The sequence below is a fragment of the Erythrolamprus reginae genome, chromosome Z (assembly GCF_031021105.1).
Source record: "Erythrolamprus reginae isolate rEryReg1 chromosome Z, rEryReg1.hap1, whole genome shotgun sequence".
In the NCBI taxonomy this organism is placed as follows: Eukaryota; Metazoa; Chordata; class Lepidosauria; order Squamata; family Dipsadidae; genus Erythrolamprus; species Erythrolamprus reginae.
Genome location: NC_091963.1, coordinates 76,971,722 through 77,260,079, shown reverse-complemented (window position 1 = coordinate 77,260,079; position 288,358 = coordinate 76,971,722). Strand labels below are relative to the sequence as shown.

Here is a 288,358-nt window from a genome sequence, read left to right as displayed (position 1 = left end):
ATAAACTTGTAAATGATAATAATTGGAATGGATATATGAATCGCGGGGAAATACAAAAAGGAGGGGTGTAGCTTTGTTAATTCATCAGAGTCCCTTTTGAAGAAATTCAAATTCAAAGGGATAAAGATGGGAGAACATTATTTGTTAAAGGGAAAATGAATCAAAAGAAGATAACATTTGCAGCAATCTATGCTCCAAATGTGAATCCAAAACAAATTATAATAAATACTAAAAGGAAATTAGATAATTTGGGGGAGGGCACAGTGTTTTTGGGAGGGGATTTTAATATCCAATTAACAGCAGGAAAAGGGAATTTAAAAATGTTGCATTTAAACAAACTTAATATGGTGGACCTCCATGTAGATTTATTAAATAGAAGTACATATTATTCAGCAAGACATAATAAATTTAGTTGTATAGATTACATATTAATGAATAAAATGAGAAATATACATCTTAAGAAGATAGAAATAAAAAGTATTTGGTCATCAGACCATGCCCCACTATTAGCAGTAGTGGAAACGGGTTTAGATAGAAATCAAAAAATTTGGATCTATAATCCGGTTGTCTCTGCAAATGAAGATGATAAATCTAAATTGCAAAAAGAATTATGTGAGTATTTTAGTATAAATTATACAGGAGAAATTCAGCAAACAATGATATGGGATGCGCACAAAGCTTTTATGAGAGGACAATGCATCAGTACAGAAAACTATATTAAAAAGAGATGGGGAAAAGAGAGGGAGAGGAAGATAAGAGAAATAGATTTAATACAAGAGAAATTAAGAGTAACAGGAAATAGGGAATGGAATAATCGATTGAAAGTTAAGAAAAAACAATTGAAACTCTTTGATGAGTTACAATGGAATAATATGAGGATGGTTATAAAACAAAGAATTATGGGATGGGGGAAGAAATCAATGAAACAAATGGTCTGCTATTTGAAAAAAAGGAGAAATCTTGTATATCAGCTTTAAGAGACACTGATGGTGAAATAAAATACAGTAATGTTCAAATGGAAAAAATAATGAAAAAGTATTATGAGAATTTATATAAAGAGGAGCAAGTGAAGGTGGGAAATATAGAGGTCAAAGAAAAATTAACTGAATTGGATAAGCAAATACTGAATGCAGAAATAACAAATGATGAAATAATCAGAGTTATTAAAGGGTTAAAACCTGCCAAGGCACCAGGTCCAGATGGATTTACAGGAGAATATTATAAGACTTTTATGAATGAATTAATACCGCATTTGGGGAAGCTGTTTAATATTGTATTTCAAACTTTTGATATTCCACAGACATGGAAGACCTCAGAGATGATAACTATTCCGAAACCAGATCGTGATTTGAGGGATCCAGGTTCCTATTGTCCCATCAGTTTGCTTAATCAGGATTATAAAATATTGATGAAGGTATTAGCTAATAGGATTGAGAATGTCTTACCGAAGATAATTGGGGAAGATCAATATGGATTTGTAAAAGGAAGGAAAATATATGAACCAATAAGGAAGGTTGTTAATGTGTTACACCATGCTACCGCTACCAAAAGGAAATTGTGAATCTTAAAATTAGATGTGTATAAAGCTTTTGATAAAGTTAATCATAATTATTTATATCAGTTATGTAAGGATCTAAATATAGGACAAAATTTTTGTGAAACTATAAAAGGAATATATAAAGAAAATACAGCCTATATTAGAGTTAATGGATATAGAATGGAAAAAGTTAAAATTCAAAACGGTACTAAACAGGGTTGCCCATTATATCCAATGCTATTTGCAATGCCAATAGAGGTGCTAGCCAATAAGATAAGAAGGGGGAAAAGTTGGAGAGGTTACCAAATTGGTAAATTAGAATTAAAATTAAATCTTTTTGCAGATGATGCTATTATATTAACTGAGACTCCGATTGAAATGATTAAAAAAATAATGATTATATGACAGGAATTTAAACAACAGTCTGGACTATCAGTTAATATAGAAAAATCAGAGATAATTTGTTTGAATACAGGTCCTAAGGAGCAAATTGAGATTAGAAAGGTATCAGGACTGAAATTAGGGTGCAAAAAAAAATGAAATACTTGGGAGTATGGTTATTTAAAAATCCAAATAAAATAGTGAAGCTTAATGATAACTTGATGTGGAAGAAAATGTTAAAACAGATGAAGAGTTGGAAAAATAAAAAATTGAGAAGGATGGCAAAGATAAGAGCACTTAAAATGATGATTATCCAAAAAATGTATTTATTTCAGGTTTTACCAGGTACCTTTTCAGATGCAAAATTGAGGGAATGGAATAGTAAATTGAATTATTGGACAGAAGAGAATAAAAGACCTAGAATAAGGAAAAGATGGCTGATTGCTAATGAAAAAGATGGAGGATGGGGAAGCCGTAGCTTGAAGCTATATAGAGACGTGTTTCAAATTGAAAGATTAATGGAGCTGCAGATATTAGAGAATAATAAAAGGGTTAGATTGGAAAAAGAGATTAACAAAATTAATAATAGAGAGCTGTTATTTATAAAATGGAATTAAAAGGAAATTGATAAATTAATGGACCCTTTGAAGGGGACTTTAGAAATTTGGTCAAAATGGCAGGCGAAAATGGGAATAAAATTATCAAAGCTGTCAACTTTGTATGTATTAAATAGAGATAATGAAATTAATTTGAATAAAATTATAAAGGAATTGAATGATAAAGGGATAACCAGAATAGAACAGTTATATGAGAAGGATGGAAGAGTTAGCAGAATTCGTTTAGAAAGGTGGTTGGGCCAACAGAGATGGTTGCAGATAAACGCAATAAGCAAACAATTGAATGAAAGGGAGAATAAAGAAACACTATTAAGAGAAGAAACTCAACTGGAAAAAATATTAAAAGAAAAATGGGATGATATAAAAGCACAAGCGAGTAATATCTACAGAATGTTATCACAGGCAGAAGAGAGTATGATAAAAGGATTAACTAGATGGTGGCAAAATGAAGTACAAATAGACGAAAGAGAGATGAAGGATATAGTTGAAAATATACAGAAAATAATGAATACAAGAGTTAGAGAAACGAGAAGGAAAATTTTACATGTGGTATTATACACCAACACAACTTGCATATTTTCAGAAGAAGGGGAAAGGCAACTGTTGGCATGGATGCCAAGAGAGAGGAGTGTTTATGCATATGTTCTGGGAGTGCTCAGAAGTACAGAAATTTTGGAAAGTAGTGCAAGATGAAATGAACAGGATGTTAAATATTAATTGGACAATTACAAAAGAAATGGCAGTACTGGTAAAAAAGGGAGACTTAAGAGAATTTAAAGAAATAAAAGTAGCAGCATTGGAAAGCGCCCAAGCAGTAAATGTATCGGGTTGGAAAGAAGCAGCAAAATGGACGATACAGAATTGGTATCGGTACATGGTGGACCGCATCTGCTTTGAAATTATGGAGGTAAAGATAAATATGTATAATGAAAATAAATTGAAAAGACTGATGGAACGATGGGAAATGATGAGAGGTTATATGACAAGTAGAATTTGTGATTTAGCCATAAAGAATAAATTAGAATCACTCTTTGATTTGTAAATAGAACGCAGATTCCAACTTAGAAGAATATTAAAGATGTTAGTACAGACCCTCCAATTGGTGGTGGGGTATATATGTATGTTGTCAGGTGGTGGGTGCACCTTCACAGGACACTGTTTTTATGTTGTATGTATGTAGTTTGTATGTTTTAACATTTAAAATTAATTTTTAAAAATTATATATATAAAAAAAGGAAATCTCACACTAATTACCAGAGCTTACAAAACTTTCACCAGACCCATCATAGAATACAGCTCATCTGTTTGGAACCCATACCACATTTCTGACACCCTCGAAAATGTCCAAAGATACTTCACCAGAAGAGCCCTTCACTCCCGCAATGCACAGCATAATGGGATACCCCCCATTCCATCCCCTGTCCTATAGTCTCTCCTATATCTCATATAGCTTCTCTACTATATCCTCTATAACCCTCATTGTGTATTATTGTGTATTGGAAAATAAATAAATAAATAAATAAATAAATAAATAAATAATTGAATAACGAAGCAGAGCTGCCAGAAAGCAGTTTTTAATGAGAAGGAACCAAGATGAGTGAAATTCAGCAAGGCTTCCTGGCTAGCTAGAAAGATTGACATTCAAATGGGAGGTTATATACTCTTTCTGAGTTTTGGTCTAAAACTGTTTTTTGGTGAAGTTTAATTCCATGGTTGGTGACATTTAATCCTGTGTTTATTAATGGGATAATTTTCCCTATTCAATTTTGTTTGGAAGGAAAAAGGTTAATCTCTGTTTCTGAAAAGAAGTATGATTAAGAAATCTGGCTAGTTCCTTTGCCTATTTGTTCTGGTAATTGGTTTAACAGGCAACAGTTACTGTGTTTGCTCTTTTACTACATTCTAGTGTTAATTGCATTCTTTGTAGTTAGGCTACAACTTGCCTGGGGTGTGAGCACTGACAATGAGCCAGACAAGGCTTGTGTTTTAGTTTTAAAAGGATTTAAACTGTTGTGATTTGATTATTTGCATTGTGCTTGAATTTTTTTCTGCCTCATGGTTTCTTGGAGGGGGCCTTCCTTCACTGTTTTAGTGGTCCTGGTACTGTACTTCCAAGAGGCAGGCAAGCTTGGCACTGATTTATTTTATAAATCATGCAATATTTCCTTAAATCTGGATGATTTCCTTAGGAAATCTTGTGAGTTCAGTTGCCTCTTGAAAAAGCATCTTTGATGCTTTTGCATTGCTTTGGAATGACCAAGTCACATGATTGCTCACTGATAGTAAGAGTTTTTAAAAGATAGAAGGTAGGGTGTAGATTGTCCAATTTGTTTTAGTTTTCTCTCATGATAATAAGGTTTTAGAAACATGGCACCAGACTTAAAGTTTATTTAGATATCTGTGGTATATACCATTTTTATTGTGATCCTGACAAGCTTAGGAGACTTGAACCTGGGTCTCCTATATAATTCGTTAATTTGTCCACTCCGTGAAGCAATGGAGGTAATGTGCCTGTGTCTGGAGGCTGTCAGGGTCTGGATAGGTGTTAATAGGCTCAGACTCAACCCCGACAAGACGGAGTGGCTGTGGGTTTTTCCTCCCAAGGATAATACCAACTGTCATTCCATCACCCTGGGGGTGAGTCTCTGTCTCCCTCAGAGAGGGTCCACAACTTGGGCATCCTCCTCAACCCACAGCTGAGCTTAGAAGACCATCTCTCGGCTGTAGTGAGGGGAGCGTGCACACAGGTATGCCTTGTGTGCCAGTTGTGGCCCTATCTGGACAGAGAGACATTTCTCACAGTCACTGTTCCCCCTAAGGTGAGTTGTGCGCTGTAGCACAGGAGATTTAAAATCTCAGTGCAGAAGATTGGAATTCTAGCACAGAGGTTGGACCTCTGCACTAGAATTGGCAATTAATTTAGAATTGTTGCTGAGATTTTAAATTCCTCCCCAGTAAACCCGCCCCTTTAACCCTTCTTTCCACCAGCAGCCGTTCAGCTCGCCAGGTAGGGTAAGTAAACCCCTTATTGTGGTCATGGTGGGGGGGATCCACCAGCCCACTGCCAGCCTAATGGCTGTCCATGGGGAGGGGAGCAATCTGCCGCCAACCCGATGGCTGTCCGTGGGGGAAGCAATCTGCTCCCAGCCCAATGGCCATCCGGGGGGTGTGTGTGCAGGCGGATCTGCCAGCCCACCATTTGCTGTCTGGGGGGGGCACTGGCCCACTGCCAGTCCGATCGCAGTCTGGGGGGGCTGGTACGCCAGCCCGCCACCAGCTCAATCGCTGTCTGGGGGGGCAGTCCGCCGGCCCACTGCCAGCCTAATCGCCATCTGTGGGGGGGGCAAGTCTGTCAGAGAAAGAAAGGAAAGAAAGAGAAGGGGGAGGGAGAAAAAGAGAGAAAAGAGAGGAAGGAGGAGAGAGAAAGAGAGAGAGAGAGAAAGAAAAAAAGAAAGAAAGAAAGAAAAGGGGAGAGCTAGAAAGAGGGAGAGGGAGAGAAAGGGAGAGAGAGGGGAGAGAGAGAGAGAGAAAGACAGTGGGAGAGAGAAAGAGAGAAAGAGAGGGAGAGAAAGATGAGAGAGGGGGGGAAGAGGGAGAGAGAGAGAAAGAGAGCGGGAGAGAGAAAGAAAGAAAGAAAGAAAGAAAGGGTAGAGATAGAAAGAGAGGGAGAGAGACAAAGAGAGAGAGAAAGAAAGAAAGAAAGGGGGAGAGATATAAAAAGAGAGGGAGAGAGAAAGAAGGGAGAGGGGGAGGGGGGGAAAGAGGGGAGAGAGAGAGAAAGAAAGGGTAGAGATAGATAGAGTGAATGAAAGAAAGAAAGGGGGAGAGATAGAAAGAGAAACAGAGGGAGAGAGAAAGAAGAGAGAGGGAGAGAGAGAGGGAGGGGAGAGAGAATGAAAAAAAGAAAGAAAAAAGGGGAGAGAGAAAGAGAGGGAAAGAGAGAAAGAGAACGAGAGGGAGGAGAGAAAAAGAAAGGGAGAGGGAGAGATAGAAAGAGAGAGAGAGAAAGAAAAATGAGAAAATGATTGAGGGAAAGAATGAGGGAGAGGAAAAAGAAACAAATGAGAGAGAAAGGGAGAGAAGGAAAAAATGGGAGAGGGAAGAGAGAAGTAGAGAGGAAGGAAGGAGTGAGTGGTTAGAGTGTTTGCTACTACCCCCCTCTCCTCGTCCTCGTCCTCCTTCTCCTCCTCCTCCTCTGCCACTTCCTCCTACATCCCCTCCCCTCCCCCAGACAGCTGTAAAATTCATGCATGTATATATTCAGATTTATTTTTATGGAAACATTTGTGTGTAGTTTGGGTTCAAATTCTGACAATTGTATAACTGCAGCTGCCCATCAATAAAATTATTTTTGGCACAGATGGTTTCTGAGAATCTAAATGCATGTTCCTTCCCAGGGGGGTCACCTTGAAAAAAACTGAAATGCTTTGCACCAGGCAAGTAGGATTTGGGTTTGGCGAACTTACCTGAACTCCGCCGCCAAGTTTGGCCGAACACGCCGAACCCGAACTTCGATGGGTTCACCCAACACTATTCGTGACCTTTTACCATCTATAGACTGGATTACAAACGTTGCTCATACAAAGAAGTAAATGAATTGCAAGAACTGAATGAAACAATTCAGTTAAATTAAATTCTGAATAGTTTAAATAAGGTGTCACTAAGTAACTGATAAATTTTGAATAGCCTTTAGCCTTTCTTCTTGATTTAACAATTTGACTTAATAATTACATAATTAAACAAGTATAGTTAAATATTAAATTAATCAATTACCATTGTTCATATTTGATTTTCTTGATAAATTTGGAATAATTGATTATCTGATTACTAGATAACTAATCAATTGATCTGACTTGATTTAACTTGCTAGACCTTCTTTGCTTTTACTTATAGACTGAAATACTTTGCTCTGCCAATTAGATTGATATATGATATATTAGATAGATATATGGTAAGATTTATATTTGGTAAGATCTGTTTAAGCTACTTTTGATTTACTTGTAATAGATATAATCTATAGATATATTTAAATAGGAATGCATATATGGAATGCTTACTGCTGATTTTATAACTATTTAAACAAATCCAATAAACCTAACTGTACTAGTACTAAAATCGTTATTACTATTGCAATTGATAATTACAGTTGCAACTATAATTAGCACTACTGTTTACAAAGCTGTTAGTATTTGGGAAACTTATTGGAATTGAGGAAAGCAAGATAATAACAATTCATGATACTTTGCTAAATTTATTTATCTTTTGTTTATGATCAAGGTCAACACAGCATTTTAAATTGTGGAAAGGACCAAAAAAGATTTGTCTAAGTGTGATTTTTGATGGGAATACATAAAAATGACAAGCCTTTCTAATCTATCTAGACTTAGTTCCGGGAAGAGATTGATTAATCAGTCTACCTCCGCAATCCCCAGTCCATCTACACAGAGATCCCTTGAGGACGTGTTACCTAGGGAAAGATCCAACTCTTTTAAGGATTTACAGATGATGCTACTATAAATGCAGGATATGATGACCAAAAATCATGATGATATTAAAAGGGAAATTGGGGAAGTAAGAAAAGATACGAGTGAACTGAAAGAGAGGATGCAAAATATGGATAATAAACACGAGGTCTTCCAACAACAAATTTTAAAACATGAACAAAAACTTCAGGAACTAGAGGATAGAATTGATCAGGATCACAAACATATGGACGATATGAATGAAAGGCTAATTTAAGCTAAAAGAGATTTAGAAAATACAGTGATACAGCTGGAAACAGAAAAAGCTAATCACTACCTTCATTTCCAAAACTTAAGGGAGGAAAAGAGTGAAGATCTCCCAGATATTATGGCTGATATCTTATCAAAAGCCTTGGGAACAGAGAAGGAAGACATGTTAAATGAGCTAGATGAGGTCTATAGAATTAATACTAACTATGCCAGATGTCATAATCTCCCCAAAGAAGTCCACATTAAACTAGTTAAAAAATTGGTTAGAGAGGAGATACTTCACAGAGCACATGAGGGCCCTATTGAGTATAAAGGAAGACAATTTGTGATCCTTAATCAAGTTCCAAAAAGAGTTAAGGATCTCCACAAACCATACTCATTTTTATCAGTCAAGTTAACTAGACATAATATAAATTTCAGATGGCTAGTCCCAGAGGGAATCCTGGTGACATGGCAAGACAGAAAAATAAAAATAGATACAGTAGACAAAGCGGAAGAATTTTGCAAAAAAATCACCTACTATTCCAATAGACACAAATCTTGATAAAGGTTAGACATGATCTGGACAACGACCGAAATTAACACCCAAATAGAAACAATTGAGATAGAAACCAACTTAGCCTCTGACTATAGTGCACTAAAGCTAATCTTTATCTAAAGCGAGTCTTCGGAGAGGGGCGGCATACAAATCCAAATAATAAATAATCTGGAAAGGTAAAAAGCAGTTAAACAGATGGACACTTAAAAAGTCAATTTTAAAACGGAAAGATTTCAAACAGAAAATGAAAAAAGAACTCAATTTCTTTTTTCAAGAAAATAGAAAAGAGCATACTAGCTTACAAAATCTTTGGGCTATGGCCAAAGCAGTAATTAGAAAAATTGCAATCTCATATATGTATAAAACGTATCAGGAAAGACTTAATGAACTCAATCTGTATAGTCTGGAAGACAGAAGGAAAAGGGGGGACATGATCGAAACATTTAAATATGTTAAAGGGTTAAATAGGGTTCAGGAGGGAAGTGTTTTTAACAGGAAAGTGAACACAAGAACAAGGGGACACAATCTGAAGTTAGTTGGGGGAAAGATCAAAGGCAACATGAGAAAGTATTATTTTACTGAAAGAGTAGTAGATCCTTGGAACAAACTTCCAGCAGACGTGGTTGGTAAATCCACAGTAACCGAATTTAAACATGCCTGGGATAAACATATATCCATTGTAAGATAAAATACAGGAAATAGTAAAAGGGCAGACTAGATGGACCATGGGGTCTTTTTCTGCCGTCAGTCTTCTATGTTTCTATGTTTCTATGTTTCTATGGCCAAAGACTATAAAATGAAAAGAATAAAAATTGATAATTTGGAAGAGGAATATAGAAAATTAGAAGAAGAGCTACAAAAACAACCCCAGAACAATGACCTAAAACAGCAGATATCCTTAATAAAACATAAACTAAATTTGATTGATAAAGAAAAGTTAGCTCAACAAATAAAAAGTAGTAAACAATATTATTTTGAAAACGCAAATAAACCTAGCAAGTAGTTAGCCAATAAATCAAAAAACAGAAAGAAAAGAAATTGATTAACTGTCTTAAATTAGAATGAAGGGAAATATGTCATGATTTTGATAAGAAAAAACAGATCGCTAGTGACTTTTACAGTAAACTATATGAAAACCAGGACAACTTAAATAAGGAAACACAGGAACTAATAATACAAGACATCTTTAACCAGGCCAATCTCCCAAAAATCCCGAATGGAACAAAAGACTTACTAAACAAAAAGATCTCAATAACAGAATTAAGAGAGACAATCAAAAGGAAAAAAACCCAACAAAGCCGTAGGGCCAAATGGCCTCCCAATTGAGCTATATAAAGAACTATTGGAAAAAGTAGAAGAGACACTTTTGGAGGTCTATAATGAAGTTTTAGAAGAAGGTATAATACCACCAGCTTGGAAAGATGCAAATTTGACTTTAATAGCAAAAAAAGATACAGACCCAACCGAAATAGCCAACTATAGACCTGAACGTGGATTATTCCTGAATGTGGATTATAAAATCTTTAGCTCCATATTGGCAAATAGGGTTAAGGAATACTTAAATCAATTTATACATTCTGATCAAAATGGATTCCTTCCTGGCAGACAGCTAAGAAATAATATGATTATAATAGATGCCCTCAAATATTATGAACTTCATGGCGATAAACAAATGCTCTAATTTTTTAGATGCCCAGACGGCTTTCAACAATATATACTAGAACTTCATGATTAAACAACTAGAATTCATGGAGTTTGGACAGAAATTTTTTTAAGCGATCTGAGCAATTTACACTGAACAATTTGCATACATTATAATAAATGGAGACGCAACATCTAAAATCAATATACAAGAAGGTACAAGACAAGGTTGTCCACTCTCTCCCTTTCTTTTTATCTTGACCTTAAAGACCCTCACCAGAATTATTAAGAATGAAGAGAATAAAAGGGATGAGATGTAAAAAAGAGACATATAAATTTCAGGCTTTTGCCAATGATCTTGTATTTATCCTAGAAGAACCGCTTGAATCAGGCCCGAAATTATTAGAAATCTTAGAAGAATTTGGTAAAGTGGCAGGACTAAAAATCAATAAACTTAAAACCAAAATATGAATGAGGTGCAAAAAATTAGTTTATCTACAAAACTAAACATCCAAATAAACAAATGAATAAAATACGTAGGGATCAATTTAACAGCGCAGGCCTCAAGTTTGAAAGAGGACAATTATGATAACCTGAATGGAAAAATTAAAAAAGACTTAGAGAAATAGGGGAAATTACAACTTTCTCTTTTGGGAAGAATAGCCACGATCAAAATGAATAATTTACCCAAAATTATTTTTTTATTACAAACAATTCCCATCCACTTAACTCAAGACTACTTTATAAAATTGAACAGATTGACAAGCAAATTTATATGGCAAAATAAACACCCCAGAATTCGACTAAAATACATGCAAGATAAAAAGGAGGACAGCGGACTGGCCCTACCCAATTGGAAAGAATACTATATTGCATCAACTTTAGATTGGGTTCAGGAATGGATACAACTGGCCAACACTAGATTACTTAACCTAGAAGGCTATGGCCTCCAATCAGGATGGTAATTTTATCTGTGGGAAAAAAGACCCAAGATACATAAATATTTCACCAATCATCTTATTAGAAAATCCCTCCTAACTACCTGGCTAAAAATTAGAAAACAATTTTATAAAGGGATCCCGACTAGACGCTTTTGTACACCCAAACCTGAGCAAGAAGTAATATAATAAGATACAAGGATATGACAAAAATAAATGGAGAGATCAAAAAAAAGATCCGAGTTGGAAGCTGAAGGCATGAAAATAGAATGGTGGGAATATTTACAGATCCAATCAAGATTTATTAAAGACAAAAATGCACCAGGCATTGAAAAGGAAAAGCCGCTAGATAAAATATTATTAGGGCCACATGAAAAACAAATAAAAAAACTTTATTGCTGTTTGCTAACTAACAAATTAGACATGACAAAAACAAAACAAATATAGAAAAATTGAACTTTAATTTTAAATGTGAGATAAAACCCGAGGAATGGCAACTATTATGGAGTAGGAATTATAAATTGACCTTAGCAACATCATATAAGGAAAACTGGATTAAAATGTTCTACAGATGGCATACCACTCCCACAAAGCTAACAAAGATAGATAAAACATTATCATCCAATTGCTGGGTATGTAAAAAAGAATATGGAACGTATTACCACTTATGGTGGGAATGCAAAAAATCTCAAACTTATTGGAAAAGAATAGGAAATTGGCTTGATGAAATCTTAGATATTAATCTAGACAAAACCGCAGAGTGTTTTCTCTTAGGAATTCTATGGCAACACCTCAATAAAAATCATACATATTTGGTAATCCATATCACAACTGCGGCTAGAATAGCTTTCGCACAAATATGGAAAAATGAAGAAATACCACAGGAAGAGCTAATATTGAAGAAAATTATACATTGTGCAGAAATGGTTAAATTAATATTAGAATTAAGAAATAATGATGAATCTCTATTTCACAATTGCTGGGATCTATTTTATCGTTGGCTTGAAGAAAAGACCAAATCCGCCAAATAAACCTTAAATTATCAACTATGCAAAAGAAACTTATCTGGTGTTAAAGTCAATTACAAAAGGAAATAAAGGTATGTGTAATAATTGAGAATATTACTCGGTTTTTCCTTATATTTTTTTCTATTTTCTGTTAAACTATCTTTAATAATCAGCAATTCAGATTATTAAGTTATCTATAGTAGGCTAGAGAGAATGTATATAGTTAATACCACTATACAGACTTGTTGCGCACTTGCTCACTTCCTATTATGTTTGTATGTTTTTATTTTGAATTTTATGTATTTGTATTGTTCTTGTATTGTCATTGTATATTTATATATGTAAATAAAATTATTTTTAAAAAAGAAAGATTGTGACAGGTTTCTCTGGCAAAATATCCATTGTGTTCTTTGGTATGAGGTTTGGAGACGCCATGAGGTTTGGAAATCTATCTCCACTAACATATCTCCTTTGTTCATTGTACTGGGCTAGGCGAGGAGTAGGGGGAGGGCTCTATGCGTTTGGCCTGCCTGGGCCTATCCTTGCTACCTGGGCCTGTCCTGGGTGCCAGGGCCTGTCCTGGTGCCTGGGCCTGTCTTGGGTGCCTGGGCCCATAATCCTTTGTTGGGTATTTGGTTGCTATTAATATTTTTAAATATATATATATATACTTTATTAATTTATACAAAAAGTAATAAAACAGGGGGAAAGGGGGATGGGAGTACAGAAAAGAAAAGTGGGAGGGGAGTGGGGTAAACAGTATTGTTATATCACAGCTTATATATATTATTGTATATACATTTCAGGTATTTGTCCATATGTAAATATTTCGTATTCAGAGTTCTTATTTAAATATCTTATAGCTGTAATATTTGATAATCCAACAGTAATGTGGGAAAAGAAAGGGTAGAAAGGGAGAAAAGGGAGAAAAAAAAGAGAGAAGAAAGAAAGAAGAGAGAGATAGCGAGATGAGAAGTAGTACCTGCAAGCAAGCAGGCGTTTGGATTGTGACGACTTAGATGGATTATATTTGTTGTTTTTGTTAGTGAAATTTAATCGTAGGTTGTAATATTAGTAGATTTCTAATAATTATCAAATGGATTGAACTCAGATAGGGATTGAATTATTTTTGATCCGATTTTTGGTTATACATATCTTTATTTTGGTTTATATTTTGGTTATTTTTCGCTTTGTCATCTTTAGAGTTGGATAGCCATCTGAACCATTTCTCCCAGGCCTTGTAGAACTCTGAATCATTTTTGTTTTGAATTTCCATTGTTAATTTTGTTAGTTCGGCACATTCCATAATTTTACTAATGATGGTTAGATTTGTCGGAATGTCTTCTTTTTTCCAATGTTGCGCATATGTTAGTCTGGCGGCCGTTAGTATTTAGATAGTGAGGTATCTGTCTTCTTTACTTAATTTCTGTCTAAAAATGCCCAGAAAAAATAACTCTGGTTTAGTTATGATCTTTGTCAATATGACTTGGTCCATTATTCTTTTAATTTGTGTCCAGAATTTTTGGGCGTATGTACAGGTCCACCACATATGATAGTATGTTCCCTGGTTTTTTTTTACATTTCCAGCATAGAGAAGATACGTTTGGGTACATTTTAGAAAGCCTAGCTGGTGGAAGGTGCCATTTGTATATCATTTTGTAAAGATTTTCTTTGTAGGAAACAGCAAGTGTCATTTTATAGTTAATTGTGTATATTTTTCCCATTCCGTGAGTGTTATTGTGTATCTAAAGTTTTGTGTCCATGCAATCATTGACTCTTTCACTTGTTCCTCTATAGTATCCTGTTTTAACAAATAGGTGTATAGTTTAGAAATCATTTTTATATTGGGTCCAAATATTATTAAATCGAGAGGGTTTGTATTTTGAAAGCCAAATGTACTTTTGTGTTGTTTATTTTTTGTGTTTATTTGTATGTATGTGAACCAGTCTATGGGTATTCCATTGTCTTGTAGTTGTTGTCTGGTGAGAATATTATCATTAGTATCTAATAATTTAGAGTAGGTTATTATTTTTGGTACTGAAAGAGGGGTCTAGTACATGAAAGATTCATTTGGGGATAGCCATTTTGGAATTGCTAGATAGTAGGGTTTTTTTATCTGTTGCCATGTCGATAATAGTGTATTTCTAATATGATGATTTTTAAAGTATTTTGGAATTTTATTTGGTTCTACCATTAAGAATGTATGCAATCCTGATTGTAGGTTAAATCCTTCTAGGGAAAGTAATCTTGTATTTTGTAATGTTATCCAATCTTTAAGTTTAGTTAGAATAGTGGCTTGATAGTAAAGATAGAAGTTGGGGAGGCCAAAGCCTCCCCTTGATCTGTGATCTTGCAAATTTCTTAATTTTATTCTTGCCTTTTTTTTTTGTCCAAATGAATATCCTAATTATTTTGTGCAATTGTTCAAAGAATGACTTGTTTAATTTAATTGGAGCTACCTGGAATAAATATAGGTATCTGGGGAGAATGTTTGATTTTATTGTAGCAATCTTACCCATCAGTGATAATTTTAAATTTGTCCATCTATTTAAATCTTTTTGTATGTCCTGTGTGAGTTTGTCATAATTATCTTTTTTCAGAGTATTGTTCGCTGAGATCGTGATGCCCAGTGGTACCTTAAGATACGAACCCCTCGTCTTACGAACAACTCGTGATACGAACCCGGGGTTCAGAAAAATTTTGCCTCTTCTTACGAACTTTTTTCGAGTTACGAACCTGCGTTCGGAGACTGCTGGGAAGCCCCGCGGCTGTTTTAAAAGGTAACAGCCGGGCGGCGGGGCTTCCCAGAAGCCTCCCGAACGCCGAGGCAAAATTTTGCTGAACCCCAGGTTCGGTTCGGGAGGTTGCTGGGAAGCCCCCCAGGCAGACTGCGACCTTTTAAAACACCCGCGCCGCTTCGCAGCTGTCTCCCGGAGCCGAACAGCAAAGCCTGAAGCTGAACAGCAAAGCCGAACTTCCGCATTCGGCTCCAGGAGACACATGGGAAGCGGCGCGGGTGTTTTAAAAGGTCGCAGCTGGCCTGGGGGGCTTGCCAGCAATCCCCGCACCCCGAACCCGGGTGTGGGGGGGTGCTGGCAAGCCCCCCAGGCCGGCTGCGACCTTTTAAAACACCCACGCTCTTCCCTCACCCCCGCCCCCGCAAGGCATCGCAGCGACAAGCAGGTTTTTCCAACGCGGGTCTTATGCGCCCGAGCCGCGTTTCCCCCCACGTCCGGGCCCACACACCTGTTCCAGCGGGCTATTTTCCACCGGTAGTAACGCAGCGCCTCCTGCCCGTTGAGCAGCTTCTCGGCCGGTCTCTCGGGGGTGCTGTAGAGCGGGTGCGCGAATAGCCTCCTCAGCTTGGAGTGGGGGGGCCTGGCTGCTCAGGTTGGCGGGCGGCCGAGTCCGGAGCTTTGGACCGGCGGCGACGGCGGCTTCTTCGGCGGGGCAGGAGCAGCGGGGCTCAGCCGTCTCCGTGGCCGGACCGAGGCGCCGCCTCATTTGGGGCCAGAGGTGGAAGTAGAAATCGGCGCTGAGCAGCGCCCCGAGAAGCAGCAGAATGAGCAGCCGGTCGCGCCGGGTCCCCAGCATGGTCAGCGCCGGCGGCTGGGCGAGAATCAGGCCGGGCGCGAAGGCAGCGGCGCACGGGCGATGCCGGGCCGTGGGTGGGAAAGGAAGGCGAGCCACGCGCCTGTTTGGCCGCGAGAGCCCGGGCGAGTCCCGGCAGGGCCTCTGCCCCGCTGCCGCCGCAGGAGCAGGTGGGGGAAGCCGAGGCAAGGGAAGCAGCAGGCAGCGCCCCGCTTGTGGCCGAGAGGCGGCCGGCTGCATCTTTGCCCGGTGGCCTCTCCCGAGTAGGCAGACCGTGCCGCCTCTGGAAGGATGGACGCGTTGGGCGTTTGTTTGCATCACGTGATTGACCGGGTGAAATAAAAGATCTAAAAATCCCTTGTCTCCCCAACCCGGATTTTTAGATCTTTTATTTCACCCGGTCAATCACGAGATGCAAACAAACGCCCAACGTGTCCGAAAGCCAGAGACTTTGGCTAGAGGTCTCTCCGACGAGCTCCGGTTCTCGTCGGAGAGACCGCTTGCCAAAGTCTCTGGCTTTCGGACACGTTGGGCGTTTGTTTGCATCTCGTGATTGACCGGGTGAAATAAAAGATCTAAAAATCCCTTGTCTCCCCAACCCGGATTGAATATGGGTTGGGGAGACAAGGGATTTTTAGATCTTTTATTTCACCCGGTCAATCACGAGATGCAAACAAACGCCCAACGTGTCCGAAAGCCAGAGACTTTGGCTAGAGGTCTCTCCGACGAGCTCCGGTTCTCGTCGGAGAGACCGCTTGCCAAAGTCTCTGGCTTTCGGACACGTTGGGCGTTTGTTTGCATCTCGTGATTGACCGGGTGAAATAAAAGATCTAAAAATCCCTTGTCTCCCCAACCCGGATTGAATATGGGTTGGGGAGACAAGGGATTTTTAGATCTTTTATTTCACCCGGTCAATCACGAGATGCAAACAAACGCCCAACGTGTCCGAAAGCCAGAGACTTTGGCTAGAGGTCTCTCCGACGAGCTCCGGTTCTCGTCGGAGAGACCGCTTGCCAAAGTCTCTGGCTTTCGGACACGTTGGGCGTTTGTTTGCATCTCGTGATTGACTGTGTGAAATAAAAGATCTAAAAATCCCTTGTCTCCCCAACCCGTATTCAATCCGGGTTGGGGAGACAAGGGATTTTTAGATCTTTTATTTCACCCGGTCAATCACGAGATGCAAACAAACGCCCAACGTGTCCGAAAGCCAGAGACTTTGGCAAGCGGTCTCTCCGACGAGAACCGGAGCTCGTCGGAGAGACCTCTAGCCAAAGTCTCTGGCTTTCGGACACGTTGGGCGTTTGTTTGCATCTCGTGATTGACCGGGTGAAATAAAAGATCTAAAAATCCGGGTTGGGGAGACAAGGGGTTTTTAGATCTTTTATTTCACCCGGTCAATCACGTGATGCAAACAAACGCCCAACGCGTCCATCCTTCCAGAGGCGGCACGGTCTGCCTACTCGGGAGAGGCCACCGGGCAAAGATGCAGCCGGTCGCCTCTCGGCCACAAGCGGGGCGCTGCCTGCTGCTTCCCTTGCCTCGGCTTCCCCCACCTGCTCCTGCGGCGGCAGCGGGGCAGAGGCCCTGCCGGGACTCGCCCGGGCTCTCGCGGCCAAACAGGCGCGTGGCTCGCCTTCCTTTCCCACCCACGGCCCGGCATCGCCCGTGCGCCGCTGTCTTCGCGCCCGGCCTGCTTCTCGCCCAGCCGCTGGCGCTGACCATGCTGGGGACCCGGCGTGACCGGCTGCTCATTCTGCTGCTTCTCGGGGCGCTGCTCAGCGCCGATTTCTACTTCCACCTCTGGCCCCAAATGAGGCGGCGCCTCGGTCCGGCCACGGAGACGGCTGAGCCCCGCTGCTCCTGCCCCGCCGAAGAAGCCGCCGTCGCCGCCGGTCCAAAGCTCCGGACTCGGCCACCCGCCAACCTGAGCAGCCAGGCCCCCCCACTCCAAGCTGAGGAGGCTATTCGCGCACCCGCTCTACAGCACCCCCGAGAGGCCGGCCGAGAAGCTGCTCAACGGGCAGGAGGCGCTGCGTTACTACCGGCGGAAAATAGCCCGCTGGAACAGTTGCGTGGGCCCGGACGTGGGGGGAAACGCGGCTCGGGCGCATAAGACCCGCGTTGGAAAAACCTGCTTGTCGCTGCGATGCCTTGCGGGGGCGGGGGTGAGGGAAGAGCGTGGGTGTTTTAAAAGGTCGCAGCCGGCCTGGGGGGCTTGCCAGCACCCCCCCGCACCCCGAACCCGGGTGCGGGGGGTGCTGGCAAGCCCCCCAGGCCGGCTGCGACCTTTTAAAACAGCCGGAAAGCCGTTTTTTTGGGGGGGGGGGTTTGGTTGCACGGATTAATTGACTTTACATTGTTTCCTATGGGAAACAATGTTTCGTCTTACGAACCTTTCGTCTTACGAACCTCCTCCTTGCACCAATTAAGTTCGTATCATGAGGTATTACTGTATTTGGTTTTTTTCACTATTTTTATATTAAGGGCTTGTTCCAGTATAGAGTTTTGTTCTACTGTCATGTTTTTGGTTATAATTTGAGTTTTATCAAGGTTGATTTTAAGACCGGTTATTTCCCCAAATCTATGGATTTCACTCATTAGAATGTGGGCTGATTTAAGGGGGTCTTGAATTGTAAGTACTATATTGTCTGCAAACGCTTGAATTTTGAAGTGTTCCTTTTTTATTTTAAGTCCATTTATTTGTTCATTGTTTCTTATATTTTTAAAAAATGTTTCTATAGCTAATATAAAAATTAAAGGTGCTAAAGGGCATCCCTGGCGTACTCCTCTCGTTATTGTTATTTCTTCTGTGATGGCTTTATTGAAAAGTATTTTTGCTGTTTGTTGGGAGTAAATAGATTTTATTAAGTTAATAAAGTTATCTCCAAATTTCATGTGTTCGATTTGTATTATAAAATATTCCCAATAAAGGGAATCGAAAGCTTTTTTCAAGTCAATAAACATGAGTGCCACTGGTTTATCATGATTTTCGTTATAGTGTTCTATGGTGTTAAGTATAGTTCGGGTATTATTGCTTATATTTCTTTTTGGTAAAAATCCGTTTTGGTCCGGATGTATGATATTGTTTAATATATTTTTGAAGCGTTCTGCAATTATAGATGAGAAGATTTTGTAGTCTATGTTTAGTAATGAAATTGGCCGGTAGTTTTCTAAGTATTTTTTGTCTTTGTTTTCCTTTGGTATGATGGTAATATAGGCTTCGGATCATGTTTTCGGAAGCTTGCCTTGTTGTAATGCCTGATTATATACATTTAGCATTATTGGTTCTAGTATGTCCTGGTGATGCTTATAGAATTCTGAAGGAATACCATCAGGTCCTGGTGTTTTGTTATTGTGTTGTTTTGCAATAGCCAATTTAATTTCTGTAGAAGTGATATTTCTATTTAGTTTTTTTCTTTCTTCCTCTGTTATCTGAAATGTTTCGTTTAGAGCTAAGTATTTTTTAATTGCAGGATTATCTGGTTTGTCTGAGTTGTATAGGTCCTGATAATATTGTTGTATTATGTTTTTTTCCCCTCTGTGTTTGTTTTCAGTAAGCCCGATTTATCATAAAGAAATTCTATAGTTTTGTCAGCTTTTTGTTGCGCCAGTTTAAAGGCCAACCATCGACCAGGTTTATTAGCGGATTCGAAATTTAGTTGCTTTAGGGTTTTATATTTGGCAGTGAGTTTTTGTTGAGTTTCTAGGTTTATTTCATGTTTTATGGTTTTGATTTTAATTAGTGTTGCTGGGTCATCCGGATATTGCTGTAATGTTGTTTCTGCTTCCTGTTGTTTTATGTTAAGGTTGTTAAGTTTCTCTCTTTTTTTTTTTTGTTAGTGTAGGCTGAATAGGATATATATATTCCACGTATATAGGCTTTCATTGCATCCCAAAATACCTGTAAAGTTGTATCTCCTTCGCAGTTGGTCATTATAAAAGGTGGTAATTCATTTTCTATTTTGGTTTTAAAATGTTCTTCATTTATGGTGGAATAGTTCATAGTCCATCTTTTGTATGTTATGGAGTCTTGGTTATTGAGAGTTAAGAGTATGGGATTATGATTTATAATATAAGAATTGGACCAAGCCATATCTATGCGCGACCAGGATTTGTGTGGGTATGAGAAAAAAGTGTATTGTGTATTTTCCGGGTGGTGTGTTCTCCATATATCTTTAAGGGCAAATTCGTATGTTAGGGTTTTTTTTTTTTTAAATAAATTTTTATTGATTTTATAGGTTTACAAAAAACAAACATATAACAGTGCACAGTGCATGTGCCCATCACCGAACAACACACACACCCCGTCACCCCCACCACACCTATAGGAGGATTCAAAGACTTTTAAGTTATTTGTCTATCTATTAATCCTTGGCTCTATCTTGAACACTTTTTTACTAAAAGAGTGATTGTAGTTTATTTTTCGTATTTACATCACAGATTCTACTTAACATATAATCTTTTACCTTGTTCCATCGCACCATCAGCTTCTCTAGTTTATTCTCATCAAAATTATTTAATCTTATTTCCATAATTTCAAAGTGTATGTAATCCACCATGTACCAGTACCAATTCTGTAGTGTCCATTTTGTAGAGTCTTTCCATCCTAATACTATCACCGCTTGAGCACTTTCCAATGCTACAGTTTTAATTTCTTTAGATTCTCCTAGTTCCCTATATTTAATTAAGATTGCTGTTTCTTTTGTAATTATCCAATTAATGTTTAAAATTTTATTAATTTCATTCTGGACTACCTTCCAGAATTTCTGTATTTCTGTACATTCCCAGATCATGTGCATAAAGATTCCTTTTTTCTGGCATCCATGCCAGCATTTACCCTTCTCTTTCCCCTGGAAGTATGCAAGTTGTGCAGGTGTATAGTACCACTTATGTAAGATTTTTCTTCTCATCTCTTTAACTCTCGTGTTTTTAATCTTATATATATTTACTATTATTTCTTCCATTTCTCTTTCGTCTATTTGTAAGTCATCCTGCCAACATCTTATTAAACTTTTAACTACTTCTTCTTGCTTCTGCAATAGCATTCTATATATGTTACCGGCTTGTCCTTTACTTTCATTTATCTTTACCCTTATTATTTTTTCCAAGCTATTTTCTTCTCGTAAGAAGGCTTCCTTATTCTCACTTTTATTTAAACATGTACATATTGCATTAATCTGCAACCATTGCTGTTTGCCGATCAACCATTCCAATCTAGTTCTACTAACTCTTCCATCTTTCTCATATAACTGTTCCATTCTCATTACCTCTTTACTATTTAATATTTTAATAATTCTAATTAAATTAGCCTCATCCCCTATATTCAGTGCATGTAACGTTGATAGCTTGGATATCTTTATTCCACTTGTCCTCTGCCATTTAAGCCATATTTCTAAACTTGCTTTAAAAGAGTCACTTAGGGTACTGGTTTCAATTCTATTCCAACTTTTAAGTAATAATTCTTTATTATTTATATTATTATTTTTTTTTCAATTTTTTTTATTATTTTTCATAAAATAGACATACAGACATACAAACATTAAACATAGAATGGGGATGTATTTCCCCGCTTCTTTTGAAAGTATACATTCAAATAGAAAAAAGAATACATAATCAAACATTTGTTAAATGTTAAAAAGTCTAATAAAAAATTTTCAAATCTTAAATGCAATGTTAGTACGGTATAAGTAAAAATTCTTAATATGTTGTTTATGTGTAATATATTCATCTAATCAAACATTTAAACAAGTCTCAGTTACTAAACATACATAAAACAAAATTCTTAAAATGTTGCTTGTGAATAAACTATTATATCAAAATCATCAACAAATACATTTGAACTAATATTAATATTGTTATTACCTAAATAAAAACAGATCTATCTCTTATTTTTTCTTATCTAACCATTTATATATATTATTCCATGTTTCATAAAATTTAGTATCTTCTTGATCGTTTAATCGTCTTGTCATCATATCCATTTCGGCGCAATCTAATATTTTAGCTATAACTTCTTCTTTCTTGGGGATTTCCTCCCCCTTCCAGTTTTGCGCATATATTATTCTAGCCGCAGTTAATATGTGTATGATTAAATAAAGAGTTTCTTTCTTATAAGTCTGATTGGTAATTCCTAATAAGTAAAATTCCGGGGTGTTATCTATATCATGCTTTAATATTTCTTTTAATATCTTCTCAATCATCTTCCAATAAATTTTAGCTTTACCACATGTCCACCATTGATGGTAATAAGTTCCTATATCTTTCTTGCATTTCCAACATAGTGGGGATGTTTTAGGAAACATTTTTGCTATCCTGTTTGGTGGGAGATGCCATCTATAAAACATTTTAATTTGGTTTTCTTTTAATGAAACTGACTTGGTCATTTTCCAATTATTAATCCAAACTTTTTCCCAAGTATCTATATCTATTTCCTTACCTATATTTCTGCACCATCTTATCATAGTATCTTTTAAAGTCAACTCTATATTTTTGTGAGCGATAAGAAATTTATATATTTTCCCTATCATTTTTACTGAATTAGTGGTAATTAAATTACTTAGCAAATTCTTACTTTTATTAAAAATGTAAAGAGTTTTATCCTTCTGGTATCTGGATCGAATCTGGGCATAATGCCACCATTGTAATTTATTCCTAGGTTTTAGCTTCATCTGGTCATTTAATAGTTCTTTATATCTATAAAATATTTTCGTGTCTTTTATAGACTTTGGATGTGTTATTGCTTCTAGGGGGGCTATCCATTCTGGAACATTTAAGAAGTGATTTTTCTTTATGTCTTTCCAAACCTCTAATAAATACTTCCTTAATGTGTGTCTTTTAAAATATGAGTGATTTTTTTCCTTGTCATACCATATAAATGCATGCCAACCCAACATGAGATCATGTCCTTCTAAATTTAATATTCTTTTATTGTCTAAAGTTATCCAATCTTTAATCCATGTTAAGGCGGCGGCCTGGTAATATAATTTCCAGTTTGGAAGACCAAATCCTCCTCTTTCTTTAATGTCTTCTAAACAGTTTATTTTTATCCTTGCTTTTTTCCCTTGCCATATAAATTTTTTAACTAAATTTGTCAAAGTTCTAAAAAAAGTTCCCCCTGGATTTATTGGAATTACCTGAAAGAGAAATAAAACCTTAGGCAAAATATTCATCTTGATTGTAGCAATTCTTCCTAAAAATGATATTTTCAGGTTATTCCACGTTTCTAAATCTTTTTTAATTTCTGATAATAATTTTATGTAATTATCATTTTTTAATGTTATTGTTTTCGCTGTTAAATTTATTCCTAAATATTTTACTTTCTTTACGGTTTTTATTCCAGAAATATTTTCTAATTTAGTTTCTTGTATTTTATTCATATTTTTAGTTAAGAAAGAAGTTTTGCTTTTATTTATCTTTAAACCTGCTACCTTTCCGTATTGTTCAATAGTTTGCAATAAAGAAGGAACTGTTGTTATCGGTTCTTCAATTATAAACGTTAAGTCATCTGCAAAAGCTTGGAGTTTGTAAGTTTCGTCTCCTATAGTTAAACCTTTTATTTCAGAATCCGCTCTTATTTTAATTAATAAAGTTTCAAGAGTCATAATGAATAACAATGGTGATATAGGACATCCTTGACGAACTCCCTTATTTATATCAAGTGTTGGTAATTGATTATTATTTAATATTATCTTAGTCGTTTGTTTTGAATATATAGTATCTATTAAATTAACAAATTTTGGGCCAAATCTCATTTTGTTTAATTGCATTTTTATAAATGTCCAGTTGACGTTGTCAAAGGCCTTTTGAGCATCTAAAAACATTAAGGATGCTGTCTTATCTGAATGTTGTTCATAGTATTCTAATGTGTTTATTACAGTTCTAAGATTGTTTTTAATTTGTCTCCCTGGTAGAAATCCATTTTGGTCTTGGTGTATTATTCCATTTATAATTCTTTTAAGTCTATCTGCATAAATGGTAATAAATATTTTATAATCTACATTTAATAAAGATATGGGTCTATAGTTTTTGATTTTTACTGGGTCAGTACCAGATTTGTGTATTAAAGTTGTCAACGATTCTGACCAAGATTTCGGAATTTTACCCTCAAGTCTACATAAATTAAAAGTTTCTAACATATGGTTTCTTATTATTTCGTTTTCTATCTTGTACCATTCTGCCGGTATAGCATCTGGACCAGTGGCCTTATTGTTTTTCTGTTTTTTAATTATAGTTAGGAGTTCTTCCATTGTTATTGGTCCATCCAAAATAGTCTGTTGGTCTTCTGTTATTTGTGGTAATTTTGAAGCCTGTAAGTAATTAAAAACTTCATCTTCACTAACATTGTCTTTGGCATAGAGATCTTTATAAAAATTATAGACAATATCCGCCTTTCCTTCTGTATCATATTTTATTGTACCATCTTTATCTTCTAATTTTTTTATCAATTTGGATTGACTCTGCTTTCTAAGTTTATATGCTAACCATCTGCCTGGTTTATTTGCATGTTCAAAATAATGTTGTTTTGCTCTTTTAATTTTTTCAGTTATTTGATTTTGTTCTATAATTCTAATTTTATGTTTAATTACATTTATTTCTGTTTTAAAATCTCTGTTCTTGGTGTGTTGCTGCGATGCAAATTCGAGTTGTTTTAATTCATTTATTAATTGTACATACTTTAATTTATTTTCCTTGTTGTATTTTGCTATATAGGATATTGTTAACCCTCTTATATAAGCTTTGAGTGTATCCCATAAATTCTGTGGAGTGGTGTCTGGAGTTTTATTAATTTCAAGAAATATTTTTAATTCCTTTTCGATCCAATCCTTATATTTCTTATCGTTTAATATATTTCTATTCATCCTCCAGATATTCTGTTTATTATTCATTCTTATATAAACCACTATTGGATTGTGGTCGGCCCATGTATTGACATCTATCTCTACCTCCCTTATTTGTTCTGCGACCATTTTTGGTGTCCATACCATGTCTATTCTTGTCCAGATTTTGTGGGGATTAGAATAAAACGTAAATTGTCTTTTATGGGGATGTCTTTCCCTCCATATATCATTTAACAGTAATTCTGTTTTCATTTTTTGGAAAGTACTAGGTAGTAAATTTCTTCTTGTTTTTTTACTTTTTTTCATTTTATTATTACTCCCCCCCCCCTGAATGGTCTAGTTGCCTGTTCACAATAGCATTAAAATCACCTATTATTAATACATTCTCAATAGCTAAATCTATTATTATTTGATGTAAATTTTTATAAAATGTCATTTGGTCTTCATTGGGAGCGTAAATAGAAACAACCACTATAGGTCTAGGTTCAATATCAACTTGTACAATCAGTATTCTACCGTCATTATCCTTGTATATTTGTTTGGAATTTATAGAATTCTCTACATACATCACCACACCTCTTTTTTTTTGATCTGCTAATGCAGCATACATTTTTCCAATTTTAGGATTCAACAATAATTTTTGATTATCTTTTTTAATGTGTACTTCTTGTAATATTGCAATTTGAGCATTTTGACTTCTGATTTTGGAAAAGATTTGTTTCCTTTTCCTTGGTTCATTAAGTCCATTAACATTTACCGAAAAGATCTTTAGATCTTTACTTGTTGTCATTTAGTAGGTTTTTTGGTTTCTCGCTGAGGTTGAACTCTTCTAGCACCTTGGTCCTGCTCTATTGCCTGGGCAGTGGCCCCCAAAAGTTCTTCTTGTTGGATTGCTAATTTCTCCCCTGGATGTTGTTGTGCTGATTGTTGTTGAGCCTCTTGTTGCTTATCTGAAAAGTCCATGTGGCTGATGCCACTATTTTCAAAGAAATACCTAGCTTGTTCTACGTTTTCCAGCTTGTATCTTGTAGAGCGCCATGTCAGAGAAAGACCTTGTGGGATTAACCAACGATAGGTTATATTTTCTTTGATCAAAATTCTGGTAAGAAAATGGTAATCTCTTCTGCTCTCTCTGACACTTCTTGGAACTTGTTTTAATATTTTTATTTCAACTCCTTGATGTTGGAGTTTGGAGTTTCTTGCCCAATGGAGTATGTCATCTCGCAAAGTTTTCCTGGTAAATTTGATATGAATCTCTCTTGGGAGGTTGTGGCGACGGATGTAGCTATTCGAAGTTCTGTAAACTTCATCGATTTCTTTCGCTAGCGCAGCAGGATCCTCCTGGAGTATTCCTCCAATAGTTTCCGCCATAGTCATTTTTAAATCTTCATCTTTTTCCTCTTTCATATTCTGAAATCGTAGTCCATACGAAGCACGTTGCATCTCCAGCTGAATGATTGATTCATCATGTCTTCTATGTCTTGCATCAGCTCTCCCTTCAAGATAGTCTATTCTTTTTGCATTTTTGTCGGATTTCTCTTCAACCTTTTTCACTCGATCATCACTTTCTTGTAGTGTTTGTTGGATCTCCCTTATCTGGTCTTTCACCTCGCCCATATCAACTTTCAATTGGGCCATCTCCTTTTTAAATTCTGTCAAGTCTGCTTTTATAGCTTCTCTTTGTTGTGTTGCATCCTCTTTTATAGCCTCTCTTTGTTGGGTAGCATTTTCTTGAGATTTAAACATAAAGCCCTGCATATTGTTTAAAGTTTCTTGTAGTGTTGCAAAGTTGGACTGCATTGTTTTGTCTTTTTCTTTATCCTTGGAAGACATAGCTGACGCCTGGTGCGTCGGGGAAGGACGCGGCGACACTTGTGGAGAAGAGATTGTTGCAGTAGTTTGTTTTTTAACCGTTTTCACAACAGTTGAAGAAGTTGACATTATCAATTTTGAATCCACTACTTAAAATTCAAATTAATTTAAATCAATCTAAATTTATATGTAGTAAAAGGGAGAAAATTTCTATAAATTCCAAATCTATTCAATCTGTTTTATTAACAGTTACCCTTAAATTATAACTATTCAGTTGTCAAAAAAATTCAAAATTCAAAATCCAATATATATTATTGTTATTATTATTGTTATTATTTTAGAGATTTAAAAATTTAAAGATATAATACCAAAGAAAACAAATATGAGACTTTTAGGAATGAGAAACAAATAAAAGTTAAAAATAGATGGTCTAATAAGAAGACAGAGTAAATAACAGCGAAGAAAGAATAATAACTATTTTAAAAAGGGAGATTCTAAGGAGGTGAAGAAAAAAGAGGAAGAGAAAAGAGACTTAATAAGAAAGTAAAAAGAGGGAGAAAAAAGGAGAGAGAAAGAAAAAAAAAGGGGGAATATTTCAATTCAAATAATTAGAATAGAGCAGGAAACCAAGGTTTGCTAACAATGCATAGTCTTCAATTCAAACTTCTTTTACAGATAGGAGTAAAAAGAAGGAAAATCAGAAGGGGATCAAAAAAGGATTAATTAATCAAAAAGAAAACACAATATATATAGTTATAGTCTTCTTATAAATCAAGAAATTATACTAAATAAATGAAGAATGTGAATCCAAATGTCAGAAGATACAATTATACTTAATCCCAGTTGCAGGTCTCAAAAAGAAAGTCAAATTAATAATTTTCTTGTGATTAAAATGGAGTCTTTGTTCTTTTCCAAATTCAAGACAAAGGCAAAAAAAGTAGATCTCAAAATGGAGTCAGGTTAGAAGTCAGAAGTTCATATGACCAGGCAGATGTGAAAAGGTTCTCAAAAAAAAAATAATCCCAAGAAAAAGGCAATCAGCAAGTAATCCAAAGTAATCCAAAAGCAATCAGCAAATAATCCAGCTAGGTTAATCCAAGGGTGAATATTCCAAAGGAAAGGTATCAGTTCCTTCTATTTCCCTTTTATTTTCAAGTTGTTATATTATGTTATTATGTTGCAGAGACAACAGGATGAGAAAAAAATAAGGCAACAAAGTTATATTCCTCCGCTGTTGAAATGTCAGCCCGGAACACAATGTTTTTAACAGACTATAAAAAAGAAATTTTACTCATCATTACTGATTTTTTTTAAGCATTAAAATCTTCTAAATAGTCATTTCCAGTTTAAGTTCTTTTATTAGAGCATAAGGTAGAAAAGATGTTTTATAGATTCCAAAGTTCAAATGCAAAATGGAAACAATGAAAATGAGAAGAATTAGTCTCGGCTGTTATTTGCGGATGAGTCTCAAAGAGAAAAAAAAAAACTTTCGCTTTCGCCTTGTTAAAGAAAGCTTTCCCTTGAGGCTTCAGAACGATCAAATCTTCTAATTTTAGTCTTGAAACAAAGAGGAAATTTTTTACCTTGAGTCCTTTATCGAATGTATTCTTTTTCAGTTGGTTAAATGTGAAACTTTCACTTCAAGAATTTTTCTCAGCTTCCCGCTGGGTGAGGGGAGAAAGCGCTGGCCGGTCCTCTTAGGCAAAGAGGATCGGTTCTCCCGTCTTCGAAGCTGCGGGGCGAACCGCTGCCTCCGGAGTCTCAGCGATGGCTCCTCGGGCAGAGGGGAGCCCCCTGTTCTGGGATCGGGCCATCCGAGCCCGATCCGATCGCAAATGCGACCTTCGAAGGGGGTAGAAGGGATCGCCTGGCAGAGCCCTGCCAAAGATGTCCCGCCGCGATCTCCGCCAAACCGGAAGTCTTATTATTTATATTATTAATTTCTCTTTCTAATTCTACCCATTTCTTTCCCCCCCATAACTATAGCTCGATTAACCTTTTGATTTGAAATGCATTTCTATATAATACTAGGGATGGGCTTCCCCAACCTCCTTCTTTTTCTTGTGCATACTGCCAATGCTTCCTTATTCTAGATTTTTTCTCTCCTTCAATCCAAAAGTTTAGTCTATTATCCCATTCTCTTAATTTTGCCTCAGGAAAACTGCCCGGTAAAACTTGAAACAAATACATCATCTTTGGTATTATCATCATCTTAAGGGCCCTTATCTTAGCCATTCTTCCTAAATTTTTACACTTCCAATTTTTGATCTGCTTCTGGATTTTTTTCCATATTAAGTTATAATTGGCCATTGTTATTTTTGATGGATTTTTAAAATAACCAAATTCCCAAATATTTCATTTTTTTACAACCTAATTTCAATCCTGAGATTTTTTGAATTTCAATTTGCTCTTTGGGGCCAGTATTTAAGCATATTATCTCTGATTTTTCTATATTAACCTTAAGCCCAGATTGATCTTTAAATTCTTGAAGTAATATCATTATTTTTTTCATCATTTCAGTTGGGGTTTCAGACATTACTATAGCGTCATCTGCAAATAAGTTTAATTTCAATTCAAGTTCCCCTATTTGATAGCCTCTCCATTCCTTATCATTTCTAATTTTATTTGCTAAGGTCTCGATTGCTAATGCAAATAGCATTGGGGATAATGGGCAACCCTGTTTAGTTCCATTTTGAATTTTAATCATTTCTGTTCTATTGCCGTTTACTCTAATTTGAGCTACATTATCCTTATATATTGTTTCTATAACTTTACAAAATTTATTTCCCATATTTAAATCTTTACATAGTTGAAATAGGTATTCATGATTAACTTTATCTTTTTTTTTTTAACTTTTTTTTTCAATTTTTTATTAATTTTCATAAAACAAACAGGTACATACAAACAATAAACATAAAGTGGGGGTGTATTTCCCCCGCTTCTTTTGAAAGTATACATTCAAGTATAGAAAAAGAATACATAATTAAATATATGTTAACTATTAAAATAAAATAAAAATTAGTAAATTTGAGTTAAAGTTTTACAAATCTTGAATACAATATAAATGTTAGATAAGATTAGTATAACATAATCATCAAAAAATACCTTTAATGTAATCCTAATTACTATGATAAAATAATATCAAACCATCAAACCGAACATTTAAGCTAATTTCAACTATTATACATCAAAAATCTTAATATGTTACTTATACTTATGCATACACTACTATGTCATAACCGTCAAAAAATACATTTGAACTAGTATTAATATTGTTATCACCTAGGTAAAAACAAATGCAGAAAATTAACTAGAAATAGATATATATGTCTTATTTTTTCTTATCTATCCATTTATAAACATTGTTCCATGTTTCATAAAATTTAGTATCTTCTTGATCGTTTAATCTTCTTGTCATCATGTCCATTTCAGCGCAATCTAATATTTTGGCTATAACCTCTTCTTCCTTGGGGATTTCCTCCCCTTTCCAATTTTGCGCATATATTATTCTAGCCGCGGTTAATATGTGTATAATTAAATAAAGAATTTCTTTCTTGTAGGTCTGGTTTGTAACACCTAGTAGATAAAATTCCGGGGTATTATCTATATCTTGCTTTATTATTTCTTTTAATATTTTCTCAATCATCTTCCAATATATTTTAGCTTTACCACATGTCCACCATTGATGGTAATAAGTTCCTATTTCCTTCTTACATTTCCAGCATACTGGGGATGTTTTGGGGAACATTTTTGCTATCCTATTTGGTGGGAGGTGCCATCTATAGAACATTTTAATTTGATTTTCTTTTAATGAAACTGATTTAGTCATTTTCCAGTTGTTAATCCACACTTTCTCCCATGTATCTATGTCTATTTCCTTGCCAATATTTCTGCACCATCTTATCATAGTATCTTTTAAAGTCAACTCTATATTTTTATGAGCGATGAGTAGTTTATATATTTTCCCTATCATTTTTATTGAATTGGTGGTAATTAAAGTACTTAAAGGATTCTTACTTTTATTAAAAATGTAAAGAGTTTTATCCTTCTGGTATCTAGATCGGATCTGGGCATAGTGCCACCAGTCTATTATTATCCCTTCTTCTTGTAGTTCAATTCTAGATTTAAGCTTCATCTGATCATTTAGTAATTCTTTATATCTATAAGTTATTTTCTTGTCCTTTATAGACTTTGGATGCGTTATTGCTTCTAAAGGAGCTAGCCATTCTGGGATGTTTAAAAAGTGATTTTTCTTTATGTCTTTCCAGACTTCTAGTAGGTATTTCCTTAATGTGTGCCTTTTAAAATATGAATGGTTTTTATCCTTATCATACCATAAAAATGCATGCCATCCAAGCATTAAATCGTGTCCTTCTAAGTTAAGTATTCTTTTGTTATCTAGGATTATCCACTCTCTAAGCCATGTTAATGCAGCAGCCTGATAATATAGTTTCCAATTTGGAAGGCCAAATCCTCCTCTTTCTTTAATATCTTCTAAGCAATTCATTTTTATCCTTGCTTTTTTCCCTTGCCATATGAATTTTTTAACTAGGTTTGTTAAAGTTTTTAAAAAGATTCCCCCTGGATTTATTGGTATTACCTGGAAAAGAAATAAAACCTTGGGTAGAATATTCATCTTAATTGTTGCAATTCTTCCTAAAAAGATATTTTCAGATTATTCCACATTGCTAAATCTTTTTTAATTTCTGCTAATAATTTTATATAATTATCATTTTTTAATGTTATTGTTTTCGCTGTTAAGTTTATTCCTAAGTATTTTACTTTTTTTACAGTCTTTATTCCAGAGATACTTTCTAATTTAGTTTCTTGTGTTTTATTCATATTTTTGGTCAAAAAATGTGTTTTACTTTTATTTATCTTTAAACCTGCTACCTTTCCATATTGTTCAATAGCTTGCAGTAAAGTAGGAACTGTTGTTGTCGGTTCTTCAATTATGAACATTAGATCATCTGCAAAGGCCTGGACTTTATAGGTTTCGTCTCCTACAGTTAAACCTTTTATTTTAGGGTCCGCTCTTATTTTAATTAATAAGGTTTCAAGAGTCATGATAAATAACAATGGTGATATAGGGCAACCTTGACGAACTCCCTTATTTATATCAAGTGTTGGTAATTGATTGTTGTTCAATATTATGTTCGTTGTTTGTTTTGAGTATATAATATCTATTAGGTTAACAAATTTTGGGCCAAATCTCATTTTATTTAGTTGCATTTTTATGAATATCCAATTAACGTTGTCGAAGGCCTTTTGAGCATCTAGAAACATTAAAGATGCCATCTTGTCTGAGTGTTGTTCATAGTACTCTAGTGTATTTATTACGGTTCTAAGATTATTTTTAATTTGTCTCCCTGGTAGAAACCCATTTTGGTCTTGGTGTATTATTCCATTTATAACTCTTTTGAGTCTCTCTGCATAAATGGCAACAAATATCTTATAGTCTACATTTAATAATGATATAGGCCTATAGTTTTTAATTTTTTCTGGATCTGTGCCCTGTTTATGTATTAAAGTTGTCAGTGATTCTGACCAAGATTTGGGGATTTTACCCTCAAGTCTACATAAATTAAAGGTTTCTAACATGTGGTTTCTTATTGTTTCATTTTCTATCTTATACCATTCTGCGGGTATGGCATCTGGGCCTGTGGCCTTGTTGCTTTTTTGTTTTTTAATTGTTGTTAGGAGTTCTTCCATTGTTATTGGTCCATCCATGGTGGCCTGTTGGTCTTCTGTTATTTGTGGTAATTTTGAAGCTTTTAAATAGTTAAAAACTTCATCTTCGGTAACATGATCTTTAGCATATAGCTCTTTATAAAAATTATACACAATGTCTGCCTTACCTTCTGTATCATATTTTATTATACCGTCTTTATCTTCTAATTTTTGGATTAATTTTGATTGGCTCTGTTTTCTAAGTTTATATGCTAGCCATCTGCCAGGTTTATTTGCGTATTCAAAATATTGTTGCTTTGCTCTTTTGATCTTTTCAGTTAATTGGTTTTGTTCTATGACTCTAATTTTATGTTTAATTACATTTATTTCTGTCTTTAAATCTCTGTTCTTAATGTGTTGCTGCGATAAGGATTCTAATTGTTTTAATTCATTTATTAATTGTAGATACTCTAATTTCTTTTCCTTGTTATATTTTGCTGTATAAGATATTGTTAAGCCTCTTATATACGCTTTAACTGTATCCCATAAATTCTGTGGAGTAGTGTCTGAGGTTTTATTAATTTCAAAAAATATTTTTAATTCCTTTTCAATCCAATCCTTGTATTTCTTATCATTTAATATATATCTATTCATCCGCCAGTTGTTCTGTTTATTATTCATCGTCATAGAGACCACTATTGGGTTGTGATCAGCCCATGTATTAGCGTCTATCTCAACCTCTCTTATTTGTTCTGCAACCGTTTTTGGTGCCCATAACATGTCAATTCTCGTCCAAATTTTATGAGGGTTGGAGTAGAAGGTATATTGTCTTTTGTAAGGGTGTCTTTCCCTCCAAATGTCACTTAGTAATAATTCCGCTTTCATTTTTTGGAAAGTACTAGGTAGCAAATTCCTTCTTGTTTTTTTACCTTTTTCCCTTTTTTTATTACCTCCCCCTCCTGAATGGTCTAATTGTCTATTCGCAATAGCATTGAAGTCACCTATTATCAATACATTGTCAATAGCTAGATCTATTATTATTTGATGTAAATTTTTATAAAATGTCATTTGGTCTTCATTGGGGGCATAGATAGAAACAACCACTAGAGGTCTAGGTTCAATATCAACTTGTACAATCAATATCCTACCCTCTTTATCCTTATATATTTGTTTGGAATTTATAGAATTCTTAACATACATCACTACACCTCTTTTTTTTTGGTCTGCTAATGCAGCGTACATTTTTCCAATTTTGGGATTCAACAGTAATTTTTGGTTATTTTTTTTAATATGAACTTCTTGTAATATTGCAATCTGAACATTTTTATTTCTAATTTTAGAAAAGATTTGTTTCCTTTTTCTTGGTTCATTAAGTCCATTAACATTTACGGAAAAGATTTTTAAATCTTTATTTGTTGTCATTTAGTGGGTTTTTTGGTTTCTCGCTGAGGTTGAACTCTTCTAGCACCTTGGTCCTGCTCTATTACTTGAGCAGTAGCCCCCAGATCTTCTTCTTGCTGAGTTGGTAATTTTTCCCCTGGTTGCTGTTGAGCTGGTTGTAGTTGGACCACTTGTTGCTTACTTGTGTGGTCAAAGTGGCTGATGCCACTCTTTTCAAAAAAGTACATAGCTTGTTCTACGTTTTCCAGTTTGTACCTTGTAGAACGCCATGTCAGAGAAAGTCCTTGTGGAATAAGCCAACGGTAAGTGATGTTTTCTTTGATCAAAATTTTAGTTAAAAAGTGATAGTCTCTTCTGCTTTCTCTGACGCTTCTTGGAACTTGTTTTAGTATCTTTATGTCTACTCCGTGATGTTGAGGCTGGGAATTTCTTGAATAATGGAGTATCTCATCTCGCAACGCTTTTCTTGTAAACTTAATGTGTATCTCTCTTGGGAGGTTGTGTCGACGGATATAGCTATTCGAGATTCTGTATACTTCATCGATTTCTTTCAGTAAAGCTGTAGGATCCTCTTGGAGTATACCTCCAATAGTTTCCGCCATAGTCATTTTTAAATCTTCATCTTTTTCCTCTTTTATATTCTGAAATCGAAGTCCGTACGAAGCTCGTTGCATCTCCAGCTGAATGATTGATTCATCATATCTTCTGTATCTTTCATCAGCTCTCCCTTCAAGGTAGTCCATTCTTTTCTCATTTTTGTCAGATTGCTCTTCAACTTTTTTGACTCGTTCATCACTTTCTTGGAGTGTTTGTTGAATCTGCTTTATCTGGTCTTTCATCTCACCCATGTCAGCTTTCAATTGGGCCATCTCCACTTTGAATTCTGCCAAGTCAGCTTTTATGGCTTCTCTTTGTTGTGTTGCATCCTCTTTTATGGCCTCTCTTTGTTGAGTGGCGTCTTCTTGTGATTTAAACATAAAGTCCTTCAAAGTATTTAAAGTCTCATGTAAAGTTGCAAAATTAGACTGCATTATTTTGTCTTTGTCTTTATCTTTGGTAGACATGGTTAACACCTGGTGCGAGGGAGAAGAATGCGGTGACACTTGTGGAGAGAGAGTAGTTGGTGTAGTTTGTTTTTTTGCTGTTTTAACAAGGGTTGAGGTACTGGACATTGTCAAATTAGAATCCACTATTTCAAATTTAGATTAGTTTCAATTTATATGTAGTAAAAAAGAAAAGAATTGCTATAAATTCCAAATCTGTTCAATGTATTTTGTTAAAAAAAAATTCCCTTATAATATAACTATACCAATTCAGTACCAATTCAATTAATAACAGAATTCAAAAAATATTATTATTATTATTTTTTTTAAAAAAAATTAAAATATTCAATGCCACAGAAAGAAAAAACAAGTATTAACTTTTGCGAATAGAGAAGTAAAAGTTAAAAATAAGTAGTGTGGTGGGAAGGCCAGAAATAAAGAAAGGAAAAAAATATCAGCTATATATAGAAAACAGAAAGAAAAGCATAGGAGGAAAAAGTTTGAGATGAGGGAAGGAAAGGGAGAGAGGAAAAAAGTAAAAGTTATTAAGAGAAAGTGAAAGGAATTGTTCAAAGGGGGAAAAAAAAAAGAGGAGGTAATGTTTTAATTCAACTAATTAGAATAGAGCAGGAACCCAAGGCTTGTTAACAATGCATATGGTTCAAGCTAAACTTCTTTTAATAATAACAATGCACAAGGAATAGAGAAAAAAGGAAGTCAAAGGGAAATCAGGAAAAGAAAAATAGTTATTCAAAAGACACAATAACAATATTATATACTTATATTCTTCTTATAGATCCTGTAATTTTGCTAGAGTAAAGATGAAAATCCAAGTCTCAGAGGATGAAGTTGTATTTAATTTCAATTCCAAGTTCAAAGGGAAAGACAAGTCAAAAACTTTCTTGTATTCAAAATGAAGTTAGTTTATTTTCCAAGTTCAAGGCAGGAACAAAGAGACAAATCCCAAGATGGAGTCAAGTTAAGTTCCGTGCAGCAGGGCAGATGTTAAAAAAAAATTCTCAACAAATAATCCAAAAGGAGTCAGCAGATAATCCAAAAAGGCTCAGCAAGTAATCCAAATAGGTTAATCCAATAGTAGGTAATCCCAAAAAAAAAATGATTTCAATCTCTTCTAAATTCCATTTATTTCATAGTTATTGAATTATTTCATGTTGTGAAAAAGAGCAACAAGAAAGGAAAAAAGGCAGCAAAACTGTGTTCCTCCGCTTTCAAAATTTAAACCCAGAACATTATGATTTTAACAGTCTATCAAAAACAAATTCTAATCATCACTAGTAATTTCCTTTAGCAGTTAGAATTTTCTAAATAGTCATACCAAATTTAAGTTATTTTACTAAACCATAAGGTCAAGAAATTATTTTGTAGGTTCCAAAGTTCGAGTTCAAAATGGAAAAGTAAAAGTGAAAAAATTAGATCCGGCTGTTGTTTGCGGATGAGTTCAAACAGGGAAAAACTTTCACTTTCGCCCTGAAGAAAAAAAAACTTTCACTTAAAGCTTTCACGATCTTCTGCTTTTAAACACGAAACACAATGGAATTTTTTTACCTTAGGTCCTTTCTCTGCTGTATTCTTTTTCAATCAAAATAGTTTGTACTTTCACTTCTTGGATTTTTTTCTTCTTCCCGCTGGGTGAGGGGAGAAAGCGCTGGCCGGTCCTCTTAAGCAAAGAGGAGCGGTTCTCCCGTCTCCGAAGCTGCGGGGCGAACCGCTGCCTCCGGAGTCCTGGCGATGGGTCCTCGGGCAGAGGGGAGCCCCCTGTTCATGGATCGGGCCATCCGAGCCCGATCCGATCGCAAATGCGACCTTCGGAGGGGGTAGAAGGGATTGCTTGGCAGAGCCCTGCCAGAAACGTCCCGCCGCGATCTCCTCCAAACCGGAAGTCATGATTAACTTTATCAAAGGCCTTATAAACATCTAATTTTAAAATGCTTAATTTCCTTTTGGTACTGGTAGCATGATGTAGAACATTAATCACGTTTCTTATTGGTTCAAAGATTTTCCTTCCTTTCACAAATCCATATTGATCTTCTCCAATTATTTTTGGTAATATATTCTCCACCCTATTAGCCAATATTTTCATAAATATCTTGTAGTCCTGATTTAACAAGCTAATGGGGCGATAGGAACTAGGATCCGTTAAATCACGATCTGGTTTTGGGACCGTTATAATTTCTGACATTTTCCACGTCTGTGGAGTTTCAAAAGTTTCCATTACATTATTAAACAATTTCTCCATATACGGTAATAATTCATTCATATACACTTTATAATATTCAGCTGTAAAACCATCTGGACCAGGAGCTTTAGCAGGTTTCAATCCTTTAATAACTCTAGATATCTCCTCACTTGTAATTTTTGCATTTAACATTTGACTGTCCTCTTTCTTTAATTGCTTTTTAACCTCTGAAGTTTGTGCAACAACATACTCTTTTTTATATAATTCCCCATAAAAGTCTCTCATTATTTTTTCTATTTCTACAGTATTACGTTTTATTAGACCATCCTTATCTTTTAAAGCAGAGATAAAAGATTTCTCTTTTCTTTTTTTTAAATAATGTACCATTTGCTTCATAGATTTATTGTTCCAGCTTATAATTCTATGTTTCATAATCATCTTCATTTTATTCCAATTTTCCTCATCGAGTAATTGTAATTGCTTTTTCTTAAATGATAATAATAAATTCCATTCTCTGTTTCTTGTAATTTTTAAGGTTTCTTGGATTAATTCTGTCTCTTTTAATAGATTATTCCTCTTAACATTCCAGGATTTCCTAAGGAAAGCTTCCGTACTAATGCAGTTACCCCTCATCACTGCTTTATGTGTATCCCAGACTATTGTTTCTTTAATCTCGCCTGTTGCATTAATACTAAAAAATCCATTGAGTTCCTTTTGTAATTTAATTCTGCTCTCCTCATTTGCAGAGACAATGGGGTTATACCTCCAGATTCTTTGTTTGTTACAAACCCCTATTTCTAACACAGCTAACATAGGAGCATGATCTGATAGCCAGATGGCTTTCACTTCTGCTTTCTTCAACTTAACCTTATCTGTTTTATTAATTAACATGTAATCTATACAGCTAAATTTATTATGTCTTGCAGAATAGAAAGTATCTCTTTTAACTACATTTTGATGAAGGTCCATCATATTAATTTTATTTAAATGTAACTTTTTCTTATCCCCCTTCCCTGTTGTTAATTCCAAATTAAAATCACCTGCTAAAACCACTATACCTTCCGCAAAGTTATCTAATTTCCGTTTTACATTTATTATAAATTGTTTTGCATTTACGTTAGGGGCATAAATAACCGCTAGAGTTACTAGATTATTTCTTATTTTCCCCTTAATAAATAACATTCTACCATCCTTGTCTCTCTTAATATTGCTTAACTGAAAATCCACTCTTCTGTGAACCAAAATTGCTACCCCTCTTGATTTATTCGATCCATTCGACTGATAAACTCTTTCCCATTCTATATTTGTTACTAATTTATTTGTTTTTTCCCTTCCCTTATGGGTCTCTGAAAAGAATAAAATATCTGCCTTACAGTCCTTAGCCAGCTTCATGATTCTACATCGCTTTTTCTGTGATGAAAGACCATTTACATTGAGAGATAGAAGGCCTAAATCACCCATTTACATAAACTAAATGCATTTCCTCTTTCAACAAAACAGAGCCTGACGGAGAATTGTTTATTTTCCCAGTGAATCCACACCCTGGTGCCCCTACCTGACCTCCCCGCAGGGGAAGGCAACGGAAAAAAAAAAACCTTCCGTTACTGAGAGGCACTCTTAGATCTACGTTCCCTCTGAAAGCCCTCCCTTCTCCCCCATTTTACAAGACAATAAAAGATTCCCCCCTGCTTCCCTCCTCTCCCCTTATTAACTAGCATGAACCCCCAACAGGAAGTACAAAAGTATGAAAAAAAAAGTTAATTAGTTGAAAAACTTAATACCATATTAGCACGGCAACTCAGTTCAGTTTATTATTATTTTTTTCTGTCTGGTGACACGCGGCTCATCTCGCTTCTCCGATTGCAGTGAGGCCAATTCTCTTTGAAGCTCGGCAATCTTCTCTTTGGTTTGTTCTGACTCGCGAAACGGTTCTGCTGCATCTGGCCGGTCGATCGATGCCTGGGTCTGCATTGCTTCCTCTGGATTTAATCCCAATTGTAAAAGCAGCTTTCTTCCTTCTTCTAATGACTTTGCCTGAAAAAATTTGGTATCTTTAAACACAATAATGGTGGCTGGATATCTCCAAGAAAATTTGATCCCATTTTCATACAGCTGAGAAGAGACCTCTCTCATCTGGTTTCTCATCTTGAGAGTCTCGGCAGATAAATTTTTTAAAACACGTATTGGAAAAGCTTTGTAGCGTAGGTTTAAAATCTGTTTGAGTTCTTTAAAAATCTCTGCAGCTCTTCTTTCTGAAACAAATCTGATAACAATGTCTTCTGAATCACCCTTGCGAGGTCCAAAAGCCCAATGCGCTCTTTCAAATTCTTGCAACTCACATGTAACTTTGTTCTCGATAAGCCACTGGAGGCTCTCTTGAATAAGTTGTTTGCCCCCCCCCAAAATCTTTGGGGAAGCCTCTCAAGCGTATGTTAGCACGACGCTGTCTATCTTCAAGATTTATGATGCGAATTTCCTGGCGAGATTTCCCCGCTTCCAGCTTTCCAATCCTTTGGTCTTGAGTTTTTGTTTGTTGTTTCAGTTCCACCATTCCGGTTCCCAGTGCCGATAAATCTTTTTTCATCTCTTGGAGCAATTTGCCCATATCAGCAAAACCTTTAAGCAACGAGTCCATCTTCTCCTCCAGCTCCACAGCAGACGCCATCTTCGCTTTGTTCTTACTTCTTCACCCAACCGCGTCAAAAAGAGTTATTTACTTCAACTTTTAACTCCTTCTGGTAAAGTTTTTCGACAGTTTATTCAGTTCACTCTCCTCACAGTCCACTTTTAGTAAGCTAGAGAGGGTAGTTAAGGGTTAACTTTTATTTCTTTTTCTTCATGTGGGAGAGCTTTCCCTTGGTGCATCAGTCCAGGCGACGCATGCGTAGATCAGCCAAATTCGTATGTTAGGTGATCAAATGTAGATGGGAGGATTTTTCGAGAACAGTGGTGTTTGCTACTCTTATGGTCTTTGTTTTTGTTGTGTATCGCATTGAAATCACCTATTATAATAAAGTTTGTTAAATTTAATTCTAGAATTTTTTTATGTAACTGTGTGTAAAATGCTGGTTGATTAATAGTGGGTGCATATATTCCTATTATTGTTAATTGTTTGTTTTTTATCGTTATTTGTACCATTAAAATTTGGCCATCAGGTTCTTCATATATAAGTTTTGGTTTATATTGGCTTTTGACGTATATTGCTATTCCTCTCCTTTTAACTAATGCTGATGAGGTGAAAAGTTCACCAAGACCTGGGAGTAATAAGGTCGTGATGTCTTTTTTTACGATATGTGTTTCTTGTAGACATGTAATGTGAAAATTGTGGCTTAGGAGTTTGTGGAAAAGTTTTTCTCTTTTTCTGACTGAGTTCAATCCATTAACATTCATTGAGAATATAGTAATGTCATCTTTTTGTGTTGTAGTATCTAATTTTTTGCCATTTTTATTTTTTGGCTTCGGCTTTTGCCCTTGTGATCGGTCCTAGTCTTTCATGTTTGTTTTGTAGTTTTTGTGGGTCATTTTCCTCAGTCTGTATTGTTTCTGGTTCTTTTTCTTGGATGATATCTTCTAAACTTGATTCTTTGGTGTTTGTTGTATCTTTATCCTCTATTTCTTTTGAAAATCTTTCTTCAAGGGGATTTAATAATTCTTCATAAAATTCCTTTGCATTTTCCGGTGTCGTTATTTTATATTTCTTGTCCAGTAGAGTTATGAGTATCCCTTCTGGTATCAGCCATTTAAACATAATTTTATTTTGGTTTAGTTTGGATGTTAGGAATTGGTAGGGTTTACGTTTATCTCGTACTTGTCTGGGAATCTGCCTTAGTACTGTTATTTCTTTTCCTCTGTGTGAGATTACATTTTCTTTTGATGTTCTATATATTTCATCTCGTATACTTCTCTTTGTAAATCTTATATGTATTTCACGAGGTAATCTGTGTCTGCGTGCAAACGAGATAGAGACTTGATATATTTTGTTAATTTGTTCTAACATTTCCCGGTAATTTGTTTTCCCGGTAATTTTTGAAAGAATTTCGGACATGGTTTGTGGAAGATTTTGCTCATCTATTTCCTTCACGTTTTGAAATCGCAGGAAGAAGGCAGATTTTTCCATTTCTAAGTTCATCACCGCCTCTTCTAAATTCTTGTTTATGTATTCTACTCTGGCCTCTGTAAATTGCAGGCGTGTTTCTGTTCGTTCATTTTTTTCTTCTATTGTTTGAATTTTTTGACTGTTAGTGGTTACTATTTCCTGTACCGTTTCCATTTTGTTGTCTAGTTTTCTGACACATTTGTCTAGGCTGCCAATGTTGTCCTGCATTTTTTAAATATTTTCTCGCATTATTCCCATGCTTCCATACATTGATTCATGGTTGCGATCGATGGATTCTTGCATCTTTGTCATTATTTCGAAGATTGAGGCCATTGTAATATTCTGGGGTGGTTGTGAGGCTTGAGGTGGTGTTGCTTTGTCTGTAGGAGTTGCCTCATGTGGACGTTGAGCAGATGATGTGGCCGATTGTGTGGTATTCTTTTTCCATGCTTTTGTTATTGTTGTTTGGTTTGTTGTAGACATCTTCAGATTTATTGTTTGATATTTCGCGTTAGATTTTTGGGGTGGTATTCAATTCAATTCTTGGGTTAGTAGAGTTATTTAAGTAGGTATAGAGAATAGAATAGTATTAGTATCTTTGAGCGTATATTAATATGTGAATTGGTTAATTTTATTTAATTTTATTTAAAGGTTAAAGAGTGTTAATAAGTTAGTAAGAAACGTAAGATTTTAATGTATAGGATAGAAGTAAGGTATATATAGAATAGGAGAATAAGGCATTCAGTTTTATCAATCAATTTTGTCTATAATATATATAAGAAAACACAGTAAATTATGTTATTAAGTAGGTAGAGTTTTATCTATAATATATTAAATATAAAAAGGAAACACAGTATTCTATATTATAAGTTCAGTACAATTTTGTCTATAATGGATATAGGTTATGTTATACAATCAATTAGGAGAGATTTTTATATTTTGTTAATTGGTTTTAATCTATGGAAGATCTACTATAAATATCTATATAGAATCAATTATAAATGTTTCAATACAATTATTTTAATTTCCAATTAATGTTAATATATACAAAATAAATTTATCTAATAGAGATTCAAACAATTCATTAGTTAATGTTGTATATAAAGGGTAGAAAGGAGAGTAAGTATAAAGTGGTAGGTTTAGAAAAGGAGATGATTTAGAAAGGAAAAAGAAAGTGGGGAGAGTATATATATTTTATATAAAAAGAAAAATAACAATCCAATTGACAATTGATTATATCAGAAATATTATATGTAATAAAGTTTTTTTCAGTTAATTAAGTATATAAAGTATGCAAAAAGAATATATATATATATTGCTACTACGTTTCTAAATCTTTTACTATAATTATTTAAGTACAAAAAAAAGGAAAGAAAGGAGAGAAAAGATGTTAAGTAAATACAATTATTACTTTAAGTAAGAGTAAACTATTATTATAATTGTTATTAATATTATTAACATTAGCAGAGTTCAGCTGGCTTAACTTGCAACGGATTCAGCATGGCAAGAAATCAATTGTGTGGCTTAAATCCCATTTGTTAGCAATGAATGATCACTCCTTCATAAAGATGAAATAAACTGCAATCTTTACTTACAATTCTGTTGATTCATGCATTTACAGAATGCAGGCAGAAATGCTTATAATCCAGTACATATTAATACCTTCTGGATGCTTCCATGTGTGAGGATGCCTTCAGATTGGTCTCACACATGTACTCAGCCTTGGACAATGGAGCATACAGAAGATAGAAGGAGGTGGAAAGAAGGCTCAGCAGGGCCAAAAAGGGGGGAAAGGGGAGGAGTCATCTAATCTGCAGTATTTATATAGTCTGCAGAGTACATGCCCCTTTTTGTCATCAAAAGGTGACACAGCAGTCAGTTAATTTGCGACCTGACCATAGAGATCTGAAGTTTCCGAATATTCTTCAGAGGTAGCCCCATGTAGAGAGCATTACAGTAGTCGAACCTCGAGATGATGAGGGCATGAGTAACTGTGAGCAGTGAGTCCCGGTCCAGATAGGGCCGCAACTGGTGCATCAGGCAAACCTGGGCAAACGCCCCCTCACCACAGCTGAAAGATGGTTCTCTAATGTAAGCTGTGGATCGAGGAGGATGCCCAAGTTGTGGACCCTCTCCGAGGGGGTCAATAATTCCCCCTCCAGGGTTATGGATGGACAAATGGAATTGTCCCTGGGAGGCAAAACCCACAGCCACTCCGTCTTATCAGGGTTGAGTTTGAGTCTGTTGATACCCATCCAGACCCTAACAGCCTCCAGGCACCGGCACATCACTTCCACAGCTTCGTTGACTGGACATGGCGTGGAGATGTACAGCTGGGTATCATCGGCGTACTGATTTCTCCCCTTCTAATATTTTTTTCCCTAACACTTGTTCTCTTCTCCTCTGCAAGCGTCTGAAGTAAGGATTAACCCACCTGACATCTTCTTCGCTAGAACTGGAATACATCTGCACGTCACCTGCCTCCTCCCTTTCTGTCTGTAAATCAGGCCCTTCTACTAATTCATAATCGCTTTCCCCTTCGGAATCTGCAGGCTGAATGGGAGTATACACATCATGCCCAATATAAACATAATCAATATTATTTATTTTCCCCATATTAATCCTCCTTTAATAATCATAGCTTTATTATATCCCTTTTTCCTTTCATCCTGTTTTTATTTACCGTTATAAATCACATAAAAATCTTATAATCTTAGAATTCAAGTAAACAGTAAGGATATTAAAAATATTAATCATCCATAATAATCATAACCAGTTTCAATTTTCTCTTCCTTATTCAACCATTCCAATTTAGCATTATTTATCTAATAACAATTTTTAAAAATTACATCTTAATTGAATATTGTTACACACAACACATAATTCTTGCTCATTAATTCCCTCTCCATATTTCCAAATATTATCACCCATTCTATATTCTCTTTTTTCTTTTCCTCATATATTTTCCCTAATAAATTTCAATTAAATTCCAATTAAATTTAACATTAGTCATTCCAATCCATCATTTTATGTAGTCTTATTCTTTTATAATTCATCACTTTGTGGTAAAGCTCAGTCCTCTTCCTCTTGTTAACAGTACTGCTGTCTTCTGTATTTTCCATATCCATATTCCTTTTCATGCCTTAAGCCTCTTTTCAAGTAATATTATCCAGTGTGTTTTCAATCAGTTCAGTTATCTCATCTCTCAAGTGTTCCTTCCTTCCATGCCATAGCTGATGACCTCCTTTCTTCTTAAAAATAAATATGTAGCCAAAACAAATAAGATACGCTTCCACCAAGGCCAGCATCTGTTAAAAACATCTTTACAATAACTGCTTGCAATAATTCCCCCAGACACAAGATGGCAGACTTTCATATCTTTTAAAATAAAACATTCCTCTTCATTCAATGTATACAAGAAAAAGAAACACAGCCTCCACAAAGAAAAATTATAATCTCCAATTTAAAAATCCAAATTTTAAAAAAGAAAACAACATTAAATCTCTTAATAACCCAGTCTGAGACAATTTGCTATTTGCCCCATAGCTAAATAGCCGCTTCCGCTTCCATTTCCGGCACTTTTGGTTCCATTAAAAATGAAAATCAGAAAAGAAAAACTGAAATCCCCTCGACCATCCTCACTCACCAGCACATAATTTGATATTTTTTTCACTCTGTAAGCATTCCAAGCCATCCTTTTTCCAGATGTTACCGCTCATCTTTCCATCCCAGCATTGCGTTGTCCCTGCAGCTGGTGCTGACTCATGCATTGCTGCCTGGCCGGCTTCACACCACCGCCGGGGCTAGTCCGGTTCATCTGGTGAGGTATGCCAACCCCTAACCAGACCCCCGATAGCATCCTCTGCATCACCTCCCCTTCAGGGAGGATCGGGTCTGGTTCAAAAAGACCAGAACCTCTGGACAGTGGGGATTCAGAGCTTTCAGTATAAAAAAAGGTATTTTCATTTCTCATTTCTTTTTTCCATTCCTGGATCTCTTTAAGTATATCTTTGAACAAATCTCTTATGTCTTCCATCTTTTGCAAAGTTAATGTATCAAAAAGTTTTATCCAAATATCTAATTAACCTTTATAACATCCAGAAGACAAAATTTTCCAAAATAGATTACATCCTTCTTTCTTTCTCACCCTTTCCAAGTTCAAATAAAGTTCAAGCCCAAGGTGTTCTCTTTCTATTTATTTTTCAGTTCCTCTTTATCATTTATAAAAGGAAAACAATTTTCCCAGTCTTATTGCATCAAGGACAAATTCAGTGAACAACTAATCCAACCAAATATTGCCTCAACTTCACCAGCAGATGTTATCAGTATGCAATCATGGTTACTCCCAATTCTTCAATTCTGGCTTCTATAATCACTTTGAAATTTAAATTATGGTAATTCTGAAAGTCCAGTCTTGTGTTCCCAACTTCCACAGATAAAAACAATTTCTAAAGTTATTGGGTTTTTAAATAAATTTTAAAGTTCATTTAAATGCCGAATAATACAGTGGTACCTCATCTTACCAACGCCTCTTCTAACGAACTTTTCAAGATACGAACCCGGTGTTTAAGATTTTTTTGCCTCTTCTTCCAAACTATTTTCACCTTACGAACCCAAGAAGCTGCTGCTGGGATGAAGGGGTTTCTTTCCCTCCCCCTTTTTTGAAGAAAGAAAAGGGAGGGGCGGCTTGGAGGAGGAAAGATTTTGCAGAGAACAAGGTGCTTGCAAAGGCACTGAAAGGGTGTCTTTTGAAGAAAGAAAAGGGAGGGGCGGCTTGGAGGAGGAAAGATTTTGCAGAGAACAAGGTGCTTGCAAAGGCACTGAAAAGGTGTCTTTTGAAGAAAGAAAAGGGAGGGGTGGCTTGGAGGAGGAAAGATTTTGCAGAGAACAGCTTGCTTGCAGAGGTACTGAAACGGTGTCTTTTGAAGAAAGAAAAGAGAGGGGCGGCTTGGAGGAGGAAAGATTTTGCAGAGAACAACGTGCTTGCAAAGGCACTGAAACGGTGTCTTTTGAAGAAAGAAAAGGGAGGGGCGGCTTGGAGGAGGAAAGATTTTGTAGAGAACAACATGCTTGCAAAGGCACTGAAACGGTGTCTTTTGAAGAAAGAAAAGGGAGGGGCGGCTTGGAGGATGAAAGATTTTGCAGAGAACAACGTGCTTGCAAAGGCACTGAAACAATGTCTTTTGAAGAAAGAAAAGGGAGGGGTGCCACCCTTGCCTTTCTCCCTTCCCACTCACCCTTTAGCCTAGCCTTGCTTCTTCCACCCACCCCCTTTAGCTGCTCCTCCCTGCCCTCTGTTCGCCTCCCTTCTAAAGTTTGGGATTTTCCTGAAGGATTTGCACGCATTATTTGCTTTTACATTGATTCCTATGGGAAACATTGTTTCATCTTTTCACCTTACGAACCTCCTACTGGAACCAATTAAGTTCGTATGATGAGGTACCACTGTATATCCAAAAATAGTACAGCCGCAGCCATTTCCGCTTCCGCCCAACTTCTGAAAGAAAGAGATTTTTAAAAATCTGAATCAAGGTCCCCTCTGGCAAAATCGCTCACCCTTTCCAACAGGTTTTTATTCTTCTGTTGTGAGCCATCCTGAGTCCTCAGAAAGGGGCGGCATACAAATCTAGTAAATTATTATTATTAATTATTATTATTCTCACCCTCCAGCACAAGAGCTTATGTTTTTTCTCCTTCTAGATGATTCCTGACGCTTCAAATCCTATCTTCCCAGCGCGTTGTCGCCACAGCTATGGCAATCAAGGTCGTTTCACCCACTGCCAGTCAACAGGAGAAAAAGACCCCCTTTTCACCTCCCCTCCAGGGAGGTTCCAGGCTGATCTCACAGGAATCAGCACCTCCAAACAGAGGGGATTCAGCATCCCCCCACAAGCGGGAAGGAGAAGCTGTCTCGCCGTGGCGCTGACCACGCCCCTCTTCCTCCCACCTATATTAATAGCCCCAGAAAGCCTGGACCATTCATGCTATCTACAAGACAAAAGCCTAGGTCATCTTATCTAAAATATGAAAGACCTTTGCCCTAAGGACATAATAAGATTAGCCCTCTACCCATCTCCTCACATGGCACCTGGGAAGATTACATCACCAAGTGGGATTCAACCAAGCCTGGTATTCAAGACAACCTACAAAGTTGCCCCCACAAGGCCCCATGGGAGAATGACGATCAATCAGAATACATGTCTATCACAGGAACAAGGAAGCAAGTTCAAAGCCCAAGAGAGGGGAAAAATATATCTCACTCGCCACTGAACCCAGATGGATATCTCCTCCTCCTCCTCCTCCCTTTCTTCTTCTTCTTCTTCTCCTTCTCCTTCTCCAATTGCTTTAATAAATACAATATTTGCCAAAAATACAATACAATACAATATGTGAGCCACCCCGAGTCCTTGGAGAGGGGCGGCATACAAATCCAATTAAATTGAATTAAATAAATATTGGAAAAAATATCCATCTGGATCAGTGTTCCCTCTAATTTTTTGGGGGGGTGGGCAGAAAAGTATAGTGTCTGAGCGGCAGTCCATTCGGGACTGGGCGGCACAGAAATAATAAATAAACAAACAAACAAACAAACAAAAAACCCACCCTGTTTTGCCTCAGAGAATTTCAAAATAAAATACTGTACTGTGTGTCTATAACAGTGAGCTCATAATAGGGCAACTCTATCAATATCAAAATGCCACTTAAATAGTTGAGCTAGTTTCAAACTAGATTTTGATTTTCTTTCTCTCTTCCTTACTCCCATTCTTTTTCTTTTTCTTTTCCTTCCTCTCTTTTTTGTATCTGTTTCTCTCTCTTCCTCTCTCTCTCCTTCCCTCTCACTCTTTCCCTCTCGGCTTCTGGGCAGGTTTGGAAAACTCTGAGTTGATGATTTTTAAGTGAGCGATTGCTCACTGCTCAGCTTAGAGGGAACTATGATCTGGATCAGTTCCAAGTTGGGAGAAAGACACTGGAAACATGGAGGCTGGTTAGAAAGGTGGTTTTTTGATGAAGCAGAACCAGATATGATTCTCGGAAGCTGAAAAAATGAAATTGAGGGGGAGTTATACCTTCTTTGGACTTTGTATTTGAATTTCCTGTTCCTGTTGAAGAACATGTCCTTTAATATTATATTGGCTGTTGTCTGATTCCTATGGGGTCATATAGGGGTTATGTAGGAGTCATAGCTGGCTCTATAGGCAGAAGAGGAAAAGCAAATCCTAGGTGTTTGTCTGAGCTAATCAGATCAAAATCTGACTTATTGTTTATTATTTCTGTGATTTTCAAGTTTGGACTGCTCAATGAAGGGGCTTGTGTTCTGAAAGGGTGTTGGGCAATTCCTATTGTGGCTAATTGCTTTTGACCTGTGATGGATCTTTCATGAGGGGCTGCTTCTAGTTTTGGTAGCTGTTAAACTTTGCTGCAAGCAGTTTTGAAATATCATGTCTTGGATTTCTGCCTGCAGTATGTGCTTTGCTTTTGAATAGTGCTATCTAGATAGTTGGCTTCTTCTTTCAATAAACTTTTTATCTCTTAATAGACTACAGTAGATGCCAGCACTTAAGAAAGATTTGGGGGCTATTTTCTGCCTTGAAAAACATGTTTCTCCATTTCTCATTTAGAGAAATATAATATTCTGCCTCTTAAAAATAGTTCTCAAAATATTTCAGGGTGTGTGTGTGTTTCCCACAACATAAAAGCAGAAAATAAGACTACATAGATAATTTTCATAACATAAGAATATAATATGAGAGAGAAATACAGAGAGATTGATTTATAACCACTCTTGGGTCTCGCGAAATGTATTCTGATTGTCAAGACTCACATGGGGCCATGCAAGGGTAATTTTGTAGGTCGTTGAATCCCAGGCTTGGTTAACTCTTGCTGGCTGATGTAATGAAGGGCTTTGGGCAATTACAGCTTAATGGCTTTGTCTGGTTTGGATCATGAATGAAGGCTAATACTATCATGTCCTGAAAGTGAAGGTCTTAATCCCATCACCCTGGAACTGAAGTGGGGAGCAGACAGCTGCTTTGTCTTTAAAAACATGCTTCTCCTATTCTAGTCCAGGGAAATATAGTATTCTGCCCTTTTAATATTTCCTACAATATTTTAATCTTCTGGGAGAGGGGTAGGCGTTAACTTTCTACAATTGTATGCACTTCATCAATTGTTTGTGTACGTCTATGTGTGTGTAATAGGGCCGTTCAGGATGTTACAATTAAATTTATTTGGGATATTACAATTAAAGTTTATTTATTTTTATTCATTTTGTCAAAACATGTAGAAGATAGCAGGTATTGATTTAAAACTGAACAAAAGCGAAGCAGGTATAGGCAAATATGGACAATAAGAGAGTAAGACATGGACGGCAGGCACAATGGTGCGCATAAAATAAGGTTAAAGTGAAGTAGTAAGTTACACAGGATGCTACAATTCAAATAAAATAGGTAAGATCTTCAACCGATTTTCTAACCAAAGTATAACTTTAAAACGGCTTTTCAATCAATGCCAATTTCAATTAATGGACGTTGCACTAAAACAGTTGTCTAATATTTGTACAGGTTTTTTGCAGTTAATTCAGTAGGCTTACACGGGGTTACATAGGAAAGTACTGTTTCCTTAGCTGTAGATATGATTACTTTCTTACACAATGATTACTGCCCTTTAACAAATATTTCATCAAAATAAACTGCAAAAAGTCACGGGAAATTGCTTAAATCGTATAAACTAATTCCCGCCTCTTAAGTCTTAAAGGAGCCACAAACTCCCGGAAGCTTCCCCGCCCTTTTCCAACCGTTTCTGTTGCACCTTTAAGGATACAGTACTTTGGTTTAATTCTTCGTCATATGACTTACGTAATCAAGATGGCGAAAGGTTTAGTTGCTGTTCGCGCACGCGTGGTTTGACATCCTGGTCTTTTCCGCCATCTTCCAGAAGATTGTTCTTCGGTAGACTGCGAGGAAGGTAACTGTGTGGAAGGCCGATATTTGTGTGTGTATGTGGGGGAAGGATGGGGTCGGGGGAAGAGCCATACGAATTTTGTCTCGCACCGCTCCTGTCTCCTCTAAATTTCCTGTTCTTTTCCGTCTCCTCCTTTTCTGTAGATCAGTTCTGTAGATTTCCAGTGCAGTTTCTGAGATTGTGGCGGGAGAATACAGATGTTGCTCATGTCCCAGATTAGGGATAGATTTTTCTGTCTCAAGTCAAATCGCGATCTGACTCGGGTACTAAAGCATTTAAGGCGACTTTATCTTGAGCCTTTTAAGCGTGTGAAACTATATCTTCCAACGTCACCCCCAACCTTCATGAATTTTCAACTGTTAAGTGGGAATGCTGGGCTATATGTGTGTGTAGTTCCATACATCTGGAAGGCCCAAATTAGAGCAGGGATGACAGAAAAGCGAGTTGCTCAGAACTTCTGAAGTGTGACAAGGAAGATCTTCTTACCTGTCTGATCCGATTCTCTTTTCTGAGACTTCTTCCATTTCTAAGACGGATTTACATCTAGAGCAGTTGAAAAATATAAATTTTAAATCCATGCTATTGTATTATCATGTTATCTCTCTTTCCAATATTTTGCATGATAAACAGAAGGAAAGGTCCTGCATGAACCACACACAATTCAGCAAGTTTTTTACAATGTCTAAACCTGTAGGAATAGCCACATGTAAAAAATCCTTTGCCAATCATTGCAGATTTTTGTTTGTTTATTTATTTCCATTACTTAGTTGGAGAGGGAAAGGATTAATACAGTATAGGAAGGTTTGAGAATCCTTGAGCCAGATTATAATGATGTGCAAAAAACCCCTTGACTTTCCTTCTGTACTCTGAATCATTTTATCCTTACGAGCATTAAACATATAAAAAAGGATACTACAATCAGTTGTTTTTTAATTAGACATTTCCCTTAAGATTTTATGTTTGTATGTAGATTTTATCAAATGTATTTGCGTCTGTAGCTCTTTAGAAAAGATATAGGCTTTAGTTTTCCTGAACTGGGAAAAGGAATACAGCACAAGAAGTAGAAGAAGAACCATTTATTTTAATCTTTTTTAGATTTCTATCCACCTTTAATATAGAAAATTGAGGTCCCATTTGTAGTGCTCTCTTCTTGTCTTTGCTTCTACAGCAGCAACTCTGTAGATTGATTTGAGAAATTGTTTCAAATTTACCCAAGTAATAATTATTTTACAGATAGTTGACATTAATCTAAATCAGAGATATCAAACTCAAAGCTTTGGGGGTTGGATCTGGCCCGGGGAGTGCTTGGCTCTGGCCCACGTGGCATGGTACCTCTCCCAGCGAAAATGGAACTCGAGAGCACCGCACACAGATCCTCCTGACCTTCGTTTTCACTGGCAGATAATTGCAGGAGACCATCAAAGTTGAAAATGAGCTTGGGAGCTTGTTTTTGCTGATTTTCAAACCCCCACAAGTGCTCCTGACATGAGTGATGTCGCGGTGCCCATGCCCACCCTAGCCAGGACAACTCTGCCCCCTGAAGTCAAACACAATCCTGATGCAGCCTTCAATGAAATTGAGTTTGACACCCCTGGTCTAAATGGTTTGTAGAGCAGGGTTCCCCAACCGCCATCTGTGGGGTGGCATCAGGCCACGGAATGCCAAGAAACTGGATTGTGCAAACATGTAAAACCCCATTCATGGGATGCAAGCAACAGGCAAAATTACACCTCTTCCAGTTTGTGGAAAAACCTCTATCACAGAACTAGTCCCTGATTCTAAAAAGGTTGGGAGCCATCCCTTTAATAAAACAACAGAGTTGGAAGGGACCTTGGAGGTCTTCTAGTCCTACCCTTGTGCTTAGGCAGGAAACCCTACACTACTTCAGACAGATGGTTATCCAACATCTTAAAACTTAAAAATGTTGTAGCATTCAGGGGCGCAATGGTTAGATTGCAGTACTGCAAGCTACTTCTGCTGATCACCGGCTGCTAGCAGTTTGGCAGATCGAATCTCAGTAGGCTCAAGGTTGACTCAGCCTTCCATTCTTCCAATGTGGGTAAAATTAGGACCCAGATTGTTGGGGGCAATATGCTTACTCTCTGTAAACTGCTTAGAGAGGACTGTAAAGCATGGTGAAGCAGTATATAAGTCTAAATCAGGGGTGGGCAATTAATTTTGCCATGGGGTGGCATGAGAAATTGGGATGGTTTTAGAGGGCCGGACCAATATAATAACTCAGTTCTACCCAATACTGTATATATGCTATTGCTATAAAAGAAAGAAGGAAGGAAGGAGAGAGGGAGGGAGGGGAGAGAGGAAGGAAGGATGGGAGGGGAAAGGAAGGAAGGAAAGAGAAAGGGAGGGGAGAGAGAGGGAGGGAAAGAAGGAGAGAGAAAGGAAGAAAAGGAGGAAGGAGAGGGAGGGAGGGGAGAGAGAGGAAGGAAGGAGAGAGAAAGGGAGGGAGGGGAAAGAGGAAGGAAAGAAGGAGAGAGAGAGAAAGGAATGGAGGGGAGAGAAAGGAAAGAAAGAAAGTACGCACCTTTGGGGCAACCATGACCTTGAATACCTGAGTCTACAGAACCTTAAGGTTAAGAAACTCAACATTTGGGCGAGCGTCACCTGCAAAGACCCGCACCCCTATTCCAACATTCGTGCACGTCTATGCACGCAAAAAGTCCTCTCGCTCTTGGTCACCTTTTCACCTCCTTCTGGTTCCTTTCCACAGCTTCCTGTTTTGAAGAGAAACAGCGATTAAGTCTGCCAGGGGGCGGGGAATTGACGCCATGGCAGAGCCGGCCACTCCTTCTCTCTCTCGGTTAATGCAGCCTAGAACTGTGTTAGCTTTTTTGACAGCTGCTGCACACTGCTGGCTCATATTTAAATAGTGGTCCATTAGGACTCCAAGATCCCTCACAGTTACTCCTGTTGGGCAATGTACCACGTATAGCAGGGGTGAGCAATTAATTTTGCCATTGGGATGGTTTGAGAAATTGGGATGGTTTTAGAGAGCCGGACTAATATAATCATCAACTCTTTTGATTATTGATATTAGTTACTAACAAAATACCGCCTTTTATTCATGGAAGGTATTGATTGAATGTATGTTGAGAGAAAAATTTAAAAAAAATTACCCCACCCCCCAAATCCTTCCTCTGTCCCTCCATTCATTTCATTCTTCCTCCTCCATTCTTTCCTTCCTTCCTTCCTTGTTCCCTCCATTTCTCCTTTCCTTTTTCCTTCCCTCCTTCCTTCCTTCCCTCCTCCCTTCCCACTTCTCTCTCCCTCTTTTTACCTTTTCTTTCTTTCTCTTTTCCCACTCATTTTTTCCCTCCAGATCTCTCTCGTTTCTGTGTATTTCTCTCTCCCCCTTCTCTCTCTCATTTGTTTCTCCTCCCTTTTTGCTCTCATTTCTCTCACCTTAATTTCTGTTTCTCTCTCTCTTTCCTCTCCCTTTTTCTTTCTCTCGTAATCCGGAAGCTGCAGGACCAGAGAGAGGTGCGGGAAAAGACAGGCTCTCTTCAGGTGGGGGGTGCGGCTGCAGTGGCAGGCAAAGAGCCGTTTTCTTTGGGGAGGGGCCATGTGCTTCTGGGGGGGAGGCTGAGTGCGAGCTTTAAAAAGAAAGGCCGAAGGAGGGCGAGGCAAGAGCTCCGGTTTGGGCAGGGCTGTCACCCAAGCAATGGGAGTGACCGCCCCTTTTCCCCCACAGGATACACACACACACACACACACACTCCTGTGGTGCTGCCCAAAATGGAGCTCTTGCCTTGCCCTCTCTCTGCCTTTCTCTTTAAAGCTCGCGGCGGGCCGTACACAGACAACGGGCGGGCCGGATGCGGCCCGGTGGGCCGCCCCTTGCCCAGGTCTGATGCATACTGTACCTATGCCTTTTGTTTTTCTTGCCTAAATGTAGAACCTTACATTTTTCACCATTGAATTTCATTTTTTTAAATAGTGCCCATTGTTGAAGTTTGTCAAGATCCTTCTGCATTTTGCACCTATCTTCTGGAATGTTGGCTATTCCTGCCTGTTTGGTGTCATCTGCAAATTTGATAAGTTCCCCATCTATCCCCTCGTCCAAGTCATTGATGAAGATGTTGTAGAGTACTGGGCCTAAAACTGCCCTGGGGTACTCCACTGCATACATACTTCCATATAGATGCAGTTCTATTGAGCACTACACATTGAGTGTGGTTGGTTAGCCAATTTTGAATCCATCTGGTGATGTTGCTATCCATCCCACATTTTTCCACTTTATTTAGTAGTAGTTATGGTTCACTTAGTCAAAAACCTTACTGGAGTCCAAGTAAACCACATCAACAGCATTCCCCTGGTCCACTAATTTTGTCACTTTGTCAAGTGCTTTGGAGGATTGTATCAATCATCACTGATCAGATTTGTGATTTTTGCCTGTACAAGTACCAGTAGTCCTTGACTTATGAACAATTGAACCCAAAATGTCTGTTGCTAAAAGTTATTAAGTTATTGAGTGAATTTTACCTCCCTTTATGACTTTTCTTGTCACAATTGTTAAGTGAATCCCTGCAGTTAAAATTAGTAACAGGATTATTAAGTCAATCTGGCTTCCTTATTTACTTAGCTTATTAGAAGATCACAAAAAGTGATGATTTGCAACCATCATAATCATATGAGTTGATTGTTAAGCATCTAAATTTTGACTATAAGTGAACTGCTACGTTCCTAAGTGTGAAAAACAATCATGTCACTTTTTTCAGTGCCATTGCAACTTTGAAGAATCACTAAATGAAATAAGTCAAGGATTACCTGTATTACAAGTGAAATGTGTTTTAATAGTATTGACTGTTACTTGATTTATAAAAATATGACAGTGAAACCACCTAAATTATTCCTACATCATTCCTTACAGATGATTGTTTCATTGATCTGTTTTTTATTGACTTTTCTTTTTTCTTTATTAGTTAAATAATGAAAGATAGCAAGGAGCCTTATTTTGTGAAGTTTATAAAACCTCTGGAAAGTTCAGGGTACTTTCTTCAAGCCCTTGAGGTATGATTATTTAATATGTTTAAAACAGTCTGGTAAGTTAACTTTAGTCACTACATATGTTTTTTATAGTAAGAATTTCTTAGTACATCTCTCTTTTCTTTCATAATAATTAGGAAGAATTTTGACATTTAGTTATGACTAATTTTATCCCATTAATTTCAGTGGGTCTATCCTAAGTACAACTGAATTGAATCAAATGAGATTTGTTTATTAAAATAGTAGTTTTGCATGAACAAGTATAAAGTGAATGGTTTGGGTTTTAACTACTGTATTTGTTAAATAAAGTTATATGCCTGAGTGTTCTTGAAATTTTGGATAAAGTGAATTCGTGCTCTGCTCAGCCAATGTCAATGATAGAAAAGCTTCATATAAATTGTACAATTACAGTGATCCCCCGGTTATTGCGTCCCCGACCATTGCGAACAGGCTAATTTGCGATTTTTCAACCCGGAAGTCAAAACACCATCTGCGCATGCGTGCCCTTTTTTCTATGGGCACGCATGCGTAGATGGCGCCGGGCAGATCAGCTGCTGGGCGGCTTCCCTGGGTCTTCCCCATCTTGCTGGCGGGAGAGCGAGCGGCGGGCATCAGCAAGGAGTTTCCCCACCACCCACGCAAACTCCTCGCTGCCGCCCGCCCTTCGCCCGCCCACGCCGTTCATTCTCGCCGCTTCCCAGCTGAGTCCTGAAGCGAATTCGCTTCAGGACTCAGCTGGAAAGCGGCGAGAGCGAGCGCCAGCGAACGGCTTGTCCGCCGCCTGCCTGCCTGCTAGCGAGGAACCGAAGATTGGGGGCGGCGCGGCTGTTTTAAAATGTCGCCGCCGGCATGGGGGGCTTGCCAGCACCCCCCGGACCCCCAACCCGGGTTTGGGGGGCTGCTAGGAAGCCCCCCATGCCGGCGGCGACGTTTTAAAACAGCCGCGCCGCCCCCAATCTTCGGCTCCTCGCTAGCGCTGCGGAAGTAAAAACACCATCTGCGCATGCGCAGATGGTGTTTTTACTTCCACAGCGCTACTTCGCGAAAACCCGCTTGTTGCGGGGGGTCCTGGAACGGAACCCTCGCAATGATCGGGGGATCACTGTATTCCTCTTCATAAAAAGAAACCATAAGGTAGTAACTTGGTAACAGATAATCATGAACAGGTTCACAGCAAGGACTAAAATGCATTTATCCTTATTGAGAAAACCTTTTTCAATCAATTTTAAAAGCCCGCAGCCTTTTGCATAGTATAGGAAAAATATTTCAGTGACATAGTTCCCATTTAAAACTATTTTTTGAAAACAATTTTTCTACTTTCCTTAATATGAAACAACATTTAAAGTTAATTTTAGAGTAATAACATTAAACCTTGGTTAGTCTAATTTATTCTAGTGGTTAGGGCATCAGGCTAGAAAGCAAGAGATCAATCGTTCAAGTCCTACCTTGCCTATGAAAGCCAGCTGGGTAATCTTGAGCCAATCACTCATTCTCAGCCCAACTCACCTTACAGGATTGTTGTTGTGGGAGGAAAAGGTGAAGAAGGTATGTTAGATATGTGGATAGTCTAGAGTCAGTATAAAAATAAAGGGATATAAAATGAAAAGAAAACATGCCTTGTTCATGTTTATTATGCTGAACAAATCTAGTTTGACTCTTGAGCTGCTAGAAATTGGATAGCAGTGCTTTTGAGAAAACGGTTTGGAAATAAAGAGAATACTTTTTGCATTGAGTTATTTGCTGCTTATGTATTTTGCAGTCCATCAAAGAATTCCAGTCAGAAGAATGTCTTCAGATTCTTGATAAGGAAGCTGCCCTTAGAATACAAGAGAATGACAAATCCCTTTATATATGTGATCAGTTTAGTGGAATAGTTTTTAATCATCTTCAAAAGGTTTGCATTTTTATATTGTTATTTTTATTTTGTAAAGTGTACCTTTGAAATTTGTATAAAAAGTGGAAAATTAGCAGAAAGATAAACACTCCTCATTAGGAGACAAAATTGATGACACAATCAGATAAATGACAGTGTACTGAATTTTGTTGATTCCATTTGTGTATTTGGCTATTAAACAAATAACCAGTACATGATGATATAGTATGGATTAATTTTTAGTGCCATTTTTTTTTCTACCATATTTCTTTTTTTAAAAAAATATTCTTTATTAATTATACATGATTATCTATGAGGACCCGGATTGTGGGGGCAATAGGCTGGCTCTGTTAAAAAGTGCTATTGCTAACATGTTGTAAGCTGTCCTGAATCTAAGAAGGGCGGCATAAAAATCGAATAAATAAATATTAAAAATCAAAAAGGAAAACATAAGGGGGGAGGAGAAGAAAAAAGGGGAAAAGTAAAAGGGGGGAGAGAGAAAAGAAAGGAAACAAAAATATAGTTGCATAAATATAAATATAGGTTACATTGCAGCAAAAATTAGAAGAGAGAGCAAGTAATATATTTGTATATCTATTCATATTTTACTTTATATTTTAATAAAAACTTATATTATACTTTATCTAATGATAATGGTAATAAGAATTTCCTTACTAATATTTATATGCATGCCCCTTTCTCTGAGTCTCTATGTTGCAGTTAATATGAAGGATGTAACTGTCAACCATTCTGTTGACTTCTGCAGTTTGTGACTTAATGTTACGGTTTCTATATCTGTTTACATCTTATTTCTTATTCTATATTGTTTCATTTAATATTTGATTAATGTCCTTTAGTTTAATCACATATAAATATTTGATTTTTCTATCTATTATTCACCAGTGGCTAATGTCTTATAAGTTAGCCTCTAGTTTATTCACATTTCATCGTACTAAATTGTAGTTGTCTTTGTTTCAAGTTGGAAGGCAAGGAGTCGACTGTTCTTTTTTCAAGTTTTTAAAATATTTATTTTGTTTGAGCCATTCATACCATTTTTCCCAGGCTGTCTAAAAGTCTGGTCTATTTCTATCCTGCAATTTGTAAGTCATTTTTGTTCATTCCACACATTCAAGTACTTTAATTATGAAATTTAAAGTAGTAGGAGTATCTTATTTTTTGGAGTACAAGATGCAGTTTTTTCCTCCCTAAAAGAGGCTGAAAATTCATGTGCGTCTTATACTCTGAATGCAGCTTCCCACCCATCCCCAGGCCTAACTAATGCTAACGATCCTCCCAGCTCTTATGCTTGCAAGCTCTTTCATTGTTACTCTCTGCTAAGAATGTTTTCCAAGCCCTGTCTTTGCAGGTTTTTTTCATTGCTCTAACTGGCTCAAAATGTTTTTTTTTTTTTTTGTTCGTTAGTTACTATTACCCCCTGGATAGATTCCATTCTTTCATCAAGTCTGCCGACTCGTTCATCAATTCTTTTTTTATATCTTCTTTCATTACTCCCATATTTCCTGTTAATGCTTCGTAGTTATAGTCAATAGTCTCCTGCATTTTGACCATCATCTCCTGAATGGAAGCCAATGTAATCGATTGTGTCTATACGTTCTGAGCCCCTAGAGTTTTAGTATTGGAGACCGGTTCATTAGTACGCTGGTTTTAAGGTATTGATGGGAGAGTTACTGTTTTCTTCCTGGATTTGTCAGATGCAGCAGAAGTGTTGGTTGACATTTTAAGAAAGTTCCAGAAGGTTTCTAATATCACCATTCGCTATATTTCTTCAAGTTTAAGGGTTACCTTATTTTAACTTTTGGTTTTCTAAAGTACTTGACCACTACAGTATTCAGTAATCTTTCAATTCCCTTATCATTAATATTTCAATACTACAGTACTTCAATTTTCAATTTTTCGGTTTTTAGTTATTGTTTAAAATATTTTCACCCCTGTACTTGATGCAATAATTTATTTCAATAATTTGTAGTTATGGTAATAATGAATTATAATGGGTGATAAGTCTGTAATTAGAATTCAACAATCATAAGCAGTAAATCAAAAGCAGAAAATAAAAAAAAATTAAAAAGGAAGAAGGCAGCACATCAGCAGAAAATAATAATAATTTAATCATTGAATAATTATAAATAGTAGTTATTCCTGATCCTTAATAAAATATACTTAAGGATAAATGGCTTAAATTTGCATAAATAGAACAAGTTTGAATTAATTCAGTGGATCAAAGATTATTTCTGAGTCCAATATCTCAGGGAAAAGTATTTGAATCGGCTTAAAGAAAATACTTCTGTTTCAATAATCAATCAGTAATTCAGTGATCTGTCAGTTCAATGTCTGGTATCAATCTAATATCTAAGTTAAATAAATTTGAAGCAGGTCTTTTCCCTTTTACCACAATGTTACCCGATTATTTTGAAGTCCTGAGTATCCAAATTACAAGTCCAAGTACAGTGATTAGTCCTAAGAAATTAGTTCTCTAAAAAATCACAAAGAAAATGTCCTCCGTTTCACCACTGATTCTCATTCAGTTTCAGCCATTCTGTCAGTCAATGCACACAATATCCACTGACCCTCTGCACCTTCCAGAAAACCCTCTGTCTCTTCTCTGCCAATATCCCTTCTAATCTCACAAAACTGCCGTTTTCTGGTCTTACAAAACTGCCGTTTTCTGGTCTCTGGCAGAGTGCAGCAGTATCAAAATTAATCCCTTGCGTTCTGCTCCGGTTGTTGTCCGTCTATTCCACCAATTCTTAATTGTTTTGTTGTTTTAAGCCCGTCAATGTAATCACCGCTTTTACTTCTCTCCAGGCACGATCTCCCTCAGCCAAATCTCGGCAGCAGAAGGGTTTTCTTCCTGTAACCCACTAATATTGATCACTAGTGATCTGTCTACACTGAAGCTTTCTCCAATCCACATCTCAGTTGCTTTCCCTTTCTTATAGCTTTCCTTTTCTTGTCTCTGGACTGGCTTGTGGGTCAATCTCTTCACGGTCGGCTCTGGAGATTTCCTCTGCTGCTCAGGGAGCTTTCCTGCCCTCTCCGGATGCACTGGAGTTTCCCCTTTTGGATCGCTGGCTCTACAAGTCTGCGATCGCATTTAGGCAGCCAAAAAAACCGTGAAAAGCCAAAACAGGTTCGCAGAGACCAGAGGCTGCCCAATACTGGTATCAAAACCAGAGGTGTTACCGGTTTGTGGCCAAGAGGATAAAACAACGTGTATCAGAGAGTTTAATGTGTGGTTAAGGCAGTGGTGTAAAGCTGAAGGTTTTGGCTATGTAAGTCATGATGTCAATAGGTGGTCTAATAGGGAGTTGTTTAACCCTCCGGTTCTGTTTAAGAAAAGTAACAAATCTTCTGTTCCCGGGTCACCCTGACCCGGACCGAAAACTCTTCATTTGCAGTGCTTATGTTTGGTCAATTTGAATACTTTTTTCACTTGGAAAGTAGTCTGAACATTTCTGCACACAATGATATGAAAATTGAACTGAAGAAATTAATCCTTATTGGTTTATTTTGCACATAAATATGCCTCCCCCCCCCCCCGTTTTTGTGAATTTTCTTTAGGTTTATTGATAATTATGCCTGCAAAATACATTCTATTTTACTAAAGTTGGTATGGGATTGGTAGCTTGAACATTTCTGAACATAATGATATGAAAATTGAACTGGAAAAATTGATGCATATTGGTTTATTTTGTTGATGAAATGCACGCCCCCCCCCCCCCGTTTTTTTAAAATAGTCTTCACTTTATGGATAGTTTTGCTAGCAAAATACATTCTATTTTACTAAAGTTGGTGTGGGATTGGTAGCTTGAACATTTCTGAACATAATGATATGAAAATTGAACTGGAAAAATTGATGCATATTGGTTTATTTTGCACATAAATGTATGCCTCCCCCCGTGTTCAATTATTTCAATTTATATAAAAATTATGCAGTTAATTTCAAACTTACATACTTTTTTTTAGTAAAATGGATTTGTTTCATAAAATTAGTTCTCTGGCTACAATGTGGTTGATTTTCAAAAGGATATTCCAAATATTTCTAGACAAATATGTATAAACAGTGACAATAATGGCACATAGCAAGGCCGGGGGGTGGGGGGTGGCCCTTTTGTGGCAAAAATAAACCAATAAGAACCATTTTTTTCAGTTCATTTATATTTTTCTTATATTCAGAAATGTTCAATTTAGTATATCAAACCTTTTGGGGGAAAATTCCTTAGGGATTTGTAGCCTTAAAAAATAGAAATTGACACGAAATTAAAAAAGGATGGGGGGAGGGGCTTTTTGATCAAAATAAAAATATAAGTCTCAATTTTTCCAGTTCAATTTTCATATCATTATGTTCATAAATGTTCAAACTAGTTTTCCAGTTGAAAAAGTTTTCAAAAAGATCAAATTCAAGTACCTAAAAAAATTATTTTTGGTCCGGTCATATACGAACAGAAACAGACTCGAAGTTATGATTTTTTTTTGCCCAGAAAACAATTAGCCACCACCCCAAAATATTTTTTGATGATCAGCATTGTTAAATTGAGTAAATGAATGCCTAAGATTTTAAAGAATATTTCGGATTTGGAGCATAAAAAAATAAAAAGTGAAAATGGTTGCAAGCAGCCGAGGGGGGGGGGGTAGGCCTTATTTCTGATATTAAAAAACCAATAAGAATCATTTTTTTCAGTTCCTTTATATTTTTCTTATATTCAGAAATGTTCAAGCTACCAATCCCACACCAACTTTAGTAAAATAGAATGCATTTTGCAAGCAAAACTATCCATAAATTGAAAAAAATTTCACAAAAACGGGGGGGGGGCGTGCATTATATCCGCAAAATAAACCAATAAGATTTACTTTTTTCATTTCAATTTTCATATCATTGTGTGCAGAAATGTTCAGACTACTTTCCAAGTGAAAAAAGCTTTCAAAAAGACCAAACATAAGCACTGCAAATGAAGAGTTTTCGGTCCGGGTCAGGGTGACCCGGGAACAGAAGATTTGTAACTTTTTTTGCCCAGCAAAAACTAAGCCCTCCACCCCCCAAAAAAAATTCTCATAGAGAGAACCCCTGAAATGATGAAAAGTCATGAAATTTCAAGTTTCAGATATGCAGGGAAAATTTTTTACAGGGACTCAAACTTGGCTTCGGGTCGCATACGACCCGAACAGAACAGCAGGGTTAAGAGGGATGGTTTGCATCCATCATACAGAGGTACCCAGGTGCTCGGTGAGGAATTCAGAACTTTTTTGGACAGGCATTTAAACTAGGTAAAGGGGACAGAGATGTAACTGATGTGGGTGATTTCTGTCCCCAACCAATGAGGATAAATCAGTTTTTGGAAGCTTATGAAAAGGGAGCTGCAAATAAAATAGATGTAGTTGTGGATGATAAGGGGCAAACTAATAATGAAAATAATGTTGTTCGGGTAATATGCACGAATGCTCGAAGCTTGAGCAACAAGCTCTGTGAGTTAATGGCCATAATATCTAGAGATAATTTGGATCTGGTTGCCATAACTGAGACATGGTTTAAGGATTCTAATGAATGGGAAATATCCATACCAGGATATACACTGTATAGGAAGGATAGAATAGAGAGAAGGGGAGGTGGAGTAGCCATTTATGTTAAAGAAAGTCTAAAAACAACACTAATTCAAAATACATGTCAAGATCTGGAGACTCTCTGGATTTACATGCAAAATAAAGAAGGTTCTGTCATTAGAATTGGGGTGATCTATAGGCCTCCAGGGCAATCTGAGGAATATGACAACAAGATGGTGGGTGAAATTACCCAAATGGCACTAAAGGGAGATATTGTGGTTATGGGTGATTTCCCCAGTGCCCTTACATGCAAAAGTAAGAATATAGTAGAGGCCTTTACAGGAGCAGCTCTGGCACAGCTGGTTAAGACACCAACTAGAGGGGAGAATATTCTAGATTTAGTTTTTACGAATGGGAATTGGGTTTCAGAGGTCAAGGTGGGAGAAAATTTAGGTTGCAGTGACCATCTACGTTTGTGGTTTGATGTAAAAACCCATTGTGAGCAATCCCATAATGTAACCAAAGTATTGGATTTCAGAAAAACAAATTTTAATGCAATGGGGGAATATTTAGATAATGAATTAAAGGGGAGGGATAAAATGGCAGGAGCGAGCACCCAGTGGACTGTATTAAAAAAGGCCATCTTAAAAGCCACTGGACTGTATGTAAGACAAATAACTAAAGGTAAAAGGAAGAAGAAACCGCTATGGTTTAGCAATGATGTAAGGGCTATAGTCAATGAAAAAAAGGCTGCCTATAGGAGGTATAAAGAGTCTGGAAGTATAGCTGATAGAGAAGTGTATAAAATGAGACAGAAGGAGGCAAAACAGATAATATATGCTGCTAAAGCCTCAAAAGAGGAAGAAATTGCCAAATCTGTAAAGAAGGGGGATAAAACCTTCTTCAGATATATTAGTGATAAGAAGAAGAAAAACTGCGGCATCAGGAAGCTTAGTACCGGGAATAATACATGCATTAATGGGAATAAGGAGATCGCTGACCATTTCAATAGCTACTTCTGTTCAGTTTTCTCAAAAGACACCTTACAAAATAATACTATAGAGGGATATAGCATTGCTTCCAGCTGTACGGATTCAGCTCCAGTGATCTTAGAAGCCGATGTCTTAGAAGAACTTGAACGATTAAAGATAAAAAAGGCAATGGGTCCAGATGGCATCCACCCCAGAGTTCTTAAAGAACTCAGATCTGTCATTGCTACCCCCGTGACTGATTTGTTTAACCAATCCTTGTTAACAGGAGAAGTTCCTGAGGATTGGAGAATGGCCAGTGTTGTGCCTATCCACAAGAAGGGCAGTAGAGAAGAAGCTGGTAACTACAGGCCAGTTAGCTTGACATCAGTGGTAGTTAAAATGATGGAGACTCTACTCAAAAAGAGGATAAATCAGCACTTAAAAAACAATAACTTATTGGACCCAAATCAGCATGGCTTTACTGAAGGCAAATCATGTCAGACTAATCTCATTGATTTCTTTGAATATGTCACAAAGATGTTGTGTTGGCAGTTCTGTGTTAGCAAATACTTCAGAAGAAAAGGATTTAGGGGTAGTGATTTCTGACAGTCTCAAAATGGGTGAACAGTGCAGTCAGGCGGTAGGGAAAGCAAGTAGGATGCTTGGCTGCATAGCTAGAGGTATAACAAGCAGGAAGAGGGAGATTATGATCCCGCTATATAGAATGCTGGTGAGACCATATTTGGAATACAGTGATCCCCCGTTTATTGCGTCCCCAACCATTGCGAACAGGGTACTTCGCTATTTTTCAACCCGGAAGTCAAAAATACCATCTACGCATGCGTGCCGGGCACGCATGCGTAGATGGCAGCGGCTTCCCTGGGTCTTCCCCCTCTTGCTGGCGTCAGCGAGGAGTTTCCCCACCGCCCACGCAAACTCCTCGCTGCCGCCCGCCCTTCGCCCGCCCACGCCGTTCATTCTCGCCGCTTTCGAGCTGAATCCGGGAGCAAATTCGCTCCTGGATTCAGCTCGAAATCGGCGAGAATGAACGGCGTGGAAAAGGCGTTCCTTGCCGTTCGTTCTCGCCGCTTTCGAGCTGAATCTGGGAGCGAATTCGCTCCTGGATTCAGCTCGAAATCGGCGAGAATGAACGGCGTGGAAAAGGCGTTCCTTGCCGTTCGTTCTCGCCGCTTTCGAGCTGAATCCGGGAGCGAATTCGCTCCTGGATTCAGCTCGAAATCGGCGAGAATGAACGGCGTGGAAAAGGCGTTCCTTGCCGTTCGTTCTCGCCGCTTTCGAGCTGAATCCAGGAGCGAATTCGCTCCTGGATTCAGCTCGAAATCGGCGAGAATGAACGGCGTGGAAAAGGCGTTCCTTGCCGTTCGTTCTCGCCGCTTTCGAGCTGAATCCGGGAGCGAATTCGCTCCCGGATTCAGCTCGAAATCGGCGAGAATGAACGGCGTGGAAAAGGCGTTCCTTGCCGTTCGTTCTCGCCGCTTTCGAGCTGAATCCGGGAGCGAATTCGCTCCTGGATTCAGCTCGAAAGCGGCGAGAACGAACGGCAAGGAACGCCTTTTCCACGCCGTTCATTCTCGCCGCTTTCGAGCTGAATCCAGGAGCGAATTCGCTCCCGGATTCAGCTCGAAAGCGGCGAGAATGAACGGCGTGGAAAAGGCGTTCCTTGCCGTTCGTTCTCGCCGCTTTCGAGCTGAATCCGGGAGCGAACTCGCTCCCGGATTCAGCTCGAAAGCGGCGAGAGCCAGCGCCCCCCGGACCCCCAACCCGGGTTTGGGGGGCTGCTAGGAAGCCCTCCATGCCGGCGGCAAACAGCCGCGCCGCCCCCAATCTTCGGCTCCTCGCTAGCGCTGTGGGAATAAAAACACAATCTGCACATGCGCAGAAGGTGTTTTTACTTCCGCATCGCTACTTCGCGAAAACCCGCTCGTTGCGGGGGCTCCTGGAACGGAACCCTCGCAACGAGCGGGGGATCACTGTACTGTGTTCAGTTCTGGAGACCTCACCTACAAAAAGATATTGACAAAATTGAACGGGTCCAAAGACGGGCTACAAGAATGGTGGAAGGTCTTAAGCATAAAACGTATCAAGAAAGACTTAATGAACTCAATCTGTATAGTCTGCAGGACAGAAGGAAAAGGGGGGACATGATCGAAACATTTAAATATATTAAAGGGTTAAATAAGGTCCAGGAGGGAAGTGTTTTTAATAGGAAAGTGAACACAAGAACAAGGGGACACAATCTGAAGTTAGTTGGGGGAAAGATCAAAAGCAACATGAGAAAATATTATTTTACTGAAAGATTAATAGATCCTTGGAACAAACTTCCAGCAGACGTGGTAGATAAATCCACAGTGACTGAATTTAAACATGCCTGGGATAAACACATATCCATCCTAAGATAAAATACAGAAAATAGTATAAGGGCAGACTAGATGGACCAGGAGATCTTTTTCTGCCGTCAGACTTCTATGTTTCTCTATGTTTCTAAGTCTACTATACCTCTTTAAGAATGTGTATGTCATTTGAGAGAAAAAGATGACTTTGAATTTATTGATCTTTTCAAAAATTGCTAAGCTATTGGATGGATGCATGGATATTGTTTTACATTTATTTATTTATTTTTATTTATTAATTAGATTTGTATGCCACCCCTCTCCAAAGACTCGGAGCGGCTCACAACAGGACACAATACAAATCCAATGATTAAAACAAATTTAAAACCCTTAATATAAAAAACAATCATACATCTCATACAGGCCATATATAAAATGGAAACAGCCCAGGGGAGTCAATTTCCCCATGCCTGACGACAGAAGTGGGTTTTGAGGAGTTTGCGAAAGGCAAGGAGGGTGGGCGCAGTCTAATCTCCGGGGGAAGTTGATTCCAGAGGGTCGGAGCCACCACAGAGGAGGCTCTTTCCCTGGGTCCTGCCAGATGACATTGTTTCGTAAATGTAAATGGCTGGGAAAAGGCTTTATGAAAAAGAGTGCTATTAATTTTCATGTTTTATCTTTTGCAGCTTGGTTGTAGAATTGTGGGACCACAGGTAGTTATCTACTGTATGCAGAATCAACGATGCGTTCCAAAGGCTAACCACCCAGTATTTAATATGACAATGGCTGATGTAACAATATCTTGTACAAGTCTTCCAAAGGAAACAAGGGTAAAAGATGGTTTTATAGAGCAAATGTTGCTGAAGCACTGCTCATCCATCAGCCCCCACACTTTGCCCTCTGCCTCCTATCAATTTGCCTCCTTTTAGCAAACAGACTGGCTTACTTCAGCATAGCCTGATTTAGCATGAGCAGTTGATTGGCAGTTGGATCTACCTTCCAGAGTACCACTATCAACTATTCCAGGCTGTGGGGATTGCTGCTGCCTTCACGCGTCCCATTTTCAGCCTGGGTACATCCCTTTTTTGGCCTGCACACATCTCATTTTTGGCCTCTGTGTATCCCATTTTTGGCCCATTGCAAGTGAACAGGATGCGCTGAGACCAAAAACAGGGTGCACAGAGGACGGGATAGGTGGCGATGATCCCCACAGTCTGGAACAGCTAATGGGTTGTATTCTGGGAGGCGGAGCCAACCGCCAAGCAGCTGTTTGTGCTAAATCAGGCTGCACTGAATCTGACCTTGCTGTTTGCTGCAAGGAGACAAATTGCTGGAAGGCAGAGGCAGATTTTTTTTTCTTGTTTTCTTCCCCAAAAGCTATGTGCGCTTTATAGTGTGAAAATATAGTAAAAGATAGAATAGGTACAGAAGCATACAATTCAAAATAAAAGGGATCATATTTCTTTATTATTTTACCCAAAATACTTCAAAAGATGTTTAGTAACTAAAAACTCTTCAATCCTACCTTTGCACATAAGTTGTTTTAGAAATAAATTGCCTTAATATCTTTAAGGTATAACATGATTTATTCTTGCTTTGGCAAGAGCAGTGTCATTTTAAAGTGATATTTCAAATATTTCAAGATATTTTTTCTTCTCAGTCTTAAATGACTTATTTTCAGCAAGTTCTGTTACTGTTTATATAATGTTCTGAAGTTTTGCAACTTTTCTGAATATTCTCAAATTTATCAATGTAAAATAGAACACTTTGTTAATTTAGTTAGACTTCTATGAAAATTATTACAATGGGTCATTGTTTATATTGAAAATAACTGGCAGGTTTATTTTTATCTACTAGTTGGTGTTTTTTTTTCTATAGGAGGAAATCCATGAATATGTACAGTTGATGGGTGGCCGTGTATACAGAGATCTTAATGTGTTAGTAACCCATCTTATAGCTGGAGAAGTTGGAAGCAAGAAATACTTAGTTGCTGCTAATTTTAAAAAACCCATTTTGCTTCCCACTTGGATAAAAACATTATGGGATAAATCACAATGCAGGTAAGATAATTGTGTATGCATTTGGATTACCTGAACAAATATTTCTTAACAAAAAATTAACATTCTTGTTTCAAAAAGAATACTTTAATGAGAAATTCTACAAAGAAAAACACGTATTAATGGGGAAAATATAAAAATGTAAGAATGGTATCCTTAATATCTACATTTATACAATCAAATTTGTAATTATTTTTATTTATACAGAATTTTTATTGTTCTGGATCAAAATTTAATCAATTTTTTAATAAACCCATTAGAATAAGCATGTCTTAAGCCAGACCAAATATATGCTTAAGTGCCAGTGTCATTCCAAAAATTCCCAACAAATTCTTATTTTTAATGGGATAGAAAGGACAATTATATATGTATGGAATAATTTCATTAACTGTAATGTACCATTATTATATATTTTTTCTGTGTGCCCTTGAGACAGCCTTGTTCAGCCAGCTCTAGCAGTTAAGCCCCTGCAATTCTCTTGGCAACACTTTTGGAAGTGGTTTATTCATGCCTTCTTCCTAGGGATGAGAGAAAATGACTGGCCCAAAGTCACTCAGGTGTCTTCATGCATAAAACAGGAGGACTACGGACAATTAATAATCAATCATAAATCAATCAGTCAATATATAAATCAATTAATAAACCTGTAGACCTTGAACAATATTGATAACGATTGATTAATTGTTGATTTAATTTGATTAATTGATATATAGTCTGACAGATTGATTTAACGGATTGACTGAGATATAATCTGATATAATCTGGTATAAGATGACTAACCAACAAAGATTGGAATCATAGAATTTATTAACTTTGAATAGAATCAAACCAAATAACTATTTTCATATTCAAATTTAACTTGACATTGATTTATGAAAGACTTATTGCTATTTACAAATTTAAGATTGTATGCTTTATTTTGGAAACTTGGAATCTATTCAAGATGTCAACCTCTATCACAACTGTAACTAACAAAGCATGGGAAAAAACTTCAGCCCCACCAACCACTCAATCTAACCACGGTACCTCTGATCTGTTCTGTCTGGGTTCCCCCAGACGTCAACACCAACTAAAAAGAGTAGTCAGACACGCTGGTAAAAAGGAAAGTCATTTTATATCTTTGAAAACAAACACAGATAACAAAAACTGTTCTTACAAACTGGAATGCTATGAAGCTTCACAGAAGAGTCACGACGGCCAGACAATACAACAGGCTTCTTGCTGGCACACACACCACTGTAGATAATAAAACCCACGCCTCTCCCAAGTTTTCAGCCTTCGAGGCCACAAGCCAGAATCAGAGACGCCAAGGATCGAAGCAAGGTCACAGGACTCCCAAAAGATAACTCTCCACAATACAGAAAGGGCAGGCCTGCCTTTTCAACCTTTCTGAGGAGAACCACACCCAAACCCAGCTGTTGCCTATTAGGGATGGAAATACCTGGCTAATTGTCCCCTTCGTTGTGCTGCCCTTCTCTGCCTCATATCGATGATGGCTTGTGCGTTCTCAGCTAATGACTCCAGGCTACTCGCTGGGGAGAGCTCCCCCCCGGGGGTCTCAGGCTGTTCTCCCTCCTCCTTGTCCTGACATTCCTCTTCCCCGTCTGCCTGGTCCTCCTCCTCCTCCTGTTCCTCGTCCTCCCCCTCTGAGCATGGAGCCGGCAGAGTTCCAGCCGTTCCCTGAGGAGCCTCAGGATGAATCACAACATGATCTATCCTCCATATAAGGTCTCATGTGCAGCCTCTAACTCCTGCTCAACAATTAACCACTTTAAGGTCCCTACAAGAAATTATGACAAAGATGCAGGAGTCAATCGATAGAAATCATGAAATAATGGCTGGAAGCCTGGGAACCATAAAAGAAGATGTCAAAAGGACTGACAACAGAGTTGAAAGAATGGATAAGAGAATAGAAAACATCCAAGGGGGTACTAATAAACAATGAAGAAAGAACTTAAAAAATGGAAGAATACAACAAACGGGTGGAAATGAGACTGCAGTTTGCGGAAAGCAGAACTGAGTATATTAATAGAAACCTAAAAGAAGCCATTCTAAACCTAGAATTGAAGAAATCTGCGTTCTTTTTGAGATTTCAAAACGTTGAAGAAAAAGAAGAAAATCTACCGAGGAAAATGGCAGAAATCCTGGTAGGAACCACAAATAATCCGGTACAAGAAGTGACATCCAAATGGATGAAATCTACCGAATAAGTACAGTGGTACCTCTAGCTAGGAACGCCTCTATTTACGAACTATTCTAGATAAGAACCGGGTGATCAAGACATTTTTACCTCTTCTCAAGAACCATTTTCCACTTACAAACCTGAGCCTCCGAAACTGTAACCGGAAAAGGCAGGGAGTAGCCTCTGTGGGACCTCTCTAGGAATCTTCTGGGGGGAAACAGGGCTTCCACCTTCCCTGTGGTTTTCCCAATTGCATGCATTATTTGCTTTTACATTGATTCCTATGGGAAAAACTGCTTCTTACAAACTCTTCTACTTTTCTATGAATTAAGTTCATAAGTAGAGGTACCAATGTACTGTATACGCAAGGAGAACAAACTGCCAAAGGAGGTACACATCTGGTTTACCAATAAGGATATAATCTTTCCAAGGAAAGTACAGCCATTTACAAGGAGAAAAGAAAATATTAGTTCTATGACAAATTCTTCAAAGAATAAAGGAAAAAGATGGCCATACTTTTTTTTTACTACAAAACTTAATAGACACAGGATCTCTTTCCACTGCTTAGTACCAGAGTGGCTACTTATAACACTTTTAGACAAAAATATAGAATTACAACAGTTGAGGATGCTAAAGACTTTTTTTGATCAGTTTATAAAAAACATTGATGAGGAAGAAATCTGAGAGGAAGTTGAAAGGGGAAGAGAAAGTTTGGAGCTCTGAAGAAAACATTAGAAAGAAGAAATTAAACTGAACGACTTCAAGGAAAATATGAAATTAATTGAAGAAATTAAAAAAGACTTAGAAATATGGAACAATTTAAAAATATCTTTTATGGGGAAAATTGCCACAATTAAGATGAATATTTTACCCAAGATTTTATTTTTGTTTCAGGCTATACCAATAAATCCAGGCGGGAAATTTTAAAAAAATTTAACAATAGTTAGAAAATTTTTATGGCTAGGGAAAAAAGCAAGAATAAAGACAAATGTTTTAGAAGATATCAAGGAAAGAGGAGGATTGGCTTTACCAAATTGGAAGTTATATTTTCAGGCAGCCGCCCTAACATGGATTAGAGATTGGATAACATTAGAAGACATTAGAAGAACATTAAATTTGGAATGTCATGATCTTATGCTTGGCTGGTATGCCTTTATATGGTATGATAAAGATAAAATACATATTTCAAAAGACATACAATAAGAAAGTATTTATTGGAAGTTTGGAAAGATGTTAAGAAAAATCATTTTTTAAATATCCCAGAATGGGTTTCTCCTTTAGAAGCAATAACCCACCCCAATTTGATACAGGAAATGAAAATAATAAGATATAAGGAATTACTAGACGATCAAATGAAACTAAAATCGAGAAATAAATTACAGGAAGAAGGGATTAAAACTGATTGGTGGCAATATATCCAAATTCAGTCTAGATTTCAAAGAGATAGTAAGATATACGTTTTTAATAAGAGTAAAAACTTACAATAATAAAGATGCTGCGTTCTGGTCTTCCAATAAAACAGAAAGAAAAAAAAAGTAAAAACTTTTTAGGTAACTTATTAATTACAAACCAGACTAAATTAATAGGGAAAGCATATAAATATATGATTGGACATAAAAATATAGACCTGACCTTAAAGGATAATATGATACGTTGGTGTAAAAATATAATAGAGAAATTGATATAGATACATGGGAAAACATCTGGATCTCTAATTGGAAAATGACAAAGTCGGTCTCGTTAAAAGAAAATCAAATTAAGATGTTTTATAGGTGGCATCTCCCACCGAGTAGAATTGCAAAAATGTTCCCTAATACGTCCCATTATGTTGGAAATGTAAGAAAGAAATAGGTTCATATTATCATCAATGGTGGACTTGTAGTAAAGTTAAGTTATATTGGAAAATGATAGAAAGAATAATAAAATAGTAATGCAAGAGATAGAAAAAACCCCGGAATTTTATTTACTGGGTATAACTAAACAGAAATATAAGAAAGATATTCTACATTTAGTTATTCATATTTTGACAGGGGCCAGGATAGTATATGCGCAAAATTGGAAAGGGGAAAATATTCCCAAAGAGGAAGAGGTTATTAAGAAAATATTAGATTGCGCTGAAATGGATATGATGACAAGACGGTTAAACAACCAAGAGGAATCAGAATTTTATGTGATTTGGAATAAAGTGTACATGTGGATAAATAAGAAGAAGTAAAAGTAAAACATATGTGAGAACTGTAGAAGTATTGTTATGATTTAAATCTTGTGTTTTATCCTGTTTATATATGAAGATTTCTTTTATATAAGGTTAAACAAAATTTCTACTTTTCACTCAAATTAATATGTTGATTTAAGGTATTAATAATGTTTTCTTCTTTATGGAAATTTGACTTCTAGAATAAGGGGAAACTGCAACCCCAATTTTATGTTAAATGTGTGTTTGTCAGTTTGTGTTTTTTATGAAAAAAATTAATAAAGTTTATTATTAAAAAAAAAGGAAAATATGACCGAGGGAGAACCCACAACGAGAGCCCAAGCAGAGGCCAAGAAGAAGTGAAAATAAGCAACAAACCTAATTACAAGAAGGAAAAATTAAACTACTCTCAACAAACATAAATGGATTAAATTCGCCTACCAAAAGAAGGAAAATATTCCTCAAACTATCCAAACTTGGCCGAGATATAGCATGCCTACAAGAAACACGTATTAAACAGGATGATATTTCTCTTGCATTTCCCCAGGTTAGGTGAAGCATTCGTTAGATTAGTACCAATCAAAAAGCGAGAAATAGTTCTATACATCACACATCCGAAACCTATATACAATGATGAAGATGGAAGAATATTAATAGTTCAAATTACAGATGGGCAAAAGAAAACAATCATAGCCATATGTGCGCCATCTACTAATCAAACACCCTTCTTTGCAGAATCAGGAAACCACCTAATAATTGGGAATTTCATTGCAATTGGTGATAGAAAGAAAGATTACAAAAGTCTTGATAGAACTAAAAATAGGAAACTGCTTCCCTCGACTTTTTAACAGATGAAAAGTGAACTAAAAATAATAGATATCTGGCAATATTATAACCCAGAAAACAAACAGTATACAGTCTTCGGAGTCTTCAGGGAAGGGTGGCATACAAATCTAATAAATATTATTATTATTATTATTATTATTATTATTATTATTATTTATTTTATTTATTTTTTCTTCCCCATTTCACATAAATCATGGTCAAGAATCAATATGGCATGAGCAAACCTAGAATTGATAAATGAAATAATCAACATTGAAATATTACCAAATACTTGGGCTGACTATAACATCCTACTTTTGCGGTGGAAGAGTTTTAAGAATACCAAAAGACAAAGATGGATGCTTAACCAGTCACTAACCAGAGACAAGAATTATATCACAATGATGGAAAGAGAATTAACCTTTTTCCAAATAAACCATAATGATGATACCTCATTAAAGAATTTAAGGGATACGACGAAGGCCTACAGACGGGGAATTACAATAGCATACACAGCCAGAAACAAAAAACAAAGAGAAAATGAAATAAATAATTACTAAAGTCAAAAGATTAGAAAAGGCATCGCAGGGAAACCCAAATAATAATAAGGTAATAAATAAACCTGAGAACACAAGAGGAAATAATAAGAAAGCTAAAAGTTGCAAAACAAAATAATTTCGAATCAGCCAACAAAACGGGAGATGGTTGGCACACAAATTAGCCAAACAAAGGGCAGATAGGACAATCAAAGCGCTATATGATACTAAAGGGGAAATTAAAACACTGCAGATAAAAAACAAATTGTGCAAACATTTTATAAAGAACTGTATAAAGGAGAAAAACCAAAGAAGGAGAATATTAGGAATTTTTTGGGATAAATTAATTTGCCAAGTATCTTGGAAGAACACAAGGCAATGCTAAATGACAACATAACATCCATAGAATTAAGAAATGCAATAAACAGACAAAAAACAATAAATCCCCTGGACCTGACAGTATTCAATTTGAAATCTATAAACAATTTCAAACATATCTCGAGCCAATAATGTTGGAATTATATAATGAAATCTTAGAAAATGGAGATCTGCCTAACTCCTTGAGAGAAGCTTTTATTACGCTTATTCCCAAAGGATAGGACAGATAAAAAATGCATACGAAATTACAGGCCAATATCTCTCCTTAATACTGATTACAAAATATTAGCCTCAATAATATCTGAAAGAGTCAGGAAAATACTTAATTGAATAATATACTTAGATCAAAACGGTTTTCTACCAAATAGAAATATTAGTCAAAATAAAAGAATTATCCTTGACATACTTGAATACTACGATGAAAGAATAGATAAGCAACTAGAGCTTATATTTGTCAATATCCATAAGGCCTTTGACAGCTTATACTGGAAATTTTTAAAAATACAACTAGAGACTGCAATTCAGAGACAGATTTATAAAACTAATTAAATCAATATACACCAACCAAACTGCCAAAATACTAATAATGAGATTACTACCAAAATAAATATTGAAAAGGGAGTACGCCAAGAATGCTTATTAGCTCCTTTAATCTTTATATTAGCTCTAGAAGCATTTTTGTCAAAAATTAGAAACACTAAAGAAATTAGAGGGCTAAAAATTAAAAAAGAAAAGTACAGATCTCAAGTATTCACCAATGATATGGTCTTCATTCTAGAGGACCCCTTGGAAACCGGACCAATCCTGATTCACGAAATAGAGAATCTTGGTGAAATAGCGGAGCTAAAAATGAATAAGGGAAAAACTAAGATAATAGTAAAGAACATGACACAAACAAAAATCTAAACTTGAAACACTGCTGAACATAGAAATAGTCCCAAAAATCAAATATTTAGGCCCCAGAATCAAATCCCAGTAAGGGTATGGCTAGCTGATGAGGCAAGAACAAGGCCAAAATAGCGCTATCTTAGTCTCCCTTAATTTTAAAAAATTCAGCAAAAACATGATACATACATACATACGTATATCTATCTCACCTCTGCATATACATATTAATATAAATAAACATATCCTACAGTATAAATAACTATTTTCAAACCAAGAATTTACTAATTGTATAAATGCTTAGGAATAGTTCGCTTAAATGCGTGAGTCAACTGAAACAGTTGACCAATAGTATTTCTCTTTTTTTCTTTCTCTACTCTTTCCTTTTTCTCTTTCCTTTTGTCTTTTTTTTCTCTTTCCTTCTTTTACCATGTATATAAATTTAGTTTAAGCATATATGGTAAGAGAATTATGTCATTAAATAAGAACAAACCATTGTAAATATACTTAATTGATATAAAATATACAAAGAAGAAAAAATGGTAAACTGTTGAAATGTAGGCCTAAAAAACCCTATCAATGTCAAATATGTCTGTTAATTTTGTCTATTTTAATTGTTTAATAAAGTCTATTTTAAAACTTTTTTAAAAAAGAGGACTAAATTCTGAGGTTCCCATGTTGTAATTTTAGGCCTTAAATCACTGCACCAAATTGGATGTCAATTTAATTTGCATCAAGCTTATTCCTGCTTCTAGCCTTATCCTGTGGGTACAAAAATCCCCCACATCAGAGTAGCATATCTCTGAATTTAGATGCATTAATATCATTGTTACTCAAATGAGTCTGCATTCGCCACTGATTTTCCAAAGCATGATCAAGATATATAATTATTGTTTTCAAAAGGTTCACTAGATACACAGATATAGATATGGAAGAGTTTCTGTGTCCTCCATTTCTTGGCTGTACAATCTGCGTAACTGGTCTAAGCAGCATGGATAGACAAGAAATCCAGCGACTCACCACCGAGAATGGGGGTCAATATACAGGGCAACTGAAGATGAATGAATGTACCCATCTTATTGTTCAAGAACCAAAAGGTAAAAAAGAAATCTTTGAATCATATTATACAGGATTTGCTGCAAACAAATTGTGTTAGTGATATTTTTGGGTAGTACTTCAACTGATAATATACAGTTTTTTATGGCAATGAAAAGCAATGTTTTAAACTTAATTTAGAATTCTTCCAAATACTAGTTTAATTTTTCTCTACTGTCTTTATGTTAAGGTTGCATGTCTGAATTTCATGTGACCTTCTGCCCATTTTCCCCTGCATTTATTAAAAGGACATTGATATTTAGGGAAAGAGAAAGTGTCTACAGCAAAATTAGATTTATTTTAAAAATGTACTTCATATATTATTTTAGAATAATCCCTCCAAATCATGCAACAGAATTTGGAAGAATAATGCATGAGCGTAAGGTTAAAAATAATAATAAAAGCCATGATAAAATTCTTAACCAAAAGGCTTCATACATGGAGCAGTCAGATAGAGTGCTAAATTCAATTATAGACCAATATAAAGGAGTAAATCTTTACAATTTTCTTACAAGCCGTAATGAAGGGATGTGACAGATTTCCCGTGTAAGAATGGCCGACTATATCTAACAAAGTCCTATTTTTTATGTATGCCTACTTGTATTATAGGTAACAGAAGGGAGGCTGATCACTGATTAATTGATCGATATCTAATTAATTGCAAGTTTTATGGCGGAGTAGATGTTTTAGGTAACTCAAGCTAAAGCTCGGAACTTTAAAAGTTGATGTCAGCATTATAAATGAAACCTGAAAACACATCCGTGAGCAGTGAATCTGATTATTATTTTCAATAATATAGTGATTATTTTAAACACAGGCTTAAATTTCTGAATAATATTTAACCCTGCTGTCATGTTTCGAGTCTGTGAGACTCGAAATCGAAGTTTGAGACCCTGCAAAACATTTTTCCCGCGTTTCTGAAACTTGAAATCATTTCATCATTTCAGGGGTTCTCTCTATGAGAATTTTTTTTGGGGGTGGGGGGCTTAGTTTTTGCTGGGCAAAAAAAGTCACACTTGTACTGTTTTCGAGTCTATGTGACTCGAATAGAAAATTATTTATTTTAAGTGCTTATATTTGGTCAATTTGAAAACTTCTTACCCTTGGAAACTAGGTTGAAAAAAATTTTTAGGCTCCAAATCCAAAATATTTTTAATATCTTAGGCATTGATTTATTAAATTTAACATTGCTGATCATCATAAAAATATTTTGGGGGAGTGGGGGCTAACTTTTTTTCTGGGGAAAAAAACTCACATTGAGTCTTTCGGGTCGTATATGACCCGGACCAAAAAAAGTTTGGTTTTTTTTGTCTTTTTGAAAATGTTTTTTACTGGGAAACTAGTTTGAACATTTCTGAACATAATGATATGAAAATTGAACTGAAAAAAATTGATGCTTATATTTTTATTTTGATCACCACCCACCCCCATTTTTTGAGCATTTCGTGACAGTTTATATTTTTTAAGGCTACAAATCTCTAAGGAATTCCCCCCCAAACGTTTTGATATACTAAATTCAACATTCCTGATCATAGGAAAAATAGAAATGAACTGAAAAAAATGATGCTTATTTGTTTATTTGCTCACAAAAGAGCCACCCACCTTGACCTTGTTGTGTGCCATTATTTTCACTTTTTATATAGATTTGGTTAGAAATATTGGAAATATCCTTTTGAAAAGGAAGCACATGATAGCCAGACAACTAATTTTATGAAATAAATCCATTTTATATAAATTGAAATAATTGAACACAGCAGGGGGGGACTTTTATGTGCAAAATAAACAAATAAGCATCAATGTTTTCAGTTCAAATTTTCATTTCATTATGTTCAGAAATGTTCAGACTGGTAATTCAATGCCAAAGTTATTGAAAATATTTGGAATTAGGGGCCTAGAAAAAATTATAAATTGACATGCTTGAAAAAATGGGGGGGGGGGTTATTAGCAAAATAAACAAATAAGCACCATTTTTTTCAGTTCAATTTTCATGTCATTATGTTCAGAAATGTTCAAACTAGTAATTCCACACCAAATTTAGTAAAATTGTACGTTGTTTGCAGACAAAACTATCTATAAATTGAAAACAAATTCACAAAAAAGGGGGTCGGGCTTTTATGAGCAAAATAAACCAATAAGCATTACTTTTTATTTCAATTTTCATTTCATTGTCTTCTGAAATGTTCAACCTAGATTCCAAGGGAAAGACGTTTTCAAATTGACCAAATATAAGCACTTAAAATAAAGAATTTTCAGTTCGAGTCACACAGACTCGAAAACAGTACAAGTGTATAATGGTTTTGAACAGCGCAGCAGGGTTAAATAAATTTTTTAAAGGATGAACACATTGTAGTCAACTTAGTCTAGGTCAAGGGTCGGCAAACTTAAATGGTCAAAAAGCCACATGGGCCAGTTTCCCAGAGAAAACAAAATGCCTGGGGCCACAAAACCTGGGTGGGCGTGGCCAACTTGATGTCACTCATTTCCACCCAATCATATGACCCCCCACCCACCCTCAACCCCCTCAGCCACACTTACCTAAGTTTTGTGGCGCCATATTTTTTATGGGAAATAGGTAACAGAGCAATGAGTGCAACCTGTGGTGGAGGCTTCCCTCCCCATCTCCTGTCCCCCTGACTGGGTAGTGGGGCTGGGAGAGTGCGCCCAAGAGGAGAAGGAGGAGGTTGCATTCATTGCTGCGCCAATCTCCTTCTCTCTCTGAGTATCACTGTGTGTGTCTCTTCTTTCTCGCCCACCCCCTCTGTGTATCATTCTGTATTTTTTCTCTATGTCTCTCCCCACCCCTCTCTGCCGTGATTGGTCAAGCCAACAAGCTCTTTTTGGTGTGATTTGCTACTGCCCTATATTTCTTCTTTTTGGAAATCTGGGTTGGCAGAGGAACAATTGCCAGCAGCAGCTTCCCTTCGGCCGGCCGTTCTCCCCTTCTCTTGCAACCTAGAGAGGAGGCAGGGAACGCTTTTGCATCTAGAGAGGAGGCAGGAAAGGGACCGGGAATCCAGTTTGTCTCCTGCTCCACTTCCTGCTCTCCCAAGATCTGTTAAGCCAGGGCTGAGGAGATTCCCTTGCAGGGAAAGATGCTCAGCAGGAAGCAGCTTCTCTTCTGCACCAATGCTCTGGCCATTGGCTTGCCCTGTTATGCCCCACCCCCAGCAGCTCTTTGAGCATGGAGGGCCCAAACTCCAGCCTCAAGCGACAGGAAGTGAAGGCTGCCTTACATGCAGTGAAAGCAGGTACAGGGGCACTTTGCTCCTGCACTCCCCAGCAACCCTCCTCCTCCTCCTCTCTTGTTATGTCCTGGCCGGCTGTAGCTGAGTTTAGAGCATGCGCACATACAGACATACAGGGATACCCATCCTAAGCTAACAGTTGGCCGCCCTGCACACACCTTTCCTACTCTTTGGCATTCACTTGAGGAGAGTCTCCCTGGGCATGCGCACGCTCCCGGCTCAGCCATAGCTAGGCAGGGGGTCACAATGGGAGGAGGGAGGAGCCCAAATGTAAATGTCTGCCGCAGCTGGCAAACGTTCTTCAGCCCAGATTTCCAAAAATATCCAAAAAAGTACTAGAAGCAGCAAGGGGCGGGGTTAACCAGTGATAGGACAGGGAGCCATAGCAGAGGGCCCAAAGAGCCGCATGCGGCTCGCAAGCTGCACTTTGCCAACCCCTGGTCTAAATAGATTGAAAAAATATAAGTTTGTCCTCTTGAGGTAAGATTGTATATAAGGCTACTGAAAAAAGTAGCTAGTGACATTTCTTCAGAATTTTTTATAGTGCAGGTCTTCTCTATAAGAACAGTGGCAGTTTTGGATAACAGCCTGCTAGATTGAAATGATAGGCGCCTGGTACACAAGTTGTGGCCCTCTCTGGACCGGGACTCACTGCTCACAGTCACTCATGCCCTCATCTCGAGATTCGACTACTGTAACGCTCTCTACATGGGGCTACCTCTGAAAAGTGTTCAGAAACTTCAGATCGTGCAGAAGGCAGCTGCGAGAGCAATAATGGGCTTCCCTAGGTATGCCCAAGTTACACCAACACTCCGCAGTCTGCATTGGTTGCCGATCAATTTCCGGTCACAATTCAAAGTGTTGGTTATGTCCTATAAAGTCCTTCATGGCATCGGACCAGAATATCTCCGGAACTGCCTTCTGCCGCACAAATCCCACTGACCGATTAGGTCCCACAGAGTTGGCCTTCTCCAGGTCCCGTCGACTAAACAATCGTCTGGCATGTCCCAGCGGAAGAGCCTTCTCTGTGGCGGGCCCAACTCTCTGGAACCAGCTCCCCCTGGAGATTAGAACTACCCCCACCCCGATTGCTTTCCGTAAACTCCTTAAAACTCACCTCTGCTGTCAGGCATGGAGGAATTGAGGCATTCCCCCTCCCTCTCCCCCGGGCCTATACTATTTATGAATGGTATGTCTGTGTGTATGTCTGGTTTAATAATGGGGTTTTAAAATGTTTTTTAAATTAATTAGATTTGTCATGAATTGTTTAATTGTATGCTGTGAGCTGCCCCGAGTCTACGGAGAGGGGCGGCATACAAATCTAATAAATGAACGAACGAACATACATACATACATACATACATACATACATACATACATACATACATACATACATACATACCAATCAGCAAATGAATACTGGAACCTAAAAAATCGAAGCTGTCTGACCTTACACCCAGACCTCACTTTTGGCATAAGTTTTCATCTGTAACTTATCTATTTCATTCATTCATTCATTCATTCATTCATTCATTCATTCATTCATTCATTCATTCATTCATTCATTCATTCATTCGACTTCTATGCAGCCCAATCCCCAAGGACTCAGGGCGGCTTACAACAGTATGAATACAATAAAGAGATACAAAACAGTAAAAGAAGTTGAACATTATATTAACAAACTAAAACCCCTTTTAAAAAGTTATTATAAGAAATGTGGGTCACACTTATGAGTGGAATGGAATGGAATGGAAATGAATGGAAACGTTCCTTAAAGAGGGAAAGGGAGGGAGCAAGATTTATACATACAAATAGACAATTTCCCTTTATGTTGCTGACAGTGTTCAGAAAGCAAATTCACATAGGTAATTTTCCTATCAGTAATTTGTGAATCCAATCCCATGTTTTTTTCTACTTATTGAATTAAATTAATTGTAAGGGTGATTTCATGGACATGTTTGAATTTTTAAGTTTAGGTATATAAAATGTAAAATAAACAGAAAATCATTGGTTGTTATTTCATGACATTTTATTGATGCAGCAGGTAGGGCGTAATAGAGAGGCATTCTATACTAAGAATATATAGCATTAACCACCCACCCATATTGCAGTACAAAGCCTTTTTTTGTTAGTGATATATTGCCATTGTGATGGCCTAATTATACATAATTACATGTGCAAAAAGGTTCAGGCATAGCTATATTGTATCAATGAAAATGTATAGCTAAGGAATCATTTTTATGAGGAAAATGTAAGCACTTTATGTTTCAAAGTAGTCTAAAAAATAGGTTTACAAGTTCAGTCTCTTAAGTTTATTTTTTAAAGTTTATAGCATAACGTCTCTAGCATTTTAGTTAATAAGTACAGTTGGTAGTTTTAGAGTAAGGAGTCTTGCTTTATTCAAAACTATCTGTCACAGTGTTGCTCTGTAGATAATTACAGAACAAGGAACTAATTGGAGCAAAAAGATTTAGTATATTTACTTAAGAAAATGTCTAGAAAATATCTTCAAAGCTTGCTTTGTATATTTTGCTCATGCAGTTTACAGGCTTCAGAAGAATTAAAACATATTTCATTTATTACTATTTTTGTCTCTTCTTGGGAAAGGCCAGAAATATGAATGTGCAAAAAGGTGGAATGTTCATTGTATATCCATGCAGTGGTTTTTTGACAGCATTGAAAAGAGATTTTGCCAGGATGAATCAATGTATTTGATAATTCCTAGCACAAAGCAAGATAACACACCAAGCACTTCAACTCCTACAAGTCAAGCTAGCAAGCCAGACAGTAAGTAATACATTTAGGATAATTTCCTAAATTATCTAGATTATTTATATAATTTTAATTGATTTAAGATTGCATAATTTACTTTCACTATTTGTCTGTTTGTTTTTAGTAAAGTACTGGAGTATAAATATTTTAAAGGCCTGAATTCTATTGTGGCTGTTTACTTTGGGATGCTATATTCAGATTATTTTTGTTACATTTTTAAATAGAAATCTTATAATAAAGCACAAGTAGTATTTAACATATAAACAGCATCTCCACATGTGATCAAATTTCAAGTACTTGGCATGTATTTATGACAGTTGCAGTGTCCTGGCATCATGTGATCACTTTCTGTGACTTTCCATCAAGTGAAGTCAACAGAAACAGATTTGTTTACCTGTATTATTAACAACTGCAAGTGATCCATAACCATGGCAAAAAATATCATAAAATTTGATGGGATTCATGTAAAAACTGCTTTGCTTAACAAAAGAAATTGTGGTCTGAATTGTGATCATAAATCAACTACCTATATTATATCTCAACTTCTCTTTTTAGCCATCCCCTTATTCAAATATTCTATCCATTTTTCAACTCTTTGCCAAACTGCAGGTTTCTCTGGCTACTGAGCATGTTCAGTTCTCCTTGATGAGTATTGATAGTTTTGCTATACAAATAATTGTAAAAAACAATTATACGCAAATACCACAATAATTTATATAATAAACTGAACCATGTTAAGATTGGGGGGCTTGGATGCACGGCACTAAGATTCTGGACTTTAGCATCTTCAGTTTTGGATGGAGGTGAACTGCCCCAGGTAGATCAAGAAACATGGGGTTTTTCGTGGATTTGAAACTCCTATTCAAAAGCATGTGGCAGTCATGGCAGAAAAGAGCCTTTGAACAATTTTGTTTTGGGTGCCAGTTGTACCCTTTCTTAGTTTGGGAGTCCCTGTACTTAGTTATATGAGGTTATTCTTGAGAAATATTTGGAATCTAGAATTCCCATAGTGTGACTGCATGGACAGTTCTAGGGTGGTCCATATTATACTGCTGTTGCAGAAATTTTACTGGTCAGTTTGCTTCTGTATCCAATCCATGGAGTTGGTTCTTATATTTAAAGCCCTTTCTGGCATGGGTCCACTTATCTAGGAACCATCCCACCCCAATGGGATTGGCGTGCCCCACTCATGCCAGAAGAAGGGACATTCTGTGCACCTGTTGGTCAAGAAATTCTAATTGGCAGGGTCTAAGAGAATAATCTTTTCTGCCATGGCTTTTGCTTTTGGAACATAGTGCCAAAGTGAGATCTGCAATCATTCTTTTGGCCTTTTGAAAGGGCCTATGCCAGTGAGAGTGAACCTTTTTGAGACCGAGTGCTGAAATTGCAACAAAACACCTACGTATTTATCTCCGAGTGCCAAGAGGGCAAATTACCATATTTTTCAGACAAGGTTGTGAAGAGGTAAGTAAGAAAAAACTCCACCCCCTCCACCCTTCCAGAAGCACTTTGCAGGTCTCTCAAACCTTCTGCACACTCCACGTTTTGCAAAAATGGGCCTGTTTTCCGGGGCACACAGAAATGGGGCACACAGAGGGTTTGGGAGATCTCAGAGTGCTTCTGAGGGCTCAGGTAAGGCACAAACACCCCAGTTTTTGTGAAAACTGGGTGCCATAGGTTCATCATTACAGGGCTAGAGGATGAGCTTAACATCTTCATTGTCCACATGGCTTAAAGGTAGCCTTGGCTTCTGCTTAGGAAACGCACAACTAGCAGCAGCTGTAGCACTCCACCAGTAGTAAGAGCTGGAAAGGACCTTTCTTTCACACAGTAAAGAAAACACCGGGAGCCCAGAACATGCATGGGCATGGCCAACATCTCTTCCGCCCAGTCACATGAACCTCTCCAGCCACAAGTGGGTGAATTTTGTAACTCCCGGTGTTCTATGGGAAATGTCTTCCTTCCTTTCCTCCCTCCTTCCTTTCTATTCAATTCTTTCTTTCGCTCCCTCTCTCTTTCCCTTTTCTTTCTTTCTCGCCACCTCTCTCTCTCCTTTCCCTCTTTTCCCTCTCATTCTCTACCTCCAGATCTCATTTCTGTGTACCTCTCCCTCTCTCTCCCCCTTTTGTCTCTCATTTGTTTCTTTCTCTCCCCCTTTTTGCTCTCATTTCTCTCATTTTCATTTCTGTTTTTCTCTCCCTCCCTCCCTTTTTCTTCTCACCCCTTCTCATTTGTTTCCCTTTTCTCCCTTTCTCATCCTCTCTCTCTTAATCTTTCTCTCTCTCATTTCTCGCTCCCTTCTCTCATTTGACTCTATTTCCCCTATCTCATTCTTTCCCTCCATAATTTTCTCATTTCTCTCTTTCTCCCTTTGTCTCTCTCATTCCCTCCCCCTCTCACTTCCTCCCTCTTTTTTCATCCCTGTCTCCTCCCCCCATTTGTGTGTGTGTGTGTTCACTTGAACCATTTCCAAAAACAGTTGAGGGCTGGTTGTTTTCTCTCTCTTCTTTGGATGCTTTTTACCATATGATTTAAATCAAGAGTCACTTCTCTCTCTCTTTCCTCATTCTCTGCCATCGTTTTCTCATTTCTCTCTCTTTCTCCCCTTTTTGCTCTCATCTCTCTCTCACTCTTTCATTTCTGTTTTTCTCTTCCTTTCCTTCTCTCCCCTTCTCTTTCATTTGTTTCTTTTTCCTCTCCCTCGTTCTTTCCCTCCATCATTTTTCATCTTTCTCCTTTTCTCTCTCTCATTCCCTCCCCCTCTCACTTTTCCCCTCTCTCTTTACCTCTCATCCCTCCACAGCGCTGAGGGCTAAAGTTGCAGCAGCAGCCATCTTGAGCACAGAGAGCCAGGTTGGAAGCAGCATCCGAAACCTCTGCGCCCCTGCCCTGCCAATCCCAATGGAATTGGCCATGTCGTCAACTGCTGCCCTCCCGGCTTGTGCTCTTCCTGGCCACCATTGACTAACAGCCATAGTGTGGCTGCTGCAGGTGATTGCTTGACGCCATGGCCCATTCTGTCGAGATTGGCAGCACACAGAGCGCAGAGGTTTCGGACGCCACTTCTGACCCGGCTCTCTGTGCTCAAGATAGCCGCTGCTGCAGCTTCAGCTTCTGTACCCCTTCTGCCCGGCAGCTGCTTTATGGCAGCAGCAGCTATCTTGGAGTGGAAAGCCAGATCAGGAGCGGCGGCTGAAATCTCTGCGCCCCATGCGCTGCCGGTCCTGGTTGCTAAGGATGCTAACAACGACAAACCGGAAGTACCTTTTTCTGAACTTCTGGTTTGTTGGGTGATAGAAGGGAGCATTCTCATCTTTATTAATTTTAATTTATTGTTTCTATTTATTGTTTAAATATTTCATATAGTTGCCTTTATTGGTTATAACTCATTAAAGTTGTCTCTAGGTGATATAGGCAACATATACTGTATTTTTCAGAATCTAAGACACACTGGAGTATAAGCCGCACATTAGTTTTTGGGAGGAAAATAGGGGAAATAATCTGCTTACCAGATATTCATCCGGCTAGCATCCTTAGTCTGATCAGCTTCAGCACATTATTGTATCCCCTGGTTATGGCTTAAAAAAAAACCTTATTCAGAGAGAGTAACAGTGAAAGAGCTTGCAAGCCAGTAAGAGCTGGGAAAATCATTAGCACCTGGTTAGGGCTGGAAAGAAACATTCTGAGCAAGTAGAGCAATGAAAGAAACAAAGACTTAGGGCTTGGAAAACATCCTTCACAGAGAGTAACAATGAAAGAGCTTGCAAGCTAGTAAGAGCTGGGAACATTGTTAGTGTTGGGTTTCTGGTTGCTATTAATATTATTAGTTATAAGTGAATGATCACTCCTTCATAAAGATGAAATAAACTGTAATATTTACTTACAATTCTGTTGATTAATGCATTTACAAAAAACAGACATAAATGCTTATATTCCAGTACATACTAATAACTTCTGGATGCTTCCATGTGTGAGGATGCCTTCGGATTGATTTCAAACATGTGCCCGCAGCTAAGGACAATGGAGCACACAGGAAGGTAGAAGGAGGTGGAAAGAAGCTCAGCAGGGCCAAAAAGGGGGAAAAGGGAAGAGTCATCTACTCTGCACTGTTTATATAGTCTGCAGAGTACATGCCCCTTTTTGTCATCAAAAGGTGACATACTAGTCAGTGAATTTGCGACCTGACCATAGAGGTGTGTCTACAAGACAGTGTAAGAATGTGTTAGAGAGGTGAAACCCAGCAGTTAGCACAAATTAGGGTTGGAAAGAAACATTTAGGGCAAGCTAGGGCAATGAAAAAAACCTGCAAAGACTTGGTGCTTGGAAAACATTCTTTGCAAAGAGTAAAAATGAAAGAGCTGGTAAAAGCTAGGCACACTGTTAGCACCTGGTTAGGGCTGGAAAGAAACGTTTGGAGCAAGTAAAGCAATAAAAAAACCTATAAACACAGGGTTTGGAAAACATTCTTTACAGAGACTAACCATGAAAGAGCTTGCAAGCTGGTAAGAGCTGGGAACACAGTTAGCACCTGGTTAGGGCTGGAAAGAAACATCTGGAGCAAGTTAGATTAATGAAAAAAACCCTGCAAAGACTTAGGATTTGGAAAACATTCTTCGCAAAGAGTAGCAATGAAAGAACCTGCAAGGTAATAGCTGGGAAGATCGTTAGCACCTAGTTAGGGCTGAAAAAAAAGCTTTGAAAAAAGCTACATTCAACGTATAAGTCGCACCTGAATGTTCATCCCCTTTTATGGAGGACAAAGGTGCGTCTTATACAATGAAAAATGTAGTAAACAGTCATTCCATGTCAAGTGGACTATCTCAGATTTTGATGAAATTTGGCACATAAGTTTCTTTATGATATAAAACTATGCTGTGGAAAATTTTAGTTCAAAAGACTAAAAATTGGGAATTCTAGGAGACCTCAAGTAAAGGATTGCAAAATTTTATTTATTTATTTATTATTTGGATTTGTATGCCGCCCCTCTCCGAAGACTCGGGGCGGCTCACAACAAATGAAGCAAATCATAAATAATCCGACTAAATTTAAAATATTTGAAAATTTAAAAAACCCCATATACTAACAGACACACACACAAGCATACCATGTATAAATTAGACATGCCCAGGGGGAGATGTTTCAGTTCCCCCATGCCTGACGGCAAAGGTGGGTTTTAAGGAGTTTACGGAAGGCAGGAAGAGTAGGGGCAGTTCTAATCTCCGGGGGGAGTTGGTTCCAGAGGGCTGGTGCCGCCACAGAGAAGGCTCTTCCCCTGGGGCCCGCCAACCGACATTGTTTAGTTGACAGGACCCGGAGAAGGCCCACTCTGTGGGACCTAATTGGTCACTGGGATTCGTGCGGCAGGAGGCGGTCTCGGAGATATTCTGGTCCAATGCCATGAAGGGCTTTAAAGGTCATAACCAACACTTTGAATTGTGACCGGAAACTGATCGGCAGCCAATGCAGACTGCGGAGTGATGGTGAAACATGGGCATACCTAGGTAAGCCCATGACTGCTCTCGCAGCTGCATTCTGCACGATCTGAAGTTTCCGAACACTTTTCAAAGGTAGCCCCATGTAGAGAGCATTACAGTAGTCGAACCTCGAGGTAATGAGGGCATGAGTGACTGTGAGCAATGAGTCCCGGTCCAGATAGGGCCGCAACTGGTGCACCAGGCGAACCTGGGCAAACGCCCCCCTCGCCACAGCTGAGAGATGGTTTTCTAATGTGAGCTGTGGATCGAGGAGGATGCCCAAGTTGCGGACCCTCTCTGAGGGGGTCAATAATTCCCCCCCCCCAGGGTAATAGACGGACAGGTGGGATTGTCCTTGGGAGGCAAAACCCACAGCCACTCCGTCTTATCCGGGTTGAGTTTGAGTCTGTTGACACCCATCCAGGCCCCAACAGCCTCCAGGCACCGGCACATCACTTCCACCGCTTCGTTGACTGGGCACGGGGTGGAGATGTAAAGCTGGGTATCATCAGCATATTGATGATACCTCACCCCATGTCCTTGGATGATCTCACCCAGCGGTTTCATGTAGATGTTAAATAGCAGGGGGGAGAGGACCGACCCCTGAGGCACCCCACAAGGAGAGACCTAGGAGCCGACCTCTGACCCCCCACTAACACCGACTGCGACCGGCCAGAGAGGTAGGAGGAGAACCACTGGAACACAGTGCCTCCCACCCCCAACCCCTCCAGCCGGTGCAGAAGGATACCATGGTCGATGGTATCGAAAGCCGCTGAGAGGTCAAGGAGCACCAGGACAGAGGATAAACCCCTGTCCCGGGCCCGCCAGAGATCATCCATCAACGCGACCAAAGCGGTTTCCGTGCTGTAACCGGGCTTGAAACCCGACTGCTGGGGACCTAGATAATCGGCTTCTTCCAAGGACCGCTGGAGCTGGAGTGCCACCACCTTCTCATCAACCTTCCCCATAAAGGGAAGGTTGGAGACTGGACGATAGTTATTAAGTACGGCTGGGTCCAGGGAGGGCTTCTTGAGGAGGGGGCGCACAAGCGCTTCTTTATAGAGTGTTGGAAAAACTCCCCTCCCCAAGGAAGCGTTGGTAATCTCCTGGGCCCAGCTCCATGTCACCTCCCTGCTGGCCGAAACCAACCAGGATGGACACGGATCTAGTAAACAAGTGGCGGAACTCACAGCTCCAATGGCCTTGTCCACTTCATCAGGTGTCACCAGATCAAACTCTTCCCAGACAGTTGGACAAGTACGTGCCCCAGTCACCTCGACTGACTCGTTGTCAGTCGACTCTGTTTTACAATTGGAGTCGAGGTCGGCCCGGATCTGAGCGACTTTATCAGCGAAAAACGTGTTAAAATCCTCGGCACTACTCTGCAAGGGCTCCCCAACTCCCCCCTGGTTAAGAAGGGAGCGGGTCACCCTAAACAGAGCGGCCGGGCGGGATTCCGCTGGTGCAATCAAGGCGGCATGGTACGCGCATCTTGCCGCCTTGAGCGCCACTTTGTAAGTCTTAATAAAAGCTCTTACAAGTGTTCGATCAGATTCAGACCTACTCTTCCTCCATCGCTTCTCTAGACGTCTCTTTTGGCGTTTCAACTCCAGGAGCTCCTCGTTGAACCATGGGGCTCTACGGGGTCTAACGCCACAGAGAGGTCGCAAAGGTGCAATCCGGTCAAGAGCCTCCGCCGCAGCCGTGTTCCAGGCCTCCGCGAGAGACTCCGCCGAACTGTGGACGAGTGCCTCTGGAATAACCCCAAGCGCCGTCTGAAAGCCCTCTGGGTCCATCAGGCGTCTGGGGCGGAACATCTTCATTGGTTCCGCCTCCCTGCGGGGAAGAATTGGAGCCAGGAAGTCAAGCCGTAGTAGAAAATGGTCTGACCATGACAAAGGCAATGCTTCTAAGCCCCTTAGTCTCAGACCATTACTCAGTTGCTCGGAAAGGAATACCATGTCAGGTGCGTGCCCTCCCTCGTGAGTCGGACCCTGTACTACTTGAGTCAGGTCCATGGCTGTCATGGTGGCCATGAACTCCTGTGCCAACCCAGAGGTTTCGCCGAGTGACGGCAGGTTGAAGTCCCCCAGGACAATGAGTCCGGGGAACTCCACCGCCAACCCGGCTACCTCCTCGAGTAGCACAGGCAGGGCTTTTGACACGCAGCTGGGAGGCAGGTACGTGAGAAATAAGCCCACCTGAACCCCTAAGTCCAACTTCATCAAGAGAGACTCGCAACCCGCAATTTCCGGAGCAATGAGTCTACGCAGGCAAAGGCTCTCCATGGCTATAATAGCCACTCCTCCCTCCCTTCCCTGGGGTCGAGGTTAATGCCATATCTGAAACCCGGCTGGGCAAATTTCAGAGAGAGGAACACCTCCCTCTGGGCCCAGCCAGGTTTCAGTAACACATGCCAGGTCGGCCTCCTCATCCGGGATCAAATCCCGGATGAGGAGAGCTTTATTTACCACCGACCTGGCATTAAGCAGCAGCAACCTGAGCCCAGGGCCAGAGTTACACTCACCACCAGTACCCAAGATTGGGCTCACAGAGCCAGAACAAGGGACCGTTATTAAGCAACGATCCCTCGTTCCCCTGGAACGGCTAACTCTGTGGCCCCCGCCATATCTGCCTCTCCCCAGCAACACAGGGATATTCCGACCCCCTGCCACCCCAGAGATCGGTGCCCCTTCCTCTCCTGTCTCCCGAGCGTCAGGTGGGCCAGACCTATCATTCACACTACTATCACTCAACTCATCCATACCATAACCCCACCCACCCCCACCCACCCAATCATACCAGTCATTCCACTCATACTCCCAAGTATATTTATCCCAGTCATCCATTACTTAGAACCCCAATTATGTTAAAAGTCAATTAAATTAGTAACAGTGTAAAATAACAGTTAATAACAATTTAAAACACTAAAACATTAAAAATATAAGTATATAAAATCTAAGATAAAAATTATAAGTTAATATAGATTAATTTTGTTTGATGGTATAATCAATTGTCCATCAGGTCAGCAATGAGACCTCAGTTCTCAGATCTAAAAGGTGAGGGCTTTGGGGGGGGAGAGTTTTGGGGTAGGGGTGTTCAGGGAAGATGTTCAGGAAATAAGTCCTAGTGTATTTTCTTCAGATTTGTGGTGACAACCCCTGCCACAGGCTGACACCCTCAGGTCTTTCTCTAAGTGTATGGGTTCTGTTCTCCAAAGTCTCTGAGGTAGGCTTTGTAGTTCTCTATGTTTCAGCCACCAGTCTCGGCCCCTCTGACTTAGCATTACTGCCCAGCTCTTGATGTTCCGCCTAGCCTCTCCCCCGTGTCTTTGTAGTTGTCGGGTGACATCACCAGTCCTCCAATCCCTCCGCAACACCGCACCACTGCATCGCCACCATTCGGTCGCTGCAAACCTCGGCCCAGGCCAATAGCCTCCACAATGTTCTCCTCGGCTTCCACCTCCGAAGGGATGATTTCCTTCTTGTTCCAAAGCCATGCCACAGCTCACTGGCCTCCACCACGCTCCTCTGGCTTCCTTCACCATAACGGCCGCCCCACTTCTTCCGTAATAGCCCTCCGCCCGATGGCCCCTCCAGCACCGAGCGCTCCCACCATGCCACACTCGGTTCTTGGGCTCATCGGGGAGGAAGGAAAGGGGCAGTCGTCCTCCAAATCCGCCCGGCTCAGTTTTCAGTCTCCGGCTCCAGCGAGCCCCAGTTAGCTCCTGGTCCCGTCAGGGTTCTTAATGACAGCTAGCGGCCGCCATCTTCCGCCTCCCAGCTGATTTTCCTTCTGGCGTTCCGGACTCCAGGGCAAAAAACGGCTCCGAACACCGCAGAGGATTGCAAACTCAGGGGTCTTCAGAGGCAGCAACACTTATCCCCCCCAAGGCTTCAAAAACTTTTTGCTGACTCGGGTCAAAACTTCCAAAATTTCAGATGTTCAAGCCGTAGTCCGGCGGAGCTGCAGCCTCCGCCCTCCTCTCTGCTCCCCAACCGGAACCGGAATGCTGAGTCAGCTGACAAAGCCCCGTGTACCTAGTCCTCTTACTTTTTACATGGTTCACACTCAAACTTTGCAAAAAAACCCCCCTCAATCTTCAAGCTGCTGTAGTTTCAAAACTACTTGGCCTTTTAAGTTGATTTTTGGCAGGTGTACTAAGTACACAGCTGCAATGAGGACTTCCAATTTGCAGCACTTTCCTTCAAGTTGTTGAAAAAATATAAGAGTTCAGAGTTTGTATTTAATGGGTTTCTTTTTTTTAATCAAGATTTTTTTTATTTTTCACTCCAATCACATATGCAAAATAACATACCATCAATCTTGAAGTACATTACAATAATTAATTCTTTTAACTTTGGTATTCAAGATCCATCCAATGCTGCTTCCAATACATTTGACATCTGGAAAGGAATAGTCACTCAAACTTCTTATGTGTATTTTAAAAGCTATTAATTAATACAGTTTTTAAATTGCTTCTTTTCTAATCACATCTAATTATTGAGGTGATAGTGCTTCAATCTTCTAGGCGATAGTGCTTCAATTTTCTCCATATATCTTTAATAACAATTTCATGGATATTTATTACCATTACTTTTATAATAATTACCCTTAAAAAGGAAACAGAAATTCCCAATCATATCAAATAAATCCTAAATTTTATCTAACTATTACATGGATCAAGAGTACAGTATTTTTCGGTGTATAAGACGCACTGATGTATAAGACGCACCTAGATTTTAGAGGAGAAAAACAAGGAAAAAAGCATTCTGAACCAAATGGTGTAGTATTATATTATTTAATAAAATACCAGTGTAGCGGAATGCTTTTTAAAACCATGTACACTTTTTACAAACTTCAAACTTGACAGCTTCAAGACTTGTGGATTTCAATTCCCAGAATTCCTCCACCAGTCATGCTAGCTCAGAAATGGGAGTTGAAGTCCACAAGCCTTAAACTTGCCAGATTTGAAGACCCTTGCACTCTTAACTTCTAACTCAGGTGTCTTCAAACTTGACAGCTTTAAGACTTGTGGACTTCAATTCCCAGAATTCCTCCACCAGTCATGCTAGCTCAGAAATGGGAGTTGAAGTCCACAAGCCTTAAACTTGCCAGATTTGAAGACCCTTGCACTCTTAACTTCTAACTCAGGTGTCTTCAAACTTGACAGCTTTAAGACTTGTGGACTTCAATTCCCAGAATTCCTCCACCTGTCATGCTAGCTCAGAAATGGGAGTTGAAGTCCACAAGCATTAAACTTGCCAGGTTTGAAGATCCTTGCACTCCTAACCTCTAACGTGGGGGTCTTCCAACTTGCAGCTTTAAGACTTGTGGACTTCAACTCCCAGAATTCCTCCATCAGTCATGCCAGACTCAGCTCTTCTCCTAGTTCTCTCCCCCCCCCCCATACCCAACCACCTCACAGTTCATATTCATACCCCTTTCTGCTCTAGCTGGAGTTAGAGCTGGCATCGCTCTGCAATTGCATGACAGTTCCAGGCTCTGAAGACATAGCAGCCGTGAGTGGGAAGCCAAGCCCAGCTGAGGAAAATCTGATGGGTTCAGCTGTAGTGTGAGTTCGGCTGGGGGCGGCTAGCTTTCCACCAGGTTCTTTTCTTTTAAAGAGAGAGAGAGAGAAAAAAGGGGGGCGGACAAATAACCAGCTTCTCTAGAGCAGTGTTTCCCAACCTTGGCAACTTGAAGATATCTGGACTTCAATCCCAGAATTACCCAGCTGGCATTCGCAATTGATGGGAGATACACATTTCTTTATCTAGAGAAGCTTGTTATTCGCTCACCCCCTTCTCTCTCTCTCTCTCTCTCTTTAAAAGAAAAGAACCAGGTGGAAAGCTAGCCATCCCCATCTGAACCCACACCCCAGCTGATACCTTTCTCAGAGCTTCCTTGCATTGCAAGTAGATTGAGCAATGGAAAAACCCTGCAAAGATTTAGGGCTTGGAAAACATTCTTTGCAGAGAGTAACAGTGAAAGAGCTGAAAGAAACTTACTCAGAGCAAGTTAGAGTAATGAAACAAACCCTGCAAAGACTTAGGGCTTGAAAACATTCTTCACAGAGAATAACAAAGAAAGAGCTTGAGTACATTAATAGAAACTGGCTAGGGCTGGAAAGAAATATCTGGAGCAAGTAAATGAAAAAAACCTCCTACAAAGACAGGTTTTGAAATACATTCTTGGCAGAGATTAACAATGAACTAGCTTGCAAACAGTAAAGCTGGGAATATCTTTAGCACCTGGTTAGGGTTAGAAAGAAACTTACTCAGATTAAGTTAGAGTAATGAAACAAACCGTGGAAAGACTTAGGGCTTGGAAAACATTCTTCACAGAGAGAAACAATGAAAGAGGCTGCAAGGTAAGAGTTGGGAAGATTGTTAGCAGATAGTGAGAGCTGAGGAAAAAAAGCTACATTCAGCCTATTTGGGGGAGGAAAAAGGTGCGTCTAATACACCAAAAATACGGTATATTAATTCAAGGGGGGGAAAGGAAGGGCCAAATAATTTGTCATATATCCCAATTAGCCCAATTAATAATAATTCCTTTTAATAGATAAATAAAAATAATGAAATGGAGAAGAAATAGAAAAAAAGAAAGAAAAAAATAAGAAAAAAGGAAAACAAAAAACTCACAAAGGAACAGAGAAAATTCCTTTTAATAGGCAAATAAAAAATAAAAAAATTGAAATGGAGAAGAAAGAGAAACAAAGAGAAACAAAGAAAAAGCAAAAAGCAAAAAATGAAAAGACGGGGAAAAAACCTTTCCCCCTTTTCTTCCATATATCCCTTGTAGAACCCAAATCATTGTACTCCATTTATCACTGTAAGCCCAGTGGAATTATCAAGCCCTATTCTTATTAGATCACTGAAAACCCAGTGGAATCATTATGCCCTATTCTAAAAAACACTGTAAGAACAGTGGAATCATCATGTCCTACTCTAATTATATCACTGTAAACCCAGTGGAATCATCATGCCCTGTTGAAGAAAAAAATAATTGTGAACCTTTTTCCCTTTTCTTTTATATATCCCTTATATAACTCCAATCCTCATACCCCATTTATCACTGCAAACCTAGTGGAATCCTCATGCCTATTCACTGTAAGCCAAGTAGAATCATCATATCCTACTCTAATTATATCACTGTAAACGCAGTGGAATCATCATGCCCTGTTCTAAAAAAAGAATCACTGAATCCAATGAAATCCTCATACCCTAATCTAATGTATCACTGTAAATAAAGTGGAATCCTTGTGCCCTTTTCTAAAAAAAATCACTGAACCCATTGGAATCATCAATAAAATCTAGTCTATTTTATGGGGCAATAAACCCAATAGAAACCTCGTATCGTAATCTAATATAAATCATCGTAGCCCTAATAGAGACATCATGTCCATTTTATATCAGTATAATTTATAACTTTCCATAAATTTACAAAAAAATATACAAATTATAATCCCAAATTTTGCTTCAATTCTGTAGATATATAATTTCTAGAATCAATATTGCGTACCATCATTGATAAATTTTCTTTAAAAAAATATATAATCATCATTGTTTTTTATTTTCATAATTCTATTACCCTATTATATCATAATTCATCCATATACATAATTCTCATAATCTTTTTTATCTTATAGTTAAACCTTTTCTATGAAATTCTTTATCAATATTTTCCACCTTCCAGTAGAATAATCATGACCATTTTCTATTTTTACTTCCTTTTTCTACTACTCCATTTTTGCATTATTTACCTCTAAAATTTTAAAAATCATAACACATCTTAATTGAGCATTGTTACATACACCACACAGTTAATACTTTTTCATCTTCCAAATTAATTCCCCCTCCATTTTTCCCATTCCTATCACCCATTGTATATTCATTATTTTTCCCCATGCATTTTCCCTATAATAAATTCCAGTTAAATTTAAAATTCAGCATTTAGTTCCCATAATTCCAATTCATCATTTTGCATAGTCTTATTCTTTTATAAATTTATAACTTTATGTTAAGGCTCAGTCTTTTTCTTCTTTTTAACAATCCTGCTGCCATCCGTATTTTCCATTTCCATATTCCTTAATCTACAGTGCCAAAATGTATCTTAAGTCTCTTTTCCAATAATATTATCCAATGTATTGTGATCCTCAGGCTTCTCAAATGTTTAATTTTATTCTTTTGCCAATTGTTTAACCATTTCTCCCTCAATCAGTTCAGTTATCTCATCTCTCAAAAGTTCATTCCTTCCAAACCAAGGCTGATGACCTCCTTTCTCCTCAAAAATAAACATGTAACAAGAACATTCCATCCTCATAGCCAAAACAAATAAGATACTCCACCGCCAAGGCGAGCATCTGTTGAAAACATAAACCATAATTCTCCTTGCAGTGACTCCTCCAGCCAGATGATGGCAGTCTTTCATATCTTCTATTGTAAAATATTTCTCATTTAATGCAAAAAAGAAAAATAGCTTCCATAAAGATAAAAAAATAAAATAAAAATAAAGTAATTTAGTCATCCAATTTAACACTCCAAATTCCAAATCATTAAGCCTCTTAGAAATCCAATCTTGGACAATTTGTTGCGTCCTGAAGCTTTTTGCTATTTGCCCCATCGATAAATAACCTCTTCCGCTCCCATTTCTGGCAATTTTAGTTCCATTAAAAATAAAAATCAGAAAAATCAGATCCCTTCGGCCGTCCTCACTCACCAGCACATCGCTTGGTCTTTTTTCACCTTGCTAGCGCTTTGAATCATCCTCTTTCCAGGTGTTACTGCTCATCTGCTATCCCAGCGTTGCATTGTCTCGGCAGCTACTGTTGGCTTAGGCATGGCAGCCTAGCCAACTGTGCACCACCGCCGATGTGAGACTGGGCTGGTACATCTGGTGGGGTATGCCAAATCAGATCTCTTCCTTCAGGGAGGATCCAGTCTAGTTCATAAGAACCAGAACCCCCGGACGGCGGGGATTCGGGGTCCCCCGATGGATGAGGGGGAACCCCATGCTGCCATGGCCATTTGACCCCGCTCTCTTCCAACTATCTTTGATGCCCTGTTTGATGCTGTGGGACGGCTTCAACCCTCTTCAATTTAGCACCATTAGAAAGAGCAGATTCTCTTCTTTAAGAATACAGTGGTACCTCTACTTAATAACTTAATTTTTTCCGTGACCTGGATATCAAGTAGAAAAGTTTGTAAGTAGAAGCACTGCTCAGAGCGAAGGGACTGTTTCTTTTCTCTGGGCGCTGGCAGAGGTTTATTCCCTCTCCAAGTGCCCAGAGAAAGGAAAATGCTTTGTTCGCTCTGGACTCCCAAAGTCCCCTTAAGTGCCACCGAAAGGCTCCTCTGGCAGCCCAGTGTCACGCTGTGGGTTGACAGCCTCCAAAGACATCTAGAAACATCCAGTAGTTAAATAGTTAACTCTTGTTTGTTATTGTAGCTCCTCCCTTTCTATGATGTATCCCTGCTTTCCTCACTTCCTTTCCTACACAGGAAGAGAAGGCAAGCATCCATCTTATATTCTAGTCCTTACAATGTGAGGACATGCTTTATGCCTGCTCCAGGCATTATTATCATTTTTTACTTTTCTAATAAAAATAACTTCGTTCAGAAGGTCTCCTCGCAGCTCATTTCCATCGACTCCGTAGTTAGTCTCATTTCAGCTCACGCGGGCTGATCCTACATGAGTCCTTTCCATGACACCCAGAACAGCCCGAGGTGGCCGGGATTAAAGGGGGAATGGCAGGAAACTGGTCGGGCCTTCGTGCTGCTTTCAAATTTCCTGGGAATTTTTTCTGGGCTCAGGTTCTTAAGTAGAAAATGGTTCTTAAGAAGAAGCAAAAAAATCTTGAACACCCAGTTCTTATCTAGAAAAGTTCTTAAGTAGAGGCATTCTTAAGTAGAGGTACCACTATATATTGTTTTAATTTTGGTCTCTTCATATAAGGACTGGAAAATAGTCTTCAACTGTTTTCAGGCAGCCTATGATTTCTGCACTGCACCCATGATACAAGTGCAGTAAAAGTGATTCTGGTAACACTTTACCTTTCTTCTTGTCTCGTTTGCCCAGAATTCTACAAACTGTTTTCAGCTTTTTGGTACCAACCTTAGTATTTGCAGTTTTTCTGTACTATCTTTTGATACTTGAGCTTTGTTCAGCTCAGTTAGCAGGTCATCATAATCAGCACATTTGTCACATTTCTGACTAGTAGCTTGGGTTTCAAACTCATTCAGGTCAAAACCACCAGCAACTGTAATATGACTGCTAAAAGTATTTTGCACTTGCCTGATTTTGTGCTTGATATAGCCTCTGAATTGTAATGGAGAAATGGCAATAGAATTTAAACTTTTGTTAAGATTTCTTGAAATATCAATGTGTTCATCATCTGCTGATGTTGACTATGATGAAGAATCAGCAGCTCTGTTATTGACTTCTTTTAGACAAGATGGACACAGTTTCTGACCTGGCACAAATATTTTACTTGTAATGGCCTTTAGCTGGCCTGCTAGTGTGTCGCCCAGCACTCTTAAGCACTTTTTTTGCTTTATGACCACAGCGGGTTCTTTACAAAGATTCAAACCTTGTTAAAAAAAAAGCTTCATGATGAAGGCAAATAGTCGATCCAGCATCGAAAAGTTGTCCAGAATGCTTTTGCGACAACTTCTGTTGATCAGGCGGAAGCACTTCAATTACAGTGATCCCTCGATTATCGCGAGGGTTACGTTCCAAGACCTCTCGCGATAAACGATTTTCCGCGGTATAGTGGTGCGGAAGTAAAAACACCATCTGCGCATGCGCGCCCTTTTTTCAATGGCCGCGCATGCGCAGATGGTGGAGCCGGTGGCTGGGGAGGTGGATTCGCCACCCCCACCAGTCCTTCTTGCTCTGGGTCAGAGCCGCGGAAACCTTCGCCTCGCCGAAGCTGCGTCTGACCCCTTCGTTTGTATTGCAGCGAAGGAGGCGAAGCAAGGCTCCAAGCTCGCCTGCCGCCACCGCTGCTGCGCCTCTGCCGCCTCAGCCACCCCCTCTGTTCTGCAGGGACCTCGCATGCCACGATCTCCCTCTCTCGCCCTCCCCGTGCTTCTCCTCGGCGGTGGCCAAGTGGCAGGCTTAATGGGAGACCAAAGGCGAAAAAAGAAAAGGAAAAAAAATCCCCAAAAGAGGCAGGCACAAAGCGGGGGCACAAGGGGAGCTGCCCGGTAGAGGTTGCTTTTTTTCTTCTCGTGGGCAAGTGGAGGGGGGGAGAGAGAAGGAAAGAGAGAGAAGGAAAGAAAGAGATGAGAGAGGGAGGAAGAGAGTGTGAGAAAGGAAGAAAGAGAGAGAGAAATGATAGAAAAAAGGGGAGAAAAAAAGAGAAATGAGAAAATGATTGAAGCAGAGAATGACAGGAAAGAAAGAGAAAGAGACAGAGAAGTGACTCTTGGTGATGACGTATGATGTCATCGGGTGGGAAAAACCGTGGTATAGCAAAAAAAAAACGTGGAGTATTTTTTAATTAATATTTTCTGAAAAACCGTGGTGTAGCGTTTCGCGAAGATCGAGATCGCGAAGATCGAGGGATCACTGTAATTTCAAACCTTTACTTCTATTGTATGTCAGTAAATGACAATCTGATGTATTTGAATGACCAACTGAGCAAAGTAGAAATTCATCTGATCCTTCTGGATCCACTGCTGAGCATTCTTATTGGTATGAACAAATAATCACAACCCAGAACAAGTTCTACTTGTGTGCACACTCCTGTCTTTCTTAGTTATAATGCAAACCAGCCCTATATTCTTTGCAACTTGTAGCAAGGGTGCAGTGAAAAAACCCCCAGTCAATTCTGCCTTGCAACAACATGGTCCACAATAAGAAGGTTGGCCAACCTAACTGACTGAAGAAGATTTCTTCAAACATGTTATGAAACCTGGCCTCACCCTTCCATTTCCTAACAAACATTGCTGTTTTTTCAGTTTTCTTGAATACAGTCTTATAACATTTTTTATTTTAAAAAAATGCTGTTTATTAAAAAAAAAGAATCACCTTTACTGCATTTGTATCAAGGGTGCAGTGCAGAAATCACAGGCTGCCCAAAAACAGTTGAGGACATTTTTCCAATCCTTATATGAAGAGACACCAAACTTAAAATAATATATACTTAAAGAAGAGAATCTGTTCTTTCTAATGTTGCTAAATTGAAGAGATTGAAGCTGTCCCACAGGATCAAATAGGGCATCAAGAATAGCCAAAATTTGGTTAAAAACTGTTAAATACCAACTTTGAACTTGTATATTTTTTCAACAACTTGAAGGAAAGTACTACAAATTGGAAGTCCTCATTGCAGCTGTGTACGTAGTGCACCTGCCAAAAATCAACTTGAAAGGCCAAGTAGTTTTGAAACTACAGCAGCCTGAAGATTGCTGTGAATTCATTTTTGAAGGTTTTTTGCAAAGTTTGAGCGTGAACCATGTAAAAAGTAAGAGGCCTAGGTACATGGGGTTTTGTCAGTTTATAAAGCCTTACAAGGTGTGCAGGTTCTCCAAATATCTCCAACATACTACTGAAACCGCCATGTTTACAGCTTCTGGAAATTGGCCCAAAATGTCATTTTTGCTGACTCAGCATTTTGCAATCCTTTACTTGAACTCTCCTAGAATTTCCAATTTTTAGTCTTTTGAACTAAAATTTTGAACTAAAATTTTCTTTATTTCATAAAGAAACTTCCAAATTTCATCAAAATCTGAGATGGTAAGGTGGGGACGATCTTTAAAATTGGTCCACTTGACACGGAATGACTAAATAACGCTGTACATGATCTTTAAAAAAGGTGTGCATCATGTGGAAATGCATTTGAAAACCTTTTCAAATCAGTACAAAAATTATATCGTTTTGCACTAATATGACTCTCTCCCTACAAGAGATAAATTGTTTTATTGATTTGAAAAGAGATGTGTTAGATAGGATCTATGACAATTTCTGCAGCCAACTCCCCATGGCCAATTCACTGGAGAAAAATTACACTAATATCGAAAAAATAGGAAAAAAATAGATTTGTTTAAAAAAGGATACCAAAGGTGGGACAAAATGAAATGTAGATAACAAAAATTAAAATATTTTAAAATTATTAAATTGAATAGTTGAATTGTCCTGTAGTGAGTTATCCTGTGGCAAGTTGGCATTAGTGAATTGACCATGGTGAATTGGCTGCAGCAAGTTGTCCCATTCTGTTTCAGACATGCTCCTACAAATTGCAGAGTGTACCTTTCAAAAGATTTGAAGAATTCTATTGAATGGCAAGATGAGTTACTTGATTTCGGTAGCTATGATTGAATTACATTTTCCGGTATCTTTTTTCATTGATTTTCACTCCTATGTCCACAATTCTATCAAAACCAATGGGAAAAAGAAGTTTTTATTGAAGATAACTGGCTAATATCTTTTCAGTGAAGGAAATCACGTTTAGAACTATGAAAAGAGTGTCTTACAAAATAAGTTTATGACAATATATGAAATTATTACAGTGAAATTCTATGAATGGCATTATCTCTTCATGAGGGCTAATATAAAAGTTCTTGAATTAAACTGGGAAGGCTATGGAAACTACAGGATGCCTTTGGGCCATTTTCTTTCTCTGGCAAACTACCAATGACAAGATTGTTGTTACAGAGTTAAATAAAAATAGGTTTAATGTAAGCTACCTTGAATGAAATAAAACTTTTATAATTTTTTCTCTTTCGATGTCTTTATTTTTCTTTTGCAGTATTTCTTAAAAATAATATTCATAACCTGAAATAATATGTTCTGAATAATGAATAAACCAATATTTTGTAAGCATTAGAAAATACTAAGCATTTCATGCATGCATTGATAGCAAACTACAGTACGTTATACTTAGTATACTTATAACAGCAGGAAAGAATTAATGGAGAATGAAAGTTAACTAATGTTCAATATTATTTTATTTAACTTTTATGAAATGAGAAAGTAAGTTGTAGTTGATATATTGATACAATTTTCCAAAATCATTCATAAATAACTTTTTCATCTGAATTTTATTTAAAGGTCGAACACTTTCGGATGTTAGTCATATTTCAAATATCAACTTAAGTGGCGTTAATGAAACAGCATGTAGTTCTGGTCTGAATAGCAGACAGGATCCTTCGCCTGATGATCTGAACAACTTGAATATTAGTTCTTTGCAAGCACAAGAGGATTTACTGGATGGATGCCGAGTATGTTTAATAGTGCATGTTCAATTCTAAAATTATCCAGATAATTCTATAGATTTTAGAATTTGTGAAATTATATTGTTCATGAATGTAACTAAGCAGAATCTGATGTTTCATCTCTGAATACAGTGGTACCTCAAGATACGAACCCCTCGTCTTACGAACAACTCGTGATACGAACCCGGGGTTCAGAAAAATTTTGCCTCTTCTTACGAACTTTTTTCAAGTTACGAACCGGCGTTCGGAAACTGCTGGGAAGCCGCGCGGCTGTTTTAAAAGATGACAGCCGGGCGGCGGGGCTTCCCAGCAGCCTCCCGAACGCCGGTTCGTAACTCGAAAAAAGTTCGTAAGAAGAGGCAAAAATTTTCTGAACCCCGGGTTCGGTTCGGGAGGTTGCTGGGAAGCCCCCCAGCCCGGCTGTCACCTTTTAAAACAACCGCGCGGCTTCCCAGCAGTCTCCGAACGCCGAACGCGGAAGTTCGGGTTTGGCGTTCGGCTTCGGGAAGCTGCTGGGAAGCCGCGCGGCTGTTTTAAAAGGTGACAGCCGGCCTGGGGGGCTTCCCAGCAACCTCCCGAACCCCGAACGTTTGTCGAACTTCCGGATTCGGGGTTCGGGAGGTTGCTGGGAAGCCCCCCAGGCCGGCTGTCACCTTTTAAAATAGCCGCGCGGCTTCCCAGCAGTCGCCGAACGCCGGTTTTTTGCGGGGGGTTTTTTGGTTGCACTGATTAATTGACTTTACATTGTTTCCTATGGGAAACAATGTTTCGTCTTACGAACCTTTCGTCTTACGAACCTCCCCCTGGAACCAATTAGGTTCGTAAGACGAGGTATGACTGTAATTGGTTAAAAGCAATTATCCTATTATTATTATTGCACCACAGACTGAAAAAAGAAGAAAAACTATTGCTTACAAACTATGTTAAATTATTTTATTTCCCCATGGAACTAATTAAGTAACATTTTAATGCAATACCTCCTTGATAATACAGGAAACTAAAAAAATCAATAGTAGGAATATAATGAAGGAATGCTGAATACTGAGTTGTATTATGCCAGACTAATATATAGTAAATAATAATGAAGTGTATGACAGCCAGTTTATTAATATAGTGGTTATGGAATCAACTTAGAAATTGGGAGACTGCGTTATATTTCCTCTTGGGGTACAAAGCAAGTTGGATTATATTGAGTTAGTCACTCTCTCATTGAATGGAAGGGGAAAAAACTATACTACAATGAACATGCTATAGATAAAATTTGAATGATGCTGTAACTGAAAGGAAATTGAATCAAGTTTGGTTGTTTGCTTACAGATGCTTGATTACTTTACTAGGTAACATTGTCAGTTATAGAAAGTGTGAGGTGTGCTCCCTTTTTGTTTATTATTTGATAAATGTATATGGCCATCACATGGCAATTATGTATAGTAGCTGGCCCTGTCCGTTTTAATAGGGATATGGTTTTCTTGCTAGTTTCTGGATTAGGGTATTGTTCAAATTCTCTTCGCCACCCAAAGCCCTGGAATAATTGTGTCCAGCTGGCAGCCCACAGCAAGCTCAGTCAGTCAGTGTCAGGGTTCTAGTACTCACCCGACAGACCAGAGCAAACCCTGACGGACTCCCCAGGAATCATTTAATTGGCAAGAGCAGAAACAGCAGGAACCGAGATTCTACTGCTGATAGAATCACTGGCAGGTTGGTTCAAATTCTTCTGGCTCATTAATAGATTGAAAAACAGCAGAAGCTCAAAAATTAAAAGAAAATGAGATTTAAGGGTAAAATTTAAAATAAAATTAAAAAATTAAATAAAATTAAAATTGAAGGGGCCTCAAATTTAAAGCTAAGGATGTACTCACAAATCCTGGAGTCCTCTGGTTGAAACCAAGATTCAGGAAAGGAGCAGTGGTAGCCATAAGTGTCCTCTCTGAGGACTGAGTTGAAACTGAATCCCAAGGGGCAGATCCAGCAAAACAGTCATTCCAGGGTTATCCTTTCTATAATTTGTATTGGATGTGCTACAGCACATTGAGTGATTAGGCACTCAATGCACTGTATAAAGTTGATAAAGTTGCACGGATATTCATTTTGTTGGAAGATGTTGTATAGGTTGTTTGTTTCATTTCATTTGTTTCATTTTTCCAGTCTTAAATTGTTGCAGTGTGCTTATATTAATTAGAATAATGTTCTTGCACATCTCCTGTGAAGTTGTTGTTACTTTGGTAATGGAGAATTCATTTACTCTTCTTAGTTGCTTTTTAAAAATATAGACTTGGGTTTTGAATTTGCTGTTTCTTCTGATGAAGAAAAAGATATTCAAAAAGGATAGTGGGATATTGTTTTCATGTTTCCTTGTGAATTTTATTTTTTTAAGTATCTTAGTTTATTTTTATATTACATCTTTACTGTTCCTTTTTTATTATGGCAAAGGTGTCAATTACATATCATATCTTGTTTGTTTGTTTGAATTTCTAGGCCGCCCTAAAAACAATTTAAAATCTAAACTAAAATCCCACGTAATAAAATACATTTAACATTTATTTATTCATAATAATTCTTTCATACCATTCACCAGAGCATGAAGGCAATGCTCAATGGCCCCAGACCTTCCGGCAAAAAAGGTGGTTTTAGGGACTTACGATAGGCCAGGAGGATGGGGAAGGTGCAATCTTGGGGGGGGGGGGGGCTGATTCCAAAGGGTCGGAGCAGTCATAGAGAAGGCGACATTGCTTGGCTGACAGGACCCGGAGAAAGCCAACTCTGGGCTCTAACAAGTCGCTGTGTGAGAGTGCTGTACTTTTTAGATGTTTCATTATGATCTGTACATGAGGCTGCTGTATACCTCCCAGAGACCAATAAGATCTCACAGAGTTACCCTTCTCCGGTTCCCGTCAACTAAGCAATGCAGGTTGATGGGGCCGTGGGGAAGGGCCTTCTCTGTGGCCGCCCTGGTTCTATGGAACCAACTGTTCCCCAATTTCCATACTGCTCCCATCTTATTGCCTTCCAAAAGGCAGTGAAGACCTGGCTTTAGCGGCAGGCCTGGGGGCTGTGAATACTACTATCTGTCACAACCGAATTGCGTCGGTAGGACCTAACTGGATAGGTTAGGTATGTATGTTGATTGGTTGGATTGTTGTGGGTTTTTATTAGAATTTTATTGTTTAATTATAATTAAACAATAAAATTCTAATAAAACCCCACAAAAATAAAATAATCAAGACCCACCTCTATCGCCAGGCATCGGGGAAATAAGACATCTCCCCCAGGCTTTTTATATTTCATGTTTGGTATGTATGTGCTGTATGGTTTTTAATTGTTGGGGTTTTTATATATATATTATTATTAGATTTGTCCCATTGTTACACTGTTTCTTATTACTGTTGTGAGCCACCCCCAGTCTTCAGAGAGGGGCGGCATACAAATCTAATAAATTATTATTATTATTATTATTATTATTATTATTATTATTATTATTTTAATAGGTTTAGTTTTAATATTAATATTGGCTTCTATTATTGTATTATAGTGTGTTTTATATTGTTGTAAGCATCCCTGAGTCCCACAGAATTGGGCGGCATAGAAGTCAAATCTATCTATCTATCTATCTATCTATCTATCTATCTATCTATCTATCTATCTATCTATCTCTGCTATGAAGTTAAATCAATCAATCTCTGCTATAAGTCCTGAGATCCTTTGATTTGTTGGTATATTTGTCTATCAAATTGCAAATGGGTAGTGAGGAGGAGATTGATAATACAGTGTTCCCTCGATTTCCGTGGGGGATGCGTTCTGAGACCGCCCGCGAAAGTCGAATTTCCGCGAAGTAGAGATGTGGAAGTAAATACACCATTTTTGGCTATGGACAGTATCACAAGCCATCCTTTAACACTTTAAACCCCTAAATTACCATTTCCCATTACCATTATTACTGGTACTCACCATTGAATAAGACACTTAGTGATCCTGATATTTATAAACATAATTATTTATTAACAATAATTATTTTTTTTGTTATTTATTTGCAAAAATTATTAGTTTGGCGATGACATATGATGTCATTGGGTGGGAAAAACCGTGGTATAGGGAAAAAAACCTGCATTTTTTAATTAATATTTTTTGAAAAATCGTGGTACAGTGGAACCCCGACATAAGAGCTGCTCTACTTAAGAGCAACTCGAGATAAGAGCTGGGAGGGGAGAGATATTTTTGTTCTACTCACAAGCCCAAATTCGAGATACAAGCGCCAAGGAGCTGTCTCCTGAAGCCAAACGCTAACTTCCGTGTTCGGCTTCAGGAGACAGCTGCGAAGCGGCGCGCGTGTTTTAAAAGGTTGCAGCCGGCCTGGGGGGCTCGGGGGGGTGCTTGCAGCTTTCTTTCTTGCTCTTTTTCTTTCTCTCTTTTACCTTCCCTTCCTCTATTTCTTCTTTTCTTTCTCCTTCCCACCTTCTTCCCTCCCTCCCTCCCTTCACTCATTCCTCTCTTACTCTCCCCTTTCATAAGTTTCCTTGCTTCCTTCCTCTGTTCCTGTCCCTTCCCCCTTTCTTTCTTTCTTTCTTTCTTTCTTTCTTTCTTTCTTTCTTTCTTTCTTTCTTTCTTTCTTGCTCTTTTTCTTTCTCTCTTTTACCTTCCCTTCCTCTATTTCTTCTTTTCTTTCTCCTTTCCACCTTCTTCCCTCCCTCCCTTCACTCATTCCTCTCTTACTCTCCCCTTTCATAAGTTTCCTTGCTTCCTTCCTCTGTTCCTGTCCCTTCCCTCTTTCCTTCCTTCCCACCCTCCGTCCATTCATTCACCCATTCCTCTCTTGATCGCTTAAAGCCGGTCCCTGGTGCAAAAAGGGTTGGGGACCTCTGTCCTACAGGATTGGGTGGCAGAGAAGTTGAACATATGTAAATTTAAAAGTTTAAGAAAGTTTACAAGTTAAGTGAAAGAAACTTCATTATTCATTTATATGTACATGTACATTTCTTCATTAAAAACATGTCTTTCTGCATAATTTAGACTAACTTTGTGAGTTTTTTGAGGGCTGGAACCAATTAAAATTATTTACATTAATTCCTATGGGGAAAAGTCGTTCGAGATAAGAGCTGCTCGACTTAAGAGCCCAGGTCCGGAACGAATTAAACTCGTATCTCGAGGTACCACTGTATAGGCACTTGCAAGGAGAGTCCAACATGGGTAATTCTACAGTCTGATTGGTAGGGACTGAGTTTAATTTAAATATTAGCCAGGCACCGCCCCCTAGCCCTCCAGTCTAAAAAACTCAGTCGCAGTAATGGGACTTAGAGTTTTTCTCTCTGATGTTAAACCATGGTTTAAGTATATAAGTTTAGTAAAATTATTTATTCTGGGAATGTACTTGTATTAACATTTTTTTCTCCCCTTTCTTTTCTCTTGCAGGCACTTCGGGGGCAGCTCCATGGCAGCATAGGGTTCCTACCCTCCGTGGGGCGAACCCTTTGAGCTGCGGCTCCTTTTCCTTTGACCCACTCTCAAGCCTCTGTGTGGGTTAGGAAGGAGCCCCCGGGTTGCTTACCTCCGTGGTAGCGCCCGGTGTCAAATACCGCGGCTGGCGCTATGGGGAGCCTGCTCCCTGTGGCGGGCACGCTGCAGGGGAATCCGGAGCTGGAAGCGCCCCCTCAGAGCCCCCGGGATCGCTTGGCTGGCTCGTTTCCTCAGGGGAAGCCCTCGGTTTAGGGCGGCGGCCATTTTGAAGGCAAATCGGGCGGGAACGGAAGGTAGCTTCCCGCCCGTTTCCCTGGTAACGTTGCGGCGGCCATTGTTGAAGCCAGGGCCGCAGGACTTGTTTGTTGGGCCACGTGGTTGCCATGGCAACCGGAGCGTCACCCTATTGGAGGCCTCGGTCAGCGTGACTCACGCTCTGTAGGCTTGCTTGCCTCTTTTAATCTGCCCTGATACACGCAGCCGCACTGGAGGCCAGAGGAAAAAAGACACTTTGCAAACGTTTTTTTTCCTTCTGTCGTGTCTGGCTGAGTGGTTTGCCATTGTCTCTCCAGAATTGTGAGTGTTTAACAATAGAACTAAGGATGGCAGAAACACCAACCCATACCGTGGAGGAGGCTGTAGGCTTAACTAAGCCAAGTACCCCCAAGGAGAGAAGCCAGAAATCTAAGGTTTCCCAGGGGGCTTCGCTGAGGGAGGCAGAGAGGCGTATCAAAGCCCTTGAAAAACAATTAGAGGCAACTCAAAAACAGGCCTCCCTAGCCACCTTGTCTTCTGGACCCGAACCCTTGCCAGCCTCCCCCGCGATTCCATCAGGGGTAGCAGGCTCGGCTTCTGAGAGGGACTGGTCCCCGGAGCGCCCTTTGCAGTTTGGTCCTGGCCCTGCTCTTGAGGCCTACTCCTCTGCGCGACAACCCTCTGTGTGGCCTGGCAATTTTCCACCTCAGGCCTCTGCTCACTCAGCCTATGGCCCAGCGCAGGCTACCTTTACACCTACAGCAGCTGGCCTGCGCAGCGCTCAAGATAACTGGCAAAGCATGCCTCCTGCCCTGCAGGATCTGATTACCAGTGCGTTTTCCCAGTGCGTTACAACGGGTGCGCACCAACAACGCCAACCAGCGGGGCCACCACCGTTGAGGTTCAGAGATCCATGGACAGCCCCAGCCACACATTCGCTGGCCGATTCCATGGAGGAGGAGGGCTCTCCCGGAGACGCCTTCAGTGACCAAGATGATGAGCTATCGGGCGATGAGCAACCGCCAGAGCAGCCCGCGGTCACTGGTTTGTTCAAGCCTTCCCTGTACAAGATTTTGCTTAATAAAGCAAAATGGACTATTGATCAGGCAGGGGAGGGGCCCCAATCGGAGACCACAGCTTCAGCTCCTACCACTGGACGCCTCTTTGTTTTACCAAAGCAAGAGACGGTAAGCATACCGTCTTCCCAGGTATTCCTAGAGACTATTCAACGGCCTTGGGAGAACCCGGCGGCTGCTCAAGGTCCATCAGTCCTGGACCGAAAATTTTATTCCTTCGATCAGGCGATGGAGGACATGTTGGTTTTTCCACCCGTCGACAAGCCCATCACAAGCCTTGTTTCCAATGCGCTGGTACCTTCAGAGTCCCAAGAGGGCCTGAAGGCTGAGGACAAACGGGCTGAAAATGTCGTCAGGAAGACCCATCAGATGGCGGCATGGGCCATTCGGGCCGCTTCTGCAGCCTCGTTTTTTAATAGGGCCACGCTGCTGTGGATTAGAGACATCCAATCAAGGGTTAATCCGGAGGATGGTCGCCTCAGGCAGGACCTCAACAAGCTGCTGGCGGCCATGGAGTTCTCGGCGGATGCCACAGCAAACGCGGCCAAGTTCGCTTCCAGGGCCATGGCTTCCTCAGTGGCCTCCCGCCATCTTATCTGGCTCCGCCACTGGCAAGCGGACGTAAAGTCAAAGTGGTCCTTGGCATCTTCCCCCTTTACAGGTAAAAAGCTGTTTGGTGAAGCCCTCGACGAGGTGTTAATCGAGGACAAGGATAAGAAGAAGGTGATGCCCAAGTCAAATCGGGGTCAAAATAGGCGGTTTACGCCTTATCAACGACGCCAGCCCTTTCGGCCTGAGCCCGCCTCCGCCTCTGCCCAGGCACCGAGGCCCTTTTACCAGGGCTCTTCCAACCAAGGGTTTTTTAGGTCAGACCGGACCTTCAATGACCGTTACAGATCCTCGCAAGGACGCTGCCCTTTCAGGGGAGCCAATCGTGGCTTCCGAAAAAATAAGTGACTCTCAGGATTCGCTTCAGCTGGGAGGCAGGTTGGCGCTTTTCGCACACCGTTGGCAGTGCACATCAACAGATGCCTGGGCGACAGCGGCTCACGGTCTAACACTAGAATTCATTCGACCACCGCCGCAGCGATTTCTTCCCTGCCCTGTCCCTTCAGACCCCCAGAAACGGTTCCTCTTGCATCAGGAAGTATTGCATCTACTAGAAATCGGAGCCATAGAGGCGGTTCCCACAGACCAACGGGGCAAGGGGTTTTATTCTGTAGTGTTCCTTGTCCCGAAGTCGTCCGGGGGAGTCCGTCTAATCTTGAATCTTCGGCAACTGAACTTGTACATCAAGTACCGAAGATTCAAGATGCATTCGCTCCGGTCAATTCTTGCTTCGGTACGGCTCAACGATGTGATGACTTCAATCGACCTCAAGGAGGCTTATCTCCACGTTCCTATTTGTCCTTCGCACCGACAGTTTCTGCGTTTCAGTCTGGAGGACAATCATTTCCAATACCGGGCTATGCCCTTCGGACTGTCTTCAGCACCGCAAACATTCACGACGTTGCTGGACGTCCTCACGGCCTGGCTGCGACAACGGTCGGTACGCCTGATGGCGTACCTCGACGATATTGTCATTCTGGCCAGGACAACAGAGGAAGCGGACAGCCATCTCCGCCTAACCATCAGGACGCTCCAGGCTCACGGTTTCTCAGTAAATTGGGAAAAGAGCCACCTGACCGCTACCACACGTCTGGCCCATCTGGGCACAACTATAGACTCAACCAAGGGGATGGTCTTTCTGTCCCAGGAGAGACAATCCTCCATCCGAAAGCTGCTTCGAGAACTGGACAGGCAACGATATCCCCGCCTGTCCTTCCTGTCGAAGGTCTTAGGAACGTTGGTATCCTGCATAGACATTTTACCATGGGCTCGTCACCATCTACGCCCACTGCAGTGGTTCCTGCTCCCCTTTCAGCGGACAAAATGCAGTCATCTTCACCGGAAAGTACTCCTTACCACCAGGGTGTGCAGGTCCCTCCAATGGTGGGTTACTCCGGCGTTAGGGAGGGGATCCTCCTTCCTACAGAAGGATCTTCTCATGGTAACAACGGACGCCAGCCTAACTGGGTGGGGGGCTCACACGTCCTCCCAGATGGCCCAGGGCCTTTGGGGGTCAGAGGATTTAAGAGACTGCAACATCAATCTGTTGGAGCTACGGGCGGTCTCGTTAGCCCTCCGGAGATTCGCCAACTTAGTGAGGGGTCACGATGTTTTGATTATGACAGACAATGTTTCCACACGGTCACACATAAACAGACAGGGCGGAACACGGTCCAGGAGATTGATGCAGGAGACCGAGTCCCTGATGTCATGGGCCGAGGCCAATCTCACTTCCCTTTCTGCGGAGCACATTTCAGGGGTGGACAATGTGTGTGCAGACTGGTTAAGTCGGGAGACTCTGGACCCAGGGGAATGGTGTCTCGACACCTCACTGTTCCAGGAGATTGTGGGGAGGTTCGGGAGTCCAGTTATGGATCTTTTTGCCACATGTTCCAATACTCAGCTCCCCCGGTTCCTCTCTCGTTTCCCCTCCCCGGGAGCGGAGGGGGTGAATGCGCTACGCCAAGGGTGGCCTTCCGGTCTGCTCTACGCCTTTCCACCGGTCATCTTAATACCAAGGGTGATCCGGAAGATAATACAGGAAAGAGCGGAGGTGCTGCTGGTGGCTCCCTTTTGGCCTCGACGCAGTTGGTTTGCCAATCTCACAGAGCTGTCAGTCTCCCCCCACTGGAGGATTCCCAGTCATCGGATTTCCCTCCACCAAGGGACAATATTTCATCCAGAGCCCCAGTGGTGGCAACTAACCGTCTGGCACTTGAGCGGCTCCATTTGAGACACCAGCTCGTGCCTGACAGGGTTATAGACACAATGCTAGCTGCCCGTAGACCTTCTACTAGGAGGGTCTATCAAGCCACTTGGGGGGCCTTCTGTACATTTTGCGAACATCAACAGTTAGACCCTCAGGGAGCGTCAGTTCTAGTAGTCTTAGCCTTCCTGCAATCTGGGCTGGAAAAGGGCCTTGCACCTAATACTCTTAGGTGTCATGTGGCGGCGTTATCAACAGTTCTGGGTAAGGATCACTACCGACCCCTGGCGAGACATCCTTGGGTCAGGGATTTCCTGAAAGGGGCCACCAACGTTAGTCCTCCCACTGTGCATTGATTCCCATCGTGGGATCTAACCCTGGTTTTGGACGCCCTCACAGGTCCCCCCTTTGAGCCCGTTCGCCAAATCTCCTTAAGGTTCTTGACAATCAAGACTGCCTTCTTAGTAGCCATTACGTCTGCTAGGAGGGTGTCGGAGATTGCGGCGTTATCAACTAGACCGGATCTTTGCCAATTTTATCCTAATAAAGTTGTACTACGCTTGGACCCGACCTTCCTGCCCAAGGTTAATTCTGACTTCCATAGGTCGCAGAACATTGTAGTCCCTGATTTTTGTGCCCGTGGGACTCATCCCTTGGAGTTGAGGTGGCACAAATTAGACGTAAGACGGGCCTTAAAAATATATGTCCGCCGGACCCAGGCATTTAGGGTTTCCGAGGCCCTGTTTGTGTCCTTTTCCAACAGGAATATGGGACGTAAGGTATCCTCTCAAACTATCAGTAGGTGGCTGAGGACCTGCATATCAGAGGCATACACAGCCAAGAACACACCTATTCCTCAAGGGATTACGGCCCATTCTACGCGTAGTGCTGCCACTTCTTCGGCCTGGAGGACGCAAGCCCCTTTAGAGGACATCTGCCGGGCGGCAACGTGGGCGACTCTGTCTACGTTCATTAAGCACTACAAGATCGACTCCTTTGCTTCTTCGGAGGCGGCCTTTGGGAGGAGGGTTTTGCAGGGGGTTTGTTCCTTTTCGACGCCCCTGGTCCAGCCTTCTCCCTCCCTTGGATGAGTAACTTGGGTATATCCCATGTTGGACTCTCCTTGCAAGTGCATTGGAGAAGGACCGTTGAACTTACCTGAACGGTCTTCTCGATGCACTGCAAGGAGAGTCCAAACCCTCCCGCTTGGGACCAGGGTCTTGGTTACTTATGTTTCTTGTTGAAAGTAATTTGAAGTTATTGTTCAATAAATTATGTTTGTTTACATTACTGCTCCTTCGTTCATATTAGACTGGAGGGCTAGGGGGCGGTGCCTGGCTAATATTTAAATTAAACTCAGTCCCTACCAATCAGACTGTAGAATTACCCATGTTGGACTCTCCTTGCAGTGCATCGAGAAGACCGTTCAGGTAAGTTCAACGGTCCTTCGCGAAGTTCGAACCCGCGAAAATCAAGGGAATACTGTATTCATTATTCTAGGCATTTCAGTCAGTAAATTTGACTAGGTTATGTTGTGTAGTACTGCTGTCTCTGATTAGTTCCGAATCTATGGATGTAAAGTGTGTTGTGACACTGAAGGAAATCATTTTTTAAAAGATATTTAGATATTTAATTATCTGGAGGCACTTTAAGGGGGAATTGATAGAACAGTGATGGCGATCCTTTTTCCTCTCGTGTGCTGAAAGAGCATGGGCATGTGCCATTGTGTATGCGCGAGTGCCCACACTGATAATTCAATGGCCTGGGGAGGGCAGAAACACCTTCCCCTGTCCTTCTGGAGGCCACAAACGGCCTATCTATGGCCCTCTGGAGGCCACAAATGGCCTGCTTCCCAACTTCCGTTTGGTCCTGTTTCGCCCTCCCCAGACTCCAAAGGCTTCCCTGGAGTTGAGGAAGGATAACAATGCCCTCCACCCCCCTAGAGGCTCTCTGGAAGCCAAAAATGCCTTCTCAGAACCTTTGTGTGAGCCAAAAATCATCTGGCTGGCACACACATGCACATTGGAGCTGAGCTAGTGCAACAGCTCAGGTGCCAGCAGATATGGCTCTGCATGCCATCTGTGGTAACCGTGCCATAGGTTTGCCATCACTGTCATAGAATATTCACTTGCAGTGTGCAGTGAATATTCCTTTGTAAATTCTTTGCAGTGTCCAAATTCCTTTGTAAATTCTTTGGTTATGTTGAGGTCCTTGGTAATGATACAGTTAGACAAAGAGATATGTCGGTCTTCTATTTTTGGGTGTCCATAGAATCTTTGGAGGATGGAGGATAATTTCACCCACTACTTGAATTCATCTATCTTGATTAGAATGTTGTTCCTCATCTCTTGAGAGGATGTCCAGTTTTTGTAAAGGATTGTGTTTACTCTTTGTCTTCTAGTAATTCTTTGACGTTTGTGTAAATTATGTTCTGTCCATAATAGCCAGGGTTGACCATTGCAAGCAAACAACCCAGGACTCCACAGTTCATTCTTGAGTTACTCTTTTATATTGAATATGGAATATGTAATCTGCCTTAAATAAGTGCTTCTTTATTCGTTCAAATATTTTTCTGCTTTTGTTTTAGATTTATCTTTGTGGTTTTAGTGCCAGAAAATTAGATAAAATGAAAAAGCTGATAAACACTGGTGGTGCTGTTCGTTTTAATCAACTAAATGAAGATGTGACACATGTTATTGTGGGGGATTGTGATGATGAATTAAAACAATTTTTGAAGAAGACAGAACGGAGGTATTGATAACTAGTTTTAAGATTTATTTTAAAAATTTAAAACTACAATTTTAGTAAATATTCAGCATGTTAAAATAGAGTTAATTGCAATTTTTATCATTTTCTCTGCTGAGGATATTTATTAATTTAAAAAACATTCTGGAATGAAATATTTAAAAACCAGGGGTATGTGGATAGTGGCACATTTGAATCATTGGTTTATATTTTTAAAGTGTGTGTGTATGTGTGTGTTTACACATACACACACACGTTATTAAAAAAAACCCACAACAAAGAATGTTCTTTCTGCACCAACTCAGGAAGTTCAAACTGCCTAAGGAGCTGCTGAGGAGCTTCTACAGAGGAATTATTGAGTCTGTCATCTGCACCCATATAACTGTCTGGTTCAGTTCTGCAACCCAACAAGACAGACACAGGCTTCAGAGGATAATCATATCTGCGGAAAAAACATTACTACCAATCTGTCTTCCATTAAGAACCTGTATACTGCATGAATCAAAAAGAGGGCTGTGAAAATATTTACTGGCCCCTGGCATCCTGAACATAAATTGTTTTAACTCCTACCCTCAAAATGACGCTATAGAGCACTTCACACCAAGACAACTAGACACATTCTTTCCCGAATGCTAAACAAATAATTCCCTCACCACTCTCAAACTATTCACTAAGGCTGAATTATTATTACTGTTAGTCTTCTCATCATCCTATCACCCATCTCCTCACACTTATGACTGTATGACTATAACTTGTTGTTTCTATCCTTACGATTTATATTAATATTGATTATTTCCTGATTGCTTATTTGTACCAGATGACAATCATTAAGTTTTGTACCTCATGTTTCTTGGCAAATGTATCCTTTCTTTGATGTACACTGAGAGCATATGCACCAAAGACAAATTCTTGCATAAAAATTAGGTGTCTGGGTATCATTTATTTACTTTTCTTGTATTTCATCCAGTGGTGGGCTGCAGGTGGAACAAACAGGTAGCAAAATTTTGCTTGGCTTATACTCTTTTCTGAGCAAAATAAACAAATAAGCATTAATTTTATCATTTCATTTTTCATTTGGTTGTGATCAGGAAAGTTCAAATTAATAAACCAATGCAAAAAAAAATTTTTAAAAAAAATTAAGTAGCTAAAATTAACCTTTTTTATTTCGGGTCAAATAGACCCGGGAACAGAATAAGTGTAAGTTTTTTCGCCCAGCAAAAGCTAAGCACACACTCAATTAGGACAAAGTCATGTAATTTCAAGTTTCAAATATGCAGGGAACATTTTTTACAGGGTCTCAAACTTCGTTTCGGGTCAAATATGACCCAAACAGAACAGGGTTAACTGCACACAGTTAACAATGTCAAAAAATATGTACTTTAGACACAATTTTGAGTTATATGTTCTTATGATGTTTAGAAACTTTGGTTTGGTTTTATAAGCGGTATAGAACACTTTTCCTACATAGTATAATTCATTTTTTTCCAATAATAGGCCACATGCTGTGACAATACAATGGCTTTTGGAATGCTTTAGAAAAGGCTATTTAATACCTGAAGAGCAATATGCCCCTGCAAGTTACCAACAAGTGAAAATTCCATCTTCTGAGCCACCTTTCATCTCCAAAAATAGTAACACATTAAAGAAAGAACATGTGAATATTGTGGCAGCTGCCAATACTGATGAAGAATTGTTGTCTCAGTATGTTTCTCATGATTCTAAAGTAGGTAAGGTACTAGTCCATGAAAAGCAGAAAAATGGACAGGGAAGTATGCATGCAGCAGGCAGAATGAACAGATAATATTTTTTATAGTCATCAACTAGCAAATAAATTCCACCATCATCTGTTCTCTTTAATTTCTTCAGTGCATACGCATAATCGCATGATCGTTATAATTACACTTGCCCTCTATTAGTAGTTCATTGTCTTATGTAAAACTGCTCTAAATGTCCTTAAATGTTTTTTATTTCTTGTACTCCCCCCCCCCTTTAATATTTGGATAACCTTAGGGACTGTGCTTCAAGGATTTAATTTGCAGCATGCTATCTTTTTTGTGTAATGGTTGTCTATCACCTTGCTTCTTGAGCTATGTTATTAGTTCTTTTTCCATATGGATTTTTTCTTCCTTATTACCTACTAAATTTTGTTTCTTCCATCCACTTCTCTTACTCCTACTTTTCTAAAAATTGCATGATGTATTCAAATCAACCTATTTGTCAATTCTCAGATGTAACAGATTTCTCACATATGTGATTGTTTAACAATTGATTCATATACAAAGTCTGTAATTAATTGTTCCAGAGTAGTTCACTAATATACTAAAAAATAGAAAATTAACTTTTTTATTTATCTTCTAGCTCATTTTGATGACCAAACTGAAACTGATCACACTGTATTTCAAAACGGAAAAGAAGTCATAGTTAGTTCCTTGGCAGAGTTTTCTTCGGTTGTTGAAGGAGCCTTATTCAGTGGAAAGAAGTTTCTCATTTTTGGTTTTGGCAAAGCAGATGAATCATGCATAAGAGCTCTGATTGAAGAGAATGCTGGAAAGGTTCTGCTCCAAGAAAAAAAAGTAATTGCTGATTATGCTGTGGTTCCTCTTCTGGAAAATAAAGTCATATCAACTGTAGAAGATGTGGTTACAAACACATGGCTGGTAAGAATATGTTGAAAAATAATGTTTCAAACATATATTAAGTAAACAATAGGCAGTGGAAATATTGTTGATATTTTAAAATTGCTGTTGAATAATATACATTCAAATTATGTGTATGCTAAATTAGGATTTGTATCCAATTATAGTCTGATTTCATTCTATTTATAGCAAAAAAAATGCAAATATTCACATTAAGCCCCAAACACCAATAGAACACTGTAAATAAATCATTTGGTATTTGAATAAAATAGCTACAGCAATTTTAACAGTTCCAATGCCTCAGTTTACGTCAACTAGAACTAAAATTCACTAAAGAATCACTTTGGTGTAGTAGTTGGAATACAAGTATAAACTGAGTGACTAAATTCTGTTTCCACTTGGTAAGTCATTCTCTCTTAGCTCAGGAAGCAAACAATGACAATTTATTTTTGAAAATGTTGCCAAGAAAACTGCAGTGACTTGTCTAGAGAATTACAAGGAATCAGCACTGATTTGAAGACATAGAATTTAATATAATGCTAACATTTGCAATACCATTTGTATTTAAAAGTAAGAGTTTAAGAAGCCATATTTGTGTTGAGGTTTTCATATGCCATTTGACTCTTAGACTCTTGAATTATGGTTGAAAGCATTTCTAAGTTGTTTAATGTTTTGTCATTATCTAAGGTGATGTGTATAGAACAACAGACTCTGATAGATCCTCAATCAAGTCCACTTTTCAGTCCAGTGCCAATGAAGGAAGGAGCCACCCCATTACAGCATTTTGTGTTGTCTTTCAGTCAATTTAGTGGAGCAGAGAGAGAATCTTTAGTATGTTTGGCAAGTCAGCTTGGGGCAAGGTCTGTACCCCATTACTTTTTAAAATGCTTGGGCACCCTATACAGTAATACCTCATGATACGAACTTAATTGGTGCAAGGTGGAGGTTCGTAAGACGAAAGGTTCGTAAGACGAAACATTGTTTCCCATAGGAAACAATGTAAAGTCAATTAATCCGTGCAACCAAAAAACCCCCCGCAAAAAAACGGCTTTCGGCGACTGCTGGGAAGCCGCGCGGCTGTTTTAAAAGGTGACAGCCGGCCTGGGGGGCTTCCCAGCACACCCCGAACCCGGGTTCGGGGGGGTGCTGGGAAACCCCCCAGGCCGGCTGCGACCTTTTAAAACAGCCGCGCCGCTTCCCAGCTGTCTCCTGAAGCCGAACGCCAAAGCCGAACTTCCGCGTTCGGCTTCGGGAGACAGCTGGGAAGCGGCGCGGCTGTTTTAAAAGGTGACAGCCAGGCTGGGGGGTTTCCCAGCAACCTCCCGAACCGAACCCGGGGTTCAGAAAAATTTTGCCTCTTCTTACGAACTTTGTTCGAGTTACGAACCGGCGTTCGGGAGGCTTCTGGGAAGCCCCGCCGCCCGGCTGTCACCTTTTAAAACAGCCGCGCGGCTTCCCAGCAGTCTCCGAACGCCGGTTCGTAACTCGAAAAAAGTTCGTAAGAACAGGCGAAATTTTTCTGAACCCCGGGTTCGTATCACGAGTTGTTCGTAAGACGAGGGGTTCGTATCTTGAGGTACCACTGTAATATTAAATCTCTTTCATATTAAAAGAGAATGGAGAAAATGTGTATGCTTTTCAAATAGGCTAATAATATAAATTACTATCAAATTATTGAAAAAGATTGTTAATGGCCTTATATTTATTTTTGAAAAAAGTTAAGATCTTTTTAAAAAGATAAAACATTCTTTGGTAGTTTTTCTTTCTAAGAATAATATACATGGAAAATAGCATTTTTAAAAAATGTCGTTTTAGAGTTCAGGAATTCTTTGTGAGAAGAGCCAACCCAAAGAAAGGCATGTTTGTCAGCACTCACCTGGTGCTAAAAGAGCCAGGTGGTTCTAAATATGAAGCAGCAAAGAAGTGGAATCTTCCTGCTATTACTATGGCTTGGCTGTTGGAGTCTGCTAGGATGGGGAAAAAGGCTGATGAAAGCAAATTCCTGATTGATAATATAGACAATAAAGGTTAGTTGGAATAGAACTGCATTTGTATGTGCTTACTAGTGTACATATGTGTAAACAATAGAATAATTCATATATTCCCTCAGACACCCCATCCGTAAGCATTTTTTCAATTACATTGTAAAGAAAAATATCATGTAAACATTATTGGTTGCTAGATGGCACAATTGAGTCATCAATTTGTGTGTGTGTGTGTGTATGATATATGAATTAGATTGCCAAATTAAATCAGACCAACTCAAAAAGTGAATTTAATTTGAGAAAAATGGTGAATTGTTTCAAAGATAATTAGGTCAATATCCAAACACAATGTAAAAAGACTATTTTGAGATTTGATCAAATTGCTGCTAAATCTCTGAATCCAATCTTTGTTTAACTTTATTAAACAAAAATACATTGTAAAGAAAAATAACATGTAAATATTAATGGTATTATTATATAAATAACATGTACATATTATTGGTATTATCATAATAATATGATGTTATACAAGGTCAGCACACTATTAATACAGTTATGCAACAAATCAAATCAGATTTGAGGAAATGGAAAAACTTACAACTATCCTTGATTAATAGGGTTTTGAAAAAAAAATTAGTTGCCCATTCTTCCTCTTTTGGTAGAAATATCCAGTGTACCTTCTGGTTCCACACAATAAATATATTGATCTTCTGGAAGGTCTTGAAGATCTGACTTTGCCGGCAAGGCTGGGGCTGTTGATAAATTTGATACCATCTTGATTTGGCCACTAAGGATATGCAATGCTTTCTTAATGGGTTTTAGATTATTTTATACTATTTATATATGTTGTATGCTGCTGGAAGAACCAGTGATTTATTTCTTTCCAGTTTTAAGTTTCTGTTTATATTTATATGTATTATATAATATTTGCTACCATTGATGAAATAGTATATTGGTATCCTAGCATGTTATAAAAATTATTAGCTGAGGAATGTATTTTTAGCACTCTAGAAACATAATACAGTGATACCTCATCTTACAAACTTTTCGAGATACAAATCCAGGGTTTAGGATTTTTTTGCCTCTTCTTCCAAACTATTTCACCTTACAAACCCAAGCTGCCGCCACTGTGATGCCCCGCCTCTGGACTTCTGTTGCTAGCGAAGTGCCCGTTTTTGTGCTGCTGGGATTCCCCTGAGGCTCCCCTCCCTGGGAAACATCCGAACTTCCGTGTTTTTGCGATGCTGCAGGGGAATCCCAGCAGTGCAAAAACGGGCGCTTCGCTGGCAGCGGACGTCCGGAGGTGGGGTTTCCCAGCGAGGGGAGCCTCAGCGAAATCACAGCATCGCAAAAACACAGAAGTCCTTGAAACCCCGGAGGTGGGATTTCAAGGACTTCTGTGTTTTTGCGATGCTGCAATTTCGCTGAGGCTCCCCTCGCTGGAAACCCCACCTCCGGACTTCCTTTGCCAGCGAAGCACCTGCTTTTGCGCTGCTGGGATTCCCCTGAAGCATCACAAAAACATGGAAATCCGGAGGTGGGGTTTCCCCTGAAGGGGAGCCTCATGGGAATCCCAGTAGCGCAAAAACGGGTGCTTCGGCTGGCAAAAGGTGTGAGCTTTGGGCTTGCACACATTAATCACTTTTCCATTGATTCCTATGGGAAATATTGTTTCGTCTTACAAACTTTTCACTTTACAAACCTTGTCCCGGAACCAATTAAGTTCGTAAGATGAGGTATCACTGTATTCACTTTCAAAATTGAAGGGAAAACTTACAACTCTGTTATTTATTTTGTTACATTCACTGAACATATTAAAGAATAACCAAGATAATTTTTATCAAGGATCACTGCAAATTGTAGCATAGGAGACAACATTTTTGACTTACTATTCACTGTAATGAAACGTGAAAAACATAGTTTAAAATATTTTTAAATTATGTTTTTTAAAATTTTAAGATAAACAAAAGAACCTTATAAATTCTTCAGAAGAAATGGAGACAAGTATTGCATCTACAAATACACCTGATTATTCTAGTAATGTCCTTGAAACTGGAAAGATAACAACAGTGACACCCCTGGATGTGAATCGTTTCCAAAGTAAAGCTTTCCAAAGTGTTATTTCACAGCATATTGGTAAAAATCCTAGCCCTCCAATTGGAAGCAAAGTTGTACAGAAGGAACCCTCTCTGCATCTGGACACACCATCTAAATTTTTATCGAAAGACAAGCTTTTTAAACCTTCTTTTGATGTCAAGGTAAATGCTATGGAAATCTTGTTCCTATTAACTGTGGCTGTTGTAATGTATCTATCAATAAAAAATAATTTGTTAGTTCTAATTTTGTTTTTAATTTCAAAGCAAATTGAGTGTGCTGTGTTTTAATGTTAAGCTTTTTATATCTATAATTTTTTTTTACTTGAATGAATATTTTATTATATGAATAGTTTATTTTCCAATTTTATATTATAACATGACATTGATATGACCATGCTGTACATTAGAGTTTATAAAAGTTGTCCTTTAAATGGAATATTAATAATATGTTCTAAATTGTGTGTGTGTGTCTGTCTGTCTGTCTGTCTGTGTGTTTGTTGATTAGAAGCAGAATGAGAATATACAGTGGTACCTCGTCTTACGAACGCCTCTTCTAACGAACTTTTGGAGATACGAACCCGGTGTTAAGATTTTTTTGCCTCTTCTTCCGAACTATTTTCACCTTACAAACCCAAGCCACCGCCTCCTTTCGCTGGGAATCCCTGCCTCTGGACTTCCGTTGCCAGACGAAGTGCCCGTTCTTGCATTGCTGGGATTTCCCTGAGGCTCTCCTCGCTGGGATTCAAATCAGCGGCGGCAAAAATGAAGGGAATCCCAGTGAGGGGAGCCTCAGGGAAATCCCAGCAGCGCAAGAATGGGCGCTTCGGCTGGCAATGGAATTCCGGAGGGGGGGGATTCCCAGCGGCACAAGGCAAAAGGGGTGAGTTTTGGAATTACAGGCATTATTCACTTTTACATTGATTTCTATGGGAAACATTGTTTCATCTTATGAACTTTTCTACTTACGAACCTTGCCACAGAATCTTGCCAGAGCTGGGGTGGCGCAGCAGGTAGAGTGCTGTACTGCAGGCCACTGAAGCTGACTTGTAGATCTGAAGGTCAGCGGTACAAATCTCATCACCGGCTCAAGGTTGACTCAGCCTTCCATCTTTCCGAGGTGGGTAAAATGAGGACCCGGATTGTGGGGGCAATACCCTAGCTCAATTAAAAAAGTGCTATTGCTAACATGTTGTAAGCCACCCTGAGTCTAAGGAGAAAGGCGGTATAAAAATTGAATGAATGAATGAATAAATTCGTAAGACGAGGTACCACTGTATTCTTCAATTTAACATATTGACAAGGACTATATGTCTGATTTGCTTTTCTCCTCCCTCTGACAAGGAAGTTTCTTTCATTTGTACTTCAACTTCTGTGCTTTCCTCTTATGTTGGAAAAGCACCAAATTGAAATATCCAAAATTATGCCCCCCTGTTCTATATACTTAATTCATTGCTTCCAGAAATGAGTATATAGTAGATGATGAGATTAATCCCAATCTTTTCTAACTTCCAGTCAACTAGTCTGTTTATATCTGGGAAGATGGTGAATGCTCTGGACCTCACTGGCTTACTGCTTTGAAGTGCTAGAGTGAAACATTTCAATTATTTTGCAATTCCTACTTGAAATTTAGATTTCTTAATGAAATTAAGGATTAATTTTGATTGAATTTATTCTGACAAAATCTTTCATTATAGTTCCTTTACTTGTTGCAAAAATAATGGTTATAGTCTTTTAGCCCATTAACTATTGTTTCAAATCACATTTTAATTACACATCTAATATTATAAATAATCACCAGAACACTATAGTGATATGCAGAATTTTAGATAATCCCTAGTGTTAGTTCCATAATTTCTCCATAATTAGTTCCATAATTCTTCAGCAGAAGAATGCAGGAATGCCGTAAAACAGCCATGTTGAGCTTTGCTGTGGTTATTTCATGCCATGTCCTCAAATTGCAGCCATTCATTCAGTGTCTATTCAAAGTTACTGTGGCATTGAAAAAAAAAAGTGACATGATTGCTTTTCATACTTAACAACAGTTGAAGCATTTTCATGGTCACGTAATCAAGTTTTGGACGCTTCACAACTAGCATGTATTTATGATGGTTGCAGTGTCCTAGGATAATGTGATTACCTTTTATGATCCTTTGACAAAGTCGATGGGGAATAATTTAACTGCAGTGATCCACTTTAGTTTAGCAAGAAAGTTTATAAAATGGGGTAAAAGTCACTTCACTTTCTTAACAAGAAAAAATTTGGGGTCAATTATCTCAAATCATGACGGCAACCAGTCTCTACTGTAATTGAGTACATTTAGTACAGTGGTACCTCTACTTAAGAACTTAATTCGTTCCGTGACCAGGTTCTTAAGTAGAAGCAATTTTTCTCATAGGAATCAATATATAAGCAAATTAATGCTTCTTTCCATTAGGAAAGAAATAAAAGCTCGGAATTTGGGTGGGATGAGGAGGAGGAAGAAGAAGAGGAGGAGAGTCGCTGCCAAAGGAAGAAGGTGAGGTGAGGGGAATCAAAATAATCTAAACTTTAAGACTTAAAAAAAAAAGAGGGACTCTGAGGCGATGAGGAGGAACACACGCCTCCAATGCACTCAGCGCGAGGCTGCCTCCCATACACTGCCTCCCATACACTGCCTCCTATACACTGGCTGCTGCTACCTGCTGCCTCTTCCTTTCCATGCTGAAGGGCTCCCCTCTCCTCTCGTTCGCTCACTTTGTAGCCGGTGCCTTTCCTTCGCTGTGGTGACTCCTTGGCTGCCCAGAGCGAAGGGAGCGTTTCTTTTCTCTGGGCGCTGGCAGAGGTTTATTCCCTGTCCAAGCGCCCAGAGAAAGGGAAATGCTTCATTCGCTCTGGACTGCAAAGCCTCCTTAAGTGCCACCAAAAGGCTCCTGGCAGCCCAGATGGCTGAGATTAAAGGGGGAATGGCAGGAAACTGCCCAGGCCTTCGTGCCACTCTCAAATTTACTGGGAAATTTTTCCGGGCTCGGATTCTTGAGTAGAAAATGGTTCTTAAGTAGAGGCAAAAACATCTTGAAAACCCGGTTCTTATCTAGAAATGTTCTTAAATAGAGGTACCACTGTATGTAGGAAATTAGAATTATTTGATGATATTTGCCTATTTCATAACAATTCTTTTATGAAACTTCTTAATATCCTTGGGGATTTATAATAGGAGATGATGCCCTGAATTGAATGATGGCTTTCCTTATTCTTGTGGTAGATAATTTGGTGCCAATAAAACTAACAGATTTCATTTTGATCTGAATAAAAAGTAAGCTTTGTTAAATCTTCCAATATAATATAAAAGCTTTCGTGATATGACTTGATTGGATAATTTATAAAATTTGAAGTATAAAACAAAATTGTTTATTTATAGATTAGTTTATGAGAAACATTTTGAGAATATAATCATTAATGACTTTTTAAAAAATCCCTATCCCCCAGGATGCTTTGGCAATTTTGGAAACTCCAGGTAGTACAAAACAAAACAAAACAAAACAAAGTACTCCTCTTTCAGAAGTTATTGGCAGGAACTTAAAACTAGCTTTGGCCAACAGCACACGTCTAACAGCTGCTATCACTGCCAGTCCGCAACTAAAAGGACCATGCTGGCAAACGGTGAGTTTAGCATTTAGTTTCATTATACAAGTATGGAATCAAACTTCATTTATTCTTGGCAAATTTCCTGAAATGGTGTTTATTTTATTGTGGAAGCAAACCACTTCCAAATTAATTTTTATTAAGAATTTTAATCGTTAATCTTTAACAGAATTTATATGTCTCCCAATTCCAGTGGACTCCAGGCAGCTAATAACATTTAAAATAGTATAAAAAGTTACAATAACAAAAATATCAGAAATAAGACAACAGAAACAAATAAATATAAAATAACATTCATACATTCATTCATTCATTCATTCATGGTCCCAGACCCCCCAGAAGAGCCAGGTTTTAATGGCTTTCCAGAAGACCAGTAGGGTAGGGATAGAGCAGATCTCCGCAGGTAGTTGTTTCCAAAAGGTCGGAGATGCCACAGAGAAGGCCCTTCCCTGCAGTCCTGCCAACTGATATTGTTTGGCAAATGGGACCTGGAGAAGGCTGACAGTGTGGGCCCTTATTGGCCACTGGGAAGTATGGGGTAGCAGGAGGTCCTGTAGATCAGAGGTCCCCAACCTTTTTTGCACCAGGGACCGGCTTTAAGCTAGACCAGTTTTCCATGGCCCGGTGGGGGGGGGGGCTTTGGTCATATGGGGGTGGGGTTATGGAGGGGTGGAGCCAGGGCCGCCATCAGGAATTTTGGGGCCCCATACAGCCTAAGTGTCTGGGGGCCCCCTCCCCGCCATTTTAAAACTACTTTATTTTGCGACATACCAATTATGTATGAAATTTACCTTCTTTGGGGAGGGGTGAAAGGGGAGAGTAAGAGAAGAAGGAGTGAAAGAAGGGAATGAGGGAGGAAAGAAGGGAGGAAGGAAAAGGAAATCAAGAAATGGAGGGAGGAAAGGAGGGAAAGAAAGAAAGAAAGAAAGGGGGAAGGGACAGGAACAGAGGAAGGAAGCAAGGAAACTTATGAAAGGGGAGAGTAAGAGAGGAAAGACTGAAGGAAGGGAGGGAGGGAAGAAGGTAGGAAGGAGAAAGAAAAGAAGAAATAGAGGAAGGGAAGGTAAAAGAGAGAAAGAAAAAGAGCAAGAAAGAAAGCAAGCAAGAAAGAAAGAGAATGAAAGAGAAATAAAAATAGAGAGGGGGAATGAAAGAAATGGAAGGAGGGAAGGAAGGAGAGAAAGCAAGAGAAAGAAAGAAAGCAAGAGAGAGAAAAAAGAATGAAAGAGCAAGAGAACAAGAGAGCAAAAGAAAAAGAGAAAGAAAGAAAGAAAGAAAGGCAACTTCAAAGAAAGGCTCACTGAGCATCTCTCACTCTCTTTCTATCCCTCTTTCTTTCTCTCTCTTCCTTTCTATCTCTCCTCTTCCTTTATCTCCTCTCTCTCTCTCCCTCTCTCTTTCTCTCCCTCCTCTCTCCCCCCTCTTTCCCTCTCTCCCTCTCTTGCTATCTCTCCCCCCTCTCCCTCTCTCTTTCTCTCTCTCCCTCTCTTGCTATCTCTTTCTCTCCCCCCTCTCTCCCTCTCTCTTTCTCTCTCTCCCTCTCTTGCTATCTCTTTCTCTCTCTTTCTCCCCCCTCTCTCCCTCTCCTTCTCCCTCTCCCTCTCTTTCTCTCTCTCTCCCCCCCTCTCTCTCTTTCTCTCTCTCCCTCTCTTGCTATCTCTTTCTCTCTCTTTCTCTCTCTCTCCCCCCCTCTCTCTCTTTCTCTCTCTCCCTCTCTTGCTATCTCTTTCTCTCTCTTTCTCCCCCTCTCTCCCTCTCTCTTTCTCCCTCTCCCTCTCTTTCTCTCTCTCCCCCCCCTCTCTCCCTCTCTCTTTCTCTCTCCCTCTTGCTATCTCTTTCTCTCTCTTTCTCCCCCTCTCTCCCTCTCTCTTTCTCCCTCTCCCTCCACTCACCCATCCCGGGGGTCTTTTTCGGACTTGCCAATCCAAGTCACGCAGCCTTGCAGAGCTCCTGGTGGTCTCTCATCCCCGAATCAGCCAGGTAAACACGGCCCCCTCTTCCCTGGCCCGAAACCAGCGAAGGTTGGGGGAATTTCTGCGGAACCCCGGCCACTTTCGGGGTTAAATTCCTCTCCCCGCCCTCTCCGCACCTCCGAAGGGAGCAGGGCAGCGTTGCTGGGCTGGCCAATTCTGGGCAGGGGGCGAATTCCTCCCGGGGGGGTGGAGGTGTGGATGTGTGCGTGCGCCCAGAAGGCGTCTGAACTTTGCCCGGCGGAGCTCTGCAAACACGAAGCAGGGAGGGAGGGAGGCCGTTGCCCGGCCAGCGGGCACCAAACAGGGCAGGGCTCCATGGGAGGGGAGGGGGCGCCCCGCGTGAGACCCCCCCCGGCGGGCTCCGTCCGGTCGGGAAAAAGGAGGGCAGGGGTCTCTCGGCTGGGGCGGCGCTGGGGGCGCTCTGCACACGCTCAGGGGGCCCGAAGCTGCATGTGAAAGGGAAGGGGAGGGGGCACCTCGCGGCTGGGGGCTGCCTGGCTTTGTGATTTTGGCTGGGGGGGGAGTTAGGAAGGTCCTACTTCTCCCCCCCCCCAGCCAAAAATTCAAAGCCTATCTGCTGGATACGGGCGATGAGTGGGACAGAGCGGCGCGGAAGCCTCTTGCAGCAGCTGCCACAGCCACCGGCTTCGGCGCCGCTCGTCCCGCTCATCGCCCGTATCCAGCAGATAGGCTTTGAGTTTTTGGCTGGGGGGGGAGAAGTAGGACCTTCCTAAGTCCCCCCCCCCCAGCCAAAAACTCAAAGCCTATCTGCTGGATACGGGCGATGAGTGGGACAGAGCGGCGCGGAAGCCTCTTGCAGCAGCTGCCACAGCCACCGGCTTCGGCGCTGCTCGTCCCACTCATCGCCCGTATCCAGCAGATAGGCTTTGAGTTTTTGGCTGGGGGGGGGAGAAGTAGGACCTTCCTAAGTCCCCCCCAGCCAAAAACTCAAAGCCAGGCAGCCCCCAGCCGCCAAAGGAGCCTCCTGATTCTCCCCGCCCTGCCCGACGCCCCACCCTGTCCTGCATAATGTCCTCTGCCGGGAGGGCAGCGGCGCCGCGGACCGGCTGGAAAACCCCAACGGCCCGGTCCCGGTCCGCGGACCGGCGGTTGGGGACCTCTGCTGTAGATAGACTTGTCCTATCTATGTAGGGCTTTAAAGGTAATAACCAACAATTGCGTCCAGAGACCAACTGATAGCCAATGCAGCTCGTGGAGAGTTGGAGTAATAAGGGTGTACCTTGGTTCACACTTAGCCCCATGTAGAGTGCATTGCAATAAATATGTAAGGTGATGAGGGTGTGAGTGACTGCAAAGAGCCTCCTGGTCTAGGTAGAGTCGCCACTGGTGCACAAGATGAATCTGTGCAAAATTCTCCCTAGCCGCAGCTGAGAGATATTGATCAGCTGCGGATCTAGGAGGACCCCTAAGTTGCAAACCTTATGAGGGAGTATTTCTCCTCCCCTCCCCCCCCCCCGTACCAAAGACAGACAGATGGTATGATCTTTAAGAGGCAAAATCCATAGCCACTCAGTCTTATCAGGGTTTAGCTTGAGCCTGTTGACTCCAATTCAGACCCCAACAGCTTCCAGGTACTGGCACATCACATCCACCGCTTCACTGAATTGGCATGGGGTGGAAAACGTACAGCCGAGTATGATCAGCATACTGCTGGTACCTCATCCCGTGCTGTCGGATGATCTTACCCAGTGGTTTCATGTAAATGTAAAAAGGAGAGGAGAAAGGACCGAGCCCTGCAGCACTCCACAAAGGAGGGGCCTAAGGGTTGGTCCTCTCACTAACACTGACTGCGATTGACTGGAGATAGGAAGAGAACTACCACAGAACGGTGCCTCCCAATCCCTCCAGTCGTCGCAGAAGGATACCATGGTCAGTATCATGCAAGAATGGGCGCTTCGGCTGGCAGTGGAAGTCTGAAGTCTTGCATTGCTGGGATTTCCCTGAGCCTCCCCTCGCTGGGATTCAAAGCAGCGCCGGCAAAAATGAAGGGAATCCCAGTGAAGGGAGCCTCAGGGAAATCCCAGCAACACAAGAACGGGCGCTTCGGCTGGCAACGGAAGTCTGGAGGCGGGGTTTCCCAGCAAGGGGAGGCTCAGGGGAATCCTAGCAACGCAAGAACAGATGCTTTGGCTGGCAATGGAAGTCCAGAGGCAGGGATTCCCAGCGGTGCAAGTCAAAAGGGGTGATTTTTGGCAACAGAAGTCCGGAGGTGGGGTTTCCTAGCAAGGGGAGGCTCAGGGGAATCCCAGCGCTTTGGCTGGCAATGGAAGTCCGGAGGCGGGGCATCCCAGCAGCGGCGGCTCGGCTTCGTAAGGTGAAAATAGTTTGGAAGAAGAGGCAAAAAAATCTTAAACACCGGGTTCGTATCTCAAAAAGTTCGTTAGTAGAGGCATTTGTAAGAAGAGGTACCACTGTACCTTCTTAAGGTGTACTATGTTCCGAATAGCAGTTTTTTGTAGTTTTGCAGAAAGCTGTACTTTTTTGATGTATTTTATAAAATTTTTGGACATGGTACCAAGTGCCCCAATGACAATGGTTATCCCTGTTATTTTGTTGTTGTTGTTATTATTACTATTATTATTATCATTATGGCTTTTTTAGATTTGAGCTGGCTTGGTGTATGATATTTTTGGCTGTATTGTTGAAAGTTTTGCGTTGAAGTCTTAATTTTCAAACCTTTGGAACATTATAATCTGAAAGTATTATAGGACAGATTGTTTTTAAAAGAAAATCTTTATTACATCATAATATGAACTGATTGGGCAACCATTGTGTATGTTTCAATCACCTGAGTGTGTAACATCACTTTGCAATGTTATTTTAAAAATAAAACCAAGGGGTTTTGTTTTGCCTTGATTATACCTGCATTGAAATTAGTTATGAAAAATAACAAGACAGGTCTTGTTAATAATTCTGAAATTAGTGAAGGATGCTCCTGAGTCTTGACATTTTGAAAAAGTACACTGCTCAAAAATATAAAGGGAACACTTAAAAAAACAGAATATAACTTCAAGTAAATCAAAATTTCTGTGAAATCAAACTGTCTGCTTAGGAAGCAAAACTGATTGACAATCAATTTCACATGATGTTGTGCAAATGGAATAGTTGTGCAAATGAAATATTCAATGAGAATATTTCATTCATTCAGATCTAGGATGTGTTATTTGAGTGTTCCCTTTATTTTTTTGAGCAGTATATATGTTAACTGCATAGTATAAGATTTTACATTGTAATGATGTATTTCCATTTCCATTCTGAGGATCCAATTCATTTTACAACTAGCCTTTTTCTTAAGGACGACCTTCCTCAAGAACTTACTCTTTCATCTTAAGGAAGAATTCAGAGCAGTACTTCTCAATTATTTTCTGTTCCCATTTTGTGCCCTCCAACTCCCTGTGATTGGGATGAAATGTGTTAAAGTGATGCCTTAAATTATTTGGCTTCATGCTGTCTGCTACCAACATTTTTAGACATAGTAAACATACTGGACTTTCCTTGTCTCCCACCATAGTCACAGTAAAGCCAAGCGCTACATCGCTTCGTCATATTTCCTCGTCTTAGCTTTCAGGAGACTTACATTTGCCTCATTATCTCCGTCTCTCTCCTTTCTTTTCATCCCTGTTAAATATTTTTCCATGGGGTCTTTTAAGGGTTTGTTACCTGCACTTTATATCTCTTGCTCTGTGCTGTATGCTATTGTTTGTTGCAAAAGCACATTCCCCGGGGTCACACACTCCCCGGGGTCACACACTCCCCCTGGCATAGCTCTGCACTCCCCAGGGGGCTCCACCCCACTATTTGAGGAGCACTGAAGTAAGTAATAGTTATATAATGGCTATTGACAGAAGACTTGAGTTTTATTCTTCCTCTAGTGATGTCATTCAATTCATCTGAGGGCAGTGTTATATTAGCAGTGCCATATTTGTTTGGAGACACCTTTTTTAAACTTAGCACAATGAAGCTATTTTATTGAAAGAAAGAATTTAATGAATCCCACCACTTCCCTTCCCTTAAATATTAACTTTTTGAAGAGCTTTATAAAAAAAATTAATACTGGAAACTTGGAAATGTTGAAAACTCAAGTGTTGAAATATTTTTCCTAACTTGTTTAGGAAGAAGAATCAAAACCTTTAGTGGATGTTGTCATCTGTGTAAGTAAGAAACTCAGTAAAAAGCAGAGTGAATTGAATGCTATTGCTGCATCTCTTGGAGCTGATTACAGGTATATGCAACTGCAAACTAAATATATAGCAATGTAGTCATTGTTAGAATTACTATAGATTTAAATTTTAATAGCTCTAGAAATTCATATGAATATATAATATTGTAATTTATTTTATGAAATGTTTAGTGATGGCTACAGAAAATTAAACATGAAAACATTGGAATTATATAATATGTATAGTATTACCGAATATATATTAATATGAATATTTATACTAATAAAACATTAATAGTTATTCATATTATGGAATTCAATTTTACATTAAGTGTAAATCATCCTTGAGCAGTGGACCTCAAAAAAATCTAAAAATTATTTAAATTTATTGTAATTATCCTCTCTAATAGATTCTAGTTGGCTTACAAAATGCACTAACAACAAACGTCTGGCAGCCCAGACTAAAATAATAATAAAAATAGCAAACCATACCAGGGCCTCAAAAACACATTGAGTCTCAGAACCAGATCTTACAGGTTTTCAGAACTCTGGGAGAGAGGACATTGTCTTTCTCTGGGGAGACCCTGTTCAAAAAGGCAGGAAATGTAACAAAATGTATGCTTCTCTAATGCTAGGAGTTCCAAGCATGGATTAACTTCTATCTATTTGCCCAGGGACTAAATTGAGAAAGTTCTGGCCACACCTCTTCTGCTTGACTGAGCCCAGTTTTTCGACTCAGTCTAGCCTAGAGGGACATAAAAAATATTTCTCCGCTCATCTTGAGGAAAAACAACAAATATTATCTTGGATTCACCTAACATTGTTAAAATGTACCATTGTTGGCTCTCTTAAAGAGAACAAGAACAAGCAATTACCAAGGAGGCTTCCTTGCTGCCATGTGACTTTTCTATCCAGTGAGTGTGCTGGTTTCCCCGGTCTGCCGGCAAGAACCGCCACCACCAGAACTTGATTAAAGAAAGGAACACCAGAACTTGATTAAAGAAAGGAAGCCCGGAGTCACTGCCCAATCACTCCGAAGGCCATGGCTTCTATTTTGGATCCAGGAGAGTCTTCTCCCCTTGATGGCGCCACATTCTTTTGTTATTAATTGCAACAAATGTCATTTATTTATTTATTATTTATTCAATTTTTATGCCGCCCTCCTCCTTTAACTCAGGGCAGCTTACAACATGTTAGCAATTGCAATTTTTAACAGAGCCAGCATATTGCCCCCACAATCCGGGTCCTCATTTTACCCACCTCGGAAGGATGGAAGGCTGAGTCAACTTTGAACCGGTGATGAGATATGAACTGCTGACTTACAGATCTACAGTCAGTTTCAGTGGCCTGCAATACAGCACTCTACCTGCTGCACCACCCCTGCTCACTTGGTTCAATTTTGCCACCAGTACATGAGCTGGTGGCAAAAACTATACAAGAGGGACCTCTAAAAAGGGCAAGGTCCAGCTACAACCCCCCCAAAAGGGCATCCCCAACTGAGGATAGGGACACTAAAAGATGCCAAAAAGCACTGCAGAAACATCTCTCCAAAGCAAGGAAGCAGGTGGAGGCCACCAGTTTTCCACTCCCCTCTCTAGAGGAGGAGCTTGTTCCACAGCAAGATCACTTTATTCTGGCCATTGAGGTCACTCAGGATTAGTCAACAGATGGTGCCACTGAGCTTCCAAGGCATTGAAGCAGCAGATTATAGGCCAGAACCTAAGCCTTTTGTTAGCCCAGTTTCTGCGGAATTGTTGACAACCTCCTCAAAAGCCACATTTACCCCTACTGTAGTGGGCCTATTCCAGAAAATTCATGACCTCATTGCTGGAGCTTTTGGAGACTTGTAGAGACTTTGGTCTGCACTCACAGACTCAAGCAAACTGGCCACCTTTGCAGGACCATCTTCTCCACATCCTTCCCTCCACAGTGAGAACTCACTCATGGGGACAAAAGCATAGGTGACGGAGCTTACAGATGATGAGGGGCTTTTTTCTGGCCAAACAGTCTTCACAGGTCTTTTTCAGCCCGTCTTCTACAAATCGCTTCTATACAAAGCCAAAATAATGGACAACGGGTTGACAGAGGCCCCAGCAGAAACATCCGTGGGCCTGAATCCAAATGGACTGTTTTCTGAACCAGTCCTTGAGAGAGAGAAGTCATTCTCTCTCCCAAACTATTCGTTGATGTCATTCAGCCTTAATGGAACCAATCTAGCACCAAAATAGCACCTATCAGTAACAATAGAAGGCTCTACGACTTGGGACCAGACTTTGAGGAATTTCTGCAGTTACCAACAGTAGATGCCCCTGTAGCCAGCGAGGCTCTTCAGCTGTTCTTCTCTGAAATATCAGAGAGCTTGAAAGCAGAAGATCGTAAAGTGGAGATGTCATTCTGCAAAACATACCAGGCAGACGTCTGGGTGATAAGGTGACGTCTGCATCATTCTTCAATAGAGCTTTGCTCCTATGGCTTTACCAAATGCAGTCTAGGACCGTGATATCAAACCTATGGCACAGGTGCCACAGGCAGCATGCAGAGCCATATCTGAGGGCACGCAAGGTGGTGCCCTATGTCAGCTCCAGCACACATGTTCATGCTGGCCAGTTGATTTTCAGCCTTCCGGAGGGTGGGGGGGGGAGTCATTTTCATCTTCTCCATGCTTCAGGAAAGCCTCCTGAAGCATAAGGAAGGTGAAAAGCGGCACAATGGGCCTATTGAAAGTTCAGAAATGAACTTCCATTAAGTCCGTTGGGCCTGTTTTTCGCTATCCATCAACTCTGGAGGCTTCAGTGAGGTCTGTGTGCACATGTGGTGGAAAGTGCAAGGGGGGTTGTGCACGCATGCATGAGGGGAGGTCATTAAATTATGGGTGTGGGCATGCGCATGCTATCATGGGCACACACATCCTTTTGCCACCTGAGCAAAAAAAGTCTAGGATACCTCCCGAAGAGATATGGCTGCACCAAAATATAAACAAGTTGGTGGCAGCCACATAATTTTCTGCTGAGACAACCCTCAATGTGGCTAAATATGCATCCAGGGCTATGGTGGCCAGTGTAACATCCTGTCACTTCCTGTGACTCCGCCACTGGTAGGTGGACATGCACTCCAAGTGGCACTAGCATCATCCCTCTTTAAAGGAGGCAATCTTTTGGGAGAGTCACTAGATCCTATTCTCATGGAGAATATGGATAAAAGGAAGGTACTACCTTACATGCATTGGCGAGCGGACCGCAGGACGGCACCCTGTTTTCGTTGGCTGCCCTTTCGGTCAGAATCCAGCTTTAACACCCCTCAATACTACCAGGCATATTCCCAAGGAACAGACCATCCACAGGACAAATGTGGGTTTTGAGACAGGCTGGCAGCATCCTCAGTCTAGGCATCCATTTTGAGGGGCCGGCAATCAGACCTTTTGCAGGACAAAGTGACTCCCAGGCCGATCATCCCATTGGAGGCTGGCTACAAATATTCGTAAACCAATGGGAGGAGACAATTTTGGATGCTTGGGTTCTGCAAACCTCATGCTAGAGATCCTCTCCATGCCCCTGAGATATTTCCTTCAGTGCCCTGTGCCCAAGAATTCCAGAAAAAGGCATCTCATGGAAACTGAGATCCAAGATTTTTGGATATATCCGCCATAGAGATGGTTCCTTCCGTGCAGGAAGGACTAGGTTTTTACTCCATCCTGTTCCTAGTTCCAAAAGGCTGGGTGAGGGGTTGAAGAGCTATTCTAGATCTTAAAAAGTTCAACATCCATTTATCATACAAAATACAATCTCTGCGGATTTCTGGTGTCTGCCTGTGATGTAGCAGCAGTAAGGAGGGGATTTCTCCCTCCCGAGTCTGCTTTCTCTTTGGATTCTTGAGACCTTTTGAGGCACAGCTCGTTCGGAGAACGAAGTGGACAAGGGGTTAGGAGATCTAGAAGAAAGGGACTCACAAATTTGAGGAAGCAGCAACAGTGAGTACAAAAGGAAAGGATTCCCAATTCCCAAGATTGACAAGGCTGGAAACACTGCAAATTCCTAATACGGGGTTGATAATCTTTCCTAGGATTATTTAGAATTTTTCAATTGGTACATTATTTATTTATTATTAGAGCGGATTTAATAAGCTTGGAAATAATTTGCTTCTGACTTGACTCCATCGAGATCTGGAAATCTGACAGTCAGCTGAGGAGCAGTGAGGATGGCGAGGACGGAAAGAGGCAAGGGACAAAAGATGGACCTAAGATCTTATGGTGCTGACATTTGAATTGATTAGCGAATTATTGAATCATTGAATTGGGTCTCTGGACACGGTGTTGACATTACAAGACTTGGGAATAATCCCTACTACAGAAACAGGAGTGAATCCAGGGAAGAAATTTGAGAAGAGGAGATTGCTTAAAAGGAGAACATCCGGGGAGTTTGAATCACCTCTGACTGACTTGCAGCGAGAGATTCCGATTTTAGACATTAAGATTAGACTTCAGCATTCTGAGCAGGACTGCAACGAATATAACCTGAAATAACAAGTTGTTGAACCTGAACCTTCTTTTTCTTTTCTCTCTCTTTCTTGTATTGCTATATCCTGTTTGTAAGTAACTCTGGAGGGGGAACAAGCTGGAGATTGAACAGAAAATGACGTATCGCTCTACTGACTGTGAACATAGAGCTACTAAAGAAAGGAACTTAAAACTTAAAAACCAAGGGAAGTTTATAAAATTATAGTAGAATATACTTATATAATCAGTTACTCTTTTACATAATTAAGTGCTATTAGAAACTTATATATTATATTTATATAGATATATTGAATATATAGAATATTATAATAATAATTATTTATCATAGATAATACTTTAATTTTATACTGCAAATCAATTATAACACTTCGTTTCTCTTTGAAATTACATTCATAGCCATTAGAATATTGATTGTTTAAGTGTCTTAGGATATTAATGCTTTTATTAGACTGATAATTTACATATAGTATTAAGATATTTATTGTATCGACATTTTCACTATTCTTTTCTTTTTTTTCTTTTATAACTGTAATATAAACTAATCTAAATTTCATTGCTTAAATATCTTCTACGGTCTTAAACATTGTTTATGATTATCTGGAACAGGATCTATAAAATTCTAGAAAAGCAAGAGCAAATTTTAAAAGAGATGACAGGCAGCCAACCCAGAGGTGGCAAAAAACCAATGCCCACAGTGCCAACAAATATAGCCTCTCCAACCTCACAGAGGCAAATCTAGAAAAGGAAAAGGGAAATACGTCATTGATGCAAAATATGAATAATACCTTGACTAAAATGCAGGAAACGATGTTGAAATTGCAAGAATTCATCACAAATAATCATTTGGAATTAAAGGCAGATATTTCTAGATTAGAAAATAGGCTGGAAACAGCTCAAATTGCAACAAAAGGAATGAACTAAAAACAGCATCCGTAGAGAAAAAAACAGAACAAAATGAAAAGAAAATTGAATATGTTGATCAAAAAGTAAAAGACTCCCACAAAGATCTGGAAAATTCTCTGATCCATTTGGAAATGGAGAGATCCTCATATTTTTTGAGATTCCAAAATATAATTGAAACGAAAAATGAAAACTTAGGGGAGATCATGATAACACTTGTCGCTGGAATCCTACAGCTTAATCGGGAAGAAGTAATAACTGAAATTGATGAAACTTACAGAGTCCAAACAAACTACCATATATACTCGAGTATAAGCCGACCCGAGTATAAGCCGAGGCACCAGTTTTGCCACAAAAAACTGGGAAAACTTATTGACCCGAGTATAAGCCGAGGTTAGAAAATGCAGTGGCTACTGGTAACTTATAAAAATGGAAACCAATAAAATTACATTAATTGAAACATCAGAAGATAACATGTTTTAGAATATTTATTTTAAAGAAAACCAGTAAACTAGCTCTGTAAATTTAAAACAGGATTCCTTCTCATCATCTCATCATTAATTGGATTTACATTATTGTTCTGTTTTTATATATGCTGTGAGCCACCCTGAGTCCTTTCAGAGGGGCGGCATACAGATCCAGTTAATTAATTAATTAAATAAATAAACAAATAAATAAATCTGTATATCCAAACAGAGCTTCAGCATTAGCTGCTGTGAGGTTATCAGCATAAAAAACCAGGTAGGTAGGTAGGTAGGTAGGTAGATGATAGATAGATAGACAGACAGACTAGTGAGACAAGCAAAACTTGCAAAACACAGACAGCTCTTGTGGTTTTGTATCCTAAATATGCAGGTCCTATTAAGAATCAAACTCATTTTTAAAATATGTAAAATGCTTCCCCTCATACTTGTTAATTGAAACTTGCTCTCAAACCCACTTTATAAAAGGCAACTTTTAAAGATCCACAAACACACTTTAGGAATTCCTGTTTAGCTCTTGCCTTATTAGTTCCTATCCAAGCAAGGACAGCAATTACCACAAAATACCATTTTTTAAACAGTTTAAATCCTTTCAAAGGAGGGGGAGGAGAATCTGACAGCAGGGGGCCTTTTTAATCCAGCTAAGGGCAATGCAGAGAGAGCAAGGAATAGTTACTGTAAACCTGTTGACAAATGCACACAGGGAGTTAAAAAAAAAAGCCTCTGGGTTTCAGCAAGAGGTAGCTGGCTTTTTTCACGGTGGGGGGGGGGGAGAGGGGGCATGCACACACACACACACACACGACCTCACCGGCTTTCCATTGCTTTTTCCCCCTCTCGGTTGGAGCACATGGCTGGCTCCTTTGCTTGAGCCAGGGAGAGAAGGCACCAGCCCCACCCCTCCCACAGCTCCTACGGCGTGTGAGAGGGGACAAAAGCTGATGCCTCCTCACTCTGGCTCAAGCAATGGCGCCCTCTTGTGGTGACTTTGTCAATGACCCGAGTATAAGCCGAGGTTGTGTTTTTCAGCCCATTTTTTGGGCTGAAAAACTCGGTTTATACCCGAGTATATACGGTATGCCCGAAGACACCAATTGCTGAGGGAAGTTCACTTGAGATTTTCCAGAAAGATCATTAGTGATAGAGTTTATGCTGCTTTTAGGGAGGGCAAACTAACATATAAAGGAAGAGAACTAAATATTTTAAAACTAATTCCTAGAAGAGTATGGGAACAAAGAAGAGACTACAAAAATCTAACAAAACTCCTAAGCAAAAAAGGATATCACATTCAGATGGACTATCCCAGAAGGAATGATGATAAACTTAGAAGGTAGAAGAGTGAAAGTGGATACTTCCAAAAAAGCGCAAGAAATTTATGGACAAATAGCAGGCTTAGAGCTGGAACTAGAAAGCGGGGAAAGATTAGAATCAAGTAAAGAAGACGAAATTGAATTAGATACACGAAGTAAAGAAAGGAAAGAAGAAATAAGGGTAGTGGAAGGAGAGAAGGATAAGGGCAAAGAGGAAGGAATTAAGACCAGGTCACAAACAGCAGCAGAAGTAAATAAAAAAAAAACAAAGAGAACAACCTTACCTATCACATTCAACAATACGGCAAATGAATTAGATTTTATAGATATCTGGAGATTAAGGCACCCTAAAGAAACACAATTTACATTTTACTCAATGCCTCACAATTCCTCCAGAATAGGCATGGCATGGCTAAACAAAGGATTGTATAAAAAAATAAAATCGGTTGATATAGAACCTAATATGTGGGCTCACCACAATCCGCTTAAGATTACTTGGCAGCAAGAAATGAAAGAATATAAAAGCTGGATTCTTGAATACAGATTTGCTCCAGGATAAAAACTATATAAAGATGATTAAACAAGAGATAGAATTTTTCTTAGTAGAAAATAAGAAACAACCTACCTCAATCCAAATACTCTGGGACATATTAAAGATATATATTAGAGGCCTAACAATAGCTTATACAGTTAAAAGAAAAAAGGAGAAGAGGGAGGAATATAATCATTATTTAAATGAGATCAAAATCCTAGAAAGAAACCTACAACAAAATCCAACAAATAATAAGACACTAAATTTGTTTAGGGAAACCAGACATAGTAAATATTATTGATCAACAAGAACACATTAGAAACATCAAGCAAGCTAAACAAATATATTTTGAAACAGCTAATAAACCAGGTAGATGGCTCTCTCAAAAGATCAAAAAGAGTAAAAGTGACAGACTACTTTACCATTTAGTAGACAAAAACGGATTGGTTCAACATATGGAACAACAGAAAAAAGAAATAACATTTGAATACTATAAAAACCTATACAAACAAGATCCAGCAGAAACTTTAAAAACAACAAAATACCTAATTGAAAACAACACATTACAAATTGATGATTCAGATAGACGAATGCTAAATGACAAGATTACCATCCAGGAATTCCAACAAGCTCTGAAAAGACAAAAGATTAATAAATCACCAGGCCCCTTTACCAACTAGTTGATAAAAACGGATTGGTTCAACATACCGAAAAACAACAAAAAAGAAATAACATTTGAAAACAACCAAATACCTAATTGAAAACAACACATTACAAATTGATGACTCAAACAGACAAATGCTAAATGACAAGATTACTATCCAGGAACTCCAACAAGCTCTGAAAAGACAAAAAATAATAAATCACCAGGCCCCGACGGATTCCCAGGCGAATTCTATAAAAAGAACAATGAAACTTTAGAACCCATTCTAATAGAAGTATATAATAAAATTCTGGATCAGACTAAAATACCTGATACATGGAGGGAATCATATATCATAGTAATCCCAAAAGAAGGGCTTGAGAAAGACAAAATACAAAATTATAGACCCATATCGTTGTTAAACACAGACTATAAGATCTTCATGTCGATACTGGCAGAAAGAAGAAAAAAAGTCCTAAACAAAATAATCAGTATAGATCAAACTGGTTTTTTACCACACAGACAAATAAAACAATGCACCAGAATGGTATTAGACATTAGTATTGTGAGGCACATCCAGGGAGGCAAGTAGCTCTTGCCTTCCTGGATGTGTAGAAGGCATTCAACAATGTCAGTTAGCAATATTTATTGGAATTAATTAATGATCTAAAACTGGACAATAATTTTGAAAATATAATTCATAGTATATATATGCGTCAGTTTGCCAGAGTGATAATAAATAATGACATGACAAATTTATTCCCCATTGAAAAAGGAGTCCACCAAGGCTGTCCGATGTCACCTCTTCTGTTTATTTTAACACAAGAAATATTATTAAGTAAAATCCGGAATAGTAAAAAAATAAAAGATCAATATTAAAGATGAAGAATATAAACTACAGGCCTATGCAGACGATGTTGTATTCTTCCTAGAAGATGCTATAAGCACAGGCCCAGAACTAATTAAATTGATATATTTAGTGAATTTTTGGGACTAAAAATTAATAAACAGAAAACAAAACTCATGACAAAAAATATGACCTCAAAACAGATTAAGGAACTAGAAAAAGCTACAAATTTTCAAATTACTAATAAGATTAAATATTTAGGATTAACAATTACTAATAAGGTCTCATCTATCAAAAAAAGATAATTATTAGAGACTTACACAGGAAACTAAAACTATCCTTGAAAAATGGGGGAACCTACAATTATCAATTTTAGGTAGAATTGCAGTAATTGAAATGAATATTCTTCCCAATTTTTTTTCTCTTTTTCAGCTGTTCAGCTTTTGAGCTGTTCTACCTACTTGGACGATCTTCTCAATGCGCTGCATGGAGAGTCCAACATGGGGTATACCCTAGTCTTATTGGTAGGGACTGAGTTTAAATTTAAATAATTAATTCGGCAACGCCCCCTACCTACCCCAGAGGGCTTAATTTTAAACGAAGGCATAGACAGATTCAATCTTGATAAAAACTTTATTAGTTCCAATAACAGGAACGACTAAAACTGCGACCCTGAGCCAAAGAAGGCCGGGTGGGTTTGGACTCTCCACACAGCACATTGAGAAGACCGTTCAGGTAGGTACAACAGCTCTTCTCCAATGCGTTGCTTAGGACTGAGTCCAACATGGGATATACCCAAGCTATGTAGACAGGGAGGGAGCAGGCCTGGTCAGGGGAGCAGGGGAAGTGCAAACGCACTGAAGTATCTGCCTGCCAAAAGCTGCTTCTGCGGAGGCAAAGGAATCGAGACGGTAATGTCTAATGAATGTTGTTGGGGACGACGATATGGCTGCACGGCAAATGTCCTCCACTGACACCTGTGTATTCCATGCGGCGGAGGTAGCCGCACTTCTAGTGGAGTGTGCTGTAATTCCTTGTGGAACCTGTTGAGACCGGGAAATATATGCCTCAGCTATGCAAGATCATATCCAGCGTCCAATGGTTTGGGAAGAGACCTTTTGTCCTTGAGTTGCAGGAAGAAAGGAGACAAACAACGCTTCAGATTTTCTAATTGTGTTCCAAGAACGTATAGTTTGAGGTTTTGCCGAACATCTAGTTTGTGCCAGCGGTGTTCCAGAGGATGGATTGCTTGGGCGCAGAAATCCGACAGTACGACTTCTTGAGAGCGGTGGAAGGGCGTGTTGACCTTTAGTAGGAACGCCAGGTCCAGTCGTAAAACCACTCTATCTTGGTGGAATATGCATAAATCCTGACGTACAGAAAAGGCTGACAACTCTGACACACATCTCGCTGAAGTAATTGCTACCAGAAAGGCAGTTTTAAATGAGAGAATGCAAAGTGGAACCGAACGCATTGGTTCAAATGGTGGGCCAGTTAATGCCTGAAGGACCAGAGGAAGGTCCCTGGTAGGGTACCTGTGCACCACCTGCAGTCTTATGTTTGTAGCACCGTGGAGGAAATCTCGAATACAGGGGTGATGATACAGCGACCTCAAGTTGTCCAGGTGAAGCACCAATGTGGCTAGCCGGGCCCACATAAACCATCAAGGAGGCACAAAATCACATTGCCTCATGAAGGAAGCAGAGACACTCATATCCTGGGTGGAACAGCATCTACAGTCCTTGAGGGCCTCACCCAAGGGTCAGTTCACTATCCAGACCCTCAATGGTGGCACTTCACCGTTTGGCACTTGAGGGGCATTGATTGAGACCAGCTAATAATTTAATAACTTACCTTACTTGGAAAGCAATCTGTTAGGAAAGTCCAACATGAGCTAAATGGAAGTCAGTCGAAGAGGATAAAAAGTAACGTCCCTACTCTACGACTGAGTTTAAAAAACTGAGCCCTCTGGGGCAGGTAGGGGGCATTGCCGAATTAATTATTTAAATTTAAACTCAGTCCCTACCAATAAGACTAGAGTATAACCCATGTTGGACTCTCCTAAGCAGCGCATTGGAGAACAATTTTTTTTTAGGGAAATTAATAAAACTATTTCAAAATTCATTTGGCAAAACAAAAAAAAACTTAGGATCAAATTTGCATATCTTCAAGACAATAAAAGCAGAGGAGGCCTAGGACTTAAAACTGTACTACAATGCTGCTTGTTTAAACTGGATAAAAGAATGGATCAATCTCTCAAACAAAAGGATCCTGAAACTAGGACATGACTTACAGATGGGTTGGCACATCCATCTCTGGAAGGATGAAACTAAACCACAATCCACATTCAATAGGCATTTAATCAGACAGAAAATATTTATTAAAAATCTGGTATGAAATTAAAAGGAAATATTATATAAAAATTCCCAGATGGTTATTTACCATGGAAGCTATCGTCTATCTGAACCTGATTGATCCCATAAAAACTTTAAAATATAAGGACATTTTACATCCAAACAGAGATCTAAACACAAGGCAAGAACTCGTATTACAAAATAACAAGATAGACTGGTGGATATATTTACAAATAAAATACAGAAATAATAAGGATAAAGAAGCCCCCGGTATTGATACGTTGACATACTCTAGATAAAATTTTGACAGGACAGGAGGATAGATTAATCACTAAAATTTATCAACAACTTTTAGAACTTGACAGGCCAGAAGATATAGTTAAAGATTCTATAATTGTGTGGGCTAAAAACATCCAACATAATATATACTTAGTTGACTGGAAAAAAATCATGGAATACTACAGTGATCCCTCGATTATCGCGAGGGTTCCGTTCCAAGACCCCTCGCGATATTTGATTTTTCGCGATGTAGGGTTGCGGAAGTAAAAACACCATCTGCGCATGCGCGCCCTTTTTTTCATGGCGGCGCATGCGCAGATGGTGGAGTTTGCGTGGGCGGCGGGGAAGACCCAGGGAAGGTTCCTTCGGCTGCCCAGCAGCTGATCTGCTCGGCAGCGCAGCAGCAGCGAGTAGACGAAGATCGGGGTTTCCCCTTTGCGTGGGCGGCGGGGAAACCCCGATCTTCGTCTGCTCGCTGCTGCTGCGGCCGCCCAGCAGCTGATCTGCTTGGCAGCGCAGCAGCAGCGAGCAGACGAAGATCGGGGTTTCCCCTTTGCGTGGGCAGCGGGGAAACCCCGATCTTCGTCTGCTCGCTGCTGCTGCAGCCGCCCAGCAGTTCAGCTGCTGGGCGGCCGAACGAACCTTCCCTGGGTCTTCCTCGCTGATGCCCCCGCTCGCCCGCCCGCCGCCCGCCGCCCGCCAGCAAGAGGGGGAGAGATAGAGAAAGAGAGAGAAGGAAAGAAAGAGATGAGAGAGGGAGGAAGAGAGTGTAAGAGAGGAAGAAGCAAGATAGAGAAAGAGAGAGAGCAAGAAAGATGAGAAAGGAAGGGAGTGACGTCATCGGGTGGGAAAAATCGCGATATAGCGTTTCGCGAAGAACGAGATCGCGAAAATCGAGGGATCACTGTATATGTAAAATTACGTTGTCAGCCACCTATCAGGAAAACATCTATAAACTTTTTTTACAGATGGTACAGGCCCCCATCAATAGTCAAAAAGATTTACATGAAATTAAATGATACTTGCTGGAAATGTAAGAAAGAGACAGGTACTTTTTTCCATATGTGGTGGTCCTGCCCCAAAATTCAAAATGTTTGGAAAAATACTCATAGATGGCTTACGGAAATTACAAAGGAGGAGATAGAATTCACACCAGAAATTATGCTTCTAGAAATTTGGAAAAGACAATACCCCCCGAAAAAGCTTTCTCTTATGATACATATAATCACCGCGGTAAGAATCTCAATTGCGCAAATGTGGAAAAAAGATCAGAATCCACCTGAAAATCTAATTATAGAAAAAATCTATAGATGTGCGGAAATGGATGAAAAGATGAATGCAATTAAAGGAATAAAAAGTAAAGAAACCAAAGAGAATGGCATAAATGGATCCGCAATAAAAACCAAACATAACAATACAGAGTATCAGTGTATATATACTATATATAGATAGATAAAAAACAAGCATTTTATAAAAATACATAACCAATACATAACAACTATTTATGTTTAATTATTATCCTCTATAGAATCAAGGGTATTTATGTTTGTTTCATGTATGTGAATGTATACAGTTCAATATAATACAAACTGTAAGAAATGAGATATGTAACAGATATGGTGTATGACCTGTTCAACAATATATACATGACACATATTTAAAAATAAAAATTAAAAAAATACAATCCCTGCAATCCATATTGGGATACATCTGGCAGGGTGACCTTTTAACATCTGTAGATCTCGAGACTCACCGTATTTTTCAGTGGATAAGACATACCTTTTTCCTCCCTAAAAGGGGCTGATAATTAGGGTGCATCTTATACTCTGAAAGTAGCTTTCTTCCCTCAGCCCTAACTAGCTGCTAATGATCTTCCCAGCTCTTAACTTGCAGGTTCTTTCATTGTTTCTCTCTGTGAAGAATGTTTCCCAAGTCCTAAGTCTTTGCAGGGTTTTTTTTCCATTACTCTAACTTGCTGTGAAGAAATTTCCTTCCAGGCCTAACCAGGTGCTAATGATGTTCCCAGCTCTTACCGCTTGCAAGCTCTTTCATTGTTATTTCTGCAAAGAATGTTTTCCAAACTGTCTTTGATTTTTTTCCCCATTCTCTATTTGCTCAAAATGTTTTTTTCCAGCCCTAACCAGGTGCTAACAATGTTCCCACCTTATACCAGCTTCAAAGCTCTTTCTCTCTGTTACTCTCTGCAAAGAATGTTTTCCAAACCCTGTCTTTGTAGGGTGGTTTTTTTCATTGCTTTACTTGCTCTGGACGTTTCTTTCCAGCCCTAATCAGGTGCTATTAATGTTCCCAAGCTCTTTCATTGTTTCTCTCTGTGAAGAATGTTTTCCAAGCCCTAAGTCTTTGCAGGGTTTTTTCCATTGCTCTACTTGCTCTGACTGTTTCTTTCCAGGTGCTAATGATGTTCCCAGCTCTTACTGGCTTGTAAGCTCTTTCATTGTTACTATCTCAGAATAAAGTTTTTTTTAAGCCCTTAACTAGGGGAGAAAATTATGTGATGAAGCTGAGCAGACTAAGTACACTAGCCAAATGAATACCTGGTAAGCAGATACTTTTCCTTATTTTCCTCCCCAAAAATGAAGGTGTGTCTTATACTCTGGTGCGTCTTATACTCCGGAAAATACAGTATCTCTATGTACCCAAATGCCTGTCATACAAAAGGCTCCCGAAGTTTTACTTTGCAGGGCACTATTATCAATACAGGGCTCTGCTATTCGGCCTGTCAACACCCTTTTACCAAGCGGTTGGCAGCAGTGGTGGCATATCTCAGGACATGGCCAGTAAGACTGCATTGCTATTTAGATGACATTCGTATCCAGTCATTGTCGTCTCTTCAGACGAGGGAGGATCTCCAAACTACGGTCCAGACACTGCAAAGACATGGCTTCTCCATAAACCTCAAAAAAAGCCACCTAGTCCCATCCACCAGTCTGCTTCATATGGAGTGCGGTGATAGACACTGGGACCTAGAATGTTTATCTGTCCCAGGACCACCAGTCCAGGATTCTATTTCCAGCGAATCAAATTCAAAGGCAGTGATTGGTTTAATTGGCCCTCCTTTCTCAGCTACTAGAAAATATGGTTTCCTGCATCAACATTGTGTCTTGGGCAAGACTACAGATTCGAACCCTACAATAGTTCCTGTTGCCACAAAAGAGGGTGGGCAGCAGCCATTCTGGGATCAGGGTCCGGATCCCACTGAAAAATGAAAAACCTTCATTGGTGGATGTCCCATGCCATGCAGAAGGGCTGTTTATTCGGAGAACTCAACTGAATCACAATAACTACAGATGCCAGCCTTTTCAGATGGGGTGACCACACCCAGTCCCAGATTACCTAGGGATAGTGAAGCGCGACACACCTAACAAACAACATAAACAGGTTGGAGTTTCGGGCTACACATCTGGCTCTCTGTCACTTCCAAGAATAAGTAGCCAGCCACAACGTCCTACTCCTAACAGACAATCTGGCCACCAAGGCCGACATCAACCATCAACAGGGCACCTGGTCCAGACATCTCATGCTTGAGGCAGAGAAGCTGTAGCTTTGGGCAAGTTGCATGTCCTCTCTGTCAGGACGAAGTATATATCGGATCTCAAACCTGCAGGTGGACTGGCTGAGCAGGAACACCATACACCATACACCATTCCAAGGACCACCTGGATTTTTTCAAGGACCTATCCCAGAGGTTCAGCCACCAAGGTGGATTTATTTGCTCATCTGATGAACACTCAACTGTCGAAGTTCTCCAGATTTGGAGTACTGGGGGCAGAAGAGGTCAATACTCTCACAGCCCTTGGCCTCAGGGGCTGTTATAGGCCTTCCCTCCCTTTCCCTACCCCAAGGGCGATCAGGAAGGTGTTAGCAGAGAGTGCAAAATTCTTCTCGCCACTTCCTATTGGCCCCAAAGCCCTTGGTACACACATCTGGTCAGCCGATTAGTATCCTGCACCTAGAGTATTCCTGAGGACCAGATCTCTCTCAGCCAGAGGCTCTGCTCCACCCGGAGTTTCAACGGCTCCAGTTAGCTGTCTGGCACTTGAGAGGGACATCTTGAGGAGAGACAAATTCTCTGGGAAGGTGATACAAACTCTAGGCTTCCAGAAGATCTTCCACTAATTGCATATATAATGCCAACTGGTCTGCATTTTGCAAATTGTATTTCAAGGGACGCATCAATCCTGTCTCGACATCGATATTGCAGATCCTGGATTTCTTATGGGAGGGTCTGGACAAAGGATTATCTCCCAATACCCTCCGCAGGCAAGTAGCTGCTTTGTCCACAGTATTATAATTTGAGGATATGCAAACCCTCACTCAACATCTGAGGGTGCACAGTTTCCTCAAAGGGGCTGCTGTGGCCTTAGGCCTCCCATCATTATCCCACGTGGGACTTTTCTTTGGTGCTTCAAGCACTTGCTTATGCATCATTTGAATTGTTGAGAGCTACAAGTCTCCAGTTCTTGACATTTAAGCTGTCCATCCTTATGGCCATTACTTTGGACCTGAGACTATCAGAGTTGGCATCTCTCTCCATTAGAAATGACTTGTGCATTTTCCATCTGGATAAAGTTGTGCTGTGGTTGGCCCCCTCCTTTCTTCCTAAAGTCAACTCCTGGCTCTATAAGGCCCAGGAGGTCATTTTGCCAGGTTTCTGCCTAACCGTCCTAACCTGTGTATCAATATTATTAAAAGTTTCAATATATGTAAAGGAAATGGCCAAATTTATTATAACATAAATATTCACTAAGAGAATTCTGCTATCTACAAACTAATTATATTCTTCTGAATTAGCAATTATTTAACAAATGTTGATTGTCTGCATTTATTCTAGATGGTGTTTTGATGAAACTGTAACACATTTCATCTACCAGGGAAGGCAAAATGATAACAACAGAGAATACAAATCTGCTAAAGAAAGAGGCATATACATTGTTTCACAGCATTGGCTCTTGGAGGTAGGGATATCCTTTCTTTCTGATACTAAAGTGAAGAAAATGTTTGTTTTGTTTTTATCTATTTATTATTAATTATTAAATTTTATGCTATCCATCTCACTGATACAGCAACTCTGGAAAGTTTAAAATATAATTAAAAAGTTAAAAAGGTAATACAAAGTAGTTAAAATTAAGGATTAAACCCAGATGATGAGCAACATGGGGATCTTCTCTTAGAGCAGTGATGGCGAACCTTTTTTTCGTCAGGTGCCAAAAGACTGTGGGTATGTGCTATTGCACATGCCTGAGTGCTCACACCCATAAATCAATGCCTGCGGAGGGCAAAAATAGCTTCCCCCCCCCCCCCCCCAAGCCTTCTGGATGCTGGAAATGGCCTGTTTCCCAACTTCTGGTGGGCCCAGTAGGCTTGTGTTTCACCATTCCCAGGCTCCAAAGGTTTCCCTGGAACCAGGGAGAGTAAAATCACCCCCAAGCAAAAAATATCCTCCCAGAGCCTCTGCGAGCCAAAAATCAGCTGGCTGGCATACACATGCATGTTGGACTAGCTACAGCAACGGCTCACATGCCAACAGATATGTTAATAATGCCATCTGTGGCATTCGTGCCATAAGTTCACAATCACTGTCTTAGAGGCTATTCTAGACCAGTGTTTTTCAACCAGTGTACCGTGGCACACTAGTGTGCCGCGAGACATGGTCAGGTGTGCCACGAAGAAGGAAGCTCAGGTTCTGGTCTCGCAACTTTTTGCTGAGAGAGTGAGAAAGAAAGAGAGAGAAAGAAAGAAAGAGAAAGAAAGAGAGTGAGAGAGAGAAAGCAAGATACAGAAAGAAAAGAAAGAGAGAGAGAAAGAGAGAGAAAGAAAGCAAGAGAGAGAAAAGGAGAGGAAGCGAGAGAGAGAGAAATGAGCAAAAAGGGGAGGAAAAAAGAAATGAGAAAATGATTGAGACAGAATGAGAGGAAAGAGAGAGAAACAAAGAGAGAGAGAAGTGACTCTTGATTTAAAGCATATGATAAAAAGCATATGATAAAAAGAGAGAAAAAAACCCAGCTCTCACCTGTTTTTGGAAATGGTTCAAGAGTGTATATACACATCCACACACACACACAAGGGTGGGGAGGAGACAGGGATGGAAAAAGAGAGGAGAGTGTCTTAGGGTGTCATTTTGGTTGGTGGTGTGCCCCAGGATTTTGTAAATATAAAAAATGTGCCGCGGCTCACAAAAGGTTGAAAATCACTGTTCTAGACCCTTTGGCAGACAAGATCTGCAGTTAGCTTCTTCCACTGGCATGATTGGAATCTCTAGTCTCATTGAGGTGAGACAGCTCTTCAGATACCCTGGATCAATATCATAAAGGGCTTTAAAACACCTTTAATTGGACCTGGAGGCAAATGAACAACTAGTGCAGATCACAGAACAACGGTATTATATTTGCCATGTAATTTTTTTGAAATATTTTTATTTTAATTTTCATACTTTTCACCCTTAATCCTCCCCCTCCCTTCCCTCAGTTTCTTATTCATAGTCCCAGCCAAGTCAGAGTTCTAAACAATTTCTTCTTTATGTCTTCATTGGCCTTACCCCTTTCCACCCATGCAAAATAAAGTTTCCATTTTTTCTTATCCTTTCAGCTTTTTCATCCCAGTTCAGTGAGATAATATGAGTTATCTCCATTTGTACTTGTTCAAATATATAATCATTCCATTGTTTTACTGTCCATTTACTTTTATCCTTCCATCCATAAACTATAGTTGCATGAGCAGCTTTTATCATAGTCCTTAATACTTCTTGTTCTTCTGTCTTCATTCCTTGAGTTTCTTTAATACCTCCTATTATGTCCCATCCTACCCGCAATTCATTTTTAACTATTCCATTTATATTTTTCAGTATTAAAGTCCAGAAATTTTGAATCTCCTCACATTCCCACCAAAGATGTGTGTACCATCCCACTGCATGACCACAATGACAGAATTTAGGGCTTAGTCCTCCAATCATATAGGCCAGCTGGGCAGGAGTTCTATACCATTTTAGATATATTTTCCTTTCCATATACTGAAACTTCTCTATTTTAATTATTTGTATCCCTCTCATTAGTCCTTCTATTCTTTCATCCGTTAAATTAAAATCCTTACTCCATTTATTCTTAATTTGATTCAGCATATATTCCTTATCATCTGTCATTAATTTATATATCACTTTTACTCCTCTTAATCCTTTCTCTCTATATTTTAAAATTATATCTATTTTATTTTCTCTCAGACCAGTTTTTTTCTTATCTATTAGCTCATTCCACCTTTACCAATTTTAGGGTCCACCTATTGTATTATCTAATTGGTTTTCATTAATTCACCCCCTTCTTTATATAAACCTTTTATTTGATTATACCCATTTATTTCTAACTCTTTTGCACCCCTCCCTATTACACTTCTTATAGATGCCCATTTTGATACTTCTTGCTTCCACTCTTTCTGCCATCTACTCCATACTTTATATGCTACTTTCCTGGGTCCTATAGTTTTCTTACTTACTTCATTTAAATTTGAATCATGTATACCTTCTTTTCCTAGTCCCTTGTTCACCTCATTTTCTAATTTCACCCATCTCTCCTCTCTTTGGTCCAATTCTAGCAATTGTTTTATTTGAAAGGCTTCATAATAATATTGTATATTCGGTATTCTCCATTGCATCTGGAAGGAGAGTCCAACATGGGTATTACTCCAATCCTATTGGTAGAGACTGAGTTAAAATTTACATATTAATTAAGCACCGCCCCCTCTGCTCTCCCCATGAGCCAGTTTTAAAAACTCAGTCACAGAGTAGAGACATGCTGAGTTTTTGAGCTAGATTAAAATATCTAGGAAATGTGTAAATAAACTGTTTGTTACCGTTTTAATCCTTTTTCTCTTGTCTTTCAGATGTGAAGCTTGAAGAGGATCAGACGGTCTGGGGTCTCTGCCCTCAGCGGGCACCACCCCCAACGACTCTCTTTAGGGGTCTTGCCTTCCCCCAGTGGGAACACCCCATAGAGGAGCACCCAGCCTGGGGGTCCCTGGCCTCCGAGGCCATACCGGGGCTGTCAGCCGAAGGTGGGGGGGTCCGCCCCCCCCCACTGGGAGGCTTGAAGGCGACTCGCGTGCAGCGGGAGATGAGCGCCTCACAGCTGACGGAGAAGTCAGCCCGGCGAGCACTAAGGAAGCCGCTGCCGAAGCCGCAGCCGCCGAAACCGCCGAAGCCGACAGGAACGCGGCGTGGATTGCAGCGAGGAGGTCGGGAACCCCCCGGAGAGCCTGGAAGCGGCGAAACGGTCCCCATGAAGGGAGGGACCTGTAAAACAGCCCGGAGAGCCGTGGAGGCTGGGCGCCGCCTTATTGGGAGCGGCCGGAGCGGCGAGGCGTCTTTGGGCGCCAAACAGCTGGCAGGGCGGCAAAACTAAGCGCGAACGGGCTGGGAAGCCCTAGTGCGCAGGCGCAGGTCCTGGGAGGCCGCGGGCGCCATTTTTCGGGGCAATACTGACGAGGCTGGCGAGAATCTAAGCCACTGGAGGTCAGAAGCAGCACAAGCCTGTAATTGTGACCAACTATTTGTGAGTACAATGGAGGAGCACCAAGCCAAAGAGCTCCCGGTAGTCACGCTTGTCTCCAGCGCATTGGTTCCCTCCGAAACCGGGGAATGCCTGAGACCGGAGGAGAGGAAAGCGGAGACATTGCTGCGTAAGGCGCACCAGATGTCTGGCTGGGGGTTCAGGTTGGTGGCATCTGCCTCGTTCATCAATCGAGCATCACTAATGTGGATCAAGGAGATGCAATCCCGCCTGGGGCCTGAGGATGGTCGCCTCCGTCAGGACTTAAGTAAGTTGTTGGCGGCGACGGAATTTTCGGCAGACGCCACCCTACACGCGGCCAAATTTTCCGCACGAAGCATGGCAACCACGTTATCGTCATGCCGCCTCTTGTGGTTGAGAAACTGGCAGGCAGATCTTAAGTCTAAGTGGCGCCTGGCCTCTGGTCCCTTCCAGGGCTCCACACTCTTCGGAGACTTGTTGGAAAAGGTCCTAGTGGAGGACAAGGACAAGAGGAAGGTCCTTCCTAGAGCTAACAGACGACCAGACAGGAGGTTCACACCTTATTCAAGGCGTCAGTCCTTTCGCTGGGACTCTTCTACAGGACCCAATCAGAACCAGCGCCCCTTCTCCCAGGGGCAGTACAATCAGCAGCCCTATAGGAGCGACCGAAACTCCTTTCAGGACAGGCCGAGGGGCTATCAGCAGTCCAGACGGCCATTTCGTGGCAATTCCCAGAGAGGGTTTAAACGCACGAAATGACTTAGCCGGCCATCAGCCCATAGGGGGAAAACTGCAAAGCTTCGGCGAGGTCTGGCAGGCGACTTCCTCCGACAGATGGGCTCTGGCCACAGTTACACAAGGGCTCAGGCTGGAATTCCTTCAACCACCTCCCAGCCGTTTTATACGCTGCCCAGTAATAAAGGACTTTCAAAAGAGACTATAATTGCGCAGGGAAATTACGCACCTGCTAGACATCCAAGCCATAGAACTAGTTCCGCAGCAGGAGGAAAGAAAGGGGTTCTATTCTATGATTTTCATCGTTCCCAAAGCCTCAGGAGGCTGCAGGTTGAGCCTCAACCTGAAGCAACTGAACCTCTTCATAAGATACAGGAGGTTCAGGATGCACTCGCTGCAGACCATTCTCGCCTCCATCCGGAAACAGGACACTTTAACATCCATAGACCTCAAGGAGGCATACTTGCATGTTCCTATTCATCCGGAACATCGCAGGTTTCTCCGATTTTATACCGACGGAAGACATTACCAATACAGAGCCATGCCGTTCGGCTTGTCATCGGCCCCAAGAACGTTTACGAAGCTCTTGGACGTATTGACTGCCAGCTTAAGAGCAAGATCCATCAGACTCATGGCCTACCTGGATGATATAATCATTTTGTCCAGGTCCAAGCTAGCAGCAGGGAGAGATCTCAACGAGACAATTCATACGCTGGAACTCCATGGCTTCACAGTCAATGTGGAAAAAAGCCAACTGTTACCTACTACCAGGCTTCTACACCTAGGAGGGCACGGTGTCACTCTCACAAGAGAGGCAAGACAACATCAGACACTTGATATCCAGTATTCAGAGGGGGCCAGTCCCCCTTTCACTGCTGTCAAAGATACTGGGAACCCTAGTGTCAGCCATTGGCATTGTCCCCTGGGCCAGGTTCCATATCAGAACACTGCAGTGGTTCCTGCTTCCGGCTCAAAGGTCCAAGGTGAGCCATTGTCACAGACAGGTCTACTTGCCCCAGAGGGTCAGGGAATCCTTGAGATGGTGGACATCCGCCGCAATCAGCAGAGGATCTCATTTCCAGACAAGGGATCAAGTCATCCTGACCACCGATGCCAGTCTTACCGGATGGGGCGCCCACATTGGAGCTCACATGGCTCAAGGCCTGTGGACGGATGAGGACCTCACTTCGGTCAACATAAACTTTCTGGAACTAAGAGCAGTGTTCTTAGCGCTACAGACATTTGCACCTCTGGTTCATCAGCAGCACGTGTTGGTGCTCACGGACAATGTGGCGACCAGAGCTCACTTGAACCACCAAGGGGGCACAAGGTCGCAGCGTCTCATGGAGGAGACAAAGGCACTATTCCGCTGGGCCGAACAGCATCTGCGGTCCTTAACAGCGGAACACATCGCGGGGATCAGCAATACACAAGCGGACTGGTTGAGCCGGTCCACCTTGGATCAATCAGAGTGGAGGCTGGACCCGGCACTCTTTCATCAGGCAGCGAGGCGGTTTGGCCTTCCGCTGGTGGACCTTTTCGCCAGCTCACAGAACACCCAGCTTCCAAGATTCTACACACGGTTCCCACAGCCAGGGGCGGAGGAAGCGAACGCCCTGGCCGCCAGGACTGCTCTATGCATTTCCACCAACAAATCTTATACCACGAGTAGTGGAGAAACTCCTGCGAGAGAAAGCGGAGGTGTTGCTGGTGGCTCCACACTAGCCTCGACGACCGTGGTTCTCCGACTTGATGGCACTGTTGGTGTCGACACCTTGGAGAATTCCGGACCAATTGATATCCCTCAGTCAGGGGGAACTTCATCACCCAGATCCCCAGTGGCTCCAACTGACCGTTTGGCACTTGAACGGGTCAGGCTACGGGGATTGAAGATACCAGAGAAGGTCATTGACACTATGCAAGCTGCGAGGCGTCCATCTACTTCTCGGGTTTACCAGACGACATGGGTGGCCTTTTGCAGTTTTTGCAACAAACAAAACATCAATACTGGGCAGGCTTCGGTCATCACAGTTCTGGAGTTCTTACAAACCGGTCTTGACAAAGGGCTAGCGCCCAACACGCTAAAACGACATGTGGCGGCCCTCGCAACCATGATATGAGTGGAGGGAGTCCATTCCTTGGCTTACCATCCTTGGGTGAAGGATTTTCTGCGAGGAGCATCGAATCAACACTCTCCACCGATTCGGAGGTTTCCATCATGGGACCTTCCGTTGGTTCTCAGGGCCTTGACAAAACCACCATTTGAGCCCTTGAGATCTATACCTTTGCGACTACTGTCAATTAAAACGGCCTTCCTAGTGGCTATTACGTCGGCCCGGAGAGTGTCAGAGTTAGCTGCCTTGTCGGTACGCCCTGACCTCTGTATCTTTTATCCAGACCGGGTGGTGCTAAGGTTGGACCCTTCCTTTGTACCGAAGGTGAACTCAGAGTTTCATAGGAAACAGGAATTGATTCTGCCAGATTTTTGCACCCACGGCAGCCACCCGTCGGAATTGAGGTGGCACAAAATTGATGTACGCCGTGCGGTCAAGATTTACATTAGACGCACAGAAACCTTTCGAAAGACGGAAAAACTGTTTGTTTCCTTTGCATCAGACAAAGAGGGACTTGGAGTTTCATCGGTTTCCATTAGTCGTTGGATCAGGGACTGTATTGCGGAGGCATGCAGAGCTCGTAACCATCCGGTGCCAACAGGAGTGACTGCTCACTCAACGAGGAGTGCGGCGACCTCAGCGGCCTGGGCTACCCAGGCGTCCATAGATGACATCTGCAGGGCTGCAACATGGTCGGCACCATCGACTTTCATACGACATTATAAGTTGGACTCCTTCGCTTCAGCAGAGGCGGCATTTGGGAGACGTGTTTTACAATGTGTTTGTGTTTCTCCAACGTCCCTGACAAGACCTTCTCCCTCCCATGGGCCGTAAATCTCTGGTATATCCCATGTTGGACTCTCCTTCCAGATGCAATGGAGAAGAACCGTTGTACCTACCTGAACGGTCTTCTCAGTGCACTGGAAGGAGAGTCCAAACCCACCCGGTACAGTTATGGGTGCAGGCATGCCGGAGTGGGCAGTTAGTCAGTTTTTGGTTGTTACAATAAAACTTGGTTATCCTCTTACTATGGTTCTTCGTTTTTAAAACTGGCTCATGGGGAGAGCAGAGGGGGCGGTGCTTAATTAATATGTAAATTTTAACTCAGTCTCTACCAATAGGATTGGAGTAATGCCCATGTTGGACTCTCCTTCCAGTGCACTGAGAAGACCGTTCAGGTAGGTACAACGGTTCGTCCCCATCACAATTGGCTCTTGTTTATATATACTGTCTTCAATGTTACTCTTACTCTTTTCCCTCCAAATATCCATTCTCTCAGTTCTCTATCCCATCCCTTTAATTGTTCTGTGTAGATCTCCACTGGCAGCACTTGTATTAAGAACATTAATTTTGGTAAGATCAACATCTTAGCTGTTTGTGTTTGTTTTGTTATTGATAGATATTTTCCATTTCATTCCTTAATTTGTCTTCTTATTCTCCTCCATATCTTATCATTATTCCATTTTTAAGCCACTCTTCTTTCTTAGTTATTTGAATACTTAAATATTTTATTCTCTTTTTTGCTAATTGTATCCTTTCTTCCTCTGCTATTCTTTTTTGCTCTGTCAAACTCATGTTCATTAACATTATCTGATTTATTCAAATTTATTTCCATTCCTGAAACTGCCTCAAAATCTTATTTTAAGTTCATATAATGTATTCAGCAGATTTTGTGTGACCAGTAAGATATCATCTGCATACAAATTTATTTTTAATTCTTCCTTTCCTATTTTATAGCCCTGTATTCTTGCATTATTCCTAATTCTATTTGCTAGATTTTCAATACCAATTAGAAATATCCCTGGTAAAAGAGGACTACCTTGATGGGTACCCCTTTGTAGCTCTATTCTTTTCGATAACCTATTAACTCTAATTCTTGCCCCCGCACCTGTGTACAGCCTTTGAATTGTTTCTATATATGATTTATTAATTCCATATTTTTCCATTACAGTAGATAGATATTTATGATCTATTGAATGAAAGGCTTTATATACATCCAATTTAATTACACCCCACTTTTTCTGTTCCTTTCTAGCCATTATATTTAATATACAGTATTTCTAATTGGGTGTGTAATCTGTCTCCCCTTTATGAAACCATACTGGTCCCTATTAATTATTTTAGGTAAGATTTCATCTAATCTCTTAGCTAAAGTTTTTGTAAAAATTTTGTAATCTTGATTAAGTAATGAGATTGATCTATATGAACTAACTTCTTTAGGGTCCTTATTTGGTTTTAAAATTGTTATAATTTCCTCTTCCTTCCGTGACTCTGGAATCCTACCTCCCTTTAATATGTTATTAAACAATCTATACATATGTGGTAGTAATATCTCTTTCAGTTCTTTATAGTATTCTGCTGTTAGTCCATCTGTACCTGGTGACTTTTTACATTTAATCCTTGTATTACTTCCATTATTTCCTTTTCTGACATCTCCTCTCCCATCTTATTTGACTCATTCTTATTTAATTGAGTGGAAATCGTCTTCCCATTCCTGAACTCTTCTTTTCTTATATAAATCTTGATAAAATTCTAAAAAGACCTCAGAGATTTTCTCTGTATTATATTCTATCTGCCCTCTTTTTATTTTTAAATTTACCAACTCCATGTTTCCCCGTCTCTTTTTAAGATAGTTAGCTAGTTTTTTCATTACATTTATATTAGTTCTTTGAAAATCGCTTTTCAGTAAAATTTCTTTTTTCCACATTCTAGATCCTCTATTTGGTTCAGTTCCTGTTTGGATTGCTCTAACTTTTGTTTTATTTCTATTCTATAGTTTTCCTGTAGCGCTCTCTCTGGTATTCCTCTATTTCTTTAATCTTTTTATCCTTCATTTCTTTTCTTTTCCTATTATAAATTATTTCTTGAGAAATAGCATGGGCTCGAAGGACAGGCTTAGCCACATCCCAAACAATCGCATCTTCCGCCGACTCTAAGTTATCTTGAAAATAATTATCCATTACCTTTAGCAATTCCTCCCTTTCTTTTTTACCCCTAAATAGATAATTCTTATGTCCATTTATATTCCCTATTCGTTTTACCTAATCCCATCTCTACAACTACCATGGCATGATCTGAAATCCATATCCCTCCAGTTTTAACTTTGCTTATATTCCAAATATTTATTTTTTTAATAATACGTAATCTATATAAGTATATTTTGCATTGCCTGTGAGAGTAGTATGTCGGTTGCTGAGTTTCCTTTACCCTGTCATAAATATTATTTAATCCGTATCTTTGTAATTACTTTGACTGCCCTCTCAAGTCCCAGGGGGGTTGGCCATCCTACTGCACGATGATCTTAGTGCACAGGTAATAAATACAATAACAGATATGGAAGGTAGATATATACTAATAACAATAAAAGTTCCTTAGTAAATCTCTCTCCCCAATACATTTGCCATGTAAGGGATCTCTAGAACATCCATCCCCCTGCATTCTGTACCTTTGAAGACTGTTCAAAGGTAGCCCCATTGCAGTAATGCAACTGAAGGATGACTAGGGCATGGGTGCATGCAGAGCCTCACAAGCCAGCAGTTGGCTCAACTGGTACATAATTGTGCAAAGACTCCTAGGCACGACTGCCAACTATGCTTTGAAAAGGTGTTGTAAATCAAAGAGAAACTCCCTCCCCCACAGCCCCATCCAGAGTTAAAAATGATAAACTTCCAAATCCCAAAATACTTTGAACCTACAACTATAGCCTCTAGGTACTGCAAGAGAGAAGCTACATCATCACTTTGGTCACCCATGGATGGGTATGTAAAGTTGAGTTAAATTAGCATATTAATGATACCTCAATCCCATGATATTGGATGATCTCATTCAGTGGTTTCATATAGATGTTAAAAAGGAGATGAGAGAGCATCAAGCCCGGTAGCATACTACAAAGAAGTGGCTGTTGGCTGAATCTTTTGCTCCCTGCTAACACCAGTTGGGACGAGCCTTGAAGAAAGATGACTCTGTAGGAATCTAGACAAAAACTGTCTAGGCAGGTGGGAACTTATTATGATTTCTTAAGAACAAGTTAATGAAAGCTTCTTTGGTTACTCTGAGGTTTTCATTTGCGTAAAGGAAAGAGATCGTTTTATCCCATTTATTATTTGCCTCCCTCCCCTTCTACTACAGAAAGTTGGCAAAATATTCACTTGAGATTCATAGGAAAGGCTGCAAACGGGAAAGGGATAGTTTAGAAATAATTTCATCAGCAAAGTTCTGCCAAATTAAGGACGTTTTTTAAAAAAATATTTTGAATATAAACTAAGATAGTTGACATTTTTATTATGAATGTATTTTTGAACTAGTCATATATCTTACACATGCTACATGGCAGTTATACACCATGAATATAGAAATACAATATTTTAATAATCTGGTTTGTATTTCAATTGACAATTCCATAAGTGCGCACATACATAGAAAGAAAGAAAGAAAGAAAGAAAGAAAGAAAGAAAGAAAGGGGAAGGGCCTTCTGCCTTTGGCAGTTTTCCTGTTGCACGAGGGAGGCACTAGTTGCAGCCTCAGGCTCTTCCTGGTGGGTGGAGGAAGCTGTGTTTCCATCTACATCTCCTCACTTCAAAGGGCTTAGCTGCAACCCCCATCTCTTTTGGGCAGCACAAGCCCCTCATTTCAAAGGGTGGCTCAAATTCTTCTCTCAGCTGGTATATGAATCTCCCCAAGGATTTCATCAGGGGCTTTGGGAGCCGGGCCTGTTCCAGTCCCAAACCCATTCCATTCTTCCTAACTTACTCAGGGGCCTTCCCCAGCCTTGGGCACTAGGGTTGGGAACTCAATCTCAGCTGCTTTAGACATTTTTCCCACCATTACTCATCCCTTTTTGCTTGTAAAGAAGGTGGATAAAACCTTCTTCAGATATATTAGTGATAGGAAGAAGAAAAACTGCAGCACCACGAAGCTTAGCACCGGGAATAATACATGCATTGATGGGAATAAGGAGATTGCTGACCATTTCAATAGCTACTTCTGTTCAGTTTTCTCAAAAGACACCTTACAATATAATACTATAGATGGATATAGCACTGCTTCCAGCTGTACGGATTCAGCTCCAGTGATCTTAGAAGCTGATATCTTAGAAGAACTTGAACGATGAAAGATAAATAAGGCAATGGATCCAGATGGCATCCACCCCAGAGTTCTTAAAGAATTCAGATTTGTCATTGCTACCCCCCTGTTAACAGGAGATGTTTCTGAGGATTGGAGATTGGCCAGTGTTGTGCCTATCCACAAGAAGGGCAGTAGAGAAGAAGCTGGTAACTACAGGCCAGTTAGCTTGACATCAGTTATAGTTAAAATGATGGAGACTGTACTCAAAAAGAGGATAAATCAGCACCTAAAAAACAATAACTTATTGGACCCAAATCAGCATGGCTTTACTGAAGGCAAATCATGTCAGACTAATCTCATTGATTCGTTTGACTATGTCATGAAGGTGGTGCCATGGATATTGCCTATCTGGACTTCAGCAAAGCCTTTGATACGGTTCCACATAAAGAGCTGATAGATAAATTAGTGAAGATTGGATTTAATCCCTGGATAGTTCAGTGGATTTGCAGCTGTCTGAAGAGTAGACAACAGAGAGTTATTATGAATGGCGAGTATTCTGAGCAGAGACAGGTTACAAGCGGTGTGCCACAAGAGTCTGTTCTGGGTCCTATTCTTTTTAATATGTTTGTGAGTGACATAGGGGAAGGTTTGGTAGGGAAGGTTTGCCTATTTGCCGATAACTATAAAGTGTGCAATAGGGTTGATATTCCTGGAGGCGTCTGTAATATGGTAAATGATTTAGCTTTACTAGATAAATGGTCAAAGCAATGGAAAACCCCAGTTTAATGTTTCCAAATGTAAAATAATGCACTTGGGGAAAAGGAATCCTCAATCTAAGTATTGTATTGGCAGTTCTGTGTTAGCAAAAACTTCAGAAGAGAAGGATTTAGAGGTAGTGATTTCTGACAATCTCAAAATGGGTGAGCAGTGTGGTCGGGTGGTAGGAAAAGCAAGTAGCATGCTTGGCTGCATAGCTATAGGTATAGCAAGCAGGAAGAGGGAGATTGTGATCCCGCTATATAGAGTGCTGGTGAGACCACATTTGGAATACTGTGTTCAGTTCTGGAGACCTCACCTACAAAAAGATATTGACAAAATTGAATGGGTCCAAAGACGGGCTACAAGAATGGTGGAAGGTCTTAAGCATAAAACTTATCAGGAAAGACTTAATGAACTCAATCTGTATAGTCTGGAGGACAGAAGGAAAAGGAGGGACATGATCGGAACATTTAAATATGTTAAAAGGTTAAATAAAGTTCAGGAGGGAAGTGTTTTTAATAGGAAAGTGAACACAAGAACAAGGGAACACAATCTGAGGTTAGTTGGGGGAAAGATCAGAAGCAATGTGAGAAAATATTATTTTACTGAAAGAGTAGTAGATGTTTGGAACAAACTTCCAGCAGACATGGTTGGTAAATCCACAGTAACTGAATTTAAACATGCCTGGGAAAAACATATATACATCCTAAGATAAAATACAAAAAATACTATAAGGGCAGACTAGATGAATCATGAGGTCTTTTTCTGCCGTCAGTCTTCTATGTTTCTATGTTTGGTCGCTGGGGCTGGCATCTCAGCTTTGATGGTGGGGGGGGGGGGGGCTGCATTCCAGTTTCAATTGGGCTTTTGGGTCCTGGAAATCTCTGGGTGGAGGCAAGTTCTTCCTTTTTCTGGATCACTTTGGGCAGGCTCCTTTTGGATAGTCCACCCTCTGCCATGGTAGCCTGATTTTTTCTCCAATGTGCTGCTAAGGAGAATCCAACAAGGGTCATACTTCAGTCTGATTAGTAGAGACTCAGTTTAAAATTTTAATATTTAATATTCAATTGGGTAACACCCCCTAGCTGTCCAAAGGGTCCAGTTTTTTAAACTCAGTCTTAGAGTAGGGATGTGTGTTTTTTCTCTCTACGAATTTAACAGTAGTTAAACTCGTGTTAGACACTCCCCTTAAAAGAAAGTTTTCCCCATTGATCTCAGGTAAGTTAATGAACTAAATAGGATGGTTAACTGGTATGCTGGCAAGAACCAAAAATCCTCCTTCACATTCTTCAGATATTGCCTTAAAGGTCCCTGCCCTCCGTGGATATACAATGGGGGGGGGGAGTATTTAGTCAGACACCAGTTGTGCAAGTTCTCCCACTTAAAAAGATGAGAGAGGCCTGTAATTGACATCATACGTAGGCCTCAACCATGAGAGACAACATGAGAAAACACATCCAGAAAATCACATTGTCTGATTTTTAACAAATTTATTTGCAAATTATGATGGAAAATAAGTATTTGGTCACCTATAAAGAAACAAGATTTCTGGCTCTCACAGACCTCTAACTTCTTCTTTAAGAGGCTCCTCTGTCCTCCACTCATTACCTGTAGTAATGGCACCTGTTTGAAGTTGTTATCAGTATAAAAGTCACCTGTCCACAACCTCAGTCACACTCCAAACTCCACTATAGTGAAGACCAAAGAGCTTCCAAAGGAAACCAGAAAAAAATTGTAGCCCTGCACCAGACTGGGAAAACTGAATCTGCAATAGGCAAGCAGCTTCATGTGAAGAAATCAACTCTGGGAGCAATAATTAGAAAATAAAAGACTTTGTTTCTTCTTGTATCAACCCAGTCATAGAATTTCTTCCAAATTTCATAGTATTTTTATTCTTTGTTTTTAAGTTTTTGGGTTAATCTGTCAATTTCTGCAGTCGTATATTTTTTTTATCATTTCTCTTTCTGATGGTGTTTCTTCTTGTTTTCAATTTTGCGCTATTGTAATTCTAAATGCAGTAATCATATGTTGTATTAAATAATAGTGGTCTTTTTAAAGTTTTTGATTTATTATGCCTAGAAGAAAGGTCTCTGGTTTTAATATCAGCTTAATTGTAGTAATTTTCCATATCTTTTTTATTTGGGGGCATGTCCACCATAGATGAAAAAAGGTCCCATTTTTATTTTTACACCTCCAACAATTTGGTTTTAGATTTGGATATATTTTGGCTAATCTAGCTGGTGCTAGGTGCCATCTATAGAACATTTTTTGGATATTTTCTTTATATGAAACAGATTTCGTTATTTTATAATTTTTCCACATTAATTCCCATTGTTCTAAATATATGTTATGTCCTACATTTTTAGTCCAACTAATCACATTTCCTTTAACTATTTCTGTTTCCATTTTATACTCAATTAAAAAGTTATATAGCCTAGTTATAATTAATATTGACCTAATATTAATTTATCTAATATACTATCCTTTTCCTATATTCCATTATTCTTTTTATCTTTTTGCCATTTTACCTGAATTTGTGTGTATGGCCACCAATCAATAATAATATTTTGTTTTTCCAATTGTTGTCTTGTTTTGATATTACTTTTCTCATCTAATATATGATTATAATTCACTATTTTTTTTTATTTGGAGAATGTTTGGATGTGTAACTGCTTCCATGCTGGAATACCATCTTGGAATTTTAATATACAGTGATCCCTTGAGTATCGCGAGGGTTATGTTCCAAGACCCCTCGCGATACTCGATTTTTCGCAATATAGTGGTGCGGAAGTAAAAACACCATCTGCGCATGTGCGCCCTTTTTCCATGGCCGCGCATGCGCAGATGGTGGAGTTTGCGTGGGCGGCGGGGAAGACCCAGGGAAGGTTTCTTCGGCCGCCCAGCAGCTGATCTGCTCGGCAGCGCCGCAGCAGCGAGGAGCCGAAGATCGGGGTTTCCCCGCCGCCCACGCAAAGGCTCCTCGCTGCTGCCCGCCCGCCGCTCGCCCGCCCACCGCCCGCCACTCGAGAGCAAGAGGGGGAGAGATAGAGAAAGAGAGAGAAGGAAAGAAAGAGATGAGAGAGGGAGGAAGAGAGTGTGAGAGAGGAAGAAGCAAGATAGAGAAAGAGAGAGAGAAAGATGAGAAAGGAAGAGAGTGACGTCATCGGGTGGGAAAAATCGCGATATAGCGTTTCGCGAAGATCGAGATCGCGAAGATCGAGGGATCACTGTGTTCTCTTTTAATCTTTATCCATGTTGCCATTAAGGAGTGTCTAATTATGTGATTTTTGAAATATGTTGGAATTTTGTTTTTTTCATTCCATAGGAATCCATGCCACCCTTGTAAAGTATCATGTCCCTCTAAAGCTAATAATCTTTTGTTTTTAAGCTCTATCCAATCTTTTATCCAAAGTAATGTTGATGTTTGATAGTAACTTTCAAAATCTGGAAGTCCGAATCCACCTTGTTTAGTTTTATCTTGTAAATATTTAAGTCTTACTCTCGATTTTTTCCCCTCCCATACAAATTTGGAGATTGTGCTGTTTAATTTTATTTAAAAGTTTTTATTTAATTTTACTGGGATCATTTGGAATAAATAAAGAAATTTTGGTAGGATTTTGATTGTGGAAATTTTCCCTGTAAGTGAAATGTGTAGTTAATTCCATTGGATCAATTGATCTTGTATGCAAGCCATCTACCTGTTTTATTTGCGCTTTCAAATTCATGTTGTTTGGCTATCTTAAGTTTAACAGCAATTTTATCTTGTATTAGTGTTGATATTGTGTTTTATTTTATCCCTTTCTTCACTTAATTTCTCGTTTTGTAAGTCTTTTTGCATTTCTATTTCTAGGTATTTTAATTTATTTTTGTATTCATTCAATTTTTTATCTTTAGATTTTTTGGTTTTGGATGAATATGCTATTGTTAGCCCTCTTATATATGCTTTCGTGGTGTCCCAGATATTCTGAATTGTAGTATCGTTGTTCCAATTGTCCTAAAAAATAGTTTAAGTTCTTGTTTAATGTAATTAATATAATTTTGTTCTTTTATCAATACTTGGTTTATGGACCATCTGTTGTGTTCTTTCCTTGGTTCTTTTATTTTTACTGATTTTGGATGATGATCCGTCCAAAAATTTGGTCCTATTTCAATTTCTTCAATAAGTTTCCCAATTTCTTTGTCTGCCCAAATCATATCTATCCTTGACCAGGACTTCTGTGGTGGTGAGTAAAAGGTGTATTCTAACTCCTGAGGGTGTCTCTCCCTTCATATATCTGAAAGTCTATATTCTCTCACCATCTCAAGAAATTCAGCTGGTAAGGTTTTCCTCTCTTTAGGTTTTTTTTTAATTGTTTTGTAATCTTTTTGGATGTTATGTACCACATTATAATCTCCAATAATACATATATTTTTCCCTTCAATCTGTCTTACATGTTCTTCTAATTTTTTATAAAATTCTTTCTGATTTGAGTTTGTAGCATAAATTACTATTAAGACTATTTCTTTGGTTCCTATTCTGATCTGTACACTTAATATTCTTCCCTCCTTGTCTGCATAGATTTTTTCAGGTTGACGATTTTCCGTAATATATACGGCTATGCCCCTTTTTTTTGGATCTGTTAATGTTGTAAATAAGTTGCCTAATTTTTTATTTTCTAACAATTTGCGGTCTTGATTTCTTATATTTATTTATTATTTATTTATTATTTAGATTTGTATGCCACCCCTCTCCGAGGACTCGGGGCAGCTCACAGCAGAGAAAACAAATCATAAATAATCCGAGCAAGTTTAAAACATTTAAGATTTAAAATAAAACCCCATATACTAACCGACACACTCACAAGCATACCGTACACAATTTAAACATGCCCAGAGGGAGATGTCTTAATTCCCCCATGCCTGACGGCAAAGGTGAGTTTTAAGGAGTTTACGGAAGGCAGGAAGAGTAGGGGCAGTTCTAATCTCCGGGGGGAGTTGGTTCCAGAGAGCCGGTTCCGCCACAGAGAAGGCTCTTCCCCTGGGGCCCGCCAACCGACACTGTTTAGTTGACGGGACCCGGAGAAGGCCCACTCTGTGGGACCTAATCGGTCGCTGGGATTCGTGCGGCAGGAGGCGGTCTCGGAGGTATTCTGGTCCGATGCCATGAAGGGCTTTAAAGGTCATAACCAACACTTTGAATTGTGACCGGAAATTGATCGGCAGCCAATGCAGACTGCGGAGTGATGGTGAAACATGGGTATACCTAGGTAAGCCCATGACTGCTCTCGCAGCTGCATTCTGCACGATCTGAAGTTTCCGAACACTTTTCAGAGGTAGCCCCATGTAGAGAGCATTACAGTAGTCGAACCTCGAGGTGATGAGGGCATGAGTGACTGTGAGCAATGAGTCACGGTCCAGATAGGGCCGCAACTGGTGCACCAGGTGAACCTGGGCAAACGCCCCCCTCGCCACAGCTGAGAGATGGTTTTCTAATGTGAGCTGTGGATTGAGGAGGACGCCCAAGTTGCGGACCCTCTCTGAGGGGGGCAATGATTCCCCCCCCCCAGGGTGATGGACGGACAGATGGGATTGTCCTTGGGAGGCATAACCCACAGCCACTCCGTCTTATCCGGAACTTCTTGTAGGCATAATATATCTATGTTTTGTTTTAATAATTTGGTCATTGTCTGTTTTCTTTTTATAGGTGAGTTCAATCCGTTAATATTTACTGAAAATAGATTAAGTGTTTTTGCCATATTTTTTATCTTCCCTGTCTATCCCCTCCTTCTCCTCTCCTCCCGTCCCTCTTCTACTGTCGCTTTGCCACCGCTCTTGTTATGATTCTTTCCTCCTTTTGTATTTCCCCCCTTTCCTGTTCTCTTTCTGTCCCTTTTTCCTCTATTCCTTCTTGCCGAATCTGGTGTTCTGTATTTGAATTGTTGTCTCTTTCTTTTTCTAGGTGTTGTCTGATAAAATAATCGGCTTTTTCAAATGAATCGATTTTGATTTTCCTCCCATTCCAAGTTATTAAAAGTCCTTCCGGGATTAACCATCGAAATGGTATTTCCCTTCTCATAAGCTTAGCCGTTAAGTAATGATAGTCTCTCCTTTTTTCTCTTATCCTTTTGGGTATCTGTTTGAGAACAATTATTTCTTTCTCCTGGTAGATTATTTTCCCATTTCTTGTTGTTTTATATATTTCATCTCTTATAGATTTTTTTTGTAAATCATACATGAACTTCTCTCGGTAGTCTGTGGTTTTTAGCATAGTTTGTCTGAATTCTGTATGTCTCATCAATATGGTTTTTCACCTCCTCTATTTCAATTTGTGTATTTTCACGTATTAGTTCTGCTATTTTATTAAATAAGTCTTCATCTGCATTCTCCGGAATGTTTTGGAAGCGCAAGAATTGTGCAGACTTCTCCATCTCCAGTGTTGCAATCGAGGCCTCCAGCTCTTTATTGGCAGCTCTTAATCTTCCCTCTGCTTCTCCTATTTTGTCTTCCGTTTTTATTGTATCTGTTTCTAATTTTTTTTATTCTTTGTTCATGGTTAATAATAATTTCTTGTATAGTCTCCATTCGGGTCTCTAGACCTTCAATTTTGTCTGACATTTTTTCAAAGTTCTTATTTGTTTTATTTATTTATTTATTTATTATTTAGATTTGTATGCCGCCCCTCTCCGAAGACTCGGGGCGGCTCACAACAGAATAGAACAAATCATAAATAATCAGAAAACTTTAAAATTTATACAAGCTTTAAAAGAACCCCATAAACTAACAGACGCACACACAAACATACCATGCATAAATTAAACATGCCCGGGGGAGGTGTTTCAGTTCCCCCATGCCTGACGGCAGAGGTGGGTTTTAAGGAGTTTACGGAAGGCAGGGAGAGTAGGGGCAGTTCTAATCTCTGGGGGGAGTTGGTTCCAGAGAGTCGGTGCCGCCACAGAGAAGGCTCTTCCCCTGGGGCCCGCCAACCGACATTGTTTAGTTGACGGGACCCGGAGAAGGCCCACTCTGTGGGACCTAATTGGTCGCTGGGATTCGTGCGGCAGTAGGCGGTCTCGGAGATATTCTGGTCCAGTGCCATGAAGAGCTTTAAAGGTCATAACCAACACTTTGAATTGTGATCGGAAATTGATCGGCAGCCAATGCAGACTGCGGAGTGATGGTGAAACATGGGCATACCTGGGTAAGCCCATGACTGCTCTCGCAGCTGCATTCTGCACGATCTGAAGTTTCCGAACACTTTTCAAAGGTAGCCCCATGTAGAGAGCATTACAGTAGTCGAACCTCGAGGTGATGAGGGCATGAGTGACTGTGAGCAATGAGTCCCGGTCCAGATAGGGCCGCAACTGGTGCACCAGGCGAACCTGGGCAAACGCCCCCCTCGCCACAGCTGAGAGATGGTTTTCTAATGTGAGCTGTGGATCGAGGAGGACGCCCAAGTTGCGGACCCTCTCTGAGGGGGTCAATAATTCCCCCCCCAGGGTGATGGACGGACAGATGGGATTGTCCTTGGGAGGCAGAACCCACAGCCACTCCGTCTTATCCGGGTTGAGTTTGAGTCTGTTGACACCCATCCAGGCCCCAACAGCCTCCAGGCACCGGCACATCACTTCCACCGCTTCGTTGACTGGGCATGGGGTGGAGATGTAAAGCTGGGTATCATCGGCATATTGATGATACCTCACCCCATGTCCTTGGATGATCTCACCCAGCGGTTTCATGTAGATGTTAAATAGCAAGGGGGAGAGGACCGACCCCTGAGGCACCCCACTAGGGAGAGACCTCGGAGCCGACCTCTGACCCCCCACTAACACCGACTACGACCGGCCAGAGAGGTAGGAGGAGAACCACTGGAGCACAGTGCCTCCCACCCCCAGCCCCTCCAACCGGTGCAGAAGGATACCATGGTCGATGATATCGAAAGCCGCTGAGAGATCGAGGAGCACCAGGACAGAGGATAAACCCCTGTCCCGGGCCCGCCAGAGATCATCCATCAACGCGACCAAAGCGGTTTCCGTGCTGTAACCGGGCCTGAAACCCGACTGCTGGGGACCTAGATAATCAGCTTCTTCCAAGGACAGCTGGAGCTGGAGTGCCACCACCTTCTCGACAACCTTCCCCATAAAGGGAAGGTTGGAGACTGGACGATAGTTGTTAAATACGGCTGGGTCCAGGGAGGGCTTCTTGAGGAGGGGGCGCACAAGCGCTTCTTTATAGAGTGATGGAAAAACTCCCCTCCCCAAGGAAGCGTTGGTAATCTCCTGGGCCCAGCTCCGTGTCACCTCCCTGCTGGCCGAGACCAACCAGGAGGGACACGGATCCAGTAAGCAGGTGGCGGAACTCACAGCTCCAATGGCCTTGTCCACTTCATCAGGTGTCACCAGATCAAACTCTTCCCAGACAGGTGGACAAGTACGTGCCCCAATCACCTCGACTGACTCGTCGTCAGTCGACACTGTTTTACAATTGGAGTCGAGGTCGGCCCGGATTTGAGCGACTTTATCAGCGAAAAACGTGTTAAACTCCTCAGCACTACTCTGCAAGGGCTCCCCAACTCCCCCCTGGTTAAGAAGGGAGCGGGTCACCCTAAACAGAGCGGCCGGGCGGGATTCCGCTGATGCAATCAAGGCGGCATGGTACGCGCATCTTGCCGCCTTGAGCGCCACTTTGTAAGTCTTAATAAAAGCTCTTACAAGTGTTCGATCAGATTCAGACCTACTCTTCCTCCATCGCTTCTCTAGACGTCTCTTTTGGCGTTTCAACTCCCGGAGCTCCTCGTTGAACCATGGGGCTCTACGGGGTCTAGCGCCACGGAGAGGTCGCAAAGGCGCAATCCGGTCAAGAGCCTCCGCAGCAGCCGTATTCCAGGCCTCCGCAAGAGACTCCGCCGAACTGTGGACAAGTGCCTCTGGTATAACCCCAAGCGCCGTCTGAAAGCCCTCTGGGTCCATCAGGCGTCTGGGGCGGAACATCTTCATTGGTTCCGCCTCCCTGCGGGGAAGGATTGGAGCCAGGAAGTCGAGCCGTAGTAGGAAATGGTCTGACCAAGACAAAGGCAATAGTTCTAAGCCCCTTAATCTCAGACCATTATTCAATTGCTCGGAAAGGAATACCATGTCAGGTGCGTGCCCTCCCTCGTGAGTCGGACCCTGTACTACTTGAGTCAGGTCCATGGCTGTCATGGTGGCCATGAACTCCTGTGCCAACCCAGAGGTTTCGCCGAGCGACGGCAGATTGAAGTCCCCCAGGACAATAAGTCCGGGGAACTCCACCGCCAACCCGGCTACCTCCTCGAGTAGCACAGGCAGGGCTTTTGACACGCAGCTGGGAGGCAGGTACGTGAGAAATAAGCCCACCTGAACCCCTAAGTCCAACTTCAGCAAGAGAGACTCGCAACCCGCAATGAGTCTACGCAGGCAAAGGCTCTCCCTGGCTACAATAGCCACTCCCCCCCCCTTCCCTGGGGTCGAGGTTGATGCCATATCTGAAACCCGGCTGGGCAAATTTCAGAGAGAGGAACACCTCCCTCTGGGCCCAGCCAGGTTTCAGTAATACAAGCCAGTTTCTTCCTGGTTCTGTTTTATTGTTTCTTGGGTTGCTGAAGCAGATTCCTGGCTCCGTACCATGAATTCCTGGATTAGATTTAATGACGCCTGTATTGATTGGAGAGATGTTTTTTCCACTGTTGCCATTTCTATACTTGGTTTTGTATTAGCTATAGGAAAGGTTCTAGGTGTCGATTTCTTCTGGTATTTGGAAAAGTTCATTGACGTACTCAAAATTCTCTCTAGAAGTTCTCAAATTTTCCCTATATTTATCTTAAAATTGGTTTATAAATAGTATAATCAGCGATACTAGCTATTTGACGGAAGAATAATAATCAATCAATCAGACTTGTCACGTTAGTCACACTTATCAACTATTATCAACTATTATCAACCCCTAACCCCAACACTTCTCCCTTAGACTCTCCACGATTGACCTCACCAGGTTCCTGAGGCCAGTAAGGGGTGTACATAAGTTCACTGGTGTGCCTTTCGTCCCCTGTCCAATTGTCTTTCCTTTTTTTCACCTATCTTATATATTCTCTTCTTTTCATATATCCTCTCCACTAAGTTCACTTTCAGCCTCATTTATATTATCACATGTCTATTTTTCTTCCTATGTATTGGACAAATAAATAAATAAAATAAATTAATCAAAATAAATTAATCAATAATTAACAAATAAATTTATAATAAATACCAAATTTAAAATTTCTAATTATATATCTATATATATCTATCTATCTTAATTAATCAGTAAATATATCAGTAAATATAATCAATAATAGTTAATGACAATAAATAATTTACTTCAAAATTGTTTTTTCTTAATATGACTAAATTAATATATTATACACTATATAAATTGAAATTAGTTTAACAATTGTATTATATTCACTCTAATCACTATATAATTGATCAGTTACTACCTTACTATTTTACTATCTTAATCAAACAATTAATTTCCCCCAAGATCAACTCTCGGGGTGGGTGAAAATCAGATTATGATTAAACAGAAGTAAATATAAAAATAGGAAAAAACAGCTACCAATAGGGTGAGTAAGAAAAGGAAAGAGGAAAGAGGAAGAATAAGTGAAAGAAAGTAAAAGAAAGTAAAAAATGAAAACCAGAGAAAGGAGGAGGAGGGGAGGGGGGAAGAACAGGGGAAAGAAAGAGCAGAGATTCACAATTAAACAGCAGAAATTAGAATTAAATTATTAAACTACGTATAAGTACTTAAATTATCCAGATATGTTTAAAGTTAAAATTATTGATGTTAATTATAACTTGTAAATTATACGCTTGTAGCATTTCTGGGTTCTTATCAGTTGGTTTCTGGCGTTTAGCAATTCAGTCTATGTCTCTATACAGCAGTGGTAAGATCTCTGGATTACTATAAGTGTCAGTTTCAATCTCTAATGGTCTCCCCTGTGGAAAAGAGTGGCGTCTCCAGTCTTTCACTCTCCTCTCCCAAAACTTTCTCAATTTACCAAACCAAACCTTCAAGCTTTCATGATCTCCCACGATCTCCATCGTTCTGCCCACTAATTCCAGATCTCTCAGGTTTCACACAGGCAACTCAGCAAGTTCAGCAGATGTGTCGGGGATCTTTGTTCCTTCCCCGCTGGTTCCCCTTCTCTCCTCACTCCTTCGCTGTCGGTTCTCCTCGATCTTTCCTCCAGCCTCTGATCTCAATCTGCGATCTCCAATCTCCAACTTCCCGTCTCGATCTTCAATCTTAGTCAATCTCACGTCATCAATCCCCCAACCAACTGCCAAACTGTTCTCTGATCACCATGGGAAGGAATTGGCCTCAGCTATTACCTCCATAGGATCCGTCTTCACCAACCTTCCTTTGACCCCCAGTCACTTCCGCCCACCACCAACAACTTCCTTTTACTTCCCTGCACTTCGGAATGCTCCGCTCTCTTTGATCACCGATGTTTCACAATAGGGAGACTGCCTATTTTCTTCTTCCAACCTCTTTTCCCCTTTGATTTTCTCACGGGTAAGTCGGTTATAGTAGTCTAATAAGAACCGCTGCTACCGCTGCTCCTCCTTTTGCTTCCCTGATGTCAGCTCAGTGCGCCAAGCCTTTGGGCCGGAGTTAAAAACTCCAACTTTTTCCCCCACCCAAACACGGGGATTTCGCCACCCGGAGTGGGGGCTCGCGCCCCGCCCACTGTCGGACACTTCCCCTTACCCTAACTCTCCTCTCCAGGAAGAATTGTCTCCAATTATAGGTTTTTTGGCGAAAAATCTCGAGTGTAAGCCAGGAGCTACTAGCCTACACGTCGCTTCAGCTTGGCCCCACCCTGGACTCAGATCCCGCAGTGCCAGATGTGTCCCCCTGCTTAAGCCAGTATATGTCCGGACCCATCTGAAGTTTGCTAGAGAGCATTTGGATGATCCAGAAGAGTATTGGGAGAATGTCATATGGTCAGATGAAACCAAAGTAGAACTGTTTGGTAGAAAGACAACACTTTGTGTTTGGAGGAGAAAGAATGCTGAGTTACATCCAAAGAACACCATACCTACTGTGAAGCATGGGATTGGCAACATGCTTTGAGTCTGTTTCTCTGCAAAGGGACCAGGATGACTGATCCATGTACATGAAAAAATGAATGGGGCCATATATTGTGAGATTTTGAGTGCAAACCTCCTTCCATCAGCAAGGGCACTGAAGATGAAAGGTGGCTGGGTCTTTCAGCGTAACAATGATCCCAGGCACACCAACCTTGTGAAGACTTACAGAAAACGTTTGACCTCTGTCATTGCCAACAAAGGATATATAACAAAGTATTGAGATGAACTTTTGTTATTGTCCAAATACTTCTTTTCCAATATAATTTGCAAATAAAATTCATTAAAAATCAGACAATGTGATTTTCTGGATGTGTTTTCTCATGTTGTCTCTTATGGTTGAGATCTACTTATAATGTCAATTACAGGCCTCTCTCATCTTTTTAAGTGGGAGAACTTGCACGACTGGTGTCTGACTAAATACTTTAAATACTCCACCCCCTACTGTACTCACAAGGTAGAGTGGATGGAATAGAGTTTCTTGCTCTCCATGGGCAGAGCTCTGAGGAAAATCTTCTGATTTTCTGTCCTCTGATTTTCTAATTTCCTCATTGTTACTAGCTGGTAGGATCTGTCCCTCCACTGATTGAGAACTTCCTGGCGGCTCCAACGATTGTCTCCCAGCCTTTCAACAACCAAACGCTTCAGCCAGAGTGCAAGCAAACCTTCCTGTTTTCACACCTTTTTCCTTTTGCTAGCATTGGTTTCATGCTGCATTTCAAACAGGGAATTGCCCGAGGATTGCCGTCGCTGATTGGTGGCCGCCTTTTGCTCCCTGACATCAGCAGTAGTTAGGCAGGTTGTAAACGGCTTTTGCCAGCTGCTGGTCTCCCTGACGCATGCGCACAGAGCTTTTTTAGCATTTCAAGGCTATTTAGGCTTCAGAAATCTGGCTTTTTAGTTTGCTTGACTTCCGTTTTCTTGGTGGATGCCCAGAAAGCACCTGGGAGAGCTGCGGAGCAGCAGATTAAACCTGAATTGAGTTCCAGGACCGTAAGTGGATAATTGGCTTGACATTGCTCTGGATATTTTACTGCAATTTACGATATGGCAGAGGATAAGGAGCAGCCTTTAGGAGAGGAGACAGTTCAAGATTCCACTCCCTGTAAGTCAAAAGACTCATCCTCTAAGGCAGGGGTGGGCAATTAATTTTGCCATGGGGCCGCATGAGAAATTGGGATGGTTTTAGAGGGCCGGATTAATATAATTAACTCAGTTCTACCCAATACTGTATACTATTGGGTAGAACTGAGTTAATTATATTATAATTATAAATTATAATTATAAATATTATATATAATATATATTATATATTATATTATATTATATATATATTATATTAGAATTATAAATTAATTGCCTGCCCCTTCCTTCCTTCCTTCCTTCCTTCCTTCCTTCCTTCCTCCATTTTTTCCTTCCTTCTCCAAATGGAGAGAAGCTTCTGTCTCTCTGATTTTCTCTGCATTTTATTTCTGCTTTTGGGCAGTTCTTTATTTCTCTTTCCAAATATTCCTTTCAGCTGCCTTTCTTCAACTGACCTACATTGTCAGTTGAGAAAACATAGTGGAGGCTTTGCCTGAAAGTAGTTTTGGATTCCTCTTCTTCCTCCTCCTCTCTTTTTTTCCCTGAGAGGTGGGATGGGGGGTTTGCTTTAAATTTCTTGGAAAGGCCAATGAAACCAATGAACAATTAAAAAATGAGCATTTATTGGACTTTTGCAAAAGGGCATGGAAAGAGAATTTCTCCTTCCTTCCCTTCCTTCCTCCCTCCATTTCTCCTTCCATAAGAACATAAGAAGCCATGCTGAATCAGGCCAAAGCCCATCGAGTCTAGCATTCTGTATCACACAGTGACCCACCAATTGTCCATGGGGATCTTAAGCAGAAAGTGAAGGCAAGACCCTCCCTTTCCCTTGACCCCCAACAAGTGGTACTCAAGGGAATCCTACCTGCCTCAACCAACATAGAGGCAGCACTTGGACATTCGTTTCAATAACATAGAAACAAAAGTCTGACGGCAGAAAAAGACCCCATGGTCCATCTAGTCTGCCCTTATACTATTTTCTGTATTTTGTCTTAGGATGAATATATGTTTATCCCAGGCATGTTTAAATTCAGTTACTGTGGATTTATCTACCACGTCTGCTGGAAGTTTGTTCCAAACATCTACTACTCTTTCAGTAAAATAACATTTTCTCATGTTGCTTTTGATCTTTCCCCCAACTAACTTCAGATTGTGTCCCCTTGTTCTTTTGTTCACTTTCCTATTAAAAACACTTCCCTCCTGGACCTTATTTAACCCTTTAACATATTTAAATGTTTCGATCATGTCCCCCCTTTTCCTTCTGTCCTCCAGACTATACAGATTGAGTTCATTAAGTCTTTCCTGATAAGTTTTATGCTTAAGACCTTCCACCATTCTTGTAGCCCATCTTTGGACACGTTCAATTTTGTCAATATCTTTTTGTAGGTGAGATCTCCAGAATTGAACACAGTATTTCAAATGTGGTCTCACCAGCACTTTATATAGCGGGGTCATAATCTCCGTCTTCCTGCTTGTTATACCTCTAGCTCTGCAGCCACGCATCCTACTTGCTTTTCCTACTGCCTGACTGCACTGTTCACCCATTTTGAGACTGGCAGAAATCACTACCCCTAAATCCTTTTCTTCTGAAGTTTTTGCTAACATAGAACTGCCAATACAATACTCAGATTGAGGATTCCTTTTCCCCAAGTGCATTATTTTACATTTGGAAACATTAAACTGGGGTTTTCCATTGCTTTGACCATTTATCTAGTAAAGCTAAATCATTTACCATATTACAGACGCCTCCAGGAATATCAACCCTATTGCACACTTTAGAGTCATCGGCAAATAGGCAAGCCTTCCCTACCAAACCTTCCCCTATGTCACTCACAAACATATTAAAAAGAATAGGACCCAGAACAGACACTTGTGGCACACCGCTTGTAACCTGTCTCTGCTCAGAATACTCGTCATTAACAATAACTCTCTGATGTCTACGCTTCAGCCAGCTGCAAATCCATTGAACTATCCAGGGATTAAGTCCAATCTTCACTAATTTATCTATCAGCTCTTTATGTGGAACCGTATCAAAGGCTTTGCTGAAGTCCAGGTAGGCAATATCCACGGCACCACCTTGATCCAACACCTTTGTGACATAGTCAAAGAAATCAATGAGATTAGTCTGACATGATTTGCCTTCAGTAAAGCCATGCTGATTTGGGTCCAATAAGTTATTGTTTTTAGGTGCTGATTTATCCACTTTTTGAGTACAGTCTCCATCATTTTAACTACAACTGATGTCAAGCTAACTGGCCTGTAGTTACCAGCTTCTTCTCTACTGCCCTTCTTGTGGATAGGCACAACACTGGCCATTTTCCAATCCTCAGGAACATCTCCTGTTAACAGGGATTGGTTAAACAAATCAGTCGGGGGTAGCAATGACAGATCTGAGTTCTTTAAGAATTCTGGGGTGGATGCCATCTGGACCCATTGCCTTATTTATCTTTAATCATTCAAGTTCTGTACAGCTGGAAGCAATGCTATATCCCTCTATAGTATTATTTTGTAAGGTGTCTTTTGAGAAAACTGAACAAAACAGACCATCTATATGCTTGGCATCCATCTATATGCTTGGCATCCATGAATCTGTCTAATCCTGCCGTGAAGCTATCAAGGCTGATAGCTGTCACAACCTCTTCTGGAAGTGAATTCCATAAACCAACGACCCTCTGGGTGAAGAAATATTTCCCTTGATTTGTCCTCACTTTCTTACCTATGAGCTTTAGGGAGTGCCCCCTTGTCCTAGTATTGTGTGATACAGAAAAGAAGAGACCAAGGCGTTGTAAAATGGTATCATAAGGAAGGTGCTCCATTTCCTTTATCATTCTTGTTGCCCTTTTTTGCACCTTTTCCAGTTCCATTTTTTGCACCTTTTCCAGTTCCTTCCCTTCCAACCTCTGCGGGCCAGTCACAGACAGCGGGCAGGCCGCATCCAGTCTGCGGGCCACCCTTTGCCCAGGTCTGCTCTAAGGCCAAGTCTAAAACTTCTCAAACTTTGGTATCGATAAAGGAAGCTGAGAGAAGGATAAAAGCATTGGAAAAAATTATGGAGAAGGCTTAGAAACAGGCACTAGCATCGCCTTTTCCACAATTGCAGCCACCTGGACTTTGTCTCCTGCTCCAATAATGGTTCCTTCTCGACCTGTGGCTGCCTCCCTATTACCAAACCCAGAGCCTTCTGGGTCAGCTACACTTAAAGACTGGTCACCTGAATGCTCTGAGGCACCTCCTTTTTCCTTGCCTTCGGCTACATTGCCAATCATTGGCCAGGAAGATGGCAGCTTGGCCACCCAGGCCCCACCACAAGTACCTCAGAGATTGGCACCATCTGCAACCTTCATTCCAATTGCAGTAGGCCTACCTCACCAACGCATATTCACAAGGCATCGCCACTGGTATGTAGCAGCGCCCTCCAATTATGCCAGCAAGATCAGCACCCCAGGATGGGGGCCCTATCTCAACAGCCCACTATTCAGGTCAGGACCCCATAGGGCCTGAACCAGTGTCACAGGATAACGGCAATGGATTCAAGGATGATTTTCCTGAAGATGAAGAGACATCCACTGAACAATCTACCTTCACAGGATTGTTCAAGCCATCCTTGTTCAAGATACTCCTATATAAGGCAAAGATGACAGCCAAGTTGGGGGCATTCATTAAGCCATCAAAACCTTCTGTGGGCATAGACCCAACTGCGGGATTCTTCACAGAACCTGAGAAAGAATCGGATTTCATTCCATCTTCAAAGATCTTCATTGAAAATATCAAGTGCCCCCTGGGAGCATCCGGCAGCCACTCCAGGTCCATCATCCACTGAACGGAAGTTCTACAGGTTTGGACCAGATATTGAAGCACTGTTACAATTCCCATCAATAGACCAGCCTGTCACCAGTTTAGTATCTAATGCCTTAGTTCCTGTGAACATGGCTGAGGGCCTAAAACCAGATGATCGCAAGGTGGAGAATCTAATTCACAAATCTCACCAATCAGCTGCATGGGCCTTACATGCAGCATATGCGGACCCCTTCTTTAATTGCACTTCTATTGTGTGGCTTCGAGAAATGCAAACAAGGTTGGGTCCCAATGATGCCAGGCTCCAACAGGACCTTAACAAACTGCTAGCTGCAGCTGAATTCTCAGTGGATGCTATCTTGAAGTTGACGAAGTTCACTTTGCGGTCTATGGCAGCCACCATGACCTCACGCTGCTTGCTGTGGCTCAGGAATTGGCCAGCGGATTCCCGTTCTAAGTGGTGGCTTGCAGCAGTTCCCTTTGGGGGACCCAAACTATTCAGTGAGTCACTTGATGCAGTTTTAATTGAGGATAAGAACAAACACAAAGTCTTTTCCAAAGCTTACAGGCAAGCAGACAGGAGACAGACTCCATATTTCCGTAGACAGTCCTTTTGGCAAGATGCTTCCTCAGGCAATTCTCTTCCCCAGAACCAGAGGTTGTATAACCAGGGGACCTACTGACAGGATAGACTGGTGTTCCCAGGGAGACACAGGGGGCTACCATCAATACTCACAGCCCAGATGGTCTTTTCAGAGTGAGGCCTCCAAAGGTTTTTGCAAAAGCAAGTGACTCTATACCAGATATTCTAATCGGAGGCAAGTTACAGTACTTCCTCCTTCGGTGACAGTCAACTTCCACAGACAAGTGGGCTCTAAACACCATACAGTCGGGAGCAGATCCTAGCCTTTCTCCAAGTGGGGTTAGACAAAGGACTGGCACTTAATATGGCAGCCCTTTCAACCATCATCTGACTGGACAATTTCTGATCCCTATACCACCATCCATGCATATGGGACTTTCTGTGTTGGGCTACCTAAGACCACAAATCATTCATCGCTATCCTACTTGGGATCTGCTGCTTGTGCTACAAGCCTTAACAGGTCCTCCCATTGAACCAATGAGGTGAGTTTATCTTTCTTTCCTGTCCTTAAAGACGGCCTTCCTCATTGTGATTACCTCGGCCAGAAGGGTGTCAAAATTGCCAGCCTTCTCCGTCCAGCAAGACATCTGCATCTTCCACCAAGACAGAGTAGTGTTGCGGCTTGACCCAGCCTTTCTACCCAAGATCAATACACCTTATCGGTCACAAGAGATTGTTTTCCTGGACTTCTGTGCACAGGCATCTCATCCCCTTGAAATTCGCTGGCACAATTTGGATGTTTGACAAGCCTTAAAGCTTTACATTCGTCTAACTGAATCATTATGGATGTCTGATGCCTTGTTTGTCTCCTTCCTGCCTACGAGTCAAGGACAGTAGGTTTCGTCTCAAATCATCAGACACTGGACACGAGCCTATATTGCTGAGGCATATCGGTAACAGTCTTGGCCGGTTCCACGTGGAATCTCAGCACATTCCACGAGGAGTGCGGCCACCTCGATGGCGTGGGCCACGCAGGCTTCAGTAGAAGACATTTGCCAGGCAGCCATGTGGTCATCACCGTCTACCTTCATAAGGCACTACCATTTGGATTCTTTTGCCCCAGCGGAGGTAGCCTTCGACAGACGTGTCCTACAGCACGTCTGTGCTCCTGGTCACCTAATTCAGCCTTCTCCCTCCCTGTCTTCTTAGCTTGGGTATATCCCATGTTGGACTCTTCTTAGCAGCATGTTGGAGAAGTAATGTTGGACCTACATGAACGGTCTTCTCGATGCACTGTGTGGAGAGTCCAAACCCACCTGGCCATTGGGCCCAGGATCGCAGTTCACTGTTGTGGTTTTTATGGTTTTGGTTAATAAAGTTCTTTTGATATTTTTTTATCTACACCTCTGTTTAAAACTGAACCCTTTGGGCAGCTAGAGAGTGTTTCCTAATAGAATATTAAATATTTAAATTTTAAACTCAGTCCCTACCAAACAGACTGAAGTATGACCCACGTTGGACTCTCCACGCAGCGCATTGAGAAGACTGTTCAAGTAAGTCCATCAGTACTTCTCTCCAGGCATCCAGGGGTTGAGGAGTGATTGGAGAGCCCAGGACTCAGTTGGCTTGCTGTCAGAGTTCTGACTGATGCCGTAATTAAATCATGAGCCTCAAGCCAAGCTTAAAAAAAAAATCCAGTTATTTATCAGGAGCTTCATGTCGGCAAGTTCCAAATAAAGCCAACTTTGACCCCACATAATTTATATTCCAGCTCTGACCCTGTTTCGCCCTCTCCCCAAGGTGTGTCATAAGTCACATTTTCCAATGAAGCAATTTTACAGCTTGTAGAGACCCTTCCCTCCAGCCGCTGTGGGTAACTGTAGAAAAGACCTTGACAGAGATATGGCTAGAGTGTGCTTTTGTTTTGATTGGTTTTGATTTGATTTTGATATTATTGTTGTGAGCCGCCCTGAATCCTTAGAGAAGTGCGGCATATAAATCAAATAAATAAATAAATAAATTTGCCCATTCCCCTTGCTATGGCACCTTGAGGGCAGACCAGGGATGCTGTCCGAGTTGCCATTGTATTTTTGGGGAAACAGTATATGTGACATACCTCCATTTTTCCTCCAAGGGTTTATAAGCAGAATCAAATTCTCAGGGAAATATTTGTTCATTATTCGGTTCAGTTTGGGTATAGTTTTTTTTCGTAGGTTGGAGTTTGGCTAGAGTTGTCTCAAGATCCCTTACTTTTTTAAACTCTAGCAATTTACAAAGTTCACTTATTTATAATTTGGGTCTGTTTTGGCATAAGCACAAACATGGAACCTATGTTGCTTACCACAATAGTATCAGCCACCTGTTCTGTTCTGTTGTTTCCTTTTGCTGGTTCTTTTAGAGAGGTAAAAAAAAGTTTCTCTTTTTTTCCCTATCCATTCTTCTGCCTTTTTGTTTTTCTACCTTGTTATTTATTTAACTTGCTCATGTTTGTTTTATTTATTCTTTCCTCACTATATATTTTTCAAGTTTTTGAGCTGTAATTCCTCCCTACCTTATTATTTAAGATTTGCCTTATTTATTTGATTCATTCATCTTAGTCTTCTTTGATTTCTAGTGTTCCATTCTTGTCCTTAGTATTTGCCTATTTATTTATCTTTATTTTCTGTTTTGTATTTATTTTTATAGTCTACAAGTGTCTTCCTTCCCTGCCTGTTGGGACTTCAGTCTTAACATGTTGCTTTTACTTCATTTGCTCTCTGGTCTCTTGTTGTTATCTCTGCCAGCTCCGTTTTGTCTTTTGGTGCGTTTTGTCTTTCGGTGCTTGGGTCTTTTTGGCCTTATCTCTACTCTGATCAGCTCTAGCCTGTTGTTCAGCTTTCCGGTTGGCTCAGCTCTACTATCTAATCTATGCTCAGCCTGCCATTTAGCTCCACCATCTCTTTCCCCATTGCTCTCTGCACTACTCTGAGGCTCTATTTCGCTGTGCTCTCCTTGCTGCTGCTGGTTTTTCTCCCTGCTGCGCTGCCACTGCTTTTTGCTCTACAGCCATGACTCCCATTTGCTAGTCCTTTGTTCTGGGTACACTGCTTCCACCAGCAAACATGACTAGTCCTTTGTTCTGGGTACACTGCTTCCACCAGCAAACAAGCCTGCATGATCCTCAGCAAGCTTGCCTCGCTTTTCTCTCTCACTTGCTTTCCTCTTTGTTCTCTGCCCATTGTTGCGCTGCCTTTGGTCTGCTGGCCTCTCCGTCCCACCACTGATTTTCCTCCCTCCTCTGCAGCTTGCCCCGCTTACTCACAGCTGGTCAGTTTTGCTCCCCCAATTTGTAGAGAAGAGAAGGGGAATACTTTATTGGCCAAGTGCAATTGGACGTATAAGGAATTTATCTTTGGTGCATATGCTCTCAATGTACATCAAAGAAAAGATGTATTTCTCAAGAATCATGAGGTACAACATTTAATGATTGTCATGGGGTACAAATAAGCAATCAGGAAACAATATTAATATGGGCCTCCAGTCTCTTGGATAGGCCTCTCAGGTGCAGCTGAGTTTCTTTCTCTCCTAATTTCACCAATTTCCTTTCCTTTTCCTTTCTCCAATCTTTTTTCTTTTTCTATAACTTTTTTCCACCTCCTACCATTTTATCTTCATTTAATAGCAGCTTTTCTCCCCATGATGTAACAATGCTTTCTCCATTGCTGGCATCTTGTTTCTTCACCATCTAATGAAGCACTGTCCTAAAAGGATAACAATAGATTCTGTTAGATAAGAAATGAAGTTTCTGAATCAATGGATGTTTTGTTTTAGTTATGCAGTATAAAATCTTGGTTTTGAAGGGTAGAGTATACTTGTTTAAATTTTTTTAAAATAAAATCGGTTGCAAAATCAGATTGGAGTGTAGTGGAATCTTAGGTAACAGACAAACCACTGAAGCAAAAATTATCTAAGGTCTCACTCTAATTCATAAATACATCTGTCTTTCATTCCTCTTCTCTAATTAGTAGGTTGCTAAGGAAGGATATAATTTGCAAATAAAATTAGCCACACATGGCCCCTTCAAAAAAAAAAGTTTTTCTCTTTTTCGCTATTCTGTATTTCAAAAACTCATAGCACTTCTATGTTTATGTCCTTAAGTAAGGGCGATAATTTTTTTTATCTCCATTCCAATTATTCTGTTGTTGGTTTTATTTTTATTGTAGGTATCATTATATGATAGCTGTGATTTCATAAAAGGTAAAGATTCATAAGGGTGGAAATTGTGAAAAACCACTGATTAATTTGAGACATTAAATGACAGAAATAAAACTGTTTCACTTGGTTTGGTAATTGAAAAGTAAAATATTAAATTACCTGCTTTGGAAACAGTTTATCTTCTGTATTTGAGTGAAGGAATTCTGCATTCCTTCTTCAGCAGTAGTAGTAGAGGTGGCAGGAAGAGCAGTAGTATAATGGAGATGATGTCACGCAATTTCTTAATATTTTTTTTACTTTTGTTTTCTTTCCTCCCCACAAAAGGTAAGGTTGGGAAAATGGGACCAGAAGTGAAATAAATTATTTCTCCTGGTATTAGCATAGATGCACTTCTCCCCCACAAAATGAGTGGAAAAATCTGTGTGGCTTATAGAGCGAATGTTGCCGAAGCCCTGTCAGCCTCTGCCTCCCAGCAATCTGCCTTTTTGCAGCAAACAGCCTGATTTAACACAAGCAGCTGATTGGTGCTTGGATTGGCCTCCTGGAATACCGCCGATCAGCTGTTCTAGGCTGTAGAGATCACCACCACCTCCACATGCTCCATTTTTGGCCTCCCCGTGTTCTATTTTCAGCCTGTTCCAGGCGGCAGGGATTGCTGCTGAACGGTAGGAATCACTGCTAAATGGCAGCTGCTGTGGCAGCAATAGGCAGCGGTGTCAATCCCCGCTCCCTGGAACCCTGGATAGTCTGAAAATGTGGTGGCAGAGGCCAAAAATGGGTTGCATAGAGGGGGGGATGGGTGGCAGCAATCCCCACAGGCTGGAACATCTTATAGGCGGTATTCCAAAGGCTGATCCAACTGCCAATCAACTGCTCCTGCTAAATCAGGTTTTGCTGAAGCTGACCAGGAATTTTGCTGTTTGCTGCAAGGAGACAAATTGCTGGGAGGCAGGGGCAGATTTTCCCCGCCTCCCCAAAAGGTGCATCTTATGGTACGGAACATCTTATAATGCAAAAAATACAGTACATCACTTTTGGACTGCTTCTTACTTCTCTAATCTCATGCGTTTGATGAAGTGAGTTTTGATTAGTCATTATCCAGGTCAGGAGTTCCCAACCACTGTTCTGAAGAATGGTATCAGTATGCAGCATACCAGAAACTGGACTGCACAAACATTGGGAGGATGCAGGCAGCACACAAAGCCACCCCCTCTCTGGTCCGTGGAAAAGCTCTGCATGGAACCAGTCATTGGTACCCAAAAGGTTGGGGGTTGTGATCCAGGACACTAAGTAATTTACTGGAATTTTTTGTATATTATCTATTAGGAAGGAAATAATAAAATATTTATTAACAATATTTATTTATGCAATTGTTCTAAAGTGGTGGCATTAATCTCTTTTTATCTGACCTTTTCTTTCTTCCCAGAGTGCACAAGAATACAAACGACTAGCTGAATCTCTTTATCCTCATACATATAATCCTAAAATGAATTTGAATATTAGTGGTGTGGAAGATGACATATTGTCACAAAGGCTTGATACTGCTGGAAAAGAAGGGAAAGGAGACAAAGTATATTTTTTCTTTATTCTTCCATTCAGTTTGATAATATTAATTTGTATGTATAAATAACAGTAATGGTTTGCTTTCATTCGTATTAGTTCTAAAATAATACCAAACTTTAAGAACATTGCTTGTTATAATATAACAGAAATAATTAGAATATCATGATTAAAATATGTAACCTTTTTAAAAAGTTTAATATTTTATACTTTGTAATGCTTTGAATAGAGAACATTTTGGGTTAAAGCTCTATCTCATTGCTGTAGTGACATTTTATAACATTTTCCCCGTTCACGGAGTTGGAATAGTGTGCCTACATGTGACACATCTGGCCAGCAGGCCGCCAATTTGACACCTCTCCTCTATCCTAACTAGGATTGAGCAAATAAAATATTTCTAAATCCTGAACCTGGTAATGATATATTACTAGTCTATAAACAGATCTGTTTTTAAATTAGAAGTTATGTTTATACATAGAGAGACACATACATCCCCACTTTACTGTAGTTCTCTACAAAAAAAAATCAAACCATTCTATTTTTGTCCCCACAATGTAAAAAAGATGTTGAGACTCAAAAAAGTGCAGAGAAGCGCAATTAAATGGTTAGGGGACTGGAGGCTAAAACATATAAGGAATGGTTGCTGGAATTTAATATGTTTAGTTTGAAAAGAAAGACTGGGGTAACATGGTTGCAGTGGTTCTAACATTTTAGGGGCTGCCACAAAGAAAAGGGAGTCAAGCTATTCTCCAAAGCACCTGAGGGCAGTTCAAGAAGCAGTGGGTAGAAAGTTATCAAGGGAAGAAGCAACCTAGAAGAAATTTTCTGATAATTAGAACAATTAATCAATTTGACTGGCTGTGCCCACCCTGGCCTTGCCCACCCAGGCCCTTATCCTCCCTATGCAGGGGGTTGAATTAGAAAACCTCCAAGGTGCCTTCCAACTCTGTTATTCTATTCTATTCTACTTCAATGTTTCTGATGGCTATAGTGTTTTATTTGAGGTTTTTACCCATCTTTTTTTTAATGTAATTTTTTATACTGATTTGTTTTGTTATTTAATTATTTCAGAATAATTCACGGAATGATAATACAAAAAAAATTATTGATCAAATAAATGAGATTGAACAAAAGCAGCATGAACCAAAAGGAGGTAACATTTTGTGTATTTAGCTCCTATTACTAGGTACTACAATTTTTAATTGAGTTTTTAAAATTTTTAGAATGTGGAATGGGAAAAGTGTAATTTAAAAGGAGGTCTGTTATAGTTTTTAATAGAAGATCACAGGTGTATTTTTATTGTACAGTGGTATCTCGTGATACAAACCCCTCGTGATACGAACCCGGGGTTTGGAAATTTTTTGCCTCTTCTTACAAACTTTTTTCGGCTTATGAACCCACCGCAGATCGCAAAATGGTGCTTCGCTGGGCGCCGCCGCCCAGCTGTCACCTTTTAAAACAGCCGGGGGGCTTCTCGGCGTTCTCCCGAACCCGAACTTTTTGGGTTCAGGAGGCTGCCGAGAAGCGCCGCCGCCCGGCTGTCACCTTCTGAAACAGCTGGGGGGCTTCTCGGCGTTCAGGAGAACGCCGAACCCAGAGGTTCGGGTTCCGGAGGCCGCCGAGAAGCGCCCAGCTGTTTCAGAAGGTTACAGCCGGGCGGAGCGCCGTTTTTGCAATCGGCGGTGGCGTTTTCGGCCGATCTGGAGGCTGGAAAGGAGGTGGGGAATCCCAATAGGGAATTCCATGGGCGAAGCTTTGACGTCATGAAGACGTCCTTCCTGGAGGCCACATTTTGGCCTCTAGGAAGGACGTCTTCGTGACGTCAAAGCTCCGCCCATGGAATTCCCTATTGGGATTCCCCACCTCCTTTCCAGCCTCCAGATTGGCGGAAAACGCCGCCGATTGCAAAAACGGCGCTCCACTAGGTGGCGGCGCCCGATTGTAACCTTCTGAAACAGCCGGGCGCTTCTCAGCGGCCTCCAAAACCCGAACTTCCAGGTTTGGTGTTTGGGAGAACGCCAAGAAGCTCCCCGACTGTTTTAAAAAGTGACAGCCAGGCGGCGCCCAGTGGAGCGCCATTTTGCTATTTTTTTCCCTTTGCACGCATTAATCGCTTTTACATTGTTTCCTATGGCAAACAATGTTTCGTCTTACGAACTTTTCGCCTTACGAGCCTACTTCCAGAACCTATTAAGTTCATAAGACGAGGTATTACTGTATTAGTTTCTTTATTGATTCTTCTTTTGTATCTAAGTTTTAACCCAGACATTGGAAATGAGGGAAAACTTTCAGAAGCAGCTCCAAGAAATCATGACTGCCACATCATTAGCAAAGCTGCAAGGACAAAGGAACTCTTTCTCTCGGAATGGTTTTGAGAGTTCTCCAACAACTCCAGAAGGACCCCGTTCTGCTCGTAATGGTCGCAGTAGAATTTTGGAAGCTTTAAGGTAGCTACTAGGTAGAATGGGTGTCAGCAATGTGCAGCTCCCAAGCTGCATGTGGCTCTTTCATCCCCCTGCTGTGGCTCCCTGCCAGCTGTCTGGCCCCACCCATCGCCCTCCCAGTCACTCCTCGCATGGCCTGAGAAAGTAAGGGCAATGGTGGGGATGGAAACTCGCTCTATATTCCAGAGTGGGAGGGAAGTGCCCCTGTACTTGCCTCTCATCCTCACCATCACACTTAATTTCTGGGAACCTGAAATAACTCTTGATTTAAATCATTTGGTAAAAAGCACCAAAGAAGAAGAAAGAACATCAGCAATTTAAAAAAAACCAACAACCCCAAAACCCAACTCTTGCCTGTTTTGGGAGATGGTTCAAGTGTGAACACACATACGAGAGGGGGAAGGAGGAGGGAGAGAGAGAAAGATGAGAAAAAAGGAGAAAAAGAGAAATGAGAAAATGAAAGAGGGAAAAGAAACAAATGAGAGAGCTGGAGATTGAGAATGAGGGGAAAAGGGAAACGAGAGAGAACGGAAGAGAAAGAAAGAAAAAGAGGGAGGGAGAGAGAAACACATTTCCCACAGAAAACCCACCCAGAGTCACAAAACCCTGGTAGATGTTGCTGGGGACAAGGGGGCTTATGATTGATGGGAGTGATGTTGAGTTGGCCACACCCACCCAGGTTTTGTGGCTACCAGTGTTTTCTTTGGGAAATAGGTCCAAATGGCTCTTTAAGTGTTTAACGTTCAGACTCATGAGCTGGAATATCTTAAGATATCAGAGCTGTAGTCTGAAAAAACCGCTCAGAGCAGCTTAAGTTGTGTCCTCATTTTTTTTCCCAAACACTTGCTATATATCCTCATGTCTCAGGAAGTCACATCATGGAGCAACTGATGCCAATACTGAGCCATCCCAGAATGAACAGATAATTTGGGATGATCCTACGGCAAGAGAGGAGAGAGCAAGGCTTGCCAGCAACTTGCAGTGGCCTAACAGTCCTTCACAGTATTCAGAACAAATTCAAACCACTGCAGTGCCCCCAGGAGAACTTTTACTTAGAAAGTATTTGAGTGATACAGAAATTATTGAAATGGGTAAGTTGCAGCATAAATGGCAGAATGGCATTTCAGCATTTGAATATGGATTTCATTTTTGCTGCTTCCTTCCATTTTTTATTTTTGACATGGAAGATATCTGGGCTGAATTAGGTATATTGTTTTCATTCCAGTGCTTGACAGCTGTGGAACTACTAAAATTTTATGCAAAAGCAAAGAGTCACATAGTGAGGGTTATCTGGATTATTTGCTCTGTAAATGAGCACTTTAAATACTTTATTCTTTTTAATAAATCTCTGCCTAATTTTTTTTATAGTCTTGATGAATTTGAAATTTTTTCTCATGTTTGTATTCAGAAATTTGTACTGAGACTGAAATAAAATTTAGAACATGTTTTTGTGACATCTTTTGCTTAACCCAATGTTCATCTTATATTAAATTGTGTTTACATTGCATATATTGTTATTCCATGTATAAATAAAGTTTGGGTTATAGCCTTAATCATGTTTATTCAGAAGAAAATCCCATTTACATTGAAATAGCTATCTACAATTAAGTAGATAGCTGTTTTGGAGTATTGGAAATAACTCATGTGAACTTTGCTATTCAATATTCAGGTTTAAATCATGTTCCTTTTTTACTGGTCTATTTTTATTTGCGTTTAAACTGTTCAGTTTCATCAAATATGAAAAATCATGCACTAATATTTTTCTGATTTAAGGGAATAATAATTCAACGAAAATTGATTCAGTGGAGGTTGCAAGTCTTCTAATTAGAAATCCAGAAACACCAATAAAAGAAGATCATCTGATCCCAACTCCACTGGCTCCTGCTATTGCTTTTCCATTGGCAAATCCTCTGGTCGCTCCCCAGCCAAAAGGAGATGTATGTTCTATCATGATAAATGGAGACATAGAGTAACACCTAAATTAAGAAATTGTATCTCTAGTTTGAAGTATTCTTAGGAGCTGCCAATAAGATAATCTTAAATTATAGATTATAGATGTACAAGACAGGAAAAAATTGTTCATTTCTGTAGTTACCCAGCAATTACTTTCAATCTTGTAATTTCTTTTACTTGCTAAAGAGTAATGAAGACATTGAATCCAGACAGGAAGTAAATTGTGACTTGTAATTAAAATAATGGGTTTCACTTCACAGAGTTTTAATGGCTATGAATTTAGTTCTCTCATCTCCCAGGTATTTATTTATTTTTTATTTATTCATTTGTCTAATACACAAATACATAGGAAGAAAAATAGACATGTAGTAATATATATAAGGGTAAAGTGAACTTAGAGGAGAGGATATATGAAAGAAAGAAAATATATATGATAAGTGAGAGAAAGGAAAGACAATTGGACAGGGGACGAAAGGCACACCAGTGCACTTATGTATGCCCCTTACTGGTCTCTTAGGAACCTGGAGAGGTCAATCGTGGAGAGTCTAGGGGAGAAATGTTGGGGGTTAGGGGTTGACACAATAGAGTCGGTAATGAGTTCCACACTTCGATAACTCGATTGTTGAAATCATATTTTTTACAGTCAAGTTTGGAGCGGTTCGTATTAAGTTTGAATCTGTTGCGTGCTCTTGTGTTGTTGCGGTTGAAGCTGAGTGACCGGTAGGACGTTGCAGCATATGATCTTGTGGGCAATACTCAAATTGTGTTTTAGGCGCCGTAATTCTAGGCTTTCTAGGCCCAGGATTGTTAGTCTATTTTCGTAGGATATTCTGTTTCGAGTGGAGGAGTGAAGGGCTCTTCTGGTGAAATATCTTTGGACATCTTCAAGGGTGTTGATGTCTGAGATGTGGTATGGGTTCCAGACAGATGAGCAGTAGTCTAGGATGGGTCTGGCAAAAGTTTTGTAGGCTCTTGTGAGTAGTGTGAGATTGCCTGAGCAGAAGCTGTGTAGGATCAGGTTAACAACTCTAGAAGCTTTTTTGGCAATATTGTTGCAGTGGGCTTTAGCACTTAGGTCATTCGATATTAGTATTCCAAGGTCTTTTACTGAGTGTGGGTTGGCAGTGAGAGATTGTTTATTCAGTTCGTATGTGCGGTTTGGATTCTTTTTGCCGATGTGGAGGGTAGAGCATTTGTTGGTTGATATTTGAAGTTGCCAAGTATTAGACCAGTCTGAGACAAAGTGTGTTGTCAGTGGTGTTGAAAAGTTTCACATCATTGGCAAAAAAACCACAGTTGCTTTTGTTATGGTCTCAGAGGTCATCGATGTAGAGAATGAAGAGAGTAGGACCTAGTATGCTTCCCTGGGGCATGCCACTTATGACAGGGACAGGGGTGGAGATGGCGCTACCAATTTTGACAATTTGTTGCCTGTTTGACAGGAATGCAGTAATCCAGTTGTGTAGGAGTCCTAAGATGCCATAGGATTTGAGTTTTAGGAGTAGTTTGTCATGGACCACTGAGTCGAAGGCTTTGCAAAAGTCTATATAAATTGCATCAAAGGATTTTCCTTGGTCGAGGTGGGTAGTCCAAATGTTTTTGCAGTGAAGTAGTTGTAGGTTGCAGGATAATTTGTTTCTGAATCCAAATTGTTTGTTTGAGAGTAGGTTATTAGATTCTAAGTAGAGGGTGATTGATCGATTTATAATTGATTCCATGATTTTACAAGGGACGCAACAGAGATATATTGGTCTGCAGTTGTCCACTAGTGAAGGGTCTCCTTTTTTGAAAATGGGGATGACTACTGCTTCTGACCACAGCTTGGGGAGCATGCTGGTCCTGAAGGATTTTTGGAAAATAATGCTTAGGGGTTCAGCAAAAGCTTAAGAAAGTTTCCTTAGGAAGTATGCACAGAGACCGTCTGGTCCGGCAGATAGGGAAGGTTTGAGGTCACGGATTGCTTTTTCTACGTGGTCTACGTTGGCATGTACTTTTGTAGCGGACTTTAAAGTTGGTTACTGGGCTTTTTTTGTTTCTACGCCAGAGGGATCTTTTTTTGTTTGTCATTTCTTTATCGAGACAGGTATGTTATTTTTTCGTTTACCTCTGGAAGAAGTGAGTGGCACATGTAGTTCTATAAGCCTTTTGATTTGGAGTAAGAACATATTGTAGAGATCATCAGTGGTGATGCAATGGTAGATCAATGATACAATTTTCTAAAATCTTTAAGAAAAATAACCTGGAAGACAGTTGAACAGGCTTTTCATCAAATTGATTGAATTGAATTGAATTCTCTTCTTAGCCCGCCAATCCTTTTCTTTTATTAAAATTTAGTTGAAAGCCTGGGGAAACTAAAATCCTGCCAATGTTGCAAAGTTCAAGGAAACGCTAAGTTAAAGATTAGAATTCCTAATGAATATTCATAGGAACTAAATCTAATATTTAATTGCAGTTGACTCTTTCTGACTTTATTCTTCTTGATTACAAAGTTAGTATATGAGGAAGGCTTACTGACTACTGGAGAGATCAACCTGGCCCACAAGAAAGACCAATGTAGAATAGAATGGAGGCATGTGTGAGATTTAAAACACCCAAAACTATTTTATACTCACTAATTCGACAGACAACTCTGATATATAAAGAAATTTTATTTAAATGTGTTTGCAAAGCCAGGCTGCCACATCTTTTCCCAAGTTGGATTGAGATGGTGAAGTGCACATTTCAAGTTTCATTTGCATTTATACATTTCCACACAATATACGTCACACTCTGTGTTTCTGAGAAACGTGATTACCCTTGCCTTTTTACAACAGGGTCTATCTTATCTTGTCTTTTACCATTTATCTGGAATGTGGGCTTACTTCCTTGAACATTCAGATCAAGCTGACACACAGTGATTATCTCGTTATCATTTGTGGGTTTTATTTGGCCTTGCTATTAAGGTTTACAGTAAGTTATTGAGTTAAAGTATTTTATAATTCTTCTGATAAATTTTGTAAAAATTTTCCATCCATTCTCACAAAGCAGTACAGTGATCCCTCGGGTTTCGCGAGGGTTCCGTTCCAAGACCCCTCGCGAAACTCGATTTTTCGCGATATAGCGGTGCGGAAGTAAAACACCATCTGCGCATGCGCGCCCTTTTTTTTCATGGCCGCACATGCGCAGATGGTGGAGTTTGCGTGTGGGCGGCGGGGAAGACCCAGGGAAGGTTCCTTCGGCCACCCAACAGCTGATCTGCTCCGCAGCGCAGCAGCAGCGAGGAGCCGAAGATGGGGTTTCCCCGTTACCCAGACAACGGGGAAACCCCATCTTTGGCTCCTCGCTGCTGCCGCGCTGCGGAGCAGATCAGCTGTTGGGCGGCCGAAGGAACCTTCCCTGGGTCTTCCCGCCGCCCAGGCAAAGGGGAAACCCCAAGATCGCTTGCCGCTTGCCCGTTCACCCGCCCGGCCGGCTGCTCGCTTGCCCATTCACCCGCCCGCCCGGCCGCTCCGCTTGCCCGCTCACCCGCCTGCCCGGCTGCTCGCTTGCCGCTCAAGAGCAAGAGGGGGAGAGATAGAGAAAGAGAGAAGGAAAGAGATGAGAGAGGGAGGAAGAGAGTGTGAGAGAGGAAGAAGCAAGATAGAGAAAGAGAGAGAAAGAAAGATGAGAAAGGAAGGGAGTGATGTCATCGGGTGGAAAAATCGCGATATAGTGTTTCGCAAAGATCGAGATCGCGAAACTCGGGGGATCACTGTACATGGGAAAAACAGCTATTATCAAGACTTGGTAATGGCTAAGAGCAGGAAAGTTGAAGAACAGACAAAGCTGCAAATTCTGGTTGCATAAGACCAAATATTAAGAACAAATGCATATTGTCAATAAATATAAAGTGAATATGGCAGTAACTTATCAGTATTTGGAGACAGCATAATAGAAGAGAAAGAACCGGAGAACATCACAAAATAGAAAGACCTGCAAAGAGAAATAGAATGACTGTGGCAGAAGCAAGCAAAGGTAGTCCCAATAATAGGTGCCCTGGGTACAATCCCCAAACAACTGAAACATCACTTGAATATCATTGGCATTCACAAATTCACCATCAGTCAATTTGAAAAGGCAGGTTTACTCAAACAATTTACATCCTGCAATGATACCTGTAATATCATCTAGCATCCACATCTGCCTATCCAGATAAGATTACAGATTAACAGAGTTGGAAGGGACCTTGTAGGTCATCTAATCCTACTAGTCCTTGGACAGGATTCAGTAGACAGACTATACTACCAAATCCAGTCTGAACATCTGTCTGACTGTATGATGAACAACAAAATAATAATAATTAACATTAATACTATTATATCTTTTCATTAAACATGAAACACAGTCAACTGAACATTTAAAAATGTATCAAATTATTGTTATCCTTATAATTATTGTATACTGAATTGTGGCAGTGTAATTACTGAAATAAATGACAATTTAGTAGCACTGAAATATGAAAAAAGGAATGTGATAACCTTAAAGGACTAGAACTGTAGTCGTGATAATTTAAGTTAGATAACTTATTCTAAACTTATGTTACTAAATATATACCAAAAAAATTATGTAGGAAGATATTGTTTGTTTGTTTGTTTGTTTGTTTGATTATTTATTGATTGATTGATTTATTGATTGATTGATTGATTGGATTTATATGCTGCCCCTCTCTGAGGACTCGGGCAGTTTCCAACGTATAAAAATACATTGTACATTGAAATCCAATTAATTAAAGTTAAGAGTTCAGTCTAAAACCAGAAAACCAATTAAAATGCACACATATCCATTCAGTCAACAAATCCATCATACATTCATCAGCCAGGAGGCAGTGTCTAATGACCCCAAGCCTGGTGGCATAGATAAGTCTTTAGATTCTTAAGAAAGGCAAGGAGAGTGGGGGAAGTACAAATTTCTAGGGGAAGCTGATTCCAGAGAGCCAGAGAGAAGGCTCTTCCCCTAGGTTCCGCCAAGTGACATTGTTTAGTTGATGGGATCTGGAGAATGATGTTCCATGATCAGCTGTGGATCAAGGGGGACGCCCAAGTTGTGGACCCTTTCTGAGAGGGTCAAAAGTCCCCCCCTCCCAGGGTAATGGACAGACAGATGGAAGTAACCTTGTAAGGCAAAACCCACAGCCACTCCACCTTGTCGGGGTTGAGTTTGAGTCTGTTATTGATTGATTGATTGGATTTGTAAGCTGCCCTCTCCAAGGAATCTGGGCGGCTCACAATATAACAAAACAATATATAATATACATATCTAAAAAATCGAATTAATATAGCTAAAATCTTTTAAAAACTCTAATAACATTTAAAATCATTCATTTCCATTCACCCAGCAAGACATACTACACTTGTTGGTCAGGGGGCTAGGGTCTAATGGCCCCAAGCCTGGCGGCACAAAATAGGTCTTTAAACTTTTTCAGAAGGCGAGGAGGATGGGGGCAGTACAATCTCTGGAGGGAGCTGATTCCAGAGGGCCAGGGCCCGGGCCCTCCCAGAGGAGGCTCTTTCCCTAGGTCCCGCCAAATGACATTGTCTAGTTGATGGGACTGGAGAAGGCTGACTCTGGGACCTAACTGGTCACTGGGACTCATGTGGCATCCATCCAGACCCTAACAGCCTCCAGACACTGGCACATTACTTCCACTGCTTCACTGAGTGGACATGGGGTGGAGATGTATAGCTGAGTATCATTAGTATACTAACGGTAGTTGATACCGTGCCCTCGGATGATCTAGATAATCAGCTTCATCCAATTGATAATTGGATTCATCCAATTGATATAACAATCCATATTGTTAATGAGAAAGCATCCTATTCACTCTTTAATTGTTTTTCCTTCATTTTATGTTTAGATCACTAAAATTGACCAAACGAACTATGAAGAACCAACAAAAATGCACAGATTTCAGCTCTCTTCTCTTAATCCTCAGGAACGAATTAATTATTACCAGCTAATTGAAGAACTAGGTAGGTAATTCAAAGAATTTTTGGAGTGTTGTATCCTGATTTGCTGCATTCCTCATAGAGACATGTTGAATCATGTTTCTTTTGAACTGCTTTATTGAATAATTCTTAAATTCCTAAATTTTCTTTTTTCTACAGAAGGAATGCTGATTTAAAATAACAATAAATATATATATATATATTCCTTAGGGGGAATGGTGTTGGAGAAGCAATGCTTTGATTTGAGTTGCACACATACAATTGTGGGACAGCCTCTTCGCAATGAGAAATTTTTGGCATCAATGGCAGCAGGAAAATGGGTCCTTCATCGTTCTTATTTGGAAGCATGCAGAGCAGCACACAGTTTTGTAAAGGTATTCAATGTTATTAAGGCCATTTAAAATTTATTAATAATATAATATTTATTTATTTATTTAATTTATATGCTGCCCCTCTCCAAGGACTCGAGGCGGTTTACAACATATAAAAACAATACAAAATAGCCTAAATCCAATTAAATTTAAAACTAGCTAATTTAAAACCCAAGTTCCTTAAAAATCAACCATTCCATTTCAAACAAACAAACATACATTTTATTCATTGGCCAGGGGGCTAGAATCGAATGGCCCCAAGCCGGCAGCATAAATGAGTTTTCAAACTCTTACAGAAGGTGAGGAGGGTGGGGACGGTGTGAATCTCAGGGAGGAGGTGATTCCAGCTGGCCAAGGCCAAAAGAGAAGGCTCTTCCCCTAGGCCCCACCAAGTGACATTGTTTAGTTGACGGGACCTGGAGAACGCCGACTCTGTGAGACCTGACTGGTTGCTGGGGCTCATGCAGCAGCAGGCGGTCCCGTAAGTAATCTGGTCCGATGCCATGTAGAGCTTTATAGGTCATAACCAATACTTTGAATTGGATCCGGAAACCAATCGGCAGCTAGTGCAGCCCGCGGAGTGCTGGAGAGACATGGGCATACCTAGGAAGATGTGGCAGGGGAAGGTTCCGGTTTGTGGTGGAGGAGGAGAAGAGCATCCATGGCCGGCAACAACTTTTTTTGCTGTTTAATTGAGGCTCCTAATAGTGCTAGTGATCCACTAAACTATCAGAACTTCAGAATTGAGCCCCCTTGTGAATGTTTTTGTTAATATTGAGTACTGAAAACCCACCACAACTTGAGGAGGAAATGAATGACCGAGTGAGGCCGACATTGAGGCTGGTGAGAGGCTGACGCCAATGCTGAAACAAGCGAGCAAGCCAAGCAGGGAGGCCAACACTGAGGCTGGTGAGAGTGGCTGACACTGTTGAAATGAGCAAGCTGAGCGGAGAGGCTGACACTGAGACCAGTGAGAGGCCAATGGCAAAACAAACGAGCGAGCTGAGCAAGCAGGGAGGCTGATGCTGAGGCTGGTGAGAGAGGCCAACACCAAAACGAATGAGCGAGTGAGCTGAAGCGAGCGTGCTGAGCAGGGAGGCTGGTGCTGAAGCCAGTGAGAGTGAGCCAAGCGGGGAGGCCAATGCTGTGGCCATTGAGAGAGGCCGACATAGAAACAAACGAGCCAAGTGGGGGGGCGACGCTGAGGCTGGTGCAAGAGGCTGATGCTAATGCCAAAACGAGCAAGCAGGGAGGCCGACACTGAGGCCAGTGAGAGAGGCCAATGCTGACATTGAAAAGAACAAGTGAGCGAGCATGCCAAGCAGGGAGGCTGACATTGAGGCCGGTAATAGCAAGTTGAGCGAGAAGGCCGATGCTGTGGCTGGTGAGAGAGGCCGACACCGAAATGAGTGAGCTGAGTGAGCCGAGCAAGCTGAGCAGGGAGCCAATGCTGAGGCCGGTGAGAGCGTGTTGAATGGGGAGACCAACGCTGAAGCTGGTGAGAGAGAGTGAGGCGAGCAACTGAGCAAACAAATGAGCAAGTAAGGAGGCCGACGCCGAAAAAAGTGAGAAAAACAAGCAAGCGAGCCGAAGGTGCAGCAGTTCCCCAGCTAAAAAACTGCCGGAGGGTGAGAGTATCTGGCATTGGGAAGCTGCGAATGCCGGAATTCCAAGGACAGACTGACATGAGACTGTTGGCTGGTGGGAGTAGCCAACGTGGAGGAGGGGGGTATAGAAATAACTTCTCCTGTATCTGTTTTGCACTGAGAGCCTTCTGGGCTCTTCTTATCATGTTAGCCATCCCCTAGCAAAATTCTAACTTTAGGAGGTGGTTGTGGTCTTTGGGCCAGAGAAACTGTGTCCTTGATAACTTTATTCTTCCCTATTATACTTTTCCTTTTAAACTCTTAGGAGGAGGAAATAAGACTTCAAGAGAAAGAAAACATCTATGGACATATACAAAATTTTAGACATTCCTTGAAGGACTGAGTTTTCTGGTTTTTATTAACATATTCTATATTTTTATTATATTTTAAATATTTTTAGTGGCATTGCAAAATATTAATATTTTTTATAGCACCGTTTTAATACCTGAGAGCTGTGTTCTTAAATTTATCTATGCTTTGATACTATGTTTTTTAAGGAAGGGTATAATTATTTGTAATTAATTAATTTATGGTAGGCTTTTAACTTAATTAATTTTACATTTTAAGGATGGATGATTGTGTATGATTGATTTAAGAATACAGTAATACCTCATCTTACGAACTTAATTGGTTCCAGAACGAGGTTCGTAAGGTGGAAGTTCGTAAGATGAAACAATGTTTCCCATAGGAATCAATGGAAAAGCCAATAATGTGTGCAAGCCCATTAGGAAAATCCAAAACATTAAGGCTTAAAAAAAAAAAGCGGCGGGCAGATGAAACTGAGGCGAACGGAATGGGGGGAGGGACAGCGAGAGGTGGCAGTCCCAAGCAAGGCAAAAAGAGCCTCTCTTGAGCTCCATGGGTCTTTCCCTCCTGTTCTCCACTGCAGCTGGAAGGAGAGTCCAGCATGGGTTATTAACCAATCCTATTGGTAGAGACTGAGTAAAAAATTTACATAATTATTAGGCACCGCCCCCACACTGCTCCCATGAGCCCAGTTTTAAAAACTCAGTCCCAGTGTAGAGACGTACTGAGTTTAGCTCTAGGAGCAATTAAATGTTTAAATCTGTCTTTTACCTGTTTAATGTTTTTCCTTTTGTCTCCTTACAGGAAACGAAGAGCAAGGAGGACAGATGGGGTTGCTACCCTCCGCGGGCAGCAATCCCCAACGCTCTCCTCAGGGGTTCACTTCCCTCCGAGGGAACTTCCCCGAAAAGGAGCACCCAGCCTGGGGTCCCTGGCCTCCGTGGCCAGACCAGGGCTGTGAGCCGAAGGTGGGGGGGGTCCGCCCCCCCACTGGGAGGCTCAGAGGCGCTTACAAGGAAGAGGCTCCGGGAAGAAAATGGAGCAGCGCCCATCAGCTGTTTGGCGGCCGGGGAGACCGCCGCCGCAAGCCGCCGCTAGGGACGCTGAAGCGCCCGACAGGGCTGGGAAGCCCCCCCCCCCCCGCTGCTGCAGCCGCCAAGGGAACGGCCCGAAAAGCCAGAAAAAGCGGCAGAGGCTTGGCGGGGACGCGGCGAAAGGCGGCCAGATGCCCACGAATGGCCGGATGCAAACGGCCAGGCGAGCCGCGAGTGGCATGGGCAGCGCCATTTTGGGGCCGCTTTGAGTGCGATTCCCCTATTGGCGCCAACCGGAAGGACTTCCGGCAGCTGCTTGGCGCGAGGAGGCCATGGACCTCAATGCGCAGGCGCAGAGCCTCTGTGGGGCGAGACGCCATTTTTAAAGCAGATTTGGTGACGAGGCCCTTTTCTATTTCTGGCCACCGAGGAGCTTCTGGATTGCAAAGAGAGCTAAGCTAATGATGGAGGACCAGCCTAGCAGCGAGAAGACTGCATCCCCGGCCAGGCCAAAGGACAAGCCTAAGGGGAAGGCTAAAGATAAGTCCAAGTCCTCTCATTCTCCTGCCTCAGCCTCCTCCCTCAAGGAGGCTGAAAAACGCATCAAGGCCCTAGAACAAAAATTGGAAGCGGCCTTGCATAGCTCTCCAGCAGCGGTCCCTCTGACTCAGAGGCAGGCCTTAACACCAGACCCAATGACTCCATTGTCACCATTTGGCCTATCTGGGGCTAGACATGAAGGGGACTGGTCACCAGACCAGCAATTTACTACTATGCCACCTGTGGCCCCTTCTCCAGCTTCCTCATGGACCAGGCCTGGGTCAACTGGACACCCCAGGAGAGACCCACAAGGGCCATCAGCCACATTCACGCCCACGGCGGCAGGACTGAGGACACAGGCGGGTACATGGCAGGACATGCCATCGGATTTGCAGGACTTAATTGCAAACGTATACTCGCAAGGCATAGCGACTGGAGCCTACCAGTATGCCCCACTGCCAGCACAAGCAACAAGGAATGTGTGGTCAGCACCGCCCCCCTCGGGTTTGGGGTCTCTCTCCACTATTGGGAGAGGACAGTGAAAAAGAATATGACTTATCTGAGGATGAGGCTCCCCCAGAACAGCCAACTCCAGCAGGCTTGTTTAAGCCAACTCTGTTTAGGACCCTGCTATTTAAGGCCAAGCAGGTAATGAACCTACCTGGGGCGGCCAAAGCAACTGAATAGGCAGGCAAGACCTCAGCTACTCTCCTCAGGGAGCCCCAACCCGAGGCTGACCATTTCCCAGCATCGCATATATTCGTGGAAGGGGTCAAGAAGCCATGGCAGTACCCGGCAGCGGCCCAGGGACCGTCCAATTTGGAGCGCAAATTTTACACCTTCGATGAGGAGGTTGAGAAATTGCTCGAGTACCCCCCAATTGATGAACCAGTTGTAACCTTGGTCTCCAGTGCCTTGGTTCCCTCGGAGACAGGCGAAAACCTGAAACCAGAGGAGAGGAAGGCGGAGACACTGCTGCGGAAGATCCACCAGATGGCAAGCTGGGGATTCAGGGCAGCGGCAGCAGCATCCTTCCTGAACAGGGCATCGCTCCTGTGGCTCCAGGAGATGCAATCTCGCTTGGGTCCGGAAGAGGGCAGGCTACGCCAGGATCTGAGCAAGCTGCAAGCGGCAGCTGAATTCTCTGCGGACGCCACTTTGCATGCAGCAAAATTCTCCAGCAGAGGGATGGCCACTGCCCTATCGGCCCGTCGCTTGCTGTGGTTGAGGAACTGGCCAGCGGACCTGAAATCCAAGTGGCGATTGGCATCGGCCCCATTCCAGGGTGCGACACTCTTTGGCGATATCTTAAACAAGGTCCTCGTGGAGGACAAAGACAAGAGAAAAGTTCTTCCCAAGTCGGGCAGAAGGCAGGACCGGAGGTCCACCCCTTATACGAGGCGACAAACGCCACGTTGGGATAACTCCACAAACACGGCACAGCAGCAAAGACTCTTCAACCAGGGTCAATTCGCGCAACACACCTTCAGAAGCGACCGGGGGTCGTTCCAGGACCGACCCAGGGGATACCAACAGTCCAGGCAGCCCTTTTGGGGGAACAACCAACGAGGTTTCCGCCGGTCCAAATGACTTGACCAACCAGCTGCCGATCGGGGGGAAGCTGCAGCACTTCAGTACCCCCTGGCGCAGCACTTCTTCCGATCAGTGGGTCCTCGCCACAGTGTCGGGAGGTCTACGGCTGGAGTTCATTGGGCGACCCCCCCAATCGAGTTATACACTGTCCAACTATCCGAGACTCTCGGAAGAGACTACAACTACAAGAGGAAATTACACACTTGTTAGAGATCCAGGCCATAGAACCGGTACCCGCCCCAGGAGAGGGGCAAAGGTTTCTATTCAAGGATCTTCATCGTGCCCAAAACCTCAGGAGGTTGCAGGTTAATCCTCAACCTCAAGCAACTAAACATCTTCATCAAATACCGAAGATTTCATATGCACTCACTGCAGACCATCCTAGCCTCAATCAGGTCTCGCGATCTTCTGACTTCTATCGATTTGAAAGAGGCATATCTTCATGTGCCCATACACCCGGCACACCGGAAATACCTGCGCTTTTGCTCCGAGGGAGTGCACTTCCAATACAGAGCTATGCCATTTGGCCTTTCCTCAGCTCCACGAACTTTTACCAAACTTCTGGAGGCTCTGACGGCCCACCTGCGAGGGCACGCCATAAGGTTGATGGCATACCTGGACGACATCATTATTTTGTCCAGGTCCCCGGTACAGGCGAGGCAGGATTTGGTTCAGACCATGCGAACACTGGAAGACCATGGCTTCACCATAAACATGGAGAAAAGCCAGCTGACACCCAGAACCAGGCTTCAACATCTGGGGGCCATTATAGACACTCAAACCAATACAGTGTCACTTTCCCCAGAGAGGCTAGAGAACATCCAGCGTCTAATCGCCAGCCTCAGTCATCACAGAAGGGTTCCCCTATCACTACTATCGAAGGTTCTGGGGACTCTGGTGTCGGCCATTGGAATTGTTCCGTGGGCCAGGCATCATATCCGAACCTTGCAGTGGTTCTTACTGCCAGCACAGAGGTCAAAGGTCAGCCACTCCCACCGGCAGGTCAAGTTACCTCGGGAGGTCAAGGAGTCCTTAAAATGGTGGACGTCACAGGCAATTCGCAAGGGATCGCCGTTCCACATGCAGGACAAAGTCATCCTTACTACAGACGCAAGTCTTTATGGTTGGGGAGCGCACATAGGTCATCACATGGCGCAGGGCACCTGGTCACCTGGTCACCTGCAGACCTAAGCCCCATAAACATCAATTTCCTCGAACTCAGGGCGGTTCACTTAGCCCTTCGGACTTTCCTTCCGATCGTACTGAACAGACACGTCCTAATTCTAACAGACAACGTGGCGACCAGAGCCCACCTGAACCACCAGGGGGGTACGAGGTCGCAACGCCTTATGGAGGAGTCAAACAAGCTGTTCAACTGGGCCGAGGCACACCTAGCCTCTCTGTCTGCGGAACACATCGCTGGGGATATCAACACGCAGGCGGACTGGCTCAGCAGGACCACCTTGGATCCATCAGAGTGGAGGTTGGATCCAGAAATATTTCAGCAGATGTCTCACAGGTTTGGGAAGCCCTCGGTAGACCTGTTCGCGACTCGTCAAAACGCTCAGACGCCGAGGTTTTACTCACGCTTTCCGGAACCGGGAGCAGAAGGGGTCAATGCCTTACTGACACCATGGCCACCCGGCCTGCTTTACGCATTTCCCCCAGTGAACCTGATTCCAAGAGTGGTGGAGAAGATTCTGAGGGAGCGGGCGGAGGTGCTGATGATAGCTCCACATTGGCCACGCCGTCCGTGGTTTGCCGACCTGACAGCGATGTCCAGATCACCACTGTGGAGGATTCCGGACCAGGTCATCTCCCTCAGCCAGGGGGCCCTACAACATCCGGACCCCCAATGGCTACAACTAACCGTATGGCACTTGAGCGGCACAGACTGAGACATCTGGAGTTGCCGGAGAAGGTCATTGACACAATACAGGCCGCAAGGCGTCCTTCCACTTCCCGGATTTACCAGGCGTCGTGGGCTGCCTTCTGCAGATTTTGTGAAAAGGCAGGTAGGAATCCCAAGGATGCCTCCGTAGTTACGGTATTGGAATTCCTTCAGTCAGGGATAGACCGGGGTTTGGCCCCCAACACCCTGAGGAGACAAGTAGCGGCGCTTGCCACCATGGTCCAGACATCAGAAGCTCGACCTCTAGCCTACCATCCACTAGTCAGAGACTTCATTCGGGGTGCTACAAACAAACACGCACCTCCGATTAGGAGGTTTCCATCTTGGGACCTCACACTAGTTCTTCAGGCGCTCACAAAACCACCCTTTGAACCATTAAGGACGATTCCATTAAGGATTCTTTCCATAAAAACGGCATTTCTAGTAGCAATCACGTCGGCATGCAGAGTTTCGGAACTTTCAGCTCTTTCTGTGAGGCCGGATTTGTGTATATTCCATCCCGACAGGGTGGTTCTCCGTCTGGACCCCACCTTTATTCCAAAGGTGAATACACAGTTTCATAGGAAGCAGGAGTTGATCCTGCCAGACTTTTGCACACATGGAAATCACCCTTCCGAGCTACGATGGCATAAGGTTGATGTCAGAAGAGCCCTGAAAATATATTTATTTATTTATTTATTTATTTATTTATTTATTTATTTATTTATTTATTTATTTATTTATTTATTTATTGGATTTGTATGCCGCCCCTCTCCAGAGACTCGGGGCGGCTAACAGCGACAATAAAACAGTGTACAATAGTAATTTGGTATTGATGATTAAAAATCAATTAATATAAGGCTCTTCCCCTGGGTCCCGCCAGGCGACATTGCTTAGTTGACGGGACCCGGAGAAGATCCACTCTGTGGGACCTAACTGGTCGCTGGGATTCGTGCAGCAGAAGGCGGTCCCTGAGGTAATCTGGTCCGGTGCCATGAAGGGCTTTATAGGTCATAACCAACACTTTGAATTGTGACCGGAAACTGATCGGCAACCAATGCAGATTGCGGAGTGTTGGTGTAACATGGGCAGACGAACTGAATCATTCAGGAAATCGGAGAAACTGTTTGTCTCCTTCTCTCAACATCAAATGGGACTTGGAATTTCAGCCAAATCCATCAGTCGTTGGCTGAAGGATTGTATTACGGAAGCCTATAGAGCAGGTGGACACACCGCTCCAGCAGGTCTAATGGCCCACTCAACCAGGAGTGCAGCCGCGTTGGCAGCTTGGTCAACGCAGGCCTCTATCGACGACATTTGTAGAGCGGCTAGCTGGGCAGCACCATCTACGTTTATTAAACATTATAAGTTGGACTCGTTTGCTTCAGCGGAGGCTGCATTTGGTAGACGTGTACTACAGAAAGTTTGTTCATCTCCAACGTCCCTTTCAAGACCTTCTCCCTCCCATGGACCTTAAAACTTTGGCATATCCCATGCTGGACTCTACTTCCAGCTGCAGTGGAGAAGACCCATTGTACCTACCTGAACGGTCTTCTCGATGCACTGGAAGGAGAGTCCAAACCCACCCGGCATGTTGAGTTCAAGGGTCGCCGGAGATGGGAGTTTATAGTTATCGTTGTGGCAATAAAACTTGGTTATCCTCTTACATGGTTTTTTCATTTTTAAAACTGGGCTCATGGGAGCAGTGTGGGGGCGGTGCCTAATAATTATGTAAATTTTTTACTCAGTCTCTACCAATAGGATTGGTTAATAACCCATGCTGGACTCTCCTTCCAGTGCATCGAGAAGACCGTTCAGGTAGGTACAACGGGTCTTTTTGCCCACCCCATTCTGCTCATTTTCCCCACACCTTTCTCCTCTCTTGAGCTCCATGGGCCACTCCCGTTTTTGCCCACCCCGTCCTGCTCATTTTCCCCATACCTTTCTCCTCTCTTGAGCTCCATGGGTCCCTCCCGTTTTTGCCCACCCCATTATGCTCATTTCTCCCACACCTTTCTCCTCTCTTGAGCTCCATGAGTCTTTGCCTCCCGTTTTTGCCCACCCCATTATGCTCATTTCTCCCACACCTTTCTCCTCTCTTGAGCTCCATGAGTCTTTGCCTCCCGTTTTTCCCCACCCCATTATGCTCATTTCTCCCACACCTTTCTCCTCTCTTGAGCTCCATGAGTCTTTTCCCCATGCAGTTTGGAAGGGGGGAGTTTGTCGCTGGGATTCAAAGCAGCGCTGGCAAAAATGAAGGGAATCGAGGAGCCTCAGGGAAATCCTGGCAGCTGCTCGGGTTCGTAAGGTAAAAATAGTTCTGAATAAGATGTAAAAAAATCTTAAACACTGGGTTCGTATCATGAAAAGTTCGTATGAAGAGGGGTTCGTAAGATGAGGTATCACTGTATGATGAATGAATTGAATGGAAAGGTGGTGGGGGGCCGGAATATTCCGGTTTTGCTGGGGAGAGGCAGATATAGCGGGAGACATGGCATAGGCCACTCTGGGAACTAGAACTCGCTGCTTGAAAGCGATTCCTTGTTTCAGCCCCATTGTCTCAGCCCGGGGGACTGGAGACTAGCAAAATCCTGGGCTCAGACAGCTGCTACCTAATGCCAGGTCGGTTGTAAATAAAGCTCCCGTCATCCAGGATTTATTCCTGGAGAAAAAGGCCAAACTGGCATGTGTGACTGAGACCTGGCTGAGCCCAGAGGGAGGGATTCCTCTTGGAAATGTACCCAGCCGGGTTTCAGGTGTGGCACCAGCCACGACCCCAGGGGAGTGGGGGGAGGAGTGACTATTATAGGAAAGAAGACCACTAGCCTCCGCTGCTCCGGAGATATCGGGTTGCGAGTCCCTCTTTGTGAGGTTGGACCTAGTGGACAGGTGGGCTTGTTACTCATGTACCTGCCTCCTAGCTGCATGTTAACAGCCCTGCCTGCGCTACTCGGCCAATTCTCAGGGTTGGCACAGGAGTTCATGGCCACTATGGCAACCATGGACCTGACACAAGTAGTTGAGGGCCCGATTCATGCTCCCGATATGGTATTCCTCTCAGCAGCTGAGCAAAGAACTGAAATTAAGGGGCTTAGATACCTTGCCATTGTCATGGTCAGATCATTTTCTGCTACGGCTGTATTTTAAGGCTCCAATCCTCCCCCTCAGGAAGGCAGAACTGATTAGGAGGTTCCACCCTAGACGCCTGATGGACCCAGAGGGCTTTCAAGGACGCTTGGGGTTTTACCGAATTTGCACGTGCACAGTTTGGCAGTCCCTTGCTGCAGGCTGGAACACAGCAGTGGCAGAGGCTCTAGACTGAATTGCACCTTTCAACCTCTCTGTGGCAGTAGACCCTGGAGATCTCCTTGGTTCACCGAGGACCTCCAGGAGATGAAATGTCAGAAGAGATGTCTAGAGAAGCGCTGGAGAAGTAAAGCTGAATCTGATCAAACACTTGTAAAAGCTCATATGGAGATTTAAAAAGTAGTGATCCGGGCAAGAATCCTGCCCAGCCACCCTGCTGACGGTGACTCGCTCCTTAATCGGGGGAGTTGACAAACCCTTCCAGCATAGTGCTGAGAACTTTAACAAGTTATTCGCAGATAAAATTGCTCAGATCCAGACAGACCTTGACTCTAATTTAGTCAGTTGAGATGACAGGGGCCCATCCTAGTCCACCTGTATGGGAGGAGTTTGACCTGGTAACTCCTGATGAAGTGCACAAGGCCATTGGAGCTGTGAGTTCCGCCACTTGTTTACTTGACTCATGTCCCTCCTGGCTGGTTTTGGCCAGCAGGGAGGTGACACAGAGCTGAGTCCAGGAGATTACCAATGCTTCATTGAGGGAGGGGTCCTTCCCAGCTCCCTAAAAGGAAGCACTTGTGCGCGCCCTCCTCAAGGAGCCTTCGCTGGACCGAGCTGTAAATAACAACTACCATCCTGTCTCCTATCTTCCCTTTATGGGGAAGGTTATTGAGAAGGTGGTGTCGCTCAAGCCCTCGGCAATAAGGATTCAGGCCCGGCTACAGTATGGAAACTACTTTGGTTGCGCTGATGGATGTTCTCTACCATCAATATGCTGATGATACTCAGCTTTACGTCTCCATCCCATGTCCAATCAGTGAAGCAGTGGGAGTGATGTGCCAGTGTCTGGAGGCTGTTAGGGTCTGGATGGGTGCTAACAGGCTTAAACTCAATCCTGACAAGATGGAGTGGCTGTGGGTTCTTCCTCCCAAGGACACCTCCATCTGTCCATCCATCACCCTGGGGGAACTTCTGACTCCCTCAGAGTATGTCTGCAACTTGGGTGTCCTTCTAGATCCACAGCTGACACTGGACCATCATTTGTCAGCTGTGGTGAGGGGAGCGTTTGCCCAGGTTCACCTATTTGAACAGGGAGTCTCTACTCAGTCACTCATGTCCTTATCATCTTGAGGTTCGACTACTGCAATGCTCTCTATGTTGGGCTACATCTGAAAAGTGTTCGGAAACTACAAATTGTGCAGAATGAAGCCACGTGAGCAGTCATGCGCCTCCCAAGTTATGCCCATGTTTGTTCAGCACTCTGCGGACTCCATTGGCTGCCAATTGGTTTCCAGACACAATTTAAAGTGTTGGTTATGTCCTATGAAGCCCTACATGTCATCGCCACAGATTACTTATGGGACCGCCTTCTGCTGCATGAATCCCAGTGTCCAGTTAGGTCCCACAGTCAGCCTTCTCCAGGTCCCGTCAACTGATAGTAACTCACCCTGTGCTTTCATATGATCTCACCCAGCGGTTTCATGTAGATATTAAACAGCAGGGGGGAAAGGACCAACCCCTGAACCCCACAAGGGAGGGACCTAGGAGTCGATCCCTGACCCCGTGCTGACACTGACTGTGACTGACCAGAGAGGTAGGAGGTGAAAAAGGACACTATGGTCGATGGTTTCGAAAGCTGCTGAGAGGTCAAGAAAGCACCAGGATAGAGGATAAGCCCCTATCCTGGGCTCACCAGAGATCATCCGTCAGTGCGACCAAAGCTGTTTCCATGCTGTAGCCAGACCTGAATCCTGACTGTTGAGGGCCTAGATAATCGGCTTCATCCAAGGACCGTTGGAGCTGGAGCGACACCATCTTCTCAACAGTCTTTCCTATAAAGGGAAGGTTGGAGGCAGGACCATAGTTGTTAAGTACAGTTGGTTTTGAGGAGGGGGCGCACAACTATCTCCTTGCAGGGAGCCAGAAAGGACTCTTCCCTCAAAGAAGCATTGACAATCTCCTGGACCCAGCTCTGTGTCACCTCCCTTCTGGCCAAAACCAGCCAGGAGGGACACGGATCCAATAAACAGGTGGTGGTGTTCACAGCTCCCATGGCCTTGTCCATTTCATCAGGTGTTACCAGGTCAAACTCCTCCTACATGACAGGACTAAGATGAGTCCCTGTCACTTCGACTGACTTCTTGTCAGCCGACACCGTGTTCCAGTTGGAATCAAGGTCTGTCCAGATATGGGTGGTTCTATCTGCAAAAAACTTGTTAAAATCCTCAGCACTACCCTGCAAGGGTTTGTCAACCTGCACACACACACCCCCGCCCCGATTAAGGCGGGAGTGAGTCACCCTAATCCATTGGTGGTGAATCTTTTTTTCTTTTGGTGCCGAAAGAGTGTGTGTTTGCTCGCTATTGCCCATGTGCGAGTGCCCACACCCATAATTCAATGCCTGTGGAGGGTGAAAACAGCTTCCCCCCCTTCCGGGACGCCATCTGGAGCCCGGAAAGAGCCTGCTTCCCAACTTTTGCTAGGCCCAGCAGGCTTGTGTTTCACCATCCCCAGGCTCCAAAGGCTTCCCTGGAACCAGGTGAGAGTAAAATCACCCCCCCTCCCCCAGAGGCTCTCTGGAAGCCAAAAACGCCCTCCCAGAGCCTCTTTGCAAGCGAAAAATCAGCTGGCCAGCACACACATGCACATTGGAGTTAAGCCAGGACAATGGCTGGTGTGCCAACTCTGACACCCATGCCATCACTGCCCTAAACTCTTACAAGTGTTTGATCAGATTCAGATTTACTTTTCCTCCAATGCTTCTCTAGATATCTCTTCTGGCATTTCATTTCCTGGAGTTCCTCGGTAAACCAAGGGTCTACTGCCACAGAGAGGTCGCAAAGGCGCAATCTGGTCTAGAGCTCCTGCCGCAGCCTTATTCCAGGCCGCAACAAGGGACTCCGCCGAATTGTGTACAAGCAAATCCGGTAAACTCCAAGCGCACTCTGAAAGCCCTCTGGGTTCATCAGGCACAGAACCACCTAATTGTTTCCGTCTCCCTGTAGGGGAGGTTTGGAGCCTTAAAATCAAGCCGTAGCAGAAAATTATCCAACCATGACAAAGGCAAGATATCTAAGCCCCTTAAATTCAGATAATTGCTTAACTGCTCTGAGAGGAATACCATGTCAGGAGTGTGTGTGTGTCCCCCCCCTCATGTGTCGGACTCTGAATTACTTGAGACAGATCCATGGTTGCCATGGAGGCCGTGAACTCCTGCGCCAACCCAGAGGATTCACCAAGCAATGGTATATTTAAGTCCCCAAGACACTAAGTCTGGGGAACTCAACTGGCAGCCCAGATACCTCCTCGAGTAGCATGGGCATGGCTGTTGACGCGCAGCTGGGAGGCAGGTATGTGAGCAACAAGCCCACCTGAACCTCTAGGCCAACTTCACAAAAACAATCCGATATCTCAGGAGCAGAGATCCTTCTTGGCTATATTAGCCACTCCTTTCTCCCCTTCCCTGGGTTCATGGCTCGTGCCACACCTGAACCCCAGTTGGGTTTACACTGTAGAACAGTGATGGTGAACCTTTTAGAGACTACATGCCCAAGCTACAACCCAAAGCCCACTTATTTAAGTGCCAACACTGCAATTTAACCTGAACAGTGAAGTTTTAGTTTAGAAAAAACAATTCATACATTAACATATTTTGTCTTAAAAGAAAGACATAATAACAGCTTTTAATAATAAAAACTATTTTTGATATTTACAAACCATAATTTTATTTAATTATGTTTTTATTCCATCTCCCTCAAAGAGGGGATCTTGCTGATGGCAGCTCTGTCCGCAGATATTTTGAGGCAATATTAATAGAGGATTTGAACCCCAAAATCGAACACAGCCATCCCATTCATCTGTCTAGCAAGAGTACGGATCCCTTCATCTATTCTTAGCCACCAAATATACCTGGTTGTAATGCTTCATCTAAGATAAAAGTAATTGTCAACTGTCAAAGTCTGTTGCATAACACAATCAACAAATATTTTCAGATCCTTTTACATATGGGCTAATAGTGGCAAACATCCCTATCAATTTAGCCATGATTGAGAATTTATGGATTTAGGGATGATTTACAGCAATTAAAAGTTAGTGTGTTTATTAACCCTTTTGGCAAAAAGAATCTTAACTGTAAGTACTAGAACCATTAGAACAGAGGTCTTCAAACTTGGCAACTTTAAGACTTGTGGACTTCAACTCCCAGAATTCTCCAGGCAGCATAGCTGGCTGGAGAATTCTGGGAGTTGAAGTCCACAAGTCTCAAAGTTGCCAAGTTTGGGGACCCCTGCATTAGAATATATCCTGGGTGTCACCCCAAATAGCATCTGAGAAATAAATCATGTTGGTCACGCCATTGCCACCCCAATACTAACTTCCTTCCAGTTCCCCACCCAGGTGAAGGTTCATTCCACATCCCCAACACCCACAAAATCATCACGAGGACCAGTCCAAGTGCATGGATTTCACTGACTTCCTCTTTACTCCAGTTGATGCAGAACAAAAGATGACCTTGGATTCTAAGAAAGGAATTTGTTGTGGCTAGTAACTTTCCCTCTCATGCAACTACCCCTTCCAAGTTTCCCTAATACTATTCTACTGTGGTAGGCCCATGTTTCTAACTCCACATGATGGCTTTGGCCTGACACTGGATTTCTTTGGGGAAGGAATTTTTCTATCCTCATTTCTATCTTGTTTTATATTATATTAAACAACATTCAACAATTGTTTTAAACTCTATAAATTACACATTGATAACTGAAGTAATCCATCCAGCCTCTGTTTTTTCAGAGAGTAAATTATGATTCTAATATACTTTGTTCATATTCTTTCTTGGCAATGACCAAAATGCTTACTTTGTACAACATACTGGGCACATAGAAGACTAGTAGGCAGGTTGTGTTAACAGCTTCATGAAACCTCTGTGAAGAAACACAACCTATCACAAATCCTATTGTGCCTTAGTATGAAGTATGATCCCAATCTAGAACTTGCATCAATGAATGTGTTTAATGTCATGTTCATGCAATATACAGTATGTCACTGATTTGCTCAAAATAGCCAAATTTGTTGACTTTGCCAAGCCAAAGAAATCCTTTTATGATTTAAAGGGCTATATAGATGAGGCTTGTAGTTATACGTATTTACAAATTAAATCAAGATTCAGGGGGTGACTTTATCACAGTAGCCAAGTTAGAGTTAATTCAGGACCCGGCCAGTTTAAGGCTGTCTACAGCACTGTTTGACAGGCCAGCGATCTCAGTGCTGACTGAGGAGAAAGGCTCCATCTTTTTCTAACAGAGCACTTCACTTTAGTCTTTCCTTACTTCTTTTCCTCTGGGATGGAAGACTCAAGAAGGGGATTGGCATCAAGCGTCTCATGGGGCAGCCTATGGGCCTGCTGTAAACATCGGTCTCCACTTCTACAGCTCCATTTCCATCAGACTCTTCTCTCTCTCTCTCTCCCCCCCCCCCCCAAACTTTCTGCCAGGCCAAGGACGCCACCCATCAGGCTGCTTCAGGCGATGCCTGATTCCATCGGGGTTGGCCCAATCATCAAACTCTGTACTGGACTGATGGCAGGCATGCCCACAGAGGTCTCTGAATGCCCCATCTGGCACACATGCCATAGAGTCACCACTACTACTCTAAAACCAAATATCCCAGTATCTATTTTATGGTAAATAAATATTTGTCTGAATCCGACCAATGTATACAATATCTATAGGCATAGATATTCCCAACATTACCTGTTGATTTTTGAAGACGACAATATAACCCTATCTCCATTAGTGTCTTAAGAAGGTAGGAAATCATAGGATGCAAAGTAATTGATAAATAGTATGTCCTTTCAGTTATTTTGTTATCTTTCTTGGTACACACATAGCCATTCTTCAACAAATATATCCTAATTAAAAATATTTCTCCTGTCTACTTGTCTATGGATATTCTCAGTCATCCAGGTCATAATTGTCCCAAAGGTGTTTGTTCTTTTTGGGGGTTATTTTTTTATTTTTTTTCTCTCAGCATATATTCAAACAATACAGTATAGCATCTATTTTCCATAAATAAAATGCTGTTAGTAACTCATATCAATCATCAAAAAAATTGCAAACGTTTTTTTCTAATTTTGTCATCCAGTTACATACATTGTCTTTTAATTAAATTCCCTCTTTAATGTTCCTTCAAAAGTATAACACCAACAATATTTCTGACTAATTATGCCATAGTGCCTCCTCCCTCTTTACTCATTTTTCTGTAAGCTTAAAAAACGGTATATAGACAAACAAATATTAACAAATTAAAAACAAATAGACACAAACAAATTTCAGACTTTTTCCTTCTCCCTCTAAATAGTACACTTTTACTAATCCCAAATTTTAAAGTTATTTCAACCCATATAACATTTAACCAATTAATACAGCCAATTCATACAAAAGAAATACTTGTCAATTCTTAATAGTCCACTTTTCTTACTTACATGTTAAATACTAAGTATTCTATAATTTCAACCACTTAAAAGATACTTCTAAATATTTGATATTGTCAATCAATTAAAAATAATTAACATCCTTAATCTCCCAAGCAATTCTGAATTTAATTCCACCTAAACATTTATCTAATTTAGTACCTCCTATTACATATCACCATAAGAAAAAAAGGGGGAGAAAACAGTCAATCTTATATCAAGTTCATCCTTTTACATGATAATACGTTAAATTGATTTTACTTATACATATTTTAATATGGTCAATACTAACAACTCTATTAATATTTAACATCTATTCCTAAATTCTTGTATCTAATTAAAAAAAGTAATTAAGATTAGAAAAGCAATAATAAAACACAAAAAGCCTAATCAACTGTTCTCAAACTCCAATTTCTCTCGTCTAAGCACAACTTTAAACTCAACCACTTTCTTTCTTGTCTTTTTGTATCCCACTTTAGTCCCCTTTTATTTTTTATTATTTCTCTTTCTTCTCTTTAAACCCTCAATTTTTACAGATGTTAACTTTTGGTATATTTTTCCCAATTCGCTTTTCGCTTTATGTTCATTTTGGGTCTGGTCAACCCCATGCCTTTGCTCACATCTTTTCCCTTTTTCCCTTGTGCTAGTTACAATATACTAATAATAAAATATGTGATCAACAGCCGGATCATTGCCCAAACAATTCTTAACGCTTTTTGCAATATCATTTGTCAAGGTTACACAATCAGCCAATTTAATAGCACATTATCTAATCCAGTGATTTTCAACCTTTTTTGAGCCGCGGCACATTTTTTACATTTACGAAACCCTGGGGCACATTGAGCAGAGGGGGGGGGGGGCGGCTAAGAAAAGATTGGACAAAAAAATTATCTCTCTTCCTCCCCTTCATTCTATTTCTTTCTCCCTCCCTCTTTCTCTCCTTTCCTTCCTCTTTCTTTCTCTCTCTCTCCATCCCTCTTTCTTTCTCTTCCTTCCTTCCTCTCTTTTTTGCTCTCTTTCTCTCTCCCTCCCTACATCCCTCTATGTCTTTCTCTCTCTCCTTCCCTCCCTCTCTCTCTCTCTTGCTTTATTTCTCTTTTTCTCTCTCTCTCTTTCTTTCTCGTTCTTTCTCTCTCTCTTGCTTTCTTTCTCTCTAGTTATTTTTCTCTCTCTCGCTCTTTCTCTCTCTTTCTTTCTTTCTCTCTCTCTCTTGCTTGCTTTCTCTCTTGCTTTCTCTCTCTCTTGCTTTCTTTCTCTCTGAGCTTTGCAGCACACCTGACCATGTCTCGCGGCACACTAGTGTGCCACGGCACACTGGTTGAAAAACACTGCTCTAATCTGTCCATTTTCCATTTTAGCAGTGTCTTGTTCTCCATGTCCTCCTAGTTGTTTTGCAGCATCCTAGTCTCCACTTTTCTCTTTTAAATCCTCCGCTTCCTGTATTTCTCTAGTAATCCTGGTGCAGTCTCTGATTGATTCTTTACATTCTTTTTTTTTAATTTCTTGATTTTTACAAAATAGAGAAAACATCTCGATGATCTTTTACAGATTATGATCTGTTTCCATTACAATTCATGTTTTCAGTTCAATATGCAATATGTTCAATTCATAGAGGAAAGAATATATTTGTGTGTGTGTGTATATGTATTTGTAACAGTTAAGACAGAAAAAAGCAAGAATAAATGAGTGTCAATCTAACTGGTAAAAAAGTAAGTATGTTTATGAATAATTATTTCGTCTGTTACTATTGTGTGTAAATCTATATCCTAACACATTGTGTCACTGTATCATGTTTCTATTGGATCCATTCATACCACTTGTTCCATATCTTATTAGGTTATTTATCTTTTGTTCCCATAATTTCATTAGTCATTTCATCCATCTCTGTACATTTGTATATTTTGTCAATGATGTTATTTTCTGATGGGATCTTTTCCATTTTCAAAATTTGGGCATATGTTATTCTGGCTGCAGTTGGTATATGTGTCACTATATGGAGAGTAGGTCCAAATTCCTAATAACAACTTCTGGAGTAAACTCAATCTCTTCTTGTGTGATTTCTAATAGCCACCTACATGTAGTATTCCATAAATCTTTAATTTTAGGACAGGATCACCACATATGGTAAAAGGTGCCAATCTCTTTACTGCATTTCCAACTATTTGCACTTAATTTCGGATACATTTTAGTGAGTTTTGAGGGGGGAAGATACCATCTATAGCAGTGATGGCGAACCTTTTTTTCCTCGAGTGCCAAAAGAGTATGCACATGCGCTATTGTGCATGCCTGAGTGCCCACACCCATAATTCAATGCCTAGAGAAGACGAAAACTGCTTCCCCCGCCCCCTGGAGACCCTCTGGAAGCCAGAAATGGCCTGTCTCCCAACTCCTGGTGGACCCAGTAGGCTTGTGTTTGACTCCTCCCCTTTCCCCTGAGCCGGGAAAGCACAGAAAGAGCAGCTCCCTTCCTCCATACAGGCAGCAGCGCATTTTAAAATGCTGCCACAGGAACATCCCAGTTCCGTGTGTGTGTGTGTGTGTGTGTGTGTGTGTGTGTGTGCACATAGCCACTTCTTGCTTACTCCCCCCACTTTAAAACATGTTCCTGCCTGCCCGGAGGCAAGGAGCCGCTTTTTCTGTGCCTTTCTGACTCAGCTCTGGAACCTTTGTGGGCTGGGAAGCGTCAGGGCGAGAACCCATGGAGCTGAGCCAGCCTCTGGGATTGGTGGGGTCCGTGGAGAGGGGAGGGAGAAAGTGCCCCTGCTTGAAGAGCCAGTGGATGGGTGTGCCAGGCAGCACCGTCTTCCTTCTCCTGCTTTCAAGAAGAAAAAGAAAGAAAGAAGATTGGACTGCTTCTCGAAGCTGGCAGCTCGGTAGCCAGCCGCTTTGCTTCTTTCCAATCTTTTTTCTTTTTCTCTTTCTCTCCCTCCCTCCCCTCAAATTGAATGTGTTCCACCATGTACCAATACCAGTTTTGTATTGTCTACTTTGTTGCATCCTTCCAGCCTAAAACTATTACTGCTTGGGCACTTTCTATAGCTGCTTCCTTAATTTCTCTGAAGTCATCCATATCCCTCCTAATTATTAGTACTGCCATCTCCTTTGTAATCACCCATTTTATATTCAACATCCAATTAATCTAATCTTGCATCTCTTTCCAAAATTTCTGTATTATCGAACATATGCATGAACGCACCTCTCTCCTGATATCTGTGCCAACAGACTGCCTTAACATACTTAGAAACATAGAAACATAGAAGTCTGACGGCAGAAAAAGACCTCATGGTCCATCTAGTCTGCCCTTATACTATTTTCTGTATTTTATCTTAGGATGGATATATGTTTATCCCAGGCATGTTTAAATTCAGTTACTGTGGATTTATCTACCACATCTGCTGGAAGTTTGTTCCAAGGATCTACTACTCTTTCAGTAAAATAATATTTTCTCATGTTGCTTTTGATCTTTCCCCCAACTAACTTCAGATTGTGTCCCCTTGTTCTTGTGTTAACTTTGCTATTAAAAACACTTCCCTCCTGGACCTTATTTAACCCTTTAATATATTTAAATGTTTCGATCATGTCCCCCCTTTTCCTTCTGTCCTCCAGACTATACAGATTGAGTTCATTAAGTCTTTCCTGATACGTTTTATGCTTAAGACCTTCCACCATTCTTGTAGCCCGTCTTTGGACCCGTTCAATTTTGTCAATATCTTTTTGTAGGTGAGGTCTCCAGAACTGAACACAGTATTCCAAATGTGGTCTCACCATCATTCTATATAGTGGGATCATAATCTCCCTCTTCCTGCTTGTTATACCTCTAGCTATGCAGCCAAGCATCCTACTTGCTTTCCCTACCGCCTGACTGCACTGTTCACCCATTTTGAGACTGTCAGAAATCACTACCCCTAAATCCTTTTCTTTTGAAGTATTTGCCAACACTGAACTGCCAATACAATACTCAGATTGAGGATTCCTTTTCCCCAAGTGCATTATTTTACATTTGGAAACATTAACTGCAGTTTCCATTGCTTAGACCATTTATCTAGTAAAGCTAAATCATTTACCATATTACAGACGCCTCCAGGAATATCAACCCTATTGCACACTTTAGAGTCATCGGCAAATAGGCAAACCTTCCCTACCAAACCTTCCCCTATGTCACTCACAAATATATTAAAAAGAATAGGACCCAGAACAGATCCTTGTGGTACACCGCTTGTAACCTGACTCTGCTCAGAATACTCGCCATTAACAATAACTCTCTGATGTCTACGCTTCAGCCAGCTGCAAATCCATTGAACTATCCAGGGATTAAGTCCAATCTTCACTAATTTATCTATCAGCTCTTTATGTGGAACCGTATCAAAGGCTTTGCTGAAGTCCAGGTAGGCAATATCCACGGCACCACCTTCATCCAACACCTTTGTGACATAGTCAAAGAAATCAATGAGATTAGTCTGACATGATTTGCCTTCAGTAAAGCCATGCTGATTTGGGTCTAATAAGTTATTGTTTTTTAGGTGCTGATTTATCCTCTTTTTGAGTAGAGTCTCCATCATTTTAACTACAACTGATGTCAAGCTAACTGGCCTGTAGTTACCAGCTTCTTCTCTACTGCCCTTCTTGTGAATAGGCACAACACTGGCCATTCTCCAATCCTCAGGAACTTCTCCTGTTAACAAGGATTGGTTAAACAAATCAGTCAGGGGGGTAGCAATGACAGATCTGAGTTCTTTAAGAACTCTGGGGTGGATGCCATCTGGACCCATTGCCTTATTTATCTTTAATCGTTCAAGTTCTTCTAAGACATCGGCTTCTAAGATCACTGGAGCTGAATCCGTACAGCTGGAAGCAATGCTATATCCCTCTATAGTATTATTTTGTAAGGTGTCTTTTGAGAAAACTGAACAGAAGTAGCTATTGAAATGGTCAGCGATCTCCTTATTCCCATTAATGCATGTATTATTCCCGGTACTAAGCTTCGTGATGCCGCAGTTTTTCTTCTTCTTATCATTAATATATCTGAAGAAGGTTTTATCCCCCTTCTTTACAGATTTGGCAATTTCTTCCTCTTTTGAGGCTTTAGCAGCATATATTATCTGTTTCGCCTCCTTCTGTCTCATTTTATATACCTCCCTATCAGCTATACTTCCAGACTCTTTATACCTCCTATAGGCAGCCTTTTTTTCATTGACTATAGCCCTTACATCATTGCTAAACCATAGCGGTTTCTTCTTCCTTTTACCTTTAGTTATTTGTCTTACATACAGTCCAGTGGCTTTTAAGATGGCCTTTTTTAATACAGTCCACTGGATGCTCGCTCCTGCCATTTTATCCCTCCCCTTTAATTCATTATCTAAATATTCTCCCATTGCATTAAAATTTGTTTTTCTGAAATCCAATACTTTGGTTGCATTATAGGATTGCTCACAATGAGTTTTTACATCAAACCACAAACATAGATGGTCACTGCAACCTAAATTTTCTCCCACCTTGACATCTGAAACCCAATTCCCATTCGTAAAAACTAAATCTAGAATATTCTCCCCTCTAGTTGGTGTCTTAACCAGCTGTGCCAGAGCTGCTCCTGTAAAGGCCTCTACTATATTCTTACTTTTGCATGTAAGGGCACTGGGGATATTCCAGTCAACATCAGGCATGTTGAAATCACCCATAACCACAATATCTCCCTTTACTTAAAAATATGCGCAAGTTTTACAAGTTAGAATAACACTTATGTAATGTTTTCCTTCACATTTCTCTAACCCTTGTATTCTTAATTTTCCTTATACTCTCTGCTATATACTTCATCTCTTGTACATCTATTCGGATTTCCCTTTGCCACCATCTGGTTAATCCTTGGATTACCTGCATAAGCATCCTATATATATTGCCTGCCTGTGACCTTATATTGTCATATTTATTTCTTTAACATTTCTCTAATTTTGTCTCTTCTCTTACTAGTACTTCTTTATTCTTCCCACAAGAAGAATTAGTATTAGAAAAAATCACTCAATGCGCAGAAATGTCTAAATTGACCCTTGAAATCAAAGGTAAAGAAGAATCACAATTTTATGATTGTTGGAATTTACTCTACCACTGGTTAGAAAATAGAAAAAATTCTCGCTAAGTACATTGTAAACACTTAAGTATGTAAAAAAAATATACCTGGTGAAAGCTTAATAGAGCAAATAAGATAAAGTTATGAACTATCAAGTTAGACTATTATTAGTTTTCCATGTTACTTATATGTTTTGCTTCTATTTTTTTGTGTTATCTAAAAGAGATAAGAATATACAGACTGGTCTTCTACTTGCCTACATTTTATTATGTGTTTTTGATCTATTGTGTCTATGTATTGTCTCCCCCCCCCCCCGTATTTATAATTGTAAATTTAAAAAAAATCTTTAAAAAAAATTTATTCCCTCTTTTATTCAAATATGCACATATTGCATTTGTCTGCAACCATCTCTGTTGCCCCAACCACCATTCTATGTGACTTCTGCTAACTCTTTCATCATTCTCATATAACTGTTCTATCCTATTTATGCCCTTACTCTTCAACTCTCCTATTACCTTATTCAGGTTTGTTTCATTATCTCTATTTATAACATACAATGTTGAGAGCTTAGATTTATGTAATCCTATTTTCCCCTGCCACTTTTTCCAGATTTCTAAGGTCCCTTTCAAAGGGCCTATCAATTTATCTACATCATTTTTGTTCAAAAATAAAAAAGGACAAGTAGCAAACTTCAAAAGCCGTTATAAATGCATATGCAACCAAATAAAAGCAGAATGTCTCAACTACCACAGCATACAAGAGAAAACCTCCTACGCTCCAAATCCAATCGAGCCTTCTACAACTTTGTCAACAACAAACTCAAGGATTCTAGACCTATCCCACCTCTCAGAGGACCCAACAACAGAGATTACCAAGATGATTCATCCAAAGCAAACCTCCTCAACTCATTTTTTGGATCCGTCTTTGTCAACAGTAACGGTTAATCACCCAATTTCATTAATCGCACCACAAACTCTCTCAATGACCTAACCCTTATAGACTTTATTGAAGACCGACTTGGAAAAGCATTACATGACGCTAAACCCCCTCTATCAGTCGGACCTGATGCTCTATGTGCATACTTCCTAAGAAAGCTCTCTTCTGCAATAGCAGAACCACTGAGCATAATCTTCGAAAAATCCTTCAGAATCAGCACACTTCCTAAACTATGGTCAAAAGCTATGGCCATCCCCATCTTCAAAAAGGTGACCCCTCTCTTGTCGATAACTACAGACCAATATCACTATGCTGTTTCCCATGTAAAGTCATGGAATCAATTATAAATCAATCAATTACCATCTAGAAACTAATAATTTACTCTCTAACAAACAATTTGGATTCAGGGAAAACCTATCCTGCAACCTGCAGCTTCTCCACTGCAAAAACATATGGAGAACTCAACTTGATCAAGGAAAATCTATAGATGCAATTTATATTGATTTCTGCAAAGCCTTTGATTCAGTAGTCCACGACAAACTGCTTCTAAAACTCAAAGCTTATGGCATCACAGGATCCCTACACAGATGGATTGCAGCATTCCTGTCAAACAGGCAACAAGTGGTTAAAATAGGAAGTACCATATCTATCCTTGTCCCTGTGAAAAATGGTGTCCCCCAAGGTAGTGTACTGGGACCAACACTCTTCATCCTCTACATCAATGACCTTTGCGATCACATCTTTAGCAACTGCGTTCTCTTCACCGATGATGTAAAACTCTTCAACACCACAGATAACACAGCTATTCTCCAAAAAGATCTAGACTCTGTCTCTGATTGGTCTAACACCTGGCAGCTCCAAATCTCAACCAGCAAATGCTGTGTCCTCCACATCAGTAAAAAGAATCAGAACTTCAAATATAAACTGAACAAACAAAATCTTGCAGATAACCCCCACACAGTAAAAGACCTCAGAATACTCATATCAAATGACCTAAGTGCCAAAGCCCACTGCAACAACATTGCCAAAAAGCCTTTAAGTGTAGTTAACCTAATCCTACGCAGCTTTTGCTCCAGTAATCTCACACTAATTACCAGAGCCTACAAAACTTTCGCTAGACCCATCCTTGAATATAGCTCATCTGTTTGGAACCCACACAATCTAAGTATTGCACATAAGATTATATGCTGCAATGCCCTGCCTGTTAATGATTACTTCAGCTTCAACCGCAATAACACAAGAGCACACAACAGATTCAAGCTTAATATTAACCATGCCAAACTTGACTGTAAAAAATATGACTTTAGCAATCGAGTTGTTGAAGCATGGAACTCACTACCAGACTCCATAGTATCATCCCCTAACCCCCAACACTTTACCCTTAGACTATCTATGGTTGACCTCATCAGGTTCCTAAGAGGTCAGTAAGGGACATACATAAGTGCACCAGAGTGCCTACTGTCCCCTGTCCTATAGTCTCTCCTATATCTCATATATCATCTCTTCTATCCACCATCTATCTATTATATCTCTTTTATCTCTTATATTTTCTGCTGTTCTCTCTAGTTATATTTTACTGCTATATTTCTCTTCTCCACTGCACTTGGAAGGAGAGTCCAGCATGGGGTAATTCTCTAGTCCTATTGGTAGAGACTGAGTTTAAATTAACATAATAAGTAGGCACCGCCCCTTGCCTGCCCCCATGAGCTCAGTTTTAAAAAACTCAGTCCAAGTGTAGAGACCTTTGAGTTTTGTTCCTCTAGAAAAATAAATACTGTGCTTTACTTCATTAATGTTCTCTTTTTCTTTTCTTGTTTTTCAGGTGCGGTAAGACCTGGATCGGGTCTCTGCCATCCACGGGTACCACCCCCTTCGTTACCTCCTTATAGGGCCTCTTCCCTAAGAGGGAAATGCCCTGAAGAGGAGTATCCTAGCCTTGGGTCACTGGCCTCAGAGGCCATACCCGGCTACAAGCCGAAGGTGGGGGGGTCCGTCCTCCCACTGGGAGGCTTGGGAAACCCCCTGGTTTCCCAGAAGAGCGCGCGGAGGCAACGGCCATTGCCGCGCTGCCAGTGAGAGACCTGGAGGATTCCCGGGATTCTCCTGAAGGAAAGCGGCGGCTGTCAGCACATTACCGCTGACAGGGCGCTGAACGCCGCTGCCACCGTTTATTGGGAGCCAAATCAAGGCTCTGATGATTGAGGAAGCCGCGGCGTTGCTCCCTTCATACAGGGAATGCAGCAAGAGGAATAACGGCAGAGCAGAGTTCGAGGGGGCGGCCGCCATTTTAAGTGGCAATCAACACCACGCCCATTTTGGAACTCCTTTGGCAGGAAACACCCTCTCCCCTCGCCAAATGACAGGCGCGAAAGGGTCTGGAAGGCGCTAGGATGCCTGCGCACTCCCCTGAACAGCTTGATCACCATTTTATATACTCGGTGAAGTGAGAGCTGTGTTTGCTGCGCTGCTACCCTTGCTCCTTTCCTCAGTGCTCATTTGAATTACCAGTGAGTAAAATGGGAGACCAAAACAGCAGCAGGAATGGGGTGTCCTCCCCAGCTAGGACTGGCTCTAAACCCAAAGATAAGGGCCAGTCTAGCAAGGCCAAATCCTCACAGGCCTCATCGTCCCTAAAGGAGGCAGAGAGGCATATAAGGGCCTTAGAACAAAGGTTAGAGGCGGCCCTTCAGGCATCCACTACAGGGCCTTCTATAACCTCCTTTCCATTCCCCCAAGCCTTGGGACCTTCAACTCCCCAAGCCATACTGGGGTCTTCAGTCTTGGCTACTGAGAGGGATTGATCCCCGGAAAGACATTTACCAACTGCCATGGCATCTTCTTGGCCTATACTGGATAGGCCAGGTTCTGCCAGCCAAGCCAGGCCATTCTCGGCCCCTTCACTACAGGCCACGCAGATACAGCAGGCTACGTTCACGCCTACAGCGGCAGGCCTACGTTCACAGACTGATTCATGGCAGGGAATGTCACGAGCCCTGCAAGACATCATCACGAATGCCTACTCTCAGGACATGGCGGCGGGGGTGCAACAATACATCCAGCAGCCTCACCAAACCCAAGCCAGGAATCTCTGGTCTGAATCGCCCCATTCGGGTCTGGGGTCCTTACAAGAAGAACCCCTCCTAGAAGATAGCGACAGGGAATATTTATTTATTTATTTATTTATTCTATTTTTATGCCATCCTTCTCCTTAGACTCAGGGCGGCTTACAACATGTTAGCAATAGCACTTTTTAACAGAGCCAACCTATTGCCCCCACAATCTGGGTCCTCATTTTACCCACCTCGGAAGGATGGAAGGCTGAGTCAACCTTGAGCCGGTGATGAGATCTGAACTGCTGACCTTCAGTTCTACAGTCAGCTTCAGTGGCCTGCAGTACAACACTATCTGCTGCGCCACCCCAGCTCTGTCAGATATGATCTGTCAGAGGACGAGACAGCCCCGGAGCAGCCATTGGCCGCTGGCCTGTTCAAACCATTCTTATTTAGGATTCTGTTCCACAAGATGAAGCAGGTAGTGGACTTGCCAGGCTCCACCAAGCCTTCACTTACTACCGAGGTAACTAGATCGTCTACCACCCTGTTTAAAGAACCTCAGCCCGAATAGACCACATTGCAGCATCAGAGATTTTTATTAGAGCATTAAGCAGCCGTGGCAGCATCTGGCGGCAACCTAAGGTCCATCAGCCATCGAAAGAAAGTTTTATACATTTGATGAAGAGATCGAGACCTTGCTACAGTTCCCATCGATTGACCAGCCAGTGGTCACACTTGTGTCTAACGCTTTGGTTCCTGCTGAGACTGGAGACAACCTCAGACCAGAGGACAGGAAGGCAGAAGTTCTCCTCCAAAAGACACACCAGATGTGCAGTTGGGGGTTCCGGGCAGCAGCCGCTGCTTCCTTTTTCAATAGGACATCCATAATGTGGATAGAGGAAATGCAATCCAGGCTTGGACCAGACGATGAGCGATTGCAGCAAGATTTGAACAAGCTGATGGCCACAGCAGAATTCTCCGCTGATGCCACCCTGCACGCCACAAAATTTTCAGTGAGAGGGATGTCAACCACCCTTTCATCATGTCATCTCTTGTGGCTGCGAAATTGGCAGGCTGACACGAAATCAAAGTGGCACCTGGCCTCATCGTCCTTTCAAGGCTCCAAACTCTTTGGGGAGGCACTGGGTCCGGTCCTCATAGAGGATAATAACAAACACAAGGTCCTCCCCAAAGCCTACAAGAGACAAGATCACCGGTCTAACCCCTATACCTGACGTCAGCCATTTCGTTGGGACTCTTTCTCGGGTGCAGGCCAGACTTCAAGGTCGTATTCGCAGGGCCAATTTAACCAATCATCATTTAGAAACGACTGGGCACCATTTCAGGACAGGACAAGGGGCTACCAACAGGCGAGACGCCCATTCGGAGGCACCAACCAGAGAGGCTCCAAGCGCCCCAAGTGACTTGACGAGACTGCAGCCCATAGGAGGGAAACTTGTCTTTTCAGTACCTCCTGGCGTGCCACATCCTCCGACAAATGTACGTTAGCCACAGTGTGCCAAGGACTGCGGTTGGAGTTTGTCCAGCCCCCACCCAATCACTTCATTCATTGCCCAGTACCTCGAAATCCACAAAGGAGGACACAACTGTTCCAGGAAATCACACACCTCCTGAACATCCAGGCTATGGAGAAGGTACCCCATCATGCCAAAGGCAAGGGGTTCTACTCAGTAGTCTTCATTGTCCCGAAGGCATCAAGAGGATGCAGGCTAATCCTCAACCAGAAACAGCTGAATCTGTACATACTCTACAGAAGGTTCAGGATGCATTCCCTCCAGACGATCTTAGAATCTATCCGACCTCAAGATTTTCTTAGATGTCTGGACTTGAAGGAGGCTTAACTTCACGTGCCCATCTATCCCCCACATCGAAGGTTCCTGAGCTTCTGCCTAGAAGGGGCGCACTTATCAATACAAGGCAATGCTGTTCGGCTTTTCGTCGGCCCCTCGGACCTTCACCAAATTGTTAGATGTTCTGACAGCCAATCTCCGCGCCCAGTCCATCTGCCTGATGGTCTACTTGGACGATACAATTAATTTGTCCAAGTCCCCATCACGGGCAGAGGAGGACCTGGCTGTTGCAGTAAAGACCCTAGAGGCACACGGCTTCACCATCAACGTGCCCAAGAGCCAGCTGTCTCCTACCACCAGACTTTTGCACCTGGGGTCCATTATAGATACAGTCTCGGGTACCGTGTCCCTCTCGCCGGAGAGGCAAACCAACATTCTGCAGTTGATACTTTCTCTTCGTCATCGTCAACAAGTTTCCCTTTCCTTGTTGTCCAAAATTCTCGAGACTTTAGTCTCCTGCATAGGAATTGTGCCATGGGCCCGAGATCACATTCGGACTTTGCAATGGTTTCTGTTCCCTGTCCAGAGGGCCAAGGTGAGTCACTCAAACAGACAGGTGTGTCTGCCACGAGCGGTCAGAGACTCTCTAAACTGGTGGATGTCCCCGGCATTATTTCAAGGTTCGTCTTTTTGAATTCACGACATGTCATTCTGACAACGGACGCCAGTCTGTCGGGTTGGGGTGCACACATCGGGTCTCAGGTAGCCCAGGGTCTTCAGAAGACCTCATCCCTATAAATATCAATTTCCTCGAACTCAGGGCAGTTTTCCTGGCACTCCAACACTTCGTATAAGTGGTCCAGGACAAGCATGTCTTAGTCCTGACGGTCAATGTCGCAACCAAGGCCTATCTAAACCACCAGGGGGGCACGAGGTCAGGTCGGCTCATGCAGAAGACTACGGCCCTTTTCGATTGGGCCGAAACCAACTTAGCGTCCTTGTCTGCAGAACACATTTCTAGGACCAGCAATATCCAGGCAGATTGGCTGAGCAGGGCCACCCTGGATCCCATGGAATGGCAGTTGGATCCACGGCTGTTTCAAAGGATTATTCATCAATTCGGCATGCCTCTGGTGGACCTGTTTACAAACCCCCAGAACGCTCAGCTTCTGAGATATTTCACCCACTTTCCAGCATCTGGAGGGAGAAGGTCAATGCCCTGCTCTCCAGTTGGCCACGCAGCCTATAATATGCCTTTCCACCAACAAATCTTATACAAAAGGTCATCAACAAATTACTGGAGGAACAGGCGGAGTTGTTGCTGGTGGCAGCTCATTGGCCTTGCCGCCCGTGGTTCTCCAGCCTGGTAGCACTGTCCATACCCCCCCCTCATGGAGGATTCCGGACCGGGACATTTCTCTCAGCCAGGGGCTCATTTGTCACCTGGACCCCCCAATGGCTCCAGTTAGCCGTCTCGCATTTGAGAGAAACAAGCTGAGAGAGCAACAGTTGCCTGAAAAGTTCATCACTACAATGCAAGCCGCCCGTACCCCATCAACATCCAGGATATACCAGGCGACATGGGCGGCCTTCTGCGAATTCTGTACCAGCCGGCAAATAGATCCTGAAACAGCCTCGGTGATTCCAGGTCTTTTGTAGGCAGGCATCGAGCAGGGTTTGGCCCCTAACATCCTGAAGAGGCAGGTAGCGGCACTTTCAACCATGATTCCAGTAGAGGCGTGCCGGTCACTGTCTTACCATCCTTGGGTGAGAGATTTTCTTCGGGGAGCCTCGAACAAACACCTTCCTCAAATCCATAGATTCCCGACCTGGGACTTGTCGCTTGTACTGAAGGCACTCACGGGGCCCCCATTTGAACCCGAGATCTATTCCCATTAGGTTTCTGTCCATCAAGACGGTCTTCCTCATAGCAATAACATCAGCTCGACGGCTCTCTGACCTATCGGCATTGTCAGTGTATCCGGACCTTTGTGTGTTTCACCCAGACAGACTCGTTTTACGTTTAGATCTGGCCTTTATACCAAGGGTTAACTTGCTGTTTCATAGGAAACAAGAACTTGTACTTCCTGACTTTTGTACACACGGGAACCATCCAGCAGAGCTCAGATGGCACAAGGTGGACGTCAGACAAGCGGTAAAGATATACATCAGGAGGACAGAACTGTTCAGAAAATCGAAGACGTTGTTTTATCTCTTTCACAGCGGACAATGGGACTCGGGGTGTCATCTCAGTCCATCAGCCGGTGGATTCGGGACTGTATCAATGAGGCTTATAAGGTGAGTGCTCAGTCGCCCCCCCCAAGGGGTCACCACACATTCTACATGCAGTGCGGCCACATCTGTGGCTTGGACGACGCAGGCATCCATTGTCGATATATGCCAAGCAGCGACTTGGGCTGCTCCGTCTACATTTATCTGTCACTATAGACTGGACTCTTACGCTTCAGCAGAAGCATCATTTGGGAGACGAGTATTGCAAAGGGTGTGCTCTTCTCCAGCGACCCTGACTCAGCAGTCTCCCGCCCATGGTCCTTGAACTTGGGTATATCCCATGTTGGACTCTCCTTCCAAGTGCAGTGGAGAAGAACCGTTGGACCTACCTGAACGGTCTTCTCGATGCACTGGAAGGAGAGTCCAAAGCCACCCGGCATTGTGTCCGACTCAGGGACGCCAGAGTTCGTTATTACTGAATACTGTAAATCCTATGTTTGGTTTAAAATAAATTCTGGTTCATTCATACTGTCTTCGTTTTTTAAAACTGAGCTCATGGGGGCAGGCAAGGGGCGGTGCCTACTTATTATGTTAATTTAAACTCAGTCTCTACCAATAGGACTAGAGAATTAACCCATGTTGGACTCTCCTTCCAGTGCATCAAGACCGTTCAGATAGGTCCAACGGTTCTTCTATATTCTCTTTGATACATTCTATAAATCCTCTATAACCTTAATTGTGTATTATTGTGTATTAAACAAAACAAATAAAAATAAAAAAACGAAAAAACCCCTATAAATATTAACTCTATTACTTATCCCATTGGTCTCCTTTTCCAACTTAACCCATTTAGTTTCACATATTTGTAACTCCATTTACAGTGATCCCTCGAGTTTCGCGTCCTCGAGCATCGCGAAAGGGCTATATCGCGAGTTTTCAACCCGGAAGTAAACAACACCATCTGCGCATGCGTGCCCTTTTTTTCTATGGCCACGCATGCGTAGATGGTGGAGTTTCCCCAGCTGGGAAGCAATAAGAGCAACGGGGTGGGCGGGGGAAGGCCGGGCGGCGCACGCGCGGGGGCCGCTTCCCAGCTGGGAAGCAATAAGAGCAACGGGGTGGGCGGGGCAAGGCCGGGCGGCGCGCGCGCGGGGGCCGCTTCCCAGCTGGGAAGCAATAAGAGCAATGGGGTGGGCGGGCGAAGGCCGGGCGGCACGCGCGCGGGGGCCGCTTCCCAGCTGGGAAGCAGCGAGAGCAACGGGGTGGGCGGGCGAAGGCCGGGCGGCATGCGCGCGGACAAGCGGCAGCAGCGAGGCGGCGGGGAAACCCCAATCTTCGGCTCCTCGCTGCTGCGGTGGAAGTAAAAACACCATCTGCGCATGCGCAGATGGTGTTTTTACTTCCGCACCGCTACTTCGCGAAAAATCGATCGTCGCGTGGGGTCCTGGAACGGAACCCTCACGATGATCGAGGGACCACTGTATCTCTATATAGATAAACATATCTCTATATAATTCTAAGCATGCGCTGCCACAGCCCCCATCTTTCTATATTGCAATTAGCCATTTCTTTCATATTCTTGGTCTTCTATCCAAAAATTTAGTCTTCTATCCCATTTTTTTATTTTACCCCAGGTGAAACACCCAGCATTACCTGAAACAAATACATCATCTTTGGGATTATCATCATTGTTAATGCCCTTATCTTTGACATTTTCCTTAACCCTTTCTTTTCCAACTCTTTATCTGTTTTATCATTTTCATCCATATTTGTCTGTAATTAATCTCCACCATTTTTTTCAAATTCCTTAATAACCATATTCCCAGATATTTCATTTTCTTTAGTCTCAACTCCAATCCAGATTCTTTCCTAATAAGTATATGTCCTCTGGGACCAACATTCAGGAACATAATCTCTGATTTTGCCATATTGACTGTTAGTCCCGATTGCTGTTTAAAATCTTGTAATATATTCTTTATTCCTTTAATCATTTCTATTGGGGTTTGAGTCAATATGATTGCGTCATCTGCAAAAAGATTTAATTTTATTTCTAAATTTCCAATTTTATATCCTTTCCATTACTTATCCTGTTTTATCATATTGGCTAATGTCTCTATTGCCATTACAAATAACATTGGGGACAACGGGCAGCCCTCCTTAGTCCCATTTTGAATTTTAAAACTATGTGTTCTTTATCCATTCACTCTTATGTATGCTACATTTTTACTATAAATTCCCTTTATGATCTCATAAAATGTATCCCCCATATTTAACTCCTTACACAATTTATATAAATAACTGTGATTAATTTTATCAAAGGCTTTATACACATCTAATTTCAAAATGCCCAACTTCATCCTGGTTACGGTAGCATGGTGCATCACATTAACAACATTTCTTATTGGTTCACTTATCTTCCTTCTTTTTACAAACCAATATTGATCTTCCTCAATAATTTTCAGCAAAATATTCTCGAGTCTGTTCTCCAATACCTTCATAAATATTTTGTAATTCTGATTTGCCAAACTGATAGGACGATAGGAACCCGGGCCCCTTAAATCTTGATCCCTTTTCAGGATGGTAACAATCTCTACTGTCCTCCAAGTCTGTGGGATACTATAAGTTTAAAGTACAGTGGTACCTCAAGATACGAACCCCTTGTCTTACGAACAACTCGTGATACGAACCCGGGGTTCAGAAAAATTTTGCCTCTTCTTACGAACTTTTTTCGAGTTACGAACCGGCATTCGGAGACTGCTGGGAAGCCGCGCGGCTGTTTTAAAAGGTAACAGCCGGGTGGCGGGGCTTCCCAGAAGCCTCCCAAACGCCGGTTCGTAACTCGAACAAAGTTCGTAAGAAGAGGCAAAATTTTGCTGAACCCCGGGTTCGGTTCAGGAGGTTGCTGGGAAGCCCCCCAGGCTGGCTGCGACCTTTTAAAACACCCGCGCCGCTTCGCAGCTGTCTCCCGAAGCCAAACGCAGAAGTTCGGCTTTAGCGTTCGGCTTCAGGAGACAGCTGCGAAGCGGCGCTGGTGTTTTAAAAGGTTGCAGCCGGCCTGGGGGGCTTGCCAGCACCCCCCCGAACCCCGAACCCGGGTTCGGGGGGTGCTAGCAAGCCCCCCAGGCCGGCTGCGACCTTTTAAAACACCAGCGCCGCTTCGCAGCTGTCTCCTGAAGCCGAACGCGGAAGTTCGGCTTTGCCGTTCGGCTTCAGGAGACAGATGGGAAGCGGCACGGCTCTTTTAAAAGGTCGCAGCCGGCCTGGGGGGCTTCCCAGCACCACCCCGAACCCCGAACCCTGGTTCGGAGGGTGCTGGGAAGCCCCCCAGGCCGGCTGCGACCTTTTAAAAGAGCCGCGCCGCTTCCCATCTGTCTCCTGCGAAGCGGCGCGGGTGTTTTAAAAGGTCGCAGTCGGCCTGGGGGGCTTGCCAGCACCCCCCCGAACCCCGAATTTTTGCCGAACTTCCGGGTTCGGGGGGTGCTGGCAAGCCCCCCAGGCCGGCTGCGACCTTTTAAAAGAGCCGCGCCACTTCCAATCTGTCTCCTGCAAAGCGGCGCAGGTGTTTTAAAAGGTTGCAGCCGGCCTGGGGGGCTTGCCAGCACCCCCCCGAATCCCGAACCCGGGTTCGGGGGGTGCTAGCAAGCCCCCCAGGCCGGCTGCGACCTTTTAAAACACCCGCGCCGCTTCGCAGCTGTCTCCTGAAGCCGAACGTGGAAGTTCGGCTTTGCCGTTCGGCTTCAGGAGACAGATGGGAAGCGGCGCGGCTGTTTTAAAAGGTCGCAGCCGGCCTGGGGGGCTTCCCAGCACCACCCCGAACCCCGAACCCTGGTTCGGGGGGGTGCTGGGAAGCCCCCCAGGCCGGCTGTCACCTTTTAAAACAGCCGCGCGGCTTCCCAGCAGTCGCCGAAAGCCGTTTTTCTTGCGGGGGGGGGGGGTTTGGTTGCACGGATTAATTGACTTTACATTGTTTCCTATGGGAAACAATGTTTTGTCCTACGAACCTTTCGTCTTACGAACCTCCTCTTTGCACCAATTAAGTTCGTATCATGAGGTATTACTGTACATCACAATTCATCCATATGTCTTATAAAATTCCCCTGTATACCCATCAGGGATCGGGGCTTGGGCTGGTTTAAACCCTTTAATTATTCTAGCTACTTCCTTTTGTGTAATTTCTACATTTAACATTTTTTTATTATTATTATTAATGGGATTTGTATGCCACCCCTCTCCGCAGACTCGGGGCGGCTAACAACAATGATAAAAAACAGCATGTAACAATCCAATTAATAAAACAACTAAAAACCCTTATAGTAAAACCAAACATACACAAACATACCATGCATAACCTGTAATGGCCTAGGGGGAAAGAATATCTTAACTCCCCCATGGTTGGCGATAAAGGTGGGTCTTGAGTAATTTGCGAAAGACGAGGGTGGGGGCCCTTCTAATCTCTGGGGGAGTTGATTCCAGAGGGCTGGGGCCATCACAGAGAAGGCTCTTTCCCTGGGGCCCGCCAAATATTGTTTGGTCGACAGGACCCGGAGAAGGCCAACTCTGTGGGACCATATCGGCCGCTGGGATTCGTGCGGTAGAAGGCTGTTCCAGATGTATTCTGGCCCAATGCCATGTAGGGCTTTAAAGGTCATTACCAACACTTTGAATTGTGACCGGAAACCGATCGGCAGCCAGTGCATGCCACGGAGTGTTGCAGAAACATGGGCGAATCTAGGGAGCCCCACGATGGCTCTCGCGGCCGCATTCTGCACAATCTGAAGTTTCCAAACACTTTTCAAAGGTAGCCCCATGTAGAGAGCGTTGCAGTAATCGAACCTTGAGGTGATGAGGGCATGAGTGACTGTGAGCAATGACTCCCTGTCCAAATAGGGCCGCAACTGGTGCACCAGGCGAACCTGGGCAAACGCCCTCCTTGCCACAGCCGAAAGATGATGTTCCAATGTCAGCTGTGGATCGAGGAAGACGCCCAAGTTGCAAACCCTCTCTGAGGGGGTCAATAGTTCCCCCCCAGGGTAATGGATGGACAGATGGAATTGTCCTTGGGAGGCAAGACCCACAGCCACTCTGTTTGTCTGGGTTGAGTTTGAGTTTGTTGACACCCATCCAGGCCCCAACAGCCTCCAGGCACCGGCACATCACTTCCACTGCTTTGTTGACTGGACATGGGGTGGAGATGTATAACTGGGTATCATCGGCATATTGATGATACCTCACCCCATGCGCTTGGATGATCTCACCCAGTAGTTTCATGTAGATATTAAATAGCAGGGGGGAGAGGACCGACCCTTGAGGCACCCCACAAGGGAGAGACCTAGAGGTCGACCTCTGACCTCCCACTAACACCGACTGCGACCGACCAGAGAGGTAGGAGGAGAACCATTGAAGAACAGTGCCTCCCACTCCCAACCCCTCCAGTCGGCGCAGAAGGATACCATGGTCGATGGTATCGAAAGCCGCTGAGAGGTCAAGAAGCACCAGGACAGAGGACAAGCCCCTGTTCCGGGCCTGTCAGAGATCATCCATCAACGCGACCAAAGCAGTTTCCGTGCTGTAGCCGGGCCTGAATCCAGACTGCTGAAGGCCTAGATAATCGGCTTCTTCCAAGGACCGTTGGAGTTGGAGCGCCACCATCTTCTCAACAACCTTCCCCATAAAGGGAAGGTTGAAGAGTGGACGGTAGTTATTAAGCACGGCTGGGTCCAGGGAAGGCTTCTTGAGGAGGGGGCGCACAAGTGCCTCCTTATAAGGAGCCGAAAGGACCCCCTCACCAAGGAGGCGTTGACAATCTCCTGGACCCAGCTCCGCGTCACCTCTCGGCTGGCTGAAACCAACCAAGAGGGACACGGATCCAGTAAACAGTTTGCGGAACTCACAGCTCCAATGGCCTTGTCCACTTCATCAGGTGTCACCAAGTCAAACTCCTCCCAGACATATGGACAAAGACATTTAGCCCCAGTCACCTCGACTAACTCGTTGTCAGCCAATACTGCTATACAATTGGAGTCAAGGTCCGCCCAGATCCGAAAAACGAGTTAAATTCCTCGGCACTGCCCTGCAAGGGCTCCCCAACTCCCCCGATTTAGAAGGGAGTGGGTCACCCTAAACAGAGCAGCGGGATTCCACTGATGCAATCAAGGCGGCATGGTACGCGCATCTTGCCGCCTTGAGCGCCACTTTGTAGGTCTTAATAAAAGCTCATACAAGTGTTCGATCGGATTCGGACTTACTCTTTCTCCATTGCTTCTCTAGACGTCTCTTCTGGCGTTTCACCTCCCAGAGTTCCTTGTTGAACCATGGAGCTCTACGGGGTCTAGTGCCACAGAGAGGTCGCAATGGCGCAATTCGGTCAAGAGCCTCCGCTGCAGCCTTGTTCCAGGCCTCAGCAAGAGACTCCGCCGGGCTGTGGACGAGTGAATCAGGTAAAACCCCAAGTGCCCTCTGAAAGCCCTCTGGGTCCATTAGGCATCTGGGGCGGAACTTCCTAATTGGTTCCGCCTCCCTACGGGGGAGGATTGGAACCAGGAAATCGAGCCGCAGTAGGAAATGGTCTGACCATGACACAGGCAATGTTTCTAAGACCCTTAGTCTCAGACCATTACTCAATTGCTCCAAGAGGAATACCATGTTGGGTGTGTGTGTCCCCTCGTGAGGTGGACCCTCAACTACTTGGGTCAGGTCCATGGTTGTCATGGTGGCCATGAACTCCTGTGCCAGTCCAGAGGAACCACCGAGTGATGGCAAGTTGAAGTCCCCCAAGACAATAAGTCCGGGGAACTCCACTGCCAACCAGGCCACCTCCTCGAGCAGCACAGGCAGGGCTATTGACACGCAGCTGGGAGGCAGGTACATGAGTAACAAGCCCATCTGAACCCCTAAGTCCAACTTCACAAGGAGGGACTCACAACCCGCAATCTCAGGAGCAACGAGTCTACGCAGGCGAAGGTTCTCCTTGGCTACAATAGCCACTCCTCCCCCCCTTCCCTGGGGTCGAGGCTGATGCCATACCTGAAACCCAGCTGGGCATATTTCCGAGAGAGGAACTCCTCCCTCGGGGCCCAGCCAGGTCTCAGTCACACATGCCAGATCGGCCTCCTCATCCAGGATCAAATCCCGGATGAGGAGAGCTTTGTTTACGACCGATCTGGCATTGAGTAGCAGCAGCTTGAGCCCAGGGCCCGGATTACACTCGTCACCAGTACCCCGGGATGAGCTCATGGGACCGGAACAGGGGATCGCTTTTAAGCAGCGATCCCTTCTTCCTCCAGAACGGCTAGCCCCATGGCTCGCACCATATCTACATCTCCCCAGCAAGACCGGAATATTTTGGCCCTCCGCCACCCCAGAGATACATGCCCCCCCTCCTGTCTCTCCATCGCTAGGTAGGCTAAATTCAACATTCATACTATTCTCATTACTTATATGCATATAATCCCATCCACCCCACTCATTAATTTCATACAAATCAGCAAACAATTGCTCTTGCATCAAATCTATTTCCCTTATCTTAGCCTCCCTTTCTCTCCTCCATCTCTTCCTTATATCAGCTTCCAAACTTATGCAATGTCCCATAACTGTCTTACATGCATCCCATACAATTGTTGCTTAGTCTGGCCTACATCATTTATTCTAAAATATTCACGTAATTCCATTAGCAATTTAATTTTATCTTGTTCATTTGAGGTTACTATCATATTATATGTCCAAATTCTTTGATTCTTTTCCTGACCCATTGTGACTACCGATAGTAGTGGGGCATGATCTGACAACCATATGCTTTTAATTTCAGATTTTTTAATTTGCACATTCCCCACCCTATTCATTAATATATAATCAATGCAGCTGAACATATTATGTCTTGCAGAATAAAATGTACCTCTATTCGGAAGATCCCGATGAAGGTCAACCATATTAAGTCTATTTAAATGTAGTGATCTTCTATTTGCCATTCATGTTGTTAATTGTATATTAAAATTCCCAGCCAAAAACACTGAGCCTTCCCCAAAATTGTCTTACTTCCTCTTTGTATTCAATATAAATAGTTTCATATTAACATTTGTGCATAAATAGCTGTCAACGTTATTTTTTGCTGATTTGTTTTCCCTTTAACAAATACCCATCTCTATGTCTTTGTACTTCCACCACCTCTATAGGAACTCCTTGATGAATAAGAATTGTTACTCCTCTATTTTGGTTTCCTCAAGATTCATTGACTCTGCTATTTTGATTATCCTGGGATTCATATATCCATTTCCAATTGTTATCTGTTATAAGTTTATCCTTTTCTTGACATCGTTTATGCGTTTCTGTTAAAACCATAATGTCCACCCTAGCCATCCTCAGGGCCCTGTGACATTTCAAATTCAATCCCAATCCATTCACGTTTAAAGTCATAATAGACCAGTGATGGCAAACCTATGGCATGGATGCCACAGGTGGCACGTGGAACCATATCTGCTGGCATGCGAGTTATTGCCCTAGCTCAGCTCCAACGTGCATATGTGTGCTGCCCAACTGATTTTTGGCTCACACAGAGACTTTGGGAGGGCATTTTTGGCTTCCTCTGGAGGGATGGTGGAGGGCATTTTTACCTACCCCAGCTCCAGGGAAGCCTTTGGAGCCTGGGAATGGCGAAACACGAACCTTCTGGGCCCATCAGAAGTTGGGAAGCAGGCCGTTTCTGGCCTCCAGAGGGCCTGTGGGGGAGTGGGGGAAGCTGTTTTCGCCCTCCCCAGGCATTGAATTATGGATGTGGGCACTCACACATGTGCGATACTGCGCGCACATGCTCTTTCAGCACCCGAGGGAAAAAAGGTTCGCCATCACTGTAATAGACCAATCACTCATTACATATAATTATATTTCCTTTGCCCTTTTTTTGATGTTCCCAGTTTACATATTTTTCTCTTACATACCTTATTCATCCCAAGTGCCTTCCACCCTGGTTCTCCCCCCCCCCCTTTATTGGGAAGGATGACAAGTTAAATACTTGTCCTTCCATGAAGGCACTTATTGACTACACCTGTCACAACTGGCTCCCTTAATAGCGAATATTAAAAAACAATTTTTTAAAGTCTCCCCTCCCAACTCCTCAATTCCCCTCTTAAAAGTGAACTCTTCTTATATTATACTTATAATAAATTGTTTTCCTTCCCCCATAATAAGAGGAAGAAAATTAACCTAACAATAACAAAACTAAGAGATCTTCCAGTGTCCCTCTTCCGCTTGACAAATCTGTTGCAGTATCAGCCCCTCCCCCTCCTTTAGCAGAAGCTGCAGCCGCTGCCCTGCTGGTTTCGCCACCTTCTTCAAATGTTATCCCCAACTTTTGCAGCAAATCTTTGCCCTCCTTAGTGAGCATACTCTGAAAGACTGATCATCCTGGAACACCAAAACAGCTTTGGGAATCCCCATGTAAATTTGACTCCATTTTGAAACAGAATGCTTGTGATTGGTCTCAGAGAAGCCTTTTCCAGGAGAGTCTGTCTGGAGAGATCTCTCAAAACTCTTATTTCATTTTCCCCATGTTTTAAATCAGCCAGGCTTCAGAGATGTCTGTAAAGTCTCTCGGCTCTGCTTTCACTTGAAAAAGCAATGACTATATCTCTCTGTTGCATATCTCTACAGCCATAAGTCCAATGGGCTCTTTCGATATCAGACAAATCAATATCAACATGAAAAGATTTAAGCCACACCTGAATTGCCTCAGGTAATTTCACTCCTTCTCCAAACTGTTGCTTAAAGCCATGAAAATGTAAGTTGCATCTCCTCTGGCAATCTTCTAGATTTGCTATTGTTGCTTTGTGATATCACTAACTTTTCCAGCTTGGACTTCCATCTCCCTTTCAACTGATTGTATTTTCTCTTTTTTGTTCTTGTGAGCCCTTTTTAAGCTCCTGTACATCTTTAGCAAAACCTCCAAATGCACCTTCCATGGCTTTGAATCTCTGCTCCATCGAACAAAACATTTGTAGCAGGTTATCTATCTTTCCTTCCATTCCCGGCTTGTCTCCGCCCTCGGCCATATTCCCTTTTCTCTTACTATTTTTCAGTTCCAGAATCCAGTGACATTCAGTAGCCACTTTCTTTTCCAAACTTCTTCCTCACTTCTCTTTATTCTCCTTAGATTTCTCTCTCTTTCTATTCAGTTTTTGAAGAGTTTGGCAAAGTTTTTCGGGATTTCTATCAACCTTTCAAAATCTTTTCAGGGAACCTCTTGTGGCTGCGTCTAAAACCTTTGGTGATGCATGTGCAGAGTGGGCGAGTTGACGAACCCTTGCAGGGTAGTGCTGAGGATTTTAATAAGTTTTTTGCAGATAAAATCACTCAGATCTGGACAGACCTTGACTCCAATTGGAATGCAGAGTTGACTGACGAGTCAGCCAAGATGACAGGGGCCCGTCCAAGTCCATCTGTTTGGGAGGAGTTTGATGTGATAACACCTGAACAAGGTGAAGAAGGCCATGGGAGCTGTGAGCTCCGCTACCTGCTTGTTGGACTCGTGTCCCTCCTGGCTAATTTCGGCCAGTAGGGAGGTGACCCGGAGGTGGAACCAGGAAATTGTCGACGCTTCTTTGAGGGAGGGGTCCTTTCCGGCTCAACTACAAGAAGGCACTTGTGCACCCCCTCTTCAAGAAGCCTTCCTTGGACCCAACTGTATTTAATAACTATCATGCAGTCTCCAACCTTCCCTTTATGGGGAATGTTGTTGAGAAGGTGGTGTTGCTCCAACAGTCCTTTAGATGAAGCTGATTATCTAGGCCCTCAACAGTCAGGATTCAGACCCGTCTACAGCACAAAAACTGCTTTGGTTGTGCTGATGGATGATTTCTGGTGGGCCCAGGATAGGGGTTTATCCTCTATCATGGTGCTCCTTGACCTCTCCGCAGCTTTCGTTACCATCAGCCATGGTATCCTTCTGTACCGACTCTAGGGGTTGGGAGTGAGAGGCGCCGTTTTACAGTGGTTCTCCTACTCTCTGATCGATTGTAGTCAGTGTTAGCAGGAGGGCAGAGGTCAACCCCCAAGTCCTTCCTTTGTGGGATTCCTCAGGGGTCAGTCCTCTCCTCCCTGCTGTTTTAATATCTACATGAAACTGCTGGGTGACATCATCCAAGGGCACGGGGTGAGTTACCATCAGTATGCTGATGATACTCAGCTATACATCTCCACCCTGTGTCCATTCAGTGAAGCAGTGGAAGTAATGTGCTGATGTCTGGAGTCTGTTAGGGTCTGCCTGGGTGCTAACAGACTCAAACTCAACCCCAACAAGACAGAATGGCTATGGGTTTTACCTCCCAGGGACACTTCCATCTGTCCGTCCATTACCTGGGGGTGGGGAGCAACTTCTAACCCCCTCAGAGAGGGTCCGCAACTTCGGCATCCTCCTTGATTCACAGCTGACCTTAGAACATCATTTGTCGGCTGTGGCAAGGGGGGCGTTTGCCCAGGTTTGAACAGGTAGTCTTTACTCACATTCACTCATGCCCTTATCACCTCGAGGTTCGACTATTGCAATGCTCTCTACATGGGGCTACTTTTGAAGAGCGTTCGGAAACTATAAATCATGCAGAATGCAGCCACACGAGCAGTTATGGGTTTACCCAGACATGTCCACATCTCTCCAACACTCTGTGGTTTGCACTGGCTGCCAATTGGTTTATGGACTCAATTCAAAGTGTTGGTTATGACTTATAAAGCCCTACATGGCATGGGACCAGATTATTTATGGGACTACCTCCTGCCGCATGAATCCCAGCGATCGGTTATGTCCCACAGAAGGCCCCCCCCCCCCCCCGCGGGACTGGGACGCTCCTTGGCTGCTGTGGCAGCATTTTAAAACGCACTGCTGCCTGCACGGAGGCAGGGAGCCGCTCTTTCTGCGCCTTCCTGACTCAGCTCCGGGACCTTTGTGGGCTGGGAAATGTCAGGGCGAGAATCTGTAGAGCTGTGCCAGCCTCTAGAATGGTGGGGCAGGAAGAGAAAGAGAAAAAGACAGCAGGAGAAGGAAGAAGGTGCTCTGGCTGGCACTAGGAGACTGCCTAGCACACACCTATCTGCTGGCTCTTCAGGTAGAGGCACTTTCTCCCTCCCCCCCGCAGCTCCCAATATCCTGGAGGCTGGCACAGTTCCACAGATAATCACCCTGACGCTTCCTAGCTAATAAAGGTCATGGAGCTGAGTCGGGAAGGCACAGAAAGAGCTGCATCGGCCTACAGAGGATGGTGGGGGACGTGGGAGGGAGGAGAGAAAGAAGGAAGAAAGAGAAGATTGGAAAGAAGCGAAGTAGCTGACTGCGGAGCTGCCAGCTTCAGGAAGCAGTCCAGTCTTGTTTCTCTTTTTTCTTGCCAGCAGGAGAAGGATGAAGGTGCTCAGGCCAGCACTGAAAGACTGCCTAGCACACCCATCCACTGGGTCTTCAGGCAGGAGTACTTTCTCCCTCTCCCTGCATGGCCCCCACCACTGTTCCCTGTAGGCTGCGGCGTGTGCGCGCCCCAAAATACCCCCGCGTGCGCCCTTTTCCATGGGCGCGCGCTCCCCATCCCCCTGCCAGCCCGCGGGGGGGGGGGGCGGGGAGGTGCGGCAGTAGGAGGAAAGGGAGCCGCGGCTGCCCCTGCCTCCCCATGGTGCCTCCGGCCCCCTCACCCCTGCCCCCCACCTGCCCGATCCGCTCCCTCTCCGCCTCCTGCCTTGGGGCGCGATTTCTTCCGCGGTGGTGGTGGCTGCGGGATGAAAGCGCTGCCAGCCAGGGGGCTGCGAGAGAGGTCTTTCTCTGCGGGCTTGGGGAATGCCCGCCCCGCCCCTCTCGCAGCCCCTTCGCTGGGAGCGCTTTCGTCCCAGACTTCCGGCAAGGGGGCTGCAGTAGAGGCAGGGCAGGCTTTCCTGAAGCGCTCGGAGAAAGCGCTCTCGCAGCCCCCTCACCGTCAGTGCCTCCGTTCCGGAGCTCCGCCTCACAGCTGATCACCCTGCCGCCGCCCATGGCTACTGCCCAATGCCTCTGCTGAGAGAAAGAGAGAAAGGGGGGGGAGAGAGATAGCAATAGAGAGAGCGAAGAGGAGTTCGCGCAGGCAAGATGGCTTTGTTGCGGGGGCTTCTGGTGTGCAGCTTGCTCTTGCTCGGTTGTGTCTGCAACCAGGCGCTCGGGACTAGGGTCGGGATCCCCGGGGGACTGTGGGATGCTTCCTTGGAGGAATCAGAAGTCCGCTCGACCCTTCAATTTGCCATGAACGAATACAACAGAGGGACCAATGATATGTATCATAGTCGCGTATCCGAAGTGGTCCGAGCCCAACAACAGGTTGTTAGTGGAATGAAGTATTACTTCACTGTTAAGATTGGACGTACTGTTTGCCGTCAGGGAGCATCTGACCTCGAAAATTGTGCATTTCATACCGCACCTAAACTGGCACAGACAACCACTTGTACTTTTGAGGTTTACAGGATTCCTTGGAGAAAATTCATTTCTCTGGAAATAAATACCTGCGCCTAAAAAAAAATCTGGTTTCCTACAAGTCAGCTTTTTATTATTCTGATCCTATGTCTCTAGTTAAAATGAGTAACAATCTAGACACATTTTCAAGTGAGAATTGTGCTGCTAATTCAGCTTAGCTTCTGATTTCGTAAAGCAAGTAATTTCCTGTAATTTTCCTTTTAGAATACTTTATAAACATCTCCTCTTATTTTGCAAGCATGGATTGTGTCATAGCAGAGAAAAATCACATTAAAGGTTTTCTTGTCAAATGAAAAAAAAAAGAGAAAGAGAGAGATGAAAGGGGGGAGAGAGAGAGAAGAGAAAGAAAGCAAGAGAGATAGAAAGAAAGAGTGAGAGAGAAAGAAAGCAAGAGAGAGAGCAAGAGGGGGAGAGAGAAAGAGAGAGAAATGACTCTTGATTTAAAGCATATGGTAAAAAGCACCCAAATAATAACAGAGAAAAAAAAACCCAGCCGTTTGTGTGTGTGTGTGTGTGAACTCTTGAACCATTTCCAATAGCTCACCTCTAATTGGAAATGGTTCAAGAGTTCAAACACACACACATACACAAGGGGCGAGGAGACAGGGATGGAAAAAGAGAAGATAATAATAGTAATAGATTTTGGTTTTGTTTTATTATTAATTTATTTTAATAAAAAAAGAAGGGAATTTTTTTCTTATTTATTTATTTATTTTTCTATGCCGCCCCAGTCCCAAAGGGACTGTCGCTCAGACACTATACTTTTCCGCCCACACCAAAAAAAAATTAGAGGGAACATTGGCCCCCACCATTTCAGAGGCCAGCGCAGCTCCATAGGTTCTCGCCCTTACACTTCCCAACTCACATAGGTCCCAGGAATGGTTTGTGCATTGGGAGGGTTTTTTTTTCACCTACCAGGCTTCAGAATGGCTGTGCCCATGCGCAGGGGGCAGTGTGGGGGGATTGCGCATGTGCGGGGTGTGGGAAGGGGTGTGGGCATATCACTCATGCTAGCACCCCCACCCCTCTTTTTGGCACATGAACCAAAAAAGGTTCACCATCACTGGTCTAGAGCCTCCGCAGTGAGGGACTCTGTCAAACTGTGTACAAGCGACTCTGGCAAAACCCCAAGTGCCTTCTGATAGCCCTTCGGGTCCATCAGGCGCCTGGGACGGAACCTCTTAGTCAGTTCTGCCTCCCTGCGGGGAAGGAATGGAGCCTTAAAATCAAGCCGTAGCAAAATCTCTAAGCCCCTTACTTTCAGATCATTGCTCAACTGCTCTTAGAGGAAAACTATTTTGAGAGTGCCCCCCCCCCCCGATGAGTTGGGCCCTGAATTACTTGGGTCAGGTCCATGGTGGCCATGAACTCCTCCGCCAACCCAGAGGATGCACCGAGCAACGGCAGATTAAAGTCCCCCAAGACAATAAATCTGGGAAACTCCACCACTAGCCCGGCTACCTCCTCGAGTAGCGCAGGCAGGGCTGTTGACATGCAGCTGGGAGGCAGGTATGTGAGCAGCAAACCTATTTGGACCCCTAGGTCCAGCTTCACAAAGAGAGACCCACAACCCGCTATCTCAGGAGCAGTGAGCCTGCATAGGCTGATGGTCTTTTGGCTATAATAGCCACTCCTCCCCCCTCTCTGGGTCGTGGCTGGCACCACACCTGAAACCCGGCTGGGCAAATTTCAGAGAGAGGGACCCTTCCCTCTAGGTCCAGCCAGGTCTCAGTCACACATGCCAAGTCGGCCTCCTCATCCAGGAGTAAATCCTGGGTGAGGGGGGCTTTATTTACAGCCGACCTGGCATTGAGCAGCAGCAGCCTGATCCCAGGGTCCAGATTATGCTTGTAACCAGTACCCCAGGCTGAGTTCATGGGGCCAGAACGGGATAGTTTTCAGGCAGCAATCCCTTGTTCCCTGGGAGCGGCCTACCTTTGTCTCCCACCATATCTGCCTCTCCCCAGCAAGACTGGAATATTCCGGCCCTCTACCACTCCAGGGATACACTCCTCCCGCCTCCATGTCGCCAGCCAAGCTGGCCCTTCTATTTATCCCATTCATCCCAAATATCCTATCTTCCGGTATCCAGTCATCCCTCACTAAAATTAATCTTCTTTAATTTACTTAAAGTACAGTAATAAAACATATATTTAATGCTATACTAACATTCATTCATTCATTCCATCCCCATCATTCACATTCTTCCCCAAACCGTACATCATAAAAAACCCACTCCAATCACAGATAATACAGCGCCACCCAATTTAATTTACGTTAAAATTTATCCTTATTTCACCCAAGTAAAATATGAAATGACAAATAAAAGCAAGGGCTAGATATAAAATATATTGTCCATCTCTGCCAAGACTGTCCTCTTTCCCATAAGTGGGGAGCATAAAGTGCTAAGTGAGATATTGTCAATAAAAAGGTCTTTCTATTATTCCATTTGTAGAGGGACAATTTCCCCAGTAGATGATACTGTGGGCTTGGCATAGTTCACATTCATTTTTATTGTCCCCCCTAGTCCAGTCATGTAACGCTGCAGCAGTGCAGTTCAAAGAGAAACAAATAGGGGGTGCTGGCATATTGGTAGATAAGTGTCCTCATATGCAGGCTAACAATGATTGATGTTAAATTGTAGTTTAATCTCAAAGTTCCCTGCCATAATGGTCTCTTTCTTATCCCCAATATCCTACTGGAAAGAAATTAAGTGGGTCTTCTCTTGGATATCACTTATCCATTGCAAGCTGCTCTCACCTGGTAGCAAGAGATGGATATCACTATCTCCTTACTTCTCTCCAATTACACAGAGTGTTCTGCTGCTCTTTAAATCCTTGTTCCACGTCTCTCTACTTGAAGCTGTTCTGAGGCTCTTCACTAGTTTCACTTCCAACTGGCTGCTCTCACCTGCCAGCCTCAGTGTCACCAGTCACCTCTGTCTCTCCTGGGGGTTAGTTAGCGCTCTCTCTTTTCTCATCTTTCGCCTTCGTCCTTGCTCCTGTTGCTTCGGCGGCTAGCACAGCACAGTCGGCGCAAGGACACCACCAGCCACTCTCACCCGCTGGCAGCCCAAATGCCCACACACCAGCAATCCCTGTCTCTTCCTCAACTATCGGGTTGCTTCTTTCCCGCCTCTTTTTGTTCTTATTCGCAACCTGTCGGCTCATACAGGCACTACCGACACTACCAGCTACTCTCACCAGCCAGCGGTTCAAAGTTGGAGTTAAAAGTTGTAATTTGGCTAATTTGGCGAGCAGGATGGCGGGACAAAGGCTCAGCGTCGGCAGGTAAGTTTTATCCCATTATCCCATCATGCTCTCCACAACAGCTGCTATCTTCCATCTCCATCTTCTTCCGGCACAACTGCCCAGCTCTTTCTTCAAATACTGCAGCATATAGATATAGATAGACATCAAAGATGTTTTTTCAAAAGGCAACTGGACTTTTCTTTGAAGACATTTTGTTTGTCATCCAAGAAATTTCTTCAGTTCCGACTGAATGGTGGAGGATGGAAAGATTTACTGTATTTTTCGGTGCATAAGACGCACCTTTTTACTTCAAAAAGCTGTATCAAAAAAAGGCAACTGGACTTTTTCGAAGACATTTTGCTTGTCATCCAAGAAGCTTCTTCAGTTCTGACTGAATGGTGGAGGATGGAAAGATTTACTATATTTTTCGGTGTATAAGATGCACCTTTTTACTCCAAAAAAGGTGTGTCAAAAGATGAGTGCGTCTTATACACCGAAACTTGGGCTGCAATCAGCGCTGGCAGCTGTCCCCGAGGCCACCCAGCAGTCCTCAACTGGAGGCCAGCGTCTCGGCCCCGGAGATGAGTGGGGCATGTGGCAGCAGCTTCGGAGAAGCGGGCGCTCCAAGCAAAGCTGTCTCAGCTCGGGAATTCCGAAGCTGGTGCCCTCTGTTCGGAGTGCCTTCCCAAAGGCGCTCCCAAAGGCGGGAGATTGGGGTGGGGGCTGATGGAGCCAAGCCTCGTCCCGCTGGATAATCAAAGCCGCCCCACAGTCTCCTCCGCCAGCTGGATGAGTTGAGAGGACACCCACCAGCTTCTCTCAAGCTGTTGCTGCATGCCTCGCCTCATCTGCCTGGCAGCGGGCATTCCTTCCAGGGTCCCTGCCGGCACCACCCCCAGTTCAGATGCCCACCTCCAAAGCCCAGATCTGTGCGCAAGGCTGGAAGACCATGCAGCCCTCTAGCCCGGGAGCTGCCTTTCCGGACAACTGAGCTTCTCTGGCATGAGAAGGTAGCATGAGGTGGCTTACTTTGCCCAGAGAGGGAAAGAAGCAGAGTGGTGCTGGAGGAGGAGGAGGAGTTGTGGCCGTAGCCACAGGTTACTCTCCCTTTACCTGCCAGGCCGTGGGGGCTGTGTCCCATTTTATTTCCCCAAAGTTTTGGGGCGGGGAGGGGAGCCATTATTTCTCTGCAACCTTCCGTCCCCCTCCCCACATTCTGGCCCTTTTTGGGAAACTTTTTCATGCGGGAGGAAAAGTGAGTTACACACATACCTCTGGCAACCTTTTCCAACCTTGGCAAGCAGTGTGTGTGTGTGTGTAGCTCACTTTTGCTCCCATACGAACAAGTTTTCCAAGAGGGGTAAGAAAGAAAAACTTTGCGGAAATAAAACGCCTGCCTGATCCAATGGAGGTGGGTACTGTAGTTGCTTCCCCCCCAAGATGCAGCTCAGCACTTGCAACTCTTTTTTGAGGCATTTGAGGTTGCTACAGCAAGTGAGGTTGATTCAAGACCGGGGAAAAGATTTGCAAGTGCCGAGCTGCTGTGCTGCTCTCCTCGGCTTCTCTCTCCCTTGGTAGGTTAGTCATGCCTACCTTTCCTTCCCCCTCCTGCCAGCCCTGTTCCTGCCATGAAACGACAGCCGAAGGGAAAATAAGCCTTTCCCCCTCAGCTGCCTTTCCATGGCAGGAGCGGCGGCGGCGGTGCCCCACAGTCTGAACGATCCCTTCCCCCAGGACCTGCCAGAAAAGAAAACAAGGGAACTTCATGCCGCCTTAAAGAAAAGCGCAAAGCCACACCGTTCCAAGCACTTCCGGTCCAAAGTCAACCAGTTTTCTCACCCGAGCAGCCCAACCGAAATAGTGGGTCGTTGTGGGAAGGGAAAGATGCAGATGCAAATAGATAAGAATAGATAGTGTGGGGGGGGGGGGGGATATGACGTATTCCCAGTTTATAACTTTCTGGTAAATCTTGCAGCTTCTTAAAGCGTTCTCTCTCGAGGAAAACTGGAGTTTAACTGAATCTTTAGTGCTCTAAAATGGGGGTCTCCAACCTTGGCAACTTTAAGACTTGTGGACTTTAACTCCCAAAGTTCATCAGCCAGCAAAGGTAGCTGATGAAGTCTGGGAGTTGTAGTCCACAACTCTTAAAAGTTACCAAGGTTGGAGACCCTTGCTCTAGAAACACTCCTTTTAAGGAATATTTCAGGTTTATCATCATCATCATATATTTCCATGCACTTCATTTGTGAAAATTGGAGTAGTCAAGAAAGGGGTCTTTGAAAACCTCATGGTATAGTAGTAATAAGGCAACCTCAGCAGGGAACTGAATTGTCCTCTTTTGTTTGTTTTGTTTGTTTGTTTGAGTTAGGGATTAGGAGTGCAAGAGTCTTCAAATCTAGCAAGTTTAAGGTTTGTGGACTTCAATTCCCATTTCTGAGCTAGCATGACTGGTGGAGGAATTCTGGGAATTGAAGTCCACAAGTCTTGAAGCTGTCTAGCTTGAAGTTTGTAAAAAGTGTACATGGTTTTAAAAAGCATACATGATTGTAAAATGTATACATGGTTGTAAAAGGTATTCTGCTACACTGGTATTTTATTAAACAATATAATACTATTTGGTTCAGAATACTTTTTTCCTTGTTTCCCCCCTCTAAAATGTCGGTGCGCCTAATACACAGGTGCGTCTCATATACCAAAAATACGGTATATTCCTTGCAGTTGTCTGGTCGTGTAGAGTTGTTGGGGCCATTTGGAAGTTTATGTATGCCTTCAGGGTTACTTAAAATAGTGCAAAAGGTGGAATCTTCTTGAAACTGCTAAAAGGACTGTAATATAAATAGGAGACAGGTGATGTCATATCCTATCCTCTTTGTTGAGAGAGGGCTGTTCAACCTTAATGTAGATGGTCTCTTTCAAACCAGCAGTCTTCTCTATCCAGAAAATAGACATTACTGTCCTCAAAAGAGTGACACTTATCTTTCAAATGGGACTGGTGAATTTTGTCCTGATGGGTTTTGCTCCCTTATGTTGTACCATGCATTTGTGAAGTGGTTGTTTTGTTTCTTCAACAAACTGTACTGCATAGATCACATTGCTCAGTCATATCTGGGCATTTTATCCTAAGTGTAGACAAGCTTCTGCCTTAGTGTATTTTGGAGTTTAAAGTGTGTGTGTGTGTGTGTGTGTGTGTGTAGTGTTAGTTGAAACAGAATATATAGCCTGGACAGAGAGGAACACTGGTTTGAAAGAGGGCTAAAAGAGACCATCCATATTAAGACTGTACAGTTCTCTCTCAACAGAGAAGGAGGGATACTCATCACCTATCTCCTGTTTACAACGTAGTCCTCACAGCTGTTCCACTAAGGTTCCACATTCATTTGCACTATTTAAGTGACCCTGAAGGCACTCTCAGAAAAAGGGCTAACAATCAGATAGATGACTGCAAGAAATATAAATACATCCTCCGCAATTCAGTTAGTACTGAAAATGCTTCTTGGATGAGAAGCAAAATATCTACAAGGAAAAACAAAGCCAGTTATTTTTTTAAAATGCACCTTTGGGACTCCTGTCTACTTCTTTGCATGATTTCAGCCCATAAACAGAACAGTAAAGAATTAACTGGAACTGCTGAAAGGACTGAAATGCCTTGAGCTTCTATCTTTGTTAAACTACTGCAGGGGTGTCAAACTCAATTTCATTAAGGACCGCATCATGGTTGTGTTTAACCTCGGATGTTGGCTATGGGGGTGGGGTGTAGCCAGCTTGACATTATTCCTGTTGAGGGGCATTTGTGGTGGCCAAGTGCTAAGACAGGACTACCCTCACACACTTCCTCACTCTCATTATAATCTCCTTCCTTCCTTTTTTCCCCATCCTTGCTCTCTTCCCATCTTTCCTTCTTTTTCTTTGTTTTTCCTCTTTCCCTTTCTCCTTCCTGTCTCTTCTTGAATGCTCAAAGACAAAGGGGAAACATTTCTCTTTTTGTTTTTTTTGTTTTAATTTGTTTAATTTGCTAACCCTCTGCCAGTAAAAATGGAGCCCAGGAACAGTGCTCTGTTTTTGCTGCAACAGCCCCTGCAGCTCTTTGCCAATGAAAATGGAGTTGGGGGTGCACATGCCTCACCTGAGCTCCATTTTTGCAGGTAGAGGGCTATAGGAGGCTGTCACGGACAATTGAGGGCTGAGCTCTGTTTCACTGGCAAAGGCACTGCAGGGCAGTCTGCTGTTTCCATGGTGGCCCCATGAGCCAGATCTAAATGCCATGGGCCTTGAGTTTGACATCCCTGAATTACAAAGTAAGCCAAATTGGAACTGATCTCTTAATCAAGGTATTAGGATTTCTACTGCTCATTGTAATCTCATCTAAAGGATGATGGTGTGTAACAGCATGGTTGGCCATTTTAAAATGATAAATTCTAAACTAGCAAGAGTACCATAGTATTTACAGTACAATTAAGACTAGGGATTTTTAAAACCCTGTATGTCTCTGCTGTATCCACTCACCCAAGTAAATTCTGTCTTTTTATGGCTCTTTTTTAATGTATTTATTTATTTATTTATTAGATTTGTATGCCGCCCCTCTCTGTAGACTCGGGACGGCTAACAGCAAAATCCTTGAAATAGTATAGGTCTCAATAGACTTGTGTAGTGAAAGGCAGCATGTTTTGCAGCACTTCATCACTGTCTATTATTCTGGAGTGGATGCATAAAAATAGCAAGTAATTGGGAGAAAGGAAACCAATTGAATAAATGCCCTGACATGTGATTCAATTTTATTTCTCTAGACTTAAGGAAAGGTGCTAAGTTAAAAACCATTATAATTCACTTTTATTACATACAAGAGTCTTTTGAGCAAAAAATCAAATTTCAGTGGAAAGTTTATTATAGATGGATGTGATTGCTTAAAAATTGTTATATCTATATTATGAGTGTGAGTAGCAAATTATGTGGAGAGAGATCCAATAAGTATAAATCTCAATTAGAAGCAATTGCTCTAGAATTTTTGTTGAATGAAGTATCATACTAGGCAGAGATTTTTTTTTTTCATTTTTTAACAATGGCTCTCCGAAATTCTAAAGTCTTATTGAAATTTATTTGACATATGAAGCAGGGAAAGAGTTCCCTTTTCAACAAAATTAAAATCATATTGGATTTGTCTATCTCATGGACACAAATACTCCTCAACCTACAATATTTTTTTGGGGGGGGGGATAAATTTTTTATTGTTTTTCACACCTTACAGAGATTCCAATTTACATACCTCAAATTAAAATATAATACAATACAATGTCAAATGCCAAATTCTTAATCAAATTAATCAATTTTTTCTCATTATTTATCCAATTATTTCTGGTATATATCATTCATCCTGTGCTACCTCCTTTCCAAATGCTATCATCAAGATTTTAGATAATGTTCTTCACTTTCATTTATATTTAAAGTGCTATAGCTATCTAAATTTCTCTTGGGTTTTTGCTATTTTTCCTAACTATGCCATCGTGCTTCAGTCCCTTTCTAGTGTTCTTAGAAAACACATTCCTACTTTCATTTGAAAAAACCCTCATTTTATCGTAGCTGCCCTCAACAATAGAAAATATCCAAATTTACGTCTCTTTAAAAGCCCAGGAAGGAAAGAAAAAAAGAAAAAGGAAAGAAAAAAGAAGAGGAAAAGAAAAAGAAAAACAGAAACTATTCATATCGTCTCTTAATCTATAATAGGAGGATGGGTTGTTGTTAGAAATTTTAAAATACATTTACTACTCAATTCATTTATTTCACTTATTTCATTATATCAGTATACTTTAACAGATCAAAATAAATATAAATCATTATTATTCCATTATTTTGTGCAAAAAGTATCTTCCATTAAAAAAGACCAAAGTACAGTGATAACTCGTCTTACGAACTTAATTCGTTCCGAGACCAGGTTCGTAAGATAAAAAGTTCATAAGACAAAGCAATTTTTCCCATAGGAATCAATGTAAAAGCAAATAATGCGTGCAACCACATCACAAATGTCACTCCTTTCACCTTGCACCACTGGGATGCCCTGCCTCCAGACTTCCGTTGTCAGCCGAAGCTTGGGGATTCCCTGAGGCTCTCCTCACTGGGAAACCCCACCTCCGGACTTCCTTTGCAAGCCGAAGTGCTGGGATTCCCCTGAGGGCTCCCCTCATTGGGATTCAAAGCAGCGCCAACAAAAATGAAAGGATTCATTCCCTAATCTAGATATTTTCCACTGCTGTTCTTAATGTGATAATCTTCCCTAATCTATAAACCCTGCTGCTAATCCCAGCATAATTATCTTCCCTAATCTGTGTGTCTCTATCATATCAGTAATAATAATCTATTCCCTAGTTTAATTATTTTCACTGCTAAATGCAATGCCATAATCTTCCCTAATCTATATATTTCCCTAATCTATATTATCCCTAATTCTAAATATCTTCCACTATTGAATTCAGTGTGATAATCTTCCCTAATCTATTCATTTTGACTCTTTGATGTTTCATCTGTCTTTCCTTATGATGCCTAACATAATTAGTGCTAGTACCCCATATTAATCCTCCTCCTGTTATTATAGCTCTCCTCCCTTTTCTTTTCCCCCTTCCTCCCACTTTGTTTATCACCATAAATCAAATAGGCAATTTATAATTCAATCAATCAGAATAATAAAAAAAAAGAAAGAGAAAAAAAGAAAAGAGAAAAAAAGGTCATTCAAAAATAATCATAATCATTATTAAATACAGGGGGTGGACAAAAAAATGGACTTGACTTTTGGGCATCATAATATTTGAACATATTCAAATCAATCAAACTTGACATATTTTAATGTTTTTAAAAATTCTGTTATTTGATATATTTTTTTAAACTACCTTTTTTTAAACAGAAATTTAAGGAAATTGGTTATAACCTTCTGGAAATGGCAGACCTCTCAGACTTTTAAAGAGGCCAAATTGTTGGTGCTCGAATGGCAGGCGCTAGTATAACAGAAAGTGCCCAAATGTTTGGCGTCAAGAGGTAATGTCTCAAAAGTAATGACTGCTTTTGAAAGAGAAGGAAAAACATCCTCAGCCAAGCACAGGTCTGGTCGAAAGTCGAAGTTGTCTGAGAGAGATAGTCGGACTCTAAAGCGAATTGTCAGAGCGGATCGCAAGACCACAGCTCCTAAAATCACTGCAGAGCTCAATATTCACGTACAGAACCCAATTTCTACAAAAACTGTTAGAAGGGAGCTTCACAAATCTGGATTCCACGAAAGAGGTGCAATTAGAAAATCTCTGCTCTCAAAGACAAATGTTTCAAAGCGTTTAGAGTGGTGTAGAAACCACCAGAATAGCCCGAGATGGCCGGGATTAAAAGGGAATGGTAGGAAACTGGCAGGGGTTTTGTGCCACTCTCAAATTTCCTGGGAAATTTTTTCAGGCTTGGGTTCTTAAGTAGAAAATGGTTCTTAAGAGGCGGGGGAAAAATCTTGATCACCTGGTTCTTATCTAGAAAAGTTCTTAAATAGAGGTGTTCTTAAATAGAGGTACCACTGTATTTGTATGTAAATATTTGTATGTAGGCAAATAAGGAGCTGTGATGTTCCTTCAATACACCAAGGTGATTCGACACAAAAATATGTAACCCTTCCCTGGTGCAGAGCTGAAGGGATTAGATACTGTAGCCTAGAGGATAATTCTCTGCCTTACAAGGCAAAGTTTGCAGGTTCAAGTCCCAGTGGGTATGGCTAGCTGATGAAGCCAAAATAAGGCCGAAATAGATCTATCCTAGTCTCCCTTAATTTTCAAATTCAGCAAAAAAACATGTGACATATGTATATATATGTATGTGTGTGTGTGTGTGTATAAAGTAAATTTTCATTAATAAGCTCCCATAAGATTAAAATATTAATAAATCCAATTCATTATGTATACTCAATTTTTTTTAATAATTTATAACTTTGTGAGAGAAGAGAAAAAGAAAGTGCTAATATCTTTTAGTAATTTCTGGATATTCTTACCAGTATTTTAATTTTAATTTTGTTAAACAGAGGATCAGAACCCCCGGACAATGGGACTTGGGGACATTCCCAGGAGAGGGAATAATCCCCGGTGCTGCGGCCATTAGACACCCCCCCCCCCCCCCCAATTTATAATAGTTTGTTTAATGACTAAAGTTACAATGGCACTGAAAAAGGTGATTTATGACAATTTTTCAGAGTTAACAATAATTGCAACATCCCCACGGTCATGTGATCAAATTTCGGACACTTGACAATCGGTTCATATTTATGGCCATTGTTGTGTTCCAAATTCATATGATCCCTTTTTGCAACCTTCTGATTAGCAAAGTCCATGGGGAACTGCAGTGATTCATTTAACAACTGTGGCAAGAAAGTTCATAAAATGGAAAAAACCTCACTTAACAACAGAAATTTTGGGCTCAATTGTGGTCATAAATGAGTACTGCCTGTACTGAAAAAAAATAATTTTAATGGTTTGAGCTTTAAAAATTTCTACTATTCTGTCCAATTTCATATAAGAATGATTTGTTTTAAGATTTTGTTTGAAATACTTGACAGTATTAAATACATCTAATCCTTGAATTAGGAATGTAACAAAGCCTGCCAATTACAGGATTTGTTGGAGTGAATAACATAAAACAAATGTGATAATTCCCTACTTTCTACTTTTGCCCACGCATTCCCTGATCGTATGCACAGGTTGTTAAGTGCACAAGAGATATCTCAGGTGTGGAAGACCATACAGGGGAGGGGCTAAAAATGAAATAGTCCAGCTGCTTCCGACCATCCAAGACACCCGACCCACTGAAATATCTAATACTTCCTCTGCGGTTCCCATAATTATTCTCCCTTCCATTCTGCTACACCAGATCACTTACCTAGTGAAGATCAAGCAAGCTGTCTCCTCTCCAACTTCTTTGCCATGGTTTGTTTGCTTGCAGTCTTGGCACAAAAAGTGTTTATAAGCTGACAAGACTTTGGTGCAGAGAAATCACATTGCTTCAAGCCTCCTATAGGCTTGCAAATACTTTTCACACTGAGATTGCAAGCTTCTGGGGGCTATGAACTCACACTAATGTTGCAATTCCTATGCAATCATTCATAAGTGTGAACAGCTGTGGTGCTGCAACATTTGTAACTGGGATTGTGTCATAAATACTGGGGAGGGGAGGTGTTATGTTGTATGTTCTAACAGTCATAAGTAAACTGTAGTAACTGGAGGATTACCTGTATCATTATAGGAGGAAGATTATGAGTGGGGAAGCAACTCTATACTTAGTGTACTGACTGAAATCAATATAGTTCAGAAGAAATTAGCATTTGCAGCAATGAGATGGAGAAAGACAATACAACGACGGAGAGAGCAAAATAGCTCTGCTGAGGTATTTACACACAAACATCATATAACTTGTGGACAGAGGTATATTTCATCTAACAGAAATATTATTCCAGCTTAATTTACTCAAATTACCATATTTTTCGGTGTACAAGACGCACCGGTGTATAAGACGCACCGAGATTTTAGAGGATGAAAACAAGGGAAAAAGTATTCTGAACCAAATGGTGTAGTATTATATTGTTTAATAAAATACCAGTGTAGCAGAATACCTTTTAGAAGCATGTATACTTTTTTAACCCTGCTATTCTCCATTGACTCTGGAAGGAGAGTCCATCATGGGTTGTTAACCAATCCTATTGGTAGAGACTGAGTTAATTTAAATAATTAATTAACTGGCACCGCCGCCTTAGCAGCCCCCATGAGCCAGTTTTAAAAACTCAGTCTAAGTGTAGAGACGTTTGAGTTTTTCTTCTGAGTTACCTTGTGTTATTTGAACATATATGGTTTAATTAAAATTGATTAAAATTGATTAAATTAATTAATTATGTGATTATTTAATTTTTTTTTACCGTTTTAATGTTTTTTCTTCTGTTTCTACAGGTGAGAACAAGTGTTCCTGTAAGGGGTCTCTGCCCTCCGTGGGCACTCCCCCACCGTTTTTCTCCTCGGGGGCCCCTTCCCTCAGCGGGTACCACCCCAAGCGAGGAGCGACACAGCCTGGGGTCCCTGGCCTCCGAGGCCAGACCCGGCTGCGAGCCGAAGGTGGGGGGGTCCGCCCCCCCCCACTGGGAGGCTTGGGGGAAGCTCCGATTCCCCAGAAACATCGTTTTAAAAAATCTGGCTGAGCGCCAGCGCCTCTCAGCTGTTTGGCGGGGCGAAAAAAAGCCGCCGCCGCGCCGCCGCTTCCTGGATCGCCGATTCGGCGAAATTGCTGAGAAGAGCTGTCAAGGAGCGGGGCTGGCTGGGAAGAGGCAGATTGCCCTGGGGGTGTTGCCCCCCCCCCATAAGGGAGACGCGAGGAGCTAGCAGCACTAAAAGTGCAGGTTGCCTCAGAAGTTGCTCTCGCGCTCGCCATTTTGTTGCTAAGGCGGGAAAACGTTGCTCTCCGCTCCATTGCTGGGCGCGAACAACAGGAGCTGGGCTACTCTGCGCATGCGCAAGGCCCAGGGGTGTCGGATCGCCATTTTGTGCTCAATTTCGGTGGAGAAAGCTGTCAGCGATTTCTAATCTGTGAGTACAATGGAAGATCAATCACTTCCAGTGAAACTGCCCTCTCCTAGCACGGTTCCCAAGGCCAAAGCTAGATCCAAGGATAAGGCCAAGGCCCAGCACTCCTCTTCCTCGTTTAAGGAAGCTGAAAAGCGGATTCAAGCCTTGGAAAAGAGGTTGGAGGCGGCCCTTCACACCCCCTTGACCATTTCTCCTCTGTCTGCGCAATATTTGCCCCTGGCCAGGGACACATCAACTCTTAATCCCGCTATAAGACCAGCAGAGGTGCTGTCAGACCACGATTGGTCTCCAGACAGGCAAATGCCAACTATGCCTCAGGTGCTCCCTTCTCCTGGTCCTATCCAACCTAGGCCAGGGTCAGCAAGTCAGTCTCTAAGGAGCGGCCAGGGACCCTCAGCCACCTTCACGCCTACAGCAGCGGGGCTTCGAGGTCCACCTGAGACTTGGCCTTCTGCAGGGCTTAGACCTCAGCCAGATACTTGGCCTCAGATGTCCCCTTCGGTTCAGGATTTAATTAATAATGCCTATACTCAGGGGATGGCGGCGGGGGTGCAACAAGTTACACAGCAGCCTCGCCAGGTGCAATCAAAAAACCTGTGGTGCGCACCGCCCCCCTCAGGATTGGGGTCTTGGGCTGAGGAAGCAAACCCTTTAGAGGAAACTGAAAAAGACTATGAGCTATCTGATGAGACACCACCAGAACAGCCTGTGGCGGCTGGGCTCTTTAAAGCCTCAACTTTCAGGGTATTGCTTCATAAGGCCAAACAGACTGTAGACTTGCCAGGTCCTGGAAAATCAACAGACACCACAGATGGGACCAAACCAGCTACAGTCCTCTTTAAGGAACCCCAGCCTGAGTCAGAGCACATTCCATCCTCTGATATTATCTAAAGACCCTGGCAACATCCAGCTGCCGCTCAGGGCCCCTCTGCAGTAGAGCGAAGATTCTACACATTTGATGAGGAGGTAGAAAAATTACTGGAGTTCCCTCCTATAGATCAGCCTGTCATGCAGCTGATTTCCAAGTCCTTAGTGCCATCTGAGACAGGCGATAGCCTAAAGCCTGAGGACAGAAAGGCAGAGGTGTTGATACGCAAAACACACCAGATGGCGAGCTGGGGATTTCGAGCAGCGGCGGCTGCTTCCTTTTTCACGAGAGCATCTATCGTATGGCTGCAAGAGATGCAGGCCAGACTTGGACCAGATGAGGGTCGCTTGCGACAGGATCTTGGGAAGCTGTTGGCAGCAGCAGAGTTTTCAGCGGACGCCACTCTGCATGCGGCCAAATTTTCGGCCAGGAGTATGGCGGCCACACTGTCATCAAGGCGCCTACTCTGGCTGCGAAGCTGGCCAGCAGACCTGAAGTCTAAATGGAACCTGGCCTCGGCACCCTTTCAAGGGGAAAAGCTTTTTGGGGAAGCGTTAGATCCAGTCCTTGTGGAAGACAAGGATAAGAGAAAGTCCCTCCCCAGAGCATACAGGCGCCAGGAGCGTCGCTATACTCCCTACCAACGCAGGCCGTCCTTTCGGTGGGACTCTTCTGCTCCAGCGGGTCAAAACACAAGACCCTATTCCCAGGCCCAGTATAACTCCAACACGTTCCGAGGCGATAGAGCGCCCTTCCAGGATCGCCAGAGAGGGTATCAACAGTCGAGGCGTCCCTTTCGTGGCAACCAGAGGGGCTTCAAGCGCCCTAAGTGACTCTTTTCAACGACCCCTGGGAGGAAAACTTCGGTTTTTCGAGGCCGCATGGCGGACTACGTCTTCCGACAGGTGGGCGTTAGCAACTGTCTCCCAGGGCTTGCGCTTGGAGTTCCTCCAGCCCCCACCATACCGTTATGTTCAGTGCCCAGTTCAGCGGGACCCCCTGAAGAGGTCACAGCTTCAGCAGGAGGTAGCCCATCTCTTGGAGATACGGGCAATAGAGGAAGTGCCCAGGCACGAAATAGGTACCGGCTTTTATTCAAGGGTCTTCCTTGTACCAAAAACATCGGGAGGGGTGCGCATGATCCTCAATTTAAAGCACCTCAATACTTACCGTATTTTTCGCTCTATAAGACGCACCTGCTGATAAGACGCACCTAGATTTTAGAGGAGGAAAATAGAAAAAAAATATTTTGAGCCAAAAAGGGGAGAGGAAGGAGTGAAAGAAGGGAGTGAGGGAGGAAAGAAGGGAGGAAGGAAAAGGAAAGCAAGAAATGGAGGGAGGAAAGGAAGGAAAGAAAGAAAGAAAGGGGGAAGGAACAGGAACAGAGGAAGGAAGCAAGGAAACTTATGAAAGGGGAGAGTAAGAGAGGAAGGACTGAAGGGAGGGAGGGAGGGAAGAAGGTAGGAAGGAGAAAGAAAAGAAGAAATAGAGGAAGGGAAGGTAAAAGAGAGAAAGAAAAAGAGCAAGAAAGAAAGCAAGAAAGAGAGAAAGAAAATGAAAGAGAAATAAAAATAGAGAGGGGGAATGAAAGAAATGGAAGGAGGGAAGGAAGGAGAGAAAGAGAAAGAAAGAAAGAGAAAGAAAAAAGAATGACAGAGCAAGAGAGCAAGAGAGAAAAAGAAAGAAAGAAAGAAAGGCAACTTCAAAGAAAGGCTCACTGAGCATCTCTCTCTCTCTTTCTATCCCTCTTTCTTTCTTTCTTTCTTTCTCTTCCTTTCTCTCCTCTTCCTTTCTCTCCTCTCTCTCCCTCCCTCTCTTTCTCTCCCCCTTTCCCTCTCTCTTTCTCTCTCTCCCTCTCTTGCTATCTCTCCCCCCTCTCCCTCTCTCTTTCTCTCCCCCCTTTCCCTCTCTCTTTCTCTCTCTCCCCCTCTTGCTATCTCTCCCCCCTCTCCCTCTCTCTTTCTCTCCCCCCTTTCCCTCTCTCTTTCTCTCTCTCCCTCTCTTGCTATCTCCCCCCCTCTCCCTCTCTCTTCTGAGTTGTCAGCGCTGTCCGTCAGGCCGGACTTATGTGTGTTCCATCCGGACAGAGTGGTGCTGCGGTTGGACCCTTCGTTTATCCCGAAGGTGAATTCAGATTTTCACAGAAGGCAAGAACTGGTTCTACCGGACTTCTGCACACATGGTCAACATCCTTCTGAACTTCGTTGGCACAAGATTGATGTCCGAAGGGCTTTGAAGCTCTATATCAGGAGGACTGCTTCATTTCGAAAGACTGAAAGACTCTTTATTTCATTTGCTCAGGCCACGATGGGTCTTGGAGTTTCTTCGCAATCCCTTAGTCGCTGGATTAAGGATTGCATTGCGGAGGCTTATACATCAAGATCTCAATCTTCTCCCGCCGGGGTTATGGCCCATTCCACCAGAAGTGCGGCTACTTCGGCGGCTTGGTCAACGCAAGCTTCTTTAGAGGATATCTGTCGTGCCGCTACTTGGGCCTCATCATCTACTTTTATACGCCATTATAAACTGGACTCATTGGCTTCGGCAGAGGCTTCATTTGGCAGGCGTGTCTTGCAGCGAGTGTGTGTCACTCCAACGTCCTCGGCCCAGCCTTTTCCCTCCCAGGGGAATTGATCTTTGGTATATCCCATGATGGACTCTCCTTCCAGAGTCAATGGAGAAGAACCGTTGTACATACCTGAACGGTCTTCTCAGTGCTCTGGAAGGAGAGTCCATACCCACCCGGCATGGTGTTTGGCCAGGTCGCCGGAGTGCTGGGACTGTTAAAGTTTATATATTGTTATGAAGTTAATAAAGTTTTCTGATTTTTACATTGTCTTCGTTTTTAAAACTGGCTCATGGGGGCTGCTAAGGGGGCGGTGCCAGTTAATTAATTATTTAAATTAACTCAGTCTCTACCAATAGGATTGGTTAACAACCCATGATAGACTCTCCTTCCAGAGCACTGAGAAGACCGTTCAGGTATGTACAACGGTTCTTCTGTTCGAAAAAACTCCCTAATGTTATGTTCCCGGGTCTATTTGACCCGGACTGCAAATTGATCATTTTAGGTACTTATATTTGGTCTTTTTGAAAGCTTTTTTTCACCTGGAAACAAGTTTGAACATTTCTGCACACGATGGAATGAAAATTGAACTGAAAAAATTAATCCTTATTGGTTTATTTTGCACATAAATGTGCCTCCCCCCCCGTTTTTGTGAAAGTTTTTTCAATTTATGGATAGTTTTGCTTGCAAAATCCATTCTATTTTACTAAAGTTGGTGTGGGATTGGTAGCTTGTACCTTTCTGAACATAATGATATGAAAATTGAACTGAAAAAAATTATCCTTATTGGTTTATTTTGCTCATAAATGGGCCCCCATGCTTATACTCAAATAGGCTTATACTCGAGTAGGCTTATACTCGAGTATAAAATGATATGGTCTTATATTCAAAAATAAACCAATAAGAATCATTTTTTTTCAGTTCATTTCTATTTTTCTTATGTTTAGGATTGTTCAGTTTAGTATATCAAAACTTTTGAGTTTATTGATAATTTTGCCTGCAAAATGCATTCTATTTTACTATTCTATTTTGGTGTGGGATTGGTAGCTTGAACCTTTCTGAACATAATGATATGAAAATTAAACTGAAAAAATGATCCTTATTGGTTTATTTTGCTCATAAATGGGCCCCCATGCTTATACTCAAATAGGCTTATACTCGAGTAGGCTTATACTCGAGTATAAAACAATAAACCAATAAGAGTCATTTTTTTCAGTTCATTTATATTTTTCTTATGTTCAGGATTGTTCAATTTAGTATATCAAACCTTTTGGGGGGAAATTCCTTAGGGATTTGTAGCCTTAAAATTTAAAATTTAAAATTTCATTTTAATCTGGAGTCGGCTCAATTCCACAATCCCTGCCTTCTTGAGCAAGCAGCATTCCTGGTGAAGAAAAACAAAAGCCGGCGGATGGTTGTTCCAGGCAGCCACAAGTGGATTCCGCCTTCCCCATCCCGGGAAGAAGGTGCCTAGGGGATGAGGAGGGGGCTTGAGGTGCAGCAGCAGTGGCCCACCTGCCCAGAAACGCCCCCCCAGCCAGGCAGTGCCGACATTGTCTGCCACAGCGGCAGATGGATCGGGCTGTCTGCTGCAAGCCGGAGACCCAGCTGGGCAGCGGGTTTGCGAGGGAGGGGGGGCTTTGGCGGCTTCCCTTCGGAAATGTCACGTCCACACCTCAGTCGGGAAAGGGCTCAGCTCCATCAGCCCCCACCCCAATCTCGCATCTTTAGGAGGGCTCCTGCTGAGGGCTGCCAGGTGGCCTCAGCAGCATTCGGTGTATAAGATGCACCCACTTTTTAATGCACTTTTTTGAAGTAAAAAGATTCATCTTATACACCGAAAAATATGGTACTTTTTAAAATTGATGAATAATACATGAATTTATGAAAAAGCTGCCAAGAAAACTACAAGAACTAGTCCAAATAGTCACTAGGGGTCAACACTGACTCAAAGACACAACCTTCACTCCTAAATAACAATTTATGGTATTTGTACAATCTCTATAGTACCAATAAAGGAGAATATTTGTAGCTCAGAGTGAAATGAGGGATCCTTGGTGCTCTCTGTTCTTGGTTGTTTTCTTGAAGACATTTTCATTAACCAAACTAGCAACAATACTGATGATGTTACTTGTAATGAAATATCTACAAGAAAATAACCAAGCTCAGAGACCATTAAGGATTCTTCAGTCACTATAGTATAAAATACTAATACAGATTTTAAAACACCTTGTTATATAGTGGGTAAATAAATGCCCAAAGGAGAGATTTAAGAAACATGATTTTTAACTTTGATTAGAATCCTATGGTTTACTATAATTCTGTTTGTGCAGTTTCCTCTGCATAATATTCCCTCTTTCTCAGACCAATTAAATATCTAAATTAGGAACTTATGATAGCAATTCATTACCAAATGAGGTTAAAGTCACTAGATTTTTTATGAGCTTTGTTACTTTGTAAACCATAACCAATGAAACATACAGGTGAAACTTGAAAAATTGAATATCATGCAAGAGTTCATTTATTTCAGTAATGCAACTTAAAAGCTGAAACTAATATATGAGAGAGACTCATTACAGAACGAGATGACAGGGACAGGTCTCAGTCCTGTTTTATGGGATGAATTTGACTTGGTGTAGCACCTGATGAAGTGGACAAGATCATGGGAGCTGTGAGTTCCTGCACCTGCTTACTGGACTCGTATCCCTCCTGGCTGGTTTCATCAAGCAGAGAAGTGACACGTTGTTGGATCCAGGCATTGATTAACACTTCCTTGAGCAAGGGGTCCTTTCTTTAACCACTGAAAGAAGCGATTGTGCTATCCTCTCCTGAAGAAACCATCCCTGGATCCAGCCGAGTTGAAAAACTTTAGACCAGTCTCCAACCTACCCTTCTTGGATATGGTTGTAGAGAAGGTGGTGGCGCTCCAACTCCGGCGGTCCTTGGATGAAGCAGATTATCTTGACACTTTTCAATCTAGTTTCAGAACTGGTCAAGGCACGGAAACCACTTTGGTGTGCTGATTGATTATCTCTACCAGGCCTGGAATAGGGGTGCTTCTTGACCTCTCAGCAGCCTTCAATACCATTGACCATGGTATCCTTCTTCGACGTCCTGAGGGATTGGGATTGGGGGGCATCGTTCTATGGTGGTTCTTCTCTTACCTCTAGTCGTTCACAGTAGGTGTTAGTGGGGGGCAGGACAGAGGTTCACCCGTAGGCCTCTACTAAAGGGGTCTGTCCTCTCCTCTCTATTTTTTAACATTTACATGAAACCACTAGTTGAGATCATCCGAAGGCACGGGATGCGGTATCATCAGTACGCTGATGATACCCAATTATACATTTATACATCTCTACCCCATGCTAATTCAGTGAAGCCAACAGGCTCAAGCTCAGCCTTGACAAGACTCAGTAGCTCTGGGCATTTCCTCCGAAGGACCATTTCATCTGTTCATCAATTGTTTTGGGGGGGGGGATTTAAACCGCTCAGATAGGGTCTGTAACTTGGGTGTCCTCCTAGATCCACAGCTGAACCTTGACCACCTCTCAGCTGTAGTCAGAGGGACCTTTACCTGGATTCGACTGGTATACCAGTTGAGGCTCTATCTGGACCAGGAGGCTTTGCACAAGGTCACCCAGGCCCTCATTATCTCTCATCTAGATTATTGCAACACGCTCTACATGGGGCAACTCTTGAAGAGTGTTCAGAGATTATAGATAGTCCAGAATGGACCCACACAAGCTGTCATGGGTGTTCCTCAATACACCCAGGTCACGCCGCACAGGCTACCAATTGGTCTCCGGTCACAATTCAAGGTGTTGGTTATTACCTATAAAGCCCTACATGGCTTAGGACCAGCCTCTGTATGAGACAATCTCCTGCCATATACCTCCCAGAGACCAATCGGATTACAGGAAGTTGGCCTCCTCCAGGTCTCGTTGACTAAACAATGCAAGTTGATGGGACTGCGAGGAAGAGCATTCTCTGTGGCTGCCCCAGTGTTATGGAACTAATTACCCTCTGATGTCTGCACTGCTCCCACCCTACTATCTTTTCGAAAGGCTGTAAAGACGTGGCCTGGGGGCCGTGAATGTAACACCTTCTCATGTCCAACTGCAACTGTTCTATATATTTGTGGATTCAATTGGTTAATTCTTTTTAGTTTATTATGGTTTTTTAAATCTTATTACTAATTATTTCATTGCACTATTTATCATTGTAAGCCGTCCTGAGTCCCACTGGAATTGGGCAGCATAGAAGTCAAATAAATTAAATTAAATTAAATTAAATTAAATGCAAAGCAAGATAGTTCAAGCTATGATTTGTCATAAATGTGATTATGGGGTACAGCCCATGAAAACCCCAAATCCACAATCTCAGAAAATAGAATATAATTCTTTATTTGCCAAGTATGATTGGACACAATGAATTTATCTTAGTGCATATGCTCTTGGTGTACATAAAACAAAAGATACATTTGTCAAGAAACATGAGGTACAATATTTAATGATTGTCATAGGGGTCAAATAAGCAATCAGGAAACAATATTGTTTAAAAATTGGAATATTGTGAAAAGGTGCAGTATTTCAGGCTCAAAGTGTCCCACTCTAATCAGCCAATTAAGCCATAACACTTGCAAAGGGTTCCTGAGCCTTTAAATGATCTCTCAGGTTGGTTTGGTAGGAATCACAATCATGGGAAGGACTGCTGACCTGACAGTTGTGCAGAAAACTATAATTGACACTCTCCGTAAGGGAAAGCCTAAAAAGGTGGATGTTTCCAAAGTGCTGTATCAAAGCACATTAATAGAAGGTTATGTGGTAAAAGTGTGGAAGAAAAGGGTACACAAGCAGCAGGGATGACCATAGCCTGGAGAGAAAAAGACCATAGCTGGATTTTCAAAAAAAGGCCATTCAAAACAGTTGGGGCCTTTCACAAGGAGGCTGAGGCTGGAGTCAGTTCATTAAGAGCCAGCACTCACAGATGGATCCTGGATATGGGCTTCAAATATCATATTCCTCTTGTCAAGCCACTCCAGAACAACAAACAACGTCAAAAGTATCTTATCCTGGACTAAAGAAAAACAGGCCTGGTCTGTTGCTCAGTGGTTCAAAGTCCTCTTTTCTGACGAGAGCAACTTTTGTATCTCATTTAAAAATCAAGGACCCAGAATATAGAGGGAGAATGGAGAGGCACACATTGCAAGATGCTTGAAGTCTAGTGTGAAATTTTCAGTCTCTTGATTTGGGGAGCCATGTCATCTGCTGGTGTTGGTCCACTATGCTTCATTAAGTCCAGGATTAACACAGCCGTTTACCAGGAAATTTTGGAGAACTTCATGCTTCCTTCTGCAGATGGGTTTTATGGAGAGGCTGACTTCATTTTCCAGCACTGCCCACACTGCCAAAAGCACCAAAAACGTGTTCAGTGACCATGGGATTACAGTGATCCCTCGATTATCACGAGGGTTCCGTTCCAAGACCTCTCGCGATAATCTATTTTTCGCGATATAGCGGTGCGGAAGTAAAAACACCATCTGCGCATGCGCACCCTTTTTTCCATGGCCGTGCATGCGCAGATGGTGGAGCGACGAAAGTTCGGAGGCTGGCAATGGTTGTTTTTCATGCCGGCCACCCCCACCCCCAGCGCCTCCGGGCTCCTCGCCGCTACCCCCCGCCCGCCCGATTCGCCCCTCTCACCGGCTTTCTTGGGGCACGAGTCCTCCTTCGGCAGCGCTTGTGGCAACGGCTTCTCGGCTTTTAGAATGCCCGCCTCCTTCCTTCCCTCCCTCCTTCCTTCCTTCCTTCCCTCCTTCCCTCCTTCCTTTCTCTCCTTCCCTCCCTCCTTCCCTCCTTCCTTCCTTCCCTCCTTCCTTCCTTCCCTCCCTCCTTCCCTCCTTCCTTAAAAAGCACTTAAATAATGACAGAATAAAAAACCCCAGCCCTCACCTGGGTTTCCCTCATCTGCATCGCCTCCTTCTGTGTTTCCAAGACGGTTGTACAGTTGCTGCGCCTTGGTTCGTATAGTGTTCGTATCCAAAGCAATGCTCTTTTTGCGGCAGTCTTGTACCCACACGGACAAAGCAGCTTCCATCTTCATAAGGCGTTTGTTTCTAGGCGTCACCATTCTTTTTGCAGCCTTGTTGAACATTATCTGAGAAGTTTGCCTTATCTTCTTTTCGTCTTTCCGAATGTATCGCACAGTCGATTCGTTGATCCCATAATGCAGACCAACATCTACATTAGAACGTCCCGCTTTCAGCATGTCCAAAAGTTCAATTTTCTCCTTAATTGTCAGCATCTTCCTGCTCTTTTTAGCGTCGCCGCCTCCACTCCGCGTGCAACGTTTAGGAGCCATCTTCCAACAAGTCTTAACAAGTTCCAACAGTTCCAAAAGCTCCAAAGCACGCTGAGCAAACAACACTGATTGGCCGAGATTTCTGTCCATCAGCATTGTCGGGCGAAATGTTTGCAATGACAACACTGATTGGCTGTAATTTTGCTGCAACACCGTTGCCGGGCAAACTTTTTGCGATGGCAAAGCTGATTGGACGAGATTTCGGCCAACCAGCAATGGCAGACGTCAGTTTGGTGATGACGTGTGACGTCATCGGGCGGGAAAAACCGTGGTGTAGAAAAAAAAACCGCGCACGTATTTTTAATTTATTATTTTTTGAAAAATCGCGATATAGCGTTTCGCGGAGATCGAGATCGTGAAAATCGAGGGATCACTGTACTGTGCTTGAATGACCAGCAAACTCGCCTAGAGAATCTATGGGGTATTGCCAAGAGAAAAATGAGAGACATGAGACCGAACAATGCAGAAGAGCTGATTGCCGCTATTGAAACATCCTTGTCTTTCATAACACTTCAGCAGTGCCACAGGATGATAGCTTCCATGCTATGTTAATAGCATGGCAATAATAATAAATTATGGCAATAATTGCTGCAAAAAGGGCCCAAACCAAGTACTGAGTATAAGTATACAAAAGTATGCTTATACTTTATAGAGGTCTGATACTGTTCTATGTACAATCCTTGTTTTATTGATTGCATGTAATATTCTAATTTTCTGAGATTGTGGATTTGGGGTTTTCATGGGCTGTACCCATAATCAGCACAATTATGACAAATCACGGCTTGAACTATGTTATTTTGCATGTAATGAATCTCTTGCTTATATTAGTTTCACCTTTTAAGTTGCATCATTGAAACAAATGTACTTGCTGAAAAAAATTGCACAATATTCTAATCTTTTGTGTTTTACCTGTAGAGCGCTGAATAAATGAACCTGTGAGCTAATGAACACTTCTGGACTTACTGCATTTTTCAGTGTATAAGACACACACACTCCCAAAAAAGTGGGTGAAAATGTCTGTGCATCTTATACAGCGAATGTTGCCAAAGCCCTGCCTACCTGCCAGTTCCGACCCTTCACATTTGCCTTGCAGCAAACAGCCTGATTTAGCACCAACAGCTGATTGGTGGTTGGTTCTGTCTCTCCGTAATACCATTTATCAGCTATTTTCAGGCTGCAGGGAATGTCACTGCCCATCGCCACTGCTGCCTATTTCCACCTCTGCACATCCCATTTTCAGCCCATTCCAGGCAGCTGCCTATACCCGCCGCATGGAATGGGCTGAAATTGGAAGGCACTGAGGTCGAAAATGGGGCATGCAGAGGCCAAAAGAAGGGTTCACCGAGATGGATGGTGAAGATCCCTGCAGTCTGGAACAGCTGATAGGCAATATTCCAACCGCCAATCAGCTGCTTGTTCTAAATCAGGCTGTGCTGAAGCTGACCAGATTGTTTGCTGAAGAGAAGCAAATTGCTGAGAGGCAGATTTTTCCCCCCCTTAATTTTGCTCCCCAAAAGCTAGGCACATCTTATACTCCAGTTTGCAGGTTATGATTTGGAAGATCTAGTCCATAATCTTTCATTTGAGAGACACTTTTTATGCGTGTGACCAATTTGAATGCATATGGTATTATGTACTGTACTGTGTTTTTTTTGTTGTTGTTGTTTTTTATTATTGTTGTGAGCCGCCCCGAGTTTGCGGAGAGGGGCGGCATATAAATCCAATAAACCTAACCTAACCATATTCATATAACTATTCTCGGCACCATATACTGAAACATGGAAGGACTATAAATGTAATTTATTTTATTTCCTTTTTTTGTTCAAAGCAACAGAAAAAATAAAATTATTTGTGTGACAAAGTTAATTATATTTTGATCCACACCCAAACATACACATATAAATATAAGTGAATGTTTCTGCTTTTTTAAGGGCGCATTTGGTGGTTGGAGTGTTATTTTGAATGTAGATCCAGCAAAGGAATCAGGCTTTAAGCGTCTTCTAGAATCAGGGGGTGCAAAGGTGTGTATGCATTTAATTGTTTAGATATTAATATCTGATAATTATAGGTGAGGGAAATATTGCTATTTTAATAAAAAGAATGTTTTCAGATTATATTTATAATTATTATTCTTTATAATTGGAAGAATTCCATTTGAAGAAACACTTTCAATTGTAAAAAAGGACAAGAAGTGTGCATGAGTTGAGAGGGTTGAATGGGTGGACACCAGAAATGCAGTATGAATCGAGGAGGGTATGGGTGGATGGCATAGGTTGGGAAGGATGCCTGGGAATGCTCAAGAAGTGCTGTGCAAATCAAGGAAGGTTCTTGGAACTGGTGTAGGTCAAATAGAATGTATGGGGCCATGGGTGCATATGAGATGCCACCAGGTAAGGTAGGACATGTGACTCAAGAATGCTTGGATAGTCTCAGCGATATGTGAGAGGGGCCATGCTAATCAAGGATAGCATACCTGGGTGATGTGTTGGGAAGAGAGCTTGGGAGTGGACTCATGCAGGTCAGAACCAATCTACCAGGGATGCAGGTCAGAAGTTCCAGGTCCTGAATTTTGGATACATTTGATAAGTTAGACTATTTGAATCAAATAATCTTGATTTTAAAAATGTTGCCCTATGGAGCACTTGCCTGGTTAAATGATAAGAATTTTATTAGCATATAGTCATTTAGATCTACATTATTCATTCAGATCTACATGGGAAAAAGTGGGAGAGCATGCTGTTTACTTGTAAAACAAAAAAATTATGTAATTATGAATACGTTTTTGCAAAATGCAGATGCAATATACAGTGGTACCTCATGATATGAACCCCTCATCATATGAACTTTTCGAGGTACGAACCCAGAGTTTGGAATTTTTTTGCCTCTTCTTACAAACTTTTTTCACCTTACGAACCTGCCAAGCCGCCACTGAGATTCCCCACCTCCGGACTTTCGTTGTAAGCCACACGCAGGTTTTTGCGATCCTGGGATCCCCTGAGGCTCCCCTCCATGGGAAACCCCACCTCCTGACTTCCGTGTTTTTGCAATGCTGTAGGGAAATCTCAGGAGGGGAATCCCAGGATCGCAAAAACAGGAAGAAAAGACTCATGGAGCTCAAGGGAGGAGAAAGGTGTGTGGGGAGATGAAGAGAGTGAGGTGGGCAAAAACGGGAGGGAAAGGCTCATGGAGCTCAAGGGAGGAGAAAGGTGTGGGGGAGATGAGGAGAGAGGTGGATAAAAACGGGAAGAAAAGGCTCATGGAGCTCAAGGGAGGAGAAAGGTTTGGGGGAGATGAGGAGAGAGAGGTGGGCAAAAACGGGAGGGAAAGGCTCATGGAGCTCAAGGGAGAAGAAAGATGTGGGGGAGATGAGGAGAGAGAGGTGGGCAAAAACGGGAGGGAAAGGCTCATGGAGCTCAAGGGAGAAGAAAGGTGTTCACCTCAGCTTTGTCTGGCCACCACTTTTTTTTTTTTTTTTGCCTTAATATTTTGGATTCTCCTAATGGGTTTGCACGCATTATTGGCTTTTCCATTGATTCCTATTGGAAACATTGTTTCATCTTACCAACTTTTCACCTTACGAACCTCGTCCCGGAACCAATTAAGTTCATAAGACGAGGTATTACTGTATTGTCTCATTGGAGTCTTACCCACATGAGCAGATATTGATTCATCATTAGTATTGTATTATATCCTAAAAAAAAATTAAAATTAAAATGATGTTTTAAAAAATCTGACAAGCAGTTTTCCTGAAGGTTACATTTTAGATGGTCTTTTTCAGTTCCTAAAATTGACAAAGCTAATTCCATACGTACTATAAGTAAATAAAATCTCTGCCTGATTGAATCTACAGGTGTTATCAGCATATTCTCCATCTGTCTTTAGAGAAGTTACTCATTTTTTTGCTGATCTTAATAAACTAAAGCCAGAAGATGTGATAATTAATATAAGAGAAGCTACAGCTCAAGGAGTGAATTGTCTGAAGCCAGAATACATTGCTGACTATCTGATACAGGTTTGCATATTAGTGGCATAAAACAATTTTGAATTATCAAAGCTATGTTTTATGAGATTTATTTATTTATTTATTTATTCAATTTTTATGCCGCCCTTCTCCTTAGACTCAGGGCGGCTTACAACTTCTTAGCAATAGCACTTCTTAACAGAGCCAGCATATTGCCCCCACAATCTGGGTCCTCATTTTACCCACCTCGGAAGGATGGAAGGCTTGAGTCAACCTTGAGCCGGTGATGAAATTTGAACCGCTGACCTTCAGATCTACAGTCAGCTTCAGTGGTCTGCAGTACAGCACTCTACCTGCTGCGCCACCCTGGCTCCTCAACATATTTGTTCATTTTCATTTAACAATGGTTCAACCTCAGCAAAGTGACTTACGAGTCAACCCCAAAATTATGATCATTGCATCGTCCCTGTGATTAAAATTTGAGCATTTGCCAACCACCTTGCATTTATCACATGATCGTGATTGGAACTTTTCCAGTCAGTGCCCAACAAGCAATAGCATTTAAATTGTCCTGTATGCTAAATACACAATTTCACAGTGCTTTGCAGTCCTGTTTAAGTGGTTTACAGAGTCAGCATATCGCCCCCACGAATCTGGATATTCATTTTACCAACCTCGGAAGAATGGAAGGCTGAGTTAACCTGGAGCCTGGTGAGATTTGAACTGCTAAATTGTAGGCAGATAGCAGAAGTAGCCTGCAGTACTGCATTTTAACCACTGCACCATTGCAACTTTTAAGTAATGCAACTAGGGCGGCCAAATTATTTAATCACCAAATGTGATGCATTTAATGACCATACTTTAAACTCATAAGAGTTTTCAATTGTGTGTCTTAAATTAAGGACTTATCTGTATATTCAGTGAGGTGTTGGTTACCTGAATTCAGGTAGACCAGATTGAATATCCACAGCCTTGTAGGCTCCCTAGATGACTTTGAGTTCTCTCCCTTCCCCTCTCCTCCTCCCTTCTCTATCCTATTCTATTCCCACCCACTTTCTGCTCAACCTATCCAATAATAGAAGAACTTAAGAGTTCTGTCTGTATATATTACTTCAAGCTATAAAAATTAAAAAAAATTCAGACCCTGGAAAGCTTTGTGTACAATTAAAAGGGTAGAAAATATCTTGCATTCACTTTCTGTCTCAGGAATAGAGATTATGACAAATTATTCCTATTTATTTGGTTTCAGCATGATTTTTTCAGACAGCTGTATAATAAAGCTTTCAAGTAGTAACTTGTTTCTCCATAGTTTTTCTAATAAGGAATATATGGTAGCAGGAAGATTTGGCTATAAAGAAAATGTCAAATAAAAAACCTGAAAGTATAATCCTTAAAACTCTTTCAAAAATTGCCTCTTTTTTTTTAGGAACCACCACCTTCAGTGGAAAACTATCTTTTACCAGAAGCAGCTGCTTATCTTCAGAATAGTAAAATACTTGGAATTGGGTTGTCTCAAAAACGTAAAGCTGCTGAAGAAAAACATTCAGCAAAGAGGTCCAGAATTCACTGAGGCAACCAATCTACAAATATAAATTTTCAATTTCTATTTGTTTTTCTTTCCAGGATAAAAGATATTAATTTTTGTTATATTTTTTATGTCTCGGATTTCAAAAAATAATAACTACAACTTTTTCAAAACTAAGCTGCAATTTTTATTACTGGTTTGGAGGAATATATTTAGATTCATTTTTGTATTGGTACTTGGAATGTACTTTATTCAGTAAATGTATTAAAAAAAACTTTAGATAGAACAAACAAGACCACTTAACCTAACTTTTGCCTACGTTTGTCTTTTCTTATTGGTTTCCACAAGACTAATATATAACATTTATATAGGTTAATATATCAGCTTACATTAGGAGAGGACATAGCCCTATTGATGTTTTTCCTGCTTTTATATTTCATTTCACCTTTTTAAAAAATATACACTTTAGCTGCTTGGGAATTTTCTTTTCAATGGGGAGAATGGTTAAGCATCTCTAAAATGAAATAACATTATATTCTACACTAAGGGTCATCTGATTTTTTAAAGTTAAAAAAAAATCATTGCTTAACCAAACTTTCAGATATTTTTTTTTTAAATAACTTGCTTGTTAATTGGGATTTATATAAAGCTCTAATTTTGATGTGTTTAAAGTATTATCCCAGTTCTTTCATTTGTTAAATCAATGTTTTAATAGCACTATCAAGAAATCTGTATGCAGCAAGTTATCAGCCACATCTGAGACAATTTATTTAAATTGGCCAACATTTATATCGACATTAGTGCGAATAGCAAGATTTCAAATAACAGCTATTTTGCAGAAACAAAGAAGATATCATTCACTGTCTCCTTTCAAAAGTCTATTGGGTCTTCACTTTTCAAAAATGATTTCAAAAAAGTGCAAATGAGAAAAAACATAATTTCAGTATTTGGAGATCTGGAAATAAAGATTTAGATTATGTTCTTTTTTATTATTAAAAGTTTTTAAATATGAGATAGTACAAGACACAAACACAGAATAAAAATAGGGGTTCTTTACCACCCCTTTAGTTAGAAGTTGTATTCCGGAGTTAAACGTGCTTACAGATATTTGCATTTTTACAAACTTTCATAAACATTTATAATATTCCTTATACACACTTATATTACTGCTTATTAGTTACATTATATTATTAGATTTTATTAAGTATTCTTCTAACCATACGTAAACTTTATCCCATACTTTATAATACTGATTCTTTCTGTCCTTTTAGCCTTCTCGTCATCATCTCTGCATATTCAGTGAGTTTTTTTAATAACTTCTTTAGGAATTTCTTCACATTTCCATAACTGTGCAAGAGTTATTCTTGCCGCAGTCAGGATATTTATAACCAAATACTGAATTTCTTTTTTATAATTTTTCAAAAATATACCTAATAAAAACAGTTCTGGAACTTTCCTAATCTCATTATTCGTAATTTCTTTTAACCATTTTTCAATCATATCCCAATATGTTTTTGCTTTGGAACATATCCACCATTGATGGTTGAATGTTCAGATTTCATTTCTGCACTTACAACATCTTGCCTGCATATTTGGATACATTTTTGACAACTTATAAAGGAGATAAATGCCAATGGTAGAACATTTTAAATTGGTTTTCCTTGAATGTGACAGATTTAGTAATTTGTAAATTATATGTCCACATCTGTCTAGATCAGGGGTGGGCAATTAATTTTGCCATGGGGCCGCAAGAGAAATTGGGATGGTTTTAGAGGGCCGGATTAATATAATTAACTCAGTTCTACCCAAAACTGTATATTATTGGGTAGAATTGAGTTAATTATATTATAATTATATATTATATACATTATATATATATATAATTATATACAGTGATACCTCGTCTTATGAACTTAATTGATTCTGGGACAAGGTTTGCAAGGTGAAAAGTTTGTAAGACGAAACAATGTTTCCCATAGGAATCAATGGAAAAGCGATTAATGCGTGCAAGCCCAAAACTCACCCCTTTTGCCAGCCGAAGCGCCCATTTTTATGCTGCTACCGTAGGATTCCCCTGAGGCTCCCCTCTATGGGAGACCCCACCTCCGGACTTCTGTGTTTTTGCGATGCTGCGATTTCGCTGACGCTCCCCTCACTGGGAAACCCCACCTCCGGACTTCCGTTGCCAGAGAAGCGCCCATTTTTGTGCTGCTGGGATTCCCCTGCAGCATCGCAAAAACACGGAAGTCCAGATATGGGGTTTCCCATGGAGGGGAGCCTGAGGGGAATCCCAGCAGCGCAAAAACGGGTGCTTCGCTGGCAACAGAAGTCCAGAGGCGGGGCATCCCAGTGGCGGTGGCTTGGGGTTGTAAGGTGAAAATAGTTTGGAAGAAGAGGCAAAAAAATCTTATATCCCATGTTTGTATCTCATAGTTTGTATGACGAGGGGTTTGTAAGACAAGGTATCACTGTATTGTATTATATATTATAATATTATAATTATAAATTAATTGCCCATCCCTTCCTTCCTTGTTCCCTCCATTTCTCCTTCCTTCCTACTCTAGATGGAGAGAAGCTTCTGTCTCTCTGATTTTCTCTGCCTTTTATTTCTGCTTTTGGGCAGTTCTTTACTTCTCTTTCAAAATATTCCTTTCAGCTGTCTCTCCAACTGACCTACATTGTCAGTTGAGAAAACATAGTGGAGGCTTTGCCTGAAAGTAGCTTTGGATTCCTCTTCTTTCTCCTCCTCCTCCCTTTTTTCCCCCTGAGAGGTGGGGTGGGGGGGGTTGCTTTAAATTTCTTGGAAAGGCCAATGAAACCAATGAACAATTAAAAAATGAGCATTTATTGGACTTTTGCAAAAGGGCATGGAAAGAGAATTTCTCCTTCCTTCCTCCCTCCCTCCCTTTCTCCTTCCTTCCTTCCAACCTCCGCAGGCCAGTCACAGACAGCAGGCGGGCCGCATCCGGCTCTCGGGCCGCCCTTTGCTCAGGTCTGGTCTAGATCTATAGAATGCTCAAAATTCTTAGCCCAGCTAAACATATTGTCCTTAATTATCTCCTCCTCTGTTCTATATTTTAACAAAAAATTATATATTTTGCCAATTGACTTTCTTTGATTGCTTATAATTATCTTTTCCAAATCATTTTTCCCTTTTTGGAAATAGTTTTCCCTTTTATCCTTTTGAAATATGCCCTGTATTTGTGCATATATCTACCAATCCATTATCATACCATTTACATTCAATTCTTGTCTTGTTTTTAAGTTCATCTGTGTGTTTAAGAGGTCTCTGTATTTTATTATTTTACCTGTTAGTGTTAAATTTGGACTGCATCAATTGGCGATACCCAATGAGGTATTGTCTGAAAATGATTCTTTTTTATTTCTAGCCATATGTGTAATAGGGTCATTCTTTGTCACGTGGACCAGGTGTCCCCGCTCGACCACTTTCAATTTCAATGACACTGCAAATATATTCCTTATGGTATAAAACTGAGGTATGAAAAATTTTAGGCTATGGACCAAATATACTATGTTACAGTTTTTGTTAATTTATGAAAAAAAATTCCCTTGATTGATCAGAATAGTAATTTTGGTAATATATTAATTTTTATTCCAGAGATTCTGCCTAGTAAGGATAATTGTAAATTTTTCCAAGTTTCTAGGTCCTTTTTGATTTGGGATAATAGATTGGTCTAATTATTGTCTTTTAAAGTTATACATTTTGCTGTAATCCAAATCCCCAAGTACGTTACCTTTTTTAACGACTTTCATGTTTGTTAATGTTTCCAAATGTTCTATCTGTCCTCCCATCAAATTTTTTGTTATAATTTGGGTTTTGTGCTTATTAATTTTTAATCCTGCTACATTTCCAAATTCTTCCACCAATTTAATCACTTTTGGGATCGTTATTAGTGGATCTTCTGTGATGAAAACTACAGCATCAGCAAAAGCTTGTATGTACCTTATATTGTCCCATTCTTATTCATTATTAGATTATGTTCTTTAATAGTAAAACTAAAACTCAATTTAACTTTTGCTGGTTTTGTTTTTTTTAAAAACTACCTGGTTTCTACAGTAAATATAATAAATTATAATAATAAAATAAGAAACAAACAGATTTCATATAATATTGAAGAGTTTGTAATTGATACAAGGACCTTTTCTCAGGCAATATAACCAATGAAGATAACACTATTTTTGTCTTGAAAAAGCATATAGAAGATTTCTACAAAAAGAATAACACTGTGAATGTAAATTTATTTAATTCAGAGATTACAAAAATGATAATTCATCTCATCCATGCAAATCCCAAGAATTTTATTAATACAATTATATCTGCACAGTTAATCACACAGAACCAAAAAGAGATGTATAAAGTTTGAAAACTCAATCATGCCTTTTTGGAAAGTCCATTAATGATTATTACATTATCAATATATATGTGAAGAATTTTACTATATTAGTAGTAAATTATTGTAATAAAACTAAGTTAAATATTTTTTGTGGCAGATTTCAGCAAATTTAATTACACCTTGTACTTTTATAGCATCTCCATTGGAAAACTCAAAAACATTTTATAAAGCTGAAGTCAACATCACAAGATCCCTGTGAAGTTGGGAAGATATTGTTTTTGTAGTTTAGAAAACAAACAAATTAATTTCTGAAGCTGTATTTGATGCAGACAATGCTCCCTCCTTTGCAATGGTTTCAAACATCTTCATATTCTTGGATTAGCCATTTGATAAGTTTTCTATATTTTTGTAAAAATAAGTAATTTCAGTGAAACCCATAATTTCCATCTTGATGGAACAAATGCTACATGTTAATTTTTGCATTTTAATAACAGTCTTTTTAACTAAAGTATATCAGTATATTTATGGCCAGATAAATCTTACCCTTTTTCACTTTCCTCCTAAAAAGAAGAGGCATTCTATGCATCCAAGAGAATAAATGTGACAAGAGTTCTAGTCTATCCTGTCTCACTGCAGATTGAACAGTTCTTCAATCTTTACTGTATTATTCATATTCCAAAGTACAGTATATCAAAAATAGACTCACTGCAATACTCTCATTTATGCTTCATATTTCTATTTGTGGGGAGCTAGCACAACTATATTCAAAAGCACTGCATAATGCCTGGTATCTGAAGTGGTACAATCCAGAATTCTACCATTTTTTAAAGTAGAGCAATTTTATAGACAATTTGTATTTTTTAATAGTAAGCAACTATTCCAAAGTAGATTCTTATCTTTTGCTCCAGAGAACCTTCTCACCATCTTTTTATTCCTATATCATTGTATGTTTAAAACTATTTAGTATTTTAACCTCTCTAGAACTGTAAACCTGTGTGTACAAAAGAATCAATATACTGTATTGTTATATTTTATGGGGATATTTATAATTAATTTCCAGAATGTAATAAGTTTTTATGAATGGGGAAATTCCCTGGGCAATTGACATTATCTTAAGCATTTGCATCCTGCTCCTGGAACCAAGTCATGGTGTTGATTTATAAAATAATGAAATTAATGGGATTTGAAGTAACTCTTAGAACGGGTCAGATCATATATAGAGTGAAACCCATCTGAAATCTTAACTCTGCAATAATAGAGGCAACCAGGTCTTTGTTTCTTCCCAAAAATTATATGATACTGTTTTTCCACATTATGCAGCTAGTCTCCACCATACTACTATGTAGAAATGTAAAACTTGGGCAGATTCTAGGGACTCAATCTTGACAACTATTTTTGATTTTTTTTCTGATTGTAGATTTTAAAGAAGTGGACAGGAAGTGCAGAATGATAATGGCTATCATCTAATTATGTAATTTTTGGTTTTCTAGGGTGATTTGAATGGCCATGATAAGCCATACTAGCAGAATTATCTTCCTATATTTCCCTATTCCATAGAAGGCAGTTAAGATCGGTGGCATTTGAATTAGAACGATTTTGTGGATCAATATCAGTTGGGCTTTTGACCAAGATAATGAAACCTTGTGGACTGCCTGAAGATTTTGTGGACTGCTTCCAGTTTTGACAAATAATGTCTAGATGTCAGTACTGATTTGTTCCCATTATCTTTACTTGAATCTAATTTTGTACCCTTTGTCTACATGAATTTGATAGTTTTCTAGAATTCCGATGTCAGGTGTCATTGCTAGTCTGATACTGCAGAGTTCTACATTCCTTATACACTTCGATTCTGAGCAAGCATCTAGTAACTTTTAAGAATACCTAAGTTTGATAATAGGTAATTGTTACTGTTGATTAAAAAGATTGCCTGGCTTCTGAGTCTGAGATACATGCTGTCTTTGATAAGATTTCAGTCCTAGTGAAAACATAGTTAAGTGCTGCTTCGATTCCTAAATTCCCCCTGAATTTGTAGATGCTGAGGAATCTTTATGCAATTATATTTATTATGATACCTGCATTCTTTCCAAGATTAGATTTTTACAAGTTGTCCATGCACTGGTTACATCCTATTTTGACTGTTGCAACATATTCTGTGGCCTACCCTGGAAGTATCCAACATTTAAGTTGGTGCAAAATCCAGCAGTGCAAAGTTCATAAACTGCTGGCACGGGTTACCAATTGCTTGCCAAGCATAATTTAAAGGGCTGCTATTAATTCTTAAAGTCCCAAATGGTGTAGGGCAGTGATGGCGAACCTATGGCACGGGTGCCACAGGTGACACACGGAGCCATATCTGCTGGCATGTGAGCTGTTGCCCTAGTTCAGCTCCAACATGCATATGTGTGCCAGCCAGCTGATTTTTGGCTCGCACAGGCTCCGGGAAGGTGTTTTTGGCTTCCAGAGAGCCTCCTGGGGGATGGGGGGAGAGTGTTTCTACCCTCCTCCAGCTCTAGAGAAAGCCTATTGGACCCACCAGAAGTTGGGAAACAGGCCATTTCCAGCCTCCAGACAGCAGGGGAAGTTGTTTCCAACCTACATTGAAGTACATCGCACGCACATGATAGTGTGCACCCGAGGAAAAAAGGGTCACCATCACTGGCTTAGGGTATCTGCTGTTCTGATTACAAACTCATTCAGTTAAGATTAGGAACACATTTCTCTCCCCCCATCCCACCCCCAATCCCTAGTCATTTTTAAACACATCACACAGCTTGCTTTTGGTCGTGAGAAAGAGGGCTTTCCTCCATTGCTCCCAAATATTGGTACATGCACACTTCATCATTGTTAATGGGTTTTTCTTGCTAATTTTAAAACATGGTTCTTTTTTAAACAAAATTTTGTTAGCTACTTGTAATACCCAATGCAGATGTAAAGAGCAGCATATTTAAATAAATAAATGGACATAGAAGCAGACATAGGAAATAGGTCAATTATCGTCCTATTTTTGTCTAAAAACAGCTTCTGAAAGCAATCAATTCAGTTTTCTCTAATTAATTTGGCTTAGGCAATTTATCCAAAAACAATTGGATTGTCTGAAACTAAGCTTTTTTCAGCATCCTATCTTAAAATATGCTCTATGGAATGTTCTGTATATCATGACTGAAAATAGTGTTATGGTCACAGCCTATTCATTGTCAACACATCAATTTGAATTCAGTATGACTTGATTATACAGTCCAAGAATAAGATGAGATGACATCAGTTGTACTGATTAAATCTACGTCGCTTGAACTTTGTTATCTTTTGATCCCTATTCAACTGTAACTGCCAACACCTTGAAAGGTACACCAATCAAGCATGGTACAATTGAGTATCTACTAGATTGATGCAGGCATTGATATTAAAGTGATATCTGCATATATCTTGAATTATAAGTATACATTTTAGGATCTATATAGAAGCTTCAGAAAATGTTCTTGGGGAGTCATAATGCTTTTACTGAACGAACAGTACCTCCCAAGTTACTATTTTTATTATGAATAAAATTTATCAAGATATATAAAATGTGCTGGCAAGAGCAGAAAAAAGCTGCTCAAATATAAGTTGTTCTCTATATTCTGTGCTATATAGTGTATTATCAAAATGAGTTTATGTAAATATAGTTTATCTGTCCCTTAGATTCCTTTGTCTGAAGTTGATTGTTAAGAGCTTGCTAAATTATAGTTTGACTAGGAACATGGACATTTCATTTAAAAAGCATCAATTGATGTTATGCAGCTAGGAAGTTGCAGCCAAATTAAAAATATGTACATTGTCTTCCAGAGATATTAAAATTTTCTGGGCATTCATAGAATAGCAAATGAACCTAAATAAATTCAGAATGAATTTTAGGCTAACTATGATTTCAGAAGTACCACGAATCAAACTGAATTTCAAAGACAGACTGTTAAAAACTGGGATTGTTTTCTTCAAGCTATCATTTATTTTAATCAGCTCAGAACTAGAGATCTGAACTAAGAGTACTCATTTGCATTCAGACCATCTTAGTTTGTTTCTTTATAATTAGTCATTTTACCCATGAATCATAAAGCAACTGTGTAACAAGTATATATTAGCATATATGACATTTGTTAGGATCAATAAGATGCAGAACAGAGTGCATGAAGTCATAAACCATCCCACGTGTATGAGCTCCCAAATTTAAGACAATCTCAAGGAATAATTCTTCAATATAAAATATGCACTTTGTTCACACTAGAGCTCCATTTTCTTTTGAAATATTTGCCTATAATTCAATGGTGTAATATTTCAATGAAATTATATTTATTAATAACAAGTATTTAGGATCAAAATGTGAGAGTTTTTGCTTTACTACAAAAAGCTGTCAACTTTAGCAGTGTTGTTTCCTTTTAAATAAATAGTAAATTTGTTTTGCCACTTGATATTAGTGGTGTTGCTAGCAATAACGTACAGAGTGAGGTAGATGATAACCACACATTTCAAGTTACTTATGCGCCATCAATACTATGCAACAGCCAATTCAATGCATATCTATTAATGAACCCAGTGGAACTTTTTTGTTCTAACATGCAAACAATTACAGCCTTGCTTCAACACCATGATCATGTATTTGCCACACTGAAGTGATGCATGGCATCAGAACATGTATGTATATATATTCATTAGACTCCGGAGGTCATGAACATTTCTATATTTATTAATATTACAATATTAACTTTCTATGCCAACTATGCCTAAGAACTCAAGTGAATATACAAAGGACAGCTTCATCTACCTTATCATACAGTATATTAAAACTTGATTCATGTGTAACAATTTTAATAAAATGTCAAAGTTGGAATTTAAAATTGTAAGTTTCACATAATCTTAGTTCTGCAGCTTTAATACCCTGCAAAGGCTTTGTTGGCAAATAGACAACTTTCAGGAAAGATACGCAACTCAACTGTCAGCTGTTTTATTTTCAGTGATCTAAGCACATAGAGGACTGGATTTGTATAAAACACAACTACTTAGAAGAATATATCTTACAATTCTTAATAGGAATAAATTATTATTCTAAGCAGTCTGTTCTTCATTTAAAAGCAATGATTTCATATCCTATACACTCCTTAATTGTCATCTTTATAAAGTATATAGCTACCTCATAAGTGATATATTTGTCTAAATCCTGGTTTGGGAGTACCGAAAACAGCCAGACATTTGGAAGGATATATTAGGAGTTGCCATGTTTGATTCATATTGGAAAAAGAACAAAGTAAAAAACAACAACAACTCAGGAGCAAGAACCTCTTTCAGAGCTTGAATTCTAGTCATAGTTAATGTTATACAGCGTAATATAGCACAAATTAGTATTCAAATACTGTTTGTCCAAATGAATGGGTACATAGCTGGCCAGGAAACTAAATTTTAACTGAAGTTGACATTACTCTTTGGGCAGTTAAAAATGCTATAAATGCAACATCTTATTTGCAAAATGTATCCAGATCTTAAAGTACAGAAATGGATATTTTTCACTATACCTATAAGTATCTCCATCTGCAAATATAATGGCATGCGTGAGCAATAGCTAATGTCTCTTACAGATTGCTAAGGCTACATATTCAGAATGAACTTCTCAAAAATAAGTCCCAGATATTATAGGAGCAAACATTTATTTACCATTTATCCAAAGAAAAAATAACACTTTGAGATCTAGTAAGGTATATATAGTTGCATATTCCATGCAACTACTTGACCATATTGCAATTTGGAGAACTATTTTTCAAATGAAGAGTTTACACAGATGAAACTGGAATATACAAACTAGTGTCCATAAATTTTCTGTCTGGATATGTATTTATTTTCTGATAACTAAATTAAAACTCAAAACTGCTGCATATTTTTTTTAAAAAACCTGTGCATTAGAGGTTCCTAGTAAATTATGGCTACATGTGAAAGGATATAATAAATGGGGCACATTTAAGGTCACTTAAATTTGTCATTTATATTATCAACTCAGATGGCTGACTTCTGCAGGATTTCTTTAGAGGAATCCAGTAGAGCTGGTTTCGAGTTTCAGATGGCCACCAAAGAGTTGTAACCTTTTCCAGAAGTTGTGATCCACATGGTATCCACAATGAGTGCAGCAAGTCTGAGGTAGTCAACCTTTACGAAGGCTCAGTATCTGAACATAAAAAAATTTGAAATAACCACTGGCTACAGAGGAATCAAAACACCGGGCACTCTTGTTCAAGAATTTACATTAATTTCCCTCATAATACAAAGGTGAACCAAATTAAGTAAACTTTCAAAGTGCAGAAAAGCAATCACTTACGTCAAAGTAGTCTGCACTTCTTGTAGAAGATCCAGCAGAAACAAGACGGCATGTTCATAATTGGTGTGGTTTAGTTACCTTAAGAGTGGAAGGGTATCAAACAACCATTCCTTAATTGTAATATGTATGCAGCTTTACTGATCCCCAAGCACAGCATATTGGTTGTCTAGCTGAAGTTTAGTTGCCTGGGATTTTGAAACCTCATCCCTACCTCTATTTTTGTGTTTTACTACTTCAAAGCTCTTCTCCATTTCTTTATCCCTAAGGGAAAATAAATGTAATCAGTAACTGTCTTAGATACACTTGCCCTTTAGCAATATTAATCAATGACACTAATTTAGATGCAAAATTCCATGACTAGGGCCCTATCAAAGGAGACCATAATCCAAAGAAGTATTGCAGGTATAATTCAGGGCTTGCATATGTACTGATGACATTTCTCTGAACAAACCTCAATGCCATTTCATAAACTGATTTTGAAGTAACAAACTGGGTTCTGTTATACAAGCATATAAATCAAAACTTTTGATAACATCACTGAGGCAGTTCACTGGATTGCAGCCACAAAAATGTATCCCAACATCCCAAATAGACTAACACTGGAACATGTCAATAATTGTGAATATGGAAATATTCTAAATGCAACATTCAGAAACTTTCAAAGCATAGGCCAAATACAAAGAATTGCATTGTTTCCATTTGCTTGTTTTTTGAACTGAACTTAAATCTCATGAAAGCATCTACTGATTTATAAGCACTGTTACAAGAAAATTAATATGCAAATAAAATCAAATTAGTAGGGAATGTCTAAAACAAATTTAAGAGACATCCTTAACACACTTATAATCCTAAATGCAGTAACAGATTAGGAAACCAATCTGATAAATGCCATCTTTGTGTACACTATGGTACAAATACAGAGATATTGTAATTTACCACTTAAACTGAACATTGATAAACCTGAAACTAAAATTTGAACCATTTAATATCAATTAAAATACTGAAGGTCTGCAATGGATCAAGTCTGCTAGAAGATAATTTGATATTAGATCAAGTTATACAACAATCTCACATCCCATCTCACTAAATAGCACTGCATTAATCAAGAAACTTTTTAAAAATTTCAATCTGATAAAATTCATATCCTCCTTAGTTATTCTTAAAACTCATTTGCTTCCTCTTGTGCACATCATGCATATCTGTTTTATGATCTGTGAATAAAGCTATGAAAATTGCTAGGCTGGAAGAATGATTTTAAGGAAATATTTTAAATCATTGCCATACTTACTTTCTAGTATCTACTTGCTTGGCAGTGGACTGCAATGATGGAAACTGTGTATCACTATAGATCTCTGGGGGACCTTGTGGCACTTTTCGTGTTCTGCCTTCTCTTGCACCAGGTGGCCTATATACTCCACTGGATTGCACTGGTTCTGGATTTTCTGTAAAAAAATTTACAAACTAAATCAGATGTAATTAGAGTGAAATTTATCAATGTAATATTCAATCTACACTCAATATCCTGGCTCAGTATTTTTCAACCTTTTTTTAAAAATCAGATTTCTGATCTGTCATCAGATCTATCATCAGATTTCTGGTGGAACCTGTACCATGTACTGGTGCTGTTTATGTCCCTTCAAGGCGAGCCTTGAACACTAAGGAGGGAATTCAATTAAAAGAAAAGGTATGTAACTTGATGACAAAATTAGAAAAAAAACTTTTACAACTTTTTTTGATGATTGATATTAGTTACTAACAAAATACCACATTTTATTCATGGAAAATTAGATGGTACACTGTATTGTTTTAATGTATGTAAAATACATTTAATGTATGTATGTAATGTAATGTAAAATAAAAAAATCCCCCCCCAAAAGTCCTTCCTTCCTTGTTTCCTCCATTTCTCCTTCCTTCCTTCCTCTCCACTTCTCTTTCCCTCCCTCTTTCCCTTTTCTTTCTTTCTCTCCACTTCTCTCTCTCTCTCTTTTCCCTCTTTCTCATTCTCTCCCTCCAGGTCTCTCTCATTTCTGTGTATCTCTCCCTCTCCACCCTTCTCTCTCTCATCTGTTTCTCCTCTCTTTTTGCTTTCATTTCTCTTTTCTCTCTTTCCTCTTCCTCTCCCTTTTCTCTCCCATTTGTTTCCCTCTTCTCCCTCTCATTCTCTCTTGCCCCGCCAAAAAGAAACAGTGAACAGAGGATTGGCAGGTGTGGACCTGGTCCAGAGAGCCGGGCGGAGGGCTGTGACCCACGGGGGGTTCTCCACACCCGGCAGCTTGGTTGCTGGTTGCAGCTTTCGGGCGGGGAGAAACAACATTATGGGAGCAGACAGAGGCAAGTGAGGAGTAAGGTGGAGGGGGTGGCGAGGGCTGCTGCTGTTCCTGGTCAGGTTTCCCCCCCCCTCATTAAGTTGTGGAACCCCTGGCTGGCCCTTGCAGAACCCTTGGGTTCCACAGAACACCAGCTGAAAAACACTGTACTGGCTTTATAAGTAAAGATTCCTTTTTATCAGACAACCATTACTTAAACAAATGTTAGAAATAGAATATTTCCAAAGGAGTACTGATTTTAGCAAGAAATCACAGCTGTATTTCAAGTTTAGCTTGAAATATATTTTCAGCTTAGCTAAAAATTAGATAAAATGACTGATTCAATAAACATTGGTAAATTAAAAGGAACACAGAGCAAAACTCACCAATAATTTCAGCAACAGTTATTTGTGTAGGAGCAGACCTATTCCAAGGACCAGATGATTTCTCCATTCTTCCAGCTGGTTCCTCATTATTATCTCTTGGTTCTTCTTTTTTCTCACTGTCTTCTTCATCTTTTTCACTGACAAAAAAAAGCTATTGCAGCATTCACCACTTATGTAAACACATTCATACTATAATATGTAAACCATGTAATATATAGTACTGAGCATACAATAGTACTGAAAGCGTGTTGTTATTTAAACAAAAAAAGAACATCTCCAATCTCATGCTATGAAGTTTAATAGACAATTAAAACACAATCATGTCAATAACTATAGGCTCCTAACAAAGGACACAAAATGTGTTTTTATTAATTGCCAAGATTAAATACTTAATAGTACTTTTTCCATCAAGCACAGAAATATTAAAGCATTTAAGAACAGCAAATTAATGTTTTGAAGCAATACTGGCTACTGTATGGCAAGCTTAGCCATAAGATCTGATTTTTTTTCTTCACCTAGAATTTGCTAAGTAGTAACTGAATCATAAATACAGAAACAATTTTCAATATATATCTATACACTTTCAAGACAATACCTAATTTGCATGGACTGAACTCTGAGGCCACTGTAGTCAATTATTTCTTCCTGCTCAAATTCTTTCCAGTCATCCTCTTCCTATAAGATGGAGATTACATAGGCTCATTATTAGTTCTTAATAAAAGACAATCAGCACTGGAAGCTATACAATGACTATCACAGAAAAAAAATAGTAGTCATCTTCCTAGGATTTAAATATTCCCAACTCTTCTATTATATCAATAGCTGAGCAGTGCCAATTTTATAATTAGACTATTTCCGCTTCTCCACAACATTCCACAAATAAACTAATTTATTTTCATAATAATTAAATGTTAAATTACAATTTTCTTTCAAAATACATGTTATCTAGAAATCTTAGTATTGTTTAATACAGTAAAATTCTAGCATTCTGCAAACTGATGCCAATTGATTCCAATTTTAAAATTAGAACTCAAAATTTAATCATACTTCCAAGATAGTAAAACCTGTCTACAGTATGAAACATGGAATATTGTCTAAGTTTTCTGAGTCATATTACTCACTTTCACAAAGACACGTCACTTTCATATAGAAGTTTTTGATCTGACTAATTCAGAGTTTGATTTAAAAGGGAACAGTGAAACAAAAAGGCCTCAAATTCTTACAGCACAGCTTTCAAACTCCTGGCACATTGGCCACGCCCAGTTTAGTGAAGGGGAGGAAATCATGATATGTCATGTGATGCCACTGTGATTATTTGAGTTTGACATCCTTATCTTAGAGCAGGCAGGCTTATAAAAGAATAAAATTGAGGGGAGAGAATTGGTTATATTTTAGTTTAGATCCAAGTTACTAACCACCTTAGAAGATACTACAAAATAATTATTTCTTACCAACATGCTGTGAGGATAGTCAATTTATACATCTGAGAAAATGTATAAATACATTTTATAATGTTATAATAAATACATTTTATAATATAAATAGTAAAATGTATAAATAGAAGAAACTACTTGCAAGTTAAAAACTTTTTTGTTGCATTAAAATGACATATACATTTGGTCAACAATGTATTATAGCAATAGCAGTTAGACTTGCATACTGCTTCATAGTGCTTTTATACAGCCCTCTTTAAGCTGTTTATAAGCATATTGCTCCCAACAATCTGGGTCCTCATTTTATCCACCTGAGAAGGATGGAAGGCTGAGTCAAACTTGAGCCGGTGATATTTGAACTGCCAAACTACAGTTAGAAGTCAACTGAAGTAGCCTGCAGTACTGTACTCTAACCACTGCACCACCTCGGCTCTTATGTTATTATGATGTTACGGTAGAATGGATTGTCATTTACTATTAACTGACATAGGCCACACTCATTTGTCAAGCTCCCTTCTCCAAGAGTCAGCAGGAAATCAAGCTATCCGAAATCTTTATTGTTCTACACTGCATTTTTACAGAATGAGTTGATGCTTAATTACAAGCCACAAGGATTGTGAGTGGTGGTTCTTCAGTTGAAATTCCCAGTCTCTATATTTATGTATGTTTTGCTTTTCAGTTATTGAACACTTTAATATTCCTTATAACATGCCTGGACAATCCATACCAGAAAGGGCTATAAAGGAATAGATAATGCATCAATCATTTATTTAGTGTCTAGCAGCACAGCAGCAACAATGGATTGACAGTGTCAAAGCCTGAAGGCACTCCATAATATATATTTTGAGATAGAGGAGGCCAATCCTTCCTGATGGCAGCAATGTCTACATGAATGAATTTGCAGAGTTTTCAAAAATTGACAGACTGCACAAGACTATTTATCCATGGCTTATATCCATAATTTGGGTTATTAACCACTAGGTGATACAATGCTTTATTAACAGATAGCTGCCATTTGGTCCATTTGTTTGCAATTAATGCACATCTGGTGAATAAAGTTTTGTTAAAGAATAAAAGTTTGTCAAAAGGTTTGAGAAACCATGAGGAGTCAAGTCTTTCTTGGGATAGCCATTTTCAAAGAGAATGAAACTACATTAGTACAAAAGTGAAATATAATTACAAATGGCTCATACAATACCCCCAACTTGCTCTTAAATGCTACCCAGCTGACTAGATAAGGACTGAAATGTGTTAGTTGTCTAATCTTGTGTTTTTTCCCCAAGGGGGAGAGGCAGGCCATTACCTGGATTCTGAAATTTAGCCTCTTGTCATATATGGCTCCTTACCTCCTCTTGCACACATCAAAAGCTTTTCAGCATAATTGGTTTGGGGATATGTGAGCAAAAAATAGTGTATTGTTTTAGTCTACAGCACCATTAATCTTGAGGACTAGTGGCGTATAGAAACAGAATGCTGGCCTAGATAAATTTTGGTCTGATCCAATACACTTTGGGTACATTTGTATTCAATGGCTGCTTTTGAAGGGAGAGAATAAAATCGTAATAAACGTGTATCGTTCTCACATTTCATACTTTGAGGTGAGTAGCCCGTTCTTATCCTGCCTCTACATCAAGATACTACAGTTGCTCAAATAAGAAAATAGTTCCTGTGCTCACGTCTATAGCAGTAAGATACAGGTTCGAACAGGGAAGTTCTGAGTGCCAGGTGGGAAATTTGAGACAAACCTGAATAAGCAACACTGAGCAATTGTCCGCTTTGATCCCCACATCGTCCTGCGTACCAGTCAATTTCCTAACAAAATGGATTCCCATTGCCCTTAACCTTGGCTCCGGCCTCACGAGTAAAGAAAGCCGAGAAACTGGTTCACACGAGGCCCAGAGAAAACCCAAGATGGCCTAGCTGGGATGTAGTGACGCCCTCTAGGAAGTTACCAACGCCCACAGGAAATAATCAGGATAAAGTTTCCTCCTCCTCTCCAATCCTCTTCCACTCTAGTTCCTGGACAACTCGAGTTCTTCTTCCTGATCTGTCTTGGTCTCCTTACCTTGTTTGCCGCCTTAGCACCGCCGGTGGCCGCGTTAGTATTAGAGATGGCTCCATGGGCGCCTTCGGCTTGCCTGCTTCCCCCAGTCACACCCGCGGCAGTGATATTGGAAGAGACAGCTGAGGAAGGCGCGGCAGTGGCATTTCCTCGGCTGCTTTTCTCTTTCCGTTTCTTTTTGTCTCGCTTTGCGAAAAAGTCGTCTAAACTCCTCTCTTCGGTTTCAGCCATGGCGACGACGACGGTAGCTCCTCCTTGCACTCCGGTTCAAACTGGATATGACTGACGGACTGACCAGTCGCGTCTCCTTCTTAAAGACAACTAGCGATCTCCAAAACCTCAGTGGTTGAGGGGAGGAGAAAGGGCGGTGAGAACTCGGCGCCACCCAACAGCGTTGCGTGCTCCTTACGTTCGTTTAGGTCCTCGCCGCTCCCGTTCTTTTGCGGGAAGCAGGTGGTCTAAGCTTAAACTGCCGCCGCACGCGCGGTTTCCCTCCTCCTCCTTCAACGCAGTTCCTTAGAGAAGAAGCAGAACAGCTTCCGCTCCCCACGTTGGTGGCCACTACTTGTCACAGCCGAAAGAGGAGGCTGGGAAAAAAGAGGGAGGGGCGCCGCCAAGGAGCAAAGCTTTTCTAACGTAATAGCCAGAGCCGCTTTATTGGATATCGGAGCGAGAAGGAGGGAGAGCGCATGCACTTGTCCCCCCACGGGCCAACCCGCTGAAAGAAACGAAAAGTCTTGGAGCCAATTAAAAGGCGCGGGGCAGGGGTGGGGATCCTGACGTGCGTGTAGCAATGAGTGCCAGCAGCACTGAACGTTAGGAATTCCTGCGGGTGAAGTACTGTATCTAGAGCTCATGCATGGGAACAGTAGAACTTTGAGAAGTGATTCGTTAGCGTAGTGGGTGGAGCTTTGGTGGGGGCTATGAGGCGGGAGAGGAGTCTGCGCCATTTGATTTTACTGCTAGCGTAGTGATGGTGACCAGGTGCCATAGGTGGCACGCGCAGCCATACTTGCTGGCCTGCAAGCTACTGCCCTAGCTCAATTCCAACATGCATGTGTGTACTGGCCAGCTGATTTTTGACTCGCAGGAAGCTCTGGGAGGGTGCTTTTGGCTTCCAGAGAGCCTGGGGGGGGTGGGGGAGACATTTTTATCGTCCCCCAGCTCAAGGGAAGCATTTGAAGCCTGGGAAGAGCGAAACACCAGCATGTTGGACCCACCAGAAGTTGGGAAACAGGCCGTTTCTGGCCTCCAGAGGGCAGGAGAAGCTGTTTCTTTCCCTCTCCAGCCATTGAATTATGGGTATGGGCATTCATGCGTGTGTGCACATGCTCTTTTGGTACCTGAGGGAATAAAGGTTTGTCATTGCTGTGCTAGCATCTTTTCCGAAGCATGGACAAAAGTAGATGGCAAAGACCTTGAAAATATGGCTTAGTTTCAGTGGGTTCTCCTTTTAATTATCTTATTGACTTGAGTTTGGAGCCATCAATGGTCAGAGAGTAAGCCTTCTAGTTGCTTTTTCTTGAGCTTTTTATATCCAATATCCCTTTAGAATTACCAGAAAAATGGATATAAAGGTTTTTGTTCCCAAGTCATTAGCTATTTTATGGTGTTATGAATGCACACCAATAAAGTCGAGATACAATCCTGCCATGATGTAGAGCAGTTTCCCAAAGTGCGGAACGCATATCCCCAAGGATATAGGAAGAGTTTGGTGGGGGTACGTGTTTAGAAAAAGTTCTGAAAAACATCTAGCCTTTTCCAATTTCATATTTATGTGAAATTGCTTTTTCAGCATTTGTAAACTTTAAGTCAAAAAAAAGGAACAGACTATTGGATGTGGAACTGCATCTCAGATTAAAATTAACAATCAGGGAACCAAATTATGACGATCTGTCGTCTCAGCACAAACAATTTCATCCTTCTCGTTGATCCAAATAAATGTTATTTATAATATAACTTTTATATATATATTACTATGAATAATTTTATTTTTAATTTATTATTTTGTTTATGTACCAAAAAAATAAATAAATATATTTTTATTGTTATTAAAATACATCCGGGGGGGTACTAAGTGTTACAAAAATTATAGAAGGGTTACACATATGTCAAAAGTTTGGGAAACACTTATACAGAAGCACAGTTTAGTTCCATATGTTGATTAAAATATATTACGTTAAACGCAATTTCATTTGTGTTGAATTTTGTGTTTGTGTAAGGCTCTCTCATTTTAAACATTATTCCAAAAAGGGTTTTTTCCCTTTACAAGTTATGTTCATTTAAAAACGTCTTTATTAAACAATTTTATATCTATATACATGGTACAGTATATGCATATCTATCTGTGTGTCTGTGTCTGTGTATGTATATATATACCGTATTTTCCGGCGTATAAGACGACTGGGCGTATAAGACGACCCCCTAACTTTTCCAGTTAAAATATAGAATTTGAGATATACTCGCCGTATAAGACTACCCCTCTTCTGTACATCATAGACCTGACTGAGTCTAGGTCTATGATGTACTTGCATTGAGAAAAAAATCATTTCTGAACATGATAACACAATATTTTAATTACTAATGATGAAGATCTTATTGTTAAAATTATGAATGAATTATTTAGAGAGAGAGAGCCAAGTGGGAGCACTCTTCTGTCTATCTCTCCATATGTCTCTGTCTATCTGTCTTGTCTGCCTCTCATATTTCTCCTCACCACAATTAAGTTTATTATTATAACTCATCATAATTTGTCAACACAAAAAGGTGAACCTGGCTATTTTTCTTTCTCCTACCATCTATTCTGCAGGTATCTTTCAGTCTAACATGCAGCATGCTGACACCTATGTGAGAATCTATTATGGAATGAGAATCTGTATGTGATATCATGATATGGCAATCCAAACAGCCCATCCATTTTTTCCTCTTTCCGCACTTTCTGTCTTTATCCTCTTGCAATGTCACTTAAACAGATTTTAACTTGTCGGGTTTAATTAGTGACCCTGCCAATTTTCAGTACTGTGCAGTGTGCTATGATACAGAGCAGGGTGAATAATATGACCTCAGCTTTTAAAGTTATTTTAAAATGTTGCCTAAGAAATATGGAAAGAGGATTCTTTTTGGAGGAAAAGTACATTTTCAATGGTTAAACATAAGAACAAATACAAACAGGCAGAAATAAATGCATCCAGTTTAACATTCAATTTTGCAACCACTAATAATGTTGGTCAAGTAGGTACAAAAATACCTGGGGAAATGATCAAAGTCTGGGAAATGGGTCCCTTGTCAGTTAAAAGGAGTGCTGATTTACCACCTGCTAGAGCAGTGATTTTCAACCTTTTTTGAGCCGCAGCACATTTTTTACATTTACAAAATCCTGGGGCACACCACCAACCAAAATTACACAAATCTAATAAATAAATAAATACATACACACACACACACACACACACACACACATAAATAACCCCCTCATATATACAATCCCATGTAACATCCCCTTATAAATACAGTCAATCATCAATCATCCCTCCTCAAATTTATACCACTGTCTCATTTCTGGGTTATTCTCCTGTCTTTCCCCCTTTTCTCTCTCATGTTTCTCATTTCTCTCTCTTCCTCCCTTTTTCCCTCATTCCTTCTCCCTCTCACTTCTCCTCTTTTTCCATCCCTGTCTCTCTCCCCCCCTTACGTGTGTGTGTATACACACTCGAACCATTTCCAAAACCAGTTGAGGGCTGGGGTTTTTTTCTCTTTTATTCTTTTCAAACACAGGTGTGGGCTGGGGGGGGGTGTTTCTTATTATTTGGGTGCTTTTTACCATATGCTTCAAGAATCACCTCTCTCCCTCTCTCTTGTTCTCTCTCTCTCTTGTTCTCTCTTATTTTCTTTCTGAGGCTCCTCCCACAACGGTGGCTACAGCGGCGCTGGCGATCCGGCCGCTAGCCGCTCCGAGCGCTGTGGGAACGCCCACCCCTCTCACAGTCCGGTCCCGGGATGACAGTAAAGGGGCTGCTTCCCATCCTCCTTCTCAGAAGGTTTCCTTCTGAGCAAGCTGGCAGGAGGATGGGAAGCAGCCCCTTTACTGTCAGCCCGGGACCGGACTGTGAGAGGGGTGGGCGTTCCCACACCGCTCGGAGCGGCTAGCGGCCGCATCGCCAGTGCCGTTGCAGCCACCGCTAATGTAAAGGGGCTGCTTCCCGGCGGCAGGAACTGCGGGGGGTAGCAGGCGTAACGAGCCCTTGCCACAGCTATCCGCCGCTTCTTTCTTCTCCGCCTCGCCTCCGCTATTCCCGCCGCCGCCTTTGCTCTCCCCGCCGGGCAAGAGGCAAAGGCGGCGGCGGGAGTAGCGGAGGCAAGGCGGAGAACAAAGAAGCGGCGGATAGCTGTGGCAAGGGCTCGTTACGCCGGCTACCCCCCGCAGTTCCTGCCGCCGGGAGTGGCGCTCC

The 288,358-nt window shown here is 41.2% G+C and overlaps 3 protein-coding genes across 20 annotated transcripts; 1 reads left to right on the top strand and 2 right to left on the bottom strand.

The window, feature by feature from the left end:
- Positions 1 to 49,928: 49,928 nt before the first annotated feature.
- Positions 49,929 to 267,342, top strand: TOPBP1 (DNA topoisomerase II binding protein 1). Of its 9 annotated transcripts, XM_070730145.1 has the most exons (29): positions 49,929 to 50,002; positions 54,940 to 55,027; positions 56,763 to 56,897; positions 66,441 to 66,584; positions 67,633 to 67,814; positions 75,715 to 75,908; positions 81,759 to 81,938; positions 101,456 to 101,625; positions 113,801 to 113,964; positions 115,453 to 115,685; positions 116,317 to 116,615; positions 117,282 to 117,454; positions 118,410 to 118,621; positions 120,539 to 120,837; positions 123,110 to 123,190; positions 124,141 to 124,314; positions 130,403 to 130,512; positions 147,162 to 147,285; positions 182,722 to 182,865; positions 183,927 to 184,008; positions 185,110 to 185,302; positions 186,167 to 186,390; positions 187,073 to 187,236; positions 193,125 to 193,239; positions 193,426 to 193,589; positions 250,427 to 250,567; positions 263,480 to 263,569; positions 265,399 to 265,560; positions 266,936 to 267,342. In XM_070730145.1, exons 2-29 carry the CDS (start codon positions 54,947 to 54,949, stop codon positions 267,077 to 267,079), a joined length of 4,578 nt encoding a protein of 1,525 aa, XP_070586246.1. In that variant the 5' UTR covers positions 49,929 to 50,002; positions 54,940 to 54,946; the 3' UTR covers positions 267,080 to 267,342. The 9 variants fall into 9 exon arrangements, with proteins under 9 accessions (XP_070586246.1, XP_070586249.1, XP_070586251.1 ...); XM_070730148.1 differs by lacking the exon at positions 123,110 to 123,190; XM_070730150.1 differs by lacking the exon at positions 250,427 to 250,567.
- On the bottom strand, positions 180,545 to 284,508 carry CDV3 (CDV3 homolog). 10 transcript variants are annotated; one of them, XR_011557003.1, is made up of 6 exons: positions 283,914 to 284,508; positions 281,011 to 281,090; positions 280,416 to 280,552; positions 279,012 to 279,165; positions 277,724 to 277,801; positions 271,277 to 271,787 (listed from the first exon to the last, which is right to left on the bottom strand). XR_011557003.1 is itself a non-coding variant. In XM_070730155.1 (5 exons), exons 1-5 carry the CDS (start codon positions 284,139 to 284,141, stop codon positions 180,826 to 180,828), a joined length of 615 nt encoding a protein of 204 aa, XP_070586256.1. In that variant the 5' UTR covers positions 284,142 to 284,508; the 3' UTR covers positions 180,545 to 180,825. The 10 variants fall into 10 exon arrangements, 5 of the variants coding, with proteins under 5 accessions (XP_070586256.1, XP_070586255.1, XP_070586257.1 ...); XR_011557001.1 differs by lacking the exon at positions 271,277 to 271,787 and adding an exon at positions 276,086 to 277,573 and having other exon boundaries at positions 277,724 to 277,984; XR_011557002.1 differs by lacking the exon at positions 271,277 to 271,787 and adding an exon at positions 276,086 to 277,573.
- Positions 259,578 to 261,962, bottom strand: LOC139154990 (putative CENPB DNA-binding domain-containing protein 1). Its single transcript, XM_070730159.1, has 2 exons — positions 261,140 to 261,962; positions 259,578 to 260,591 (listed from the first exon to the last, which is right to left on the bottom strand). The coding sequence occupies exons 1-2, from the start codon at positions 261,642 to 261,644 to the stop codon at positions 260,470 to 260,472; spliced, it is 627 nt and encodes a 208-aa protein (XP_070586260.1). The 5' UTR covers positions 261,645 to 261,962; the 3' UTR covers positions 259,578 to 260,469.
- Positions 284,509 to 288,358: the final 3,850 nt, after the last annotated feature.

What these genes read in the sequence shown, in the direction of transcription:
- TOPBP1 (XM_070730144.1), top strand. Translation starts at nt 54,947, where the DNA reads ATGAAAGATAGCAAGGAGCCTTATTTTGTGAAGTTTATAAAACCTCTG. An exon ending in GCAAGTCAGCTTGGGGCAAG is followed by an intron (nt 117,455 to 118,409) that starts GTCTGTACCCCA and finishes ATGTCGTTTTAG; the next exon opens with AGTTCAGGAATTCTTTGTGA. An exon ending in AGAATTTTGGAAGCTTTAAG is followed by an intron (nt 185,303 to 186,166) that starts GTAGCTACTAGG and finishes CTCATGTCTCAG; the next exon opens with GAAGTCACATCATGGAGCAA.
- LOC139154990 (XM_070730159.1), bottom strand. Translation starts at nt 261,644, where the DNA reads ATGCTGATGGACAGAAATCTCGGCCAATCAGTGTTGTTTGCTCAGCGT. An exon ending in TGCAGATGAGGGAAACCCAG is followed by an intron (nt 260,592 to 261,139) that starts GTGAGGGCTGGG and finishes TGCTTTTGGCAG; the next exon opens with TGTGGGCAGTGCTGGAAAAT.
- CDV3 (XM_070730154.1), bottom strand. Translation starts at nt 284,141, where the DNA reads ATGGCTGAAACCGAAGAGAGGAGTTTAGACGACTTTTTCGCAAAGCGA. An exon ending in GTGCTAAGGCGGCAAACAAG is followed by an intron (nt 281,091 to 283,913) that starts GTAAGGAGACCA and finishes TCCATCTTATAG; the next exon opens with GAAGAGGATGACTGGAAAGA. An exon ending in AAGCAAGTAGATACTAGAAA is followed by an intron (nt 271,788 to 279,011) that starts GTAAGTATGGCA and finishes ACAAAAATATAG; the next exon opens with AAAACTTATCAAATGGCTAA.